The 288,358-nt window shown below is 41.7% G+C and overlaps 1 protein-coding gene and 4 long non-coding RNA genes across 15 annotated transcripts; 1 reads left to right on the top strand and 4 right to left on the bottom strand.

Annotated features, from left to right (window-relative positions):
• Positions 1–36,926: 36,926 nt before the first annotated feature.
• LOC112989708 (uncharacterized) lies at positions 36,927–38,178 on the bottom strand. Of its 2 annotated transcripts, none has more exons than XR_010391159.1 (3): positions 38,041–38,178; positions 37,485–37,547; positions 36,927–37,324 (listed from the first exon to the last, which is right to left on the bottom strand). It is a non-coding gene; the product is annotated as an uncharacterized LOC112989708 (long non-coding RNA). The 2 variants fall into 2 exon arrangements; XR_003260886.2 differs by lacking the exon at positions 38,041–38,178 and adding an exon at positions 37,912–37,964.
• A 35,968-nt stretch (positions 38,179–74,146) lies between these two features.
• Positions 74,147–83,309, bottom strand: LOC112988840 (uncharacterized). The gene is made up of 3 exons (XR_003260639.2): positions 82,157–83,309; positions 77,466–77,689; positions 74,147–75,401 (listed from the first exon to the last, which is right to left on the bottom strand). It is a non-coding gene; the product is annotated as an uncharacterized LOC112988840 (long non-coding RNA).
• Positions 83,310–85,664: 2,355 nt separating this feature from the next.
• Positions 85,665–92,551, bottom strand: LOC135329715 (uncharacterized). The gene is made up of 3 exons (XR_010391299.1): positions 92,410–92,551; positions 91,467–91,651; positions 85,665–85,776 (listed from the first exon to the last, which is right to left on the bottom strand). It is a non-coding gene; the product is annotated as an uncharacterized LOC135329715 (long non-coding RNA).
• Positions 92,552–92,561: 10 nt separating this feature from the next.
• On the top strand, positions 92,562–98,855 carry LOC135329716 (uncharacterized). The gene is made up of 4 exons (XR_010391300.1): positions 92,562–92,785; positions 93,057–93,148; positions 97,168–97,332; positions 97,584–98,855. It is a non-coding gene; the product is annotated as an uncharacterized LOC135329716 (long non-coding RNA).
• Positions 98,856–139,766: 40,911 nt separating this feature from the next.
• CHL1 (cell adhesion molecule L1 like) lies at positions 139,767–287,926 on the bottom strand. Of its 10 annotated transcripts, none has more exons than XM_064519215.1 (28): positions 287,676–287,924; positions 253,475–253,555; positions 204,887–205,076; positions 201,965–202,070; positions 199,834–200,024; positions 189,926–190,048; positions 188,728–188,898; positions 186,508–186,555; positions 184,397–184,517; positions 181,070–181,254; positions 175,187–175,318; positions 174,416–174,553; positions 173,511–173,622; positions 172,650–172,816; positions 170,825–170,990; positions 169,601–169,725; positions 166,992–167,093; positions 166,585–166,782; positions 165,517–165,587; positions 162,597–162,819; positions 159,104–159,219; positions 158,732–158,936; positions 158,236–158,358; positions 156,740–156,919; positions 149,182–149,343; positions 148,377–148,508; positions 147,636–147,708; positions 139,767–145,248 (listed from the first exon to the last, which is right to left on the bottom strand). In XM_064519215.1, exons 3-28 carry the CDS (start codon positions 204,975–204,977, stop codon positions 145,032–145,034), a joined length of 3,678 nt encoding a protein of 1,225 aa, XP_064375285.1. In that variant the 5' UTR covers positions 204,978–205,076; positions 253,475–253,555; positions 287,676–287,924; the 3' UTR covers positions 139,767–145,031. The 10 variants fall into 10 exon arrangements, with proteins under 10 accessions (XP_064375285.1, XP_025966270.2, XP_064375288.1 ...); XM_026110485.2 differs by having other exon boundaries at positions 253,485–253,555; XM_064519218.1 differs by lacking the exon at positions 287,676–287,924 and adding an exon at positions 272,670–272,691 and having other exon boundaries at positions 253,485–253,555.
• Positions 287,927–288,358: the final 432 nt, after the last annotated feature.

The following is a 288,358-nucleotide window of genomic DNA, read 5'->3' as shown; positions in this document are numbered from 1 at the left end:
GTCTACAGAGATCATTGCGCACAGTGTTGTGTCCCCGGCTGGGAAGCGCGAGTTCAGAAATTATTGCATAGACAGCTCTGTGGGTGTCAGAGTTAGTTTAAAGAATTACCTGCTTTCTCCACTTCCCTGTCTGCTTCAATTCATCTATCTCCTCTTTAGAGAACAAGAGAGAGCTAGTCTGTGAGAGAGGAGGGACTGAAAAGGCAGCCAGGAGTGGGAATGGAGAGGGAGATGGAGGGAGGAGGGTCTTGTCCCACAATGCTGAAACTTCCACCTCCGCATGTTATTCCTATGCTATTGTCCCTGAAAAGCTCATAACTTGCCTTAATGACAGCTTTGTAGTGCTGGAGTAATTCAAAAAAACTGGAAAGGGAGCAAAAATCTGGCCCGTGAGGCAAAAACAAAGAGAACTGAGGTGTGTGCTTTAGCAGAGACCTAGGTATCACTCTAAACTCAGTATCTGTGTTAGTGCAGCTGCTGCTCGGGGCTGCATGCATCCTTCAAACTGAACCATCCATTTGGGTCTCACACGGCTCCAGTCAATTTACTGGGGCATCCTCAGCCTTTCACAACAACTTAAAGCACAGAAATAAGTCTGACTTTTTTTTTTTCCTTAAATCCTGAATCAGGTCCAAAATGATTAACATCTATTATGTAGCCACTTAACAGATAGTGGCTATCCAGTCAAAGGAGATTTATATCTCCTTACAACCACTTAATGTGTACTTACGCTCCCCCAAAGGCCATCGTCCAACTGAATGGCAGAAATGACGATGTTCAGTACTCTCTCTCACAGCAAACCGTAGACCCAATGGCTGCTTTCACATTTTTATCTGATATGTGTTGTCAAGGATTACACCAATGCCAAACTACACTGAAATGGCATATCTTATGTGAGGTCCTGCCTGCAAGGAGCTGCGTTTCTGGATACTTGCCGGAGCTGTCAGAATTGGTGGATTTGTTGTATAAAGGACCATGTGACGGGATGCCAGCACTTGGATACCAAACAAAGCTGATCTCTGTCACAAATTCTGCCTTAGAGGGATTACTGAGCAGCATACTCACTACTTGCAATATTTCTTGCTTCCTGTGGAGTTGGGAAATATTTAGCATAGTGCAGACAGCCTCTAGATATCCTTGCACAAAGTGTAGCGCATGAATGGTAAGCCCAGCTTCAGAGCTGCAGGAATTACCTCTGAGCATTTGATCTAAAGAATAATGTTGGCATTGTTGAGAGTACAGTTCATGTAACTGTGTTCTTATTTTATGCTAAATATAATTTTATTATATTATTAAGTATAAATGCAGACAGCCCTACTGAGCTAATAGCTAAGCATCACAGCTATACAGCATGGTAAATAATGCAGTTAAAATGAGTGCATTCAAAGAAATCAGCTGGAGCCAACATTTTCTTAAAGACCTGCTCTGAAAGTCCGCATTATTTGCTTATTTTTTCTTTTTCCGTGCTCATTATGGTGGGGGAGTAATCCTTCTTCATGATGGAAACATGTTCTTCAGTCAAAGAAACCCTCTAACCCTCTTCTTCATGGATATATTGCCACTTTTACTTCATCTTAGAATAAGATCCAGTGAGATGGTAAAAATCCGGAAGAAATCTAATAAAGGAAGAGTAAATTTTAAACAGTGACCAGAGGTTTTGTCTATTGGTCGGAAGACAGGGAAGTAATCTGCTACTTGTACGGACAAGTAACTAGCTGAACACTTCGTTCCTTCTACTGTTTTTGGCTTGTGCTCTGAGAATAGGGAAGGCTGAATTTAACCTTTCTATCTTCTCTCCTGCACGTTTAAATTGGGGACGGACTATTTAAAAAGATAGGAATTCCCCACAGTGCCGCCTAGTACTAAAGGGGAGCCGTATATCATGGGGAATGATTTAAGTTGTTCCCTTGCCTTGATTCACCTGTCTCAGCACATGAGGTGATTGCTCTTGCATTTAGATTGCTATCCAGAGCTGCTTATCTGGTCTTTACATGCACTCCTGCATGAGGTTGCCTAGTAAAATGTCTTGAAAGGCTTGCGGAAATAATCTATTAAATCAGGTGCTGTCTGCATTAGAGTTTCTTTGTGTAGGATCATTTGAATTCCAGGCCTTTTTAATTAGTGGCAGTCTAATCAGCACCCTGCCAAGCTTCATGGCTCCCGTTTGATTCAGTTCTCCATTGTCCCGCAAAGACAAGTGCCTTTAATTTTGCAGCAGTCACACAGAGCTGTGGCAGTTTTACCTGAGAGTTTGTTCTGGGAAGTAAACAGGCTCCCAAAAGCATATACTCCTGTGCTGCCTGTAGCAGAGCTGTTTTGATGTGAAGCATAAAAGGACAAGTACTGTCTTTTTTAATGCAGCTTTATGTCAGAGTCCAAATGTTAGTAAATGTGTTGAGCCTCAGTGCTCAGAAAGAAAATGGAGTGTACTTTGTGCCCATAATCAGTATGTTTCCAGGAGACTAACAAATGTTTTATGGTATTATTCGCAACCATTGCACCATGAGGAGCAGTCCGGCATTTCAACCTAATTGAGCCACTACTGTGACATAGCCAAGCTTTTCAACTGGTAAAATTGTAATTATAGAGAGTGCTTCTCTGGCACTTTCTATTGGATAATTGCTTTGAAAACAGTAAGCCCTCCCAATACCTTTGTGAAACAGGTTTTTCTGGGAAGACCTAAGATGCACAATTCCTGTGCCAATCTCCTGGCTCCCCCGGATAGAGAGCAGAACGTATCATGTCTTGAAATGGCACATCCCGATCCCATTTCCTTGCATATCTAGTGTTGGTCCACCTCTTCCCCTCAAGGTAGGGATGGATAGTGCACCTGGAGCTCAGAGAGAAGGTGGCATCCACACTGTTTCAAGGACAGGCACTGTGATTGCTCTAGCCTACAGGGCAAAGTGGAAAAACTCACCCCATGTTCACTTTTCTCCACAATAACAGAGCTTTGAGCAGCCAGCTGTAGAGTGGCCGTTGTCCCTTTATCAACGCTAACAGTGTACGTATAAGCTGAGAGTCTGACAACTGAGAGAGATAGCAACACAGAGCAGGCAGTGATGTTGGAGATGCAATTAATTATAGATTTGTAACATCTCCTAGCTGAGATGCATTCAATGAAAGGTCACAATTTGAAGCCATCATGAGTTGATTCTGCAGAAATCTGCAGCTATACCCCAGATGTAGCTTGTAGGGGAGAGGCAGAGTGGCCCAAGTGCCAGTTTACATCAGAAAATGCAGATCAAAAAAGTAAAATGAAAGGTTTACAATCCCTTTTTGCCCCATTGAGCCGAAAAGGGTAGTGTTAGATACCAAGCAAGTTGGAAGAGTGTTGAGGTAGGAAAACAAAAACGGGAGAAAAGGAGCAGCATGAGGGACAATGCATCTCCTCCTTTTGTTTTGACTGCTCACATTGGAGAATTAAACTGTTGTGCTAGCTGTGATTTCCAGGGATGCTGTGGAAATTGTGTGAAAGGAAACTTTACCTGACCCTCTTTTAGAACATAGAAACCATAAAGGCAAGTATTCAAATCAACTGGCTGACACCATGTGTCAGAAACAATTCTCTGTTGATTTTAGAAATACTCCTGTTTCTATTGTTTTAGGTTTGGGGGGTTTTTTGTTTGTTTGTTTGTTTTTTTCCTTCAGCAGCTATGTCCTATGATGTTTCATTGCTGTGAAAAGCTTTGGGACATCATCTGACATACAGTGCTTATGGTGCTATATCAATGCAAATCATTGTTGTCTCTCCTTGCCTTTCATGCTAGCCAGTCTGGTATTATAATTGCTTGGTTCTAATATTTTCTGTCCCAAGGCTATCAATTTGTTTTCAATTTCTCCACCTGTTGGGTTGGCTCAGGTATCCCACAGGGTTTTGTCCTAGGCATCCGGTACTTAAGTTAATTTATTATGCTCCCAGCTCTGGAACATAGGCACCCTGAAGCATTTTTACAAACAGGATAATATTATAGGGTTGTTTTTGTTTTCCAGAGATTTTGGCAGGAACGTAGCTGAGTTTTCTTCTGTATTTTCTCCTTGTAAGCCTTGTTGTGAAGCTGGTTATTACTGCATTGCATAAATCTAAATTCTTTGACCAGTTTTCTGGTCAACAGCTGTGTCAGTCCACCACCACGGGACATGCTGAGCAAATGGGCAAGATGGGGAAGAGCATCTGAAGAAAGGTCCTTGCAAATGATTGTTTCAACATAAATTCATCTGTCTTTCCTGTGGTTAACCTTGGAAATGACTTCGTAAGAGAATGGAAAGAGGCCAAGTTTTGTTTTCTGCAGCATGGATTTCAAAAGGCAGAACTTAGCCCAGGGAAACATGGTGGAAAATAAGCAGGAATAGCATGGCTGAAAAGAGATTAAAGAAAACAAGGTCTGTTCTCTTACCCAAAGCTCAAGAGCTATTACTGCACTGTCTTAGTATAGACTGGAGCAGAGATTGGAAAGGTGGCACTGGATCACTTCTCTATTAGATTTTTCTAGTCTCTTCAGGAACATGCCTGTAAATTAGAGTGTCTCGAAGGTTGATGTAACAAGTTTTTAGTTTGGCCATAAAAAGCCTAACAACATCTAGAATACAAAATATTGAGGCATGAAAGCCACACAGCTTTCTTTCTACCTCGCCCTCTATACTGGCTGAGGCACATTTACCCTTCTTGTGGGTTATAAGATATCCTTTGCACAAGAGTAGTTTCCAGACAGCCTTTACTGGGAGAGAGGCTGGAGCAGTTGCTATATACTACTTGAACTATTTAAAATACCCAGAGCAGGGCCCCAAATCTTTCTTCTGCATTCGTGTAAGTACTTGATTGTTCATGTTAGCCCTCCAGGGAGAAAGGTTGCTCCTTATGCTGTTTTTAATAACTGACATAGGTGTAAACTGAAGAGGGATTGTAGGGCAGCATGGATTAAACCTTTCTCATCCCGCTGTGAGTATAGATAAGCAGGTAATGTACAGCGGGGAGCTAGCCTTAGTGGGCAGGAGGATGTACCCAGCGTTTCCAACTGAATTGGTTTTGATTACATCAAATTAACTAAGAAAAAGCAAAATCCTGAATGCATTCCGTATCCTTGTTGGTCTCTTCAGCTGAGATTCATATATAATGCAATAACACTGTGTTCATATGAAAAATAGCAGGAAAAAAACAGAATATTTTCAGGATCTATTCCATAGTCTTTGGATAAGTATGTTAAGAAAATAACTTCCATAGAAGACAAATCTCAGTCACCTTGGTGACAGAGTGTCCACTGCTAAATTGCACTCAGTATAACCCACAATTTTTCATTCTTCCTCCTTTTATATATTAATACTAAAATATTGAATACTTTGTCTAATCCATCTTCCCTTTCTTCCTAGTGGACAAAGAAAGTAAAATTAGCCAGAGCAGTGGGCTTTCTGTTTTTGCTGTGGTTTAGTCAATTTAGTTTTTGATTTGTGTGATCCGAGACTGTTTGGGGCAGGAGGTCTAAGTGAGAGAGGGAGTGAAAGCAAACCTTAAATCTTTTAGTAAAATGCTTGTTCTGCTTTTTCTGCTGGGGAGGAAAAAAAAAAGATAAACAGCAGAGCCATTACAGCTTGGCCTGAATCCAGTCCCTTAGTTACATCTATGCCTTTAACTCTGCCTGAGAAAGTCATTTTAAAGAAATACAGTTATTACATGCATTAGTCCTTGCATCCTGGGAGGTACATCTGTACTCTTCAATCTTTCTGGATTACCTCAAATGTTTCCTGAAGGCTTTTAAATCCAGTGAAGACTGATCCGAGAGAATTCTCTCAGCAATCCTTTTATTTTGCTGGCTTCATAGTTAGAAATCTGCAAATAGCTCACAAATTAAATTTTAAAAAATAGGAAATCTAGCAAGACAATTAAAAATGGTCTGTAAAACCACCACAGGCAGGGAATCTGACAGGGGCAGAACTTCCCACTAGAATGGAGTGTGATTAACTTTTCAGATTCTGTTCTCAAATCAATGTTTTCTGGGAATACAGGCCATCGGCTCGTCTGGCCAAAATTATTGTAGCTCACATGATTTCAGTGAATACGTACCAGCTTACTGCTGCTGAAAATGTGACCCAGCAGGGTAAGTGAGTACAGCCTTCAAATTGGTCTCCAAATGATACGCTTGATTCTGATAATACTTTTATTAGTCTTTTACTGATTAAACTCAATGAAGCTGTTCCCAGTTTACATCAGTGTGAACTGAAACATGATCCGAGTCCAGCATCTCTAAAACTGTGATCATTTGGATTCTGTTACTGGGGGTAGGTCTGAAATATGGTCTGAGACATTGCCCATTGTTTGGTGTTCTGAGATAAAAATAAGCCAAAACTGAACTCTTTGTGTAATACTGCTCAGCTCAGTAAATGTCGCTATATTTGCTTGGAGCCATAACAAAATCGCAATTACATTCTGTAAGATGATTAATCCAACAGTCAGTTGTTTGCTAATGCTGCTGGTCCTACTGACGCCACTTGTAATGTCTATGAAACGGCTGTATTCTGCATCCCCTGCTCTTGGTACTGCTGTACATTTGACTTCTGGATCTGGGCCACGATGTATTTGCCATCTGATAGGTTATGTGGCTTGGCTTCTGTCTTTGTCCTTCTCCAGGAAGACAAAAACAATGAGCAATCCTGGTGATGGTCGACAGAGCCTACAGAGAAGGTGGTTAGGACGTGGGATTCCTGACCACAGCGTACAGATCGGTATGCTGAACGTGCAAGAGCAACCTGTGAACGGCTCATTCGTTGCATAAAGCAGATGGTTTGCCTCAACTACGGGAGAGACGTGAATTAAAACATAGTCCTTAGTGCTTGATAAATGGAGAGAATGAGAAGATCCATAAAAATTGTTAAATATTATATTTGCTTTTTCTATGCAAGTTGCCCCATGTCAAAACTAGTTGAAAGAGACTTGATCTTCTGTGAAGCCCCAGATAGGGTTTGGTGCTTTTTTTTTTTTTTTTTTTTTGGATTGGATTATTACCTTCAAACTGATACTGCCCATTTCGTGAGAAAGATCCTGTAGCAACATTTTCAAGCACTGAGAGTATGCTGCAGATCCTGGTCCTTCAGCAGAGAGCTGAAATGCATTTATATGTGAAACACGTTACAGCACCAGGATCTTGCTGACTGCAAATTGACTCATCTGAGTGGGATATATAGAGATAAGAACTGAAAGCAACAAAAGAATGATGTGGTTTGCTTTTAAACTAGTATCATGAAATTCATGCATAATATTAACAAACTTTTACCAGACGAATTTGCAGTGCTTTTTTTTTCTTTTTTTTTTTTCTTTTTTTTTTTTTTTTTACAATGTCAGCATGAAGCCTTTCCACTCACGGTTTAGTTCACATGTGGTGCAAAAGAAACTTTTTTCTTTCTTACAAATTGCACAATTCAAAGGTCAGTAATGGTATCATGTATCACAAGTCACTTGCCATGCCACCCTGAGCTTAAGGGTGCGTGTTTTAAAGTGATCTGTCAGCCCTACTTAACAGATTTAGTACTCACTTGTAATATATTAATAGTTTCATTTTTAGATTTAGCTTTCAACCCAGTAACAGTGGGAAATTGATTGCCAGCTCAATGGCTTCAGAATGGAACCAGATTGCTGACTATGAATTACAGCCCCCAAAATAGCAGCCGGATCCTGGATGGGACGTGATAAATAGGGGAAGTTTTGTGCTTCTGCAGAGCATGGGCGCACTTGCTTTCACGGAGGAGGCGAGGACGGTCTGAATTTGCAGACGAGAGCAAGCCCCAGCTGGTGCGGCGGGAGTTGGAGGTGTGGGTAGTGCAGCCCCCGCGGCGGGTGATCACCCTCTGCTTCCCTGGGCCGCTCGTAGCAGCAGCAGCAGGCTCAGAGCCTCTGAGCTCAAGGGGAAATCACAGTGCTGTTGCAGTCGGGATCAAAACTCCAGGGACTTTACAGGGGCCGCAATACTTCTTCTGACCTTTGCTTTAATCGTTTCTCAAACTGCAAAGAAAAGGAGAGATCTTTGCCAATGACCTTGGTTTCTCTGCTTGTATTCTGTTGTGAAAGGATGGATTATTTAGCAATTTCTAATATGAGATCTTAAAAAAGAAAACTTACACTGTGCTACATGGCGTTGGCAGTTAAATAGGGAAATCATCCCTTAATGAAAGATAACGTGCTACATCCACCTATAACTCAAATTAGTATTCATGGTGAGTGCTGTGTTATAAACACTAAAGGAATAATAATTACACGTCCATAAAATTGACATTAGTCAATCATATTCCTATGATACTGACTTATAAAACAGAATTATCAACTTAAGTAGTTCATTCATTAATTTCCTTTTATATATTGCAGTTTCTCTTAGGAATAACTAGTTTTTAGTTCTGACAAATCCTATTTGCTCTCTAAATCAAAATTCAGGTATTCGGTAATGGCACAAAAACTGAAATGCTCCAGCATACAGCAGACACGTTATTATATCTGCAGTAATTATTTGACACAACCAAAACAAAGTCATTCTAAAATAACGTTGTCAGATCTTTCTCCTAAAATTGTCTCAAAATTGCAATCATTTCACAGAACATAAATAGCTTCAGAGTATCTCACGTTTCCCAGTGTGAGCTGGTGTCTGCCTGCATAGAGTAGTTCTTTGCACAGATGATGTCTTACTTAGGTTACTATTTTAAAATGTTCCCTGACCATTAAAGCTGTCTTTATGTTCTTTTCCAATCTTTATTATTTGCTATTCATATTCATTTTTCTACCAATACATTTTCTGAATTTTGCTACAAAAAAGAACTCTTAAAAATACATTTCCTAAATTAATTCAGTGTTCAGTGTGTGGAACTTATAAAATTATCTAATGGATGTTTTCAGAAATCCTAGTTTTTTGTCTTGCTAGAACTTATTTTTAAAATTTGGGGGTTGGAACGCGGTAATTTCAAAAATAGAAACTCTGAAGTGCATTATTTGAATATTTGTATTTAAAACTATTCGGCTCAGATCATGAACTAGAGTCATCAGAATAGCAGCCCAGACCTTTTGATTTACCTGCTGCTAGCTTTTTCTTTGGATTATTTGCTATATTTTTAGGCAGTGCAGGACAGGGTAGGAAATCTCCAAAAGTCTACAAAAATATCAACAAGTTCTTCTTCCTTGGAAGGAAAAATTGCACTCCCACTGCAATATTTAGAACATTAAAAAATGCTTATATTCATCCCTTGTTTACCGGACAATATTTGTTCACTGCTTTCTTTTTTTCTGAGATACTAAGGCAGACACAGCAGACACATTTCTTAGGTAAAATCATCTGCTTTCCAATAATTGCTAGTGTTCCCACTGGCTGAAAAAAATGTCCCTTTATTTTTATTTCAGAGTATTGCAAAAGCTCTTATTTTTTTTTATTAATCAATACAAAATAAAAACCTATTCAGAGTAAAAATTGCTTAAATTAATGTTATTTGCCACTCATTTACGCATGTACGTATTTTGTGCAGTTAACTTTTTCAGCAATTTCAGTGAGTCACAGAGCTAGCTTTAAAATGCTTCTGGAGTGGTAAAATGAAGACTTGGAAGCTGCAGGTATTGAAGCTGCTGCCTGCAAAATGACTTTGCATATGTTTACTCTATATGTTGTGTGTTTATTAACCAAGTTCGGTTCCTGAGTCTGCTGCCACGAAGAGGGAAGGAGGGGAGACGCCCAGAAAAGCCTGGGGTACCGCAGTCTCCCAACATGGCAATCTCCCATCTTCTCTACAGTGGCACCGGTTTCCCCTGCGGATAGGCACATCAGTTGGAAGAGCCCAGCTGTTTTATTCTCTGAACATGCAAAATTAGAGCAAGATGTTAGGGTTGTTTTATCGGGCTGCTGTGACCTACCTACTCTGCGTGGGCTTGAAGGCAATGGGAATCCTTTCCCTGAGCTTCTTGGTCTTTGGCTTACATCTTCAGGGCTCTCTTGAGCCTGCAATATAGTCTCCACAGCTTTGCAAACCCAGGATTTCTTACTGTTTTGTAAGACAGCAAGTCCCACTGTTTTCAAAATGAAATTATTGTTGGAGAAACTAGTTAAACTGTATAGACAGAGCTTTCTTTTTTGAGAGAGGGAATGATCACATTACAGAAAAGAAAATAAAGAAATTACAGTTGGGTCCATTTTGTTGAAATTAAAAGGCTCCTGGCTAAGTTTAAAAAGAGGAGCTTTCCTTCATGAAAGACCCACTTGTGCCAAAACAGCCCGCCGCTGCTTGGCTCCAGATTCTGTTTCCCCGCCTGCGTTCTGCCTTCTGCTGCGGTGCTCCCTTTGAACTGCTGGCTCCTCTTTCACGAGCTGACTGCAAGGCCCAGAGTTCTTGATAGGAACATAAAAACCTGTATAAATTGTCAGCAATGAAATGTTATTTGTTTATTTAACCATAAAAGTCCTACAATATAAGCCAGTACAGCAGTAACACACTTGAGCAATTTTTAAAGAGCATTACCGTCTATCAGTTATAATCAGTGGATCTTTCTTGCCTTTCTTTGACTGTATCTTTGACAAGTTAGGAAATGAAAGATAAGCAAACGCATGTTCTTGGTTGCATAAGTTCAAAACTGAAGTTTCTGATTATTGTGGGGAGGTTGAGGTTGGTTTTTTTTGGTGTCCTGACTTCATTCTGGAAAACCATTCACTCGCTTTTGTTAATGACACTTAATCTGCAAATCTGGATCCTGAGTCTTCCTAGCAGAAACTGTTTTAAAAGCGAAAAGCTTCTGGCATGCATTGAACTTCGTACTGAAGTTCTCCTTCTGTTAGGCTCAGGGCATGCAGACCAAGGCAGCTCTCAAATGCCTTGCCTTCAGCCTTCCCTCCCAACTAGGGGGACTGACGTGATGGGGTCTGGTTACTGAATTGGGCTGCTCCAAAGCTTAGTAAAGCACGCTGTTTTCCGGCCTAGATGTGTGCGGTGTCATCTCAAAAAATGACAACAACCAACTGACAGTAATTCTTGACAGAACTATCCAACCTTCTGCTCTATAACAATATGCCTGAATGACAATTTCCACTTACCAAACTTTATTAACACAAAACAGGGCTGGCTGTTCAAAATGTTCAAAATATATTGAAGCTGTTCAAAGGAGGCTTCTTTAATTGAAATAGAGGATTGGAGTTCAGCATCTGTATTACAGCCTTCATATAGGGCTACAAAGAAAGTGTTTTGAACCACTACTTTTAGATATTATTCTCCAGATAACAAATTTTTGCAAAATATTCTGCTTATTTATAAGACTGGATTGGCTTTGAACTTAGTAACTGGGATGTATATTTTTATAGGCTGCTATAGTGTTTTTGTTTTAAATGTGGTTAGAAAATGCTAGCTATAGTTAGTGAGGGAATCAAGAGAGAAACCGTTCCAGGAAAAGATTAACTCTGTGGCAGTAACTGTCACAGAGTGGTAAGAATCTTGCAAAAGATTCGTGAGCCCTGAGGGATGAGAACTGGTTTCTCCATTAGCATCCCACGTGCTTTTGGGGTCCTGAGGACTGCCTCTGTCTCTAATTTTTCTTCTCCACCTCACAGCAATCACTACTTAAAATTGGCAAGTTGACAAGTAATAACAGTATGTAGATGGCACCCAGCTGTACCTGGCCTCCCTTTACAGTCAATGGAGAGAAACAAGCACTGTTAGGGCAAGACTGATCTTACCCTAAAGAAGCAGCTTACCATTAGACTAGCAAGTCAAGGTCGAGACATGCAGCACTCTGTTCAAAACCCTGGATAGCCACAGCTTCACTTATTTAGAAGATAATCTCACTTTCCAGGAAGACAGTTCTGAGGCAACAGCCCTCTGTTCTCAGTGCTGTAGACTTATTTCACTCATCACTGTTAGATTCCTAGCGGATGTCAATCACTTTTTAGATTGTTTTTTAAGAAACTGTGTTTAAATGTAGCAAAACAAACAAACAGAAGTGGTGATCTGCTTTTCCTTCTCATAGCTTCCTTAACACTTGCAAGTTCTTTGGGTTTAAGCCAGACTCCTGGAAGCAATCCAGCATTTCCAACCCTACACAGAGCTTCTCCCCCAAATGATGGGACATCTCTCTTTTCTTCTTCTCCTTCTCCTTCCCTGTGCTTCCTTTTGACATCTCCCCACTGCAGCTGAGAAGCCAAAATAAAAGAGTAGTTATTGGTATACCCTTGCTAATATGATCAGACCAGTCCAGAGAAGAGTAGCAGTGAAGGGACGGTTGGATAAGCTTCATGCCAGCAATCAGAGCACAAGCTCTGGTGGGAGATGGTCTGTCTATGCTGTCTCTTCTTAACTATCTGCTAGGAGAAGCAGCAGCACAGTAAGCAGTGGGAGACCTGCCCTTGTGGGGAAGCCATGGATGGTTATGGACGCAGTGGTGGGGCTGTACTAGAAACGGTTCCCTTACAGCTAGCTCAGGCATTTTCTGAAGCCTGATACTGTGCTGTGTTAGCTACCAAGTTCGAAGGGAGAAGTGCTCTCTGCAGAGTGGACTTGCTTTCCGAGTCCCTTCGGTGACCAACTCAGACTCTGCAGTTTTTAAGAACTATTGCTAACATCTCCTCTGTTTATTTTGCTTCTGGGTAAAGCACAACCTTTCAAATCCCAGTCCTCCAAACAGAAATTGGAGAAAATGAGCTTTATCTAGACTGCCATAAGTCATTTGTTCTCCCCAGGTTAGGTCTATTCAGCATCTTGTAGTCCTTAACTATCAATTATTTAAGAGCAGATGTACCAGCACCATTCTCCTGTGTCCTTAGCATAAGAACCATGAGGCAAAATACAATAAAAGATAGTCATAAGACAGTGCAGAGAGTCAGAAGATAGAAGAATACAGGTAGTTCATAAAAGCAAACTGGAAATCATAAATCATATTTAGGCAAGTTTCTCCAATTTGTCACAAAGCCAAACACTGCTAAATGAGATTTTATATTGGCTTGGGGGACTGAAGTTCCTAGTTTCAAAGAAGGTTGCATTGTCTTCTGTCAGTACTGACCTGAATACTTCTGAATAATGAATACACCTACCACATGAAGCATTCGATGGTTGTGGAGTTGTTGTTGCTTTCCTTAGAAATAGACAGTAATTTCACCCAGATCAGGTTTTTTGCTATGATAGGCAGACAGGGCCCCGCCTGAATTCTGAGAGGCTTTGCACACTTGTAACAGAAGTGAATAACTCAGGATTACCCCTAATTTAAACTGAGAACAGGAATAGAATATTTGCATTTAAGGAATGAACTTGTCCAGAAAAAATTTAGTCTCTCTCCAGAGTGGTAGCCAAGCATTTTGCTGTACAGGAGAGAAGGTTAGTTTCAAAGCACCTCTAATTTCTCCCTCATGCAGGCATGCCAGGGAGAGAGAATTTGCAAAACCCCGTTAGCTGCCAGCTGTGGCCTAGGGGCTGGCACCAGCAGAGAGGTGTATGCCTGAGCAGGATGGGCCGGACCTCCCCGCGGCTGGCAAGGCGCTCCTCAGCCTCGGTGGCTGCGAGCCCACGCCGGAGCGAACACCAGCAAGTAGGCGCAGGGTTACCCTGGCTCCCAGGCGCCCAGGACCTTGCCGTGCAGCACGGAGAGCAAACAGGGCTGCAGAATGAGGAGGCAAAGAAAAAAAACCTGAATCATGTCTCCAAATGGGAGTGAGCCTGACTCATACTTCAAAATGTGTATTCCCTGACAGCTTCTGTCATAGCTAAACGCAAAGTGGAATGGACTGAAAGTCTGTAGTGGTGCAACAGTGCCCCTAGGATCCTTTTTGCCGAAGAGCTGGAGCTGCTGAGTTACTTCGTGATGAGGCAGAGAGGGAAGAGCAGAGGGGATGGAGAGAGCAAAGCTTCACGCGGTGTTGTGGAAGGAGGTAAAGGCAAGGCGGTTATCCTCTTTAGCTTGATTTCTCTCCTTGTTATACCTTTCAGACCAATTCCTTCAATTAAATCAGAAAGCAAACAAAAACCTCATTGAAGATGTTTTGAGAAGCTTTTGGAACAGTGAAGGAAAGTGCTCGAGAGCTTTTCACTTAGAAGGTGTTTCATTTAGCAAGTGACAGTTCCTCACCACAAACAAAGAGCTAATACTCTGAGTGAGACTGGGTCATGTGTCTGCCATGAGGGTGCTTTATTGCTAATTTCCTTCTTTTTTAGCAGCAGTTCCCTCCTCTTATTCATTACTGCTTCGAGATGTAGTGAGCTTTATTTCAGTGAGAGTTTATTGGCACTATGCTGTGGAATCAGTCTGGTTTTTTTAATGTATTACATTACATATGCTTCCCATAGGGAACAAAGGGGTGCTAGAGCTCTTGGCAATCTCTGATTTAGGAGCCTTTGCAAAGCTTGCCTGGGTTTGTATTGTGTGACATGCCCTAAATCTTCCAAAATGAGAAATTAAACTCATCAGCCATCCTAAAGGAGGCCGAAGAGGAAGAAGAAAAACAGCATTGAGAGATTAGATTCAATGAGAGCGTCACACGAGTAATGAGTGGGTGATCGGGCCTCCAGGGATCTTTTCATTATAGTGACTAAACCTGTGACTTAGGTGACTTTATACTTTTACAGTGACCGTGTGCAATGTTTGTAGAGTCATGCCTGTCTATAGGTATTGCTGCAAAAATGAGCTGAAAGAAATTTGAAAACAAACATAACAGCATAGCCAACAATAGCTTTCTGTGTAATGTGACAAGGTATTGTGAGCATGATGTAAGGCTAGAGTGTGTATTTGTAAGCATTTCGTTCACTATTTCACTTGAACCCGAGTCAGACCTGTAAATCAAAAGCCAAATCCTCAACTGGTGTAAATCAGCAAGGAGTCAAGCTCAGTTTTCTTGAGGCTGCTCCTGAAATTGTGAATTAGGTAGATGTGTCTCACCGTTATCCCTAGGTTCCGCACAGTGCCACAAAAACCTTGTTGCTGCCACTGAGCGTGTGCTTGTGGTTAAAGGTGCGTTTGTCTTCCGTAGATAGAAATGGGTATCCAGATTCTTCAAAGGTGAAACTCTTCGTTGGTTCTGGCAGCCTTGTTTCTGTATGTTTTTGTTACCTGTATTGCTGTGCCTGGGTTGTCTCTCCAGTCCCCACTACTGTGGATGAAGAGCAATGATCCTGCAAACTGGAGTGGGCCAGTTCACCACGTGGTCTAATGTATCACGTACAATGATGTGCTTCAGGGCAATGAAGTGCTTTGCTCAAGAAAACTCCAAAGAGAGAGGCAAATGAAAATCTCCACTTTTAAGTTATGATTCCTTAAAGAGCAATGGCTACAGAATGTGCAGTTAAGCTGAGGACGTGATATAGGTATAATGTTGCTTTTTTCTTGAAACAAAATTAACTACCAACTGCCATCATTCTAGGACCGTAAAACAGTACAACCTATAAAACATTTACTGGGAATCTAACTCTTCTTGTGGATATCTTTGTGAAAGGAATAACCATGAAACTGAAATCAGATGCTTTAGAATTTATGAAGTTGATACAATTTTTTTTCTACTGACTGTTTTAACAGCCTATTAACATCTTCCCCACAGCAAATATATAACAAAATTGATATTACAGAATTGAGTTGGGATGGTTCCCATGAGTGTACTTAAATATACCGTAAACATCTAGCACTGTTCATCTGTATTATGGACTGTGCATATAAAGTACATCTCTATAAATTCTGCTACTGCAAATTTCTCCAAGTCCTTCTTGGAGAATAAGAATTAAGAGTCTGATTCTGCAAAAGGTTGAGCGCTCCTGCTAAATTCCCAACTCCCATGTAAAGCAGTGGTTCTTGCTCAATGCTTTAAGGACTGCCCACAAAAGAGTAATTTTCTTCCTTTCAAGTGAAGACTGCTGAAATCAATTGTCACTACAGTAAAAGTCTTTTACACGTGATTTGTGCCTTGTTAATTTCTTAAGTGTCAAATATGAGTGCATATAATTCATTGTAGAAGTATAAAGGCCATTAAGCATTACTAATAAAAAAAGAACCTGAGGACAGTTCTGCCCAACACGACGTCACTTTATCATCTCTCTGTGTTCTGCCAGCTCTGCTATATAGGTGTTCATAGTGTAGGTGTTCATAAATTATGGTAAACCATAGTAGATAAGGTTTTAATTATGCATGATATTTGTTTCTTGTCTTACCCATCAGAAGAGGTGTAGTAAATCTTTTTGAAAAAACCTTTATAGTATATTTAAAGCTTGAAGTTGCAAGGATTGGCTGCAAGAGAAAACTTGTGTCAGGGCTGTTTTGTACTAGATTTAGAAATTCAGTACAATCTGAGGGTTTCTATCTGAAGCCAAGTTGTAGATGTAAAATTTCTACGCCTGAACTTGGCTTCCAGACACCCGTCTGTGTACCTAATAAGTGTGAGGCTATTTGTGAAAGCTCTGTGTACTTTCTCTCTCCTGTTACGTTACCAATGTTCTGCAATTCCAGACACTTTATTTGGAGCTGAAGTCTTGACCACACTAGAATCAGTAGTGTAAAGCAGTAGTGAAAATCCCCCTAGGAAAGTTGCAGATGGAGTTGTCAAGTGCTCCAAAGGGCCAGGATTTCAACTCAGTTGTCTAAAGATGGAAGACCTAAGGAACCTAAATTTCAACACTGAATGGGAAGTCCACATCATTAACATGTTGGTGCTTGTTTGAAGTGCTTAATTTAAGTAATTAGCTGTGTTCATTCCAGTGGAGACAGTCTGGAAGTTGACTATGCCGGGAACATAACCGAAGTGGCCTCCCAATGAAGCCAGCCAAGTTAGAGGTCTGAAGTGAAGCATCATGAATTTCTCTCTTGAATTCACACTGGTGTCATGTCTGCTCTGGGTGTTGAATTTGCTAGGTAGAGCGAGATGCAGAAATGCCCGCTGAAAACCAGAGTGAACACGCCTACAAGGCAGGAACCAAAGCCAGTGAATTCCTCAGGCGGGCAAGGGTGGCCACAGTGACCATACTGGAGCTGAAGCTTTTAAAAAATTTCCGTCTGTAGTGCTCTGTAGTTTTAAAACATTTGTCTTTGTCTCTCGCTAGGATTTGGCAATTACTTTGAAAAGATTTATTTTTTTTAAGGGAGGGTAAAGGTAGGGGAAGAAAAGGTAGCAAAAAAAGGGGTTTCAACAATCAAGAGACAGTATTCTGAATCTGCCTTATTGACCTTTCTTTGCAAGAGCAAACACATATGATTCTATAAAAATATCTACTAAAGCGGAAAAGATCTGATTTCTCTGCCCCTGCTTTCTTATTGCTATGTACATTTAACATCTAAAAAATGAGATCCTACTCGTTTACCTGAATTTTGTATGGCTGAGTGTCTAGTATAACATAGAGTATCCTTTGTCCACATATGACAAAATACAAATCAAAATCTGCAGTACAAATAGGGATATGTAAATGTGTAAATGTAATGTATTTGTATGTACATTGATTTAGGTTACATCTAGTGAAATGTGTATATGCTCCTGGTAAGGAGTTTAAAATAATGTTAAATTTAGTTGCAGTAGCCAGTTAGACCGGCTGTTTGGTAATCCTGAATTTTGGAAGTAGTGTTGTTTTTAGTTCTTGCTTGAATTTTTAACCTTGTTAGACTCATCTGCGTCAATGGACAAGTCAGCGTCTATCCCAGTTTGTCTGCTTTACCTGCTCTGTTTATTCTGTTATGTTTTACAGAGGTAAAGGGAAAATAATCTGAAAACAGTAAGCTGTTTAGAATAGAAACAGCAGTGTTGCATCTCAAGTAGCACGTCTGAGTGTTTGCAGAAGAGGATTTGTGGAAGGGAGTTAGATTTGGTTTGGCTAATTTAGTAATTTTAAAAGACTATATTGATTTATGTACAATTAAGACAGGACTCTTTTTGGACATATGTATTACGATGTGTCATTTCCATTTTATAATTAAAAATAAACAATAAGCCTAAAGATCTGTAAACTTGTGAACTAAAGCAGAAAAACTCTAGGCCCTTTTCTGGAAGTAAATTCTGAATGAAAATCTTTCCTAGTAGCTGAACTAATTATATTAATTTCTTCAACTGTTTTTCTGTAATATACTGTTTAATCTGAACATGGCCTTCCATTGAATTACTTGCAGTTCATCTCTGATCCATTTAACATAACTGAGTGAATTTTGAGACAAGATTAATTTGATTTGATGGAGTAAATCAGCAACCCAGTCAGCACCAAACTCTATAAAGTACCCAAAGAGGTGAATTTTTTTCTGCATTTTCTGCATAGAAAAAATGTGACTGTTCTTGCAGTTTGTGAACAGTGGGAAAAAGAAACTATTCTACTAGTAAAATAGAAATTTATTCACTTAGGACAAAGATTGGAGACTAAAAGCTCCATATTCAAGAATAGATAGAGATTTATTCTGCGTTTGGGAGTGAAAATAAATGTTATTTAAAATTTGGTGACTTCAGGGAAGTGGTAAGAATGAATACATGCAAAAATAGAGTAAGTTACATTGATGGCAAAAAACTCATCTAGTGTGAAAAGGCAGGAGTACCACTGCTTCAGGTCGTATCTTTAGTCAGTTGTAATTTTTTTGCCTGATGCATCATACAGCTTTCTCTTAATGTTCAGCTAGCTACCAAAAGGTCAAGCAAACCAGAGGAACAAAGCTCCAGCATTCCTGTCATCTCATTCTTTAGGGGCTTTAAGTAATTTTACCATAGTGGTAGAGAATCTCATCTGTCCTGGGGACAGAGAGATGAGGATGGGACCTCTTTACATCCTTATGACTCTTATTAAATTAAAACACATGGAGTAATCAATGAATAACCAGTATTGGCAAGTCGAGGGTAATTTTTGCAAAATTATCGACTGTCTTCATAGCAGATTTTATGAATTTAGTTTATGCAAGAGGGTTTCTTCAGTAGGGCTGAGATTCAGTGTGGTACTTAGGGAAATGCTAACCTTGAAGGACTTTCATGAGACTATGCAATATGAAAAAGTTAGGACCAGCTAGGCTTAGCAGAATACTTAAACGACTTCAGGGTATTTATGTCACAAGTTTTTCTGTCTGCAGCTGATGCTTCAGCTGCACCTGTCCATTTGTCCATATGCAGATATTCGTGCCATTGCATAAGGATTGTGTTATTTTTCAGAATCTTTAAAAATACTGCCCACGTCTAACCATTCACTGTGGCACAGTATACCCAAAATTATGACGACCAAAAATGGAGATGGTATCTCAAATTTGCCGATTCATAGTCTTGAGCACATCAGAATGAATGAAATCTAAATTGACAGTCACCACATGTGATCTGCTTGAATTTCCTCCCTTCAAAATACTCGAAATATTAAAATGCTGTATTTCTGTAGTGGTCGCATTGACACACCGTCGCACACTAGTTGCAGGAGGTGTGCATAGTCCCAGAAGAGGCTATTCTCATGAGTTTTCAAACCGACCTGACACATCCAGAAGCTGCAGAGAGTTCGGATGAGGTTTCCATCAACCACTTCTGTTCTGGAGCTGACACGGGCTGAACTCCAAAGTGCTTGAGTTTGCCCTTCGCTGCTTCCTATGGATCATTTCTCGGAAGCCTGAGGGATGGTTCATTTTATGATATCGACTTGGATCAAAGTGGCATGAATATCCCCCTTCAACAGCCTACACCGGTCACTTCACAGTTCCCTTAAACAATAATATTTTCTAATTTCAGAATACAAATTGGTAACCAAAAATAGATTGTTCTCAGACAAACTAATCTGTCTGCAACATGTTACGATACAGTTGTAATCAATCTGCCACAGAAAGACGAGATGAATTGCAGCAGCTGGCTTTGATTGAGGTCCTCACGTCACCCACATTTCTGGCTCGGTGCGACTGAGGAACAAGGTCCTATAACTGCCTCAAGGTCACCAAATGAGTTACTCATAGAAGGTAATGGAGAATTTGCTGGTTCCACCCTACAACATTTATTTACAGAAAGTGATGTTGAACCGGTCCCCAGTGCTGTGAGTCCAGGAAGGGTTGGGGAGCTGAGTTAAGCTTGAGGAAGACAAACATCCGGAGGGATTATTCCTTCATAACCATCCTTTTGGTTATCCCTAATCTCTCACTTTCACACTGACAGCAGATCTGTGGGAATTCAAGGTAATGTGCTCCTTTGTCCTTTCTGCAAGGACCCTGACATCTCCAGTTTCTTCTGTCTTGGGACTGACAGGGTGTCTGAGAGAAACCGGTTATTGGCTCCCTTTGAAAATACACACAGGGCAAAGCTGCTACAGCAGCCATAGCTGCATATGCAATGTAGTGAAGGAAGGATGCATTTGGTAAAGATAACGATTATTTTACTGACGTTTAGAGAGCAAAGAACCTGATTGAATTACACTGTATTTTAGCAATTGAATTTTTTTTTCCAGATTTGTTTATTTTATCTTGTAATATGCCAGACTTATTGGAAAAAGCAGAACTGTTCTCTTCCCATTCAGAAACACTTTTGTATCTCCCAGTTCTTCTGAACTCTATGATATATCAGCTCTTAGCCCTAAATATAAATTAGGACATAACGCCGTGAAGTTTTCATTGGCACTGTCTTGGTTTCGATCTTTTTCAGGTACGCCCTTTCTACTTTGGTGTCTGAGCACAGTGTAATCTTTTAAGAAAATAAGCTTTACATCAATTAGGGATTATCTTTATTTTGCAGATGGGCCCCTGAAAACACAGAAGCCAAATTTTAAATATATTTCTGCACCTAAATATAAGGAGCTAGCTAGTGGGAATTTCAAAAGAGCTTAGATGCATAACATCTATCTAAACCACTGTAATGACATGTTTATTTGCATATGTGGTTGCCTGCGTATCTTTAATTATTTAGTTTTTATTACTCAAATAAAAGCACTGATGTTAAAATGAGTTAATCAGTGAGCTGCTTTTGCAAATCCTACTGAGTGCCCGTCTGCATTTTTGGTACCACAGTAGCTTGGAAGATTAGGCCTGGGTGACTACTTGCTTTGAATACAGGTGGCAGAATCAAGCTTGTTGTAATATGTGGTAGGAATTTAACTTCAACTTCTATGCAAATATGCATCTGAATGCATGAGGTGCTTTACATTAAAAACATGATTCAGACTGCTCTTTGACAGAGTTTTTAAATGTTTCAGATAAAAGTAATAGATATACTGAAGGGTAAATGAAAAGGCATGTTAATGTTAACAGAAAAGTTTTCAATCTGTGGATTAAGGAGTTATTTATTTATTTATCTTCTACAAACATGATTATTTTAGAAGCACATTGACTGATGTGGCATGTTCCAAAGATACTTTATTAAATTCTAGTTTAATTTTAGTTGTTCCTGTTAGATTTTATGCTTTTACAAAAAAAATCTGTTTATTATTTCTTCTAAGATCTACCACAGATTTCCTGGCAAGAGTCTCTCCTCTGCTCTTAATAAGCTTCAATAAATTCTTGAAAAGATTATCAAGATCAAATGGGCTTAATTTCTTCAAAGTGAATTATAATGCTTTCCATAAAGAATTATAAGCCCTACAAGCATGCTACTGATTTTCAGGATGGCTGTATTATGAGTCCAAGACAACATGTTAAATCTTTAATCAGTAACTGGTTTATATTACTAATAACTACCTCATTTTATTATAAGTGCTTTCTAGGATCATTTTTTGAAGTGTCATATTATGCTTCATCATCATTTAGCTTAATAAGTTATGAGAGATATGTACTGCTTATATTTATCACAGTACAACCTGAACTGATCTGCAGAACAACACAAAGCTTTAGCATATTTTACTTTGAGCATGTGCACAAGTTGTATTATCTTAATATTAGTTCTGAAGAAAAAGACAAGTTTGTGCACATTTGTGTGTGTAGGTAGATCTGTACACACGTGTGCCACGTGAAGCAAAATGACCAGGCTCATTTTTAGTAACACATCACATACATAATTTTTAACCAGCGTTAAATTGAACAGTCTAAACAAAAATGCAGATATCTAGAGGAGTAATTATTTTCAATGTTAAACTCGCTTAGCTTTAGATATGATTTCATTTTCACATGTGCTGATATAAAGAGAGATGACCTGTAAATCTGTGCCTCAGACTCCCCTCAGCGAGGGTCCCCCTGTAATCTCCAGCAGTGCTTCGGGTCGTTGCGCACTCAGGGTGACCTGGCTTTATTTTCACCGGGCGGCCGTCTCTGGTCATGACAGCGGGGCTTGGGGGTTGTTTGTTTGTGTTTTAAAGTCCTCACTTACTCTTAGTGCAGCTCCAAGATGATTGCAGAAATTGGTAACTGAGCCCTCAGAAAAGGACTAACCAAAATCACTGCTTCCGCGGTGCGGTTCTGCGGTGAATCGCCCCGTGTTCGCTGCCGCGAACAGTGAGTCCCTTCTCAAGGGCGCGCTTTTGGCACAGCGTCAGAGAGCTGAAGGTAGACGGGGCATTAGTTGATTTGGGGGACTGTTTGGAGGAGGACAGGGATTTAAAGGTGACAGTTGTGTGATGAAAAGTGAAAACTAGGTTTGGCTTTACAAATCCAATTGAAGATCAATTCAAGAGAAAGGCTGTGTGTGACTTGTGGGTATAACTTGCGTAGCCAGAGAAAATAATTTCTAAGGATATTTTCACTCTCAAAAGTAAAAACTGTAAATGTAGCATGTGAGGAGAATTGCAATTCATCTACCTAAAAAAAACATAATGAAATTTTGCTCATGCAGGGAGATAGACTTACCTCATTAACCTGCCGTAATCCCTTCATGTCATTAATCACCATGTCTATCACTTTGTCAGGCATCAGACTTTTCCAAGGAGCTAAATGTCCATCACGTTCATGATCTATCAGACAACATAACCTTTTGAATGACAAAGATTGTTTTATCTTTTTTTTTTTTAATTTTCCATAAGATTCCAATTCCATAAAGAGATTTGGGCAAAATCCACAGCGAATCTAGTCCTTGGAACAACTCTTGCAGGTTTGGCCAGCTGTCATTTGCCTCCTGGTGCTGATGCGTGAGAAGGGCCCTGCTCTGCCCCGCGCGGGCGCTGGGCTGGGGAAGGGGAAGGGCACGCGCTCGCGGCAGAAGGGTCGCTCCCACCTCCGCGGGATCAGCCCCGCGAGCGAGCCCCGGCCCCGCAGCCAGCTCAGCATCCCCAGCTGCAGCATCACGGGCCGTCGGCTGCTGCAGGAGCCCCATGGGGCAAAGCAACACAACAGCAAATGTGTCGTCGGAAAAATGAGGCCTCATGGGAAGAATGAGGAGCAGCTGCTCAGTAACGAGGAGTTTGGTATTTCCTCTAGAACAGACCGAAACTCCTGCTAGCAAAAATTAGCGTAGTTCAGCTTGCAAAATCAGAGCTATTCCAGTTTATGCAAGCTGAGGATGTGGTGCATTAGGAGTGAAAATTGGCAGGGGTTGGGCTGGGGAAGATTATAAAATATCCATCAGGAAAAAATCCTCTGGAAAAGGCCATGAAAATGTACTAGTCTCTTAGTTGTTCAATTCCAGCTTGTTTGAATAGTGCATTGGAATTTTTTATTATTATTCCTTCCCCGTCCCTCTTTCTTTGGAGCTTAGAAAACAGGCCTGGAACATATATATGTAAATCTTGTGACAGCTATTGTATTCCCAGTTAATTTACAATGAGCTGCAAGACTGAACACACCTTCTAACATATAAGCCATTTAATTTTATTTATGAATTAAGCTTTTGATCTAAAGCACAAACCACATGCAAACCACACTTTAGCTGACTGAAACAGAAAATTGTCATAGCTTTTTGGAACAGGCTTCCCTTTAATGGAATAAAGAATAGAAGTGATGATAAAACCCTCCATTATCATGGCAGTAATTACAGAAAATGCATAAAATTTTGTTACCTTTATTTACCCAGCTGATTGGTGTGAATGCTTCTAACATATTTTGCTTTTTAATCTGTATTCAATTAGGCAGAAATCAACAAATAAAACTACAGTTAAGCATGAAACAATGGTTATAAATTATCTATCCCTTTCTAGTCAGACTGTGTATGAGTTTGGGATTTTTGCATTGGTACCAAAAACTGGAGTTAGAAGCAGGACTGAGAGAAGCTTGAGTAAGTAAGGCCTTTTTTTAAGGTATTAATACCTAAAAAAAGGCATGTGTTTCCATAGTTGTTCATTCCACATGTAGCCAAATCACTCTGAAGGTAATTGTAAAGCTGTAAAAATATGCATAGCTGCTGTAACTCCATTTTCTCTGAATTGCTAGTCCTGTAAGGCTGTACAGGAGAGGAGGCTGCCCGCGTGCCAGGCTGGGTCCCTCCACTGCCCTGCTCAGGCTCAGCGGCTGCGCTTGTCCCCCCTGCGCTCGGGGACAAACTTCTACATATGGAAACCAATGCTTTAAGTAGGGCAGAAACCCTAGCTCTTAGCCCAACATTTCAGACAGAACAACTTAGAAAATGGTGTAAAAACAACTATCTGCCTTTCTTACATTGTGCATGTAATTGAAGAGGTTATAGCCATTTGTTCCTTCTTTAGTTAAAATAAATAAAAAAACCAGAAATGGAACACATTATTTTTTGCAGCTGAGCCAGTGAGATGGAGTTTATCAGTTAAAAAGTTGTGTCATCGCATGTGTGGCTTGGAGATAGACAGCTAGACTTCTCCATGCTGAGCAGACTTTTTCATTTAATTTACCTTTTGTGGGGTTAAAAATAGTTCTGCAGTTGTTTAGGCTGAAATACTCATGCAGAAAGTGAGTCCCTTTCTACAAGGACAAGGACAACAGAGATCAGTAATCTGCAAAATGCATATGATGTAGTTCTTATCTCTGCTATGTGGAATTGGCCAAACAATCAGGTGGAAAAAATAATTTCCTCAAGTATCTTTTTTTTTTTGGGGGGGGGGGGGGAGGGAGCAGGGGGAGCAGGGAAGTAGTCTCTCCCTCAGTATCCTTAAAGAAAAGAGACAAAGTATTACTCCTGGAGTGCGTCCAAAGTTCTTGGACTGTTTTATTTCCACCTCATTTTAAGGTGCTTTCCAATGCAAAGCTCTCAGCTCCACTGCAGCTTCTGTAATTAATTGCTTCCACCTTAGCACACAAATCTGGGGTTAAAGCACCAGGAAGAAAAGACATTTAGCGGTATCTTGATTCTGTGAAAAAGAGGATTCTCAAACTGGCTGCTGCTAATGCCAGGTGCTCTTATTTGTGGGATTAAGATACTCAGACACTTGAATTTTCAAGATATTACATGACAGCACATGGCCCTGAACCTGAAACTGCTTTTGCAAAGGCAGACACCCCCCTGGCAATTGGAGTTTCCTGATTTTGGAGTTGTCCTAGTTCCAGGCTGCCGCTGGCAGGCAGTGAGTCAGAGGGGACTCTGTGATGAGCATCATCCTCTGGTCTTTCTGCTTGCAGCCTCTAGCACCCTGCACCGCACTGTCCCAGGCACTATCGCAATGCTCTTACTAGCAGTGATAACTAATCAACTAACAGAAAAATCAAAATAAGTACACTTGTTCTTGTTATGACTGATCTGTTCACCTGTAATGTTGTGATCAGAACAGGCATCCACAAGGAATTGCTAAGCTGATATAATATCTACTTACATTCTAATGTAGGAGTACAGTGAGGAGATATTTAAGATCACTTGATGGATAACTTCTGAACTAGCCCACTATGTGCATTGCCTGATTTACGTCATCCTCTGGGTGGACCCTGAACTCAAAAAAGCTCAAATATTTGTTTCTGAAGAGACGTGTCTATAATTTTTTACATATGGAAAGCATGGGGTTGTGTGACTTGTGCATTTGGGTATAATATGGATGAAAAAAGAGTCATGTTTGGAGGTCGAGTTGAAAGCGAAAAGCAGTCTCCTGAGGAGCTGAGCACGTCCACTGTTTTGACTGCTGTGACAGGCGCTGATGCAAGCCTACGAACGATGGCAGCCTTTCCTGGTGGCTTTCTTGATTTTCAGTTCTGGTGCTGGTAGACTGGAAACCTATGATATACCCCTCAGACTGTCGCTCCCCACACACATGCAGTGTGGATGTAGGTCCTATTGAACTACCTGCACGTTTAAACTACCTGCAGACTTTATTGAGGTTTTCTGTGTGATCAGGAAGAAGTTGTATAACACCTATTAAATATAGTCCTGATTTTTCTCTGGGCCCTAGACCACGGTACATATAGTTACTAAGAAATAATAATGCTTTCAGGCTCAGGAATGTAATTTATAAAATATTTTGCAAAGCTTGCAGACTGCCGTAGGGTAACTTCATGGTCGGCATCATATAAGTGTTAGTCATTAAGAAAAATAGTCATAATAATGATCATCAGCACAATAATAATTAGCCTGTCGCCTGGCTTTCTGAAGACTATGATACCTATAGACAACTCATCTTCAATAAGCTAGAGGTGGTACAATGACTGAAGCTGTTGTATAGGCAACACAACTGATCAATAATGTAAGCAGAAGTAAGCAGAAGCAATCACTTTCATTGACATTAGCAGGTAATTTGTGTTCATCTTGCATTGCAGCTGCATATGAACATGGAGAGCAGCAAGCAGATAAAAGTGGCAGCACATCAATAGTTGCTGGTGGTTGGGGCCAATTACTGGAATTAAAATAACCTTTTTCAGACTGCAGCAAGATTAGCTGTTGACCCTGTTGGCCTAATACAGTTACTATTATACTTATTATCATCAGTCCCTTTTCTTACCTCCGCTAGTTATTCTCCGTAATTCAAGGTAGCCACTCTTGTACGTATTATTTCTGCTGCAGTCAGATTCTCTGGATTTGAAAAGTGCCAAGATCTTTCTATTAACAGAGGCTGAGAATGGCAGTGCATAAAGCACGGAGGATTCAGTTCAAGATTTAGTGAATAAAGAAGGAAGGCCACTTAAAACTATACTCATTGAATAGCTACAGTGAATCTATAAAGACTTGAATAATGTCTGCATTATACGAGACTTAATTAATCTCTTTTATTGTGTATAACTTTTCCCCATTAGAAATACTTTTATTCTGCTCTCTCTGTGTAATGATGTGCGGGATAACCACTGAAGTATAACACAAAATGTTTGAAAACGTCCAGAACTGTCGTTAATCCGTGTCCCATCTGTGGATTCTGTAAGCGTAGTCTTGTGCGTAGTCATGTGTGGTCTTGTGCCTGACTGGAAGCTGGGTGATTTAGAGAATGAACTGGAAAAGGTACTAACTTTTCAGATAAAATGTCCATAATCATTACATGGAAACTGTAGGACTGTTTCCCTCGTAGATCTTGTTGCATGGAACTGGGGTCATCCCATGAGACTGCACTTTAAGGGGCGAAGAGCAAATGTGACCACTGTGAAGTTGCCGAGATCCTCTTTGCACCTTTCCTTTCCTTCACTAAAATGCAAACTGCCGTCTTTAAGTTGCCTGGCGCATCTATAACCAGAAGCTCAAGTGGCAATTGTCAGTCCTCGGGTAGATTTTGTAGTGATTTTCTTACTGTCCATTATGCAAAAGTACAGGGAGAATAAACCCGTGAAGGAAATGGAATATCTAAAGGGTGCTTAGCTCTTGTAGCAATATATTTCAACAGTTCATCTCAGAGTCTTTCAAAAAGGAAGTGAGCATCACAGTCTCTCTTTTATGGGGAGAAGATACAGACTGGCTATACAAATGTATTTTTCCCCTAATAGAATCTCTCTGCTATATGGCACATGAAAAATACTGTTTAGAGGGAGACACAATAATAGTTAGACCAAACATCATCTAAATGATCAGTTTTCTCTCATGAGGGAATGATGCCAAGTGGGACTAAGAACATATGTAGGGGAAATAAGAAACCATGAGCCATGCCTTTACAGTGCCTGTGAAATGAGCCACCACTGGGAAATCTGTGATACAAGCACCAAATATGCTGGGAGCACGAGTGGGGTCTGCAAGCACTTCCCCAAAGGAAGATATTTCAAGAGGAACGAAATCACTATGCAAACCAGCCAGCTTTAGGGAGCAACCAGTTACTGTGTCATTAGGCTTGAGCGAAATGTCTAGCTTGTTCTCGGGGAATTGGAAGTGGAATGTCACTGACAGGAAACATGAAGTGTGGGATTTTTCCTCTGCAAAAACACATTTCTGAAGAGAGAGATTTTTCACAGCAGGAGTATAAAAGCTTTTCAGAAAAAAAAATCACAGCAAACAATAATAATTTTTTCTGACTTGCACATAACTCTTGCTGTTTCCTACCTGTTTAAAAAAATCACCTTTAGTTGAAAATGCAAGTTTTAATTAGTTTGAACACACAAGTACCGCTGTGACTTGTGCAAGAGGGCCACGCACTTCTGCAAAATTTATCCTAAAGTATTTTGTTTCTTCAGCCAATCTGAGAAGAAAAATTCAGCTCTTGGGGCTACCTTAATGTTTACCCACTGTCTGCTCCAGCCACGGGTGGCATTACTGACGTAAGATGTTATGCTTACTTGGACTGTTTGACAGAACAGCTATTGGGCAATAAATATGATAAACTGCTCAGACTGAGTAGAAAAGATAAAGAACGCAAAGTCAAATTTCATGAAATAAGTCAGGTATAATAAAAAATAAAAGTAAAGACCTAGTGCATAAAAGTGTTTTGAAGGGACAGGATGTTTAAGAGAGGTCTGGATGTGTGCTAAGCAGAAACCCAATAAACCCAATTACTCTGGTTATTGCTCCCTTCACTACTGCTACAAAGGTCGTTTACTTATTCATTAGTCATTCCTTATAGAATTATAATCTATCATAGCCTCATCTTTTCCTTACTCCTTTGGGAATACAGAAAGGAAAACAAATCTATAAACTGTCCTCTCCCCACTCTCCTCCCCCTTCAGCACTGTTAGAAAAGCTTCCTCATCCTTCAGGAGAACAATCAATATTAAACATCTTTTACTTTGCCAATGATTGATTGTATCTCATTTCCCATTATTCATAGAAAAAGGAACATTTGGGGTGGATTTTTTTTTTAAGAGATGATAGAGATACGGACACCTGAAAAATTCATGAAAACTTCCAGGCCATTTCTTTCTTACACAGTTTTGACAGTAACCTCAGGGAGTGAGAATGCCCCAGGAATGAAAGCTTCTTTTCTAGCACTCATCCTCTGAAAGCCATGACCATCCAGTGGTAGACAAGGATGGCAACAGCTTAAATCCCTTAAGTAAATGCTTATGTTACCACATATTACCAAATGTTGAAGTTATTCTACCTGTAAAACTTGCAACTTGAAATCTTAGATACCTTTAAAAAATCTTGGTAAAAAATCTGTTGGTTAAAAATAAGTAAGGAAACTTTTCTCTTTATTCAAAACATGTATTTTTTTTCCCAACCAATAACGTGTCACTTGTGTTAGATTTGAACCGGCAGCCTGGCTGCTGAGGTTAGTGGGAGTTCCAGATGATCATTATGTTGGTGCTAATATTGACCCCACAAAAACCAAAAAGGAGCCTCCGATTTGGTCTGTCCTATCTACTGGATAGGATAAGAACGTAGACCTGAAAAGACCTTTTGAGTTACTGAATGCAGCCCTGGATAATTTCAGGAGCTTTGCAACAGATGTGTAGTTCAAAATATCTCCAGAGGCTGCAGAATAGTCCCCAGCACTGTAGAGCAACTGCAAAAGTTGCAGTAAAGCCTGAAAAACATAGCTGTAATGTGCCACAGGAAGAGAAGATCACCACAATATTAGCAATTCCCTATACTGTCAAAAATTCCCCCAAAATTCTGGGAGTTAAACGATGCCCTGCTCTTCAAAGGAAGGCAATGAATGACCTTTGTGGCCAACTCTGCTGTTCTGGCTTGTGGGGAAATTCTCTTCCCATCTTAAAGTGGCAATAATAAAGATAATAAATCAGGATCAGCAGCCTGCTTTTATTGATCTGCTTCAGAACTGTATGCTGCTGAGTCTTTAGCAGTATTTTCCTTCTGCACCGTTACTTCTTCTAACTATAATAAAGTTAAATCAGAAAGTCTAGAGTATCGTGGATGTTCAATTAGTTCCACAGAGTGTCTGTGTGAGTTAATGCAATTTGACGAAAGCAGTACTTGAGTGTTCATATCAGATTTGTGTTCAGCTTTGTTAATTCAGACAGATCCAAGCAGATGTGTGGATAGACTAATTTAAAATTAAATGGTAGAGAAAAAAAAGTTTGCCTCTTTTTAAACTGATTGAACAGAAAGTGAAAACTCTGTATCTTTTTGTTTGCTCAGTGTGGTGTATTTCTGTAATAGCCTAGCTTGCCTTCCTTATGTCCCCTCTGCTCAATTCACAATAAAATACACAGACACCAGACAGTATATTTTCACTGCAAAGACTCCTTTTAATTAAGCAAGCATTCCAAGTTAAACAAACATTTGGAGAACATAGCACTATCAAATAATCGAGGAACTGAAGAGAAGAAGTCCAAAGCTACCATGCTGGTCCTCCGCAGACCAGAACTTTAGCTGCTATTGAGAGTTCCAGTTATTTAGCAAAATCGCTTGGGTTTAGTTCAGGAGTCTTTCCATGTGCATTGAAGTAAATAAGAAACGATGCTTCCCATACTGGGTCAAATGATTGTTCCATCTAATCCCTTTCTAGAAGACATTTTTATAGAAGGAATACATTACTTACTTTCATTTTTTTTCAGTCTTAAGGCTTAATCAGGCCTGGGCCTGCACAAGTTATGTCATATATGAGATACCAAACTGAGATGTCTATGTTAGGAGAGCAGTTTTCCTAAATTCCACCTGTGGACGTGCCTCCCTCCCTTTCCACTAACTGCTAGAGATTTTAGGATAATTTTGATCCCAAGGTAGGCAATTGTCTTAAGTAGGATGAATCCAGGCCTGTATATTTTATTCAGATTCTTTCTATGATATAACTGTTACCAGAGATCTTAAACAGCTCATGATTTTCACCTAACTGGAAATTTAACTTTTATAATTCGTATGAAAGTCTTTTTCTTTATGTTGTAGAGCATTCTCTTGTGATACAATCCTTTCACGTGTTGACTGCCCCGGACAGCTATAACTGTAATATTAAATGGCTTAATATACCTGGGGTACTCTGTGAGTCCAGCTTCGGTTCTGGAAGCTCAAAGTCAATGTTAAGGGGCCAAAGCTTCCTGTGAAACCACCGGTGTGTTTTCTTAATTGTTATCGTTTCCGGGGACTCCAGAAAGCAGTTTGGGAGTTAAGTATGCAGTCCAGCAGTAATGTTGTGGGATCGGGAGGGTGGATTTATTTGCAGCAAGGTCCCAGGTCACTCAAGTAGTGCTTCCATAGCAGTTGGCATGAGAAGCCTTTGGGCAGGAGAAATCTAACCAGTTTGTCTATGCACAAAAATTGTGTGTGCGCCTGTGTGTGCGTGTGTGTGTGCGTGCGTGCGTGCGTGCATGCGTGTGTAAGTGGGAAGGTGAAGTGGTTTAGCTCTTCTAATTCTCCCCTTTAGGACTTCAGCTGCTTTTGGGCCCTTTTAGGGCCTTGCTAAAAGTGTCCCTCGTGTGGTGTACAAAGGTGTTCACCTGCTTGAGTGAGATATCCTTAGCCCACTGAGTATCAAAAATACATTTACGAGAGGGAGGCCAAGGTGACTGCAGTCCCATAGCATGATCTGACTTCTGCATCATGGGGCAATGGCTTTCCACCGCCTTGCACACCAGCAACTTCTGGACTCTTGAAACTGCTTAACTTTGGATACCTCTATGTTTGTAGAAGGGCAGTTACCAAGGGAATTACGGGGAGTTATGACTCCCCACCTAATCTCCAGCTCCTCTGGTACAGGCCTGGAAATACCCATATTCCCAACCCGTGCCCACAGTTTGTCTGCAGGCCCCTGACACTAGGCAGAGGTTCTCCACAGCTGGAGCTCCTGCTGCAGACCTGCTTCCGCTGTCGGACACGGGGAAGGTGCTGCCCCATTTAGATGTTTGCACTCATTTGGTGTTTCACATCTTTGAAGAAAAAAAACTGATACTGTTTTAAACATCCATATTGCAGTTTAAAAAGACTTCTATTTTTTATGCGGTGTTTGAGTGCCAAGGATGGACTCCGTAACATGCCAATCATAGTTCATGTGCTTTAGAATATATTAATTTTTTAAGTTCCCTGTAAATGAACCCAAATCTATTGATACTAGAGGAAACTCTCCAGGTCGCACAACCTGTGTCTTGCATCTTTAAAATACTATGTATACATCTTTCACCTAAGCCAAAATTTTAAAATTTTCTAAATTTCTCTCCTGTAGTTATTGCTGGAACATTCTTCAAGCAGAATTAAATTATTTTTCCATGAACTCAATATATTGCAGGAAATATTAAAGAAATACCTGTAATACCCCAGGCTACAGAAATAACGTATGCAATTGAACCTTAGATAATAACTTTTAAAACTTGCCTTTAATATCAAATGAGTTTAAAATTAATATGGAATTTTATCCAGTATAGCATCATCTACTATATTGAAAAGTTCTGTTGTATCTCATTACTGTAACTGGTGCACATCTCAGCTCTTATTTTTTTACCGAATGTGTTAGCAGGCAATTCTGCGAGGAAGTGGTACTTAGGCAAAGTAGACATTTTATCTGATTGCTTCATGGGCTGCTGGAGGGATTAGGGATGAACCAGAGGTTCCATCGCCTGTTTTAGCAGCTTCCCGTAACGATGCAGAAGGTATAATCATGTAAAGTGCTTACTCTCTCCAACGCTTCTTTGAGTTGTCTCAGGTTTGCTACTTCTCTTACCTGCAAAAGGGGATGTAACTGATTACTGTGCCCTAATTCTCAAGCTGGGAAGCTGCACAGAATGACTGGGGTCATTCTATATAAAGGAGCTGAAGAAAAATAACAGTGTTGTCTTAGGAAGCAGAAATCAATACAAAAGTTATACTATTGAATACCCATGGCTTTCTCTGAGATTTAGAGAAATGAAGCTCTAATTTGCAGAAAACTTCCAAGGTATGTGAAAGGTCAGAACATGCATTTGTATTTTAAATAGGTTTATTTTCTTTCAGATATTTTCAAACTATCCGTCTTGGGGCTTGCCTTATTCAGCATGTAAGAGCAGGCTTTTCTTTTCCCATTGTGCAATCAGCAGTGCGGCTCTAATGCCATGAGTTTAATAGGGTGAGCACACTTTCTATAATAGAGAATAATGGAACAGTTTAAATCTACTAATACATTTGTTACTTTATCAAGCAGAGCATATCATGCTCGGTGTGTGGCAACCAATTAGCCTTGGTTAATTTTAGCATGTAATACAGATGGCATTTTCTTGGAAAGATAACATTTATGCATCAACTCTGCAAACTTCTCACATTCTTTCTCAGGCTCATGGAGCCTACAAGAAATGAGCTCATGGATGAAGAGCAGCTGGCACAGACTGAATTCAGGGAAAATGAAAGTGAAGTTATTCAGAAAGGCAAAATGCTTTAAATATTCAGCCCAAACACTAGCACCCAGTCTCCATTCCTCGAAGTGCTGTGAAGGCACCTGGATAACCAGGTAGCATCGAGCTGGCTAAGCACGCTGCTCCCCTCCTGCTGCAAGCTGAGCTTTGCCTCTTCTTTCAGATGGGCTCTCTGGCACCATGGTCCACGGACTTGTCGTCCTCAGCCTGCGTTGCTGACGCTCGGAGATTACCGGATTTAATTTGCCTGTGTACTGCCAGCAGTTCTAGACGCCATAAATTGGGCACATGTACATGTCTGTGGAGACATTTAGCTATCCAATTAGCCTTTTCATAACACTTTGAAGTAATTTTGTATCACCAGTGGTCAGGGATGTACACAGCTCGGCAATCCCTCCTTGAGCACATTGTATCTGAAAGTGATTGATAAAATGGGCTAGGGAACACAAAGAATGAAATACAGTTGATTGCACTGCATTTTAGGAGGAAACAACACTGAGAGCATTGCTACTGTCAGCCCTGGGAGAATCCGCAGTTAGGTTTCTAAGGGCTCCATGAGCAGACTCCTGCAAGGCCATGAATAGGATTTTAAGCCTAAATGACTAAATGGAAATAGGGGATAAGTGTTCCTCTGGCCTGCTTTCTCCCCGCTCCCCTTACCTGAAGAAATAAGGCACAGAGGCTGAAATGGTCCCTAAAGTCTTCGGTAGAGATCCTCTGTTACGCTGTAGGAGAACTCCTGCCTAAGGAAGATAGATATATGATGGCAATAGTAATTATTTTTAACGTGCATTTCAGTAGTCAGGTTATTACGTATATAAAACTTTCAGTTATAATTTTAAAGGGCTATTTGGATGAGTTCCAGCATGCGTGTTACAGTGTGCCTGAACGGAGAGATGAGGGATCCGCTGCCCCAAACCTGCTGGCCCCGCGGAGAGCTTGGTTGCTGGTACACTCCGCTTCCTGCTGGGAACCATTAATGGACAGCCTGCAGTTGGCCTCTTCAGGTGTTGATATCATATATGGTTTTAATATACAGACTGGCACAGTCTGCAAGAGTCAGCGAAGGACAGCAGAATGCCACATAGCCCCGAGAGCAGGAAGAGGGGAAGAGATTTATACTCCTCTGAAGCAGAGTTGTTTACTAGCAAGTGAAGTGCAGCTGATGACTGTCTGATGTGGCCTCAGGATAGATGAAGTAGTCTTTCTTTTATCTATTCACCGATGTCATTTGTCACTGTGTGGTCTATTTTTGATACTATACATAAATGCCTCTTTTTACATTTTACCTTAGCCTGGTTTGGATAAGTTGTGATTGGAGATAACTGGATAACAGTAAGGACTTCCTTGTAAGGCTTAGTGAATCGATAAGCAGGTATCCCAGCTTTTTGGCATATCCTCCAATATAGCCAATGGAGAACGGAGTGGATACGTATTCACCAGGGCAAGTGGAAAGACACAGGGATGCAGGGAGGTAGAATCATCTTCCAGAGACTGTTGTGGCATTGAAGATTGATATTCAGGAAAATATTGGGGTTTGTACTTGAGACCCATGTGTCACAGGGAGCAGTGTCACAAGGTTTAACTCACAATGTATTTTATATTCTAGGTATAGGTTTAACTCAGAATGTATTTTATACTCTATGATTTGAAAACATTGGCTCTTATTCTCTCTTTTATATACGCAGCAGTATCTCAGTATACATACTGTCATGTGTCTCTCAGAGAGTTCATAAAATTTATACTGTAGTTAAAATCAAAAGAAAACTACCTTGCAAGTATTCCCATGTTGTTGCAAATACCAGCATGAATAAGTATCTCATGGAATAAACATTAAATAATTTAATACGATTATGATTTTGCATAGCATAGAAATTGCTGTAGATGATTAGCATAATGTATTGCTGTCTGCAAAGCTGTATACTCACTGAAGCCAGTTCTCGTCCTCACCAACTCAGAGTCACAACCTCGTCCTTTAAAGCCGTCATTGCATCAAAATCAGCTTCATCTATGACCTCCCAACCCTGCTGCATTGCCCGAAGACAGCAGAGCTTAGCTCAGGGGCTGTGGGACACACTTATTGGCACCTGGGTTCTTTAATACCTTTCAAGGAAGGCAAATTCCACTAATCCTATCATTCTTAAATAATTTCTTTGTCATCTTGAAGCACACACTCCTTTCACTTACCTCCTGTCTCTGGCTTGCAGTTAGCAGCTCCGCAGGGGAAACTGCCAGCAGGAGCATGTTCACCTTACGTCTCTCTGGCAGCTTTTGCCATAGCAGCTTTCTCGCAGCAAAAGCTCCCCAGAGGTCTGCTTCTCCCTGCCTGCCCTAACACTGACTCTTCGGGGGCTTTGGTGGCCAGCCCAGCTCTTCAGGAGCAAGAAGGTGAGAGGAGGCTCTTGTTCCTGCAACCTTCCGCACGCTTGGTTTCTGCTCCCTGTACCTTGCAGTTGGGGTTGAAACAGAAAATCTAGCTTTGCTAGATTTTTCTTTGGTCTTAAATTTATGATATACTCTACCATATCTACACTATATCTCATATTATATAATCCTGTTTCCGAATGATTTTTGTTTAAAATAGAACTGAAAAACTACCAAACTACTGAAACTTAGAAATAACCAAAATTTAGTAATAGAAAAAGGATAGAGTCAAGAAGGCAATTTCATTTTTGCTTTAATCACTGTGAACTCCCGAAAGGATTATATCTTGAAATGAAATCCAGTTTGCTAGTTGAGCAATAAGGTGCATCTGGTTGTTTACATCCTTGTCACCATTGAACTACCACTGTTCTTCATAACTTCAGGCAGGATTGTTTGGGGTTGAGATTTTTTTCTCCCTATTATATAGGCTGTGATATTTTATTTATCGTTTAAAGATCGTTGCAAGCAAAGCCGAGATTTTCAAAAAATCCTAATAAAGACGGGCACAACTTCATTTAAAATTCAATACCACATACATACTACCTGAGTTAATCTCTTTTAACAATACCCACTCTAATTCTTGAGCCGACCAAGTGATAGATTCATCTGCAAAAGCACATGCTAGCTTGGCCAGACACACATTTGCAAGTTTGCCATTTAAAGGCACAAATCCCTAATATTAGCAGCACAGGTTTACAAATCGTTACCTGTCTATGTGAATGTTCAGTTTCTGTAAGCAAGTATCATTCATTTACTTAGATAGTACAGGCCTAGGGGAGTCTCTGAGTGCGTATGGTTTCTTCTGATGATATGCTGTGCACTCCGTTCACAATGAGGATTTTAAAATAACTTGTCATTTTGTGGAAAGCAATTTTTGGCACTGTTATGAAACTTGAATGTAACTATCCTCTATGCAAGTCATACTGTGCTGATTGTACTACAAGTAAGGCGGGTGAAGATGTGCTAAATAGGAGTAAGATTAAAATACAATGTATCCATTCGTGAAAAGATCAGTTATCCATTCCAGACTCTTGCCTTGTGTAACCATGTACAAAATAGAACATATTTTTTATGGATTTTTCGTTTCGTTATCATACTGCACAGATTCTTGAAGAAATATATTCATTAAAATGATTATAAAGACAAGCATAGGCTGAAAATAGTGATTTACACCAGCAAGAGATAGGTAATAGTTATTTTTAAGACTTTATCTTTTTAAGTGAATTCCTGTTTCATAATGGAATATTTCCTTATCACAAGATGTTTGTGTACTCGGAAGTCTGTGAAATAGAGGTAGAGGGTTATGTATCAATATGACTCATTAATCAAAATTTACTTATCTCTGTGTACAAATTTAGGCTTTTTCAGGCATCCAGGCATAAACAATCCACATATGCCTGGATGGATTCAAACTGTAGTTATGGATTTAGCTGCTTAAACCTTTACCACCAAAAGGAGAAGCTTGAAAATTTCACATTTTAGCATTTAATGGAATCGTAGCAGATGGCAAACTTTTTCTAGTTGTGTTGTCTAAGACATCCTTGTGAAACGTACTTGTTCTTCTGTATGGTTTTTTTCCTGCAGATAAACAGCAAAATGGGCTTTAAGAAACCCAAACCACCATCACTTCTGTTTATAGATATAACAGCAAGTCTTAAAAGTGAAATGCAATCAGAGTTTTCACAGATGTTTTTCCTGAAGGGCAATAATAATAGTAGATTTTGAGCAACTTTCATACCTGGGAGCTTAGAATGTCCTTGCAGAAAATCTCCTCAGCTGTGCCACATATTTTGCAGCACCTCTGCCAAAAGATAAGCATAAAAGAAAAGATATGAGCACAAAGAAGAGTCTTTCCCAATACATTTTAAAATATGAAATAATATTATACATTCTTTCAGAGCCAAATTCAATAGCTGTAGCTTATTGCACCAAACTAGAGAGAATTAGGAAGGCAGGGAGGATTTCAAATCACAGCCCCAGCTCAGTGTATCGGCTGTGCCGATGCAGAGCGGGGAGGCTGATGTGCTTCTCAGCTCCTGCACCTTTTGAATGGATTTCTTTTCTTCCAGTACTTTAAATGTTGCTAGAATTGCCATCTTCTGCTTAGTTTAATTAAAACCAGCTGAGATTTTTAGGGCAAGTGAGATAAGAAGAATGTTTCATACCTGCTCTGCAGACTTTCTCTCTAAAGGATGCTCCTTCTCCAAAGCACCGTAAGAAAAAATAAATAACACATGGAGTGCTTTAAACATGCATGCACTTGGGCCTATGCATTTGGCATGTACAATAATTACCTTCTTTTCCATTTGCTATAAAGGAGCAAGCCAGCAATATCCAGGTTTTTTCTAGGGGGTAGATTATCTGCTGTTGTTGTAATTTCGGAGGCAATCCAATTACTAATAAATATCCTCCACACAAAGCACAGCAATTTTGTGCAGGAGTGACTGCTCTCACCTACCCCCAGGCTGAGTCACTGTGCTCTGTGCTTTTCCAAAAGTGAGGTCATTGGCAAGAAAGTTGTTTTTGCTGGAATTAGACAAATGCAGGTGGTAACTAGAGTTAATTATATAACAGTATGAATGCTAGATATCGTAAAGAAAGCCGAGCGTTTTCCACTGATCCTAATCTGTTTGGGAACAAGTAGCACCTGTGAAGAAACATTGCACATGAAAACAGAGCTTAGGTGAGCTCAGTGCACGTCCTTGTCTCAGACTTCCTTTTATGCTGAACTGGAGCATAAAAAGGGGGAGATAAGGGCTGGAGTCAACAGCTGGGCAAGGACTACAAAGAACGGTACTACAAAGAAAAACATACAAGCCTATATTTCTGCAGGAAAGTAATCCAAAGCAAATACCCAAAGAGAGGAAGAAATGATAATACAAAATAGTCGCAGAGCCATAATGGACTGCAAACTGAAGATGAGCTTGAAATGAAATCTTGCTTACAAAAGAAGACTGCCATAAATTCGTGCTCGTAAAGGAGTCTTATTGTAGCTCAGAGAAAATAAACCCTCCCTATACATATGAGGTCCACTGCAGCTGGAGCAGTGAACTCAGCCGTGGGTATGGGGTTATCGGGAGCGCTGGCAGCCGGGAGGGAGATCAGGCCTTGGTAGCATGGCGTTAGGGGAGCAGAGGGTTGCCGTTGCTCTTCCTCCGTCTCCTGGTTTGAATCCATCTCTCGTCTTTTGTTTTCTGCTTGGGTTTCTGTATTTCTTGTTTGCGGTTTGTACCACGCCAGCCAGAGCCCTAATCATCAGCGTCACAGAGGATTACCAATATTAAACAATTAGTGATAGAAGTGCTAATTAAGAAAGGATTTCCAAGATTGTCACTTTGGTAAGCAAGAGCTAAGATGAGCAGACACAAAATCTGTGAGCAGTCTGCAGGTACCTGAAGGGTGCATAAGCTGCTGAAAATGGAAAACACGTTGAAGTGATAAGATAGGATGAAATTATGCTAGAAAAAAAGTCCTCCCGATGTTGACTTTAAACTTCTCATGGCAGTCCTTCATAAAAGGCCAGTTTATTGTAGTGTCCTAACCTTCAGTATTCACCTCCTATATTTTCTGTCATGCTTTAGTGTTTTATGGTTACCAGGTCTGCCTTGGAAATGACTGTATTTTTGGAATATATATTGTTTTGGAAAGTCTATCTATTTTAGCACCTGAGTCTGCTTGGATGTCAGCAAGGCTCTTTGCAGGCTCAGGGTTAACGCGGGTTGGAGACAGTAGCCGGAACAAGCTCCACAGCTGCAGCAGCTCTAGGACATTTTGTTTCAGTCCTGTTTATCCCATCTGCCTGCAGACTTCAGACCTGCCATCCCTGCTTCTTCTGACAAAAGCACAGTAGCTGGATGAGAATTTGAAAATCAGATAAAAAGAATGTGGTGGGGCTAGATACAGGGATTACAGAGATGTAGCCTGTAGTTTGTAGGCTGTAGCAAACATTGTACACTGCTGGTAACTCTTTGTTTCTGTCACCTGGCAGCACAAGACTGCCTCGTCTTGGGTGCTGGTGCTGCTGCTGGTGGTATATTTTTTGTAGGGTAGTTGTCTGCTGTCTCTCCTACCAGTATTTTATAATGAGGAAAATATAAATTTAAATTGTATTTTTCATATTTTTATATGGGAAAGAGGAAAAGGAATGCTTCAATTCCCTTGATCCACAAATGAGCAATCAGGCATGTAAATTAGCTTTTGATTTTAAGAAAAAAAACAGTTTGGGGTGCAGAGATGGACATTTACACTGAGACAGTTATAACCTTTTAGTCATACAAATGCACTTGTGCTCTTCACGTACCATTATGTTTAATGACAGTACAATTAAAGGGTGAAATAATCACACTGACATCTGTGTTATGGTGCACACAGACACACAGGAGAAGATAAATGCTATTGCAACAACTACTGCCCCAAGCTTCATTATGCCAAAAGCATAGGAGCAGTTGATTAAATTGGAATTAGTCTTATCTGATTATTTATATTTCAAAGGTTGGGCACATCATTTGCAAAAGACCAAAGCCAGTGTGACACCGGAGATTCAAGACAGGTCCTCTGCTTCTGTGGTTTCAAGAGCTCACTACGTTGGCAGAGCCACGCATTGAGGAGGGGCAGCAGCACGGCGGCAGGTCCGGGAGCAGGCAGCGGCCGGCTCCTGCGCTCGCTCTGCCGCCGGCACGGCCCCGCGCGCTCTGCAGCGCTGCCCAGCCCGGCGTGCGTGTGGCATACGCTCGCTCCTCAAAGAAGAGGCATTCGGGGGCTAAGTGCTGCAAACCCTTAGACCTTAGTGCGTAATGAATGTGTATGTGTGAGTGAATGTGGAATATATAGTTCCAGCCAGTGTCAATAGCACTGAGCAGGTGAAGGAGGTTTTATAGGACTGGCCCTTAGTTGGGACCTTTTCATTATTCTTGGTGCATTTTGTTTAGTTTTATAAATAGGAAGCCAGTGAAAGTGGCTATTGAACCACAAATCAAAGTGGCTATTGAGCCACAAATCAAAGTGGCTATTGAACCACAAATCTTTGCTAGAAGAGCAGTCAAGCTTTGGGGGTGACTGCTTTTATAAAATATACTTCTATTAGCAACTATTTTTCATGTTGGAAAGAAGACATATTACCACCTGAAAGGGAACATAAAGGCTTGGGTATTCAGAGGAGTTTGGCCTCTTGTTTAAAGGGGCTGGATTTTCAAAAGTGCTTAGTGCATAAGAGCTCCCCTGGCTTTCTAAACCGCTCTTTTGAAAAGCTGTTCAAATCAACAGCATTTTTTCCATTGACATGCTTGGGTTTTGTGTCATATCCATCTGCAAGATGGAACGGGCCCTTAATGGTGTTTAATTTATTACCATGACTTGAAATGTTTTAGAGATTCTGAACGCACAGTAATTCCAGGGTGACTACTGTCAGCAGATTAGCTTTTACCTCTCCCAAACTGTCATTTTTTGAAGTGCACAAAGTAAGGTGACCAGTACTTAAAATCATTACCTATTAAATATTATCAGCCGTATCACATAGGTACATCATGCTGTATTAAGTTATTTTAATGTGATATGACTCATATGTGTGTGTGTGTGTGTGTGTGTGTGTGTGTGTGTGTGTGTGTATACATACACACATACACTACAGTTGAACTCATTAAGCCAGGATAAGTAAACGTCCATGACGAATACAGGACATAACCCACTCACCCAAATCATTCAGCATATATAAAGCTTGCAGAAGATGTCAATACTTATCACAAATGGAGCGCGTTTACATTTTCCTGCAAAGTATAGGCTGGGTTTTTTTTCAATCACAGTGTGAAATTTGCTTTCTTGAGGACGCTCCTGGAAAGCGGTTTATCCCCGAGTACGGCAGAGCGTCGGGGAAGGGAGGCTGCGGTGCAGCCTGCTGCAGGCGGCCTCGGCCGGGACTCCGGCCTCCTGTAGCACGGCGTTTCCTCTGCTTTGATGAGGTTCCCGTTGCTGGAGTGAAGGAATTCCCTGCCCTGGTTTCCAAAGCCATTTGCTTGTGTTGCGGTGAAGAAAGATGAACTTCATGTTGGTGTTTCTAAAAGTCTGAGGCTGGGAACTCTCCGAATGCCTGTGGTTTAAAATGAACTTTGTTTGCTATGGTAAAATGGATACTGGTCCAGCAGTGGCACATGACCTAGCGGTGATACATTCTGAGATCAGGACCCTAAAAGATCACGGATCAGCAAGTGGGGGGATGTCCTCCTTACATCTGCGGAGCAGAGTGGTGTGGTAATAAATATTAAATGATATTTCTAGCTAGCACATAATCTGTATTCCACAGCTATATTTCATGTATTAAAAAAAGAGAAGTGAATTAGCATCCCATAGAGATATTTGATTTATGCTTTCTTATTTCCAAACTTGATAAACACAGAAATAAAATACTCAGACATGCAAAACTGCTTTTAGTAAATCTAGCTTTTAATCTAATTTTGCTAGAATTTAATTATTTATGATGAAAATAGGAAAAGAAGAAAGTTGTTGAAATGATCATAATTTGAGACTTAAAATATGCATTTTTTAACATCCACTAAAGAGCAGAAAACAAGATACACCAGAGTCTTAAAAATTTCATATTGCAGAGAAATAAAGAAAACCTACCTTAGATGTTAGTCTGTTCTCATGTACCTCTGTTTCACTGCAGCCAGTTTCCACTGACCTCAGTGGACTTAACCGTGACTTACATTGTTGTAATTGAGAACAGAACAAAACTTGTCATGTGTTGTGCAGAGAGTTGCATAAATCAAAGCAGCTGGTTTTAGCATTCATCACTGTATATGATTAGGTTTAAAGGACATGTTTGTGTATCTTACTTTTACATGGACATAACAATATTCATCTCTAGATTCAGGGAAATCCTGAGGAATATTATTCACACTATAGCTGTATTGCAACATCTGGCCTGATCTTCCTAGCATTTGCGTGCTCATATTGCTGCAAAGATTTTGCTCACCTGTGTGTTTGCAGCGGTGATTTTTGTTTGCTTGCTTGGTGTTTTTGTGTTTTGTGAGCTGTGGGTATTGACACCATCTGTGGGCAAATGTCTGCCACTGGACAGAGACATGGAAATGCTGGCCACAGCTGCTCACCACCAGTAGTGACTAGTCTAACCTATCCCTCTGATTTTATGTATGGGAGACAAGGAGAGTATTCAGGGGATTACTTGCTGTCATTGAAAGTCATTCCTTGTCTTTGGGAGCAGATGATGTCACCTTGAATGTAAGAGGAAACCTCTAGGAAAGGGACACGGAGCCCGGGAGAGGTTCATCAGGCAGAAGCTAGAGCTGGAGAAAGGATGGAGAAATAAAATCCTCAGCTGGTGTCAGGTACAAGGGAAGGAGTGTCCTGGACGAAAGGGACAGGCAAGCTGAAGTTCACAAACTGCTTGTTCAAACACTGTGTATAGTGTCAGCGTCGCTCCTGGAATAACTTTGGTCTGGAGGCCCAGCCCAAAGCCCGCTTCCTGCTGTCCCTGTTTTGCCTTGGCTAGTGGGCCCAGGCGCTTCTTGGGGTGGAGGGGGTCTATGCAAGTCAAGTACAGGCTTTTATGCTTCGCAAAGCTGCTGCTTTAACGTCGTTTCCTCAGTGGTGACACACGGATGCTTCTCTTTCTGAGGACCACAGGTTGAGGGATCTGGCATCCATCACCTACATAGCGTTTGCTGAGCTGTGTATTTAGCACTGATGAGGACAAGTCTCCTGCAGATAGCGCTGCACGTGGATTTTGCACCTTTAGGTTGCATAGGCTGGCTTGGAAGATTTCCTTGGATTGGGAGAGCAGGCAGGCCCGTAGCTCAGCTGGTCCCTTATTTTTTGCAGGTGGCATGTTTTCCAGTATGTCGTATGAATTGGGGACTACATACATCTGCCCACCATTTCAGGATGGTTAGCAAGTTTCCTTCCCAGTGATGCTGTTTGGATTCATATCCCAAGGTGACGATGTGTGCAAGTCCTTGGGGACTGGCCCAGAAATGGTGGCATTGATTTAGGATTGACTTGGAAGACGTTGATTGGTTTTGAATCACTGATCATCTGGAATCCGTTTTATTACTGCCAGGGAAAGGGAGACCAGAGCGCTCCAATTAGCTGGTACTCGTTTTCAACCATGTCAGCTAATTAGTCCAAGACCAAGCAGATGGGAGAGGATTTATCATACTGCTTTCAGAGGCCCAGACCCTGGATATGGCCCAATTCAGGCACTTGGGAGTTATTTTTTCACAGGAGGAGGAAGGCAGCAGGGGAAGGTAGACTCCTCCTTCTCTGTGCCTTTGTGGGAAGGGCTGCATGCTCGTGAGGTTTCAGTCTGCAGCACACTGCTGTAACCCAGATGGCTTTGCTACCTAAAACTCTCTCTCAGAAAGCTGACAGTTATGTCTCTGTATTGTAATGGATGTGAACTAGGAATGAATTCAGTTCTTCAGGTGCTGAAGTATATTTGCTAGAGGATTTGTGTCTTCCAGGCAGGAGTTTCTGCCCACTACCTTGGTGATCTCTCTGCCAGAAGGGGTAGGATGAAGGCGGTAACCTCTGGCTTGCACGCCTGTTGCGAGGAAGGGCCTGTACGGCTCTACAAGGCACGCCTGGAGCAAAGGTGGGGACAGTGCAGGTGGCAGAGCTGACATGTGGCACTTGGCAGTGATTTGTCACATTGAGCCTCGGGTAAAGAGCTGGAAATCCAACGCTCTTTGCTACTCCAACACAGTCTCCAGCCATCTCAGGGAAGCGGTGTCTGGACTGCGGGCATGCAGCTGAGTCTAGGTACTGCTCACTGATTATATGTAAATCAAATGATCTCATTTGGCAAGGTCGTCTGTTCAGAGATCAGCATCTGCGTCTGAGAGCACTGCTGCTGTTTCGTCCCCATGACAGCAAGAGTCATCTACCCATTCTCCCCCCCCTAATTAAAATTTCCAGAAAACTATTTACTATAAGCAGAGTTTCTGCCCTGCTTCCCCGGGCATTTGTCTTTGCGAGCCTTAGCCTAGGCTCTTCCATGATTGCTCACTTCCTTTGACATTTCTTTTATTGCTCTCTGGTGGACTAGCTCATGCTAACACATGTTGGAACAGTAACATCTTTTTGTAGCACTAGTTTTAATTAGTCTTCACCTTCCCCCTGGGATCGTTGTTTGCTCTAAAGCTTCCTGCAGGTGCATATTTTGTGCTGGGTAATTCACTGCGTTACCCTTGTGGTAATGCAGCCGTCTCACCAGGAGCTCTTGGTGATTGTTTGCCTTTTAGCTCATTGTCCATTTTTCCTCGAGCGTGCAGACTTTGCTGGCGTTAGCTGATGAAAATTACTGGTGAGGTGGAACGAAGTCTTTTAACGACAGGAGAAAGGAAAGATGAAGGCAGACACTTTCAAAGCTGCTTCTGTGCTTTCAGTATGCAGTGCCCATTGGCTTGAAGGGAAGGCTGGTATCTGAGTCCCATAGATGGCTTTCAAGAATTTTTTTCTTTTAAAATGTATGAAGAGCAGAAATGGAGAACGTGATTTATAAGACAAAAAAGGTAGTGAATGATACAGTGTAAGCAAGCTGGGTCCTCCTATTCTATCCCTATTTTGCTGTACTTACCATGATTAATCACAAGACTAATTGGGAAAGAAGTTATATTAACTGTGCTACAAAGGCTTGCAGATCTGCTCTCTAAATGTGCCATGTAACTCTTTTATATTATTACACTCTGGTGCGGTGTCTTTGATAACTCTGCAGTGTCCTCTGGTTAGCTGGTAGACTCGGTAGACCTTGGCTAATTATCTCTACGTTCTACATCTTGTCGTTACAGTATGTTTACTTGAACCTCTGTGCCATGGTGTTCGCAGCAAGTTTTGTGAAATATATCAGATCATCAGCAGTTTTGCTTCTCTAAACCATGGAAAATATAAAACCTGGCACTTTTGTTCTCAAAGATCTTGGTTTCGTTTTTGACACCTGGCGTCCTGACTTTGCTTATGTGAGCTGCATAATTTAATTAGAGTCTCCCCTTTGTATTCTGTACCTGACGAATTAGCTGCAATCAAAATATTTGTTATAACAGCGGCCATTTACCGTAATTCTGTATCTGAGCTATGGTTTGCCACAGGGTTTCTGTATAAATAAAAGCTCCCAAATAATCTCTGATCAGTTCAGTAGATTTTGTTTTAGTGGGGCAAAACCAATCAAGTATTTCAGATTTTCCAAGGGAGTTCTGTCAGGGATGGAGAAGAGGAAGGACGCATCATCCTCTTCCCTAGCCTTGACAAATCTCGTCGTGCTCCACTCACATGCATTCAGAGTACGTCAGTAATGAATATTTAGTTCTCTCACCTGAGCACATCATTGCACTGCCAGCGTTCTCCCATTAGCTCCTCTGTGTGGTGCAGCAAACATAAGCTACTTGTTCTCATTTTCATGACCTCTCCTCACTCAGTTATCTCTCAATTCATTACTGGGATGTTGCCTTCATGGCCCAATAACACCAGTATGCATTGCTCATTTATTACAATTTCGGAGGAGCACCTCGCGCAGCCCAGCGCGCTCATCTCAGCTGTGGGAAGAGCTCCCCCAGCTGTTCACTCACTCCGCTGCTTCCCTTTGAGCTCTGCTCTTTGCCATGACCCTTGCAAAAAACAGCCCCTCGACAGCGGAGGGGCAGCAGGCGTGGGGCACCTGCGGTTACGGTGCAAACCAGCGCCACGCTGTTGTTTCTTAACTGCCTCTGTCCCTACTGTAGATTAAGGCATAAAGCAGTGAGCTTGGTGAAGACCTCCTGCCTGAAAGCCTGCCAGGCACGCAGGGCAAATGATAAAAATTGGAAAGAAATTCTTTTATTTGTGTACGTGTGTGCTAAGGTACTGCCTGCAAATATGCTAGGCCGCTTGCTCTGGGCCGTGGCCTCACCTATGCACTGACAGAGAAATCTGCGCTCTGCTTTTGTGGCACAGGCCTGTCTCCAGTAGCTGCTTCCACCACATGCAGCTTGGGTTTTTCTTCTTTCATTTACTAACTTAATGAGCTGGGAAATCATTCCTGTGCTCTTCATGCAACTAGAGAAGAAAGCAATTCTTTCATAATTAGCTAATGCATCTATTTATGTATTTCTTAACACATTACTGTTAATCAATTACCATCGCTGGAGTTAGTAAAAGAGCTTTGCAGTGCTAAACATTGTATACTGATACCAGTTTAAACTGCTGTTTCGTTCCACTCAACCGTTTATTGTCATGTTAACCTGAAGAGTTATATGCTGCAATATTTTCTTAGGCAAAATTCCCATTGATTTCAACAGGATTTTGGAAGAAGTTCATCATAATTAAGTTCAAGCTATTTATAATGTGGGTGGCCACTTAGGGACTGGACTTCTGATCCATGGTGAAGTGGGCAGAGAGAAGAGGAACTGCATTCAGGGCTCAGCAGCCAGTTGAGGGCCTGCAGGGACAAAAGGGCCAGGAGGAAAGAAAGGGGGATGAGACCAAGAAGTCTCGAGTTTGCCCTGAATGGATGCAGCAAGGTTTGGGAGGTGAGGATGTAACGTACTTCTGCGTGTGAATGTCCATGTGGAAACAGTTGGGCAGAGAGGATATGGGGAGATTAAAACTGGAACCGTTCTGAATAGACTAAAAGCAGAACCACGATGGGCAACATTGCACGCTGTATTGAATTGTTTTCATCAAGATGAATAATGATTTGAGGGTCTAGAGAATAATGCAGTTTTGGTTTATTTCAGTTTTAATAATTTCGTATTTTACTGTTTTCTTCTTGCCTGGTGGTGTAGAACATCCTGCTCTGTTCTCATGTTACTTGTGTGAAGCGTAGATACAAACCCAAAACCTGTGACTGTAATTTTTCAGTCATTCACTGCTATGTCTCTTAGCATTATTCAACACTTTAATTATTGTTCTTTCAAGTATGGAAACTAAAAAAGCGCAGTGGCAATGGTAACAGCGGCAAAAGCGCCTGCCTCTAATGCCAGGCAAGAAACAGTGCCCAGGCCCCCCTTGCAGGAGGAAGCAGTCGGTGCCTCCCCCAAGTGCATGGCGAAGGTACCGTAGGCCCAGGTGGCGCAAAGCTAAAGAGGTTCTTATTTTGGGGGGATTAACTGCGCTGCTTTTCTGTTTATGCAATATGTGAAATGTGAACGTGGATTGAGCTGGTGTACAGGCAAGTGCTGCTTCCCTACAAGTGGCTGGAAGACTCTGGATAATTTACACAGACTTGTTGTTTAAGACCCAGCAATTAGTGAACCTACACTTTTGCAACAGACTAGTAGCTACAGATACAGTAATTAACTTTTTGGCTATTGATACACAATCAGAGGAAAGAATGTGCTTTGGGCTGGACTGGGGGTCCAGGAAGGTCATATGATTTGTTATAAAATAGAAGACTTTTTTTTCCTATCCTAATGTCTAAAGCTACATTATGTCAGAAATCCTCTCACCGATTTCAACGGATTGACTTGCCTGGCTTATATGAAGGTGGCTTTAGCTTAAGCTGCGTTGTCTGTACACTTTAATAGAGTTTAAAAAGGGCAAAGTGTGAGAGAAGACAAAGAAATAAACAGTTGCATCATTAAGCCTTCAACCTATGCAAACAGGGGTTTGGCACATTTTGACTTCCCAGTGGTAACCACTGTCTTTGGTTTTGATCATTTAGTTAGGTATTAAAGATATCACCAAGCTGTGTTACTATTTCTGCTTTTATTAACTGCTGTCACAGAAACGGAATTTAGTGCTTCCTATCTCTTCCCGTAGTGTCTACTCTGCAACAGGCAAATTAAAGAAATGGAAAGTGTAGCCGTTGGATCAGAAATCTGGAAAACTTGCAGAACTTGCTGCTAACATAACTACAGAAGTGTTCATGGCACACGATGAACATGTACTGACTCTGCCATTCTTTGTATTTAGAGGTAACTGAAGCTTTGCAGGTTCAAAACACAGATTCTGAGGACAGGAACCTTTTCAGCTTAGCGCCACAATCTTTTTTTTTGGAGATACTCTATCTGAAAACCTCGCAAGTGGAAATTAGCACACAAGAGCCTGCCCACAGTCCAAAGCAGCTCTCTAGCTTTTATAAATATACTAAACAGGATCCTCTGTTAATAAACAAGGCTTTAACTGCTGCTCTGATGAGAATCAAAGAGTTTATCTTTGTTACAGTGTCCACCAACCATTTTTTTCATTCAGACAATTAAACACCAATTTGCAGGGACAAAATTGTAGATAAAAGAATTAGCTCATGCCTCAGTGATTCTTCTTTAATAAATGCAGCAAGGGATGTGACAAGAAAAGAGCTGACAGGCTCTTCTCAGCAGTGAGTTACTGCTTGTGCCTTGCCAAGTATGCTCAGTTCAATCTGAGCCGCCTCCAGTTGTCAGGGGCTCTCTAGCTATCGGTGCGTCTTCTTCTCACTGTGAGATTTCCAACAAAGAGCATTATCACAGCAGTGTGCACACACCGCGCTGAAGGACTATTTGTAAGAGCAGCCTATCCCAGCAGGGTTAGACTTGGTGCTGGGGAGGTGGCGTGGGGAGCAGGACCCTTCAGCTGAAGCTGCAGAGGAGAAGCCAAACCATTTTGTCCATGCTAAAGACATGATACTTCACTTGTTCCTTCAGTTTTCACTCAGGAGGCCACAGGATGCTGCTTTACAATGAGGTTGAGTGAACAGGAGAACAAAACTTAGCTTTTTTCTCCTGAGCCATTTACGCACATTTTTCTCACTGTTATATTTTGGCCCTCTTTCACAGCAGGGACACTCTTTGAAGGGTGCAAGCATAATGTTGTATCCTGCTTGCATTGCTTCCAGATATGCTTGTTGACTCATAATATAGTAAATTATGTTGTATCAGAGCTTTCAGAAAGGCTTCAGCTGATGCATCCTGCCCATTAAAGACCAGTGAGACAGAGAGGTAACATAACAACTCAGCATGAGCCAAGCAACATTATCTCTGGATGTACAACTAACCTGATATCTGCTTTGAAAGTCATGACCTAAAGATCTCAGTGTTCATCTGAATGTATTAAGCACAAAAAATGCTGCTACCTGATGTTTCTTTTTTGAGATGTACCTCTAGCATCGCCATTAAATAGGTTGTGTGCGAGACATCTGAATTTCATCCAGGAATGACATATAATCTCTGGGTGGGTTTAGCTGTGCTGTAATGCTGCAGCCCATGTCCATGTTCATCTCCTGCTCCCACAGAAGCGATCATGGCCACCAGAACGCAGCTTCTACAGCCCAGAGCAGCTACACTGAGTAACTTCCCTTCCTACAGAAGATGCAAGTTAACAGCTGTGTAGCATCACCCTGCTAGTTTAATAAAGACATTTCACAGTTTTATTCTGTGATCTATAGCAAACAAAAAAATCATACACATAATAAGCATAGAAATATTTATACCAGATATTTTAATTAAAAGTTTTATTTATGATATTTTAGTCCATTTGAAATGCTGAGAATAGCTCTACCTTTAATGCTGGAGGGATTTTCTTTATCTACACATTTTTTAAAAAAACAAAAGGAATAAGGATGTTTTTACATTTTAAGTGCCACTATGTCAAGTACAAACTGGAATCCTAGATTTTATTTTTTTAATGAAACTTAATTTAGCCTAGTTAGGAAGCCAATAACCATATTTCCTAATTCAGTTTATTAAAGTAATAAACACAGCTATTCCAGGAAATGAAAACATTTCTGGATATGAAATAGAGAGTTCTCTGAAGAAGATATTCAAATGTGGGTACCTGACATTTAACAAGTAAACCTATAAATTTTGGCATAAACCAGACTTTTTATTTCAAAAGGCGCAGGCGTCTGACCCACTGATGTCTGTGAATGATGTAGATTCTTAGCACTTTTGAGACCCCGGCTGATTTTATTTGGATGTTTAAGGTGAATTTAGATGTCTAATTTTAAGCAACAAGATATTCTTGGGCTTGTTTTAGGATCCGATTTTCAAATCTGATAAGAGTTTCAACTGCATTAGGGAGCCTGAAATGGCAGAATTGGAGTTGTTATTTAATAATGCTCTTAGCTCTTCAGACAATATAGTGGAAGAACACTGGAATACAACATACTTATTAAGAGAGGCCATCAGTCATGTGCAGTAGAGTGTTTGTTGTTCACCATGATGACTGAATTCGTAGAACTTTTAGAAAGAACTAAGTGAAAAATACCAAAATTGATCTATTGCCCTCAAACTGGAATAGGAGTGTCTAGTTTCTTTCTCAACAGGCAAGGGCTCATGCAGTTTACTTTGAAGCTTTTGCTTCTTTTGTCTCCTGAGAAGTGAAAATTTTGTTTTAATAGATCGAGGAACACAAAAGGAAAGGGTTAAAGAGTCCAGGGCCACGGCGGGGGAGCTTTGCAGACCGTGTCAGGGAGGCCAAGCTCGGAGAAGCTGTGCAAGAACCCAAAGGAACTGACCTTTGCCGAATCCCCAGAGTTAGGTCTGAGGAGACATTTAGCTCTGTGTTGGGTGTTGAGACAGATTTTCTCTATAATGCTTTTGTCAAAATAAACAGTATTTTAAAGAGGCTGTTTGGCTGCAGGTTATCCCAGAGGGAGTAGGGGTGCCAGGACTGGCCGCGGCCAAATGGCTGGGACTTGCAGGGACTGCAATGACGGGCCGTCTCCATCGCTGCCGAGCGCCGCTGCGCTCAGCCAGCACCGGAGGCCTGAGCCTGGGAGGCAGACACGCTCATGGACGCAGGTGTAGTTCGCCTGTTTACTCTATAAAATGTAGATCCTTACATTGTAAGAGGAATGGTCCCTTAAGCAGACTTTTTTCACCTTTGAAGTTTTCTGTTTAGAAACATAGGAGACTTAAGCAACCTTTCTCATAAATCAACATGCAGATAATAGATAGATATAGATAGAATTTATAGAATAGATGGAAACATTGTACAGCGATAGAGATATCAGGAGAACATTCCTGGATAAACACGGATTTTTGAGCATTGATCCCAAATTAGCCAGTTCTTGATATTCCACCTTTCTTTTAGACTTTGTGTCTTTGCAGTAGTTCAGTCATCTTAGTCTGTGAAGATGTCCTTTCTATTTTTGTAGGCATGTGTACAATTATTTGAAAAAGTTAAATTGTAATTAAAAGTGAACTAAGTAGGCGTGAATTCTTCTGATTGAGAAAGTTTGCGTGAGTTTTGGAATTCAGCAGAGGTCACTTTCATCTGCTGTTTAATATTTTGAGAGACTTCCAGAAGACGAGCGAGACAGGTGGTTTCCCATGAAAGCCATGCGCGTTTCTGCTGAGCCACCCCGGCTGGGTATCGTTCCAGGTGGCTGATCTTTCACTTCTTCTCTCATGAACTGAGCAGGGCTTGACAATTTCCCGTTCCCCAGGACCTAGATGCGCTGCAGTTAATTAATTTCTTTTTATTTTTTTCCCAAAGATAATTGCTCTGATTTGCAGTTAATGATTTTTTTTTTCAAAGAGAGCACCATTTCACTGCGTTTCTGCAGTCGCGAATGACTCCACAAGAATGCTCTCCAGAGGCCCTGGCAACGCCCAGCTCTTCCAGGTATTGTGGGGCTTGGAGCTTCCCGATCCTGAACACCCTTGCAGTCCATCACTTAAAGCAGGCACCAAGAAGGTCCTGCTGTCCCTGTTATTTCTGTGTCCTAGATACCTCTATTGTTTCCTTTTATGATTCTTTAAGAATATTGGTTGGTTTCCTTTAAAAAAGAAAATATGAAAAGGGGGTGAGCAGCTCATGACATGCCATGGCCAAATATGCATAGGCAATGCTCAGTGGTATGAGAAGCCTTTTCCATTTGCTTTGAGAAAATATTTAGCAGAGTTATAGAGAACATGATATAAGGAGGCTACCAGTTATTTCCAGAGCCCAGTTACAAACCAGTATGTGGTTAGTGGCAATATTTAGAGTTTCAGCAACTTTTGAGTGCCCTCCAGGCATAGCACATTAGTTGAGTGTGCTTAAGAGGAGCACTCGGAATAAAATGAGAGCAGAGGCAGTCACGAGAGCCAGCCGCTTGGAGAAATGCTACTGAGATAGCTCCCATGAAAAATTATCACATATCAGCAGCTGCTGAATGACACAGCAGTCGTGCCAAACCACCAGTCTGCAGCACCTGCTCGCTGCATATTGCTGGTTTTGGCAGCGAGCGGGGAAGCATCGTGCCTGTTCCTGCAGCCACCCAAGGCAGAAGGGCCCTGTACTGATTCCTCAGCATGGGGATGGGATGCACTGCTCATGCGAGTGCCATTTCCTCTTCGATTGCGTTAGCCACAGATTATCATCAGTATCTGTTTGTAGTAATCTGCTTGCAAGTTGTCTGCGCGTTGAGTTTTGGCTTTTAACTCAGAAACTTTTCAAAATCATACAGTAAGATCACTCCTGTGCGTTTCAGTGCAATGTTTACTGTGGTTTATGTTCTAGGAAACAACATTAACGTGCTGTAATACATTTGAATAAAAGTGCTTTATTTCCTACTGGAATTTCATGCTGCTTGTGAATTTATGAATTGGATTTCTGAGGGATAGTACTAAGCTCAAAGCAATTTTCAAAGGGGCAGGCAGCAAGTCATTAGCAACACTTTGAAAATAAATTCTTCCTGTTCTGCATCAGTGAGATTTGTGATCCCCTTTACATATACATTATTATGGTTATTCATTGGTTATCTTTTTGGTACTATTAAAGTAATCAGGAAGAATGTATTGCATATTATGAGTACCACTTGTATTATACTAGCCTCCTAAGTAGAAACACAGGAACACTGAAAGAGAAATGGAACTGGGGAAAGATCTCCTGGGTGAGCATATCCTGTCTCCTGCTATCATATCACATCATTTAATTCATTTCATAGATATAAATAATCTAAAACTCTTATGTTTTGTTGAATTCAAAGGAAAAATATTATTCTACTGTGCCTAAAGATTAAAATAAGTCAATAATAAATGTAGTTACTGTAAATTATACCAGATAGCGTGAAGATTTTATCTCTACAGTTGCCTTAATCTGAGGTTTTTGGAAGAAGAGTTTGTTTCATTCTGTTGAGCTGTCATTTGTTTCCCTGAGTGTTCTTTGTTGAAGAAATTGAAATCAGTCAGATCTTTTTCATAGCCTCTCAAAAGAGCAAGGTTGGAGCAATAGCGGGTCAGTGCATATTAGGGAAGAGCAGCTGGGTGCTCAGATGCTGTTAAAAGCCGTGGCACTTGGATCCCTAACTCTTCTCTGCTGCTCTGACTGTTTGTGACAGTTGGTTCAGGGCTCTAGTGTGCAGATGCAGGTTAAGGAGGTTGCACCTTCACCTTGAGTTCCTTCCTAGCTGACCTGCAGCCCTCACCACCTAATTTGGGCCCATCAGATGAAGTGTCACCTGATCCTCCATCGTGTTCCTTGGGGAGCAGGCAGAGCCCTGCAAAGTTCTCCTAGTGCATCTGCAGTAGTGGTTTAATTCAGCCCAGGAGTGCGATTTTGAAACAGATCTCCCAGCTGTCTCCCCTTACTGCAGGCCAGTCACATCTCTTTAAGTATATGAGCTGGATTCCTTCTGGATACGCTGGAGGACGTGCTCCAGGACTGTACCTACCATGCTCCACCACTACTAGGCGTTCAGTGCGTGGGTAGACATCCCTGAGACATGCACAGGTGGCAGCAGGTCCTCAGCACCGTTTTGCTCCAGAGATCTGCTGTGCTTGCAAGCAGAGATGACAACCCATGTGTCTTACAGTGCCATTGTCCCCTTGCTGCAACAGCAAGCCACATCTTCAGTTCTCCTCTTTCCGTACAAATGCATCAACATTTTCTCCTGATGCCTGGGAAACGAACTTCTCGCTACCACACAGGAGTAAAGAAGATTTGCTGTTATGTATCTCAAGTATGAGATTTATTTTAGACTACAAGGATTTCATCTAAAAGTATTTTTTAAAAAGGAGAGCTGTGCAGCTGAAAAAAACCCTATTTAATTCCTATGCAAGTTGCCTGCAGCACTCTGCTTCTGAGAGGAGAACCCTATGGAATTTAAAAGCACAGTGGCTGAAGAGCTCTTTCAAATTATGAAGAGTGCAAAATAGCTCCTGTAGTGTTTTTTCCTAGCTTGTTTGGGCTGTTTCTCTCTTTCCGGTTGAAACTGCCTGAAGTGAGACTAATCAGCTATTCCTCCAGAGAGAAAGCCAGGCGACTGGAAATAAAAATAATAAATCATGACATTTTACTATAAAGAAACAATATACATCGAGGGAGTGTCTTTTACAACCTTATATTGCTATCTTCAACAATAGCAAGCTAATAAAATGTGAAGTTAATTCAAGTCGGATGTTTCTAGCACCTCATCATGTGAATACTGCTATGTCTACATGCACATTTTCCACCTGGAAATAAAATAAAATGTTAAATTTTAAAGAAGGGGCTTTAACTTTCCTGCTTGCTTCCTGTTTTCTGAATCTTAATCAAGAGAGATTATTTTTCTTACACAGAATCACACTGCAAGACGTATTTTATTAAGGACTGGGCATTGCTATGGTAAATTCAAGATATTGACTGCATTTATTATCAGTTTATTTTGATGTGTACCAAAGCCTAGGTTTCATTCAAGGGCATGTTTTTTCAATTCAGATTTCTCTGAGCATAACTCAGGTGATTGGATACATAACTATAGGGATAATTTTGCTCTGCTTTTGTTCAGTTGCACAAGGCAAGAGATATGTCTACTTTTTTACATTTTTAAGTAACTGGACTATTGTTTTCTTATGTATTTTCATATGACCTAAAATAGAAGGCCCTTGTCTCAAACACCTTTTTTTTTAATCCACCTGGCTGGAAGGGCCTCTCACTTACTGCACGTTTGTGGATCTAGATGCCACAGCGATACTTATGAGCAGCAAAGAGGTAGCTAGAGGTGTCCAACAGGGTGAGAAATGTGCAGTGTTACGCTGTGGTATTTGGTACACAGCATTAGATCAGAAAATTGAAAGATTGCTATAGTGCGCGAATCCAAAAGGTAGCAAAGGCTAACATCTCTGTAGCTTCATACAATGTACAACAGCATCTTTTAGCTTTTCACAAACCAGATGAATCCTTCACAAATGATCCCAAAATAGCAGCCACAGTAGGATTCAGTGAAGTTGTCAGCAAGTATTCTTGAAGGAATTTCAACACATTTCTCCTCCAGGAAAATGTTTCTACAGCAGTTGTTTCTGCAGCAAATTTCAACCTTCCGCTGCCACTTAAAAACAACTCGCAAATATAAATATATATATATAGTTGCATACACTTGTAGAAGAAACCACCTTTTTTGGTCAAATTTCCCCAAAATAGCTTACGCTTAAAGAAAACCTATCCAGACAGTTCAAATCCAACGGCAGGAATCATCAGGAGGTTAAGAGTTAAAACACGAGTTAGATTAATTTTTTCATGCAGCATTGACTCCAGTTGTTGGTTAGCTTTTTTCAAAGTAAGCCTCTAAACAGCAAAGTGCTCAAGCGCACATATAAGCACCGAAGTTAGTTTTGGTAAGGAATTGAATTAAGGCACCCCAAATCCAGAATTTACTAAGACGAAACAGTCGTGATCATGCCTGAACTGGCATTACTAAATACCCAGCTGGTCCCCTGCCATGAAATAGTGAGGCAGCAAGTGCCGGGTGGAGGTTACCCTAGAATGAAGGCTACTTTTTTGGGCTGCTGGAAGAAATAACATCTGGCGGTTCCTGGCCGTGGTGTGTCCTTGAGGCCATGAGCTCAAGGCGGCTGAGCCCGCAGCTCCGCAGAAGCCCCAGGGCCGGTGGCCCTGGTGCCTGCTGCCTCCTCGCCAGCCCTGGCGGCACTTTCCTGGGGGTGCCCAGCGGCCTGGCCCCGCGAGCAGCTCACCGCAGCGATAGCACCGCAAACCGCCGTGCTTTGTGCGGGTTATTCTGACAGCGCTCTCCCCCTGCGTGCCGGCAAGCCAGCAAATCAAAAAGTAATTGCAGCGGCTGTATATTTTGTGGAGCGACTTTGTGCGAGGTGGCTTCAGAGCCTGCCAGGACCAAAGCAGCTGTTAATCTCCCGGTGATAATGCGCCATTGTTCCTGATGAGGCACTTGTGATGTCGGAAGCATGTTCAGACTCCTAATCTGACAAAAATGAAGGTAAATTAAAGCGACGAAGCATTGTTAATATATTTAAATAGTGTGCAAGATAAATTTCCCTACTGGAAAGAAGAATCAAACAACTTCCTTTTGATAACATTGTGAAAAATATTTTAAGTTCCTTTCCCAGCAGCCATCTTTTAATTACTAACGGTTCGACACAGTTGTTCACATCAAAAACCATTTAGGATTGTTCCTGAATCTAGTAAAATGGGTGAAAATGTTGCATTTTTTTTACTACTGGAGTTCTAACTTTAAACTGTTTTAATCATTTGATTATTAACCTTGACATGAAAAGTGACAGAAGCCTTTAATGGCTTAATAACTCAGAGGAGTCCTTGCTTTTGAATGGAGTTCTTAAATGTGGCTTAAAATTGATATATACATTATCTTCATACAAATAGACACCATATCCTTGAAGGATAAGGAAAAGCAGCTTAAACAGGAAGATTCTCTGTGGAAATAATTTTTTCTGTAGGATTGTTTACGTTATCACATCCCCAAATGTGTTTCTTTTTACAGCTGATATATTCCAGCGTGATGCTTCATTATTTTGGTGTTTCGTGGTATCAGTAGACACAGGGCATACTCCGCCGTTAGAAAAGATGTACATGCCTTTGTGTGTGCGTGCGTGTGCGTGTGTAAACCCAAAACTTGAAGTGCTAAGCTAGTAATTACAATAGTTGGCTCTGTAGTGATGAAAGGTTATTTCTGAGTATGCATTTATAGGCAGCTAAATCATGTGGCTCTTGCATTTTTCTATTGAGAACATTACTGCTGTCAGTCCCACGGCACAGCCAGCCTCATCAGCTGAGAGACGCTTCACGTTACGTGTCCTTCTTTTTGCTCTGTGACACAAGTGATTTTGTGCTGCTAACCAAATACACTCCATGCAGCTTCTTCCCTTTGGCACTTTCTATTAGTAAATACCGCTGTTACATGCCTTGGGGTCCAGCCCTTGTTTACATTTAAGTCACGACATTCAGCCCAGTTTGTCTCTTCTCCATACGCCGCGTGAGGTTTTCAGAATAAAACTTCCTGGGCTGGTTTTTATTGCCCTTATGCTGATCATATTGTTCTCTCCAGCTCTGTGTTTAAGTTCTTTTTATGTCTTGTCATTCGAGGTTCCTTCTGGTGTTGAACCAGTTGATGGTTACAGTGTTTGAATAATAAATGCAATTTGTCAGTTCAAATAAAAAACTCCATCTCTGTTTTTTCATGTTACTCTTCCTTTTCTTGTAATTCATGTCTAGTTGCTCAGTCTAGTGATCTTGATCTTTATAACTTCGTCAACAAATAGTATGGTTGAACAGCCTCTCCCCATAATACTCTTCTGCTCCAAAGAGAGCTATCCTTTATGTGTATCTGATTCCCACTTGTTTAATTTGTTGCAGTGCACTCTCATTTAAAGTCTCAGTGTCATCTCCAGCACTGACAGATTGTTCTGCTTCCTCCCTCTTTTTTAGTACAAGATGTGTCAGAAAACATTCACAATGGTAATGTACATAATGACCTTCCATTTGCTTTCTAGTGTCTTTAGCCTTCATTTGCTAAAAGCTTCTGTTCCCTTTTAAAGGTTACTGTGTGATTCAATCTATGTATTCAATCTCAAACTGTATTTTATATATATATTTATATATACATATGTACATATATAAGCATGTGTGTGTGTGTACGCAGGTGATTTCACAACATTGTGCTGGGGGAGTCCCCTGCTTCCACCATCAGCCTGAGATCTGGCCAGCATTGCTGACCAGAAAGCTGGTCTTGGGATTAAAATCTTCAAGGACAAGCCTCACCAGCCTGCAAAGGTACAGATGAAACTAGACAGAGAAATGAGGTGGTCCCGTCACAGACTGTCATTTTAGAAGATCCAGGAACCGATAAAACGCTGCACAGGGGGCGAGTGGCTCTGCAGCTGCGGCTAGCCCTGTAGCTTGGCAGCTTTCTGTCCAGTTCCTCCCAAAAGCCCACTCTGCACAGGCTTTCCACTCTCTCTCTGCCTTATACGTATCCTCTCTTATGTTATACACATCCTGTCCGATACATATCCTCCCCACTTAAGAGGTTCACAAATATACCTCAATTATACGCCACCTCTTTTGCCGCTGCCATGGCCAGCAACAGCAGTGCACGTGCGGGACAATCGTGCCGCGATGTGCCATGTTTCGCAGTGCTACTTGTACCCACCAGGACACTCTCATGTTTCATGCCACTGCTGGCCATCTATCTTTGGCTAAATATTTACAGCAGCCTAGTAAAACAGAACAAATTGGTAGAGAAGTTCTCTCTTCTGTTGTTACTCCCACCTACTACACTTTGTTTTATGCTAGCTAAGGGAGCAAAATTGTCAGCTTACTGCTTGTGAGTGGCCACAGAGAGCTGTGATGCTGCATTACCGAGTGCCAGCAAGAAAAAGCTGAGGTAGCCAATGGAGATTTTAGAGAAGTAGGAGCCTGAGGACAATAGTGTTTATTTTCCAGCTCTAATAAAAGACAAATATATTATGGTATGGTAGTAAAGGTTGATTGATGCCAGTACGCCGCTTCCTCTCCCTGAAGTGTGCAGGAAAAGAGCCTGTGGAAGTCAATGGATGTTTTGCCACTGCCTTCCATGACTGGGCCCCAAATAAATGGTGATTCATGGAGGCACTTAGATGGTAAATGTGAAAAATGAAAATGACCTATCCATTAACTTAATCATCATTCCATCCCTTCTCTAAGGCAAATAAAGTGCTAGATGGAGGCAGATGTTGTTGTAATTGAGGTCTTTTTTCTTATTTGAAGGGACCAATTTCTAAAGGTCATTGATGGAACTTGATGGAAATAAGCCTTTAAAGTGTGAATATTGATGGCTGAATAAAGTGAGTCTTCAGAAGGAAGACTGTGCAAAAAACCATAACTACTTTAAAAAAATTATGGGTCAAATTCCTCTCTTATTCAGGGCACTATAAATCTGAAGTCATTTGAAGAAATCATTGACTTAGTGTAAATGAGGGCACAGCTTTCCTCACTGGAATGAGTTTAAGATTTTTATTCTCATAGAGGAGAATGGAACAAAATTTGCTATGATTTTTGTCAGAGTCGTGATAGAAAGGGAACTACATGTCATCAGAGAAGGACACCAAAAAAGACAATGTGACTGTCAGATATCCAAAAGAAAGTTCCTTTTTTCCTCTCCTTCTTGCATCTGCCTTGATACAGAAAGTGGCACGTGCTTTATCCGGCTTGCCTCGCAGATGCTTGCCCTGCTGTGCCTGCGCAGCAGAGAGAGGACTTCAGACCTTCAGCAGTTCCCCCCTCGTGCTCAGCCCTGCAGAAGCTGCTCTCCTGCCTGCTCTGCAGAGCAGCACGTGGAGAGCCCACACAGGGAGAAAAGGGATTGCAATGACCTTTCCCTATTAGAAGCCTCAACATTTAGTCCTTTTAGTCCTAGAAAAGACACTAAACAGTTAAAACATTGGTATCCTCATGAGTGTACAGTCTGGAAGGGAGAAAGAGAGAAAAATCTATCACTTTGTTTCCATTACTTTTCAAATACTGTATTGTCCTCTGACGGGGTTTGCTTTAATTCTTTGTTTTAAGTCTCAATCTTATGATGGGGCATCAGTATTCTTACATTCGTCTAGGGGAATGCCTTTTCCTTCTCTGTGCCTTACCCAGAAAGTAGGTATGGATATATGATTTTTTTTTTAAGGTATTCTTTGAAGTTCAGAAACATATATGGAGACTACCCTTAATGCTTTCTCCTGAAAAAGGAATTAGGCAGAGGTGAATTTTTGTTTTCGTTTGGAGGATCGGTTATATCTAAATACAATGCTTATACTTAAAATGTATTGAAAAATACATGCTCCAGAATAAGTATTATTCAAGTTACGTTTTTAAATAAGAGCAATTCTCCCATTGATATAAAGTAGGCTGTAGCTATACACATATTAATTATATAGTTATATTGGTTGTATTAAGCATTTATTGTATATCAGTATATTTATATATGTAATTCATAACTATTTATATAAATCATATGCAGATGCATAAACATAAAAATAGTAGCAAAAAACCTTAGTAAAATCTTACACAGACTTTTAGAACAAATGTTTATGGCTACTAGAAACTTTTGAAGGATGTTGTTTGTAATACTTTTCTGACACAACCTTAGCTGTCATCACACAGACAGCCCTACTAAAATTCATCTCCTTGGGACAGCTGGTATGGTGTGATACCTAGCAGATAAAAGAAATCAAGGAGAAGAACCACTGTAGCCTAGAATACAAGAGTGAGATAAAAAGCATCACAAGTAACAGTCTCTCCTTTAGCCAAAAAAAAAAGGAGGTCAAATAAGTTCATCCTTCTGAGACTAACATATAGCTCAAATACACAGCTCCTCTCCAGGCAAATGGAAGATAAATTTACCAGCATCCTAGGAAAAAAGGATGGGTTGATGATGAGAATTATGCTACATGATAGCACACTCCAGGACCACAGAACAGGAGAGAAGAGCAGTAGAGATGTTTTGAGTAGGAAAATCAGGGGAGAAGCTGGCAGGAGAAGGGAACGTCACTATGAGGGGGTATGACAGCTGGGAGGATGCTAGCTCCTACTTGGCATGCCTGAGAAATGCGAAAACAAAATCAACTAGGCAGAGAGAGACATATATAAAAGAACAAGATTGCAGAGGAGAAGACATCAGTCAGGGATTAAAAAGAGATTATCCTGTAAGCAAAATAAGTGCAGATGAAGATAAAAACACAGATAGAATTATGAAGGTGCACGTAACTTGCAAGGGAGATGACTCTGCCGGGGCAGCCTTGGAAACCTCCTGGGCCTCTGCAAGGCAAAAAAACTAGAATTGGCTTTAACTAGTTTATGCAAATTCTTCAATGCAAGCGTAAGTGGTTGTTGCTTTCAGTCATATGGAATATGGGACACTACAGGCTCTGGTTTGATTCTTGGAAGAGCTGTAGGCTTCTACTCTTTCAAACAGTTGCACTAAGCAGTGCTACGCATGTATATAATGGATGAGAAGCCAGCAAAGAGCAGTTTCTTATTAACCATCTTGTGTCCCACCACATATTACCATAGTACCTACACTGCACACAGCTACTAATTTCACTTATGTTACTGTTGTGGAAGAAACTACAGAATGCAAAAGTAATGATCATGTTGGGAGATTTTATTTGCAAGTTCTTCCACAGTAAAAATGTCCATCATTTCTCAGGTAACATTTGCTTTTCAGAAATTCAGTTTTCCTTACCATAAATGCCATTTTTCAAATATAAATAGCCTTTTGTAGCAGTACAAAAAATAAATATTGATTAAACAACATAGAATTAAGCAAAAATAATTTTATTTAAATGCTCTTTTGGAAGGTTTTAAATACATACTTGTAACTACCTGCAGAAAGATGGTGAGTTTTTTGTAATAGACTTACATTTTTTTTCCTCTCAGCCCTATAAAAGCTAGATTTCAAAAAACATGTTATGACTAATAGTAGCTTTAAGCACTTCTGAATATTGGGTCCTTAATAATTATTAAGGCACATTAATACAATTGACTAGGCTAAGTTGCAGTTGTGAGACTTTCAGTAGCGGCATGGTGAGCACTGCAAGATTTCCACAAGTACTGCAGGTGCCCATTTTGCTTTTATTTTTCATCTGCAGTAATCCGAGAAATCTTTCTCCATAGCCTTGAAAGAATTCTTCACTGGAGTTTTCACAAAGCTACACAGAAGATCATTTCATGCTGCTTATATGTTTCTGTTTCCTCAGTTGGGCACTAGCCCTAGCTATAAAATGAGGATCTTTATTTGGCTATGCCTAAGGTTTTTCTGGTTCGTTGCCATTTTCAGAATGAATACCTGCTGACAAAACTGACTGACTTCTGCAAAAATGTTCATAAATATCGCTCCCCCTTTACTACCTAGATCAAGTTTTCAGGTAGAATTGAATCAAAGAGCACTCTCAAAATACCTCCACTTTCACAGTCCTTAGGAAACTTTGATTTTGATTGCTAAAAGTGATCCTTTGCCCATTTGTGTGCACAAATGCTTTTATTTTCTAGCTCACTGTGTTTTTCAAGCTTGTCTGGAGTCTGACAAATATGTCAGAGTCAAAAAATAACAGAAAATTAGATTCAAGGATAGATTTAGCACTATCATAATTTTAAACAGGTTTTTAGTTTAAGACTTGCCATTGTTTTAAAAAGTAGTAAAAATGAGATTCCTTTTTGATCATGGTTTTGATATATAAGCACCAAGAATTGAACTCAATTCACTCAACAGCTGATAGTTAGAACAACAGTTAGAGGAGCAAGGAGCAGCAGCTGGCAAGCATTAATTAAATTTATTAGTACTTTACTAATAAGATTTTTCAGGCACCTGTAAACACTGGCAATATGGTTTTGCTACAGTTCTGAATTCTTCTGTTTGAATTAAGACAACTCAGCCCACCTGTGTGACTTGGGATGGAAGTGCCTGTGTTATCTAACGAGCTTAACACAAGTGGTGTCTGCAGTTTGAACAGCCTTTGTATCACTAAAGCCTATGGAGCATGACTTGTCTTGACCGTTATGATCGGGCTTTATTGCTGTACATTTTCCACTGACACATTTGTGTAAGTGCAAATACAAAAATGTAAAATGTTTAACCTTCTATTCAAACCCTGTTATTCACTTACTGTGTGCAAAAATTCAGCGAGTTGTCCATTATGTCCTCAACTCTTCCAAATTTCCCTGTCTGTCCTTCACACCTAAGCCATCTGTTTGTCATTTCTTGGCACTCCCCATACCTCTTTCACAAACGAACCATCTGCTCAGCGCCTTTAAACTTCTATTTACAATACATACTCTTTTATCTATTTTACAACTCTTTGCATATGTCAAAATTTTAATTACATAGTCACATATTAGGATGTCATCGGCTCAGGGAGCTTTTTCTAACAACAGTGTCTGTGATGGTCTAGAAGGCATTTAAAATGTGTTTTATGGCTCACTGATATATGGTATTTATGAAAAGTGCAACAAATTTTGAAGTGAAGAAGCAGATGATGCATGAAGTCAGTAATTGTTCCAAGACACTCCCAAGTGATTGATGTCTACGTAATTCCACAAATGCTATTGCTTTATTAAAATACAATAACAATATTAATTTATATGAAAATTCACTTCGACTAACAGCTAATGCATTTAAATTTCATATAATCTAGTGTGGTCCTTCTATCTCATCAGTTTGGAAAGAAAGAGAAGTTTCTTTCTATAAATTTACTCTGTACCTCAGGTCTTATAAAATATAAGCAGGTATGATTTTTATAAATGCTATAAATATGGTTAAGATATCTATCTCCTTAAGAGTGAGGGCAAAATTGATCTTACTAAACAAAAAACAGTATCAATTAAAAAAAATTAAACAGTATCAAGGTTATATTACATGTGCTATTATATATACCTGCATAATGCATACACATGCACAAAAGCATGCAGGTTTCCTCATTTCCATTCACAGATGAAACATTCTTCATACAAATTGTTGCAGACTGTTACCTGCTCTTTCGGGATGATTTTGCTTTGTTGATACCATTTCAGGGCACTAAATATTTTGCATGGGGATCAGGAACAGGAGTTTTGTCAAGGAGGAGGATTAGGGGAGAAAAAAGTGGCTGGGTCTCTTGCTGAATGGTCCATAGTATAAAAGAAAAAGCACAAACCTGGAAATTACTTAGCATAAGCAGAGTGAGTTTCCCTTCTGCTAGATTTCAAGGGCTTTGCCTTCATCTAGCCATTCTGACCCCAAAGCTGTCAGGATTGATCAACTTGTCTGTTAGAAAGGAAGGTGATACCAACAATGAAATCTAATAATATGTGGAAAGCATATCGGTAGGGAAGCGTTGTTATCTTCAGCTTTGGAAAAAACTATCCTGAGCGAGATACAAACAGGTTCAGCCCTAGCAGAAGTAGGGCTGCAATTGAAGTAATTGCAAGAGGAGCCTGGTTGCGCCAGGGCTGGTGTCAGTTGAAGGGGTGACTTGACAGTCTGGCTGGCTGCAGCTGCAATTGCCTTTGATACGCAACCAGGAGATGTTATAGCATCCTCTGCTTCCCTGTCTGCTTGCAGGGAGGACTAAGAGCTACATGGAAGTCCTATAGAGTAGATCCTAATCCAAACAACATTGATTAAGTACAGAAACACCTGTCTATGTCTAAATGAAAAACTTTTGGAACAGTTTAATTTACTGTAAGTACAGTTCTAGGAAATGATGTTGAAATTCAGCTGCTTGTGGCAACTACATCTCTAACAGAGCACAGAACCGCTCCAAAGCACTTGACCGTAAATTGATTTGTGAATGTATTGCAGGTGGCTGCTCCAGGGCAGACATGCATGCATGTCTGAAGACCAACAGAAGACCATTTGGTGGGGAGTCAGGATGGTAAAGACAGCTCCCCAAAAATACAACAAAAAAAATGTTAATACTAAGCCATTCCCCAAATAAACCTGATTCAGACCTTACATAATGCCATCAGTAGGACTCCACAAGTGATTGCTAGACTGTGACACATACAGCTGAAACGTGGCACTGCACACCCACTTGTTTGTCATTTGTTTCAGGACGGCTGAGAGACGGGATCCTGTAGAGAGTCAAGGACACAATTAAATCCCATCAGCGAGCATGCATTTCTTCCCTTTCCCTTGGCACCTTGCTGCACTCAGAGACTTTCTGTAGTGCCAAACACCCTGTCACTTCTGAGAACAAGGAGCAGCTTTGCTGCAAGGAGGTGAGATAAATCAAGCATTTGATATTTCTTTGCCTCCATCTAGTTGTGCATACACAATGATCTTTTTTTTTTTGTTGTTAAATTTTATTAGCTTGACTAGAGTGAGCAGCTGTCCTAAGTCTAAAATTACACAGAATATTGGAATGATTCCAAAACAGCTATTCTAGTCATGCAGATGGAGGAGACTGTCCCACCTTTCTTCCTTTTAACTGATCGATTAAGGTAAATAACTAAGGTCTGGAATAGCTCTAAAGGAGCCACTGTGCTTTGATACGTGAATAATCCCCATTCCCTTTTAATTACACGTCTCTTTTTAATAATGCAGTATTTGATATCACAGACAGAAATTTGAAAAATCTCCATCTAATGCTATTGTATACATAAGTGCAGTGACAGCTTCTTTAGAAAAATGCAGGAAGCCAATTCTTCATAATATTAAAAAAAGACACTTTAAAAGATTGTCTATCATGATCTCTCAATTTACTGACTGATTTTCTGCTACCCAGCTAGGGCTACACAAATTAATAATAGCAGATTTCAGGCATTTTCAAGAAATGTGATTCTTCTCTTCCACCAATTCTGATAGTAGGGATTATACTCATAATGCAGATCAATACTACCTGATTTAATACCCTATTTTCAGTTGCTTTCGAACACCCAAATTCAATCATTCAGCCTGAATGATCAGCTACATTGTTTTAGAGATATTTCAATTTAAAAAAAAAAAAGTTATTCATTTCTGCAGCATGGTTAAGGAATAAGGCAGCATTTCTTTGCATAGGATTTCTTACACATTTTTTAACCAAAATGCTCTGTTTCTGTGACTTAAATGAGTGACTTGAAATGTCTTTTCTGTTCTTCATAAGTTGATAAAAGGTAGTAGACAACAGAATGAATTTCTTTCAGTATGGAATTGTCTAAGTTACAGATCTGAATAGAGAAAACTCATTGGACAATAACTCTTCCTGTGGTGGCTACATCAGTTACATCACTGCTTCTTGTACTGCTTTTGTACCAGAAAAACAAGTGTTCAGAATCAATTGATCTATATTTTCTTACCAAAGACAACATAAAAATATGATCTTCTGTGATATATCTGTTCTTTTTTATGGTATATATAAAATGAATTCATACATATTTTATGAAAACCTTTCCCCAAATGCTCTTGCAATCCTATAAAAATGCATGTTTGTTGTATTTTTTAATGCTCAGAAAGATTGATATTTGTAAGATGATTGACTTCAAAAATAACTTTGGATTCTCTGACCTGATTCACACTTCACTTTCACTAATACACACTGCTGTGAAACCAGTGCGAGTGGGAAGTGAATCAGGCAAATGTGTCCAAGACATTTGAAGTCCAATTCTTAGATTTTCTGCAGTGATTCACTGGAAGAATCCTCCAAATGTCCATAGAGGGATCCAGGCAGTTGGAGGAGCAGTAGGCAGGTAAAGGCAGAATAGTGCTGCCGTTGCACCCACCTGTGACCAAGCTGTCCTCCCAGGGCTGAAGCAGTAAAGCAGTGTCCCCTGTCTGCTGTGCCATCAGTTTTGCAAACCCATCACTTCACCTTTTTATCATGCGGTTCAATTCACTGAGGAGGCAGATCCTGAAGCTGTGCGCGGGCTCCACCTCCCAGAGCATGGCCTCTTCGGTTGGCCCCGTTGCTGAGTCTCTCTCCTCTTCTACTGACCTACCAAGCCAGGCGACGGGAAGGCATGGCAGCCCTATCAGGCTGATAGCAAAGCGAGAATCTGTCCTTTAAAAATGTCTAAATCTGTTGCTTTTAGACTACTCCTATCATAATTTAATCATTTTCCTGCTTTCCACCACTCTGATCAGAGGGTGACATTTCCACCATTTATTATAGATGCTTTTTCCATACATTCCAGTTGCCACAATAGTTACATCATCAACAGGCTTGCAGTATGAACAATTAGCTCATGATTTGCTTTAAGCATGCTTAAGACATCACAAAACTCCAGCTGTATGAACAAAGTAAAGAATTATCTTTGAGAGAAGATGCTGTTTGCAATCTTAAAATTTGCAGACTAAAAATTAAATGGCTATTTTTATCCTTCCTATTCTGCCAGACACTAACTACATTTGTCAAAGTAAGCATGCTTGGAATTAAAGTTTTACTGATCTTTTTAAGGCAAACTTAAAACATAGCACATAAAGTTTTCATAGCTGCGAAAGAGTCACTGGCCCAGATTCCCATTCCTGGCGCCATCCGTTTGCCTGCTTAGCGCTTCCAGCCCCAGTCGCTGCATTGCAGCTACCAGGGGGTTTTTTAGAGCTGGCTCATGGGCCAGTCTGGGACACCAAGCTCGGGTACAGCGAGGTTCTCAGAGGAGGGAAAGGGGTGAGAGATGGAGACTCACAGAAATCTATGGGAAAGAGTAATGTGACCCCGTACTGTGTGTCACGTGCATGTTGGGTATTAGAGGTGTCAGCTTGAGAGCAGGTGCATTCAGGAATGGAAGTAAATGGATTCTGCTGGGGCATTTTATGTTGTAGTGTCATTTTTGTTCCTAGGTTTGAGAGAGAATTTTTTTCTGCTGAAGTAAATATCCATTAACATTGGCTTTCGTTTCTGTGAGTTGTTTTTCCATTCTGTTCTTAGCACTTACCATATACAAATCCAGGTTTTTTGAGATTGGGAGGAAAACCAGAAGTATTTTAAGAACTACTATTTCCACAGGTTCCCTTGATAAACTGCTTTCTGATCAGGTTACCCCCCAGCTTTCTTTCTGTGAGTTTCTAATCCTATTCTATTGAATTTAAGAGAGTCTCCCACAGCCTACAGTTAACTTGAGATCAGACATTTTACTGGGCACAAACTTTTAGCTAGTTTGCCAAATACCTCACTGGCACTTACTACCCGAGGTGTTCCTTGGGGTAATCAGTAGAGGCTTTTATATACCTCTTCTTGTAATGCAAGATTCACTAGCTTTCATAGTGTTTTCATGTACTTAAAAGTACATAGCAAAGACAGGGAGTATGAGCTGTAATTTTTATCTATGCTAGGGGAGATGATGGGAAAGGAGGAGGCCCTGGACTCTTGTGGTATGCATTTCACGGAGTAAAACTGAATTCCTGTAAACTTCTTCTGTAAGGACAGTGGAATTAATTGAGTGGGATCTATAGTCATAATTACTAAGAGGTCCAAGAGCAGCTATACTGAAGGGAAAAAAAAATCTGTTTATTACATCATTTGATAAAGATATCTATGAGTAATTTTAGCACAATCCGGTTTGCAGCAGCTGGTGAGACTTCGGCTCCATCTATTGAACAGGCTGTTGTGTAGCTATTACATAAGCATGTTGGACTGACATCCAAAATATTGGCGCTTGCAGTAGTCGCACTACGTTAGAAAGATTACATAACTGTAAAGAGGTACAAACAAGAAGCAGATTAAAGGAGACTGGGGGGGGATTACTGAGTCCTATACAACTTCATGCAGATGAATTTGTAACAAAGGGGAAAAGGAAGTACTAGAAGGTACGTTATTATGTACAGTATGAAAACAAAATCCACATGTCTTCTTCCTGAAGCAGTCAGGATTTTTCATATGCTAATTGAATTCAATGCTAATTGAAAATAAAAGAAAATAAAACCAATATTCTGCGCAGCAGCATCCTAAGCCTCAAATAACTTGATCCTGCAAGTGCTGAGCATGATCTGTGGTGCCAGTTGAGCTAGACAGAGTAAGGAGTTTCCCGTAAAATGATCCCCAATCTCGATTTAAATTTCTGCATTTACCTCTTAGTTTGTCTGAAACTGAAGAAGGCTGCTCGCTCTTGCAGTCAAAACATGTCATATGCATATTCTCACACAGAAAGCAGTAGAGGCTCTAAAGCCTATCTGAGAGCGTGTTTGATTTCCTGGCTGCCTTATTTGTTTACAACAATGCTCTTAAAATTGTCTCTACCATCTGTGTGGTTTCTAGTTGTTTGAATGAGAATGAGATATTAAAATGCCATCCAGATGTCTACATGCATATCAGCATTAACATATTATGCAAATTGTCACAAGGATAGGTTTTTTTCTTCTTAAACAAAACAATATTTTTAGATGGAATGGAAAGAAGCAAATCTGCGAAGGATGACAAGCAAAAAAATGCACTGAGCACATTCAGCTGAACTTCTCAATCATGTCTTATGAAAGGGTGAGGTACAAAGTATCCTTAGTTGTTTTTACTATAAATCTGTAGAAGGACAGTTGGATGAAAATATTATCTTAAAATAAAGTATCCACATAAAGCAGTAAAGCACCACTAGGCCTGAATATCTGATAAAATGAATTCAACAAAGTGAAGTATAAAAGTTGCCTTCTGTGTATTTGTCTCATGAGAATGAGTCTTCATGAACAATAATGACAAATATCGGTTGGCTGCTAAGCATCTAAAGAAACCTTTGGCTTTAGCTCTGCAGGTATTTACACTCGGAGGTAAGTCCCCTGGATCAGCAGTGCAACAGCAGACCTGTGCGTTCCTGCTGCTGTGTGCAACAACAGCACTTTTAGGGTAACGTGAGTGACACTTTTCAGACAGAAATAAATGAATGGTAATTCTCTCGGACTACATCTCTTGACAGTCATGGGCCATAAGCTGTCCAAATGACCTCGTCAGCTTAAACGCAGTAGGAGGTGGTTGCACGCTGGTTCAGTCAAAGCATTCAAACCTGAATATTTCCTGCTTCCCACCAAAGTTTTGAGTTTTACAGGCATTACAACTTGAAATACTATGCCGTCAGCAAAATCGGTAGCAAAGGCTTCTTCTATTAAATGGAAATAAGGAGTCACAGTTTTTGAATATCACTGTTAAAATACATTATCACCAGCTGTCTTTGCTTATAAAAACCTATAGTTCTTGCAAAGTATGTCTTCCTCTCCCCGCAAACGGGTAAAGCCCACAAATGCTTGTAGAATAAGAGAACAAGCGTGGGCCTGAGGAAGTCAGCTGTCTGCACCCCCTTCCCTCTGCCCCCAGACTGCATCACCCACACTTTCGCTCTTTCTAAAAATATGCTCGTCTGCTCTGTTCCTTCAGTCTTGCACACATCTCACAGGATCTTCCCAGATTACTTTCCCCAGTGTTTTATTATTCTTCCTGTTAGAATTACTTTTCTCATTGGTAAGTGCATTGCTTGCTGTAGCCACCATCCTTGTGGAGCACCAACCATTTCCTTTTTCTCTGCAGCAGCCTTTTGCATCTCTGAGGACAGTTTTATGTCCCTGTTCTACTAAACAGACTTACCTGTTCCTCTAGATCCAACATCAGAGACACCGGTTATTCTTGCTGTCTTCTGTAGCCAGTACTATAGCTTGTAAGCTAAGGGTACAGTGAGGTATGTAACACAGGGCTCCTTAAACCAGTGCAAAGAGCTGTCGTCTGCCTGCAATGCTGACCACCTATTCCTACATTTGCTACTGTATTTCTACTCCAAAAATAGCTAACTGTAGGTGTGCTGAGAAATGAAAAATTCAGGCGTTTCAAAAAATTGTTGTCTCAAATGTCCTTTTCTAATTGTTAAAGGGTTTTTTTTTTTGCCCTTCAATTTTTGCCCATCAATTCCTTATGCATATTAATATATATTTTCTAAAAAACATACAATTTTTTCCAAGTTTTTATTTTCATTTTTACATCTTCTCCAGTAATAAGCACTGACAACTTGGTGAGAAGGAGAGAGGCGATATGGCCATTTGTTCCAAAATGGGTTTTTTGGATGATCTGAGGAACCAAACTGAAACTGGGTTTGTGGCCATCATCTCCAGGGTTTGGATACTAGACGAGGATATATGCATGTTAATCCCTTCCACCTTATTTTGGTAGGTTTTTAGGAACAAAAAAAAACAAAACAAAACAAAAAAACCAGACGAAAATCAACGATTCTCCCCAACAGAAAATGATGTAAGTCTTGTATTCACTGTGTCTCAGTTATACCCATTGGCTCTGTTACGTCATCAGCTTAAAATACTCTTAAGTCTGAGATTCTGATAAATCCTTGAAAGTATGTTAATAATTTCAGTCTTTAACAGAAGAATGAATATAGCTATATTTTCAGTGATCACCATTTTTAGTATATGCTTTATAAGCAATATCCTTATACTTTGTGCAGAACTTCAAAAGAACTCACAGAAGACTAAAAATGTTCAGGGTTGATGTATTACAACTTAATTTAACTCAAGGGCATATAGTACAATAACTAGAATGGGGCTTCAGTGCAGAAAGACATTTGAAAAACAGTAGTTGTTCACCTACAGTCAACAGGAAAAGAATGTTTGAAAAAGATGAAGTATTTGGAGAGAAAACAGAGAAAAAATATTTTACAAGAGGCTTTCTAAAGAGACTCTTGCTGTCATGGAAAAAATTGTTGCAAATGCAGAGATGGATGTTTGGTTGCAAAAGCATTAATGGGGATTTCCTGCTGGGGGTGATCAGATGAAGGAGTTAGTTAAAGAAAAGCTGCAGAGCTCTTCCCAGATGCATTTGAAACCAGTTAGTGTGCAATGATGTACTCAAAAGCACGTTCAACAAAACAAATGGCCATCAGTTTTGCCAATTAAATGTTTGGTAGTGAAACACAAAATTCATAGAAATGTTGTTTGGCTTCAAATATTTTAATCAAGTCTAGCCTTAGGCTGGACGTCATGACTAGGCTGTAATTCCTCAGCATTTTTTAAACGTATTGCATTATTGTTCTTTTTTTTTGTCTGATACCAGTGGCATATAAGCTTCACAAGGGGAGTGTATGCCCTGTGTATACTGAGGGCTTAAGCCACAGGGAGGTGTGGAAGAAAAGACTATTTCAACTGCTAGTGTAGCTACTCTTGAGCTCAAATGGCAGTGCCAGCGTTCAGTGGTTCGATGGTAACACAAAGGTTGGTCTTTAATAAATGGATTGGGAGTTTGAGTATCCTGTAGCAGAGAGTAAAAATCTATGTACTAAATGTTATATAGATTATAGCAGAATATATGCACAATCCCCTCCTGAGGGAGAGTGGAGGAGAAGATATATTTTATATCTTGCAGTTTGTTGCATTTTCTGGGTTTTTCACCCTAAAACCACCAGAGACTTCCAGTGATCATTCTCAAATGTCAGTCTCATGTCCCAGGAGCATAAAAAAAAGAAACCTAACTGTATATTTCAGTTCCTGCAGTCATTAAAGCAGGAATCCTAGCCTGGGTGAAAAAAATATTGCTGCTTTGGGGATTGCTAACTATTCAGAGAATAAATCTGCTTGTGGATTATTAACTGGAAAGTAAAAGCCTATTTGCAATGCATGAACAATAGCTGCTTTTTATATTGGTGCGGTTTGAGTGTCTGCAGCCAGAGATACAAACATTTGTAAACAATCCGTGCATACAGCTTCATTTAGTGTTCCTGAGAGTTACGAACTGACGCCAAGAGGATAATAAATAGACCCGCCGATTTTTTTTAAAGGCGGTTTTTGCTTGGCATGCAGAGAGTTTCAGTAAAACTTCTTAAAACAACAGGGTTTTATCATCTGAACTGCAGTAGGTGAAAAAATAGAGCTCCTGTTGGTAAAACTTTCCAAACGATAAAACCAGAACGTCACTTACAATGTACTGAAACAGGGGTAAAACTCACTATATCTGAGACTTGTGCATCCCACAACCTCACAGAGGAACTGGCAAAAATGCTATTTTGGTATTGCTTTAGAAAGAAAACTCTAGTGATCACGTACTGTGTTTGAATCCTTGCAGACTGCATAGTCACCTTGGAGGGCAGTTTATTTACAGTTTAACATTAGTCCTTATTTACAGTTTAACATTAGTTCTTCCCACTGGAAACCTCAAATTAAATGTAAGGTCTCTGAGCTTCTGTTATTCATAGGAAGGAGAAGATTAATGTGCATTTTGTATTCTTGTTACCAGCAGAATGAATCTGTGCTGCTGGTTTGCACCCTCAAAAACATATGCCATGTCAAGGGCAAAGGGTTTTTGAGCATTCATGCGAAACTTTTAATTCATGCCTTCACAGAATCCATAGCGCAAATGACTAATATATTCTAAATTTCAGTATTGTTGACTGTTCCGTTCCTCTCACACATGCTGGTCGGCCTGGATTTGATGTAGGTGTAAGCAGCAACTGTACTCTCAAATGTTTGTGCATACCTGAGAGTGTTGCAGAGTGAACTAATTTGACATTTTCAAGAATGGTTAATTGTGAGCATTTCGAGATCTCTTTCAAGGCCTTACCCAAAGCACATTGATTTTCCATTGACTCTTGTTGTCCTTAGTAGACTGTTGGGCAGTCAGGATCCTTCTGCTGCTTACCAGACACGTTTCTCATTTTGTATCTTCCTGCAATACCTCAGCAGTTGTTTTTCCTGCCATCTGAACCTTCTACACAGAGTCCTTCAAGGGAAATAACAGAATTGTATCAAAGGAAATAAAAGATTTGACATAATCCTGAGACATGTTTTAGTTAAACGTGGGCAATTTGTCCTAGAGCAATTCTGTATCTGGAGGAAAGTATATGGCCTTTGTATACCTGAGATGATACTCTTGTCTATCCTAAAAAGCTACGAATCTGTTAATTAAAACAGACCTAGTGATAGTAATAATTTTACTGGACTATTAAGAAATAATGATTTTTTATTTGAGCTTGAGTCCTTCACAATGACTTTCTTCAAGCACTTGAAGCTTCAGTTGCACAAAATATTGCTAACACACTAATTTTAACTATAAATATTTTCTTTAAAGTTACTTTTCAAATGCTTTTCAAGTACTATATGCAAAGGTAATATTAGACTTTCTCAGTTTACAGTATTAGTTGCTTATATGTATCTATAAGATGCAGACACAATATCTGGTAATCTGCTTTCAAGCACCAATACCTTTTTTGAAAGATATACTTTTATATCTACCATGTACAGTTCACAAAGAGCAAAAATGTTTAAATGAGTTTAATATATCAATTATTATGAATGATTTGCTCAACACTATATAAAACAGAGGAACATTCTTAACCAGTTAAATCAAAGCTCTATGAAAAGCAGTGAATATGTATTTTTTTCTTCATTTTGCTTGGCAAACTGCCTTAATTACTTATTGGGCCTTAACTTCGCAACTTGTCACATCCAACCTGACAATAAAGGGCTGTGTCTGGGTAGAAGACAACACTTTAGCATTCTTGGGAACAGGGACCCAAATTGCAAAAACCAAGTTTATCCTCTTAGAAGTCCATCTGGACACAAATCAAGCTTTGAACTGTGACTCCTTTGTAGGTTCAAAGCCCCCGGACTAGACTAGTCAGTGTGAATTTTCTAGCCCTAGGAGGTAGGTCCACCTCTTTAGGTCCACCGTTTAGGTCTACGTTCTTGTTCAAGACCGCTCTTCCAGTTGTACGGAGGCAGCCGGGACTGCAGACACCAAGTCTTTCAGAGGTCTCGTGTGTGTATGCGATCTGGGTGCATGAAGCTGTAGCGCTGCTTGCACAGACTGCAGTCGCACCTCGTGCAGCAGCTGCTCCCACCAGCCAGTACCATCTTGGTGGAGCTCTGCCTGGCCTTGGTTTCCAGTTCTTGTTCTCCCTTGGAGGTTTCACACCTGCTCAGAGGGGAGAAATAAGGACCAGTACCTAAATGCAAGGATGGGTTGTGGGCTGCCAAATGCAAGAGAAGTTTTCAGTTTACCACGCTGAACGGTTGCGCAGTCTACTCCACAGTATTCCAGATCTCCACGTGTCCCAGGGGTATTCACACTGCATATATGAAGAATCCTTGTAAAAACACTTTATAATCTTGGACCTGTAGTGCCTAGAAAAATATGGGGTTGGTAAGGACTGCATAACTGAGCTAGTAGCATTGCTACCTGACTTTTTCTTCTTTTTTTTTAGCCATAATACCTGTGTCCCTTGCGTGACGTTTTACACTGCATGACCATTTCCCCCCCTTTATTTGTCTTTTTACATAGCTCTAACAAAAATATTACAACTACAGAAGAAACACAGTAGTACAGAATGGAAAAATGAGTTCTTGTTAGTCATGCAGGTATATCTCACTGGGTAATTGAGAGCACCTCTTCCTGCCTGCATGCAGAGCTTCAGAACTGCTTTCACTGCTGTCCCACTATGTAAGAAAGCATGGTTATAAAAGAGGATTCAGCTTCACAGCATCATATAAGCTTAAATTTCATTGATAGTAGCAGCATGAACAAGAAAATGTGGGGTATGAGGAAATACCACAGGGAAAAAGGCATGGGAAAACAATTCCTCAAATGTAAAAATAAAAAAAAAACACCCTACTAACTAACATAACAAATTACTAAACTGAGGTTGCAAGAGAGAACACTTCAATCCCACAAGAAGCAATTAGAAGATCCTGCGGAAATACTGCATTAGAAAGATGAGTCTCCAAAGTAATGAAGTGCTTTTTCCTCATATCTTTTTTTTATTGTTGTTCACATGGAATTCATCTAACTGCATATTCTCTCTGCAGTGTTCAAATGCTGCTTCCCCCTTTTAGGATGATTATCTCACCTCCATTGTAAGGAGGTATGAATAAGCAAAAGCTTTCAAGGCTGCTGAAAAGTATGAAGTACTTTTTTTTAATTTCTTTTTGTAGAACACAAAGCCTGTAGGAGGGAAATTGCAAAATATTGTTTTTCTCTAACATGCTTTAGAGAAGTATTTGGTTTATTTACTCATATCCCACCTGAAACAACCCACAGATTCATTTAAATAAATAAGCTTGCACTACACAGTAGCTTTTTGTGTGTGTGTGCAGTGGGTAAAGAGAGGAGGATGGAAATTCTTTCTTGTGCCTAGTGGGTTAGGGCATACTTGGGCATTTTTTTTCGGTTTTTACTGTTTCCCTTCTAGAGGAGGTTTTGAGCTGAAAGATTTGGGGAATCTCACAATCCAGTGTACTTAGTCCTTGGTTTTAGACACTTTATCATCTTCTAGACCAGTTCACATGTGGTTTAAAATATATCTGTCATTGTAATTCTCCAGCCACAGTCACTTGGAAGCAGAAGAGGCCTTTAGATCATTGAATCTGTTACCTGCTGTCATGCCCCTAGTGATTACTGTTCTTTTTGGAGGTAACTGGAGACATATTACAAATCCAGATTAATAGGCTTTATGATCAATCAACTCAGCGGCACATACTTGTCCTATTAATAATGCAAATGTGGTAGGATTATTGAGTTATGAGTAGCTTATACACAAATATTAACCACTAATACACTTATTAAAGCTGAGTAAAGTATTAATTAGCTTTGATGCAGCCTGGACTGCAGAGTAGTAGATACTTTTACCAAGGCCTGCTCAAATTGATTAGTGTGATCCCATGCTGTGCACAGTGTTTCCACAACAGAATTGATCTTTTTCCTAGATTAAAACAAACAGCATTCTAGGCCACATTCAAGGATGCTTCTGACTAATCCTGGTTAGGGAAATAAATCATAGCAATGTCTTGCTAGAGAGTTTTACCCTGTTTGGGATCTTATTCTGAAGGGAACCACTTTGAATTTGATGTGACTACTTTTAACCCAAAACAAAAGTAGAATAAGAGATCCTCTCTTTTCACTTTGTATCATGAAGGTGTATGCGATCTACTAAAGTATGATTATTCCCCACTTCCTAGTATTCCTGGAATGCTGCTTCCTAAAGTGATATTCCTGTTCTGTCCATCTTATTTATTGTGAAACCTTTGGCTTTGACTTTTCCAAGCCGCAGGTAAAAAAGCCTCTATATAGTCATGTCTACATTGCCAAATGCCTGTAGTTTATGCATGTTATTAAGCCTAAGAAAATGTGTCCCTCAGCACCCAAAGTCATGCAACTTAACAGTGGCAAAAAAAATAAATCTCCATACTCACAAGTGAGTGCCATGCAGAGATGGGTGTGCTCAAGTTCTGAAAAGGGCCTTGATCAGGGAAGACTGCGGTTTCCTCCCAGTGTTTTCTCTGACCGTAGATGGCTCCTTGTCCCCATAATATTATCTCCTTCCTCTGGCTTCTGAAAATGCCTTTCATTTGTAGCACACTGCTGACAGTGAGTGGCAGTTGTTCATTAACCGGTATCTCTTCCGATCTTGTGTGAACTAATTGTAAGGAGCGTAAGGATATTAGAATAGTGAAGAATTGAGGGCCAAGAGAAGGAAAAGTGCAGGTCAAGATTGCATTGGGTCATCAGAGCTTACGGCAGTATTTCTTCCAGGAGATGTGAAGGTCTAAAAGTCAATTGTTAAAAATAAGGCAGAAACAAAACTGCTAATATCAATTCAAAAATCAATAGAAATGCCTATTTTGATACAAACTTCTATAGCCATTTCTAGGGAAAATACTTACCTTATGACATGACAGGCATCTTTATTGCATAGGTTAAATGAGGCAGTAAAAGGTAAAATATTGCTAGCATATTGCAGTGTAGCAGCTGAAGGAAGAATAGACAAATCCAGGCACAAAGCTAAGGAAGCAAAAAAAAGCCCCTGTTGAAGTAGATGCTTACAGTGCAAAGCTGATGCTTGAAGAGAGGAACATGCAAGGAAATCAAAAGGCATCATTTATCTGGCTAATGTTTCCCAGAACTTTGGAAGAAATAGAAATAACATTATTAAAATCATTCATTGCAGATTAGGAGTAAAGTGTTGTTCCTCATGCCTGCATTACTTTGACTTATCACAGCAGGAGATTCCTTATAACCTTAGCTCACTATGAATACAAATCGTTGGGTTAATAAATGGATCACTCATGGTTAAAAATTCATTTTTGAGAGCAATGAACTGAAGGCCATGAAAAAATTGTAAATCAAAATATACACTTCAACAATGTCCTGTTGTGTCAATGCGATTTCAGTAACTCATGATGAAAAGTTAGAAAAACTTGAATGACAGTTGTGGGAATAAAATTTTTCGCATTTCCTGTCTTTTGGAATTTAGACTAATAGGCGGATGTAGCATGAAAAGACAAACAATGATAGGAAAAAAATAGCTGCATTGGCTGCATGTAGCAAACAAGTAAGATATAGGTATCGTTATAAATCAAATCTACAGCTAGAGCACAGATGGATTAACAGGTGGTGAAACAACAGCTGACATACAGAACGCTGATGGCAAAGAAATACGACCAGGTTGAATAGTTTGGACAAGCTTTAATTCAACATAGCACACTTTTGGAAATTGATGGCATTTAAAATACTTTAGGAACCTTTGTCTTCCACCACATCACTTAGTAGCCCCGAGGCCTGAGAAGGGACTAAGTCTAAACTAACTCACCCTGACTAGTTGTTCGGATAGCAAACAGCAAAGCTGATCCATCGCTCTCATTCAGCTGCGGTATTTGAAGTGGTTGTCAGGATCAAGTTCTCATGTTGTGGCTGCAATCAATGTGCTAGAGGTCTCATTTAGGTTTGGTCTAATTACGCCATAGTATTTTCACAGCTCTTGATGCACCACCAGCTCAGAAGTTAAAATGCTGAACTACTATAAAGCAAAGGATTCATTGTTATGCAAAGGTTTCCACTACTTTGGGGGTTAGGGGTATTGGTGAATTCCTTATGGATGAGGCCAAAAACAAATGTTAGCCTTGGAGTAGATTAAAGGCAAGTAAACAGAGCAGCAGAAATATCAGTCATAATAATGAAGGTGGAGGTAGATGGCAGTTCCAGATTGGTAACCTTCATCAAACAAATGCAGGATGAGATCATTTGAACACAGTCTGGAAGAATTATGGAATGAAAAATAAGTTGAGTAAATCAACAAGAATGTCAGGTGATATTCAGAAGTGAAGATGGAGGTTTCTTTTTTAATTTACTGAAAAGGCACATTCTATTCTCACAAGGATGGAGCTATAAGGACTCATTGACAAGAAATACTAGTGCATACACACCTCCACCCCCTCACCCAGAGACCTGTTCCTGTCTGCACGGCAGAGAGATTTACGAAGAAACTTTTTGTACAACATATGAATGCGCATGTGCACACTCACATTCAGAGCTAAAATAATTGCCTCATGTGCAAAATAGATTAAATCAGAAAGCAATGGAATAAGTGAGACTGAAGTGTTAGGTCTGTACCCTTCTTATGCTTTTAGCTGTTCAGAGTACTCTTCTGCATCCTTCTGTGAGCAAACTGCTTGCCTGCTCTCCAGGCTCTTAAAAGGAAGGATTGATTCAAGGCTTTACCCTATGCAGTTCCAGCTGAGACATTCAGAGTGGGCAGGCAGCACATGAATGTTTTTTAAAATAATAATATTCCATCACTGATGATACCAAGTAAAAGTAACAAGCAAGAGGGTTTGTGGTTTATATCATGTGTCATGATTCTGATGGAAAAGTGAAAGGGACACTCAAGTCTCTACATGTTTCTCCTGAGAACAGCACTACTCTCCACTCAGCTCCAGATTGTGCCCAAAGGTGTATTTTCACCAAAGGAAAATGAAAGAAGAGTCATGTAGACAAGTGGGTACTTGTAATCCCAGTAAAGACAGTAGCATGGGCATACCAGACAAGCTTTCAATCTCTGCCTCACTTGGCTAATTTTCCGTCTCAGTTTTGAAGGCTGTCTTGACTCCTACACTATTTAAATCTGCTGTTTAGGTACCACTAATAATTTTTAAACCATTGTTCATCTGCTGCATAAACTTTATGTTTATGCATATCTAAGTCTTCTGAAATATCTGTACCATCTGTCACAGTCTAAGAATTACCATTCTAGTTATGACAAGTAAAGGGATAGAGTCGTTTGATACGAAGTTTATGCATAGCAATAGTCACCCATTCACCCAGTATACAAATGAATCTGCCACTAGCGGATTTGGGATAACCAGCAAGTCAAAGGTTTGGTTAATCATATACATAGAGGGACAAGAAAAATATATTGAAACTGTGTGGGTAGTTTAAAGGGTGGGTATGAATGATTGTATTTGAGATGGAGAAGCTAAGGATGAGCTCTTAATTGATGATGGTAAAACAAGATCCTTTTGGAGCAGAGTGTGGGATGAGGGGAATGGATTATTTATTCCAAACAGTGGATTATGCCAAAGCAAGATTTATCTCTTGCCTTTACATATTTACCTGAGTAAAGGCAAAAAGCAAGACTTAGTGATCCAAGGGGACTGTGGCCCTCGTGACTACCGGTTAAGGCACCCACATTGGAAGGGAAAAAATACGCTTTGCAAGCACTACTCCAGTGAGTATTGAAGACTTTATGGCAGTGGAATAGCTTCAAAAGAAGCACTGAGAAATCCTCCCTACAGGATAACAGGGGGCCTAGTTCAGAGAAGACATTCAGAGGCAGGAATTCAAACCTTCTCAAGCAGAGCGCAGAGCTCAACCTCAGTCTGCCACTTGCCAGGTCAGTGATGCCATTAATGGCCTTTTAGGTTGTTGGTGGGAAGTACCAGAGGGGGTTCTGCTTTACATGAAGTCCAGACCATGTCTATCAGCTTGGGTCCTTCAGGCAACACAGCTGGGGGAACGCTGGCTTTGTCATCTGGTGTAGGACATGGGCTCATCTGCCTGGCTGACGCAGCAGCCAGTAACTCCAGGGCTTGGTAACATCTGAGCCAAGGTTTTGAGGACATTCGTTTAAACATTTGCATCAAAAATCCCAGTTACAGAGACTGAAATACTCTGGTGGATCTAGCCCATGGCAGTTAAGCAATACAAAAAATTACCGTTCTTTGGTATCTGTAAGTAGCACATGAAAAAACCTAATCAAACAGAAACTGCTGATAGAAAGTTTAACTGGGTTAATACAGTTATTATCTAAGACATGCTGCAAGCTATAGACGGATATTTTCCTCAATCCGTTCATTGTTAATGAACATCCAAGCTAGCAAATTAAAATAAACCCATTTTATCACTCAGATTTAATGATTTCCTGCTGGGCCTTTTTAATGTTCAGAATTGGCCTTTGAAATACTTGGCTCGTCAGCAGATTTGCCCTCAGTCTTTCACTTTTTCTTCACCAAAGGTTACTGTGAAACTTTCACTTTTTCCTTTCAGATATTTATATATAAAGATGACCACTACCAGCATGAACAACTTTTACCTCTTCTTGAGCTTTGAGTTTGCAATGCTGTTTGACCATTGTAAGCCCTAGAGTATTGTAACAAGGTGAACATTCAACTCAAGACATTTCAAATCTAGGGGAAATGAACTTGCTGATTAACTGTGGGAGTGAAATTAGTGGTTTGGTGAAGCACTGTGATAACAGCAAATGAAAATCTGTCCCAAAATATAGTAAAGCCTTTAAGAAATAAAAGGTCCCTGCTGAGACATCAGCTTTCTCTTTCGCTATAGTGTTTAATCTTTTTTGCCCAGTTCTTCTTCTGGGGTGGAAGGGACAAAGATACAAATTTCACAGTGCTGTCATCATCATCACTAAAGCGCCTGTATTAATCTAGACTTGTGTGCTGTATTACTGTTAGCAATAAGAATAGTTAACATTCCAATATCACTTTCCATGCAAGGATACTGAAGAGCATTGGAAACATTAAGCTTTGAGGCTGGTAATTTACTAATGAGAAAACTGATTCAAAGAGAAATTAGGACCGTAATCTCTCACCCGTTGAAGCCAGTGGGAATCATTCTGTGATATCCTTGGGCATTGGTCAGACTCTGTGTAGCCTGTAAAAGGTCACATGAGAAATCACAGCAAAGTTAGGCATAAAGTCTGGTAACTTGGGTGCTTGTCCAATAGGAGGAGAAGAATTTCCCCTTATCCTTTATATCTTACATCCCTTTTCCTTAACACAGTCTCAAGATACTGCAATACTTCCGATATTTGAGCCGGAGCATACTGACCACTTCAGAGCACTTTCAGCTCAGATGCAGCATCACTGGTCTCATCCCTGGACCTGAGCTAAAGCCCTAGCTAAAAGTGAAGCTCCAAGCAGATTTTGGAAGCAAAGATCTCTCAGTCAAGTTTCCTACAGAAGAAACTCAAGCCACTCCTACCAGGCTGAAGTATGAAAGCCTTTGTATCCTATTTGCATGCTCATAATTATATTAAGTACATTTGTACAACTGAAAGCTATTCCTCATTTTGTATAAATCTTTCCAAATTCTTGGAAGTAGTTAAACCTTAACAAAAAGCTTCTCTGTACTGCTAGGAGAACTTTCATTGAAGTAAAGCACCCAGTTTTCAGACCAATATAATGACATTGAAGAAATCGCAATTAAATTCTTTAAACTTGTTATTTTTAAACTTGTTATTTTAGATGTAGTAGTCTCCAAGGACCTGATCCAAAGCAGTATGTACTCAGCAGGAATCTTGTTGGCCTCAGGGCTCACTTGAGGTTTTGCAAAATCCTCTATCTCTGGTAATATTTCAAGCAGTTTATTATAGAATTTCTTAATGTAATATGCATTGCTTGTGTGGCTAGAAACCTCTATATCAACAGTCTAGATAAATGCCAGTACTGCTACCATAATACACTTCAACAGAGGTAAGAAATATAGTGCTGTATTTACAAATTTGATCCATTCAGGGCCTAGGGCTGTAGTAACTTAGATATAGGAGCATTTATGCACAGAACCACTGGAGCATACACATGATTATTTATCAAGATGGTCTGTGTATAGTGCGAGTATTATGCATTAGCACCTACTTGATAGAATAGGAATAAACATTTCATAAAAGAACACAAAGGACACTGAAAAAGTATATCATGAACACGTTTTTATAATGAACCCATGGACTATTTATGTTGTACATTCTACCTAAAATATGAGAGAGAGCCAAATAAAGCTCTCCCAAAGCTAAGTAAGCAATAAACTTTTATAATGGTGATATAACTGGAAGAGCCTTTTTAGACTTTAAGTAGGAACCCTACATTTTCTTTTGGTGTTCCTTCAACCTGTGTATCACAGAAAGGTCATTCCATAGCCTGGTAGAAAGACTAGATGCATTTCCATGATACGCAGAACAGACTCAAGTATTTGCACTAACATGGGCTTAGCAAACTGTAGCATGCAATGAGTGGCAAATAAATTATTTAACTGTGCCATATAGAGTATTTCAGATGTCTGAAATAATGTATATAGTTAAAGGCTATGGTAGAGTAATGTTAAAGAAATTCATTTTTTCTTGGCCTGATGGTAATATGTATGATAAAAAGGTGATGACTATTATAGTCTTGAAGCATTACAGTCATTTTGCTATGATAATAGTCCTCAGATCTGGTTATGGCCCTAATATGTTACCTGAAAGTTAAAATCCGATTCACAGGTCTGTTGGCACATAGTGATTACTTATTGTCTAGAATGTAATTTCTAAAAGAGAATGAGAGTTGATCTTGTGGATAATCCTGCTTTGTTTTATCTTTTTTTTTTTTTTTAAGAAGAGCTAAGCATGGAGGTTTTTTTCAGTGAATGAATGGATTTAGAATAGTCATTTCTAGCTTGAACTGCACCAAGATGAAGATCTCTCCTGCTCAGGGCTTTTGTCAGTCTTTCCACCACATTATTATGGACCATGGACAGCTAATGTTTCTGGCTTTAGAAGCAACACACCAAAACTGCCAAGCAACTGAGAGCTTCCAAGCAGATCCTATGGGACTTGAGAGCCCCAAGGAGTTGTTTTGGTTTTACATTTGAGATATTTTAAATAGGAATGTGCAAGGGAGCGGTTCACAGAGCACCAGCCTAGCTATTAGGCTTGTCTGGGGGTTATGTATTGCCCGCCTGCTGTCAAAAGGGCACAGACAGCTCGATGGGCAGACAGGCTCTAAAATGACTTTTTACGAAAGGGAGCCCAACCTTCCTCTTCCCTTCAGAAGTAAGTAGGGGGAGAGAAGGGTTGGAGTCTCACTTTTTACTCCTTCCCCACCATGGCAGACTCTGCGTGGCATCTCACCCCTGCTCTGTTTCAAATAGTGCTCATTTGCTCAAATAGTGCATCATATCATAGTATTTTAGTACTTTATAATCCTTAATCCTTGTTTAATCAATCCATCATCTGCAGAGTCCCAAATCAAGGGCTCACTCTCAGTGGTCACTGCCACTCTCCCAATGCAAAGTACAAAATTACAATCTTAGCCGTAACGAGGTCACATAATAAAGCAGGTATTAGAAGAAAAACTATAATAATAGTAATTGTTGTTATGATGCTTAATAAATAAATACATGATGAATTTTCATAGTAGACAGCTGCAGATCTGTGAAAGTTGAGGAGGTGTTTCTTTTGTGTTCATGATTCTCCTCCTGTACAGAAGTTTAAAGAAAAAGAAAAAGACAAAAAGCATGAGAATAATGTTCCAGCTAAAGCTGGATTCCAGACATGCTGAAAAAGAAATGAAGTGGTGTCACAATTATGACAATACAGAATAGAAATTCAATATTTGTTCTATAGTTTGTGCTCTGCTTTACTTTAGGGGACTAGGAAATGTTTGATTAAAAAGGGAGTTGCGTTCACAGGGTGCATTATTCATTCCAGAATTCAGTTTTGTAACTCAGGATAGTCAAATACATTTCTTACCCCAGAATCTGTCTGATGTCTCAGTATTTCTGGAACTTCACACAGGTGATTGGAAATCAAACATTCAGGGGAGCTACTGCAGTTAAGTATTAAACTTGACAGCTTTTATATGTCTAGTACAGTAATTGATTTCATGTTATGCTAATCTACCCGTGTTAAAGCAGTGAGGATGGTTCCATTTCATAGAGTAGGCACTGAATTATTATTTTGGAGGTTTTAAAAGCACTGAGGCAATTTACATTTCTATTTTATTTTTTAAACATTTATATGGGTGAAGAATATAGAGAACACTTGCACTGGCAAGAGGACAAATTCAACCCTGAAGTTTCCTCTGAGAAAAAAACAGTTGAAAAAACTAAGCGGCTAGCACCTCTTCATATTACTGGTTATTCGTTTATTCTCTCTCTCCTTGTCCTGGTGTACCGGCTCCGCCTGTGCTGCTGCGTGTCGGGAGGGGAGCGTGCCCCTGCCCGGCCCTGCCAGCCCCGTCTGAGCAATCCGTGGCCTTTCAGGGTTTAAAGACAAACCAGCTAACACTGCCTTGAGCAACACAGTACCAGAATTATATTTGCATAGTGTCACTGCAGACAAATTTTGGAGTCTTCGACTCACTGCCTTTTCTTCTGACTGGAAGGGTTTCCCAAAAGAGCGGCTACTTCTCCTCCAGTGTCTTGGTAGAAGGCTTTCTTGTCTGCTTAGTGCTCGCGCTGAAGGAAAAACATGTATTTTAATGTAAGAAATGATTCTGTATTCCGAAACACTGCCTTTTTTAATTTCTTATATTAAAAAACGAAGGAATTGAAGGTGGGATTCACTGGATATTGTTGGACAAGATGGAAGTTTCCCAGAACCTCACAGTTTCTCCCAAGCTTGATGCCCCAGCTTCAAATTCTTCACCTGAACTAGTCAGAAGAGTGATTTAAATGGTGGCCTCTTGCTTTTCAGGTGAAGTCCCTAAACTGAAAATGAGACATTGCAGGGTGGACTGCCCTCGGTCTGCCCAGGTATTACGGTTTCACTTAGATAATACAATAAACTTGAAAAAGAGGGTACATTTCCCTGCGCAGCTGCTTAAGGCACTCATTTAAAATGGAAACACCTGGATTCACATCCCTGTCTCAATATATGTTATGCCTGGTGGAGTATTATTAACTTCAGGGGTAATTCACAAGATAATGTCTTATTACCTACTGTTACAAGTAATTACCATGACCCAACGCCTGGTGGAGGCAATGGAATTTCTACCTCAGTAAACACAAAATCCAGCTGTATGTGGTCAGGGAGACAACTTCCTTTCTCAGGTAGTTCTCACTGTGTATTTATAGTGCAAAATGGGAGTCGCTTTCCTTTTGCACATTAGGACTGCTGAGCTGAAGAAAATAGGTATAACTTTTCTTTTAATTCTATAATCTTATTATCCTAGCTCCAATAAAAACTGTTAATGAAATCTGAGGATATTGAGAACTTGGATTTTTTCCATTAAGTTTAACTTGGTATTTTTTTCAAGCAATGGGGTACTTACTATAGTCCAAGTCTTTTTAAGACTATCCAGGGAAACATAAACCCTTGCAGTGAGCCATTTTCTGTCAAAATTACATCTGACCTGCATATTTTTGCAATTCTCTGATGCATTATACAGTCAGATCAGGTTCTTCCTTGACCAGTTGTTCACCCCTATCAATTGCATTAGCATTTAACCTGTCAGTTTAAATTACAAAGGTAACAAAGGTTTAGGAAGGTTACAATAGATCCAATCTCACCAAGAAGTGTGGAAGAATAATCTTAAATCATCCTTCAATGCAAGTGTTATTTTTTCTACTGACACACATATACTCACCTTCTAGAAACATCACTGTAACTGTGTGCAACTTTTTATGGTGAAGACTACATGAGATCAGCAAAGCGTGTGAAATAAGAAGTACTAGCAATAAGAGAAACGTGTATTTTATTTGAACTTTGATTGCATCTACTGTATCTTTTCTCATTTTCTCTTCTGTTCTCTATCCTCTTTCAGTGCTGAGCTTCTTCTTTTTCTCTCTCCAGAGATTTTATTCTTCATTGTGACTGATTAGTAAATTAGGTCCTGTTCTATAATACCATGAGCAGCTCATCAGGGGTTGAAGTCCTTCAAATCTTATTAAATCTTAATCCTTTAGAATTGAAGAGACTCTGTCTCCAAGGCAGACTGCCCAGCCTCTCCTGCTATTTCTCATCCCCCTGTGCTGTACACTCACAACCCCACCAAGGCAGTTTGCATTGTTTAGCTGGTTTCATTAATAAAATATCATCAAGTATACATAACCAAGGAATTCAAATTGCTATGACAGTATAATATCTAGAGTCAATGTAGTAATAGTCTGGGCTAATTTCTCAATTACTTTTGAACTGTAATACCAGCACTCTTTTAAAGTGCATATGCTTGGAATAATCTAGAAATCATATTCATTTTTCCTGGGATTTTACAAATCCCAAAAATGATGGTATAACACCTGGGCAAATGGCATCATGTCACGGGGCCTGTTAGGCTGTTCCAAGGTAGAAGGAAGATGATGCCAAATTCCTCCCCCTCTCCACAGTTCTGGCCCCAAAATGACCACAGTGCATCAGGGGAGCAGAACTTGAAGCCACATTATGGCCCGCTCATGGGGCAGCCGTTAGCACAGGCTATGAAGAATGATGTCCAATTCTATCTACAGGTTACCTAAATGCAAAATATGATAAAATTCCTACTGCAACTACCCACACCAAACTCTCTGTACCCCTTTCCACATCAACACAGGTTGTTGAGTACTATAAAGGCCCTCTCTAGCCTTTTGCAAGGCTAAATCAGCACCTGATGAGCCAAAATGCCACTGAAGCAAATGTTAGAACAAACAAACAAAAAAAAGCAAAATCATAATTCTGTTAACCTGTTAATGACGTAACATTCCCTTCGTATTTTCTTCCCTTTTTTCACTAAAGATGAAACTAAGGGCTTCTGCCTATAATATTCACATGCACAAAGCTCACGTCAAAGCCATTCTGCCTTTTACCTGCATGGAAACTGCGGCATTAAGATAGTAAGGAAGCGATATGAAAGGTAAAGCCAGATTGTGGCTGTTACTGAGTTCAGGAAACACAGCTGCATATTTTTTGTCATATATGCATATATTTAAAAAATATTGTTTTCAGTGTGTCCACAATGCATGTTAAAAGGACTCTGAAAATAAGAATGCCTGCCTGTGTGGTAAGTTTTAGCAATAGATAAGTGCTAAAAATACTGTCACTGGAAAAATAGCTTAGTCATATATCTTTGCGTGCTTACACAAATACCAACTTTACCACATGCAGCTGTGCCACATTAGCTGTGCCGTGATGAATGTTGTTTAATAAGCAAGAGCGAGGAGGTTGGCCTACATTTGGCCGGCGGGAATTCACTGCTGGACTGCGGATGCCGCCTTCCTCTGCCCGAGCCCCGAGCAGCTGCGCCACCCTGCAGCCGGGGAGCGCGGGGCACGTTCATATTCGAGGCTCTGGGCAGGACATCTGAGTCTTACAATGATCCAAATATGTAGACATATTTCAAATGTTTAACTGCTTTAAGATCATAATGAAAAATCAGTTGTCTATCCAATTAGGAAATACAGCTTGATACCAGTCAATATGAATTTCCGATGAGTCTTCGGAGTCGTACAGGTGTCAGAAAGACAACCTTCGCGGTGACAGGAATGATTCAGACCTTATTGATGTAACCCACAATATTACTAGTCTTGAGCAGAGACAGATAGATTACTCTTCAGTTACATGCCAGGTTTTATTAAAGAGTGCATTGGGAATTGTCAAACTTCTGAAGAAGTATAATGTCTGCACACTCAGAAGGCCCCTATGGCCTTTTCCCAGCACCTCATACTCTGTTTTCAATACATATGGAATACTGTTAAGGAAAGAAACAAAAGGTGAAGTGATTTTCATTTTCCCTGCAATATTCACTACTCTACCAATACAGCTGCAGACCATTTGCTATTCCTTGCACAGAGAGCTTGGATTTAGATTTTTGGTCCCATTGCATCTGCCTTTTGTAATGAGATCTATCTTAAACCCATCTTAACCGGGTAGCTGAGGATATTTCTCCATAGGAAATTCTTCCACTAGACTCATCCTTCACTGAGGGGAGGAACTACGTTACGGCTGCAGCCAGGGGAAACTAGATAGAGCTGGCAAATGGATTCACTCAAATTGCACTCAGATATCAGAACAGATTTCCTGGTGCAAAATGCTCCAGGAAAAAAGCAGATTTCATTTGAGGGCTCTGCCTTATAATTCAACCTCCCTTGCAACGAATTTCTTCAGTGGATACATTTGAGAACATTGAGGAGGATTTTTTCCATTTTTAAAGGCTTTTTTCTTTTTGAAGAGTAGAAGCCATCTAAAGTGGACTGGGCTCAGGTTTGGTTTTTGCTCCCCTGCAATTTCCCACTCTCCCAGAATAAGTGGTGCCCACGGTGGCGCAGAGTACCCGCTGCGCCCCGGTGTTCCCGGGAGCCTGACGGAGCCGGGAGGTTCCATCAGGGAGGCAAGGAGAGGAAAAGTAACACAGAACCACTGTCTTTCAGTCAGCGCTTCTGTTCTTGTCCCTGAAGCCACGATCAAGCAGCTGAAACTAAAGTTAATTAAACTTTGGTTATAATCTACGTGTTCCAAACAGAGAATATAAAGTAATACAGACTTTTGCATGGTCTCACTGCTGTGATGTATTTGGCTTGTCAACCACAGCGTGGGGTCGCTGCTCAGTCTTCCAGCACAGAGGCATTCCTGAGCACGGGAACTGAATCAGGCCTCGGTCACTACCTAACAAATACACTGACGGATCTCTGAGGGACCGTTCACACGGTTACTGCCTAATGTTCACAACTCCTGTACTTCTCTGTTTCTCGCTGCTGGACAATACAGAGCCTAGAATATGCAGCACTCCATTAGGTGATCCCCAAATGCTGTTTTTCTTGCTGGCTCAGTGCTGACATTAGATCTGCTGCTATGCAGAAATACAGAGCAAAGCCTTGTGGGGAAAAAACAGAGACATCTAATCACATTTGCTGAGTGTCTAATTGCCATGATGGTCCCTGGGGCACCCAATGAAATATTATCTAAAAAATGTAAACAGTAACACCCTCCCCTTCTACCCTTCACCCCATGAAAAATGGAGAATTGCAAAAGACTTTTGAATGGATCAGAGATACTAATTCAGTGGCACAAACCTGAAAAGCAGAGCAAAGGGAAAATTTGAAGACAACTTTTTTTCAGTGAAAAATGAAGATTTGCTTACACCAAAGAATGTAAGGGAGTCAGGAAGTTTTCCTTAAGAAAGGACAAAATACTTCTCTTATCCCAAATAATATTCTGGGATATTACAAAGGAAAATGAACATTCAAATACAGCATAAGCCGTATAAAAGCATCTCATGACCAACTTTTTAGAGTGCACCGGTGCATTGTAACCTCACAACTTCAGTAAACCTCAGCAACCCGCACAATCAATTCCCAGCTTCTTTAAATAGTTCCAGCAAATGCATGTGGAAACAATCCCTGTCTACATTTATAACTCAGACTTTTACTACTGTTTCTAGTATTATGTATTCATTAATAGCATCATAAATTGTTTATTTTTTATGGTATAAGCCCAAATATAGCCCCCAGTCCTATAGGAAATAAACCTCAACGTCATTTGGCATGTTTTTCCAATGAGTATTTATAGTAGTACAGGCGTCTGAGACTCTTTTCAGTGAAAAAAAGCTCTCTTCAGGCTTAATTTATGTAACTCACAGTATTACTGCTCTTGAACAAGGTGAGCTTGCACTCAGCCTCTATTAGACAGCACTCTGGGAATCATCAGCCTGCTCACGCCTGCCGGAGCACCCAGTGCTTCAGGTACCTTAACACAACCTTATCATGCAACAAATTTGCCACATGTTTGCAGATTCAGCTGCTGAATATAGTTAAGAAAAAGAACAAGAAGCTACTTGACTTTCCTTATCATTGCAACATTTCAAACCTGATGATGTTGTCCACTGAGAGCATGACTTGCTCCATCACAAAGGCTGCGAACTTCAAATTCAGATTTTGCCCATCAGAAATTCAATGTGCATTTTGGCACTCTCTCACGGGGCCAAGATTTCACCCCAAAAGTGCAAAAAGGAGACAAATGAACAATACTCTAATCAGATTCATCAACACGGGTCATCCCATTCCTCCCCCAGATCTTCAAAATTCGGAAGAACAAGTCCTTTGCACATGTGAGCAAGCTGAACTTGCCATCAGTTGCCCTTCCTTCACGAGCATTTGCCCATGACCAGTTACTGGGGTGTTTAAACACATCTATAGGCCCAGATATAAATAACACTTCTGACAAGCAGAGATCGTACCTGCAGACAGGGTCTCTCTCTACGGGGATATGATATCTGATGTTACACGAAGCACAACAGCTACCATGAGAACTGGCAACTGCGGATGCACCAAAGTTCAAGTCCAGAGCACTCAGTGTATGGGAGGGATAGTGTCCGTTCTTGATTCAGAGCAAGCCCTTGAAAACGTATCACTCGTGCCAAACCTAAGAAGAAAAATCTAGTTTGAGGGATGATACCTTTAAGCAGAAAACACTGTGGATCTGAAAGAGATGGTCTTTGAAATTTCCAGCAAAGCTCAGAAATTTCCACAAAACAAGTTTTGCTTTCAACAATATCTCCCCTCCCTCAGCCCCCCGAAAAAGGCTTTAGCACATAAAAAAAAAAAAAAAATCAGTTGCCTTCCTATTCCTAGATGTACCTCAATATAAACAAAATTAGGCCACATGTTTGATACAGCACATGTCCTATTTACGGTATGTAATCAGGCCATGGAAATCAGTGCCACTGTCTATCATGAAGTCAAACTCTGAAGCTAAATAACTTAATATCTTTAAATTTCGTATCCCCCATATGTTCACGCTTCGGAGAGCAAACGCCTCAGCTGACGGCTCCGGCCTAATTTGTCTGGAGCACCGACCTCCCACTGAAGTGTTACCAGTATTTGTCGCTGCTGTAATCGTGGGAGGGGAGGAGATTTACCAGGCCTCGTTGTCTGTGTTATCAAATTGCTTAACTAAAATATTTAAATGGAAAACGGGTTTGTACTTTTACTGACATACGGAGTAATGCAGATACAGGGCCTTTGTAATACAGCAGAGGGAAATTCTTACAAACCTAAAGACTCACTGAGATTTCTTGTGCAATCTCAGTATGTTAATATACAGCAGGAGAAGTCCAGTCAGATACTTCGTTAAGTCCCTGATTAAAAACAAGAAGAGAAACAGAAATCACTTTCCCTTACCTCCCGGATAAGTGACCGTAGGGCTGAGGACCAGCACGGGACCAGAATCTCCCCTTAGTTCTATGTATTTCACAGCATGGTGTTACACCTGGGGTATTTGCTTGTAGAGGATTTTTTTCCCAATGCGTAGATCTGATAACTGCTGGGCTCCCCCAGAACTGCGCAGAAGATATGGAAAACAAAGAAAGTTGTGCTCCCAACGCAGCCTTCCCAGCGCAGGACACGGAGAGAGGAGCTGCTCTGCTCCCGCGCTGCCCCGCGACACGTGGGGAGACCAGCCTTCCCGGTGCCCCCGCTTGCCTGTGCCCCGAAGGACCGCTTCGAACCATCCCGTGGGAAACAGGCTGTTGTGCCGTGTCCGCAGTGGATTTTCCAGGTGAGCGCCGTCCCGAAAGGGGGGTCCAGCAAAGCTCTGGGGCTTGATTCAGCAGATGCTGAATGCGCTGTGGGGCTCAGTGCGCTCACGCTGCCTGAGGGTGGGCAAGATCCCCGCAGCCCCTGTTAATCTTCCAGTCGGTCCCTGTGCAGGATAACATGCCGCAAAGCATTTACAAAGTGTCTAGTGCCCTCAAATCCCATTGGTTTAAAATGCATTAGTTTGCTAGCTCTCGCATCTTTTTATTTATTTATTTTTGCTTTCTATATAGTGCAAAGCACATCATGTGAAAACTCATCCTGAACAAAAAGGAAGTTTCGCTTTTATTTTACCAATTGATGGCACTTCAGAAGCAGAAATGCAGTAAGTAACTACCCTGCCATAAATAACTCCCTTTCTTTTTTAAAAAGCATATTTATGAAAAATAAGTAAGTATCAGAAATACTGTGCCATATCATCAGCACTAAAAATGTGTCTGATTGTTTGCATCAGAAGAAAAAAGTTTGTATTATCAACTGCAAAGAGGTTACAGGAAACTCTTGGATTTTTTGTCTATGGACAAGCCTTAGAAATAATATTTTGCTGAGCTAAATGCCTTTTATATTTGTTGTTTAAAATAGAAGCTACCTTGTATTTTAAATATGACCTTTTCATCTATTGTGTCAAGGATATTGGCTGACCGTGGAGTGTAAACTAAAATAATTCTTGACTGGCCCTGCACTTTTTTTATTTATCTGGATCACAGCCTTAGTCTTTGGCTCCTAGTCAATATTTTGAAGAATGACTGAGTTCAGCACACCCTTAATTTTCAGTTTTTGCTAAAGAAAAATAAATAATTATATCTCTTCCCTAAACCATGAGGATGTATCTTTTGGTCTCCATCCATCTATTACTTCCAACAAATACTGTCTGCTGCTCAGTCTAACAAAATGTAACCACTGTTTTAAAAACACAATCTTTAGAATAATTACAGACACAAAAGTCTCAGATGATTTTTCCTGTAGACTATAGCAGTAAGGTAAAAGAGCAAACAATAGCTTGGATTACTCTCTATCACTAATATTGTGGTTTTACTGAGGAATTTTATGGTGCTGTCACAATAAGATATAGACATATATGTCACAATACTGCTGTCATAATAGGTGCACATGGCAAATATAACTTCTGTGAACGCCTAGGCAATCGCTGCTACACAAAGTGAGGACGCTCCTGCTGCAGCAACCCTGGCGTTACTTGAATGTGCCTAATTTTGATGTGCATCTTAGCTGGACCAAAGCAAAAGGGACAATGGAAAACAGTGAAAATAATCAAAAATAATCAGAGGTCAATCAGTATCACCTAGAAAGAATATTTAAAATAATTTTTTCCCCTAATTTGGCATAAACACTGAACAGAGACAGGATAACAGTCTTCAAATACTTGAGTAGCAAAAATAAAGGAAATAACTTTTATCATTTATGCACCCATATTAGAGCTAAATGGCAAAAATGTCAGATTTAGCCACAGAATGAGAGTCACACTGAGATTTACTGAGCTGGACTTATTTCACTCAGTGCTTCAGTAACACAGTGCTAGTATCGTAGACCTCACTTCTGGAACTCAGGAAACAGTGAGAAAAAAAGCTGTTTTTCCACAATAATATAGACCACAACTGTTTAATGTAGCTGATTAACACCGTGTTTATGGATCACAGCTTTCACTGTTTGTCAGTATAAGACAAACTCTGCAAGTTACTGCTAGATAAACAGCTTATGCTTTTAACCCACTTTTTTCTCACCAGATGCATCTCTCTAGCAGACTATAAATATAATGTACATAAAACAGAAATATTTTACATCTCCTCTTGCAATGGCTCAGGAGGTACATGCCACTGAGACGACACCTTTTTCCCCGTTCATGGGAGTCAAAACTGCTGGAGGAACAACTCCCACTGCTCGGCAGGACCCAGTCACCATCCTGGTATACCTGCGAGCGCTGGTGGAGGCCCAGTGCAGGGCAGGCAACTGGGCCATGGCGGTGCCAATGGGTCCCTGCCAAAGGGGGGAGTTACAGCAAGTTGCTGGGGCAGTTGGGTTTATCGTTCTCTTCTGCATGTCCCACTAAGACCTGATTTTCCAAGGTTTAAGTGTTTGCACAATCCACTGGCATCTCTACGAGCGGTGGTTCCTCGGTGGGAAGTCCCTGGACTCACTGCAATGAATTTCTGACCGAAACACGGCCAGCCATCTCAGATGCGGCCACTTGTATTCCCAGGAATGATCTTCAGATAAACAGGTTGTTTATCAATAAACATCCATCTGCAGATTTTTACAAGGTCTTTAGGTACTTAGGGTACCTCCTGGCACTCTATCGGTTTTAAAGGCACAAAATTATCTAATTACTTTTCAGAATAACACATTAAAGTTATTCCCCCGTAGTCTGTGGCAGACTTAGTGCTCTTCAGTACTTGACAACATTGATTACTGCATAAGACATTGTCATCTTTGACGGAGAGCAGATGCTTTACTCTCTTGTGAAAGGTAAAATGCAGAGAAACCAAGGAAAAAGTAGGAAAACTTGTGAGAAGAGACGGAGAAGGAAGGCAATAACTTTTGCGAAGGTGAAACTGTTCTGTTGAATCTAGTTTTCTCAGGCAGAACTGAAGTAGATAAAACACATGTTGGCATCTTAATGCTTAGTTTTTCTTTCTTCCCTTTTCTTTATCATAAAATGAAGGAAAGTATTTCCTCTCCTGTCTTTGATCTATCCCTCAGACAGCAGATCAGTAAAGCTGCATCAAAAAAAGAATAATGTTTCCAAAGCAATAGAAATTCTTGAAGAACTATCTATATATTGCTTGATAAATTATTTTTTCGTTTCTATATTCATACAAAGCACATGTATTTTCATGCACCATTGAACAGAGAAATACTATGAATTTCCATAGAAAAGCTGCTATTAGCTTTTTCTTTTACTGAAGAAGGTATTTGCTGTGACTTTTCAAAGCATCATGAAAAACTCAGCTATCCTTCCTGCACCCTATTTTTTTAATGTTATTAATTGAAGATAGTTACAGATTTTATTTAAAATAAATTCAATTCTCTGACTGTGTTTTGAAACCAACTTGACAGGATCCTCATATTACAGTAGTGTAAACCTCAAGTAAAGCCATTATTAGAAATGGATTAGTACCAGTTTATCATGAAAGTGTGAGGTTCAGTAGGATCCAGATGAAGAGGAAATGCTTAAGATGATCCCAACAAAGCTAAGCAGGGTAACAGATCGCTAACATACATTAATGAATAGCCAAATGAATAGCAGAACCCAAGCTTAAATCTCTGCAACAGGGTGATCAAAACCCCATTGCTCACAGGAAAGCGGGGAACGGCAGCCCGCGTGGAGGGCAGAGCTCTCGAGGCTTCTGTGAGGAAGAAACTAAATATCCTGGTCTGAAGAGCCCCGAGGCCTCTGCGAAAGAGCTCGGTAGGTCAGGAAATGTGTAAATTAGGTGATAACTAAATGGGATGGAGCAGACTCGCTCCTTATGAAATTGCATATTTAATTGAATTCCCAAGTTACGTGGGGATGGTGGCATACAAATCTGTGACTAGAATCAAATAAAATTCTGGCCAGTGCTAAAGAACAAATGAGTATTACTACGAGTACCCAGCTAGAAACAGAGGAGACGGCCGAGCCAAACCACTGCTGTGCTCTCCTGCAAATGCCAAGTCGAGTTGCTTGTGCAGTAGGAGAGGGGGCTTGCATTATGCCCTGGGAACTAAACTAAAAATCAACTGAAAGGCACCAGGAGGAAAGGAAACCGAGACTGTTAATGGCTTGGACATTGAGATGCTGATTCTTTTTCCAAATCTCTCAACTTCTTTATAAGCAGAGACTGGGAGGGTCTCAGCAGCATTGCAAGGACAAGTAGCATGGTGAGGAAATTCCCTGCAGAGCATAGATTATAGAAGAAACACCCTGTTTCCCTGACCCATGAGATTTCAATAGATTGAAGAGAAGTTGCATTCAAGACAGGCTGTAAAGCTATGGTCTCACATTTTCACACCTCCCCCCACCTTTTTTTGTCAGGTCAGTCAAATTAATTGGTTTCAACTTTTTTTAGTATAAAAGTTCACTACAATTTTGAAAAATTGCCATCATGAGAAAAAACACAATCTTCAGTTAACAGTGTCAACATGCGATTGCAGTGGCTGTTTTTTCTTCTTAATTGGATGTGTTGAACCAAATTCTGTGTAGTAAACAGTTTTTGTTTTGGCAAATCAGCATTTTTTCCAGTGCGAAAAAATCTGTCAAGAAACTCCCCACCATCTCAGATAATTTCCCAGATGTGGTAGCTTAATAAAGTTGTAGCCTATTTAAAACTACATTCTTGTATCTTTTAGGTCTTCCTGGAGTATCAGGGGAAAATCAGTCACCATTTGCACTCAATAAACTCGGAGATGATACTACAGGAATCGATGTAACCCATGTATATATGTATGCACATATTGGAAAAAGCAGCAAGTAAAACTAAGGCCTCACTGGAATTTAATTTAAGCATCCAACGGGTGAGTTTCTACTTGTGTGCATATATAAATAGCATAGCCAAAGGAAAGGGAGAACTGCAAACTTAGGAAGTATGGATTAATATACAAAAAAATAAGCCAACGTAATCAAGTTATACTCAGCTATTCTAGTTCCTCAGTGATTTGCATAGAGGCCATTTCTGATTGGATGCAGGTAATTTCTGGCTCTCCACTCTTTCAAGGAAAATCAATTTGGAGGCATTATAGACTAAACCAACATTTTCCCATTACAGCTCCAGCATTTCTTGTGCGTACAAAGCTCCATTGCTCAGAAGGGAAAGTTGGTGTTTCCAGAGGTGGCAGAGAGTGCCATCGGCACTGTGAGTATGCAGAAAACATTAGCAATACTATTGTGCCAATACTGAGATCATGCTACTAATGGCAGCATTTTTAAAAACTTCATGGACAACTCACAATTACCATTTCTTCAGGCTTCTTAAATTATCAAGCATTATCAAAATAGACAAGGTCATTGTTTTATCTGCAATAAAGTCAAAGGAATTGCCAGAGATATAGCAATAGTATTACACATATAATTACTACCATGGTAATTTATTCAATAAAGCTCTCATTTAATTACAGGAACCTATTACACTGAATGATGTGTTGGGCATGATTTATATCTCAGATGTAAATATTCAGAAATAAGCCTCCTATAATGAAAGCAACTCCTAGCTGTTCTCCATTTGCATTAGACTTCAGAGTGCTGATACAACAGAAAGGAACCACCAGTGGGTCACATAACTACTGAATATTCGATGCAGCAGGTGATTTATAGACATAAAAGAAGATGGCTCAAACAGTGCAGTCTAAAATAGCACTACCTACCTCTATTAATTGTCCTGGGTTCACAACTGGCATAAGTATTTCATATCAGCACAGGAAAAGTTAACACTTGGGGCTGTAATCATTTTGGAAATGCTTACTCTAGCCTGTCAAAAATATGATTAATAAGAGGCAGTACCAAATACCCGATACCTGGCATGGACATATAGAAGGTCCTCGAACCCTCAAGGAAATTCTAGCTTCAGCCAGGAGATAGGACGGAGCTGACAGGCATTTTGCTGGTGAAACTTCAGAAAGACCAAAGGCTCAAAGGACCTGTTGAATATTCTGGCCAAACTTCTCTTTTTGTCACCCAGCCAAAGCTAGGGGTCAGCTCTTTGCTCCAGCTAGCATTTAATTAGAGAAATAGCCATTTTATGTTGTTGAAGCTTCTTTACCCTTCAGGACCGTGGCCTTAAGCCACCAGTTCCTGACAGAAGCCAGTGGTGAATTTGGCTGATTGCATATCACCTGTGTCGTGCTCTTTTTGTTTGTTGTTTGCCAATGCACACTCATAAATTTGAAATGGTGGAGATCTGTCTGTAAATTAGTAAGTCTGCCCTCTTTTTTTCCATGCATTGAGAAACTGTGCGTCTGAAATAATAAAATTTGAATCTATACTGATTTACAGTAACTTGGATGAAAATATACTGAGCCCTTGTTCATAACGTGGAAAAATAAACACTCCTTATCCTTAGTAAATTATTTCTCATCATTTTATATTTGCAAGTAACGCATTTTCCAACAACCATGCTCACTTCTTTCATCACAGATTTAAACAGCAACAAAATTTCAGGCCCTTTCAGACCCTAACCGTGTCAAGTTTGACTGAAATTGAGGAAATGTTCATAAAAGCTACAGCTTTCTAAAGAGACATTTTTCTCAAGAAAAGTGTTAGCAAATTGATAATACAGGTATTATTCAGCACTCTGCATCTATGCTGATACTGAAAACTGCTGTCAAAGCTGCTGTGTTTATTGACATCATCATGAATACTTTGCTCTCTAAAAACATTATTGTTAGAAAGTGGCTGAAAATGTTATCTGTTTCTCAATTTAACTTTGTAAAAGCTCATTTTTAGAAACACTTCAAAATTCTTTATATTCAAGATTCTTTAAAAGCAAAAAAGACTGAACAAACCCCTTTCACAGTAGCAAGTCACGTAGAGTCTTCAAAAAGCCAATGGTATTTTCTTGATAATTTTAGGAACAAAGAACTGGAAAAGACCATTGGGTCTGCGTGACTTGTCTCTACACCCTGCTTCCCACGCCCTGTACACAAACCTAGAAGGGGTCTCGCAGACTTGGAGAAAGCTAACCACATGTAAACTATCACTGTTACGTGCTGGAACAGGAGCTACCCAGAACGGAGGATGCTGACTAAAGCCTAAAGACTACCTTAATAAGAGACTGGCATTCAACAGCTTACTACCTGTGCTCTCCTTTCACATACATTGAAAATAATGCTGTAAATACAAGGAAAAAGCATTGCCTCTCCCAGTGCTGACCAAAGAAGGTCAGCACAGAAGATCAAATCTACAAAGAGATTTAAACAATTTGCCACCTGCTGGAGTCAAAACCCTAAGTCACTTGCTCCGGCTGCAAGCACATGCCCCGGTCCCGTTGTGGTTTCAGCCTTTCCTAAATATATCAGTACAAAGTCCTCCTGCTTTGAGGGAATCTGAGCTGAGACCCCGGTGACATTTTATCTCAGTCGAGACTAACGTCTAATCTAATTTGACTGAGATGGAGAAACCTCACACTCTCTAGAGATCGATTCTCCTCAAACGCAGCATATAAATGAATATTTTACAAGTCACATAAATGCACTACTTTCCATTTTTCTTTTTCACTCCTGCTGCACGAAAGGAGACGCTGATACCAATTTACAGCTCTAAGCTCCCTCCGTAGAGGTCAGGCATAAATTCACAGCATTGCAGCTGAGTCCTCTCGCAAATACCTGCCCTCCTTCCTAGGGTTCCCGCCTGAGCTCCAGAAATGGCATATGCTGCTATTCAGTTTAGCATGCAACTTTTGACATAATTTTAACTCCTACTCAGCTATAACAGTTGATTATTAAAATTTATAATTGCTCATTTGTTCTAGAAAATGTACTCCAGAGGTCCTGCGCAATAGCTTTTTGCAGTGACTTCCTTGTTACTAAGAAACTAGTTGTACTGAAACTACTGACGTGTGAAACCCCTGCTAGGAAGAAAATGCTCCCTACATATGGTCACATCCTTCAGCACTTAATGGTCCAGAGCTAGTATGTACCTTAAACCTGGCTGTAGGGAATTAACAGTCTACCAGGCACTTCAGGATGGAGCATTCAAAATGCACAGAGTTGTTCCTGTGTTTGGTTACCGGCGGAGCAGCTCACCTTTTCCTGCTCTCGGTGCACCCATGAGCAGGTGACACTGCAACAGATCAGGTGCAGCTCTGCTCCCCGCTGCACGCTGCTGCCCTGCCAGCTCAGGACACACTTCTTGCAGGTTTATTGCATTTGTGCGTGCATGGTTTAGGAGTGTATGACTTGGGCTGAGAGAACACCTCTCCGTCCACAGTTGCACAGGATACAAGTATGGGTTTGATGTTGCTCTTAAAAATTTTAACTAAAGGATACTTCTAGGCAGACTTTCTTTCACAACTGATAGGTGAGGCATAAATAGTAAGTCAGACACTCGGAAACGTACAATTTCTTGATGCACTGTGACAGACACACGGTTGCCCATTTCCTGGTACATGCATTTATCAAATCCCTTTATCCTTCTCTGTATTTCAACAAGCCTTGCTCTTGCTCACCCACTTGTTTTTATCATTACTGGCTGCCTTACTTCCTCTGCCAAAAATTATCTAAACTGCTACATGATGGATCATTTCAAACAGAATTAGTCAGCTGTGCTTCTTGTAAAATTCAGTATTTCTGTGGGGAAGTATTATTAACTTTCTGCTGCACAATCATTTGTAACCAGGCTGTCCCAAGCACCCGGAGTGCTCTGTCCGTTCCCCCTTTCCTTTCGGCTGGAACACGCAGCAGATGCCGTTGTAGGGCTCATCCTTTGGCATGGGCTACCTTATACATCACATAATTGCTCAGATACCATGAAAACATGTCTGTGCTTAATATTCCAAACCAACTATGGAGCTTCAGCAGCAAGCGTTTTGATCAGGCTCTCCAATCCGTATTATTTAATGACCCAAAAGCATATTGGCTAGTGCTGTGAACCAGCCTGACCGAGTCAAAGTCCACTCTCCAATTGCCTTGGAAAGCAAAAAAATGCAGAGTAAACACCAGAGCTGCCCAATGAGACACCACCTCTCAGCCAGTCAGCGTCAGAGAAACACGGTTTTGTTGGAATTTCTGAAGACAGTGAAATAAAAATGCTGTCAGCACTCTTTGTGCATGGGGATTCCCGAAAGTTGCATTTCATTACATGCCTAGGTGTTCAGCGTGGAAACTAAACTGCTTATCCTTTATGAGAGATAATCTTTGATTGTGACAGTGCACCATGTTAACCCCATTTGTCCTGAAGACTGTCCTGTGCAGGTAAAGTGATTATAAATCCTGGCAATATTCTGTATATCTGGGGGGCTAGAGCAGGGTAACATCCTATTTCTGCACTACAGAGTTCTTGTAAAACAGGCTATATATAACAATAAATCTGTTTATTTTTGCTATGGTTCTTCCATCACTTTCTGACTGCTTCTGTCTTCTCTTTGAAAGCACTTGATTGTACCATTCTCTCTGTTTTCAGCATCATAAAATGAAATTCACCTCTGATCAAAAGATGACCTCTATCCAGTGCCTCTTAGATTAGAGATAACAGCAGGCTGCCGTCTAACTGAGAAATAATTTCTTCAGCTCCTTCAGGTCCTCTTTATTATGATTGCTTCCTAAAATATCATTTAAGAACTGGAATGAAAAACAAATGAGAATATCTTCTCTCACTGTTTGTATTTTGTCTTCGCAACAAACACACATACACATAGTCATACACGCTGTAGCACACATTGGTTCAGGATAATTCATTTTTCCTCTGGAAGATGAAGAAAATATTTAACTCTAGATAGCCAATAGGAAGAAAGTGGTAAAATGGGTAGACATAATACCTACTTTTCGCCTAAAAGACTTTGTGCTTTGAAACAGGGGAATATGGTAGATTTACATTCATGTGAAATTTCAACAGTGTGTATTTAGGAACAGATTTTTAAATATCAGCATTAAAGATCACGTTAGCATATATTATCACATCGTGCACTGTAGCATGTGTATTTATATCAAAGAAAGCATGAAAGACTAATTGTACACTATGAATAATGCCATGTTTTTACAGTGAGATGTTGGAAGCATTATTCCAGACATTCACTGCTCCTGGGGAAAGAAATGGGACAGTCTCCTGAGCAACCTACCTGTCCGGCACTCAACGCCCACGGCTAGATGGGCCCACTTCGCAGGTGTTAGGAGCTGAAAGCAGGCAGAGATGCAGGTATTTCAGCTATTTCAAGCCTACTGCTCAGCTGTACTTCAGCTGGCAGCAAATGCTGGACTCAGTTTTGAGCACCCCAGGCCCCACAACCTGTGTTAAACCGTGGCACTTCTAGGGGACGTGTCAGGCTCAGCAAGCCTTTTGGCTTCAGTCTTATCATCCTTCACTTCACCATACTGAAGAATGCACTCTTTAGAAATAAAATGAACTTTTCTTTTTCTTTTCCCCAACGAAACTTTGAGTGCCTCAGACACTGGAATGGGTTTTCGACAGCTGACCTTATTTTATCAAGTAATATATCATCAAAGCAACACAAGTCCAATAGTGTATTACACTAGTAGAGGTGAAATATTACACAAATATATCAGCCAAGTAATGCTGTTTTTATGATGTGTTTGTCCTAATATAAGCTACCCTGCAGAAGCCTTTGCAAGTGAACTGGGCTTTTCTTGCTTTATTTAAGGAATTAAAGCGAGAGTCTACAGATCTGTTTAAAGATGGAGAGAAGAGCAAGCGCATTTCTTCCTGGCTGCAGTGTGTGCCACTACGTGCTTTCAGGCGACGCAGCTAAAGGTGTGAAAAAAGCAGTTTGAGGGGAAGCATTGTAAGACTAATAAAAATAAAGACTCCCTCCCTTGCTTTGATCAAGGAAATACATTGCTTTAGTCACCTCTCAAGGGGCCCAATGAGCTTGCCACAGAACCTAGGGGTTTGGTACGTCTGGGATTATCTATGCGAAGGTGGAAAGTCTCCACGTAACCTATGAGGACGGACACCCTCAGTCTCAGACATTTATACTTAGATTGCTCTACAAGAAATTTAGGTTAAGATTACAAAGCTGAGCTTGAAAAGAAGTACTAACAGCAATTCTGCGAGGAGGAGACATGTTTAACAAGATAAGGGATCAACTACAACAGAGTTTGACCATAAAACATATTAGTTACGTTTTGGTATTCTGCAACCATAGATGAGGGACAGCCCCAAAAAACCTTCAGTAGCACATCTACCACAGCCTCTTTGCACCTGCGTGGCCAGTTGTAACTTCTAAACAAATTTTAACATTCAGAGGTTTGAAAACTCAGAGCAGATTCCCAGGAGAAAAGAGCAGCTATTTCTCAAGGTCAGTCTCAATCACACAGCCATGAAATAAAGACAGTCTGAAGATCCTCTAGCTGGGAAAATGTCATATGGAATCGCCTCTCTTTTTTTCCCTTGAGAAGAAATACCTTGACCCAGGGACCCTCTTCCATGCTGGGGCCACACTGGGGCTGAGAAACCACTATAAGGTTGGTCCATTACCTTGTACTGGAATAAGACAAATAATAATTCAGAAAACTCATTCTGCACAAAGCTTTCTGCACCCTTCAACATGTCACTGAATTTCTCTATATCATATATTCCCCCTTTTTAAAAAAGAGATGGAGTGTGTGAGTTAATAACAACACTGTTCTCCTTTAGGGGCTACAAACCTAAAGCCTTTGATGGTCAAAGTTGCTTTGAGATAAAACCAGATGGTTAATCTATAAGGCAGTTGCGCCGCAGAGCTTTTCCATTGTTTCAGACAATTATATCCTGTCTGCAGTTTTTAAAACTAGTGAAAGTATACAGCTAGATCAACAGACACATTTGCCGTGTAGTATTCGCTCTGCATTGCTCGCGTTGGTTGTCGCATGACATTTTATATAACAACATTTATATAAACAAAGTTCCTGTAATTTCTAAGTTATCTGATGCACCAAGAAATTTAAAAACAGTGATTCCATTTTCTTCACTTATCAACTTAAAGCTCATGATGAATCAAGCAATATCAGAAGGTAAATTATGCCCCTGTTTATTTACAGTTTACATCCCTGCAGTCAATGTACCTCATGCAGAAATTGACCTTTACAAGAACTATAGCAGCGCATTCTTTTTGCAGCAGTAAAATTGATGAAAATTGATGATGCCTGAAAAACACACAATTATAGTGTCTTGATTAAAAATGGAGCACATTTCAATGAACTTTTTCCCTTCTTTGTATGATTATGATACACAAGTACTAACATTAATGGTATTTTTTTATATAATGAACCATAAAATTACAGTTGGCAGTCAAGAGCACTCTAGCAGATAAGTAAGGCAATTTTCCTCATCATTTTTCCCTTTGTTGTCAATCTTGTTGCATAGCCCATTGCCTTTTCAATGAGCTGTAATGTGAATATTCAAGATCTTGCTTTTCCCCGGTGTATATATTCCAGCTGAAATAATTCAGTTTCATGCCACCCATTTTAATAGGTTTTTATTAAGTAAACTTAGTATTTTTAAGTTTTCCACTAGTACTAGAATTTGCCTGCACATTGGCAAAAAGAATAATGGCTTTTCAATTGTACAGGTTTTATGCAAATCAGCAAAATTGGTTATTGAGCTTGCTGTGCAAACATACTTATAAGTTTTTTTGATTTTGCACTAATACTGTCTTTCACTCTGTGCAGTAGGTGTTACGAAGTTTAGGCATGTTTGAATACTCACCCATCTAAGCATGACAATCCAGTCAACTATTGGTTTAGAGTGAACTGAGTTACAGGAAACATACATTATAGCTACAATATTAGCTGCCATATTAAAGCATTTTAGGAAGCATTTGACTCCGTGCCACTTCTAATTGTCTGGCAGTTTACAACTCTTGATGTAAATTACAGTTACTGTAGTACAAGAGATGAGTAAAATGTTGCATGACCTCATATTTGTCTTACAAGGAATAAAATGGCAATAAAGATGAATATGTTATGTAGTTTGGACTTAGTTAGAAAACAAGATCTGAAAGGCTCTGGAGAGGAATTATCACTCTCGCCTCCCACTACATGTAAACAAATGGCTATCGGAAAATCACAGCTTTCCAGTGCTGCAGACTGCTCCCGCAGCAGGGTGACGTCTGGGCTCCCCTGAATCTGGCCTCCTCCACAGCCTGTGGTAGCTGTCAAAAAAGTTGCTCTTCAAACCAAGTTTGAAAACATTACGTTTGCATCCCCATAGCTGCAGGATTTGCTCGGAGAGCTTAGCAGTCAGGGAAGGAGATGATGTAGATAGCTCAGGCTTGATAAGGATCGACACTTCAGCGTCACAGTAAGTGCAGAGACATGAGAAGCTCATCTTTTGGGTACGCACAGGCTTTGTGCCACCTGAAGGTCAGTCTGATTTTAGGTTTGCATAAACTGCCAGTGGTTTCCTGATTCTCACGCAAATCTTTCCCGATTATCTTACTAACCTCCCCTTAGCATTCGCTGTTTTCCTGGGACAGATGTTCTTTGTTCGTTATCTAAAGGTGAAGGTGTTGGCTTTTTTTCTTTTATATAGGAAGCATCTGGCAAGCCCTAAGAATAGCAATCACACAAGTAGACAAAAATGTGTTAACTCTTTGTTCATGAAAAGGAACTTCAGTTTTAAAGACAACCCTAAAAATAGCAGCCAGTAACTCATAGACACAGCTCATAGCACAGCTCAGCTGCCAAGCACAAGATTCTGGCTTCCTTTGGAGAGTTATTCCTGGCTTCACACTTATTCACACTAATTCTATCAAAATTTTATGATCTCATCACTTCACTTTTTCTCACAGACTATGAAACAAATAACAACCATTGCACCTCAAGTAAAGCAAAATTAACAATTGTGTAATGCTACCGAAATATTCCATGCTTAGGGAAAAGTTACAGTCTCTTTCATGAAATTTGCTGAAGAAATCTAAGAATTTGCAAGATTGTGCAGGTTAAGAGATTTGTTAAAAGGATTTAAAAGTGTTTCATCAAAGGCAGATTGTTTAACTTTGTAAGTTTTAGTCGTTATGTCTTGTTACTTTTTGTCAAATAAGCATACAATAAGAGATAAAATACCATCTAAAAATGGTAAATAATAAAAATAGAAAATAATCTAGGAAACAGTAGTTCAAGATAAAGAAGACAACCTTTGTTTTCATTTTGGATGTTCATCACTATATCAAACACAGTGCTGATCTTAGGCAAAAAAAAAAAAAAGAAGAAGAAAAAACCTCCTATGCGACTGATTTAAGTTTCATGTAAGTACTCAATTAAATTTATGGCTACATTCTGAGGTATTTAAATAGATTAAATTCCTATTGACTTCAATGGGAGCTTTCTTCAGTTAGGGATGGCATTTCTTCAACTGCTTTATTGTGGGCTAAACGAATAGCCATGCATACATCTGCAAGCCCACAAAGATGCGTACCAATAAAGAAAAAACAAAAACAAACCCAAATAACTAAAGACTTTGAAAGAACTGAAAGGAAAAATATCTGTAAACTGAAAACAAGACATGATTCAACAGTATAGATGTGAGTCTTACATGCTGTATTTTCAAGGATGTAACTGTGAATTGCCTGTTGAAAACAGCAGCCACGTAACTGTGTGTGGTTTGAGTAAGGAGGGGAAGGTGGCCACAGACGTCCCCTTCTCTAAGGGCTCTGCTTCTTTGCGTAGCTGAGCCACCGCCCCTAACTGATCTCACTGGTGTGGTGAGGTTAGCTGGGCTTCTCCCACCCCTTATAATCAGCTCCTCTGTTTTAATGTTCCCTCTGCAGCCAAGTCCCAAGTGCTTTGGTTTCCCAAATGCTTTGGGGCCCTTTTCTTTTCAAGCAGGAGTGCTTTAAAAGGTTTGTGGGTTACATTTGCAAATGGTTTAATCAGGCTGTTGGTCTGCTAGACCACTGTGTCTGCTATACCGTCCCCAGCAGTGACTAATGTCCTCAGTGTCATTGTGCGCTCTTCTGTCTGTTTCTGCAGTAGTACTGTTTTCACGGAGGTTTTCCACCTGAAAAAAAAAAATGGGGAGACACTACAACTTACAGTGTGAATTCAACCTCGTTCCTTTTCAAGGTGGAACATGCTTCCTGAGAGAATGTCCTGGTGGTCTCAATTCTGGTTAGCACCAAAAGATGAGGTCCAACATCTGAGCTTTCAAATTTTCCAAGAAATGACTGTTAGGCCAGCTTGCTGATGAAACGCGCCTGGTGAGACCACGTAGTCTGTCTGTCTTTTCAAGTAGGTATGAAAGAGTGCTTAGTTTTAGCCAATTTAAATTTAGCATGAGATCAAGTTCTCAAACAAATTAGCTTGCAGAGAAACTGGCTGGGTGGCTAGAAGAAGAAAGATATTCTTAGTGCCACCTCTGAGGAAAGGGGGGATGAACGCACTCCTTAACAGACACCAGAGAAACTCCATGGGGGAGAGCTCTTACAAACTGCTCAGCCACAAGAGAAGATTAATTCAGCGATCATGCCTTCTCAAAGAGCAGTGATTCTGGCTTTGAGTTTCAAGAAAATAGGGAATGCAGTTCACCTGTCATAACTTCAGACAATGCAGATCCTCTGTACCTTCACTAATTATCAGGTCCCTGTTCTTAATCAAAAGAGAAAGAGTAGTACTTCAGTAACCAGATTCATCCCCTCCTATTGCTGATGTCTAAAATACATCAGAAGAACTGTGTTATAACGTGCCTGTTTCTTTCCTCTGACCAAGGAGAGAATTTCAGTGGAGAATTTCATAGGTTGCAATCTGTATCATCGCCTTTTACAGCCGCGACAAATCCCAGTGTAAGTTTCCTTCATTGCAGCACTCATGGAAGTAGTAATTAGCTGCAGACTTGTAAGAATAGTTCCTGTGACTTCAGCCCCAACAACTGCAATCCTTTCCTAAAAAGGAGTTTAAATATAAAGTTGAACAAAGCCAACTTTTAGAGGAAACCAGCAGTATATCCAACACAGACCAGCTCTGATCACTAAGGAGCGTGAGGCCACGGTTAATTTTGATGGCATACATTTTAAGCATAGGCTGGTCTGTTTCGTACGACCTGTTATTAAGTAACACAAGATCTATAAAATAAAACAGAATTTAAATGAGTAGCAATTAAAGTTTGTTAAGATCCGTGAATGAGGAGATATGTTCCTGATGTGGAGTACAAGTTACTGAATAAGGGATCCAGTGTGAAAAGGAAAACACTGTATGTCAGCTTGTGATATTATCCATATATCTTTCATATAAATGGTGGTAGCTAATCTTGGCTCAGAAAGCTCTGAAAAAATCTAGGGCTGAGAAATGAAGAGTGTCAGGTTTGCAATGAGCTAATGTGGCAGAAGGTCAAGGCTGACGAATCGGCGCTGGCCTAATGCCTCCAACATGTCCACTGCGGTGTTAGCCTGGGAAAGATAGATGAAGAGGCTGTCAGCCAGCTCCAGCCTAAACAATGGAACAATTTAAAGGGGAGGGAATCATAATCTGAAGCAATTTGTTTCATACTGTACAATCATGATAAGGAAAATCTCAATTTTTCTCTATCAAATTGAGGTGCAAATAGGAGTGTCAGCCAAAGGTCTTTCTGTCGTCAGAAGAAGAGTCATATTTCAAGGGATCCTTAATGATAACAGCCCAGTTTTAACCTCAGTGGTACAGCAGATACGAGAACAAAATTTTGGCTTTATTTTGTAAAAGTAAATAAAATATTACCAGTTGTACTGACCATTTGGAGACAAACAAGAACAGGTAGTAAAAATACTCATTCACGAGATGTTATGCTTAGTCACAAGTCAAAGGACCAGTCTAAAAACAAATTAATGCACATCCCTTGACAAGGTAAATTACATTTGCAATTTAGTTATAGAAATGAAATTAAACATGGGGGGAAAGGGACATTTACCTCATAAAGGATTCTTCCAAATCTATCTGTCTATTCTCTTGGCCTTTAAAGCTACAATATCTAAAGGAGAATAGCAGAATCATTATTTCTCATAAATTTACTGATGTTGGGTCTTCTGTTCTATTAAGGACATAATAGGTGTCTTTGCTGTGTGCCACACAAGTAGAACACAAGAAAGTGAAGACCTTGCAAACAGAAAACTGAAAAAATGGATTGTAATGTGTGTGTTTCACTACATAAAAATGGTAAAGTAACAGTATGTGTTAAACTGATAAAATGAAAGAAATTGAAACTTTAAGCTCTGACTGATCTGCTCCGTAACTTCACATTTCAATTATGGATTTTTATTTCAGGTCTTTCATGAATCTCTAATCTTATCATATTCCTCTCCCAGTTTCTGGATTTTAATGAGTCTATCAAGACATTTGTATAGCACTGAAGAGAAGGTTATGCAAAGTCTGAAGTGAATTCAAATTGATTTTGAGTACAACGCATTTTGACTTAATATGCATCTCCCTCTGCTCAAAATGGCTTGTTACCACCACCTCACATTTCCAGTTTCACATGGGTGGTATTTAAATAAAACAGGTTCCTATTAACCCAAGTGGTTAATAATTCAAGGACCAATCTTGTTCCCATTAATGCCAACGGGAGCTAGTTGCTATTGACTCCAAAGGGAAAAGGTGTGAATGCGGTATGCGTATTAGAGCCACTCTATTAGTGGGCTGTATGTTTCTAAAAGTCCACAGACCCTTTCACAGAGCTGGTGGTTTGCAGAGATCTTACATTTGGGAAACTCTGAGACTACATCTTTATAATAATAATTTTGTGGGCATAGTTTTCTTAAATAGAATTATTCCCCAAAGAGTATTTAGTCCTGGTCACACTGAAGAGGCAATCTTTTATATACATTTCAGAAGCTCTGGGTATGACTAGTCAGCAGTCTCCCCGAGTTCATCAGTGGCGGTGCTCAACGTGCAATGCTTCTTCTCTTGAACTTTTTTGGAGACCTTTCTCAGGTCATTTTCTTCTAGTGCTCTAATAACAGTCTTGAACGTATTGTTTCCATAAGGGTTAAGTGCACTGCTTGATTGATTTCATAGCAGAGTTGCTATGTCCCCAAATGTATATGTGCTGCAACCGTTGCAGTTGTTCTGGTCTAACTCCTTTTGCAGGGTTTTACTGGACTCAGTTTTCCTTGCGCTTGGCTGTTACGGAGTTCGTCTCTGCAGGTTCCCTACTACTGCTCCACTGACCGAGCGCCATCTCCAAGATATTATGATCATAAGGGCCAAGAATGAAGCACTTCCATTCTCCACAGATTTTTCATACTTTCATAAGCTGTTGTGGCCCACTGTCCTAACAGGTACCTTGCAGTTGAATTTTAATCCCTCAGTTCACACACATTGAGTAACTCTGTTAACTCTGTACACACTGCAGTCTTATTTCTAAGTGAAATAGCTTACTGCTTGTATTTAAAAACAGAACAACCATAATGGCCTCCCGCCTGTTGTATTTTAGAAAAACCTTTCTTTTGAGTCAAAAAGAATACTTTAAATCATAGCAAAATCTTTATCAGAATACTTCTGTTCAGAATTCTCAAGAATATATCAGGAATATTAGTATGAGTGTAGCTTTATAGAATAAAAAGACTGAAGCAAAAAAAAAAAATTAGTTTCTTATATTTGTTTCCTTTCAACTTCAGTTGTAGGTGGGGAAATGGCAAAAATAGTCTTTGAAAGCCCTGTAAACAATAGTCAATATTTATGGTAAAGTTGTAGTGGGTAGTACTAGTGAAATCCATGGAATTATTCACATTTAAAGTGATGCATATAATCCCATTGCCCTGGGTGGAGGGCACCAGGGATGAAGACCACAGGTGATTTCAGAGAGCCTGCGTTCCCAAACGAAAGGAATTTCCTTTCTGCAGCTCACAGTGTCTACTCGTCCTTAGACTCTGACCCTTATAAGCCAACTGATATGGTTTCAGGTGCATGTGTATCCATGCATATTTTATTAATAAGTGAACTTTCAAAGCAGTTACGCACAGGGAACAAAATCGCTAGCAATTCAATATGAGTTGAAGCAATAAAAAAATAAAATAAAAAGAGGAAGACAAAGGAGACTACTCTAAAATTAGACTCTGGTTTTAAGACATGGCTCACAAAATGATTTTTAGGCTGTGTTGGTGTAAACCAACCAATGCTATTGACAGAGCAATGACAGACTACTGACTTACATTGGGAAGGATCTAGCCCGTGTATATCACATATCCCTCAATGGAATTTAAGCCCTCTAAGGTTACAGAGAATGGATTCTATAAAACTAAACCTAAAAAGTCTATTATTTCTCAGAGGACACAACTGTAACAAGCTTTACCTGATGGCAAAAATCCAATTATTGTAGTAAAGGTTGTGCTCAGTTATTTCTCACTTCATGTCAAAGCAAACTGTAAAATGAGGTGCATGGGAACTCTGTTACTCTAGCTTTACTGATGCCTAAACTTACAGCCTGTACCTTTTTTGTTGTTGTTAGTAAGACAACAGAGGAGGAAAAATCTGAAGGCTAACGTCATCAAGTACTGGCTGAGAGTGTGATATATAGATTTTTGTTGTATTTCTCAAGAACTGCACAGAAAAGTTTAGCATAGATTGGATCAAATATATATTTTTCTTTGGGGATAGAAATAGTTATCTCTATTGAATTTTTCTTCTTCTCAGATAGTAGCATATGTAAAACTAGTGCAAGCACTTCTTCTATTTGCTTGGCAGAGGAAAAGAAAAAACTCTATTCCAAACTAAAGGCTAAAGCAATTATTTCTAGCGCATCTTTGGTTTCTGCTCCATGGAAGTAGGGCTAGTGAGGAAAGCTGGCTTATTTGCTAAAGAAACCAAGCGTAGTAAGAATGAGACTAACATCAAGATTTTCTGACACAACTTGAAAACTGGTAGATTTTCTGCATCTGCCGCTGGGAATGATTCATCCCATACTGCTGCCCTTGAGCTCACTGCATGTTTAAGTCTAAGAGATGTCCACACATAGGGTCCTAAAAACCTCGGTGTGCGTTAGTGTCCTTTCCTGTCCATGGGCGCTGGCTCCACTGCTGAGCACGTGTTTATGCCATGCTGCTAGTCACCCAGGGGAGGACAAGTGCCTGAACCTCCCCCAAGCCCTGGCAGGATCCCGTACCTCTAGCCCTGTTCGGACCCTCTCCTCTGTGCTGGGATATGCAGCAGGTCTCACCCGTCCGGGGTATTTCCAGATGCCACAGATGGTTCCTGTACATCATTTCAACCACACTGACATGCTTTGCACAGAAGATCTGGCCTCGCTCCCCAGTACAAAGACCTCTTCACTAAAGAATTTCTCCCTAATTTCCTAACTTTACGCCATCGGCAAAATATCTGTAGATAGGGTTTCTATAGAAACAAGATATTACAATGGCGTGATAGCTAACTAAAACTTAACCATATGGAAGCAGTGCTCGCTTGGACTTGCTCTCTCTCTCTCTCATTTTATCCTTTCACGATCTCTCATACCTGAAATACCTAGCTATCCTCTTCTCCTTGCCGTATAGGTTATAGTTACAGTTATAGTTACAGGTCCCAGCTGCTGCAGCTACTGGACTCAGACATGCAGAACTGTTTCTTCTAATGAAGTTTTCCACAGTAGTTGGGATATCTGCTAAACATGTACAACATCCCTTTTCTGCAGGGTTATACATGCTTGAAACTATGCCCATACTTGTTTTTTCTGCTCAAGTATTAAGAAGGTAGGTATATTTTTAGTATTATATTAATGTGAAAGAAACAATGTAAGTTAGGGGATGACTTGCATATACTTTTGCCAAACTTAGCACACATTGGGACCTGCAATAGGACCTAAACTGGGCAGATTCATGGATTTGGAACCAGTGCCTCATATAAGTTATACGCAGCAGAAAACGTGGCCTGTATTCCCTTTGCCATGAATAAACAGCTTGAAACCAAGAATTCATCTGGGCAGCCTATTTTGATCTCACTTGAGATGACCTAATTCCGTTTGCGAAATTCGTTAGGTATTTGCTAAATAAGACTAAATCAAACAAACAAAACAGAAAGCACTCACAGATTAAGTCTGACCTGTTGCATCCCAGTTTGAATTCAGGCCAGATTATGTTTAGTATTCATATTTATAAGCGAGCTTTCTCTGTCAGATGGGCATTGCTATGCTACGTACAAAATCTAAGTACAAAACCCAGACTTCTTCATAGGATAAAGCACCACTCAGTGGGAAAAGGCCAGCAGAACTGGGCCCAAAACCAAGTTTAATCCTGTTTTTATTAAATAGATTTTTGGAGGAGTGACTATGCAACATGAATATTGTACTTTAGAAAGCAGGTTGCCTAAACAAGGATGCGTTACCCATCAGTGGGCAAAATAACTATATCCATATTTGAAAAGCACGTTTGCTAGAGTGATGGATTTCAAGATATTAAGTGGGTATCTGTTTTCAGGTGAGATGGTATTAATTTGGAATTGTTCTGTTGAAGCTTACTATTAAGTTAGAGAGATAAGTGCTTAATTAGCAATTATTTGCTGCCTGCCAACAGCATTAACTCTATTAAGACAGAAATTACTCAAAGCAAACACTAAACATGCTGCTTACAGCATATGTTGGGGGATTACCCCATGCTGGTCATTCAAAGGATTTGCCCATTTTGACTGTTATATTGCTGGGATTAGGAAACAGAAAGAAGGCCTGTCTTTAGTGGACCCATTAAGTGTTTTCATTGGGGTCAGCAATCCCAGAGAACTGAGGGTGACATTCCTGTTCTGTTTTGGGCCATGGTGTTCAGCAAACAGCTGGATCCCTCCTTCAGCAATGGGTTTCTGTCATGCAAAACTCTTCCAAAAACAATGAACTAGCCAGATCTCAGAAAATGCTGGAGGATATCATTATGTTTGCCATAATGCTCTTAGTAACACTTGCATCTAAAAAGCAATAGAAATATCATTTGTAACAGCCAATACTCTCAGGACTAACTCTACAAAACCATCCTTTGCTCAACCTGAAGGACTTTTAATAAAGGTGCGACATTCACACACACTATCACAAAGCTGATATTTATTTGCTGACCCCAATCTTGTGACAGGGGTCAGGGATACAAAGGGTTATTTTCCAGCCCCGTGACGGGGGCTTGCCCAGTGGCTGTTGTCAGAGTCCTTAAGTCTATTTTCATTTATCTTCGCAAAAATCTTGCCCAAGTAAAAGCTTCAGGGCTTGACTCTCAGAGTTTAGAGCAGGTTCATTTCTCAAATTAAAATTTTATAGGGCCCTGGCTGTCAAGGCAATTTCCAGACCTGCCAGCTTCCATCACTTTTCCTGACACCAGATTGCCGGCAACTCTCTCTGCAGCTGCGGTTACCCCTGGCCACAGTCCGAGAGGCTGGTGCCACCCTTGGAGGCGGTGAAGCACCGAGGGCAGCGCGTGGCCCGCGAGTGCCTCCTCCTGCACCCCGACACCAGCGTGCTGGCCATTTGCTTCCCCTCTCACTCGGCTTGCACTGGCACTTTACGCACCAGGCTTATGATTGCTACTTCTGCCAAGACTCAATCATAATTTCATTTATCAGTCTAGCTGACAATGTGCATAAAACATTTCTTAAATATGGTTGTGAATGCACAGTTAAAAAACATGCAGTAATCCTGAGAAGAATGCAGCTTTTGGAGGAAAATAAAACCAAAGGAAGTAGACAAGTTTACTTGAAAGTAAACCACAATGAATAAAATGTCTCTTGCAGAATATTCCAATAAATTTGTTTTTAATATTTAGATTGCTTTAAAGAGCATGTATATTAAATTTGATATAGCTTAAGTGGCAGCCTCTATTTATTTACATTCATACATACATACAGAAGCAACATAAAAACCTCTTGACTTTGTAGAGAAGTCTGTAGCAAGTTTGCAAATAACCGTATCTACAGCAGTAGTGTATAATGTGCAAGTATAATATACTGGAAAAAGTTGTCACTTGTTTGGCAATTAACATTGATATAGGAGGGAAAAAGAATGAGAGGATATTAACAGATTAATCTTGGGTCTTTTTAGATTGCACTGGAGTAAAATGACAACGGCGCTTATTCTGACTCCTGTTAGATCAGTGCCCTCTACCGATCATTTCTCAGACTACACCAGACACTCTTCCTACTCCCTGCCTGCACCAGGCAGCTCACAGCCAAGCCCAAATGCAGTCAAAATACGCAGCTTTATGTTTAAAGGAAGAAACATCATATGGATTTAACCCTAAATACTATCTTTCTAAGCAGAGCTACAGACAACAGGGAAATTTAGCAACAACGACCTGTAATGGCACAATTACTTAAAAACAAAAGCATCTCTATATATCATAAATCCTGTGGCTGAGCCTAGTCAGAAACAAAAGCGCCTCTGCTTGCTGTCTCGCTGCTAGTCTTTGTCTTCTTCTCATCGCGCAAAGGTAAAAGATGTATTTTTAATGTATTAGGAGAAAAGTAATCAAGAACGTCGTACTACAGCTTAAGGTCCTTAAAAGAGACATCCCCCTCTGCGCGCAGTCCGAGGACGGACACCCGGCTACTCGAAGAGCAAGGAAATACCCAAGGTGAGAAGAACCGCACAGGCAGACCCGGGGGCTCGTGGCGCTTCTCGAGCTGCATGAAGCAAAGTGTAAGAGAGGTTCAAGATGCAGAGCTCATCTTTTACATCTATCACTTGTTACACACATAACAGCTTCATATCCTTGTTCAGCTAATAAGTGAAGTGCTAACGTGGGACAAAGATGGAGCTATTTGCCAACTGTCATTGCATCCATGCAGGTCAAAGGAAATTTTGTCTCGGCTAGAAATGGTGTTGTGCTCTGTGATGCGTGTGTAGCTAGGATCTTATCCTGCACCAGAGCGAATGCTGCAAACACAGAGCCTCACGAAGGTATGAAGGCTCCGTCAGCTTAAAAATTTGAAAGGTAGATGCAAGAAAACTGAACAGCTACAAAAACAGAAAAATACCATAGTGAGCTGGGAAACTGGACAACAGCCTGTGTTTAAATATTGCCTGTAGGAAAGAAGAGATTGTTCCATTAAAAAAATATATACATATGTAGCAAGTTTTTTAAAAGACTTCTTGGTGTCTAATTGATACTATTTATGTTTAATTCCCACCTCCTGTGGGATATAAACCCAGTTCTAGTGATCACTGTCCATATTTTCTACGGAAATTAGCACAGAAAAATATTTTCATAGAGATTGTGCAATGACACATCCTGTGCATGAGCGCGTGCCTGTGCGCGCGCGCGTGTGTCTGTGTGTGTGTCTGTGTGTGTGTGTGATTTTCTTCTTCTCCAACAGCTGGTAAATTTGGCTGCTGATTGTGTGCCTCAGCCTGGCATTTCTTTCCCTGTGATACATCATTTCATTTTACAGTGTCACAAAGCCCTGGAGTATGAAGCTACATAATACATTTTTCCCCAATACAAGTAACATATTACAACGTTCAAAGCAGAGTCCTTTACATACGGATGGGTGAATAACCCTGGCTATCCCCAGAGGTACTTCATCCCCAAAGTCACCTAGAAGACAGAGGGAGGGTCTGTTACTCATGAGTCCTGCCGCTCTCCAGCTCACCACCCCTGCCCAGGACTTTTAGCAGCTTGCCACCTCTCCTCTCTGTGTTTATCACAGATTACGATGGAGCGCTCTCGTTGCTCGGGAAGCAATCAGAAAAAAATCACTAACAGTTAGACCAAGGAGGGGGAGCAGATAGATAATGAAGTTGTCAGCTATCAGCAACCCTTTGAGTGAAAACCCGTGGAAAAGATGCTAAGAAGAGGACTTCATCTCCATGCGTGATCATATATCTCTTAGCAGAGCCCCAGCCCACCCAGAGCATCCCAACACAGCCTCAGCAAAACCACGCTGGCTCCCCAAAAACACCCTCTGCCAGTGGATCAGCGCTGCAGCCCGTGCCGGGCAGCATCTTCCGAATAACATTTCTACCTCCTGGAGGTCCCGCTTCTCCATGAAGCCTGCTCCTTCCCGAAGCGAAACGTCGGCATTAGTGCTGATGCAGTGGCACCGATGTCTGCGAGCGTTGCTGGTGGGAGCTAACGTTGAAGCGCACCGGTAGTGCTGGCAAGGCAATGCTTGGCAGAAGGAGACAGCGAAGTTTGGCAACTCCGGGCCGACACGGGCAGCAGATGTTTCTATCGCCAGCTTCTCTCTAATTGTAAAGCAGCAGCAACAGCACAGCGTGAAGGGAGGATAGCGTAAATCTCCAACGCGGGGACTAGGCCACGAGCACATAAATTCTGCCACTTGTTAACAGAATTTGCTGACAATCTCCATGCTCCACTTAAAAATGCATGGTGTGCAGCCCGCCTTTGTCTTCTAACAGCAGACCCCCAGAGCTAAGACTGGCCTCTCAGACCCAGGTTGCCACGATACGGCTCCCTGTGCCACGAAAATGGCAGGGACCAACTTGGCGTGCGAGGATGAATCCTGCGTACAGCAAGCCTCGGTGCCAGACATCTTGGCTCAACAGCAGAGGATTAGCACGTGTTATCCAAGCTCCCTCGGTTTTGAGGATTGAGCAGTGGTAATAGGCTTTTCCCCTCACCCATAGATGAGGCACCCAGTGCTTAAACAAGCTACGAGGGTCAAGTTGTTGAAAAATATTTCACCCTGGAAACATAACTTTGGCATTGTGCCCTCGCTTCCTCAGCACAGCCACTCCCATCCATTTTCCTCTCTTGCACTGTAAAAATATGAGCTTTGTTGTGTAGAGGGAGGTGGGCTGAGCCTCCTGGGACATTTTACTTGAGTTCCACAAAAACCAGCAGCTCCAAGCCAACAGCTTCGCTGCTGGCTTCCACCACGTGGCGACCTCATGCTAAATGTATCGGGGTTTATTTCTGATGGGTTTGGAGATGATTCCTGATTGTTCTTCCAGATTTGTCTACCAGGCAAACTCATGAGATATTATTCCTCATCCACAAGGTTGGGGTATCAGCCTTGCACATTTTCTTCCTGAGTTAAGACATTAGTGATGTGAATGGCCCTGGGAGGAAGGACTTCCAGGAACACGTCCCTGCTCACTGCCCAATCTAATCATGCTGCTTTTGATAAACAACAAGGGTTAACCATAAAAATAAAAATCACAGTTCTGAACTGACCTGGAAACCAAGGTTTATGAAACATTTATTCAGTGTGCTGACATCTGGAGGGAGATACTTCATTTAGGTCATGAATTTTTCTGCTGGGAGCCAGGCTGACTGCTTGTGCTGCCGTATTGCACCCTCCGTTCCACTTCACCTTCTAGCCCACAACTAATTTTTCAAGCAGAGAAGTTTGACCCTTAAAAAGATTGGGAAGTAGACTATTTCTTTTTCCTCTTAAAAAGCACGAAAGATGACAGTTTACACAAGGAGAAAATGTAGGAAATAAGTGTTTGACCAGTGAGAAGCACATATAGAAAGACAAAAATCTTGTCTATTTCTGAAAGTAAAAGGAGGATCTGTCCTATCGAAACCTTGCAATCTGAATTGCAAATTGAATTGAATCTATCACCAAACTATAAATAGGGAAAGAAACAACTTGAAGGCAAGCAACTTTCAAAGGATGTAGATAAGACTTAGATATATCAGTCTAATTTCACTGAACAATTAAGGGCAGACTCTTAGCTAATTTAAATCCACGTAGCTGTATTGATTATAATGCTGCTAAGCTGAGCTGCTCAGACTAAAGATACTGTTTGTTCAAGTTTTATTATCCTTAGTTAAAAAATCAGAGTATATGGACTTGATACACTGTGGTCAATATAATTCCAAGAAGTTTGGTCTGATTTGTTCCTAGGCAGGCAATGCACTTCTTGGTCCCTATAAATAGTACCAGAAAACTTGAAGGCTATTTGCAAAGGGAAGGGTGAAAAGTGCCAAAGAAGTCAAAACCCATACTTCTCCCTATTATAATGCCTCCGAAGAGAGAATCCCCTGAAGGAAGACATAGTGTGAAAACGGGATCTGCTTCTCTCTCTGACAGAGAGAGGATTGACAGATACTGTATTTATTTTTAAAAAATTCCTAACTAAGCAGCATTAGTCACCCATCATCCATATTTCTCTCCATAAATGAGAGTGCATGAAGTTACGTCATCTCTACAGAAATTAATATTGTAATTTCTTTCAACTAAATGACAACTAGGAAAAAAAAAAGAGCATCAGCTAGTTTAAGGAGTTGAATTCTCTCAGATGCTGATTATGAAAACTACTTCACAAACAGAAAACCACCAGCCACCCATATAATCTTTAAATGAGCTCCCTGGAAGGCACTAGGAAGAGCAATATCCGTGTAGGAAGACATTTCAGCAGTAATGAACATGCAAGTCTTCAAGTCTGTCAAGCCGCAAGTTTGGCCGTAAAATAGGCTAGACCCCGGAGACGGGGAGCAGGTACGCGCATCCACAGACGCAGCCCATCTATTCGGTTGGCTTTGGTGACTTCTTTGCACTGCAGTTCGAGGAGCCATACTTTACGTCCCCACGCTGTGGACCATGATCCGGCTCATGCAACGAGGTGTTGTTCACAACACATCATTGAAGTCCTAAGTGTATAGCTCTCACCTTGAAGATTTCCTAGATTCATAGAAATCTTGCTTGGAAAAGACGTTAGGTTATCATCATTTTCCCACCAGAAGTGGAGCTATTCATGCCGGGTCAAGTCAGCGATGACCTTTTCTAGCCAAGTCCTGAAAAATCTCCAAGAATGGAGCCTCTGCAGCTCCCTGGGCAGCTTGCACCAGTGCTGCTGGAGGAAAACATGGGAGAAAAGATTCATCACTCCTTGTCAAACCAGAGAGCTGGAAGAAATGTTGCAAGTCATTCTAGCTTTGAACAGGGCACACTTGCAGGGCAAAATCACAGCATGAAAATCAACACGCTTCGGAGAGCTCGGGCCGGCTCCTTGCCTTTATTCACTATGGGCAAGGCAAGGCTGTAACCCACACACTCAGGTCTAGTCTATGCACGATCACTTTAATACCAAAGAGCAGCCTTCTGGCCTAATTCAGATTTGACACCAAATTCTTCTAATAAAATTGCCTGAAATGACAATAGAACGACTGTCTAGCCAATTCACTTAATAATGAGAACCAAGCATATACCAAGGAATGCTTCCCTTGTGAGTTATTTTTCCTCACAACGAACAGTCCTATTGGAAACCGGGTAGTCTCCCTTCCTCAGAGCAACACAAGATATTTTATTCCAATTACATAGCTGCCAAATACACCCTGAACTGTGCTCCCACAAATGCCAATGAGATTGATGTGATGCTGTAGTCTGACTGTTTCTGGACTTGGCTTTTGCTTTCTTTTCTGGCAAAATACTATTCATTAAGAATTATAATAATGCTAAAATAACATGGGAAAAGCAAAAAGAAAAAAATTAAATAGATCCTTTAAAAGAGTCCAACAGACTTCCCATTGCAAACCACCCTCTTAGATACATTTCCATTTTGAGAAAGGGGAATCAGGATCCTGAATGATCCCAACAATCGCCAAAGTCACTTTAAATCTGTGTTCAAAAGGAAGAAAAGAAAAAACACGCTCCATCCTAACATCCTTCATCAACTTCTACATATCCATGGTCTGTCCTGGAGCTCAGTCGCCCTTCAGAGGGATGCAAACACCCGTCTGCACCTCTCCGACAGGCTTACGAAAGCCCTGTTGAACAAAGCGTCTGGGACGCTGTACAGCGGGGAGGCCGAGAGCAACAGTATTTTGCAGAAGCCACCTGATGTTTCCTGTTGGCTTGGGAAGCAGGTGGAAGTGCTGCTTCATTCTCTGCCTTTCTCTTTGTCATATAGTATCACCAAATGAAGATATGAGGAGAAGGAGCCAAAAAGGAATTGGATCCAATTTCCTGAACTTCTGCCTACGCTTTCAGATCTGACAGATTTGAGTTTCTGACCCCAGTTAAGCAGCTTCATCTCCGTACTTCAGCCTGGGAAAGAAATAGGTAGAAGGGGCTACCATATGTTTTGGTTTTCAGTCCATTAGATCCTTGATCGTGCAAAACCTTTTAAAAGATCCTACCCCATAAAATTCACACAAAGCTATATTTTATATTGTTTGGAAGAATCTTATTAAACACTTCCTCCAAAGAAATACTCCAATCTTTTGAGAATCAGCATGACATTTAAATGAATTATTCATGCAAGGCTCTGCAAGATGGGTGAGTTTCCTGCCAAGACTTGCACAGTGAGGGGTGTTATAAAACTGAAATTGGAATGCAGAGAGAACTGATGGAAAAGATTTCAAAGATCATCTTTGTTAAAAAACAAAAACCTTCAGACCTTTAAACTTGTTTCCGCATAGCAGAGCCTTCTAAATGTCCTGCTTTCCTTCCACTCCCAAATTCTTCAGTTTTAAAATAGGTGTTCACAAGCAAATATACACTTTTAAATGAGGCTACTGAGTGATGCAAGTGCAATTTCCAAGGATCATTGGTACATTCATTCATTTCGATGATCCTTAAATGAGACTTCCTCTCCTGAAACTCCAGGAAGGTTCTTCTTGCCATTTTGCAATGGGGTGCTGGCCTCCAGTGCTGTGGAGCTGCTCCTGATTTCCTCCACGCAGGGAAACCAAGAGCCGCCTCGCGCGCGTAGAAGCAGACCATGAAAAAACACCCGGTCCAAGAACAACGTGTGCACAAGGTGCACATCGAGTCTAAGCCACTGCTGGCATCTGGCAACAACAAAATGAAAATTGATAGTTGAGAAATTGAAGCCTGAGTTTTACCCACATTTGCAGGATCTGACATTGATACAAAGCTTTGGATCTGAAAATGGGTAAGGCCTGTGCTGCTGATAGCTCCCGAGCGGGAATGCTAAGCCTGAAGGAGAGATGGGAAGGGGCACGATATAGAATATACTGTCCAGAATGCAAACAATGTGAAGGATAGCTATTAACTGCCTGGGCAGTTAATGTACCACCCCTTTCTTCCCCCACAAATATTCTCTGCTGAACAACTAATGAAAGCAAGATTTTAAATAAGACCCAACAAGAGACAGCTATCAGTAACGCAAAGCTATTTGGTTCCACTGAAAATTGTTTTGGTGGTATTTGCATGAGGAAAAAGAGCCTGTGAACACAGAGGATTAACACGAGTGATTGTTGAACACATTTGAAGAATTAATTCCACAAACAAGTGAAGCCCATATTAATTTTACCTTAGACAGCATTGCTATCTCAGTGAAGGAAATTGCAAGCCCTCTTTTGTTACTGTACCCAACACGAATACTTTGGAAACATTACAAAAGCAGCAGGAATGTAATGAAAAATATATATAGTGCTGAGATTTCCGAGCTATCCAAAGGGCTCTTAAAGATCCTGCAGATAATCTTTAGAAAATAATCCAAACAGCTCTGTTGTATAAAGTTACATTAAATCACTGTACATCATGCTGCGATTGAAAAGTCATGCCCAGAAATGCTGATCAGTTTGATTGGACATGGATTCAGTTCCAGCTCCTCAAAAGGTCTGTAAAGAACAGCTTAACAGAAAAAAAGCAGAATAGCTAAAAATCACCAAAGTGATCATCTTTGTGCGTTTCAAACTGAAACATAATAGAATTCTTTATCTCTGAAAGGAACTGCAAAGAGGATGGAGGAAAAAACCAAAATGTTTGGAAACCTCTGTGTCTCCTCAGCTACGATAAAGAGCTGCTTTGTCCTGTATTTTGACTTCTGAGAAGTTTTATAAAGCACTTCTGAATCAGCCTCCGAGGTGGCTGCCGGCACCATGCGCATCTCCTCGCGGCCACTGGGCTCACAGTGCCGGGCAGGTCCGAGGCTTGGCCAAAGGCCGTCAGAAAGCTCCTCTTTTCAGAGCAGGGGGAACGAATTTTTGGAAGAGCGTGAACACTTTTCATCAGTATCAGGTCTCCGATGCAGTCCTCCAATCCCTGCAAATTCATGGTCCTTCAAAACTAGTCAGCCTGATACGACAGCAACAAATCTTCTTTGACCATAAATACCTGCACTTCATCCTGAAAAGACACGTTCAGCCAAATATTCATTCAGCTGCCAGAGGGTCTGTGGGACTAAATTTTATACTCGGATACGGAATATGAAAAATGCATGCTTTGCAAAAACACCCTGAGATTTCAGTACTGCCCATATACTGTAGGCCAACGACGGCATGCCTAGGGGAAAGTTTTGAGAGGTGAAATATATGGCGTTTCTGTTGAGCAAGACTTCTTTAACCGGAGGGTCGCCCTGATTAACCACAAATGGTTGAATGGACGCCTGGTCCCGCTGCAGAAGAGGAATCTCTGCAGTTGCAGCATCAATGATACACGTTTTCTTTTCTAAGAAAAATTCTATTTCCTCACAATTTCCTTATATTTTCAGCAAAAAGGACTTAGAAACAATATAGCCCAAGAGACTGACTTATTATATTGCATCAGATACATATTTTATGTCTGCCAATCTGAAATGCTAGAATTTAAAATTATACTTGGATTGTCCTGGAGACCTGTATACTTCATCTGAGATAAGGCCTCTGGGAGTTTTTTGGAGATCATGCCGCATAAGAAGAAGAGATTATAAACACATATTACGGAGATGCCCTAGCCTAAAATATATTCTGCAAACACATTTTAAGGTTATGTAAATAAGGTTTCTGCACATTTCATCCCACACGTGCCAGTATTATATGTACATAATAAAGCTTAAGATCTTATTCAATTTTCAGGTATTTTATGAGGAAAGATACTGCCAGATTCTCAAGGGCCAAATATTTCATCCAAAGGCAAGGAGATATTATCATACTCTGAATAGAAATAGTAGTTAGTTTGTACAGCATCTCATAAAAGTGTAATTTGCAGACTTCAGGAGAAAGAGAAATGCTTTAAGGAACACAGGGAATATTTATGTAGCTACACAAATTACTTGGTCGAGTGGGGTTGCCTTTCTGGAATGATTTTAGAAACTGAAATTACTCTTTGCAATATAACTTTTGCCATTATTATCATCATTTGCACATAGAGATATTAAATCCTTGCCTTGAAATTTGGTTCATGAACGTGCAATTATGATTAAAGCGCTTTATCTTTCCGGCTCATTAATTCATCACGATAACTAGCCAAATTTCCCTGCACATGAATTCTGGAATGGTGGAGCCGGCCCAAGCAGCCTCCGTTCAACGCGGCAGATGCAGCCATAGGGTGAGCACACCTTCATTTCCTGCCAGTGACAACTTTGCCTATTGTTAAATAAACATTTTTAAAGTTTAAAGAGTAGAGGTGAGCTGTAACGTTAAAGTAACAACCCAAAACCCTCTAGCCAGAATCCTATTTCAACAAAGACTTCTAATTAAAAGACTTGGATATGGGACTCAAATGCGATAGGTGCCTACGTCCATTTTAAGGACCAGCCTTGCGATGTCCGTGCTGGGCTGCCGAACCTCGCCGTCTCTCCCTGGGACCCCTCGGGGCTGATCTGGATTTCAAGCAACATCTAGTGGATCTGCAAATGGCGGATGAGTCTGGTTATCTGGGAAATGAAGTGATTTTCACGCTTTTAAACCCATGGTGAAAATAATAATAGGATATTAATGCAAAAGAAACACGTTTCCCTTGTGCTCAGTCAAAATTGCTCCAGCAGGTAGTTTCACTTCTTGCTCTGCTCTGGATTTCCCTGACCCAGCTGCCTCTCAGACCAGCATCAAAGGGGCCACGATGAAGATGGGATTGTTGGAAAACTTGCATGAGATTTCAGTAAAATATAAGATTCAAATCCTAACCACCCAAGTATGCAGAAGGGCTCTAGGACTTGAATGTTAATAAGCTTACTTTAATAGTAAGGTTAATGAAGGCCACCACTTCAGACAAGGAGATATGCCCATCACACTTGTATCTTATCTATCATTAACACATTTAGTCAATATACAATGATGCTGGACATATCTGTGCAAGTATACCTATTTTTTTTACATTGAAAGCTAATCAATAAATATTTCTAGTAGCATACTTCAGGTTAAGGATTGGAAACGAGAAACTGGAAACAGGGGACTGGGACCTTCTCTCCTTGTACCAAGCTTGCAGGGACTGAACCCATATTGAGATTACTGCTGAGCCTTGTAAAAGCACCTTTGTATCATGATGAAAGGAAGAGGAAAAAAAAGAAAGAAAGAAAAAAAGAGGCCGGACTAGACCCTTTGAACCGGCGCGGGGCTGCCGCTGTGCACTATTTGACAGCCAGCTTGATGCCCAAAACGACACGCTGCCGGGGCGCAGGGATGCCTGCGAGACCATAGCCACGTGCCTGTGCCTGCGTCCTCCCCTAACCCTCGTCTCTCCCATCGCGGACGTACAGCTCCAAACACCGCAGCCCCAGCGCATGCGGCAGAGACGGTGCAGGCACCTCCGGCCGCTCCAGCACTCCCTTGGAAACCGCTTACTGGGAGTCAATATACTTTGCTAAAAAAAAATCCCTCATTTCCCTCGGCTATAGGTCCTCATATACATATGTACAATGTTAAAAAAGGAGCAAATCAGGTTATGTGATTAAAATTTCATATTAAGTTTCCAATAATTCGCTCCCAAGTGATTCATGTAGGAACCAGAACTCCTAAATGAAATTACAGCTCCATGTAATTCATAGTCATCTGCCAATTAATGTATATTAGCACTAACACCAATGAAAGACAGCCTGACAACACTCAAAAAAGCATATTACAATAATGAAGACCTCATTAGAAATCCTATAAAAAGTGTCTTCCATATGTTTCAAAAAATGGTACAAGAGCTGCTCATTGATTCTGGTTTTGCTCAATTATGGAAAGCACATTTGCAAACACTAAAATACTCAACATGTTTTATCGTTTTTAGGACTTGAAGGCAGAGGACAATGTAAATATCAGCTGAACAGATAATAAGTTCTTGTCCACAATAACTCAAATTGAGCTACTATTTGACAAAATTCTATCAATAAACCTTGCTGATGTCATTAAACAACACTGCATTTGCAAAGACAATACATTTTGTTGATAGTTTCTTTACTGGTAAAAGCAAAGAGGCACTCATAAAAAATAAAAAATCTGTCCTACAAATTATAACTGGTAGAGACTTCAAATAATACTTGTTTTCTGATTGTTAAGACTAAAGAAATATATTAGTGAAATTATAATAAAGAAATAAAAATGAAAAAACAACCCATATTTAATCAAGATCCTTCAAAATGTTTTTAGGAAAAAAAAAAGTTATTTGTTAAATGCTTAGTGCTGAAAGTGGTGTTACCCTGCCAGTTTTAGGCCATTGAGTTTGATTCTGCTTGATTACAAGTTGCCTTATAGACCTGACACACTTCCACCCCCAGGTCGATACAGTTCCACATATGTGCTAAAGGAACATGGGTGATCAGGCTCATTAACTTCAGATGAGCATAAATGGGCAAGAAAGAGGAGAATCAGGCTCTCAAATACATGCTAATTTTAGTAGCCCTCCTCATAGACGTTTTGCATGAAGGTACACAGTAAATACTGCAATTATCTTACAAACATCATGGCTCAATGGACCACGTTTCAAAGGCTTTAGTGCCCTAACCAAAGTGGGGAAAACACTGGAGTGAGTTTCGGGGAAAACACTGGAGTGAGTTTCGGGGAAAGGAAAAGCAATAGTCAAAGGAAAGTCTAAACAGAGGATTTCTGGAAGCAGATATATTTTAACAGCTGCGGGGAGCAGGACGGGGCCAAACCCTCGGGACCCTCCTGCCTGCGGGAGAGCTGGGCACCGGCAGCCTACGCAGGGGTTTGCTACTAGCAGCTTCGCCTAGGAGACAAATATTTGCCTGTTTTGTGAGAAATATCAATATTAAGTTTTACCTGCCCAGAAAGTAATGAAAGGTAGAAAATTGAACCTGGGAGGAGTATTAAACAGGAGCAGGGGAATTTACTGCAATAATTAAGACCTGCAAGATTTCCCTAGTAAAGGCTTGAAAGATTTCATTGAGTTTTAATCTTTCAAAAATATAGTATATCGATATAAATTCCAAACTAAACTGTCACTTAAATCCTCCAGATGAAACTTTTCACTTCAAAAAGAAAAAAAAAAAATTATTTTTAACAGGAAAATTTGTCAAAAGCATTGTGATTCCCACAATGCAACTTCTTTCCATGTCTCCTTATTTCCTGGTGGGAAATCAGGATAGTAGTGCCTATCGGGATATATGGAGCAAATAACTGCTCTGAGACCTCCAGGAACCCTTCCAAACTAACTTCCTCTAGGATGATTTCTATGATTCTATGATATTTTCTATGATTTCTATGATTTTTTTCTAAAAGTATTGTGGGTTTGTTTTTTAACAAATGTAGTTTAGGAAAACAACCTAAAAGCACAAATAGTACTGCTAAGGCATAATCCACGTCTCCGAAACCACAGTAGTATTTTCATATAACTAAATGGGAAAAACAGTGAAGAAACAGTTGCTAATTTAATCAGCTAATTTAGAGATGAAAGACTATAGAAAAGAAACCAAAGGCTGGAAAAACAGGAGCTGTTTGTTCATTTGCCCAGGCATGTGTTTAGGCGTGAGGTCCCATAGGCGAGGAAGGGCAATCACAGTCAATGCTGCTGTTGGGCTCAGCGGTGCTTCCTCCCGACACTTTCCTAATCCTTTTTTTCTGGTTAGCTCTGCCTTATCCTGCTGAAGCCCATGGCAAGCAGCGGCCTCTCCCCACAGCCTTCACTTTGCACAATTTTCAGCTGCGGTGTTTATGCTCCCTTGGGAAGTAATTTTCTTGAATGGGTCTTATTTAGTTTTGCAATTTGAAATACCAGTTTTGTCCAGCTTTCACCACACACACGCACAGATTTACACCTTCCTGGAAGAAAATAAGGGTAATCTGATGAGTCTAAACTGTCTGGAGAGGCTTATTAAAACCTCTTTTTTGCTCATACTGTATCATCACAAGCAACACACAGAAAACACAAGCAAAGAGCATAGACATGATGTTTAAAATAGGACTAAAAGCTTTCTGTTTCAGGCTTCCAGCTCGGTCTGGTATTTATGGCTGCTATCTTTATTTCATGTCTTTCAGAAACTCATAGGATAAACAAAATACTATAACAAGGCTTTGGACAGCACAGGCTTTTAGTGCTTGCTTTAAAAGCAGGGGGATGATTCATTTCTGAAGATAACTTTAAAACATTGCATCTGGAAAATGTGGAACATTGCTGTAAGTTATATTTTTAGGTTTTTGCGAAGTCTGTGGACACCAGAGCATCTCTGACCTCCAGGAGAGGTGCTAAAAATAGGCTTCAAGTTAGATTCACACTGTGCCTTCATAAAACAGCCTTGCAGCACGGATGGCTGTTTAGACAGCTATAAATAATAGACTGGCTTATGGAGGAATCGCCCCCGAGCAAAGTGGTCAAACACCAACAGCATTTTCACAGCCTGTGAGATGGACTAACAATTTTACATTTCATTTTTGCAATTCTTGGCACTGGTGGGAAGGGACCCCGGCACCGGCAGTGCTCAAGTGCCACGAGCTCCGTGGGTGACAGCAAAGCTGCTCTGACCTGCAGCAGTCGCCACCCAAAAGCCCGGACATTGGCAAAAGCCAGCTTTGCAGCAGGACCATGCAAAGCTGCCGTGGTCCCCTGCCCTCGCATAACACCGGTCACACGGCCCCAGCCCAATCCCCGTTCAGAGGCCACCTGCTATTGCAGGACCAGCGTCTGCATCATTATAAAGCAACCCAGATCATTGCCAAGAAAGCCAGTGGTGGAAGCTTACCACCATCCTCAGTTAGTCATTCAGTAATGAATTATCCCCATGCACATCGTCTCTAGCCTGAGTATTCCAGGCTGACTTCCAGCCACAACCTCTTCTGCCATTATTATCCTGAAGGAATCGCTAGAGACCGAGCAAGTAGGTCCTTCATCTTTCCTCTGTGGATGCAACAGACTCAGTTTTTATACAGTGGGATTGCAAAACCTTTGATCGCTCTGGTGAGTTTTCCCTGAACTCCCCCTGCGTTTCCAGCCAGCCTCAGGAGCTGGGGACATGGGTGGGACAGGAGCGCTGCAGCCAGGGCCGCGCGGGGACGGGGAGCAGGAGAGTTTCCCCCGGCCCTGCTCGTGTTCTCCGTTGTACCCTGCGGCTCAGGATAAGATCTCCTGCCCTCCCAGCAGCAAGCTGCACTCATTATTCTTAGATATATGACCTTACATTTGGCAGTATGAAACGCATATTGATTGAGTGCTCATCTGACAGGCCTGTAATTACTCCAGTCATCCCATCTACTCTTCTTAAATAATGGCAGAACAGGAGCTTTCTTTCAGCCTACTGAAACTTCCTCAGTGATCCTGGACTCATTAAAAATAAACATTAACGATCCAAAGAGTAGCTTAGCCGGCTCTTAAAAATTTTAGGTGCCAGTTACCCAGACTTGCTGATTTAACAGAGCCTAACTTCAGGAGCTGCTGTTGAACAGCCTCTTAATCCCTGCTGCAGTGCAGGTTACGTAGGTTTAAGCTTCTGGCCATACATTTTCTTTTGCTCGTCCATCCTACTGACTCCCCTCATTTATAATCTCTGCTATGGGCTCCTAACCACCCCACTCACCACTTGTTTTAGGTTATTTAGTTGGGGATGGGGGGAAATTAGGGGAGTTTATTTGACTGTATTTTTCTAAAATTGGATCTTTTGGAGAAGGGCAAACAAATTACAGAGACTTTTTCCCCCCATTAGCACATACCACATGCAATGAAATCATGCTTCCTTGCACCAAGCAACCACTAACTTTTCTTTCAGTGATCGATCTCTGGCAGCCTGGAAATGTCTGCTCGACACAAGGCTGGTTGGGTTCAGGCAATGCCAACCACAGCTTTTGAGAAGCACCAAGGAGGGACCCAGTCCCGGCCCCGTGAGACTGCCCGCAGCCGCCATGAGGACTGAGGGATCCTGCGATTCTGCAGCCCTTCTCCTATAAGCCTACCCCCCTTTTGCCCTACAAACATGCATTGTAAATAGATGGTTAAAAAGACCCCGGGCAATTTGTTTTCCTTGCAGACATGACCAAGTACCCGTCTTGTGGTCTGTCTGTTAGGAAATCGCATGCAAATGCTGATGGCTCATTTGTATTAATTGCCTGGGACCAACGAGGGCAATGCACTTTTGTCCAAGTGCCATTTCCCTGTGCCTTCTGCCTGCCTCGTTCTTCCCAAAGCGCAGAAAGATCCTCTAATTGTTATATTGAATCCTCTGTATTTCCTGCAAGCAATATCAATTTAATTAAATTTACATGGTCATAAGTTGCCAGCTACGATTCCTCTTGTCTGTTTATATAGACCACTAGAATTGATATATATTCATTTCATCGCTGACATCTTCATTTTAAGTGCTCCCTCAGTCCCCTACTGACCTTCTTTCTTGTAAGCTGTTTTATACCCTTCCCACTCAGTTACTTGTGCTGTCCTGACTAAGATTATTTGAAATAGGGTTCGTGCCCGCCTGCACGAGTGGGAGGACAGGGCGGCTGCCTCGACTGCGGTCTCTCCCGGCCTCCCAAGTCTGGCTCCCCAGAGCTCTCCTGTCCATTCGCCTCTTTCATCCCCACTCTCCAGGCACCAAAATTTAGCTTCAGTCTTTAGCCGGAGCCCATCGCTCACCAAAGCGAAGGGTGAGCTCTGGGAGACTAGCCCAGGGAGGGCTGCAAGGTGGTAACATGCTCCAGAAAGGGCCCACAGAGAAGGCAATTATACATAGCGACTTAAATAATAGGTTATGGTTTTACAGACTGGCTCAGAAGGGATATTCCAGTTCACTAAGTGGCAGGAAAAAAAGAGGCATAGAGCTGAGCATAGGAGAGACGGAGGTGCGGGAGACAGAGCCAGTGTCCTGGACAGCATGCGGGGGACGGGAAGCTGAGCGGCAGGAAAATGGGAAGGGGAAAGTCGCCGGCAGCACGCTTTCCTGCCTCCTGTTTTACTCCTGCAAGAGCTGGTACTGCAACCTCCGTGGTGCCCGGGAACGTGCGCAACGTCACCCCTGCAAATGCCAGCCTGATGCATCACACAAAGCTTTGAGAGTAAAAGTTGTGAAAATAAAGTGTAAACACTAATTTGGAAACATATCCACTACACATGCAGTTTGACTGGACTCTCTTCCATGAAAAAGAGAAAAGCTTTTCTGAAGGAGAAACAATAGTAAACTTACGGGGCACGGGGGGAGGACAAAAAAACCCCAAAGCACTCTCATGAGTTGAGATATACAAGCTGACAACAAAAGTGCAGTTTAAGTATATCATATGCATCCCTTTAGATTTTGTGCCATGTCTAATTCACCTTGAAGTTGAAGTCATCACATTTTACTTTTCATGAGAAATGTATATTTAAAAAAAATGAAAATTAAGGATGTTTGGCTCCCTATGAAAATAGGGCAAACCTTTAGCACAATAGTAACTTATTTTTAATTCATTGCAAGAGAGTCATAAAATAAGTGACATGGACCTGTCAAGTAAAATTCATCCAAACAGCTCTAAAATCTCAGGGGGAAACTTCCTTTTTCTGCAAAATACAGTTACAGGGAAGTGGGTCAGCTGTATAAATCTAAATGTAAATTCGTCTGTACTCCAGGACTTAATCAAACCGCAAGGAAGTCTCGGTTTCAACATCGGACTTGGCTGGTCTTTCATGCGTACAGCCTACATGTAAGGAGAGCACCAGCGCTTTGGGAGCGAACGAGTTTTGCTGTAAAAACTTTGCAATAGCAAGTGATTCAACAGCCGATTCCTGATGCAAGAAATCCCGGCATCTAATCACCCCGACTTCAGACTAGCACGAGACGGAGGATCACCGATGCTCTCCAGACACAGCTCTGGGCTTGGCCCTCCTGCACCGGCCAGACCCCATGGCACGGCTGTCTGGCACAAAACCCCCACGAAGGGATGGATATATATATATATATAAGGCATAAAAATCTCCTTTTTGCTGCCTCGGCCGTGCCCACCCCTCTGCAAGGGCAGCCCCCAGGCTACTCCCGTTAACACCCATGGCAGCCAGTCCGGGGTACCACAAAGCACGGGGGCCCCAGCCGCTGCTCCCTTCTCCAGGGTGCCGCCACCGTCGGCTGCGGAGCCGAGCTTGGTCTAGAGCCGGAGTTGAGCGGAGCGATTACAGCTCCGCTGCGCCGTGTGTTTGGTCGAGAGATGGGATTCGCAGCAGCCGGGAGGCAGATCTGGCCCAGTTTCTCCTCTTTCCCTCTGGGGAGAATTCAGTCAAGGATTGATTAATGCTCGAATTCTCATCAAGAATTAATAAGTTCCTGATGTGGTGAAAATGAATAGTCTCAGAGAAGCAGCCAAGCTTGTTGTTGTGTGTATGGGGGGGTGGGGGGGATCTTACTTGGCAGCTCAGATCCGAGGGCTATGTTACAGGGAGGGGGAATTCTGAATCCTCCAGTTGTCAAATTCTCCAACGCTCTTTAACAACATAATAAATGAATTGACCGAAGGCCAGGTCTCCGAGATGCATCAACCACTGCTTTCTCAAGCTTACATGAGACATATACATACATAAATATGTATGTATATGTATACAGTGTACCCCATTCGCCCCGGGGCGCCCCAGGATCCTGCTATGTCTGCACTACATGGAGACCAGCAGCCTCAGCCCTGAAACCCTCCAGCAGCCACCGCAGGAGCTCTGGGCCATGCACACCCAGGAAGACAACAATAATGAGACAGTAGAGTTAATTAAAATATATCTATCTGTATAGCAACTGGTGTCAAGCACCCTCAGGTTAGGCCACTGCTAAGCCAGGCTTTGAGAATGGGGACTCAGGGGCTTTTGCCCTTTTGAAGATCTAATCTTAAATCCCCCTGCATCAAAAGTTTCAAGAATAAAAAAAAATAATTAAAAAAAGAGAAAAGATGCTGAAACAGTTAAAAGCTCAGGAACTGGAGGTAAGAGAGTTAGAAAACACATTAGGGAGGTGCAGGAAAGACTCTCAGCCAGTCCAGGAGGGAGAAGACGCAGGGAAAATAATCAGGTGATTTCTTGCAATCACTACATCCTTAAATCCTTCCAGGGGACGCAGCCCAGGAGGTTATAAGAGTTATTATCTGAAGAGACACAGGAACAGGCAATATCCCTGGCACAGTTGCTGCTTGTAATTACCGTGAAGCATTTGCTGGAAGAGCCATGGCACATACGGTGGCACCCCGGCCCCGGCACAGCCGCCGCGACGCTCACCTTGCTGCACCGAGCGCAGTGGGGTCAGCTTAACAGGAGAGGTGAACATTACAGAGTATGAAATTCCAGACTACATTTATTCATATTTAACACTCATTTACCATTATGAAAAAAGTTATCAGATTATGATCACCTGAATTACGAAGCGAAGAGTGACTGTCAGCTGCATCACAGGCAGATGCTTTGGCTGGCAGAAGGAAATCGAGGCTGCACCGTTCTCCCTGCGAGCCCAAGAGATGCAGGTGGCAAAGCACAGCTTAAAGATGCTTCACAACAGTGATTAAAATTAAGGTAGAGCTGGATAAAATAAAGTTGCAAAAAAATAATAAAAAAGCATATTTGGTATCTGTTATACACATGGAAGGATTTTGTTCTACCTTATGGAATTCATTTTAGGATAGAAAGCCGAAACTGGGTCTGTTATTTCATTCTTTTTCTCTTTATTGCATGAACATTTCTTTGTGTACATGCAACAGAGATGCGACACAAGCAGAAAAACATATTCCCACAGACTGATGCAAGACACTAAATTTCCTTGTGAAAAATGCATATATAAGAGGAGCTCGGGCAAGGGAACACTAGGGATATTTAAGACCACTAGTCTTTTCTCCCCATGAGAAAATTGGGCCTGTTACCGATTCAACTCCACCATGAGACTCTTTTTCTTTCAGCTGCTTATCAGATGTAGCTTTGCCTAAAATCCGCCTTTACAGACACAGTTTAAAACACAGCCAGAGATTAATTCTTCTGAAAAGTCATAACCTGGACTTCTCTCCTGCTTGCATAGACTTGTGAATTTTAGAGTCTGTTTTCTTCTCCCTCCCCACCCAGCTACGGAGATAGTATTGCCACAGAAAACAGCACAGTCCCTGGTCAGGGAGTCTATGAAGGACTGCACTTCCTCTGTGACAAGCAAACAGTACCTAAAAAGTTCATAAATTGTTAAGAGAGAAAAATGCACCTATTTGGGGGCCTCACTGACATTGTCTTCTTTCACTTACACGACAAAAAACAGAGAAGAAACTGTTGCTGAAATCCCCGGCCCTGTTCCTGCTGCACACAAAGCGAGGAGCGAACAGAGCTGCCCCTGTCTCCGCATCTCCCCACAGCGGTGCGCGGGGTTCGACGACACGGAATTCCCTTCCTCCCGCTGCCCCAAGCCATGCCCCGTCCATTTCCCATGCAAAGCCGCTCTCCTATGATAACGTTCCTGGAAAACATATGGTCTCTCTCTGCCTTCCTCACATTAGAAAGCCTGGGTGTGGAAGAATATATGGGACCTGAACCTGACTCATTTTTTGCTGGAAGCAAAACCTCATCAATGTACCTACATCTACACAGGCTGGTTAAAATGACACTCAGCAAGTACTATATAAGAAAGTAATAAAGATAACAGCTATTTAGTGACATTTAGTATCACCTTTGACTGCTTGGATAACTAAAATACCTTAAAAAAAAAAAAAAGACATAATGCTTTAAGACTAATTGAACCAATAATCAAAGACTGTCTCCAATTTCTGGACTGGGAGGTCAATTACTGAAATTTGACAAGAGATAGATGATAACAGCATGCAATTACCACTCAAAGACTCGATAATTACAGCAAGAATTAATCCGTAATTTCAACTGCAGCAAAATCTATCAATTTTTAGTAGTTATTATCTTGATTATAATAAGAAATGGATTCAGATACGTGTTGTCAAACTGTCAGAAACTTGAAGACACAATGGGAGCTGATAACAGGCTGAGGAAATGGAACAGTTGAGTTTGAAGTTTCTTTTCCTTAACAGGAAAGATAAATTAGAGATGTGAGAAAAGTTTAACATTCAGAACATTCTGCAAGGAGAGATGAAGACAAATTTAAACCTGTAAATAACAGGACCAAGAAACACATATTTTTCATGAGGTTTGACAAAATTAGTCAGAGCGTGGGCTTCTCATTCAGGCATTTAAGCTCTCAGTTTTGCAAGCCAGAATCAGCCATGGCATCGAAATCCAGCATTTCTACAGAATTAGTTTGCTGTTCTTTCATTTCCCACTGCTTTTTGAAACTTTACGATTCATGTTTTCAGGGCTCCACCAGCCCCACAAACTTGGGGATTAGGGGATTTTTTTTTTTTTTGGTGGGTTTTGGTTTTGAAAGCTAAAATTCTCAGTAAATCACAGATTGAAGTGGGCATTTTTATTTTTTTGCTCCCACGGAAACATTTGAGTTCTTCAGGGGTTATTTTTATTATTTATTTTTTAATTTAAACTGTTGAAAAAACTTGAAAGCAAAACAGTTGGGAACTCCTCAGCCAGGCAAACACAGCACCTCGGGGCTCCCGGAGCTGCTGGTCTCAGCAGAGCCAGAGCACACAGCGACAGTCACGACAAACACGCACCCATGGGCTCTGCTGCCCGGGGGGGGGGAACCTGCACGGAGACCGGCCCCGCTGAGCAGCCGAGCGCACATCGGCACCGACCACGGGCAGAAAAGGCCAGAGAAATCCATAAAACACAGCAACCCAGAGATGCTGTGACATCAACCACGACATCAGTAAGGACTATCCCATCAGCACACTTGGAGCTGGTCGGAAACACAAACCACACACACAAAAATATGTTTAAAGTAAAAATTTTCCAAGAAAAATATTTGGGAAAATGGAAAATCCTCTAAAAATGACAATTAGAGAAACGGAAAGGAAGTATTTCCTGCCTTTCTTAAAAAAAAAAAAAAGTAGCACCAAAAATTTTTTTCCTCAGACCTTGGGATAAGAGTCACTCAGATTACTTCTGATGGAAAAAACAATGAAAACAAGTAGCTTGAAGAGCTGCCCTGGTGGTTCCCCCCCATTTCTCTGCAGCAAACCCCCAGCCCGGTGTTTCGGGGTTGCCCGGCCTCCGTGTGCTGTTGCCGCGCTCAGATCACCTCGCTGACACTGCCCTTTGCAGCCATTATTTTTCCTCAAGACATTTTTCCCTCAGCTTTGCCCATCACGTGAATCAGTGTCTCAGGCGACCCGACTCCACCACACTTGATGTTCATTTGTTCACTTTATGGCCTCTCCCTTCCACACTGATCTTGGATAAATGTGGATTTTTTTATTATAAATAATTAACCAGAACTCATGCTTTATTGGAAGTTGCTACTACCCTGCCAGTTTAAAGAGCCCAGTAATTTTTTATACGTATGTTTTGTATAAATTGCCTCTTAGAGGAAAGTAAATACACTGAACTCATGAAGGATAACACCCCCCTTACATGATCTTTTTAATTAGAAACCACATTTGAGTTTTTGATTACTAAGCAAATAATCATAAAAATAACTGATTTAAAAATACAAGTAACACCTTAGTTACCACATGTCCAGCCATCCGCAGAGATCTTCTCCTCACCAGCCGCACGGAGCTGCGCCGTCGCCCCGCTCTGAGGAAACGCTGCTGTGGGTCATGGAGGGGGGAAGACGGTGCCCGTTCCCGCCCGGCGCCCGCTCTTTGGGCAAGGTCTCCAGGGCAAACGACGACCCAGGAGCAACCCCCCGGAGCCAGGCGGCCAGCAGCCACCTCAGCTCGACAGGCAGGAGGGCAAAGCTCCAAATACAGAAACATAAATAAAAAAAATGCACCACATACCAGCCATTGTGGAGGCTCCAGCCCGCCATCTTGCTCTTCTCTGAGGGGAGAAACCGTCACCATTTCGCTTATGTTTCTCCTCTATAGAGCGGGATGGAAGCACTTCACAGCCATAGAGGTGACTGCAGGTGAGGCTACGGAAAGGTCGCTAACTCTTCACCGGGATAATTAGTAAATAAGCACCACCTGTGTGTCGCTCCCTTCAGGAGCAGCAGCTGAGCACAAGCTGGGGCCGTGTTTCCACCCAGCCCCCTCCCTGGCCCGGGGGTCCCCAGGTGCCAGTGCCTCTGGCAGCCTCCGGTTGCCCCCCCAGCCTCCAACTCGGACCAAGGCCTGGTGGCTGCACAAGCCCCGTCAAACCCAGCTTAGGTTTTAGTCGAGATCAGTACTACTCACGAAAGGATTTTCACTGGTTTCAGTCCAGTCCTCGGGAGAAGGGGCTCACCTCCAACCCGGCCTCTGCCGGGAGAGACTTGTGGGCCCTCCACAGTGGTATTTCAGTGCTATTTCTCACTTTCTTGTCTTTAAGCCACAAGGCAAATTGTGACAATAAAACACTAAAAAAAAATCAGAAGCTGGGTGCTTCAGTGCGACCGTCAGCTATTGGCATTAATTCGGCAACTCAACTCCCTCAAGTTTCCTGATAGCTGAAACAAAGACGCTGCCTCTATTGATCACACGTTGCACGACAGCACGTAAGATAATCTCACAGCTATTACGAGAATCGTTGCAAGCCCTTACCCAAGTCCTCAGCCCCCAGCCGTGGCTGCCGGAGCCGGTGCAGCCCCCTCCAACGGGACTCGCGGCCCTGCAGCGCGACGAGGCCGGCCCCAGCGCGCATTTCCCCCTGGATGACTGACTTCCTAATCTGCATTTCCAGCTTATTAACAGATGGTGAAAGCCTAGAAGAAATGACATTTTATTGTAATACCAAAGAACACAAAATGAGAACACTAAATGCCCTGTGGGGTCCCTTAACATGTAGCTAAAGAAAAAAAAATTGAGCTCTTGCACTGCCCTGAACACAGTGCCCAAAATGCCAACTTTGCATAAAAACTAAAATATCAAATAAATGTATGTTGGTCCTGTACTTTCTTCTTAAACTTCTGCTAGGGGATTTCCGGCCAGGGGATGAGCGAGGCTTGCGGCCCGGCAGCGACTGGTGCATCTGACAGTGACCGCCGTATCTTTAGCCTCCCTCCAGTGAAGCACATGATTGTCAGACTTTTTCTCTCCATTGTGTTATTGAGAAAAGTGTAAATCTCATTATGCCAGGATATGAGTAATAGGAAAAAAAAGCTTGCAATGCCCTTGATGCCTTCCTGAAAGGTGAATGCTAGTTATTACCTTCCTGGTTGTTTCTGCATTTGCAGCAAATCCATTCAGGGTTTACGCAGGTGAAGAATGTATTAGAAAAGTCCTGAAACCTCCCTGCTGAAACAAAGTAGCTAAAAACATGAGGAAAAAAATTACAATCTCTCCTGCTGTGAGAAATGCTCTAACAACCACATAGAAAATATCCCGGGGTTGGAAGTTGGGGATTATTTTCTGTGAGCAATTTATTACTCACACTTCAGTACTGCGCAGATCTTTTAAATTTCTGTTAAGTCTCATTGTTTGAAAAATGGATTTTGCAGCAATATCAGCTGGCATGAGTTTGTCTGCTGACTTTTAATGAGCCCTCGGTAGCAGCAGGTTTGCTATTTAAGGTGTTGGTCTGGCTTACCTATCTGCACTGTGCAATTCCTGCTTGCTTCACTGGTTAACCTTTCTCCACAGGCAGGCAGAGAATAGCTGAAGAAATCAGGTAACACTGACTATTAGGAAAAAAAAAAAAGCCACAGTAACAAGAGAAATACAGAGATAGTTTTGCTCTTTTACTATTTTTCTTGGCGAACAAAGAACGTTTCTTAGATTTCTATATAATGAATCTATACATTGAGATTCCAGACAACTGGGATGGGTAGGGTTTTCCCTGCCTAAGGGACAGGAAGAAAAGAGCAGGTATTACTGAGTTTCTAGGTGCCTGAGTATTTATAAAATTATTACTGTTAATATAAAAATTAGTGTTACCAATATTCTGGTGATGCTTAATGAAGACAGGTAGAAATTAGTCCTGGTAATCTTTACAGCTGTATTCTGGTTTGTCCTACCTGGTTTGTCCTACCATTGGGTTCCACCTCACGGCTAAGTGTATTTTAATACCGGGTAACTTCATTTTGCTGGGTATTTCACATGCCACTTAGGTTGAAGTCCTAGGTGCCTGAGAGCTCATGTGATGTTAACCCATACAGTCAAGAGAAATAAACTAAGGTAGTGTTTATATATGCTAACATATATGACAGCAGTGTGATCCAGGTAATGACCATATTATGAAAGAAATAAGGCATCTGATCGCAGCCTCTGAGCTGGGCTAACGCCTGGGCGGCCGGGAAACTCGCCGCCTAGCACAAGCTGGAGGTCTGTGCACGAAAAGTAAAGCAAGCTCCCAACGAAGACATGGCATCAGAGAAAAACAAACTTGCTGATTACACCTAAGGCTTTTGAAGATTACATCAAGTCAAACTTTTATTTGCAAAGTTGAATTTCATGTAAAATGAAAGTATCTTTTAAAACCATACGTGCACATATGCATGATACAAACAGCAACTACAGCACAAACACATTTCTCTAAACTTTAATAAATGCACACTAACATTCAGCTCAAAAAGTAACAATGTAACGGTGACACAGTTGCTTTGATCTTTTCCCATGAAATTACAAAGTACCTTGTTTAAAGTAACAATAGTAATAAATGAAACAGACAGTATGCTTTGGCTCAAACCCACACATTGTTTCCTGCATGAAAGCTGAACCAGCTACCCTGGATTACAAAACTCACTCATTTGATAGCATAATCGAAACTTCCACATGAAAGATACAGAGCTGAAATGTAAATGTGCTGATGCTCCAGCATGGGTCATAGGCTTTATTTTGAAACACTAAACATTTTAAGAGATGCAGCTGAGGGCTTGATACTTTGTCATATGAATCCAAATTTTCTTGTCATGAAGAACAATTTCCTTTTTTGTACATCCATTCTTACAGGTATTTAAAATAATCTAGGCCAACCACTCATCTGCAAAATAATGACTGTAAAAGAGATTACGATGAGATTTCCTTTCAGAAGTGCAAGAGGATTAGTGAATGTCATTCTAACATTAGTTTACAAAACTCCATGAGGAATTACTGTAAAAAAACTTCTTATACAGGAAGATTGTGCTAATATTTGTTTTCATCTCAGAAAGAATATGGTCCTGAACATTTCTATTAAAACCTCTCACACATTGGATCTGATGCATTTGGTCACTGGAAGCAGTTATCAGAAAAGGAGCTACTAATTAAAATGTGTGTAGTAAGACCGCAACAAAACAACTATCATGAATCATTAAATGAAACAGTAATTAGATACATTTAAAATAGAATTACAGACAAGTTATTTACTATACATACACACACGTGTACACATACACACATTTTTGTCCAGAGGGGAAAATCATTTTCTGATTTGGTTTCTCACTGTGCCCTTTGCAAGGATGCAGCCCTACCCAGTGCAGCCCGCTCCTGAAGAGCCCAGCCAAGCGTCGGAAGCCCCAAAACGCAGATTTCCGAAGCCTGGGTTCACAAATTTTACCAGAGAATGAAACTGAGGCCATTACTACAAATTCTCTACTGTGCAATTACACTATCTTTTATTTATTTTTTAAATAAACATAGAATTTACACACTTAGGTCTGAGGTTACAATCCACACCTGAATCAATCAGTGATATGCTGCTCTGTGAAAGCCAATGGGCTACTCGGGGAGCTAGCATACAGCTTTTTTTCCCCCTATAATAAAGAGGAGATGATTTTATTTGCCTCATGTTATGCACAGTCAAAACCTCACAACTTTCTGTATGAGCAAAATTTGCCCCCTCCTGTCCTGAAAGGGGCTGTCTGAGCTCACAAGCGCCAGGGAGCTGCTCCCCACCACCCGGGGCCACGGAGACACCGACTCCAAAATGTCATTTCCCCTCTCACACTCGTACTGGCAGCAAAATGTAGCAACACGTTGTACCCAAAAGTAACCAAAGAAACAACCAACCTGAACTAGCGTTCCCATCGTCTCGCCCTTGGTACTAGCAAATTGGCAGCAGAAAACCCAAGGACTGATTCATTAAAATTTCCTGTATGGCCCAGTGTGCATGCTCACACTGCTGGTGTCTATTGACATAGGGCCCTTCCTCCTCCGGTCGTGCAATTTTAAATTCCAGGGTAGGTACTAATTAATGAAATTACTACACATTTCCATCAACTAAATTTAATAAATGCTCCCAGACAGCATAATAAAGTTATTTGATTAAGGGACTATTTCAAAGTTGCAGTACAGTTAGTATTGATACTTTTAATTCAATCTACATGTCCATACTGCCTCTCATCTGCAGCACACTGCCCCGGAAAGAAAACGCAGACCATTTACTGCCAACAACAAAGAACTGCTTCAGAAACTGTAAGCTTATAGTGTTAGTTTACTTTTGAAAGCAAATCTCTTAAAAAGCATTAGTGGCCTGCACTTTCCAAGATACATTGTATGAGTGGTACCCTTTAAAAATAAAATACAACCTCAATGGGGGGGGGGGGGGGGAAGGAAAAGAAATGAGTGAGAAAGAGAAGAAAGCTCATGTGAGCTGGATTCCCGAGGAGTTTTAGCCATTAGTTTAATATTCATTGGGCATATTCCTCAAAAGTCAGTGCACACTGTAAAAATTCCATTGCACATCTTTTTGTCACTGTATGATTTTTAGGCCCTGAGGCATAATGAAACACTAACATTAAGATTTAAGGGTCTGAATTAAAATTTTAATAGAAAAAGCACTCATACCGCCACAGACGAGCAGCACATCACAGGAATGTCGTAAACATCTCTTAGCAGCAACAGAGCAAGTGATAGCACAGGAGATTTATTCATTATTCGATAACTTGACACTCACTAATATGATTTGAAAGTTGCGTCTGTTTAACACAGGTGTTTTTGGGGACAACTAGCCCAGTCGATCTGCAGCAACCCAAAGCAGAAGGAAATGCCTGACCGCTGCCAGCCCTGCCAAGGAGCCGCTGCGGCTTTGGGGGAACCTGCCGTAATTTTGTTCCTTGCCTCTCCCTGCTCCCTCGTGGGCAACTTCAGGGGGTCTGTGAATTTGCAGTGTATGGGACCACACTAAGAAAGGAGAAAAGCAGCCTGAAACCCAGCACTCCTCGAAAAGCGGGAGACGGCTGCAACTTTGGTATGTTGAAATTGATATTTCAGGATTTATTTCTCCAACTACCAGAGATAGTCCATGTGGTCCCCCTTTCATCATTAGAGATCCTCAGTGTGGTGGAGATGTAAGATTAAGGCATTACCTTTAATATTTAAGAAGTGTCAGGCAGCAGAAATATCTCCATTTAAAATACAAAATATTTCAATGAAAGTAACTAAGAAAACAAAACAAAACTCGCCTGTAATCAACATTGCAGTAGCATGCGCGAGGGCAGCTGATTCCTAAAGGAAATACATTACAAATAGACTGAAGCTTGCAACAAAGGTTGCCACAAGTCTAATCAGTTCTTAGTCTTTATCTCTTTTGGGTTACGGCAGGCAAGAGTCAGCAGATAATGATCCTGGTGGAAAATCTCTCTTTGTTGACAAGATGCCAATTTTCACATCCCTCCAATTTACTCCCTTGCTTCTTTTCTAAATGAAGATGACTTCGGACTTTTTCAGCATTAAGCTTAAGCGAAATGCAGAAAATAAAACTTTATTTATAATAAAGAATGAATGACTGTCAAATCCTTCACATCACAGAGGTCACTGACGCGGAGTGGGACTATTTTTCACTGATTTACACTCATCCACACAGCACCACTGGGGTTTGGGGGTTTGCTTGTTGGGGATTTGCTTTTTCCAAATAGAGGCTACAGAAAAGGTCGTTGGGAGTAAAAATATAAAAGAGGAACAGCTGTTCAGTAGCATCCAGCACCAAAGACTTGTTATTTTCAGAAACCACTGAGCACTTTTGAGAATTCAGCCACTCTAGTGAGGAGCACAAACTTAAGGTTAGCTACTTATAAAACATGGCCCTTCTATTTGTAACAAAGTGCATTTGTGTGTGCAACTAATAGACTTTTAATTCCAGGTGTTATCTGTAAACTCTTACTCACGTGAGTAATTGTTACTTCCACCCTTTCTTCCATTGAAGTAAAGGAGACCATGAAGGACATTTGCCTAATTACTACCAGGATGTAAATGGCTTTTAGGACCTATTCCTCCTACAGTAACCAGCTTTCTCACAACAATGTTTAAAAAAATCACAATTGAAGTGGAAGAAATGAAGCCGTATTAATACTCTAATCAAACAAGCACATATCAAAATACAAGTGATATTACAGATAGTCAGGAGATCCAAATATTAAAAGACCAAAAAAATGTGCCGCTAAGAGTGCTCAGCTTGGCTGAGTTCATAGTGGGAATGACTGGAAAAGGACTGCAACAGAGAGGATTTAAACCAGCACTTGGTAAACAAAATATTAAAGAAACTATACCATAATATTTTCTCTTTGCTTTCGCTTTTGCTTATTTATCAATGAATAGCTTGAAAATAAATGATCTCTTGATAGTCAGGTAGATCTACCTTACGTGATATTAGAAAGAAATAATATCCATATGACTGGTTACACACAACTCCTCTTCCTGCAAACTCGCTTTGCTGGTTCAAGCTCACGCTGACAAGCAATCCTATCACTACACGGCTACACAGACTCGCGCCAGCATCACGTCTCATTTCAAAACAAAACAAGGCTGATTTTAAACTGTGTCAATATTAATAGCATATGTACAATGTCTCCAGGAAATGTATGCTCGCACACAAATATACAGATATGAGACAGGCAAAAAGCCTTTTGCTTAGAAATGCAGCTTGCGGAGATTCAGGAAATCAAATTAAAATTCTTTTTAATGATGGTCGGATGGGAACCCTGTTTTGCCTTGCCACAGGAAAGTTACTGCAGCTTACTTTATTTAAGGAAATAGTGCCAGCTACTGGATAGAAGATTCATACACATGATCTGAACTTTATCTTTTGAGAGCAAATTTTCCACGCATAAAGTTGCATCTCTAAGTAATGGTAATTGTAGTCAGCTGTAACCACTAAAATAATTTCAGAGTATCTTAAGCAAAGGAGGTTTTTTTCTTTATGAAAAATTAAATAATACATAGAATATATTTCTCCAGTATTTAAAATTATGGTTTTCCTCAGTAGAATTCATTGTGTCACTTTGTAGAGTAACCTGTGTTTTTGTTTGTTTTTCTTACCGGGTTCTGGCCTCTCCAGGGCTGAGGCCATGATGTATGAGGCAATACTGGATATAAAAGTATGTACAAAGTGACAACAGCTACATAAGAAAAAAGACTTTACAGAGAAACATATTCCAAAACTAAGAAACATACAGCGTAGCAAGTAACTATACATATGTAACACTGAGAAATTGTGTTTTGGTAAGACTGAGTGACATATTTTGAATAATAAGGAATGATTTGATTGGTTTTCATTAGAAGAAAACACCTAAACAATTAGGATGGAAAAGTCTCAAAAATCATCTTTTAGTGGCAGTGACTTCTTTTTGTATTACCTGATGTCAGGTTCCTGACTGACTCAATTGGCAACCTATTTCCAATCACATACGGTAACTGCGGAGTACCAGTCAGGATAAATGTCACAATAAAAAATGAATCATTCTTGCTAGTATTTTACGCATGGAGAGGAAAAGTTGCTGTAGAACTCCCAGTGCTTTCAACTGATCCTTTTTCCTTAGATCCAGAATAAGCTCCAATAAATGAACCATCTTCATTGAACATCCCGTGTTCCCCTTCTCCATAATCTACCAGACTATCAGCACTTTCGGTGGCTTTAATGTCCCCGTTTATTGACTGGAGGCTGCCTTTCAGCGGCTTTTCATCGCTGTCACTACAAAACAAAGAAATGTCTTTCCAAAAATCCAGCTTTTTATTGCAAGCATGAAAACGGCTCTTTTAAAATGAGAGAACCCAGGATCAGGGAAGAGCGAATGAGACATTTTCTACGTGGGTTGGACAGTCAGACCAGCCTGGCCATTTGCTTCCCGCTCGGTCCAGTGCAGCTCACGCAGCTCATCTACACTGACCTACGTGCTGTCTGAATTTTCCATGTACATCAGTCTGTGCTTAACAAAACTGGTTGAAAAGGGAAACCCCAGTGAAAACCACTCCTGTGTTTTGGTTTGGGCCCTTTCCTCTATTTGCCTTTGAAAAGATGGAGCGAAGGAGAATGGACTGAAAGTGAAGGGGGAAGAAAAACAAGATGTAAATGCTAAAGAGGATTTTAGGGATCCATTCCAGTGAGCGGAGCCTATGTCAAGTCTTCTGTACCTTAGAGAAAGAGGCATTTTCACTTCACAAGGCAGCGGGCAATTTTCAGGCCCCATTTGTTGCATTTTCCTTTTGAAGTGGGTGGATGAACCGAAGTACAGCTGTGGGATGAGGCGTAAGCTGTAGGTTATATCTCACTGCTTTGCGAGCATTTATTTGATTTTAGGGAAATAACGAAGTGGGTTTTTCCCCCTTTTTTCATCTGTTCTCCTGCTATCTTATCTTACTGTAACTAATGGAGTTTCTCTCTGATAAAGGGGAGAAAAAGGGAGGAGCAAAAGCAGAATTTGCATCATAAAACTTCAGAGTATCCGTATCTGCTAATATGCAGGACATGTTCAAGGGCAATTTAAAGGAAATGGGCAAATCAACAACCAAAATGAAGTAAACTTAGGAAGTCCCACCAGACATTCCTCCTCAGGTCCATGCAGAAGACTCAGACAAGCCCAATTTATGCTTGAACATGAAAGTTGGGCGACCTTTAGTTATTTCTAGAGAAGCAAGCAAAACACTTGCACCTCATGGCCATTTTCAACCTCCTGAGGACCCAGACTTTGCAGAGCATTGGCTTGCGCCATAAAAAATGCCTGTGAAGCCTATCTGAGCTATGCATAGACATTTTAGACTCCTTTAGGGCCATCTACTAGGTATGGTGATATGTCTCTCTTAGACCAGTACTCCAACGTTTCACCATTTTATGCAAGATGAGAGTTGCCCGTGGTCAGCAGCTCACAGCTAATCATATTGCTACAGCATCATGTACTTACTCTGTAGCCTGCTTGTATGAAACTATTACTTAAAGCCTCTCTGTGGCTTAAAGGGGTTGAAGGTAAGAGAAAGCATCAGGATGCATCAGTGTTTTTTAAACGTATTTCCAACTCTCAAAGGAAAAAAAAAATCACATGCAGAAGGAAGTGGGAAAGTCCACTAAAAATCTTTAAATAACCCCCAAATTAGGCCTCTGGACTAGGTATGTAATTATTTGACTACACGCCTTATTAATACCAATCTTGTATCAAAGCTTTCGTAATGTTATCTGAGGAAAAAGAAACAAACATGTCTAAAGTTTACCTCTTCATTATCTAATCAATAACATGTAATCAATACATTAAGAATATTTGCTACTTTTCTGCACATGGCATTTCTATTTATAAAAAAGACAAGTTTGGACTTAGGGGAGGTGGAGTGAAAGTTAACCTCAGGACTTTCTTACCTTTCTAAATATTTGTCCCATTAGAAAGCATTAAAAATTAAATAAAGATGAAATTATGCAGAAAAAACCCTATTCCAGTACAAATAATGTAGCATATAAGTGGGATTTCTCCAGAAACTTTATGCCTTTAAGGCCAGCTACACCAGTTTTCCAGAACGGCTCATATAACGATGCATTTTTCTTCATACCACAGTTACATAATACTGTAAAGTTTGTTTATTTTAAAGCAGCCAAAGTGATTATTTCAGTTCTCACACAGGAACTTCTGTAGTGAGATTTTTTTTGCCATCTCTTTCTGTTTTTTAAACTTAATTTCTTGTTTTCTCTCCCAGAATGAACAATCCCCGTATTACAAGACAAGATGAGGGCCCGACTGGGTTTGAGACACCCACTGAAGGCATACAAATCTTTCTTTTGGCTTCAGTGGACATCAGAACAGGACCCCAAATTATCAAATATATTTACATTATTCATACAATGCTAAATAAAAAGCATGTGAAAAATAACCACTAATACATCAACATTTACTTATATCCCAACTTGGGTGGATTTAAGTATACTGGATATACCTGTATATTCCTACTATCATCCACTCCTGTGAGGTTTGCTTTGAAAATGAAAAAATAGCGTTACTTGCATGCTATAAAATGTCCTAAACGAAAACCGGTGACGACATCTAGAAACGAAGAAAACCCCAACAAACAAAAATCCTTGTTAAAGCAAGTCCTATTTACCTATATTCCCCAAAGATTTCATCTTTTATTGATTGAGCTTCAGGATCTGGATGCAAATCTTCTTTTTCTTTCACTGTACAAATAAAATAAAGCACAGATCTGTATGCCATGTTCCGTCATGGACTTTTCTTTTTGCAGGTGCAATGGGAAAACTGCCTCGCATTACCTACAACTTGCCCTGGAAGACAACAGCTTTCACTAAATGTTTTACTGCACTCAAAGAGCATGTTTTCATTGAGAGCTTGTTGTCAATACCTAATTTCTAAGAGAGCCAGCAAGTGTTTTGCACTTAAATCCTTACTCATTGCTTCGAAAATTACAGAAATACATTTAGCAAAATATTTTATTGTTACGTAGTTTGGCTATAGTCGGAAGCACATGTCAGTTACTACATCGAGTAGCAGTTATTAGGTGGAATGGGAGCATGCAGGTGGCCCTTCACAGGAGGCTCAGAGGCGCATCTGTTAAGAACCTTGACTCTATGGTGGATTAAACACCAAAAGACTGAGCAAGCAGTATCCAAGATCTGGGCTAGATCTCTTAGCAGCCCACAGCACTCTCTCACCCAGAGAGCACTGTTTTGCCTGTGTTCATTAGAAACCGCTCTGTGGATATTTATCAAAAGCTACAGATCCTAATTGGGTGTTTCCGTCTGTGGCTTTGCAGCCTCCAGAGATAAAAGTCTGAAGAATGCTTGTTATTAACTTGTGAACATAGCAAAATGACAATGAATTCATTTACCTGAATATTTTCCTCCTTTATTTCTTCTGACAAAGCAAACAGTTAGCAGCAGCAAGGTGAGCAAAGCGATGGCACACATCAGTCCGATAAACCACCCCTGGGTGGAAATTCCGTCATAAATGCCAGCATAAGCTTTGCAAAAGAGGAGAAGTAAAAAGGAAAATTAACCAGACAAAAATGGCATCACCTTTCCATAAAATGAGTACTTAACATTTTCTTCACTGAATTTTAATTGAATCAGACTGTCACTACTTACTGTGCTCAATTTAAAGAAATGTAAGACAGAAATATGTCCAAACGTGACATTTTTAGACCTAAGGTGAATGCACTGTCTATAACACACAATACAGATGTTTTGGAAAAGAAATTCTGAGAGAGTATTTGACTCAAAGGATTAATGCCAACTAGGAAAGCTGAATGGAGAATTGTTAAGCTTCTCATGCAAAAGCAGTTTTGCGAAAGAAATAAAGTTAAAAGCTCACCTGACACATGCAAACCACTCGACTAGCACATTTAACACGGATTATATCACAAAACTACCCTTTCGAAATAGCACAGGAGTTAAAACTATGTTTTGTAAAGGTCTGTAATTGTTCCAGGTTACTATGCATCTAAGAACCATGGATGCATTTATGCTCCGATGGCATTCAACTGCAAGAGTCAACTTAAAAATCACAGAGCAAATTCAAATTTTATGATTTTGATATTTAAGCTTACACTTCCAGTGCACATCAAAATACATAACCTGAACATTTATTTACATTTAAAATAAAACTTTATCACCTTGAAGGGTTTCATTTCTCACCTCTCCCCCTTGTCTCAATTACATCTTCAAAAATGCTATTGTTATCAACCCAGTTCTTAGTCACTAGACGAACTGTATACTCAGTTCCGGGCTCAAGTGCCTCAATGGGGTGAAACTTTTGGGTGGGATTTACTGCTTCTGAAATCTTGCCGATCCCTTTACCTACGAAATGTACATATTCAAGTCATATTGATTAATTTTATTCATTGAACAAAGGCCTGTGACATGCACAGTTACAAATAATCTAAATAACACACAAATATGAGACACAAGGATACGCTTAACATTTGCTATCAGATAATCTGATTTTTAAAAGCAGACAGTAAAATAAAAAACATTTCCTCTATCTGATTTTTAATATTCTATCGGATAAAATAAACAGCAGACTGAAATAATGCTGATGGTTATGAAGGCTGTTGTACATTTCCCAGGATGAAAGTTAACAATGATGGGGGATTACGGATCTGCTTTAACTAATGCGTGCTTAAAAAAATTACAACTTGAAAACGGGCTTGCTTTGTACAGATAATCTGGGGCTTGATGCTTCTCCCATTGAACTGAACTCAGCAGGGAAGAACAGACAGCTTGTTATCAGGAAACGGATTCTTGTATGTCTCACGGAAAAAATTAACATTGGGATTTATACCCATCTCTCTCCTGACAGTGATGTTCCATGTCCTTTTAAAGTCCACAATGCCCGTGCAAAACACTCTTTTAGATACAGCTGAAGCTTTCTTTTAAATGGATATTTAGATTTTTAAATATTCTTGATGAGTTTAATATTTGATTAGGAGGTAGAAGGGAAATTCCAGTAGGTCTGATTTTAGAGTCTTTTTACTTGCACCCCTACCGTAATTTTTGTCTGCATTAAGATTGTAGGGTATTAAATATGCTTTTTAAAAATGGCATTTGTGGATAACAGTAAAAGGACATCTATATATGCTAGCAATCACTCCAAGAACAACGTGAAAAGTCTGTGCATACAACCAAATTCAGAACTGCTGGTGCGTATGAGGGATTTCTTTGGTTAACCGATGGGTACAGCACAAGAGTGCGCTTACCTTCCACGTTAGGAATCAAACCATGGAAGACAGCATTAATAAATATGACTCTTTAATTGTGTTCAGTTGCCTAATTTGCCTGATTTATCTAGCCTGAAGTCTCCTAAGCTAAAGCACTGAGCACACGGTATAATTTGAAAACTGCTCGACCAACTAACACTCCCAGCAAAACAACACTCATCAACACTTAAACTAGTAAACAAGCAAAGCAAGAAGCTTTGAGAGATTAAGGCTTAGTTGACAGCTGAAGGAAAGGAAAAAAAAAGATTAAGACCAACGCAGGCACAATCGAAGAAGCAGTACATGATAAGTTTTCCAAGGCAACTATACATATATTACAATAAGCATTTAAATTAGTAGACCACGGGGAACCAGAGAGAACACGTACAGCTGAAATACTGCTGATACTGAAGCACAGTGTATTAGCATAAATTAATCCATCTATTGGTAGGTTTTGCTAAATGAAGTATGTGAAACTGAGCTATAATTTTTAATCAAACTGCAAATTAAACAACAGGATACCACAGGTATATTTTAATTACATTTTCTAAAATCAAGACATCAGAAAAATGCATTTAATTGAAACACTCTTCCATAAAGTAACAAGACTTAATGTGAACTTCAATCTCATGATGCATTAAATACCATATAACACATGCATGCCAAGCAGACCCGATAATCATATATTCCAATTTGCACACAACAAACGTCTTGCTAGGTTCACTGACTTCTTCGTAAGCAAAAGGCTTAGCCCTGAGCTCAACGTTAGGCCCCCAGCCGCTGTTTGCTGTGCATTTGGCTAAACCAACCTGACCAGTCCGTATGTCTCACCTATTTATTTCCAGCTTGTGCCAGCCACTTGTTTTTGAACACTCAGCTACTTGCATAAACAGAAAGGGGAAACTGGTACAGGTGAAAAACAGCCCCTTTCCTGCCAGGCGAACACTGCACGTTACCCAGCACACACCGAAGGGCCTGGCTGCACCGGGGAAAAACGACCACGGCAGCATTGCCTCGGCGAGCTAATCCCATCTGCCTGCGACTCGTGATTTACCAGTGGCTCTCCGGGATGCTAAACATTTGCTGTCACCAAACACTAAACATCTTTTTTCTGCGACTCTAAAGCTCAGTATGTGTGTCCAGTGATGAGTGGTTAGAAGCTTTCCTTCCATGCGATTTCATTCTGGTCTGTGTTACGCGATCAAGTACAGGACCTACAGAGGAAAAAGCATGGCTAACGGGGGGAAAGTGTGCTGGCTGCAATAGAAAAAGCAGTGTAGGCTCCTGAAAAATAAAAGCAAAGATATACAGATAAGGAAAAGCTCAATATACTGAAAGGTCAGTGAGCTGCAGAAATTAGCTTCAGAAAATTGAAAGCAGTTGGGTTAGGTTTTTAATCTACAATACGGGAGAAGAAGCATTAGTAATAAAGGCATATCACCAGCACTTCTCATCTTCCCCCACTATTTATCAGCCATATCATGGGACTAGCATGAACATTAAACACTGAACTGCAATTTTACAATATTCCTACTAGGCTTCAAGATTTATGAGAACAGCACACACATTTTTTATAGAAGCTTATGGTATAAAGGGAAAAACAATATAAACTGCCCCCAAAGACTTGCAGGGGTGCTAGTTTTCCAAAAGTTAGCACATCTGTTAGGAAACATATAAAAAAGTTGGCAGTCTAACCACTAAATACTAATTGTGGGCAATATCTTAATTTATAACCATGCCTGTCTAAATACATCTGCTTGCAATAAATGCAAAGTTGAACTTTCATTAGTTTTCCTCTACTGACTCGCTATTAAAAGTGTATAAATATGCATCATAACTATTCTTCATTTTCTGGGCTTTTATAGTGCAGGAGATAATTCACGCTAAATTGTGAAGATTTTAAGCTATGGAGATTATTAAGCCTGCTGTGTGTAAAATTTTTTGAGAAGAATTTATAGGTGAGGCTACTGAGTTAGCGGTCAACTATTTCTGCTGATTATCCTTCGTAGGAGAAAGCTGAGCTCAGGAAAGGACACCTGAGCCTGCTTCGGCTGACTGATGTTGTTTCTCATTAGCTATCTGTGGGGCAGGCTGGTGGAACAGGAAAAAGCAGGGTCTTGACAAAAAACAGACATACAGTTAATGGCAACTTTGCTTAAAATACTTAAAAGACGGCTACATTTAACATGTCGTATTTAACAGGCCTATTTTCATGGCTCAAAAAGATCGGGTTTTGGAGCAATGCTGCGGCATGTTCTCGCCGTACCTGGCGCAGCCGGCACAACCCGCCAGGCCCAGGCTCGGTCCCCTGCTCCGCACGGCCCCGCTCCCCTGCTGAAGCCAAGGCGGCAGAGCAGAGCAGAGCGCCAGCAATGACAGAAAAAAAGATTTGTCACTAAGATCTCATCAGGTTCCCTCAATCAGCGCCAGATAAGCTATCCTCTCTCCCGGGACCTGGCGGGTTGCTGCAGCACTGCGGGCAGTTGCGTATGGCCGAGCGCGCTGTGTTTTTCCTCTTTCACTGCGCTTGCGGCGAAGGAGAACTAAACTGGTATGTCGTGTTATAAATGGTTACTTTCCTGGTCTCACAAAAATCTCGCTCCAGCTAAGGTTTTCAAAAGGCCCGGGGGAGTTAGGTGCCAATTGCCACTGAAATATAGCAGAACTGGTGAACTTCCATCCTTTAGCTCCCTTGGAAAGCAGAGCTGCAGCCGCACGGCTTCCTCCGGATGCATTTTTCATTAAGGCCTGAATTTCTGGACACAGAGTAATCCTTCTCAGCATGTAATACGCATTGAGTAATCCTCTAAATACACTGGTAGCTCTAGATGAAAGGAAGTTTCGAGTTAAAAAGAACTCTTACAAGAGATGATTTTTTTTCACTTATGTAAGAACATTATTTTGTGCCATACTTCTGAGGGCTAACGATCACTAGGAAACAGACATTTTCAGGGGGAAAATTAATTAGTTTGTAGGTCATTTAAGAAATACTGCCTGAAAATAAAAAGTTAGAGACAAGGCTCATTGTCTGAAGACAGTATACCTACTTCTGTGGAAGGAAATCAGGATAAATTCACCACATCTACTTATCAAGGTCTAATAATAACAATAAATGGTTGAATTCAAATATTACCAAATTTAAAAATTCTTCAGCAGGGTTCATATGCAACACTTCACTGTAGATAAAAAATGCTGGTCCTGAAACCTTGATTCAGTCATTCATATTGTAATTCAGAATGTAAGGGATTTTCTTTATATTCAAAATTTTAAAAATACTTTATTTTGCAGTACTAAGCAATTTCCCTTTGAATTATTAATTCAATGTCGCTAAGCAAAAAATGGCCCAGGTAAAAAGCCAAAGAATTAACTCAAACGCTCTGGTACCTAACTAAACAGTAACTTGCTGCGGTGACCGCAGAGGATCATGGTAACACATCACAGGCAAAAGCATTCATTTTACACGTGACCATGGGTCACCGTTTCAGTCATGAAGGGCCTTATTCTGCACTTTTGTGCCAAAAAATATGCTTTTTTCCACAAATAATATAGCTCAGTGGGCACAGGTTTGTACTGATTGTCCACAGTGTTTTATCAACAACAGATGAAGATCTCCGGTTGTACGTCAGTATTTCATATCTGAGTTACTACAATTACATTTGAGATGATTCATGGAAAATGGGTCTTTTATTCCTCTTTGTATTAGTCACCAATGTGAGGGGGTTTAGCTCATACAACAAGAATGCCATAAATGAAAGCTTTTATGTTTGTATGGCCCGCTTCTGTTGCTCATTAATTCCAATTTTGGTAAAGTGCTGGTAAACCGAACGAACGTGTTACTCCCCACAAAAAAGTGAATCTGAATGGTTTGTTCACCGAGGAAGATGCTACAGTTGCAGAGAAAGAGCTGGATTTACCCATTTACGTGTACCAGAGTTATATTTATTCAATTGGGAGAAACTTTGCTTACTAAACTCAGCCAGTCCTGCCCCTGCAAACTCACCGCAAGCAAATGGGTTGCACGGAAATTACAGGCTTGTAAAATTATCACTTAGGGCACACTAATTTTTCCCACTCAAACTTTTTTCGTGGTGATACATACATCACATATAAAAGACAGATTTGACTTTACCCTCCAATTCCAGACTACGCCAACGGGGATAATTGCAAATAAATGAAAGCAATGACAGTGACTCAGTTCAAACATATCAATGATGAAATATGAATGAAGGTGCAGTGCCTGCCTAGACATCTCCACTTTCCTGGGGAACGTATTTTGAAATTCCGAAACACCCGTGGCACAGTCTGCAAAAGCTACATTACAGCAATGGCAGCTATTCAAAGTCCTAAATGGAGCAAAGAGCTTTATGTTTTTATTACTAAAAATGGAATATACTGGATATAGAATCACTGAATCAAAACCCAAAGAAACCTGGAGTGCTCTATTATGGAGTTTCATTTCAGAGGGCACCGCATTTTAGATCTGTCATTTATGTGAGTCATTTTAAATGACAAACCTGGACTTTTGAAATCACTTCATTTTTTCAAGGAAAGAAATTGTTTTAATTTTGAGCAATTGCCCTGCTTCCCATGCCACAGCTTAAAAACCCCCAAAGGTCACTGAAAAGCATGATTTTTTCTGCCTATTATGTGTAGTTGAAGACTGCCTGAACAATTTAGCCAACAAATAATGGCACAAAACTCTAAAGGCAGCTCAGTGGCAGACGCAGTGTCCTAACTTAGGGTGGCTTGAGAACCAGGAGATGCGTGCAAGGAGTACAGAATAGCACCCCTGCAGTTTTTACTGGCTGTACTACTCTAGTCAACATGCGGTCTGCAATGCTTACTTCACTTGTTGCCATTTTTGAAACAAAGTCTTATGACAGAAAAGAAGGGAACAATGGCAAAATGAATGTCAACATTCTCTTTACCATCCTTCTGAGTACATCATGCAGGGATGCACATCTTAAAACCTGATAAGGTTATTCAACTATGTTACAGCCTTTCAAGTGGCCAAAATACATTATTCTGGCTGCCCAACGAGGACCAGAAAAGGTAACTAATACAAGTGAAATTGTGTCTTTTTAGATTGAAAAAAGGATCTTTTGCTTTCTTACTGAAGATTAAATTTTGACTCACACTAATAGATTACTGCAACACGAGCTCCTGCATACTACAGAGAGTCTGCAGTCTACGGGACACTCGGGAAGAGACTGACTTACTTCAGCAAAGAGGCACCAAACAGTCGAACGACGCAATGTGTTACCTAAGGGGAATGACATGGCCCAACCAAGATGCCTAAGCACAGTCGGCTTGAGAAAAAGGGGACTAATAGACAACCCTGCTAGCAAACAACAAGGGCAAGCTGGTGACTCCCCTTCTGCGGCATTCCCACGTCGGACAGATGGACACCAGCTGGGAAATTCCTCTTTCAGGCTGTGCGTGCATTTAGAAAGATGCTGAAAGAAGCTACGTTTTATAACCAGATATGGATCAGAGCAACACCTAGGATAGCCTAAAATTTTGCCAAAAAGGTGATGGGAAAAAACCCAAAACCCTAAAAACCCAGAACAGTTTTTGTTTCACTAGTTGAGAAAACAAATGACTGGATCTTGAATTGGGATGTGCTGAATTTAAATTTTTTTTACTTGTTTCTTTCCTCTAGGTTCAGTAACTGAGGATATTCTGCAGTTTGGAAGTCTGATAGGATATTACGTAACAAGGAGCATTTTTCTATTATATATCAACATTGTTACAGACTCTTATCGCTAAAGATGATGAAGCCAGGACTCTCTTGCTCATCACATTCTTTTCTCCTTCCCTGTGGTAAGTCCACAGCAATGGTTTCTGATTAATAGCTAAGGACTTGTTCTTTGGTACTGGCGAATTTCCCGACTTGCTGAGCACAGTGCATTTTATTTCATTTCAGCGGAATGAGAAAGAAGAGCAATAGTATTTTGCTTGTACTTTTCCTTTAAATCACTGAATATCAGTGTTTTAGGAGAAGGTGTAACTCATCTCCAAATGATCTCTTCCAGTCTTTGATAAAATAATAATAAAATAACGGATCAAATGCATTACAGTCAACTTTATGTTAATATGGATTTTCCATGTCAAATAACTGCCACTAATGTTGTTGCGAGTCCCCCACGTTCATGCAAGGGCAGAATTTAGTTTTATATCACTGAAGACCGATTATTTAGATCTTCAATTTTCTGCTCATGGCTAAATGCAAATTGCTGACTCTAGTATAGCTTAAAGAGTTGATCAGTGGGAGTAGAAACATAGCACTGTACAGCAAAATGAAACAGTCAGATAAGCTCATCTTCCCTGAAGTGCTGCATGGCTCCACTGAAAGTTCATTGATTGTTCTCATGAAAAGAAAAACAAATTTATTTCCTCTAATCACAGAGGAAATGTCAAACCTGGAATATTCTCAATAGATTTTTCCATTATTGTTAAAGCTTCTCCACATAAAAACATAGTGCCTATTAACTTACTCCCTTGAGCCATCGTTAGTCCTTCCTCTGTGACTGGCTTTCCGCAGCCTTTCACTGTACAAGCCCTGACGTAGAACTTGTACTTGGTGCTGGAGCTGAGATTGGAAAGCCGCCAGCTGAGCGCAGAATGGTTCGTTATGCTGACGTCGTTCAGAGGGCCGATCTCATGCGTCTCATTTACTGAAAGGTAAGAGAGAGTCAAGTCACACCCAGCAGCTGAATGCTACCGACATAAAAAGTGTCAGGAGTGCTCGTACAAGGGCGGCATTTGCAGTAAGTAGGAAGGATGGAAGTCTGAATAAGCGTATCTTACTAGCTTGTGTGGTACTTAAATGGGATTTGTCCTGTCTACGTCAATTACCCAACTACTTGCTGAGCTATTATTGTACTTAAAAAGCTCTCCAATTCTAGATATGTAGTAATATTGATGTCATATTGAGTGGGAAGTAAAAATGATGGTCTCTTAAAATACTAAATACATATGAAGTGATTTTTACTTCGCTTCCAAACATCTGCAACCTTTCCCAAGCAAGCAGGTGACAGGCCACTCTGCTCTGCTCTGGCACAGCTGGCTGCCAAAGGAGGGGCTGCCATTCCCAAACGCCCCAATAGATGGATCCGCTCTCTGCACACAATCATCTAAAACAGACTAAAGGCCTCTAGTCCAGCCTCTAGTCCCTGGCTGCAAAGGCAGGCGGCCCTTCTACTAACATCAGAGGTGAGTGAAAAGTGCGTAAGAATTTCTTGCTGTAAATAGCACAGGCTGTATGCCACTTCCATCCTCCGAGAACATACAAAATACCCTGAATTGTCATCAAACTCCACATTTGCTGTTGTGGTAACCTAAAAATCAATACTGCATTCTGCCTGAGTGTATCTGCTCAAAATCTTTATTCTAGCCCCTCAGTTCTCTACTGGCATGAAACAAACACCACTGCACCTGCAGCTTAGCTGTTTCTCAATGTGGTTACTGAATAACATGACTCGGTGATAGTTCTCTTCATTTCTGCTGAGGAATTTTACAGGAAGGAGGTGCTTACTGTCATGAAATAATGTGAAAATCTGAGTAAATGCGGCAAAAGTATTCTTATTACAAATCATTCTCTGTTGAATGAGTTTCACTTCAGTAAAAACCTCCTACAGTTTGTGTGTCTTAACTACTACATTAAGTATCATGTGCAAATCTGAAATAATTTAATTAGTCTGTAAAACACGGAATAGAGCATGGCAGCGTTGTGAGTTTACCCAGAGTGGAAAAGTACACCGAAAAGGTCTTTGTTCTGGAAAATGCATTTGGCCTGTCCCCTAGCAGGCTACGCTAACATCACGGTTCTGAGACACGTTCTCATGCTCCAGTGGTTATAGGAGTTCCGGAAACACAGCCTCTCTCATCAGCATCTGTTGTAAATAACTGTTCACACATAAACTAAAGTAAGTTTTAACTAATACAGATCTAATTGTTTCAATTCTAAAAACAAAGTAAAACAAGAACATACTCATCTGGTATTGCAAAACGTAGCCAGTAAGGTGACCATTTGCCTTCTTGGGAAGTCCCCACGACAGAGTGACGGAGTCCTTATCGAAGTTTAATATCCTCAGAAAACGTGGTTGCTCAGGGACTGGAAAACACAGGGAGTAACTTACAGAGAAGAGCATTGCAGAGGTCTATCTCTACACATAACTGTTAAACTAGGATGTAGGTTAGCTCAGTACCTCGTGTTCTCCATTTTTATCTACCACATTGCTAGCTGTGCGTGCTCCAGTTCAGCAAGATGCCGAACACTTCCCAAAAAGATGCAGCCTAATTACTCCTACTCCTTCTGCAAGCAACAGAGCTCTTCAGCACGTCATAGTTTTGGGGTCCTTTCCAGTGAAGAGTTTTATGAATAGAGGAGATTTTACAATCATTTTAACTTTACAAAATTAACTCACCTAGTTACATGGAAGATGTCTATTTAATTCCCTCCATCCCCTATTTCCATTTTTTCTTACCTCCTTCTGGAGTTTCAAACACAACTGGAGAGCTTTCTGGTCCATCTCCTTTTGCATTGTAAGCCAAAACGGTTAGGTGGAATTCACTGAAGGGCTCTAGACCAGGAATCATTCCATAGTTTCTGTCTCCTGTAAAGCTTAGGAAGTGTTTCTCTGGGTGATGTCTTTTCCCATCCAGCATACTTTTTGTTTTCCACCAACTGACCTGCATTGAGATTGGTATTTCTGTAACAAGTTATGTTTTGTGGGGATGAACACAATATTGATTTCTCTCATCTTCCCAGAAATGAGAGATTGCAGGCTGTCATTCAGCCAGCGCTCATTTAATACTTTGTAAAAGTGTATAAAATTATTTAAAGAGAAATTCATAACCTTATAGCCTCGTAAGTGTCCGCGAACTCTGTCCCTTGGAATCCCAAACCAGAAGACTTTAACCAGCGTGCTATTCACAGTATCCACTGACACACTGGAAGGAGCAGCATCTGGAACTGTAAAAATAGAAGGGCTGCATATTAAAGATACTTAAAAGTGTTCAATTTCACACTTCTAACATGCTACAAGGCTTGGCTTTCCAGCTTGAGCTGTGGCAGCTCAGGCAGTCTTGCGGCAGCCAAGCTAACAGCCACAACACCTGGCTGAAACGGGCCAGCAAATATCAGCCTGCCACATCGACACGTCCTGGTGAGGGCTGCGATACAGGTGCACTGGGACATACGGATTTCAGCAGCAGTATTTATCATTTCCTGTTTCAAGCAATGCTTACAGCAGCGAGAAGAATAAAAAAAATGATTAATGCTCCATTCAAGAAGGCAATAAAATAAAGTTTTTTTTAATAATCAATTTCCTTTTACAACTAAACTCATTAAACAGTGGGATTTTAATCACCACACAACACAGAGAGCTATTACTGTGCCTGCAAAGAGAGGCCTCGATCCACAGACAAGTGAAATCTAAGGTAAATCCGCCACTGATGGAGGCGGGTGCAGGATTAGGCCCATCGGAGAGCCGCACTGCAGCGCAAGGCACGGCAGCTCCTCGCTCCCCGTGCTCGCCGCGCACACCACCTCCCCTGCCTGCCACACCGCACGCAGGCGAGGGAGGCCGCGGCACAAGCACTGCCGGTCCCCGCGCCGGGGGAGCGGGGGTATCGCCCGGCCGGGTGGCACCACGCGGCCTCCCGAGCACACGCTTGCAGACGCAGGCCCCACGCTGCTTCCCGAGAAGCTGCAGCCGGGGAGGTCGCAGCAGCAGCACGTGTAGCAACACCAGGCACAAACGCCTGCTGCAGCAGACGCAGTAGGTTAAATACAGGCCACGGCGGTCACTTCATTTTAATAAGTAGCAAAACACATCCTTGTCTTAGCTGGCTAATGTACTGCAGACTGCTCTAAGGCCATTCCAGCTGTCATTTTACGTTGTTCTTAGGAAAATAACTTGAAGATTTCAGATTCTGCAAGGGATGAAAACCGTCTGACTTCAAATAATAAGATTACGCTGTGGATCTGAAACACGGACCAGTTGCTGACACTTCTGACCCTTCCTCGCCAGCAGCCCCCCTCCCCTGCTGCTACGCACTTTCAAATGCAACAAGCATTTGTATTTGGGATCATGGAAATCCAGCACCCCGCGCTAGCTGGCCACCATGCTGTTTACTCCCTCATCCATTTAAATCCTTAAATTCTAATAAATAAGTAAATAAATAATCTTTTGGGTAGCATTACTGCTTAACTGAGTTGCTTACTAAAGTGAGGCTTGACATCTCATTACTGCAGCTGGATACATTTCTAATCCTCCAAACACCCTCTATATCCATGCAGTAAAGACCAAAGGGGACGAGGAGCTTTTCGGACATGTTGGGATTGACTCAGCAGTACCATTATCTGCTACTCCACACACCATAGCAGGGCTGTCGCACCCCCCGCGATGCCAGCATTAACTCCATAAGCGAGGAAAACTTCTTGCCATTTGCATGTTAACCTCTCCTAAAGGGCCGTGATGATTAGAGCACGCTGTGCTGCCAGAGACACGTGCCAAGGGCCGGCATCACAAACAGCTGCTGGGATTTTGGAGCAGCCTAGGGCAAACGAGTATGAGCAGGCTGCTCTGGTCCGGGCATGAGAGCCCCGCTCCCCGAGGAGGGCACTGTGGCACTCGTGCTCGGGGCAGGAACCGAGACATCATTTAGGAAGAACCAGTGGACAACCTCATTTTTCAGAGGTGGCCTCCTGCGAAGGCAGGAACAAAACTGCATCCGCAGGTAATTGCAAGTTCAAAGTTACACCTGCAGAAGCCTGACCTTGAACGCTGCTTTTTGTTGCTTTGTTGGGGTTTTTTTCCTGTAAAAGAGAGAGATGGGAGCATTTGATAACTGAAAGAGTAACTTTATACAGCAATAGTATTAACTGTGGAAAATTGTTATTGCTGCACACTGCACTTTTCAGGAGCAGCTGCAGAGATTACAAGCAGAGCCAGCCTGACAGGCATGACCGGCAAGCTGATGACAAAAAAGGACTGCACAATGCGGAAAGCACCCGTCCGCCTCTCGGAGAAAAACGTCTTCACAGCAGCCAAGGGGGAGCGCGCCGCAGATCTGGCGCCGGGGCGGATCTGCAGGGCTGGGCCCGACAGCGGCAGTCGGTGCCTGATCGCCGGGTACGAACACTGCCTGCTCCTGCCTCGCGGGAAAACTGCCCCCCACGGAAAACCGGAGGAGGAGGCTGCAGGCTGTTATGCTGCCGGCATGCTGGGGCAGAGGGTAAGGGGCTTTATTCCTTCAGCTGGACTACCTGAAGCGACCTATCCGTTTTGTTAAAATGGACAGGAAATGCAGAAAGCCCCTGTTTGACTTGCCCGGCCCCGAGCCCTCTGAGGGCAGGAGGGACCCCTCCCTGCGAGCACCTGGCCGGACCGGGGCTGGCGGAGCAGGGCGAGCCAACGGGCAGGGCGCTGGCAGCACCAACGCGCCCGCGGGCGCCCCGGCAGGAGCAGAGCGGGCGCACAGAGCGGGGTGCAGACCCGAAGCCAAGTATTCCGGGAGAGGAGGACTTTTCCAGGGACATGAGAGGTCTGAGGGGAGGCTGTGCCACTCATGAAGCTGCTGACCGCTGTCAGCAAGCTGGACAGAAACCAGGGCTGGAAAGAAAACCTGTCCTTCAAGGACACAACGGACAAAGCGGAGGGATTATTTTCAAACCCTTCACTATAACCTGTCTCAGCTAGGAAATCCAACTTTACTCTAGCTCGAGATTTCCTACTTCCAATTTTATTAGGACTCAGTGCACAGGTCTGGAGGGTGGTCTGGGTGCCCTTGGGTAGCCTTCAGCATCCTTGAGGTAAGGGCAACACGGAGCACGGCCCCAGTGAGACTCTGGCTGGCTTTGGACCCTACACGTGAATGCTGCATTGTTTATAAATTCAGGTTTCACTTACGGAGGCCAGCATTTGAGTGTCTGTATTTAACTCCCAGAGTATTTAAATTCCTACAATGTTAAAACGTTGAATTAGGCCCCAGACAGGCGAAATACTCTGTCCCACTGAATTCAACACAACTATTACTATACTTCACAGTAAATACAGACTTTTTATGAACTGTGGCCTTCAGATGATTATCCAGACTAAGCCAGGAAATGAAATTAATAGAAGCACAAGTGGCCTTTCCAAAAAATCAAAATCAATCCAGCTACGTGAAATCCGTAGCACCCAGCATCAGAAGGTTCTGCTTCCCTGTGGACTCCAACACGCTGGGCGGTGGCATTTCAGCAGTTCTCGCTGCGGGCTGTCTTATCAGTCACTTGATACCTGAATATTTTGCATTGCAGGAATCATTTACACAGTGTATTTTTACATGAAGGTTTCCATTACTTACTGTCCTCTCCTGAATATCCGGTGGTAACATTTGGCTCAGGACCGGATCCTAAATTATTCACTGCTTGGACTTTGATCTCGTAAGGCACGAAGGTGGGAGTGTTTCGCACGGTCAGGGAATGCTTTTTCACCATTTCCTCATTCCAGTCAGCCTCGACGCCCTGCTGCCGCCAGCTGACTTTGTACTCCAGCCCCGGCCCGTTCCGCTCCACAGGCTTCAACGGCTACGGGAGAAGTTAAAAGAGATCCTGAGCTGCCTTTGTTGCAGTAATCATGAAACAGCAGCTTAGGGGGTGAATAATTTTGGAGACTGTGTTATAACATCCGGAGAGAAACGGGGAAAGAAAAAGGCATTCACTTTTCAGTGCCATGTTAACTTTAAGACTGTTGGAAGAAATATGTTACCACTTAAAGAAAAAGAGAGGTGAAAGAGAGAGCAACAGTTGGACTAAAAAAACAGTTAACTACTAACACACCTATTTCTACATATTAGAAACATCGATCTTTGTTTTGCCACAAGTTTCCTTTGTTTTATTGCGACATAAGGCTGCATGCCTTTTAGTACAACTAAAATGCATATTATTTTAGAATTTTATGTAGCACAGCAAGTTGGGTCATTAAAATTTACATTACCCTGTAGTGTTCTAAATATGCACCAAATGCTTGAAACTAGGCCTGGACATTTAATGTGCAACTGCTGTGCTACTGTTTTTTTACTGATCAGCTGAAAAATTCATCACAGCATGGTTGCCGTCTAATTAACATTAATTTATAAAATATGAGAAGCCCTATAGCAATGGCTTGTCATGAGACATGCTCCAATTGAGTCTATTTCTCTGAAAAGGTACTTCTTTAATATTGTTAACTGGTCACCTGTGCTATCAAAAATGATGAATTTTTTTCAGTCACCTGAAACAGCTGTGAGTTTTTCAAGCCCCATATTCTACTTTCAATAACAGTTAAATGATACATTATATTATACATATCAAATACACAATACTTAATATGTACCCAAGCCCCATACAGAGGCCAGATCAACATGGCTTGTTTGAGGAATAGCACTGGCTGTGCAAGGGCAAAACGCAGCGTCCTATCGACCTGGGGGCTCCTCATGTACTGAGCCGCTGATGACGATGCAGAAGGAGCATCGAGAAAACAGAACAGCACTCAGCAAGGCAGGCCAAAAACTGATACGTTTCTGGGATGCTAATTTACCCTACGGCTGGACTAACCAAAACCCATTTCATTAGGTTCAGCTGTGACATGACAGTGCTCAGCAAGGGGGTCTGCAAAACTTCCCATTCCTCTGCGGTGAGGCTACGAGGAACAGGGGCAGCACACAGTGCTCATGGCCTCTTCCCTGCCCTCCTGTTCAGGACCTTCGGGAAGACTGCGGGCAGGAGCTGGGAGCCCAGGCAGCTTTCTAACGGGCACTCCTAGGAGAACCACTTGTACGGCAAAGATCCTAATAAATAGGATTTTCAAGACAAGCCAAAGAAGAAAATAAAATTTCCAGTTGGAAAATAACTTCCTGTTTAGAGTTAAATTTCAGCACTGCTTGACTCTTATTTTGATCTCCCTTAATGCTGCAAATCCTTGGCTGAAAAGCTAGTCACTAATGCTCATCTGGTCTCCTAATCCAAAGTAGGCAGATTAACATCATTTTGCAGCCTTTGTCTGCCAGAAATGGGGTTTTTAGTATGTTCGAGGCCTAGCATTTCTTCTGTAAAACACACAGGGAACAACATAAATAAATGAATATTCTGTTTATGACAACATTTAAATGTTTCATCAAGACTTAACAAAGCCTGTCCACCCCATTCTCTCTCTTTAGTCTAAGTCTTCACTTTTACTTCTGCTGTGTCTGCAGTGTAGGTGATAAGCTTCCCGGCGGAGACGACTGCTCGTTCTCCCTTCGGTGAGGCATTCAGCCCACTGCTGGCTGTAGCAACATCTCCCACCCAGGTTGGTCACTACCACTCTGCATTTCCTCGTAGATGCAGAACTGTGTTCCCTGGCCCTGAACTATGCTGTACAACAAAATTTCACATTAAATTCCACGTCAACAAATCTAGAGGTCCATCTCCTTTTGGTATAATTGTAGTCTAAAATGCGAATTCACATTGTGGAAATGCTTGCTGTCCTTTCCTGGTAGCACCAGATTGAGAAGTAAATCTGAAGTAAATTCTGTTTAATTCTAGACACAAAAAATATGTTTCCTTCCACAGTTGCCAAAACTTGTGTTGAATGAAGGAATATGCATCTCTCTAAAGTGTTGGCACATAAGCTGTAAATTTAAAAGCCAGGAATTTGAAGGCTGGAAACCATCCTCAACACTTCTACACAATTCCTTTGACACCCATGCTTAGGTGCTATATCTAAACTCCTTCAGTTAATGGTGTTAAAATTCAAGCTGAAGTTCACTTGGCCAAGTGATCTGAGTCATTTTTAAACCTACTATCTTGAAGGGCTGAATCTACACAGAAACTAGGCTCTCCCTGTGCCTGACTTCTCCTCCTGCAGAGCGAGGTGAGACCACAACTATTTTAAGCCCTTTCTTACATACAAGTTGCACAGCAAAACAGAATTCTCACCGTGCTTTATAGACCTTTCGTCTTTCTTTATAACCTGTGAAGATTAGGTATAAAAAATTGACTTTTGAAATAAAAATGAAAGTAGGGGAGGAAGTCAGTAACAACTTTACCTTTGACTTTGGCAGAATCAAGGACTCTACCTATGGAATTTGCTAATGTTTCCTAAAAACCAGGGCGGGGGAGAGATAAAGCCAAGGTATCCATTATTTCTTTAACAGTTAATTATCTTAAAACAATCTTGATAAATTCCATGATGCTTTAGGAACTGCTGTTTGAAGATGGAACCTATTTTCCATACTGTATCATTGACAGAAACTTTCGAATTACCTCCCATTTCATCACCATTTCATTTGGTTCAGAAGCTTCAACCCGGATGTTTTCTGGGTTCTTGTCTGGAGCTGGAACCATACAGATAACAAAGTTAGTTTACGTACCCTGCTTTTAATTGCACGTATTATTTAAATGCAAAAGCTTTTCTTATTTTGGCATTACTGAAAGACATCGAAACAAAAAGTGTTCATGAAATTAATTACTTGGATCAACAAAGCTGTTGCAAACAAAACACATCGTTTATGCAGTTTTGACTCCTAAGCACTCTTGTTGGCTGGGATGACCAGCTAACATGACACTGTGACTTTTGGTTTTCAAAGGACCAGATGTAGGGGGATTATTATGAAGAGATGTTTCTCCCTTTGGGGACAGTAAACAGAAGGTGTATCATTAGTGGGATGCATACAGCTGAAAAGCTGAAGAGGGCCCTGAAATTGAAACAAAGGAAAAAAAAAAAAAAAAGAAAGAAAAATGCTGGGGAATGCAAATACAGTCCTGAACAGCTGGCCTCTAAAATGACTTTCAGGCACAAAACATTTTATGTTACAATGAGAAATGCATTGTGAATGGAGATGTTTGACAAGCTCAGTGCTGCTGAACGGTTCCCTGTAAATCCTCAAGATCCTCTCCAGCAATTGCTTGTCCATAAGCAGCTGCAGTGGGCCTCAAAGGTGCAAAATCAGCACACAGTTCTGGAAAGCCTCATGCTATAGGTACCCTTCTAGGAAACATATTGCTGACCATGGCAACATACACTGCTCACTTGGCAGTGGCCAGAGGAGGATGTAGAAGGCTACAGGTGTGAATCCTCTCTTTGCAGAAACAACTGCCTGAGGCTGCCTCTGCATGCAGCACGCTTGGACTTTGCTGGAAAACATCTGTGGAGCCCAGCGTGGTTTAATGTCTCTAGAGCAGTAGGAATCTAGTTGCTCACCACACAAACTGAGCAGAAAATGCAGCACAAGCAACCCTGACTTATTTAAGCTCCTCAGGAGCAGAGCAAGGCAATGTTATTTTAAGCAAACAAAAAAATTAATAATCAGAAAACTAGATGGCAGTGTTTACCAGCCGGAGGTGTTGCATAGCGCAGTGATGGTTTACTAGCGTGGCTTCTTCCGACAGCATTCACAGATGTGACGCGAAACTGGTAGTTCATATATGGGGCGAGCGACAACACGGCTGTGGTTTCACTCCCTGTGGTTCTGGTTAGCTCCTGCCACTTCCCTGGCTCCCATCGGCTCTCTTCATATTCTATTATAGACTCTAGGGAAGAAAAAAACAAAACAAAAGGAAAAAGGCAGAGCCGATATAAGCCTCATATAAATAGCAAGGGTGGAAATGAACTTAAGAAAAACTAACTGACATAGTCAAACCAATTAAGTATGTTTATGAGCACTGTGTGTTTATTCTAATAGCCATGATGTAACATAATGCTAAACAACACAAAATGATGCCACCAAAATCCTTCATACCATTAATAGGACTGTTATGACTGGCCCCAGCTTTCCAGGATAGTCGAACACTTCGGTTTTGATTTTCTGAGAGTTGAAGATCTTCTGGCGGATCAGGGACATCTGAGACATAATGAAGAACTGTCAGGAGCATGGCAAGTTACTTCTATTTATCTTGGCATTTTCCAAAAGATTGGCAATGTTCCAGTGAAGACAGTGGTAAAAACATCTTTTGATTTCAAAGTGGAAAAAATTAAGAAAACAAGAATTGCTTTAAAAAATCCTGCTTTAATACAAGCTGAATCTTCTGGTCCTGCTTTCTCCCTTATAAATACAATAACCCTCCTTGAGTACGTCTCCATCTGCTCTCATTACAATGCTTGGAACAACCCATTTCTCTTTTCAAATCTACACTAAGATCTATTTAATCATTAATAAATATTGACACAGCTCTTAGTAGAAATTTGTATTTGCATCACTTGGATTTACTCTAGTGCAAATCATAGTGGCAGAAGCTGACACAACCCTTTCAGGTCCTGAACCTTCCCTTTTGGAGAATGAGTGGAAGGGTAACATTCACTACCCCAGCAATGGCCATCTATAAAAAAAGGAGACAAGAAAATTCACTACCTGCCAGCTCAAGTAACGCTGTCCAGAGAATATGTCTCTATCTGAATGAATGCTTCTAATTTCAGTGGATTCAGACTGACAGCTGTTTATCTTCCTTGTGGCTTGCTTTGACAATTCGCTATCTGATTATATTGGATTTGGCTGGTAACTGAAATGTATAGGGCCTATACACGGCAGGGCCCTGGTGGTAACACCCCACCCTTCAAAAGTCACACACACACTGCTCTTCCTTAAACACACAGCACTGAAAACAAACCTGCATTCACCAGGAAAATATTCTGCATAACTAACACAGGAAATGCTTCCCGGGCACGGGGTGAGTTTTTCAAAGACGAGATAATGCACAGACCAAGGAATGAGGCTGCACAACTTTTGGTAGCTCTTTGACCTCTTCCTGCCCCAATGTCCCAACTTCATTCTTGGCTGGCAGTGTCATTTCCTATAGGAAAACCAGCTTTCTCAACCCACAGACTCTCTCTGTCATTGTGAAAGAAATCAGTAGGGACCGCACAGGATTTTTTAAATAACAAATGAGCCTTTTGTACATCAACATTTTTAAAAGATTTTTTTTTTAAGTTTTCTTTGCATTTCTTCCCTCTGCTTCTATTGTATTTGGGAAAAATCAGGAAAATACAGTTTAACTTCCAGGTATTTTGCTGTTCTATTCTTGGAGCATATATGCTGTTAATATTTCATACATTTATTTTAAAGACAGTAACAGTGTATCTTAAACAAAGATGCCCATCTTCAGTCTGTTTATTAATCATAAATGGCAAAAAAGATCTTAGAAGTATTCTAACTATATATTTCTTTTGCTCTCAATTGCTCATATTCGGATGTCTCCATTTGTATGATATTTAGCTCTTCAGCCAATCTAACATGTCTTTCATTGCAAAAGATGCCTGAATTTTTCATTTGGAAAACAGCAGATACTGTTAATCCACCAAGACCTTTTTTATATACCATAAACAAGGAAAAAGGAGCACAAGACTATTTTTCCTTTCCTGAAAATCACCTTTTAAATGTGAATAAAGTGCTTCATGAAATTTTCATAAATAAAGTAATGAAAAGTCTACAAACATTTTGAATTATACAGCACTAAAGAATACAGCACCGTAAATAATGCGTATAGCATCTTATTAATTTACTGTTTACAGCATTTATTTAAAGTGTGAAACTATCTTGAAGGTCAGGTTTTCTTATCTCCTGTTGCAATCACTGCCAGAAATAAATAAGAATGTAAAATTAAATGAAATTAAAATGTTGAAAAACTGTGTGGAAAACAGCATTTCAGCTATTGGTTGATGCTTTTAGGTAAGTGTCAGGGGCTGATTTTGCAAAGGATGGCACCTCACTGCACAAGTTCCTCCCCTCATTTCCAAGCAGTGCTCCAGGAGAGGAAGGAGGTCGTAACGGCACTCGCACAGGGTCAGCTTTCCGCTCTGCGTCAGGCCCTTTCTCCACTATGAACTTGGTGTGTGACGTAGGACAAGATTTTATGCTCGAACTCACAAAGATAATTAATCCTTTTAGATGCTTAACTTTCACTATTCTTAATGGGAATAGATGTCTAAATATTGGCCTTAAGTCTTTCTTCTTCAAAACACAGCCCAAATGATCAGCCACAAAGGTGGGGTGAAGAACTGGCCGAGGACTTCAAAGCTGAAGTAGAACTATTTTTAATACGTATTACACCTTCCTGCCTGGACAGGCTCCTACAGCTACTGGGACTCACTCCTGAACTGAGAAAAACGGCTGCCTAATCTTAGATATAACAAAGATATGATTAAATATAAATCAAATGTTTGCTTTAGCATCCCCATTTCAGGAGATACGAAGATAGCAAAACCGTAACCGAGGTTAACAAGAGTGAAAGGTACACTGCATCTCCGTGAAACTGGGTTATTCAGGTAATAACCGAACAGTACATGAACGAAAGTGCTGCAATTGCATTACATATTGCATCGAGCTCTTTGCAGAACAGGGAAAAGCCATCTTACCAAGAACAATTAATCGTGATTCAGCTGTGACACTGTCTAGAGAAGTACTAGCCAGGCATGTGTAAACACCTTGATCTTCCAATGTCACACTTGATATGAACAATGTATCCATGTCCATAATTATCCTACAGGAAAAAAAGAAACATTACATACAAATAAGGATGAGAAAAAAGTGGAAGATAAGCATATGACAGACAGACACTGTTTTTCTCTGAAATCCTGTTCATGAAAAAACTTGATAATAGAACATTTTGAATAACATAACTGTATGTTAGGGATGTTTTATTAAAATGTCATTGTAGTTATATTATACATTGTGCTGTAGGCTATTATTTGTATTTCATAGCAATTTAGACACCGTGGCTGGAAGTTGGCATGTCTCTGTTGATTTGAAAGGAACTACATTGACACGCATCAGTTGAGTGTCTGGAACATAGTATTTTGGCACACTGTTAATGAGGCAAATACACAGGCTTTACGTCCAAATTTTTAAGAGGGTTTGAGTGAAACTGAACATTCCCAACCCACTTGCGTAATAACCAATGCACCAGGGAAGCCGGCATTAATTAATCCTCTCGCTGGCAGTCCCACTGGATCTGCTGTGGTGAACATCGACGAGGCACTTCCCTGGAGCCAGCTCCCTGCCGGAGCGGTCTCGGCAGGAGGGGCCCTCCTCGCTAGCGCCCAGCCCAGTCCCGTTACAGTCAACGGGAAAACAAGAGTAGAGTAAAATTCAGCTTGAACTTGCATGTTCCTAAATTCATATATAGGAAAAACTCATTGCTTTTAATATGCACAATTTTAGGTAAAATCTCAGAAACCCAAATTCTATTCACTTTAACATTACCAGGACATGCTCTGGCCAAACAAGTGTAAAAGGAAAATTCTAGTTTCGCTGAAGAAAGAAACAAAACCCCAGTAGACTACACTGGGGCTGGGGTTGTATTTTTGTTATACCAGTATTTATACAATATTCCACAATTATGCGGAGAGAGAGAGAGAATAAATAAAAACAAACCCACTTGACAGTCATAGCTCAAAAGTCATATAGATGCATATATATGTATATAAAATGCAGATCTATTCATATATTGCATGAAGAATTTTTGCAGGCATAAATTTGCATTTCAAGCTATTAAGTTTCATGTTTAATGAAACTCCTGTTCCAGTACTATACATTATTTCATTTGAGATCAAGAAAACTCTTGTTTCTTTCCTGCTTACCTGCCATCTTCTGTCCTGTTGACTGGCAGCTCATCTCCATCTTTTCTCCAAGATAATTTAAAACTGCGTTTCAAGTGTGAATCATATTCAGACTGACATTTCAATAAAATTGAATGTGATTTTAACACTTGGGGGTTCTTCGGAGTAACAAGAAGTTTTGTAGCATCTGGTTGATCACAGAAAAATACTTTGATTACCAAGAGAGACTATTACATCAAATTTTCACCAGGCACTTCGTATACAAAAATCAGCCTTAGAAGAAATGATGATGTCTTTTTTTTTCCCCCACAATATTTCAAGTGAAGGAGGGTTGTTTTAGAACTGGAAATTTGCCAGGATTTAACTTTCTATCTCAAAAATCAAATCAAGCAGCTCCAGAACAATGCAGCAGGACTTTATGATAAAAAAAAGTCACAGGTGAAAATCCTAGTTAAGAGACTGTTATGAAATGGATGACAGAAGAGCTTGAATATGAGCTTTAAACTCAAATGCCATTTGAAATAGACTTTGGCAATGACCCAAGGAATATTACAAGCTTATAGAAGTGAGAAAAAATTATTGCAATCAAGTTTGTTCTTTTAATTGATTCAATCTGAATTTAAAAACAGGTGAATAAGTAAGAGGAAAGCACTTGGCTATGTTTATTTTTGCAGTGAAATGCTGCTCAGTGAGAATTTCATTGTACATTTTCATGTTTATTATCACGGTATAATTTGCAAAGCAAAGGTACCGAATGGAAAAAGAACACAAAAAAGGGTTTTTTTTTCTTGAGTTTGTCATGGCAAACCTGCATTTGAGAATCTTTTTGAGGTCCATCCTACCTGAGTAATAAAGTTTTTCTGTTGGCCAGCCCTAGCTCCTAAGTAACCTTGTGTACCACTCACTAACTTTAACTTACGTTCTCAATAGAAACAGTCCACTGCCGTCATCCCCCACCCCCCCAGGAAAAAACCTGCCTGCCCAACCAATCAAATAAATCACTTAAAACAGAATTAGAGCAAACGATATGTATTTGAAATTTGAAAGTAAAACCATTTCACTAAGTTTTTTGCTATCTCTGTCCCAAGTATTAGAGCTCTAACCTACTCTAGGCTACTAAGAGGATGGCAACAGAGTTCCCCAACACCTCAAAATGACACAAAGAGACTGCCCAGAATTATTTTGCAAGATGAGATTAATTCCTTCCTGCCGTCAAGCTGATAATCAGTCAGAGGCCCACAGCAAGGTCCTCAAATTAGCAGTGTCCCCCAACTCGTATTGCTGCAATTTGCTTGTTGTTCACTGCACAGGTTTATTATTTATTAATTATATATTTTCTGATCAATAAACTGGAATTATAGAATTAGGGAATAAGGAAGTCCACAGCCGTGTGAAATGGAACTGTGGATGCTGCATGGTTCAGGGAGAAGTGAACCCCGAACATCAAAGCCACAAATGAGGGGAGGGCTGGAGGCCCCCATGAGCTACCCAAGAGCCTGCTCTGGCCACTAGCAAGGCTAATGACAAGAAGGAAGGAAAATCGTTTCAAGATAAAGTTAACAGATTTGGAAAGTAAGCTGCAAGTTTGTGGGCGCTTACGCAGCTTCTGGAAGTACCAAGAATACAGTAAATGTCACATATGAACAAGGAGAAAAACTTGAGACAACAGTAACTGCTACATATACACGAAGCCTGTAGCAATGAGGGATCTCAGCCTCCAGAGAGTTTAGAGCCTCACAGGATGTATTAGAACCTTATTATACAGAATACATTAGAACCTTATTAAAAATGTGTAACTATAAAGCGTTAACATACGTTAAAGATCTTTCCATTTGTAAGATGTTACCTCTTATATCCAGATTAGCAGTGATTGCTCTTTTTCCAACAGAGTTTGCGGCCCAGCAAGCATACGATCCCGAGTCTTCTTTCCTTGTGTCTTTGATCTCCAGGGTTCCATTTTTGTTTAATTCATAGCGCAATGCTGAGAGTGGCTCTATGCTATCATCCTTAGTCCTAAGAGGATGATAATAGTTACGTGTTATTTTTAGGGTTGTAGGAACTGTTATCTCACGGTTAGCAGTTACTGCATAGGACACTGGAATTTGGGGATCTGGTCTCAGCTCTGACACTGAGCGACTGAGTTGGTATTAGCAAGTCACTTTATGCATATGCAAGCAAACTATCAAGTGACATAAGCTTCCAGCAAACTGAAAACATGCTGACAGTCTCTAGCAAGGTCTTTAAACTAGTCTGGCTGAGTCTCTAATCTACAGCTGTCATTGGCAATTTTATTGCACCTGTCAAGTGATTTGGCAATCCTGTGATTTCTAACTGTATGGAACCCTGTGCTCTGTAAGTCATCGGGTTTCCACCTCAGGAAAATGTCCAAACTTAAAAAGTTGCTAACATTAAGTCCGATGAAGTTGCTGCAAGATTTGGCTGTTATGTACAGTATGTCTCGGTTTAATGAATATCCCAGCACCCATCTCAAGCAGGTTCTGAGGACTTCTGTTAAGCTTTTTTTAATAAACAAATACTTCAGGGTCCTTGAATAAAGATGCACTGAAACACAGGATGCTTATCTGGTATATAATTTCCTCACAAACTGCTAAATTCAACTGCATGGACGTAATAACTAGCATATATTACAATGTTAAGGGAGCCCAGATGAACTTGCTTCACATAAAAAAGGATCTCAGCGGCTTACCATCTAATATCTGCTACAGGCGAAGCAAAAATTTCACAGTGCAAGAAGGCACTGTAACCAACAACTGTGGCATAGTTTTCACCATCTGAGGTTAGTATTAAGGGAGCAATGTCTGCAAAAAAGAATGCAAAAAGAGCTGTACTATATAGTTAAGAACTAGAAATAGAAAAACTGTCTGAAACACTGTTTCCATTTGCATTCAGGCTGGTACGCAGCTGAATATCACAGTGGTTGGCTGCCGTCTGTAGACACAAGAACAGGTTATACAGCCGCGTAGCTCCAGGTTTCACGCTGCATCATCCCCTTCTGCCAGCATAGAGAGGTCAAAGGCTTGGCCACTTAATGAGACTTTCACTGGCTTTTGGAAAGTGCTCCTGCACCAAGCAACTGACCTCCCATAAGCCTCACTGACAAAGGTAACAGTGGCTGGTTGCTGGGTATGGCAGACCATGAAACCACGACACACTCTAGAAGCGAAAACAGACCCTATTCTGCTACCTCTAGAGACCTCTTCTATTAAGCAAATTCCCCTCGCTCTCTTTCTTCAAAGAAAAGGTGAGCATCACAACTGAAAATAAAGATTAATAATGCATTTAGTAATTCAAAAACACAGTTGTGGTCACAATTCAGTCCCCTGTGGTTCTACTACATTTGAAGTCAGAAGGTTTTGAGCCCATATTATTAAAATAAAGACTGTATCAAAGCCCATGAGCACTTGTGCTAAGCATATAACGCTGCCCATAATAAGACTTGTTGCCTTAGTTTCTCAAAATATGGGGCCAGTGCAAAAGAACAATGACATGGTTACAATCCCAAAGCTATTCTGAAGACTTAAGAGTTAGCAAAATAGGACACTCTAATAAGGTATTTTCTCATAAATCCTGAAACACAGGAAGATTACTTACTTAAAACATTCACATTAGCACTAGCCAGGATGGTGCCGTGCTTGTTGCTAGCCTCACACTGGTACACAGCACTGTCCTGAAGCTGCAGGTTGGTGAGGCTGATTTCTCTGGCAGAGATTCTCCCTCTGAAGGTCCTACCTGGAAAGAATCAGACCACGTCAGGAGATGCTGGAAGACCCAAGACCGCTAGGAGCTCACAGTCTCTCCACACTGCGTTAATGTCAAGGGCAAAGCACATCCTCAGCATCAGGCCAGGAACTTTCTCACCAGCTGGAGAGCACATTGCAAAGCACTGCGTTCCCCAGCCGTCACCAGGCCAAAGACCGTGCTTTGGAGCACGTTTCCAGTAAAATCTCTGCACAAACATTTTGAAATGGCAGTAGTAGTGAGGCTGTACTAGGGAGCAGGCCTTCACTCCTCAGTCTCACTGCCATCTCTGCTTATCACAAAGAATGGCCAGGAGTCCTCAAGAAGCATGAGTGTTATTACCAAGGTTAACCCCTATCTTTAAAGGATGACAGTAACACCGGACGAGCTACGGGCAGTAACCGGTGGGTACTGCCATTCCACACTAGTGCCGCTTTCACTCCTACTCTCTTCTAGAACACATTTAAATACTAGCTTTATTTAGTAAATAAATATGACTTTATATCTAAAAAGATGTCAAACCAGACATCACCCAATGCATTAAGGTATCTGTGTTCCCTCTCACTGGGGGCAAAAGAGGCACATCCCACCCAGCCACTGCCTAAGTGAGGACACTGTACTTACTATCAATTGGCATCCCGTTAAGTTTCCACTCTATGGTTGGCTCTGGATTGCCAAAAGCTTCACACAACAACACGAGATTTGTTCCTACGCTGTAAACACCACCTTCCGGCTTCTTTATCCACTGTGGAGGCTCTGTAAAGGGGACATAGCAGAGAGCAGATGTCACAACTAGACAACTAACACTGCTATTCCTAATGTCTTCCAGGAGATGGCAAACGCTGCTAACAATTGCACAGCCAGTTCTTCTATGAGGCTATTGTTCGGCTATATTACATTTACTGTGAACCAGTTTTATCAAAAGGTAAAATGAGCATTAGCACACACCAATTTCTAATCTTCAGACTTGTGATAAGTGTCAGGGAGAGGATGTAGCAAAGCAAATGGATAGTGCTTACCCATGTGGAAAACAAATGCAAAACTGGCTGATTGGAGATCAGGGGCTGGGGAAGAAGGAAAACCTGAATGGGCGGGTATTTTCACAAGGACCCTCAAACATAAGATTGTTCTCTCTGAAATGAAGTGCGACTATTTCAGCAAGTCAGGCAAAATGCAAATATCCACTCAGCTCAATCCCTCCTCACTACATATGAGCAAGCGGTTTCCACGGCCTTCAGCAGGAGCTGCAAACACAGCTACTGGGGCATACCGCAATGATACGGGAGCGATGCAGCACCTCCATTTGCTTATCTATACGTGCTGGGAAAGTGTATTGCGCTTTTCGATATCCTGGTTTTCCATCACGTAGTTTGGGTGTGATGAGACACTGTCTGACCACTGGGGATAGAAGCAGCAGCATCCTAAGGAGCAGTCACTGAAACCTGCCCACAGGGTGGTGGCAGAGGTGCAGCGCTGGGTTACTGTGTTTGCCTTCTCCCTGCTTTCACCAGAACTGCCAGGTTAAACTGGCAGGGCAGCTCTGGGGAAACTCTGCCTTTTGAAGAGCCCCCCTGTGCCTTAGGTACTAAAACCTCCTTGGAAAAACATACCTGTAAGAAAGGAAAGGGAACCAAGGAAAAAAAATACATTAATCTGATGAAAGCCTTCTGCTGTCTACAGACCAAATGCGGGTCCCTGAGATTGCTGCTCTAACATGCAACCTCCGCCCAAAACGCAGCCGCAAATTTGTCACTACCTTTCCCTGAGAAGCAAAAAACTTTCAAATTTTAACTCCAGACCTGGCACTACCTCTTCTTCCAGCCCTGGGCACGTCACTTGATCTCTCCACCCCTCTTTCCCTATTTGAAAAAGATGAGCCAATGTATGGGAAACATGAGGATTCATTAGTTAATGCTCATAAAACGCTTTGAAGATTAACAGAGCTGTTGCCTGGTAATATGTCTCCAGATGTTATCAGTGCGATATGCGAAAACAAAGAGTCATGGCTCATATTCACACAGATATATTAAAAAATACCCCTGATGTGGATACGTGATATACAAGAGCTTTCACACCACATTCAATGTTTGTACAGAGCACCCATGAACAGAAGCAGTTAAGAATCAGCTCAACACTAAAGTAAAATTCATAACACTGAAGCTTATCTAAAATTGTTAAACATCTTCATATTTCATTCACCCTGTATAGATTTTTTTATACTGCCTTCCTCACTGCAGTGCAAAATTGCCTGCCAGGAGTGCGCTATGTGATGAGATCATGTGCATTTTGTCTCCTTGTATCTTTTTTTATCTGTTTTGCAGATTTTTTCTTTCTCTTCTCATATATGTCATGCTTTCATCAGCAACGACAGGTCAAAGGAATGGAAGTGAAAAGGTCTGTGACAGTCCTGAGGGATTTTTTTTGCGTTATGTCTGCCACAAAAACTGTACTTGGGACCTCTTTTCTGTGTAGCAGATATGCTATACTACATATTAGTATATCAAGTATAAGAATAATAAAATATATACATAAATTTTTGCAACTGCAAATACCAGTGCTTGGACAGACAAACGGTTCATCTGCACAAGCATAATGGTAAGGCAAATATATCCAGTGCAGAGACTTTTGTCCTTATGGGAATATAATGACAGGGCCAAAAATAGAAGGGATCTAAAATGGTCGTCTGGTCTATTCCTCTGCGACAAAACAGGACCATCTATATCTAAGGCATTTCTGATGGATCCAAACATCTACGCAGATTCCCCAGCCTCCCATGCTTTCTACTGCAGTACTACGCTTTTCTACACAACTATAACAAATTTCTAACATCTAAGCAACTTCCACCTTGCTGCAGCTTGAATCTATTGTATCTTGCCTTATTCCCAGTGAACAAAGAGGAATTTTGTTACCATCTACTGTGAAGACATTTTGGTGCATTTGAAAGCTGTTATGGGTCCCTCAGATTCTTTTTTCCCTAAATTAAACTCATCTATCATTTTTTTCTTAAAAGCCATGTTTTTGAGATCTGTGACGGCTCTTGCAACTTTCCTCTGAATTCTTTTGAGTTAACCCAAACCTTGCTGAAATGCAGTATGTTAATCTGGATACGTTACGCTATGTGAGGCCTTATTCAGCTCTCAGTAGAGTCTCTCTTACATGTGACACTTTTGTTTATCCCTTCGAGGATGATTTTTGCTTTTTTTGTACGTATGACATTTCTGAGTCATGCTCCGCTTGGGATCCAGTATATCCTCCAGATCAGTCTGACCAGACATTTTCCATCCCACACTTTGGAAGCCAATTAGTCCTGCCTGATGAGAATTACTTTGCACTTGTGCTTACTGAAGCCCATCCTTTTTATTCCGGACCATTTTCCCAATTGGCCAAGTTCATTTCAAATTCTCCTCGCATCTTCCCAAGGGCTGGCAGTCCATCCCACTCTGGGGGTATCAGCTGCAGCTTCAGATGCAGTTATCGCCTTTGGGTCTACATCCCAGTTCAAACAGCTTTCCAAATGCTGAGAACTACCGTTTAGCCTGATAAAAACAACCAGACATATACCTACCTCACATTAGTTTCACCTATTTTATTTTTATCTAGCTTAGTAATGAAAATATTACAAGACAGAACAGCAAAGGCCCTTAGCTATTATAGAAATACTATAATTAATCATTATATTGTAATACTTATTTATATTAAATACTACCTAGGCAGCCTCAGTCAAGATCAAGGTACCATTAGATCAGGCACTGTGATAGTGGCAAGACTTGGAGATTATATATGGATTTTATACATTTGATGTCAAGACAATTTGTGGACATCAGGGTTTTTTTTTATGTATAATTTTATCTCTGCTCTAATAACAACAATGGGCTTTTCTGTGCCTATTCCAATGTTCCAGGCTACATCCCTTCTTGCAGAGAGAGATTAAAATGTTAAAGCAGTGAAGCAATTTGCTGGCTGAACATTTTCATATGCTTGGTAATAATTGCCTGAATCTTTGCCCTCAAAGTACTGTAGGACTAGCAAGTGGACTGCATGTAAATACCATCCTTTAAGAACGCTATAAAGAAGGCTGGCGTTCTGGCGTGAGATGCTCAGGTATCAGAAAGAAGAATAGCGAGCACGACATAGCGTAGAAATGATAGCAAGGTTCTGATTTATGCACTAGCATGAGAACAAGAACCATTGGCAGTTAATAACTGAGATAATTTTTCTTCCGTGTTTAATTTTCTCGTCCCATACGCATCCTTTGAGAAGAGTCTGTCAGACACTGGGATGCTCCACATCAGCATAACCTCCCTGAAACCAACTGAAATTAATGCTCACTTCCACCAACCGCAGCTCTGCCCTTGAGTGCGCACACAAGAGTCGCTGCAAGAATGATGAACGTGCCCATCTCTGATTAACGCCAGCGACATTTCCTGGTTCGAAATTCTAGAGAAAGATGGCATTTGGGCTCAATTTTACCTCAACAGGCTGCATGTGAGGTGACTCCTAATAGGAACAGTTCTTGTTAGTGACAGCAGCTAGCATTAGCTATACACATGGGAAATGGATTTAATAGCTATTGGAAAAGCATTCTTTACATTGCAAGAGCTATAGTGGGTTTCTCTCCTTCTCTTTCTTACTTTTTTAAAAAAAACACTTGTTTGCTAATGAGCAGGGGTAACAATTTGCCAGAAAGCTTTCGACCCTCTAGAGATCGGGAGGGAGGAGGGGGTCAATATTCTGAACTGCTTAATTATTTCCCTGGTATTTTACTTTTTGCAGCTCCTGCAATTCCTTTGAAGGATTCAGTTTTTACAGCCGAGAAAATCATGGCCAGATTGTTAAAATATTCAGCTACAGCAGAGATGTTCCAAACCATCTGGAGTGATTTCGAGGAGTCAGCACTTCCCCTCCGTAGCAGCTGAAAACTTGCCATGCTCTGGTATCCCCCCTTCCTTACTACCAGGAAGGGAAAGAAAGAATTTTGTAAGGAATAAGGCTGTTTCAAGTGAAAGGGGATGATTCACACAATGGGAGAACAGGTTCTTCCCCAGTTACTGAGCAGATTCAGAGCAGGTAACTGAAAGTGGGTTTCTTCCTATCGGGATTCCTTGTGACCGAGAGGTGAGAAAAAGCACAGATTAAAATGAAGCACTTGTCAGACACTGACAGTTTAATACTGTGTGTGCATTTTTTTTTTCCTCTGCAGAGCAGAGGCTGGAGCATTTTTCATCAGTAAAGGGAAAATATTTGCAGCAAGCTTTTCAGCTTTGCTTCGGCACTCTCATTTTGTAGCTATTATGGGTGACATTGCTGTGGGAGCTGCAGTGGCAGTGACACTTCCTCAGGGTTCACTTGTCTCTGTTAAGTCTCATTTGAGCCCTGCCTTGCTTCTGTGAAAGGAAACACCATAGGAGGCAGCCGCCCCGGCCTCACACGAAGTGCTCGCATCTTCTGGGCACGCAAGGCAACGAGGGAACGGAGGCGGGCGAAAGCAGGGAGAGCGGCCAGCCGCTCCCTGCTCTTCTCATAAGATGCCTGTTCGGATGTTGCCTTCTCTGGCTCCCTTCTTCTAATAGCAACATAAATAAAGGATGACCAGATGGATGTCCGAACATAGCAGATTCTCCCTTTTGGTAGACCAGCACAAGCACTGGCACTCAAGGTGTTCAACTACCAGAACTACATGTATAATCACACACACATACACACCACACTGTGCACAAATGTGTGATATGCATCAGTGCTGCTCTGGGCCCATTTCTGAATGCTGCTAATCTGAGGCTGGCCACCCTTGCAGGCACGCACGCTGGGGAGACAACGAGCCCTGGGTTCTCTGCAACGGCCAGAAGGGTCATACAGGCACAACGGGCAGCGTGAAGGATGAATGCAGTACAGAGAAGCGCCACAGCCCCTGGATCCGGGGGATAAATGTGATGTGGAAGGATCCAAAATAATGGCTAGAAAATCATAATGGAGAGAAATGAAGATTTTGAATAGCCTGGGAGGAGTGAGGCAAGAATCTAAAACCAGGGAGAGGGAGAATTGCATAGAAGCAGCTGGGGAATGACTGACATGTTTGTATTGGTGGCAAGTATGATTTGAAACTGAGCTAATGCACCTCTGATCTCACCCAGAGCAGCCATTTTCACATTCTTTAAAAGCAAAACAATTAGATATTCTGGTCTGACTTTCAGATTAACATAAGACATGAATATTTCTGTTTCACTTACTCACACCTTAACGGGCTGTATCTATGGTCTACTCACATATTTGTACTTTTGCTCACCACTCTGTAAAGTCCCCATGGTTCAGGAAAAAAATGCATTATTTCTCTTAAAAATATTAATGTGCCTTTCTGCTTCTCAAACTGTAAGGAAGGTCTATGGCTAGCATGAATTGATACAGTTTGGTTTATGAATTATATTAACTGATAATAGCAGAAGTTCTTATTCAGTTCTCACTGAGCACCTCTCTCTGCTCAAAATCAGAAGCTTAGTAAAATGTACTCAGCACCTTCCACATGAACGTGGAACTCGTGTTTCGCTCTGCCCACAGAATTGCTTGCTGTGCACTGGTAGGTTCCTTCATCGGCTGCAGACACTTGTTCTATCTTCAGTATCTTCCCGTAATTTTCTGTTACTGGTTTGTCCTTGGGCAAACTGCCAGTAACCTTGACCCAGTTTAGATGAGGAGTTGGGCTAGTAGAAAAAAAAAAAAGAAAAAAAAAAGGAAAAAGGGAAAAAAAGAAGCAGCTTTTGAGTTAAATATCATGATGCTGTAACGCCTTGTGTTAGCAGAGCTTCTAGAGTTCACGCGGATGGTTTGCAAAGTGAAACTTTGAGATTCTTTTGAGCGACCTCCCTTTTTAAAACACGGAGGCTATACGGTGGCTACACTACAGACTATACTGTAGACTATTCATAGACTATACTGTTCCTTGATTTGAAGGACCTCTATGAATAAGTACTTCACAGCCAACAACAGGCCATGACACAAGGTTTTCCTTGTAAACATATTGGCATGAGCTGTATCAGAGGGAATGCAACTCACTTTGTCCTACTACAAAAGGGCACTTGAGGACAGACAAGGAGGTAAAGACTTCATTAGAGTGACTTCACCCAGTACCCTGCCTGGAAAGGTTTCCAACCATTGGAGATGGCTGAAAAGACTACATTTTTAGAAAGCTAATGGCAGCGACACAGAAATTTGGGACAGGTTGCTGTCTGAGCATTCCCAGCTGGGCTCCCTGACCCTGCCACCATGCACGATGCAAATACACAGTGTCGTATCTGCTTACTCTTGTGTCCATCTGGTACTGTGGCAAAATGCCCGGGCACAAGCTACTCAAAAGCCCCAGGTACCAAGAAATTATGGTTTTCCATGAGCAGTAAGCATAACAGTACAAATGTCATATTTCCTGCAAGAGTTCTTTTCTTGACACTGTACCAAAGTAAGGCACTGTGTTGCGCTGGTGTTGCATTCAGGCAATGCCCTCCCCAATCTGTCAGTATGCAGAAATGACAAATTGGAAGCGTACTTATTTCCTTATTCTGCAGTTAGCTGTCCCTGACCTTAGTCACTTGCAATTTGACTCAGTCTATCCGCTTCTGTGGCTTGTGGACTTTCATTGGAGTGGATTGGCAGAGATATAGGTAAAACTGATCATTTTTCTGCTGAAAGTGAGTTATTTTAACAAATAAAAATATCTTTTGGGGGGTCTAAACGTTGCATTTCTGAAAGGTTTTTGTGAAAAATATTTTTTTGGTCATGTGAGAAATACTATAATCTCATAATCTCTCCTCCCTCTAAAGCTCCTCCTGATAGGAGAGAGATAAAAATAGAAATTACTTTGTCTTCTTCCAAAGGTGACTACTTAAAAAGAAAAAAAAATTTTTTGGAAAAAAAAAATTCCTGGAAATTTTTGAATGTAACAAAAGTGTTTCCTTTGACCTTTTTTCCAAATAAAGAGCATCATTTTTTGGTTTTCTCTGCTTATAACATATGATAGCAGTTCTACATGAAAATTTGTATCTCTGCAACTCCAAGGCGATTTGTGTTTTAAGTACCTTGACAAAGTTATAAACTCACGTCCACGGCTAGGTGGAGGTTCAGGGGCTGCGTGGCAGTGAGCGACACGAGCACGCATGCGAAGGGAACTACAACCCGCTGCAGACGCTTGGAGTGAAGCCAGCAGAGACAAGTCATTTGCCTTCTCTCACAAAATGGCAACCAACCGCAGAGGCATAATCTCGCCAGTTCCAAGAGTGAGTGATGCCCTTTAAAGTCCCCATGGAGAAACTAGATGCCCTAAACATGTTTGTTCAGGCAGATAAATATCCTGATTTTAGGATTTTATAGAGGGGATAACTGCACAGCTTTTAGTATGAATTATCTATCTGCTAAGCACAGCCTGCATTCACGGACCTGCAGCCCAACAATGCAGGATGAGAACATGATGATTTAAGTCTTCTTTCAAAAAAGCTCTGTCACAAACAAACCAGAAGCAACTGTGCTTTCAGTGTGCATTTAGTGGTTGCAGAGATTTTAACTTTACCTATTTCTCTGATGGCAATTCTTTTGGGGCAGACTATTGCATCTACAAGTGCACAGTAAAAAAAGAAAACTGAAGGCATAGTGCAGCTTATTTCTGAGTCACTCCAGCAAGAACAAGGTCTGAGAGAAGTATCCACAGCTTCATCATGAGGACTGCACTTAAATCAACATTTACTTAGCCATTCCCTTTCCTTACTTACCTTATTTTGTCCTGTGTTATTTATAACAAAGAACAAAATTGTCCTGCTCTATCTGCTCATTTCTCATCACATACCATCTCGTTTAACCCTTTCCTATATTATTATAGTGACTGTCTTCTCACTGTGATACTCTGCCATGCTTAGCACAGCCAGATCCATGACTAAAGCCCTTAAGCAGTGCTACTTAATATAAATGCTACTAGCGATCACAAGCTTGAAATGCCCACGCAATGCAAAGGACCAATTTTTCCCAGAGGCCTGTGTAGGAATGGGCCCAAACAGAAAACATGGAACTGGAACTAAGTTTGCAGAAAGTCCATTACTATTGGTTTTAACAAGGTGAAACCAACAGGCCTGATTGCAGTTCCCTATATTTTTACACAGTCGTGGACTCTGTTCTCTGACATACTTTTTTCTGTGAGAACACCTTGGAAGAGACATCCTTCACACAAAAATTCTGAGTGCTGGGGAATAAATCACAGAAAGCGCCCAGGATCGTGTGCGCTCCCTAAATAGCATCGCCGAGCCCTGCAGCTGTCGGAGGAGAAGGCTGGGCTAGAGGGACCAGTGGTCTCACTCAGCAGGGCATTTCTGATGTTCTTAATAGATTTCTTGTATCAGGTCACCCAAGAGCTTTCCTTTCGAAAAGCTGGGATCATAGGAAAAATGCTCAATAATTTCTGTGTATTGAAACAAAACTGAATTGGTCAAATGAGAAACATTATCAATTCAGTCAAATGATAAAAGCTAAATTTTGATGTTACTCAATTTCTCAACATTTCAGAAGTAATGTCACTCAGAGAGGTTACCACAGTAGTTATTCTAGTATAAGAGAAAAAAAATCAATACTTACCATGGTATGATTTCAATTACTTGAAAACTACACCAGTAACGAACATGAGAAGGTTGCACGCTAGCTCTGTGCTGCTTTACAAGTACACATACTTCAGAGAAACTCTGCATAGAGATTCAGTTTAAAATTGTATATGCATATATGTATATACATAAATAGTTGGATAACTTCTAACATTGCTTCTTCTTTAATCAATTCTATTTCAAAAAGTGATTAAGTGTGTGCATTACTCACAGCCCTTCAGCAATACATTCAAGTAGTAGTACACCTCCCTTGATGACGGTGACTGATGAGCTACTGCCAGAAGATTCAGGGGGAATCAGCAGTTTGGGTTTTCTCTCCTTGATAAAATTTGCTTTAAAAAAAAAAAAAAAAAGGCACATAAAGAACAGGTAAAGAACTTACACATGAAACCTTGCAGCCTTTGCTATCCTTCAATACTGCCACAAACACTACTTCTGTCAGAAGATTTGTGACACTGATTTTTAAATTTTTTGTTAGATGTACGTTGTTTAAGTCCAGTCCAAGATTTACTCTCCTACTTACAGTGAGAAGATGGCTACAGTAATACAAACAGGTAGCAGCACTTGCGAAACATGGTTTTCTGTGGTTTCGTGTCCTACTTTCCAAGTACCAGCCCATTTCTATCATACACCTTAGCCAATTTTGGCCCATTAGCCTTTTTAATTACTGCTCTTCCTACCTGCACCATCTTTCTTAATATGTTTCCTCTGCATCATCTTTTAAACCCCAGATGAAAACCTATCTTTTCTGTCGATACCCCACCAAATTGTCCTTCTTGCTGCAATTATTAAATCTACATTAATAGAGGCACGATTTGTAAGGAAGACTGTGTAAACAATAAAACAAGATTGACCTGCACTTCATTTCAACAGACCATTTATTCTAGCCTGCCAAACAACCGTCTCTTGATGAAATATGCCTGGAGTTACATGGCTATTCAGTTATCACTATAGTAACAATTAGCACAGTAATGAATAAGTCCCCAAATGATACTAGTTCTTCAAAAATAGTCATTTACAGATGATTTGTTAAAAGACTGTATGTCTTTTTCTAAACTGTTTTTCTCAACCATTTTTCTCCCACCCCCACCTCCCCTTGCTTTGTATCTCCCCAAACGTGTGTGTCACAAGCATTCAGAGCTGCAGCAGGACACGCAGCGCCCGAGGTATTCTCCTCCCCGGCCCTGGACACGCTTCCCCTCCTTGCACATTTTCCATCTGCCCTCCACCTCCGTTGCCAAAGGCAGGCAATCCCCTTCCCAAGCAGTGACAACAGAGTCCAGACATTCTTCCAAGGGCAAATCGTTCACTCAATGTCTGTCGCTCTGCACAAGCTCTGCTTGTTCTGTGCCCAATGGGTCACCTCCATGGGTCACGTCTTTGAGGACTGACCAGTGCTTTGAGTTATCCATCCTGAAACACTCCAAGAGAACCCACTTTCCAAAAACTTCTGAGCTTGATCAGCAAAACAAGGTCTTTCAGGCGTTTCAAATTTGGTGTGTCAAAAACAGAGGTTTTCTGAACCAATTTAGCCAAATATATCAGAATCAAGAGCGACATCTGAAAACCACAACCCTCATTTTTAAATATTTAAAACAAAACTAACTGGGTGGAGAATTACAGGAATGCCGCTAGCTGTAATTTGACCTATCTGTGTTGTCTGCATAAAGGTCAGTAGCTTATTTTCAGGATATTGCTGCACAAAGCAAGGGAAGATGGGAATCTCCAGGGCGAGAACTGCTCCGTTGCAGTGCTTACCTGCAGCGAATATCAAACAGCGTAATCTACAGCGAGAGGGAACTATCCCACGTTTGCAATGAGGGAGAGCTAGAGATGTGAACGGTTTCTACAGAGCAACTAAAGCTCTGTAAATCCATACCTTAAGCTTACCCTGGGGTGATGCAGCCATATAAAGTATCTTCTTTGCGACCCTTCAGACGTGAGTTCATCTGTGGGTACCTAGCGCCAGTGTCTTCCTAACCACCAGAGGAAGATTCAGAGCATCCAGCTTTGGCTCCTGCTCTGAATGGCCCCCTCCATTTGCGATACAAGAAACCAAGGGCATCAGCCTCCTAACTTAACATTACATTAGGAAATGTAAATGTCTTTTCGTAACTCAGAAAACTACCTCCTTGTTAAAACCCTTCTGATTTCTGTCAAAAAGTAAAAGATGAGCAAATTGCACTCCACGGGCCACTTAAATCCAGCCGACCATAATAAAAAGGCGTTTGCAATTTTTTTTCCCCTGAGCTGAAGCTCATATTTCATCTCCACTGGTAGATTCCCAATTTAAAGGCTAAATAACAGATGCATTTAACTCACCCTTAGTAACCGCAGCATTAGGTGAGCCTGAGTCATTAGCATGTTTAACTGAAATAAATAAAAGTGACAACCAAATACAAACATGCATAGTTGATACAGGATCAAAAGAAACAGTAAATCAACCAAAACAAAACAAGCAGTGCCCTCCCCAATAATTTCTGCCATAAAAGAAATAAACAAAAAGAATTTAATATAAATCAATGGATGAACAATGAATTTCTGAAAATATAAAGAAAATATGTTAATGATGTGCAATATTCTGAAACATACTTCATGGGTGATTTAATCATCATTTCATCCAAGCTACCTGGCATCATACAAGATCAATAAGCCCTGAGCACCCACTAAAAAGAAAATTTATAAAATCTGCCCAGTCTCTTTTCTCTTATTGTTTACCTTTCTTCCATGTATTTTCTTTTTATATAGTCCCTTCAACAGTGACTTGGCACAGAGAGGAACGGGCAGTTTCATTCTGGGTTTACAAAATCCTCTAAGAATATGCCTCACTTTCAAACCTGCACCTAGTCTCACTGCTTCAGTGGCAAGATGCATGCACGTAAATGTTTTCCTGGACTAGTGCCAGGGTTATCGGAGGCCCCAGAATCAAACCCTGTCTCATTTTTCTCTAATCTGTGTGTCCACGTGTGCAGGAACTGGACACATTATAAAAGCTATGGAGAACAGTGTTTCATTTTGGTATTTTTCTCACAATTATTATCCTAAGATATGGTTTAAGCAAGTATTAAGATTTACAAACCCGGTATTAATTCTTTATCTTTTTATCCCAACAAGAATACTCTCAAAATCATATATTAAATATTAAGGCTTTCATTTGGGAAGAAAAACATCCTTGGCTTTCTGGGCTACGTAAGCCCAAAAGGTCAGAAGAATTAGTGAAACAGAAGGTTGATATTAAGGGCACAGGAAGCCTAAACTAGTGTTAAAAGCAATAGCAGAAACTATTACAACTGAAAGATATTCAAGCAAAAAGGGATGGATCTCCAGCCAGTATAAGCTGCCTTAGATCCATTGGCTTCTGCAGGCTTTGCTGATTTAATACAGCTGAGAATGTGGCCTAATGCACTTCGTTCCTTCCGAATATTCGTAGTCCTGTCCTTAGTGTCTCAGACTGTTCCTGCACACGCCATGCATTCAGCTGGACTGCCCTTGCGCAGCTGGCACCAGCAGCCTGCCACAGCAGCAGCCCCATACCCACACGCGCAGGCACGCGCACGGGCAGACCCCGCCACTCTCCCAGGGAGGCTCAGGTGCCGGGACAGGCCCTGAAACCACCTTCTAGGCAAGTCTGCGATCTGACCAGATTCGAGCTGACCAGGAGCCTTGCAGCCTACAGAAACACAGAGATGTTAAAAAACCCCCCAAGAACTGGAGAACAGTTTAATATTCCACACTCAATATTTCATCAAGGAAATGGAAAAGCCTCTTGTGTCACTACTGCTGTTCAGTCCCTCAGCACTTTTCATTTTGTAATTTTAACAGAGGCAGCCTGCAAAGGAGATTTTATTTTGCTTCTGACTAGCCTGGAACATCACAGAAGCCACTGCCAAGGGAGGTCCAGAAAAGGGTCCACAGGGCTTGTTATTAAATGGCAGGCAGTGTCTCCCTAGAGAGGGCAGGCACATTTGTGTCTCCTGGTGATATTTACCTTTTCTTGACACACAGTGAAAGGGAAGGCAAAGAGCCCTCCGTGACTGAGCACACAGTCAGGGACAAACCCTGAACCACAGGCTCAATAAAGCTCCTTTCAAGCCCTCTGACATCACGTCAGCGAGTGACAAACTCCCCGATGGGACACCTGAGCTGGTCCCTAACGCCAGGCTACCCAGCCCCATTGCTAAGCACAGACTAAAGCTCAGGGAGAAGGAGGAAACATAAGATGCTTCAACATCCCGTGAAGTCCAGCTGGTGACCCACTGGACTACACTAGATGCAGATGTCCCAGATTCATCATCATTACCTTTTGGGGAGAACAGGAGGAAGACAGGGGCATTTGGGGGCTCAACAGCTACAAAAAGCTTTTATCAATTGGACTTAGCCCTTAGAGTAAGGTTAATAATGCAGGAATAAGCACAGTAACATATATTATCTTCAGAGAGAATCATATCAGAGACACATGGCACACATCTGCCTTTGCTGACGCCTGGGGAGTTAGAAAAGAAAAACAGCAGAAAGCAAGAAATCACTCGTCTACAGACTTACAACGGGAAACCTTCAGTGTCATTGGCATTTTCTGTACAATCGTCCTCAGTCTTGGAAATGCTGCAAAGCAACAATAATCACTCCGACTGTCATTTTCTTCCACATTTGCAAAGTAGAGATCTCCCTTAAGGCTCATGGAGACCCTTTCATCTTGTGGAATGTGCTGCAAATCTAGCAAGAAAAAATAATTATGATATGGTAATGATACCGAGCTGTTTCACCAATACGACTACTAATGCCTTCCTGTCATATGTTTGCTTCCAGATAGAGAATATAACTTTGATGCAAGAGAGGCAGAAGGCCCAGCATAACCAATGAGGTATTTACCCATATTCAACATACAATACTAAGTACCAAGTTCCTGGTCAGGTCAAAGGAAAATTCCAGCACCTTCGATGATTCAAAGGGCTGCAATGATGATATGGAGGTTACGATTTATAGATTTCCCCTATAGCTAGTCTCCCAAGCACTTGTTCTTCTGCATTATAGATTCCGTATTACAGAAAATCTGTATTACAGATTACAGCAAGGAAGCATACACTAAAGTTACTGTATTGTCTCGTTGGTGATCCAGCCAAATGCAGGTCTGTGCGAAAGATGTATGTCAGGAGTAGAGAGACTGCCTTACAAGATCAGAGGTTTAATCTGGCATCCTGTCTCTGAAATTACTTGGTCAGCATTAGAAACAAACCCCGAGTGTCGTGAAGGCAATCTGAGTTACTTCTGCTTCTCACAAGCGAGAAATTCCTACAGAATACAAATGCTAAAGAAGAATGCAAGAGAAATCCTCAAAGAACTAATTATGCATACCTGACAGATTTTTTTCTTCATGTCATAAATTAACCATTAGTTTATGCAAAGAGGAAAATAATAATGATAGAAATATGTACTCTGATATATTTAGCCCTCTCTACTGGAAATGTAGTGGTCCTCATTACTGGTAGATTCTTCAACTTATTTTTAATCCACTTAAACGCATAGATTTAATAACATGTTGTGTAAACGCATTCTACAATTTAACTGTGTTACGTAAAAATATATGTCCATCCACCATTTTTAAATTTTTTCAATTTCCAGATCTTTTTCCTAAGCACTTGCACAAATATTATTCCCATCACTTACACATATCAAATGTAACTGCTCCAGAAGACAAATGTTTTGACTCTGCACGTGAGTTGTGTGCAGACTGGTTACTTACCAATATTCATCCAATAGATATGCAACGGTGGGATGCCTTTCGGGGGGTTACAATGCAAAATCACAGAATCACCATGCTCCACATCAAGGGGCTCAATTTTTTCCTTTGGGAATTTTGGCACACCTATACAGAAGGAAAAAAAAAGTTCCTCTTTTATTGTTTGTTTTATTATCTTTAAAATTTTGCCTTTGGCACCCCCCTTAATATACATCTTAATAACATATTAACCTTACATTTGCATTCTCTGCCTTTATTTGCTGCTATTATTTATCTAATGACCTACAGTAACAATGCAGCTTATTAACAGCAAGAAATCTCTGCTAGCATTCCCCATTCCTAAAATGCAAAGGTTGTAGTATCGAAAGCCTGGCAACTGAATGGTGGTGTTTAACCTGTCTGTAACATCCAGGAGCTTTGGCGAGACTTCATTTTAAGGTATTTATTTTCAAATGTTTTTTCTAATCCATCTACCTGTACTGTTTGGAAGGGAAAGCTCAAGGCCTTACAGAACCCAAGCCTGAGCCTAAGATGGGCACAGATGCGGGTGTATTGCTGGATCCCTGGCTGCTTGCTGGAGAGCAGAAAACAGGCTGGCAATACAGGACATTCTGCAAAATCTTGACTAAAAAATGGTTCCCAAGGCGCCACTGCAAGTCAATACAAGCGAGGACAGTCATCAGGCAACTATTCTAGCTGATGCCTGGAGTTGTCCCTACTCTAATCTCTCGCCAGAATTGATAAAGTATGATAACAAAAGGCAATAAAAGATGTATGTAAAGTATGATAAAAGACAAAAGAGGCTGCCTCCTCATCCCCTCAAGTGTGATACCGTCGCTGTGCAGACTTGCAGGCTCCCTTAGCAAGCTTGTCCTGCAAGGTGCAGAGACCGGCTTTACACGAAACAATGCTCACGGGTGCACAGGGCTGCATTATTTAGCCTTAAATATAGATTCAAGTCATTAATGGATCAAGGACTTGATTAAACACTTAGAGCCAAGAGAGTCAACACTGATGTCAGCAGGCTGTGCTTAAGTATTAAGAAGCAGCGACCAACTTCCAGCTACGGTGAGGCGTCAGCCAAAGCTTGAGCCGAGCTGGCCAAAGCGGGGCAACCCAGCCAACCTGGGCAGCCGCCAGCTGCGCAGGGCTCACCTCAAGCCCGCCCCAAATTCTGCACCGGAAAGCCGCCCTTCAGAGGTTATTGCGAACAAGTTAACCTGCAAAATGCAACCACTCCTTAAACAAATTTAGCCGAGACAGTTTCAGGGCAGACGCTGTCTTTGCTTTCATCCCAGGCAAGTTCAAACTAGCAAAAGTTTCAGTGCAGGCAACTGCATTAAACAGCAAAATTAACAGCAATTAAACAGCACAAGAACGAAAGCATCCTGGCTGCGCTGAACCAAAGTGGCACGGCAAAAACTGCTGCCTTGGCATTCAAAACTTGAAAGGGAAATCCAATAGAGAATAAAAAACGTGAAGTGCTAGTGGGACAGCAGCCCCACAGGATAGCTGCAGTGTCCTGTCGCACAGGAATGCACCTGAACAGTGGTAAACTGCTTTCGGTAAGATTTCTCATCTATAAATAAGAAACTGAAGCAGTAGATGGTAAGGGTTATATCGGTTTGAAGGCCATTTAGCATCTCCCTGTCTGCCCCCTAAATATTAATGTTATTAGCCGTAACTCATTGAGCTGGGGAGAGCAGGGTCAGTGGGCGATTTGCCTTCCCAAGAGCAGCGCCGGGGTGCGCGGAGGCCGAGGCCGAGGCCCTTCCACCGGCCCCCACCAGAACAGCACGGAAGGGCACAAACGCAGCACTGCGGCTCCGAGGAGACTTCATACATCGTTATGCTTTCCTGTACATTAGTAAATAATATAATAATAACGAGCAATCACAATAACATTGATTGCCTGGATGCTGATTGTGCATAGATTTAATCTCGAGAATGAAATTAGATTATTAATGCATTACGAATTCTTTGGACAGGCTAACGAACATCACCCACTCTAGCGGTGAAATTTCAGATAATAGAGGGAACAACACGATCAAACCCAGTGCCTTCAATAACCCAAACTCTTCGAGGCCTGGAAAGGGCATCTGCTAACTGCTAGAGAGCTGGAACATTTTCCTGTAGAAAAAAGCAGATTTGTTCATCTCAAACTTGCTCACTTTTCCCAAAAGCATATTGCTTTCAACAAAACTTTAAGAAAGCAGGATCAGGTGAAGGGTATGGGATTTCTGACTAGAGAAAGCAAAACAAGGAGATCAGCAAATAGACTAACACTCAAATCACTCACCTATGACACTGGGAACTCTTGTTCAAACCCTTTTTTTGCCTGATACGACACAAAGACTGAATCTGGATCTCCAAGATCCCTGCTGGGTACCATAGGCACTCATCTCTTCAGTCAGTTTCTTTAGTCAATAATTACAGAATTATGCAAAAAGATACTAATTCCCAACACAAGAGAGTGAAAAATTATGGTCTCAGAGACAGTACAGTATGGGTGTTCATTCACAGTACATGGCTCAGACTTCCACCTCTGGTCCCAGCCGGGGGAAGCAGGGACTTGAACCTGACCATCTAACATCTCTAACAGATACCTGAACCACAAGGTGGTCGGGTCTTCTGGGTTCTTCTGTGCTGTTCTGTTTTGCTTCATTCTTGGTGAAAACCACTGAAAAACCTTGATTTTCCCTCAGGGTAGAACTTGGAGTGTTCTGAACCCTTGAAATTTTGCAAGAGAGGAAAATTCAGCTTTCGTGATAATTTCCTGAGCCAAACTCTTCTGACAATCACATTAAGTTGAAACTTAGGCCAATGTCCCACTGATTTACTTGCTGAGACCCAATCTGTCTCAATGACTAGAAAGAGAACTGCTTCTGAATTCTGCAGGAGGAGATTTATTGAGACTCAGAAGCGAACAGTGCATTAGATTTTGGCTCTTGTACATTAGCCTTTAGTCCTCGTATGTAGGCAACACTTTTTGCAATACTCCTCTGTTGTAATTAGTGATACTTTAGAATCAGTCACTACTGATTTGTGACTGATCACAGAAACAATCGTGACTGAATTAAGCTATAAAGTATTATACAAGATTAATTGTATGACGAATACTGTATGGAGTTATCAACGCAGCACATGGATGCTGTAAAATTTACAACCAATTGATCTCTCTGCAGCAATACCATTAAAACTGTCGTGTCAATCTTTCATGCAATTCCCCACACACAGCTATAATGAGAGGGCCGAAGAACCGTGCAGAGCTCCGACTGCTGCATCTCACATGCCCACGACACAGGGGAGAACAACATTATTTAACGGTTCTGCGAAAGGTTTGCTGTAACGCCAGCAGCAGGATGCTCTCGCCACGCAAGCAATCAAGTGACATACACAACAGCCATAGGGAAGATGAAAAACTGCAAACTTGACTTCTGGTGTGCAACAGCATCTTGTAAATGCTCACTGGGGCATATGAAGCTCTCCAAATCATCTTGGGAAAGGCTTCCCTGCCCAAGTATTGCCTCTTGTCAAAGCTGCATCTTGAAGACTGTACGGCACTCAAAGAACAGAGCCACATTGCTTTGACAGCAGGGAAACCAAGAAAATGAAAGATTATCAGTGTCCAGTCATTTGTATAATGAACCAGGCTCAGTTTAATCCCCTGTGTGACTCGAAGTTTAATGACCACACTGTGCTTGAGATTAGGCTGAAATACCACTGAGAAATTAAGTTCGCTGAGAGAAATTTCAGAAAGAAGGCTGGCTTACTCCCTCCTACTTTTTATCCGTTCAGAAAATGTCATTTCTCAGTGAAAAATAAACAGGAGGGAGACCAGTATAGTACAAAATAAAATCCAAATTGGAGTTTAGCAGTATAGATCCTGCAATGTATCAGCCTGAGTACGATACTTTGGTCCTCAACAGGATTACTTTAGATTTACTCAGGTAATTCTCAGCACGCTTTGTCCCACTGCTTGGTTTTTGTCCTACTGCTAACAATTACAGTGATTTTACACAGCTATAACTGCTCTATGTGAACTTATACCAGTTTACATGAGAAGGGAGTGCACTGGATTTGGTATTTTACATGTAAAGTGTTAAAAGTTGAAGTAGAGAAGGAAAAGGATTTTTCACTTTTTCACCACTGTGTCTGGTTCCTACCAGAATCTGGTGTAAACTGAGAGTGAGCTCATTACAGTAAATCAGCAATTAACAAATATCTGGGGAAACTACTGCATGGAAATACCACTATACACTAGATCTGTTTTCATAAACTTCCCAGTGCTTTTGGACTCTGTGAAATCTGGGCTAAATGGATATTTAGTCTGACCTACAATGGACAGTCTTAAGTTTCTTCCATGTAGAGAAATCCTTAAAGGATATAAGGATGAGGGAAAAGTGGGCACAGTCAAGAAATCTCTCTATCCTGGAAACTCCCAGCTCCTCAGACGCTCTCATTAGTACCTGACCCATCTGTTCCACAGACCAGCCCCAGGTCAGCCTGTAACCTGTCCAGTGAACGGCCCAACGCATCAAAGAATCATAAAAGCGACTTACAGCCACCGAGCACGAGGTGCACTGAATACAGCTTGGGCAGCTCCCAAGACTCATCTCAGAGCATCAGTTTCTATTCAGGTCCATGCAGCATATGCAGTAGTTAAAGCTGTGATTTTCATCGCAGCCTTTGAACTGTTTATGAGATATGATTCTGCTTACTTACAGATTTTTTAATTGCTGCGTTCAAGTGACAAAGCCAGGGAAGCCTGGCTGTCAACAAGACCGCAGCAGCCAGTCCGCTCGCTTTCAAAAAAGCTTTTATGAGGGAACCAGCGATGGTCGCTTATGGGGTGTAAATCTCCCTTTATCGCCCTTTCTAGAATTATGGGCACTGGCAACAGTCAGAACAATCTCCATGATTTAGCTGGCTGGGAAAGTTGTCAAAAGTACAGGAGGCTGGTTTAGGCGGCAGGAGGTTTAAGTTTTATTCCCACAGTGTGCAAATCCTCAGCACATCACCCTCTTCTGTTTTCTCTTCTATAAAACGAGTGTGCCTTCACAGTCTGCTACTGAGATCTCCTATTTTAGTGGCTATTCAGTATCTTTTGGTTACTTCACAATATTCACCAACATTTTTGAATATTAAATACAGGTTTTGCTTTCTTTGGGCAGTGCAGAACTGACGTTAGTGACATAGCACTAGTTGCCACTGGACAATTTTATACTTAGGCTCTGTTTCCATTCTCAGATCTTCAGCCTTCTAGAGCAAAGATTTAGAAATACTCAGCATAAACTTTAATGCGGTCTGCTGTGAAGGGTCTTTCACATTAAGTTAATTAATGATGTTTAAGTTGTACTTTTTCTCCTTCTTCTGACACTGGGGCTACCCAGGAATTCAAGTAATAGATTCCCTAAATACGGGAGGAGGGTAGCTGGTGTCCACGTTCTCTCCATTGTAATTCATTTTGATTCTGCGCCCGTCTTGTAACAATCTGAACTTTGTCAATGATACAAAACGTACACAGATCCCGAGACCCCATCATTCCCCATTCTCCCTGATGTCACCATATATGGGGGAGGTGTGGTATTTTCATTATGTAGGTGACATTCAGTGATCATTTCTGCTGACATTTCTATTGCTTTCCTGGATCGTCTACGGAGCGTAAACAACCTTTTGTTCTCCTTGTCAGCAGCAACCTTACTTTCCTTACAAACCCTGTATTCTACTTCTGCAGTATAAATGTAATTTATGAAAAAACCCTAACCTAGTCTGATGGTCTGACTTGATTTTTTTTCGTTTGTTTTACTTCATTGGCACAGTGTCTTGCCAAGCAGCTTACATTTTACTTGAATACCATTGGCAAAGCTCTGCAACCTCTGCATCATTATCATGAATGCATGTAGTGATCTCACATGTACCAGTCTCTGCTTCAGTACTTACTGGTGAATAGAGTTAATTTATCCCAAACTCTTCTATGTCAGTGATTGCTTAATTTACAGAGGTTCTGTGCACCGGCAGCTCTCTTTCACTTGAGGAGAGTTGTAGAGAATCCAGCACTTTAGAATATCAAAGGTGTCCTTTTATCACTCTCTGAATCCTGATTTAATTTGCAGTATATATGGTGCACAGTCAAATAAAGTAGTAGAAGAGCATGAATAAAAGTAAATGTGCCTTAAAAACAGTGGGAGTTGGGTAAATCCCTCTCATAAACTCTCTCTACCATTTATTTATTTTCTCGATTTAGGATTTTACATTTATTAGTACTGAAATTCCTCTCACACTCTACAGCCAGCTCCTTTTTGTCAACTTTTTTCATTCACCTTTCAACATATGTATTCACTGGCATCTGCAATTAATCAATGAAGAAAGGAAAAACTACTTTGCTAAATTCCATCGGTTAAAAACGCCCCTGCGGTTAAGTCTCCTCTTAACGGAAGCTGCTCTGAAATCTGCCACGTTTGCACCTCTGCAGTAGAAGCACCCCAATACCTGAGTCGGAGCTCAAAAACCACCGCACAGTTGTCTGTGACCAACCTGGTTCAGTGCCACAACTAACCCAGGACTGCACTCCCTACGGGAGCAGGGAGCGGGAGTAGTGAAGGAAATTTTGTCCAGCTCACATCAATGTACAGACAGGCTTTCACTGGAAGCAAAAACTATCTACCCTGAGTACAGAATCGATAATCCAAGATACAGACATTGGCCAGTGCTTGTTTTCCATTTTTAAGCATCTTTTTTTGGTTCAGTAACAAGGCAGCGTTGTAGGATCAGAATATTCTGCTGCTGGAAGCAACATACTTTTCCTAAAACGTAACACTGAGGTCTTGAACTCTTTCAAAAATTAATGAGTCTGAGATACTTTTCTTAAGAGAAGTATTAACCCTGTTGCCCTGGCCAGATTACAAAGTGAGTAATTATATCCTGCCCAAAGCTCTGGGTAACTGCATTGCTCTTCTGATCCTGCTTCAAACCCCAGTCAATGTGGGGTACGCGGCTGCAGTGTCCGACGTGCAGAGCTAACGTTTTGTGTGGCTCTCCTCTAAGAAGGAATGCTATTCCCTTAAAGCAACTGCAAGTTGGTGGAGACTAAACTATACAGCCCTACATGTATTCTTGGTAATTCCTCACCAAATATCAAGATAATTCATCTAGAGAATACTATGCGATATAAGTCAATGTGATATAAAATTCCCAATAAAAAGTCCATAAAACTGGTCAGAAGAACAATAAACCCTGTCTTCCACGAGGAACGCTCACAACAGTACGTTTACATGGCATCCTCCTGCAGCCTTCTCCCAGCAACCCTGCCAGCCCCTGCGATGTGCCTTAGTCCCAAGGTGACCACGGTGCCACAGACCCTTCCAGCCATGCCTCTGCCTGGAGTAATTTTCTCAGGTTTATTTCCTATGACAAACGCATGGTAAAAATGGCTATGCATGTTTCTCATAGCCTATTTCTTCTGCACTGAGTTGCTAAAAGTAGCTTTCTGTAGCTGGCAAAGTTTAGTTTTTGAAATTCTCTTAGCTTCTTCTTTAGATACAATCCATTCCCATGACCAGATCATACTAGCTGTCTGCCCCTGTCCCAGTCTGAAGTCATTTTTCTGACACAGTGACCAGTGCTCCAGGTGAAGTCTCTCCAGCTCATATTTTAGGCCACTCATGCATCTGCTGATTGTCTGATATATGATCTGGCTTTACCTTCTTCTGCTACATCCAGACAGTAAGTGCTTACATTTATTGGTACAAAGCTGGTTGTAGCAGTGTTGTTCTAACCGATGCCTTGAGTTTTGTATCAGTAAATTTCATCCCACTTCTATAACCCTGGTCCTCAAAATTGCCCCAATCTCCCTCTACTTTCCTCAGTGCTAGTAATGGAAGGCCACACTTATCTGATCAGAAACCTTCCTTACCACAGTTTTGAGTTCATTTACCACTTGTTTCCATGTCTTTAATGTTCTCCCCTTCTATGCCAAATGCCGAATGCTAGTGACACCAGACTAATGAACCTACAGTCGATCGGATCACTTCCCCTTGACCTTTCAGGCATCTGCATCCTTTGCTGTGCTGCAGTAACAGGCAGCTCCTTCTCCCTTCCTTCCCGCAGCTGTGCCTTCCACGCTGCCATGCTTTCCTTGCTCTGACACGCAGACCACACTGGCCTCCCAGTATCTGCACACTCATTCCCAGTTGCCAAGCTGAAATACTCCAGTATTACAACTCTTGGTAGCATTTGTCTTCCAATGAACATTTAGAAAGTCCAAGTATCACAGGATCCCTAACTCTGTTCCAAACAAATTTCTGTACTACAGAAATTGAGAGATCACTTCAAATTTAACTCAAGTTTACCCAAAATGCCTTTTACAATAATTCCCCAAAGTGATTTGACTCAAACCAATTTTTCTTTTTCTGACAATTATTTCTTATTCCTTCATTGTCTGCTGCATTTTTAATGTGCAACACTATTTCATGATCTATGTCATTACTTCTATCTTTCTTGAACAGTTAATATTGAAAGCAGTAACTGTGCTGCAGTCAGGATGGCTACTCTGCCATTTCTGTTATCCCTGAAATATGTGTTTCGCCTCTCCAAACACTGTAATTTATTTTCTTGGTGTATTGACATCAGCTCACAAACTTTCCCCAGCTAGGTTAGGTACAGAACTTATGTGACTGCAGCTCTCATCAATATTTATGCTTTCCTCTTTACAAACCGAGCCAAGTATCAGAAGTGGTAGCATCAAGAAAACAAACAGAGGCTTTAAGCAAATGCAAATCAGAAAACAATTCTTATGGGTTTTATGAAACAGGCGGAGCACGTGCTTTAGAAAGGCATTTAAATAGTCAAGTCAAAGCAAATAATTTTCACTGCCACTGAACATTCAGTTCTCCTGAGATGGCTATTAAAAAGTTTATCCTAGTTTACCCACTGGCCTACCCTCCAGAGGCAAAGCATGGTAGAAGATACTCAGTAAGCAAAAGAAAACAATAAATGTTTTCAAAATTAATATAGCTGGGAAAATATATACATAATTTACCCAGTTGCTTTTGTATTAATTAAAGTAGGTAGGGAGCATCAGTATCATTGCTAGAAATATCAAAGATTTTCCTCCTCAAAAACAGGAAGCAGGAATTTTGTGGAAATAGCTTGGGACTGCTGCATCAACTCTGGATGAGAAAGCAGCACGGCCAGGCTACGGCCACGCTGTTGCCCTTCGCCTAGCAAAGCCTGATCCTCCCCACCGCCATGGTCTAGGGATGCTCTTCACAGATTAATTTAGAAGCAGCTGAACTGCCAATTATATCTGAATTCCCAATGATGGCTTCACTGGGTGAGCCCCTCGCAATTCTGCAGCCACTAAAACCTAGGAAAAGTCATCAAATCAGGGTATTACATCAAGGTGAGAATGCTTTACTACACTGTTGTTCAAGACAGGGTTGGACAGCTGCGGTGATACAGCATTAAAATCTGAAAATGCTTGCACTGCAAAATCCCACTGAAGCAAATCAGAAGAATGGCAGGGTTACCCTAAAATAATTTTCTCAAACCCTCTTTGTCTGAAAAGCTAATAAAATGAAGGGTATTGAATTTAAAACTTTTGAGTATTTCTCTAGAGATGCTCACACAAATATGGAGGACACTAAGGAAAAACATTTTGAGTATTTCTCTAGAGATGCTCACACAAATATGGAGGACACTAAGGAAAAACATTTACCATTTTGAAAATGAAAATTAAATCATTCCGGGGAGCCCTTAGAATTTTTCCTTCCAAAATTCACTGAATATAGAACAACACACATTTTGCTTTATACCACGACAGCAACTAGTCTTTTCCCATTTAATTTGAGGAAACACCATTTTCCACCTCAAAAAGCATAACAAAACAAAAACAAATAAAAAGCCCTTACTTGGAACAATAAGTTCAATTTCTTCTGACATGGCAGTTCCCAGAGCGTTGGATGCATAGCAACGGTATTTCCCTTGGAAATTAGTGATGATTCCACGGTTTTGAATCACAAATGTTCCAGAATTGTTAAATGTAAGTATCCTGGGGTCAGACAGCAAATTGAACGGTTTTCCATCCTTAGTCCAGTTGAAACTGAAAAACAATACAATGATTACCAAGGACAGCTCACAGAATACAGTGCACATGAAAACGGGGGTAAATATGGGTCCAGCATTAAAGCAAAAGGCGAAACTGGTTATAAGGTCAGAGCCAGCTGGTAAAATGAACAATGCGTTACCATAACCTGGGCTAGCTACTGGGCACGTCTCTCCTACTGTGCCCTCTCCTTTTGGCTAACTGATTGTGACATGAAACAAGAATACAGAGCTTAAGGCAAGGATGACAAATGAAAGATACCATCTGTCTGAAAGCAAGAGCCGCACAGTGAAAGAACAAAACGACAGGTTTGAGGCAAAGCCATATGCATCAGATAGTTCCTAGTACTTCTGCCTGGCAGGAATGGACGGGAACTATTTTCACCAACTATAGGAAATACCAGAGTTGAACCCAGGAGAATTTGAGCTGGCCCTACCGAGTTCCTCCTGGTCTTGCAGTTTTAATGCTGCCCGGGTGTGATTTTGACAAATGTCTAAGTATTGGTATTTATCTATATGGAAATCTCAGATGAGTTGTAATTGGGCTAAACTGATTCAAAATCAAAGACAGTTGAAAATAACATGCACTTAGTGGAATACATACCAACACTTTCCAACCTTTTAAGAGCGTACACTGATGTCAACACACACTTCACCAGTGTTGGTAAAAGAGCCTTGCTGTGGCATGGCGAGGAACGGGAGGGAAGGGCCGTGCCTCTGCCTCGGCCGGCCAGGGAGCACGGGTGCAAGCGCACAGCGCAGAAAGGCCCACAGATCTCACAGTATAGGAAAGGCTAATATTTAGCTTTGCCTTTAGTTTTATTCTGATGAAACAGTAACATCATGTGGTGGTGGTGGGGTTTAAAACTTGTATTATGCACTCTGATTGATATTTCAGCCTTTAATTTTCAACATGGGAACAAAGCCTTCTGACAACAACAGATAAAAGTTATTCTGCGTTTTCTTTTTTTAAACAATGTTTCATTTTACTTCATTCACTTTTCACCTGGGATTAAAATTAAAGCTCTTGGCAGAAAAAGTTTTACCGCCTAACCAGCTCCATACATACATTTAAATATGCTGGAAAACTCATTTATCCATTGACAAACAGTGAAACAAAGCAAATCTGTTAACATACTACAGATCTCCATTCAGAGCCAACCTAAAAATGGTCAGATCATCTTGCTATTGAAATAACATTTGCATTTTAAAGCAAGCTTAACTTATGTTGCAGAGAAAAAAGAAGGGAACTTTTAAACAGCAAAAATGACATGCAAACTAGCTACTAATTTAGCCCATCCAATACCCACAGTCACAGAAGTCATAGCGAGACCTTCTATTATAACATTTGTGTTAATCATATTTTCATTAAAAATCTTTTTCCCTTTTACACTAGTGTAAAATACATTATGCTTATCTTTAGAACTCCTTATATTTATTTGAGTAACTGCTTATGTTTATATTTGTAACACCACCACTGCCATGAGGATGTTAGGGATAGACATGGTAGCCGACAAAATGCAAATGTGATCTCTGAATATCAGGTTTAATGTGTTTGGTATTTTTAGGGTTGCTGTGGAAAAAGGCAGAACAACAGCTGGGACTCCTTGATTACCACTACAAACCTCGTATCTTTTGCAGCACGGCCTAGACATGCTCATGTAAGTCACTGGGTGAACTTAGCACATGCTAGAGAAATAAAACATCTCCCAACAAGAAAAAGGCATGTTGATATCTATTTACGGAGTGAGAGGAAAAGATCAAACAACGAAAGCTAAATGGCCTAACAGGAAACCCAAAGCTTAACCTAGCCTTAAGATTATGAGCAAGTTACTGTACATCAGCCATTCCTTTCCTCCTCAAAGAAGAACAATGTTCAGCAAACGCTAAAAGCAAACTCACTTTCTACTTGCTTCTCTGGGTGAAAGCAGTACTCACGTGGGCTGTGGATTTCCTTTAGCTTCACATTTAATTGTGAAGTCCTCGTCGAAAGGGTAGGCAACCTGAGTGTCAGACTGATTCGTGATTGTTGGAAGCTGTGCAACTGAACAGAAAGAGGAGATCCAATCAACGTGTTATTCAAACAAAACTGTGCTCAGCTCAGGGTCTTTCTGCAAAAGGGACAGGGTCAGGATTGCTTTAGTCCTGCAAACAGACACTTGCCTTCAGAAAAAGAAAAAAAAGAAAAAAAAAAGAAAAAAAAAAAGGATGATGATCATTATCTTCATGGCATTGACGACACTCTCCGCTCTCTAAATTGAACACTATCTGCCTGAGCACCAAGAGAAAGGCTTGACAGCACGGTCTGCACCACTCCAGCTGAGGGAGGAAACGCCTCGGCAGGACGCGGTTACACGACTGCCCACCTCCTCGTCTGCCCTTTCACTGCTGCTCACCCAAACTTGATCCAACCCACGGTAAAGGCACTCGGGTCTTGTCCGCTCAGCAGGCTGATGAGCAGGCCTGCGGATACCCTGAACCACAGCGAGCTCTGCTGCTCAGTACACTTTTCATCTGCTAGGTGCTAGCCCAGATTATTTTAACCTACAGGCGACCTGAACTTGGTCAACTGCTCTCCAAGCCTCGCTGCCAGCAGACTCCCACGTGCATCCCCTCTGTCCAGGTCAGAGGAGCCTTTGGCCCCACGCTGCATGTTCCTGCAGCACGACAGCAGGAGGCATCTTGCAGGTTGCCCCCAAATTACTATTCCTGCTGCCTCTTGCGTCCTTCTTCCCAGCTGACCTCAGAAGACACCACCGTCATCTACAGCCCCTACAGATGGGAGTCTCCATTTCGACTGCAAAACAGTTGGGGAATTTGACAACTGTGATACCGTATTTGTTTTAACCTTTTAGTCAGGCAACTAGACAACCACTTTCATCCTCACTATAAATAAGACAAGCGTGGGGAATCTCTTCTCACATCCTCAGATGACTTAAGCATATGCAGAATGTGGATTTCAACGAACAGCCACACGCCTGGCGGTGCAGCTCCTCGAGCACACCATGCATTTGCTTACAAACATAGCAGCTCAACTGCCTGGGGTTTTAATATTATATAAACTTTTTATCGCAGCCAGAAATGCTGAGGTAGGGCTCCGCACAAAAACATCCCACGGAACTGAACCAACACAGGCGCGAACATCCTGGCTGGCAGAGGACTGGCCTGCCTCACGTTCGTGTGGACTGCTGGAGTTATTCAGTGGTGAAGTTAGTAACAACTGGCTTTTTAATACACAGCCACACACGTTCACAAGCACAAACACCCCAAGTAGCAAACTGCTATTCCCATACTGGATAAAATTACCAGTAAATCCATGGATTACATGGACGACTTAATACACGCTCCTGGGTACAGCATGAGAAAAAAACGTTACCAATCATACAGTTATGCAATGATGTTTCACTAACTTTCTTTCTATGGGAATTAAAGTGTTGAGAAAGTCTGTGTAATAGAGAGGCACAACTGAGGATGCTCCTGCGGTGCAACTGGGGATAGATAATAGGATCATCGCATTGTTATAAACAGCAAGGAAGAAAATTAACATTTTCTTTGCTTTCTCTTTTAAGTCCAGAAAGCTCAAAGCTCGAGCAAAACATGGTATCTCACCATACCATACCATACAGTCTCAAACCCCTTGCACCTCTGTTAAACACTTCCAAGCCCATCAGCTTCACTGATCAGACATAATTCCTTTTTAGTAAAATATAAAATGCATCATTAAAGCATATTAAAGGCTAGATGGTTCCCCTGAGTAGGTGCTTAAAAACAGCGTCTGCCCAGTTTGTCCTGCACGTCACAGATCCACTTTTGCTCTGTTGAAGCACAAGAAACCACTGCAGTACCTACCTCCAAAGAACTCCTGCCTCCAAATGCTGGCAAACAGATTTGAATAGCTTTAGAAGAATACGCTTTAAACCTATCTGGTGCACTTCTCCTTCACAGCAGGGAAGCCTGACAGACACCAGAGCTCTAAGCGGTCGTGACAAGATCCACATGATGCTCTGAAACTGGCCACTGACCTACTGTGTTTAGATACAGCCTCCATACAGGACCACCACGGCTTGTGGCTATGGCATCCAAACTCCTGCGAAGAGTCTAGACTTTTTCTTTCCTAGTTTCTTTGCCTACATAATTCATTCAAAAAACTATATTGTTGAGTGTTTTTTTGTTTGTTTGTTTGATTTTCCCCCCAAAGCAAACTCTAGTCTGTAATCCTTCTGGTCTATTTATCAGTGAAAAATGCAAGGCTTGGGAGGTGTGGGCTGTATTCCAGGCAATGGGGTCCACTGACTTTCACTGCCTTGTCCCGCAGGAGGCTCATCCCATAATTTACACATGTACTGAAGACACACCAACCATGTAAAATAGGCAGTTTGAATGCAGCATAGCCAAAAGTGGATAAAGCAGATGCTCCCCAGGGTGGTATATAAGTCATAGGAAATACTTCTCTGGGGACTAATGTACTCCCCGAGACATATACCTGCTCCTTTCTCAAACTGAAACAGCAGGCTGCAAGACAAGTAAGTAAGGGTGTATTTACATCAAACAAGCTTCAGGGAGATTCAAAGACAAAAAGAGATATTTATGTGAAGGACAAAACTGAACCCTCTGAGCTAAGCAACATGTTGGATCTCAAGCATCAGATATATGCTATTAGACAAGTTTACTGCTGTGTTTAAACAGGTCCAAAGAAAGTAACTTACATTTTTATCACACCCGAATTCCCCAAAGGCCATGTTCTGGCAGAATTAAATTCAAACTGGAACAACTGAAACTAGGATTTAATATTTTCTTCTTCAGGGAAAGGTTTAAAAAAAAAAAAAAAGGCAAATTGCTCAGCAAATAGCTACAACTCACCTGATAATGGTATTTCAATAGCTGCTGCCAGACTCAATACAAAGAAAAACAGGCATATGGTGATCCTTTTTGTGCTTAATAGCATCTCCATCACTCTTCTGTAAACAAGGAGTCCAAACAGAATGAACGATACCGTATGCTTCCTCTCACCGTCAGCTCAGATCAGATGCAAGGATGTGAACTTGCAAATCTAGAGAGGAGAAGACACAGCCATATTAGTGTGCGTTATTACCTTGGCTCTAGCAAGGTTACTGAATTAAAGCCGTGCTCTAGGATTTGCAGCTAAACTGCAAATTGCGCTAAGTGGCACAATTTGCTCTTCTCTCCCCCCCACCTGGCTTCTGGAAAGTCCTATATTAAATCTGTAACAAAAGAAATACATGCACACATATGCACAAAGTACACATCAGTTATACCACAGAAGTATAATTACTTCTCGCTTTGCATTTAAAAGCGGGGATGGCTCAAAATACGGTATATTTGTAATCATTCCAGTTCATAAATTTTCCTAATGAGAGTTGTGCAAGTTGGAAAGCGATGTAACAGATCTAATGAGAGAAATTTGGTATACTAATGACCTTATTCATAAATCTCATATGTCTTTTATCTTTCACTTCTGTTTAAAAAAGGACATTTAATCCAATTTAGTTCATTAATAAGGACAGGAACATGAAACCTTTGCTTTTCTTCTGTAATCCCAGAACTACTGTATGTAGGTTTTACACAACCCATTATACATCCTTAGGATCTCCATTACAAGGCAAAAACGTCAGTAGTCTGCCAAAAGGAGAAGGAATTTCAGCTCTAATGAGCATTTAACTGCAACTCACGGAGGAGTGAAGGAGAGAGAATTCTACAGATGGGGCATGCAGAGGATTTCAGCTCTCATCATCATTTGCAGTATCTCAGTGACATATTAACTAGTAGGAGATATGTCTCGTACCTGTGTATCTACTAACAGGCAGTATTTATAGGACAGTAATCTCAGTAGAATTTAGTTGTCAAGATTATTTTGCAAGAGCAATTTTCAAGACAAGGTGACTCATGTTGCAGGTAAGGACCCAACATCACCAGCAGTGGAAGTAACAGCGGTTATCTGCCACATATCTCAGGCTGAGTACGTCCAAAGCCCCCGGGCAGGTCCCCAGCTCAGCAGCAGATGAGCTGTGGGTCGCACGCTCCACACGGCTGCCACGGGACAGGTATCCTCCGACTAGCTCTGATTCAAGCCACCGAGTCCAAAGGCAGAGCTACATGAACCTGGTGACGCATTTCCAGACTAAGCCTGGCCTGTGCAGATCTCGTATCTTTGCACATACCGCTTGGCTAATCCACAGTTCAGAAAATCAGTCCCTGGATAAGGTAGCACAGTTGGCTTGCTGGGGGCGGGCAGGAGGGGCAGTTCTGCCTCAAAGCCCTGCAGGACCTGGGCAGTATGCTGGGAACCGCCTTGGGAAATGCACGCCCTTGCTAAGCACAGCCAGTTGGAGCTGCACGCAGAAACAACTTGCGCCACGAGCAACGCACCCGGCACAGCCTGGTCCGTGAGGGTTTTGCTCCTGACGGTTGGATTTGCCGGACCTCAGCAAAGTGCGAGCTCCAGGCAGAGATTTCCCTTCTATCCATCGTGTTCCCTGTTGCGTTAATTCTCTGAGATGAGGAGTGGTTTGTGTTGTGCCCTTTCTCCTGAAGGCTTTGCTTAATAGGATAGATATCTTTTGTGCACTTGGTCACCAGTTCATGAAAATTTACTGGAAGTTAACATCTTTGAGACCAAAATCCCTGGGTCAAGATTGAAACTGGCCAGCGAGGGAACAATAGTCAGACAGTATAATCACATAAGCCTCATTTATTTAGAAATGAGGCTAAAAACCAGATGTCTTGTAAGTCTCTTAGGCACTGAGTGTTCTTTGATGGAAGACGCTGTCTAATCTGCTTACGCCCTCACGCAGCCCGGGGAACGGTGCCGCGAGCCAGCCGGGGCTCAGGGTGGCTGGGCGCTGCCGAGGCTGCGACCGGGTACAAACGAGGCAGTACTCAGCACCACTAATAACTTCTGCCCTGCAGGCAGCAGGTATTTTGACTGTGTGATTTCTCCTAGCTCTAACTTGTGAGTAAGAACCCTTTCCAAAAGTCAGTCCAATAAAATAGCTAATTCCTCGCCGTCTCACTGCTCAGCGTACACCCAGGCTCGGCAGCTGCACGGCTGCTCCGCGGCGGCAGGCACCCAATGGGTGCACACCCTCTGCGAACGCGGCGCCGGGCTCTCCTCATCTCCTGCACCTTGTCCCTGCAGAAAATAAGCTCCAGACCTATCTGTGCCATTTATGATAGAACAGATGCTCTGAAAGCAAACCACAACTGCAATTTAGGCTCATAAAAATCTGACCAGTGTTGCCGCTTGCAGATGGCGCATTAATGGCAGCAAAGCCCTCGTCCCCCCATCTGCTTGCAGGACCCTGGGGAGCCGGAGCAGCCCCCGCAAGACGCTAACTGGGGAAACGGAGCTGACGGGACAGAGGGTGGGGAGGTTGCTAGCGCTGCAGACTGACGAACAGGCAGGGAAAGGAAGTTTCTCTTTTTACGTGACTTACAAAACATGAAATAGTTTCAAATTAAATTCAAGAAAAACAATAAAAGAGATTGATTCCTTAACAAAACCCACTAACCTGCTCATATTTCTTTTTTTAAATAAAGTGGCATAGAGGAAAAAAGAAATGTATTGCATAAAGGATATCCTTTATCCTGAGGTACGACATGGCTCGTCTCTGGCTCATGGCAGACCGCTGTAATTAGCTGGCCCGTCTAGCGCTCTCGTGCTTCTTCCCTGTTTCGAATACTAATGCAGGGCTCACCAGCGCCAGCACGGGAAGCGGCGAGCACTCCGGGACGGATGATGCTGTGCTTCTGCCCAGCTCTCAGATACTTCCAAGATTCAAAACCTTACTGCTGCTGCACTTAACCCCTCTGTCCCTCCTCGTGTGACCATTTTCAGGAGGTACAATCCCAGCGTGAAGTGACTTCAGCAACAGTGTCCTGGGGGAGGCATTTACACAGGGACAACTACCTGGCAAGATAAGCATCCTGTCTGCATGCTACGCGTATTACCGCTAACGGAGTGACAGGGACGTGATCTCAGCGGTGCTCACGGTGGTTTCTACAGCACTATTGCAGCCAAACAGCCTCCACCTCCGTGGGCGCAGCAGCTCTGAGTGGCTGGTGCCCGGGGAGCCGGGGCTTGGAGTACAGCCCCTCGGCTCCCCGCCTCTCCGTTCGCGGCCCCCACGCCCGCCCCGGCCCCCCACGCGCTGCCGCGGCACGGCCCAGCTCCTCGCAGGCAGGCAGGTCGAGGTGCGCGGCACGTGGGCCCACGTCAAGCCATTAACCTTATTTAAGGTGATGCATAGATGGGGCTGCCAAGCGTTAGGTGTTTCACATGGCTGTCATGGGTTTGGCTGTCTTATCAAGCCTCGGGCCCACAGCTCCGGCTCCCTGATTAAACCAGCAGCCTCCTCTCCCCTCCCAAGCACCCAAACAGCCCTGAGCCCCTTCCCAAATTAGCAACAGCAGACGTCCTCCAGGCACCCCTCCCGTCCCGCCTCGGACAGCAGCTGCATGGCCAAACTTCAGGCTGCACAATGTCTCTCTCACGACGACTTTACTCCAAAACAGAGTTCTCATCGCTTGCCAGTAAAGGGACAATTTAACTGCTCCAAGAATTTGCAAAAATAAATGATGTAGCTGCACAAGAACTTGGCAGCTGTGGGCAGGTTTCGGTCGCGCCAGTGCCCCAGCGCAACACGCTCCCGAGGCCCAGCGTGCGCCACACAACAACTTGCAAGATCCTGACCCTGGTAGAAACACCAGCTCCGCCGCCCGGGCCAGCAGGCTAGGCGAGCCCCCGGACGCCGGGGCCCACGGCAGCCCCCCTTGCCTCACAGCGGCAGGAGGCTACAGGACAACACGTCTTTCCTGCACAACGAATGAACATGAACGGGAGAATGAATGTTACACTTACGAGCCCGTCTCTTCTCCTTTTCTTCCTTCTCCCTCCATTTCTACCTTCATGCTCTCTTTTCTCAGCCTCAGGCTTAAGTCAGGTAATTTGAATTCATTGCAAATACTTATCTGTAGTTCCTTACCTGCAATTCATTATTTACTGTGCTGTTGGCTTAATAGTAAATACTGATTGCTCTAAGGACAGCTCATTTGTTTGCTTAATGAGCTGCCTTTTACTTACAGTGAGCAAATCTTTCAAAATATCGGTATTACAAAGAAGCAAAGCAGTTCCAGGCTCTTCTATCGGATGCTACTGCTTCCAGAAGCAAGTAATAGAAATACTGGACAACGAAACAGGAGAAAATATTAAATTTCCATTTATCTTATAAACCTGGCGAGCAATTTTCACTGCATGTAATTACTATATTAAAATTGCTCATAAATAGTAGCAGGATGACAGCCCCAAATCCCAGATTACTGGTCTACCACTTGCAAGAGAAATTATATTGCACTATGAAATACGGCATCCATCTCAGCTATTTGGTTTCCTCTTAAAATATGCAAGGTTCAGTCCCTAAGTTCTCTACAGCACAAATATTACTGGAAGTACCGGATCGCCAGAGCTTAGGATTGGTAAAGTTCAGACTTAACCTTTTCATTAGCTAGATTCAGATTTAATTTATCAGTGATATATATGTTACAAGATTGTTAAATGAAAGCCAGTGGTAATTAGAAATTACAGCCTTCGGGGTGGCCCTAGTTATGGAATAACAGAACAAAACTCTGGAAAGAAAAATGCGTCCTGATATGAGAAATGAAAACTTGGTTATTTAATTATACTGTATATTGCAAGCTAAGTGACTATATAGCACAGGCGCTTAATTAACTACTGTCACTCTTTCTTAGAAACAATTACAGAAGAAAAAAAGTCCTAGCCTCAGTCAAAAATTCCCCCCAGCCCAAAACACTCGCAATCCCCACTCACCAGGGACTGTGGCTGGATTTTACCTACGGCTGACGGAGCAGCACTGGGAAGCTCACGTCGCTCCTGCCCATGTTCCCGCTAGTGCTGCTGCCATTCAGCTTAGGGAGGACTAATGGTCCAACACTGATGAGCGCATTTACACACACAGTCACCTTCTCTATCTTCTGATTTCCTTTGTGACCCTGTCACTTTGGATATGCCACTCTCCGTTATCCAAAGCACCACTTAAATCCCACCGGCCGGAGGAGAACAGCCCTGGCGGACACAGTGTGTGAACTACACCTGGTAGGATCTTAAATGATCCCTCTCTATTCCCCATCTCCGCAACCACAAGCTTCCAACCTCCATCCCCATCTGCCCCCCGCCTCCCCAGCGCCAACCCTGCTGCTCTGCTCCCCGCGGCAGCCAATACTCTTTTTATTAAGGAGACCCTCCGCTCCCCATCATCCATCACCATCCCGCAATTTCCTTTGCCTCCCTGAACTTTGCACTGACATTTGATCTGCTGCCTAACTGACCTGCGCTGCGCATTAGGAAACACCAGTCACTCTCAGACCACGGTCGCCTCTGTGCTCGGCAGGGCCCGTAGCCGGAGGAGAGCCGTGATCCAGCGGCTGGAAAGCAGCTCAGCCCTGCGCGGAGCTCGACGGGAGCAGGGAAGTCTCCCCGAGCCGAAACAAGGCGAGGGACTCCTGGGGGAGGCCAGCTGCCTGAAACGTGGAGAAGGCAAGATTCGAACAAAGGTCACGTTGAACCAGGTTTGGGGTCTGAACACCTCCAGGGAGCTGAGGGCAAGGGGCAAGCTTTGCCTTCCTTATTTTCCGGCTTGCTGCTCAGAGCTGATGCCCCAGCTCAGGGGGACACGTGGAGACGACAGCTATGACAGTGACCTGCAGGCAGAGAGTCTCCCCTGCAAACAGCTCCCAGGCCTGTTCCTCCCCTCTGCTGCGGACCCTTCTAGCAAAGTAACAAAACATAAAATGCGTGAGGCAAGGCAACGCGTTCAACATGCCACAGGGGATGAAACGTCCCACCGCACTTTCCGTAACGGAGGCTTCAGCCTTCTGGGACCCTCGACAGAGTCCCGGGGTGCGTGCTACGGTAATTAGCTCTGCGCTTTTCCCTGCCAGAAGTAAGAACATCTCCCTACTTCACTGATTAGCTAAGAAAGATTGATATTTATGCTAGCGAAGTCCTAAATGTAATGCTACAACTACAGTATTTATGCAGCTATATTCCCCCCCTCAAAACACACATGCACAGTCATCCCTATGTTTGGAAAAGACAAGAAGGAATAGTCATAAGGACTCAGCATTTCACTCCAGGTGCCAATGGCATATACAGCTTTTTCCTCTAAAAGCTTTCTGACATGCCAGTGTCACTACCAGGGAAAAGATAACCTTCATTTGACTCTGTCCCAATTGCCTATTTTTGGATATTGTTATTTCTCAGAAAAGCAGTCCATGATGTAAATGCTGGAGGTGATTAAAATAATCATCTATAATCAGAATCATGTTCTTCCTTCCATGGTGAAGTATTTCCAAAGCAGTTACTAGAATGTAGCATATAAATATGAAGACTTTATTTTAAGTGCAACTTCACTCTTGAGAGGTTTAATGAGAGGAATCTGTGTATGACTTATTTTACCAAACACCTTAGAAACATCACTGAACAGCACATATAAGGTAAAGTTTTCAGCACAGTTACACAAACAACTTCTGAACATTATTTTACAAAATGTGTGCATTCCAGATGTGGTGTCATTCCAACTATTACGCCTTCCCAATTCTGTAATCTATCAGTCTTTAAATAGCTCAGACACAAAAAATTCTAAAAATTGAATGAATATAAAGAATAAAGAGATAGTTAAGGCTGTGAAATGTTTTACTATAGCACACACAGCAGTAAAACATTTGATGTAATTACCAGGTTAAGTAATACAATTATTTGCCCTTGGACAAGGTTTTAAGAAACAAATAGGGATTTGGGAGCCCAACTTATCAGATCTGGTTTCAACCGCTGAAGAAGAAAAGTCAGACATGGGCCAGGCAGGGCACCCTCCATCAGACAAGAGCTCCCCAGGGAGGCAGAGAAACATGGGGATGGCCAGAGTCTGTCCCCAAGACCAGGATCTGCTACTGCCCGGCTGTGACCAACATCTCAGCTTGAGTGTTCGTGGTGATCGTGTGGCAACTCAGTGTATGTCATTTATGCTGAGTTCAGTGGAAGCTGGAAAGGGTACTGCATCCCGTGTATCTGCCCCTCGGAGTGCCTAACCGGGGGGAACGCGTCCAACAGGAGCTACCCATTTGTGCAAACACCCCCAGCTGTCTTCTAAGTTATCAGTGGACTAAAAACAAGACTAAAAGTCAGTCCAGCATTCATAGTCAGTTTGGCACAGCCAGTGTAACCTTCAGACACTCTGTTGGCTGGTTATTTATTTCACACCTCACCTGAGAGAGCCAGCACCCAGCACAGTATACCTGAAACTTTTCAAGCTCCAGCATGTTTCATGCTGTTGAAAGGAAAATGAAAATACACTTTAATTGTAGACCACGTTTAGGCATGCTGGTGTCACGTCACTGTGTGTTTTAATCTCTTCATCCAACAAAATCCTAAAACCCAATCCTGCTGAAGTCTCAGTGCATTGCAAGCTATGCTCTCAAACTGCTTAAAATCTAGAAATGCTTAGTATTTTCTCTTGGTCATCATTCTGCCCGTATAATGGCATAGCGCATGACAGATTTGATTTAATTTGTTTTGTATGCCTAGTAGCTGAAGCGCTGTACCACTAAATCACACAGTATGAGGAGCATATTTCTTCCAGCCCTACATGCCTTTTACCCACACGGTGATTGAAAACTGAAGAAATGTGGCTTCTAACCAGCACAAATGACCTCCCTGTTGGTAGCAGCTGGCAGATATTTGACAACGCAGAGCCTCCTTCCCAGGGGCCAGCGGTGCTTGCTGTGAAAGCACTGGGGGCATCGTTTTCCTGACAAAATGGGACTCCCCATGGTAGTTTCACCAATATCCTTCAAACAACCTAGATTATCTGCAGACTTTCCTTCCCCCTCTCCGTTTCCTCACGCCTTCCAACCTGCTCCAAGTTTAGCTCCTTCTGAGACAGTAAGAGTTTGGTTTTTAAAAACAATGTGGCAGAGCAACAGCTCTGGCAACATACGATATTTAAACTTCATAAATAACCTATCAGTACACATTTTGTCTATCTGCTCGACCCATCTATTGATGACTGGACTTGACTTAACCCTGCAGAGGGTCATTTGTAAACTTTAAGTCAAACACTTAACAGAAGTCCCAACTTTGGTATTTGCTTTCTGTGAAAACGTGTGCGAGCAAGCTTAAGAGCTGGAACATTTGATAAAGCAACCAACTTAATACAAATTACACACCTACTGTGCACATTTGCAACTGTCGGTACTCATAATGGAAATCCACTCAAAAAATAGCGCCCATAAAAACATGGATCAGAAACACTACTGATTTGCCAACTCCCATCAGAAGAGCTTAGCTGTAAAGCACAAAATAACCCTCTAAGCAGTACTTGCAATATTCAAAAAAAATCCACTGATTAACACATACTCATTTAACGCTATTAACAATAATCTGTGCCTTTCAAACAAATAACAAACATGTGGAAAGCACTACCTGGTTTAGCTTTTTCACACCCAAGGAAATAAATGTTAACGGTGAACAATACAGTCTTTACTGTGAATATGTCATCAAGATCTAGTTGCAACAGTGTGGATATGGCCCTTGCTGAAGTAAACTGGCGTAAGTGTTGAGGTGGTTATTCCAATTACTAAGACCATATAAATGTATAATATTTGGCAGCCAAATTCTACAGTTATGTTTTCAGATACGTGAATAATCACAAGCCTCTATAGCGATTTAAGCAGACCGACGGTGCTTCACCACAAAGGCTGCAGCAGGTCACGCGGGTGCCACACCAGCCCGGCCCACCTGGCCGACGTGGGCAGCAGGCAATCGCGTGGGCGCAATGCAAGAGTGCAGCAGCACAGAGTGATCCTTCTCCTGGTTTTCTACCCTCCCCACTTCAAATAGCTGCTTAGGGACTTTCTGAGACAGATGCTGCATCTAAACTTTTGTCCATAACAGTTATCAGTGGACCTATCTTCCATAAATTTAAGTAACTTTTTTTTTTAATTGATGATATATACTTTGGCCTCCATCACCTGAGGTAATGAGTCCCTCAATAAGGTTCGTTTTAAACTTGCTGCCTTGTAGTCTCACTGGCTCTCCCCTCGTTCTTATGGCAGGTGAAGGAGCGAGGAATTATCCTCAATCCTCCCCGGGCATTACCGACGACTGCAGCACTCTCTGCAACACCCCTTTGCGATCCTGTTACCGAACTGAAGAGCACCGAACACAGCATACACTTACGGTCCGGCAATGCGGCTCCCGGGTCGGTCTCAGGTCCTGCGTCTCCAACTATCCTTCCCGCAAGGAAGATCGCTGGCCTCCCAGCTGCTACCTGCGCTAGCCCTCGCATGCTCCCGGCTCTTCATGTACCTTAGAGTCCTGACTTCAGGACATGCAACACATACTTTTACAGCACGCTGTAAAAACATTTCTCTTGTGAGCTACAGAACAGCCCTCATTATTTTAGGCACTTAGAACTGAGAAAACACAGAAAATTAACAGCTGTGAGTTGAGGGCCACGGAGGGGCCACGGGGGGCTGTAAGGAGAGCGGGGAAAGTGCACCCGGGGCGGTTGCAGCCGGTCGCGCAGCGCGGGCCTCTGCCACTAGCCCACTTCCCCTGAAAAGAGGAGTTCAGGTCTGCAGACGCAAACTGGGTCTTTCCTTGTGTGGGAACCAGTCCAGATCTTTAAATCAAACTTCTGTCCTTCTTCCAGCCATGTGGCAGCAATCTCTCTTTCAGGGGAAAATATGGATATAAATCAGTGTGATTTAGCTGTATATACCACATCCTGCAGCATACACTGCTTGTGTAAATATATACACACATATAGCAGTAGTCTGATTGCCCCATGTGTATTTGCTGTATCACATTTTCTTAAAAGTATAGCCAAACACCCATTTTTCATTAGCAAACAAATCACAGAAATTACACCGCCACAAGCAGACAGCACTGTAAAGGAGAACTCTGGTGAAAACGGCCTCTTCACAAACCTACAAATATGCGGCGACAGTAACGCCCCTGATGGTAACGAAACAGCACAGATTTCAGCTTTACGGGTAATCTGAAAGCACAGCAGTTGTGTAAAAATTAAACTACTGTATGAGGGCCTTTTGCCCTTTTTTTTTTTTTTTTTTTTTTTACTTGACATACTACATCTCCTAAATGAGCTTAAAACCTTTCTGGCGGAAAGTATTTTTTATATTAATTGAAATTTTCATCAGTGATTAGCATTTCAGCTCATAGGTCAAGCATGAAGCCTAAACCAAAGTACAGTAGCAGCCGGGCTGAGGGACTCAAAATGGCGGCCTGTCAGCCACACGCAAGGAAAATAAAGGCAGATCGCGGTTTGTTTGCGGATGAAACCACAACGACAGCTTCCTCACATGGCAGTGACGCAAATGCTCTTGATTTGAAAACAAATTAGTGGCAAAGGCACTTCTCTCCTTCGTTCACTTCTTCCCTGGGTTTCAAAGCACAAAACCATAATAAAATCCCAAGCTGTCTCACACGGACGGCAACAAACGCATGCGTTAGAGTAAAGCAACACCTCCAAGGGGAAATCCTGCTGTTATTTTCCCCTTGAAAGCCTCTCTGGAAACCCAGCTCCTGCTGCAGCCGGCTTTGGCGGCCACGGGCCCACTTGCGGCGAGGCCGAGGCCAGGGCCGAGCCCTGCCGAAGCGGCCGCCCAGCGCCCCGGCGGGCCCCAGCCTGAGCGCACGGCCCCGCTAACCCAGCCCATCTCGGCGCCCGGGAAGCCTGTCGCAGGAGAAAGGCTGCACTTTATCAGGTAGCAAAGGAGGGGGAAAAATTTACAGCACCCAGTGCCAGACATGCTCCATTTGAGAGCGCGGCTCCTCTCAGCATGGGGGCAATTCCAGGGCCGGGAAATCATCTGACGGCGACAGAAACCACTGCAGAGCAATGAGGTTTCCATTTCGTGCAGTGATTTTCACAGCATGGGTTGTGTTTACTTGAGAGGTCCCTGTGTTAGCAGCAGGATGACAATGAGAAAACAGGAGAAAAGGTATTTAATTGCAAATGAATTACCCCTATAAACACCAGAAAACAGCTATTGTTCCCACTTGATCCATTAGGGACCAATTGTTTCTGATGCATCCCGGAACAGAAAGCTCATCCACAGCATAGTCACTGGTGAATACTGTCAAATACGGGAAGCCCTAAACCTGCGCCCGCTGTTTGACGGGTGCCATGCAAGGCGCTGCATCGCAACCAACCTCATGGACTTTCTGCCTTTCACTTTTTTTTCCTCCTTGTGTGTAATAAGGGAGAGAAGCTCGCCCAGCTTCACGGAGGGTCTCACAACACTTGCATTGCCCAATAAATCAACTCCACTATGCTTCCAACATTTTTCACATTACCAGAGAGATGAGGGAATATTGAAAAAAAAAATCAAGTGAAATACAGTGATTTAACCACAGAAACTGTATGAAAACATTTAAGGATACAAGTTAAAGACCAACAGTGTCACAGGGAGACCAATCCTAAAACCCTTACACACTTCTCACTCAGGCTAATCCTAGGACCTTCACCAGAACAAGGCGGCCCTCTTCTCACAGCAGCGTGTCAAATCTCAGTTTGGTGCCTTGCTTCCTTTACACAGGAGGATCGCCTACTTTTGCCATGGGATTTGCAATCTACCATGACACAAGAAGTACCAAAGAAATCTACTTAGAGTAATAAATGCAGGATTTGGCCCACTTTACGCATTAGGAAGTCTGATCACTATTGTAAATATTGTGGCATAACAGAGGAGGAACGGATTATTCATCCCAGCTCTGCATTTTCTACTTCTTTTGTGCTTGGCTTAGATGCTGGAGTCCACATTAATTTCCTTTTTCCACAAACAACTTTACAGCGAAAAAATGAATGATAAGCTTAAAGAAAAACATACACACGCAAACCCAGCATTTCTCATACGTGAGGCGCTCCTATTTCATTTATATTCTTTAGGAGCCATTATTCCAGTGGAGGCACATGAGAAACTGATGGAATAACTTTTCAGCTAACATCTCAGAGGAGGAAAGTGTTCATAATCTCTTAACACAAGTGCCTGAGACATTCTATTAAGTAGCATAATATCACAAAGTATCTGGTCATCATTTTGTTTCAACAGCTTCCGCAAATGGAAATGTTTTGTATCAAGGCTTTTGGGGGAACTGAGCTGTTGATAAGGTGAAAAACATTTCTGAGCATGTGCATTAGTGACTTGGAGAGTTTTTTTCTGGGCTTGTTCACATAGTTTTACCGCTGTAAGAAAAAATCACCATTTACAGCGTTCTGGATGCAAATGACTCTCAACTGCTGCTGTTGTTGTTTCGCTGCATTAATGCCTTTTTTTTCCAGAGCACTGATTCAAAACATCAATTAAACTGAAGACAGCTGACAATATATTGAACATATATACAGCAGCTCTGAGAAAAAAGGGAAAAGACTTTGCAATTCTGCTTCTCTCGGCACTGGATCCATGTTCATCATCCCTTTCACTACCGGAAAGATGGAAAAAAACTGCATTATTTCTAAGTGATCACCCATAAAGTATTTCACTGGAGATACATCACATACACACACTACATGTTAAGGCACTGCTGAACCTTAGGGATACAATTTGACTCCAAATAAGTGCCTGAGGAGAAAATAACGAAGACGCAAACACACAGTGCACACACTATTTGGACCATCTAGGAGCCTGGAAATACATCTATTTACTAGCAAGCACCCGGAGAGAAGAGCATTGATGGAAAGCAGGCAAAACTTCGATCTGTTCCCTCAGCTGGCTGGTGGGCGTGCAGTGAAGTAGCTCCCGAGACCACGGAGAGAAGAACGGTTTAGAAACAACCTGGAGGTCGAGCCAACCAAGCGTACATCTGCGCAGCTCTCGCTCAGCTCTGGACAGAAGTTTGTCTAAACTGCTCTTGAAACTCCTCCCGAAGGAGATTCCACTTTTCTAAGCACACTACTGCAGCGCTCCACTATCCTTAACATTAAAAAGCAGCTTTCTGCTGCTTGAATTTAAATCTCCCTTTATTTAAGCCCAACACTCCTTGCCCTTCCCTCAGCTAAAAGAGTAAGCAATTCATTCCTCCCTCCTTGCAACACCTTTCACTTGTCTTGTGAAGACACCATCCAGATTGCAGAGATATAACGCACCAGAAAGGTCCATCCCCGACTTTCCCGCGACTCCATCTCTTGTTCCACCTCAACGTTTTGCCTGGCCAGAAGGACAGAGCCAGAGTACTTGCCCAATATCTGGAATTCCTGGCCGCATCCAGTGCCCCGACTAATCGCTCCGCAGCGTATACAAAACAAATGTGATGCTACTGGGAAGCACTGGACTTACTGTGCGTGCACTGTGCATCCTTCTCCACGTGCATGGTGAAGCCAGTGTGCCTGGACTGTGCATCGCTACCTGAGTTACGCAGCACCCACACGCCAAATTCAGCAGGCTCCCACTCTCCATCCCTGCCCGCAGCAGTTACGGAACAGAAAGCGAGTCTGCTCAGCCACCGCTGCCCCAGCTGAAGCACACTCGATGAAAATAAAACCTTCAGATATGCTCTAAAGCTATTAATTCTCCATTACTTTTCTTTTTTCTTTACTTTTGGTGGTTTGCTTTCCATGAGAACAGTGAAACACATGCGTCTGTCAACTACACTGCCAAATGTCAAGTTCTTGTTCCAAAACATGGAGTTGCTACTGTTTCCCCATGAGATGGCTGTGCAAATGCCGAACGCACGCACCATATTTTCCCCATATCGTGTTTTTGGAAACAACTGTTTTGCTAGAAATTAAATTAAATTAAATTTAGAAGTACATCAACAAACAGACATCAGGAATGGAAAATTCTGCTTGAATGATTAAAATCTGTTAAAGTTGCAAAAAACTGTAAAGAGAATTGTAAGGTTAAATATCAAACAAACAGAACTGCCCATAACACGATATTCTTTAGAGCAAATGTGACTTTTGCTTACTAGCTTGTCTTCAGAGATAGTCTACTGATCAATTACATACACATTGGGAAGAAGCTCTCTAAATATCACAGACATGAAAACTGTATTATTCACTTTGTACAGAGCTTTTATAGCTTCAAGCATTTGTCTGTCTTTAAAACTGGAGAAATCATAAATCCTATTGGTCATATTGTTTTTAATCTAATTTGCATTGCGTCATGGAGAGAGACTTCCACCTGACTGCCCCCAATCCTTACCTGTAACTCACACCTCTGATTACACACCTTAGAAACACTAACCAGCAAATGGCTAAGAAAACCACAGAGAGGAGTCACTGTTATTACAAAAGACAAGAACTGCACAAAATCTTTCATACATTTTACTCTCAGATACCTCTGACTTAACTTCTGCTTTTTCATGCGTCCCTGTAGCTAGGCTCTAAGCCTACAAAGGTCCCTAGAGCACAGGAAATGCTAAGCTGGACGACTTCACATCTTACACACCTGAGCACTTCGAACAGCTTTCCCCAACACGCACAAGTGCACCCACACCCCAGGCTCTTCTCATTTGTCCAGCCCAACAGGTGTGTCCATCAGGTTCATCTCTTTGGGGCAAACGAGATCATTTACTATATAGCTGAATGGCACCTGGCACACCTGGGTCCAGCCTGAGGGATGCTCTTAGGTATTACCTTAGAAATGTCGATATATTATCATAAATAACACAGCATGCTAAATGGTTCCTCAGAGGTCCATGTCACAGCTCATCAGGTCAAGAAACTGTAAACAGAGTTGGCAGAGAGCCAACTTGTATTAAATGAAGAAAACTGCCATGGTGGGGACAGGTCCTTGCCACAAGGACAAGCAGCCAAAGTGGCTCTAGGCCCCGCGCAGAGCTGCTGCACTGGGGAGGAGCACTTGCCTACAATTCAGGCAACGAATACTGGAAAGAAACAAGTCTTGCCTCTATCAAATTCTGTCTTACTTTACTTTGCATAAAAGCCAGTGGGAACCTTCATCGTCAGACCTGGTGCATCTAACCCAAGGGTAGCAGGAGCTGGCAGGTGACGTATTGACTTCCTCGACACTCTCTCATCTCTCCTTTTTGGCAGCAGCATAAAGCCCCCAGAGGACTCTGCTGTTCCAGGCAGGCCAAGAAGGACCTAATAGCTGCTAAAGACACTGCAACATAAAAATGAAAACCCTGTCTGCAATTACAGCACATGCCCTTTGAGCTTTTCCCTCCACTCCCCCTTTTCTCCTTTTATTTAACTGAAGTTATTTAAAGGACAGATCTGTGTTTAAGCAGCTGCTGCCATGACTAGCAGCTCTTTTAATTAAATATTTGCTGCTGTGCAACTTTTCTCTCCTTTCCTACTATCCTTGTGGACAAGATTTGTTCTTGTAAAGATAATAGGTCTGTTAAGCTCCCTCTGTCTTTGCCTTACAGGCCTCTTGCACTCCGGGCCTCCAAAATGATGCAATGTCTCCACGAAAATTAATAATGATAAACAGTGTTATTTGCCATCAGAGATCTGCCAAAGATAAGGAAAAGAAACAAAACTTGCTGGGTTATTAAATGATGTCACTTAATTAGACTTTAGTAATAACTACTGCATATTTCTTGTAGGGCATTGTGAACCGACAGAGGGAAAGGTACGGCTGACACAGGGCTTCAAAGCCGCTGCCATTAGAGGAGGAAGGACAAAAGCCAGCACATCCTCGGAGAGGACTGATATTGCCAGAACAGCAAGGAATTGGGATCGCTGCTTCATACAGACAGACCAGGCAGGCGCTTGGGGGGAAATGGTGAGGGCTGAAACAGCATGTCCCTCAGAAAGAAAGGAAAGAAACGCCAGGGCTCGAAACACTGAGCAGAGCACTGTGGGTCCCGCCACGGCTCCCGCAGCCGCAGGGAGCGGCGAGGAAAGTGGCGCCGAGGCAAGCGCTGCCGGGAACGTGGCTGCCACAGAGCGACTCAGGCCTGTGACAACGCTGCAAGCCGAGAGAGATGGTGGAACTCATTTCAAAGACTAATAGTAGCAAGCAAATTGCATATATACATAATAAGAGAGAGAGAGGGCAAGAGCACGAGCAAGAGCGATAAAATGGGAAACGTTGAGAAAGACCAAGTTACTCAACCACAACAGCGCACTTGCACAAGAGGAGGCAGCCCTGGCTTACTCTAACCTACCCCAGGCTGTATCCCTTGAAGTAAAGTCGCCCTCAATTACCTAGCTCGAAAAAACCCTTCTTGTTGCATTTATTACCATGACTTACATGGTTTATAAAATGTCAGCATATAGTTGTAATTCACCGCGCTTCTTGATAGGATTAGGACAAGGTAGAGTCCAAAATTCCTCTATTTTCCTCAAACACATTCAATCTCAAATAAACCTAAGAGTATCTCAAATAAAGCTAAGAGTACCCCATTAGCAGTCTCCAAAGTGCCAAGGAAATAAATGCAGAGCGGCAACACAAACAGGTCCTCCAAATCAGGAGAGGAATCAGGGACGGCTTGAGAGCTCTTATGAAATGCCTTTTATGCTCAATAGCAGCCAGAAAATAAAAAGAAAATAAAAAAGAGACAGAAATCTATGAATAGACTCCCACCTCTAAACACCTCTGCCAAAATCTGAGCACCATCACGCTGGGAGCACTGAATGAACACAGATGAGCCGCCTCATTCAGAGCTAATGCCCTAGAAAACACCCTGGGCAGCAGCAAAGCAGGCCCAGGTAAATTTTAAGCTTCTGTTTCCTTATTTTGTCTAGCTTTTTTTTTTTGGTAACAGTGTTTCCAATTTTGGAACATTTTTCTTTATTAGAGTAAAACTAGTTTTCACTCTCAGCTTGTCCAGTGTTTAAAGCAGGCTCATGGGAATGCGTCAATGAGGAATACTGCTTTCCCAGCAGTGACACATCCAGGAAAATCAGCATTTTCAACAAATGCTTTAAGCCTCCCTAATCTGGGGCAAGTTTGGGCATCCCAAGCGTTTGGGAGTGGTTCTCCCTGGCTCCAAAATCCCCTTGGGGGCTGTTCCCGTCAAGCTCACGCCAGGAAGAACCGTGGCAGGAGCTGGTTATTTTCTCCAGCAAGGCTTCTCCTTCTCCAGAGGGACAACCCAGAGCTTCAGCAGTATCCAGCCTGGCACACAGCGCAACCGATCGTGTCCGAGCCCTGCCGGACTAGCTATATCCCAGGAACGGCGGTGCAGAACATGCTCCAACGCAAAGCAGGCGGTGCTGCTTTGAGCATTCAAACCATCAGGATCTGACACGTAACCAAACACCCGGTTACCCCAGCAGATCAGCACGGTGTGAAAAAGCTAACAGTGAAGTTCACACCGCCCTGAAATATTCAGTTAAAACGCATGTTGCAACCTTTTAGCCTTTCTCCAGGCTAAGCCCCATGACTTGCCACAGCCGCAGCAGCTTGGCGCTGCTGAACAAGCAGGACCGCGGCTTGCAGCTTCACCTGAAGGATGGCACCGTCTTTGCTGCCAGCTTCGCAGAGCGCAGCCGTTCAAAACGCACCGCTGGGAAGGACGGCCACCGACCGAGCTCCCGGGCCGTGCTGCCTTTCCCCGCAGGCCTCGTATCTAAGTATTAGTGAAACGCCATGTGCAGCACGGCCCTGTTGCGAGGGAAAGCAAACCGCTGGCAGGGAAACCACCGCTGCTGCAAGGTATGCAGTCGGCAGCGGCGAGCACGAGCGGTTGCAACTCGGAGCCTTAGGAGACCTTTTAGAATCCCACTAGCCTGATCCACACTTCTTCAGCGCTACTGCCCTGCTGCTTGACAGCCGCGTTGTATAGCTAGGCCATCATTTCACGAGGTACAAACTTCTACGCAGTGTAATGCCAAGCTACGCGGTGAATTCAAGGAAATGTTTGTAATCACATGCCCATGAGATTTCATAACATCACAGAATTAACAAGTAACTCAGTAAATTATGTATCACACGATCGGCAATTGCCACATCTCCAGGAAAGGATCCAGTTCGAACTGCAGCAATAAGGACATGACATGTCAGTGCGTGGTGCAAACCTGTCAAGCAGTTACTGTGCACTAATATTAGCTATCACGTTATCTCTTAGTGTTTCTTTCCAAAGAATTAAGGAGTAATTTTCTTGCACTTTGTCTTAAAGTGGGCAGTTTGCAGCGTTCCAACTTCAGAGCTTCTTCATACGGGAAAACGAGCTTCTGCTTAAAAGCAAACACAATCCTGGTTAGTAAAAAGAGGCAGTTTTCTCATACCTTGTGATCTGATAGAAATCACTCCCCCTTTTTCTTCACTACAAAGCAATTGTTTAGAGGGACTAGCTCAATACAACCGTGATTAAAAGCCCTAATTCAAAATGAGTTTCTTGAAACATTTGGAGGCTACATTGATAAGCTAAGCAGGGAGATGCAGCTTTCACGCTGAGAACCACAGAGCCGGCAGCGGGAGGAGGGCCCTCTCCGAGCCGAACATCACTAAAGCGATCGGTGTGGCACAAAGCTCATTACGCGCCCTGACAATCTCTTTGACAAAGCGTAATCCAGCAGCTACCGCTGAAACTGCTGAGAACTGGAGGGACTAGAATGGCTCCAAAGATTTCAAATGAAGAAAATGCTGGGGGGGTTTTAATATCACTTTAAGGACTGTATTATTGATGCCAAGGTTACCAGTCAAACTGATTACAATCTATTTGATTAGGTATTTGAGCACTGCAATAAACTGCCAAGGCAGCTGCTGCACTCGAGCTCAGAGGTGACTGCCCTTTAGTGCTTGCTAAAGCGATTTCCTACAAAACCTCTACCATTTGTCAAACCAGTACATGAAAAGTGTAACACACTTAAAGAACTCACAGATTAATCATCAGTTAACTCTGTTTTCCGGACAGCACAAAAAAGGTACAATGCTCAAAGATCAGCGCCATTCGTATCTAACAGAAACGCTAACAGAGACGGCTGCCTGCCTCATCCGGGGCCAGGCAGGGCAGCAGGGACGGCCACACCCGGGAGCCGCGAGGCCCTGCCGGCGGCACGTCACCCCCGTACAGCAAACTCCAGGGGTGAACTATGCCGCAGGCTTGGCTCTGCACCGCTGACCTCAGAAAGGACCAGACCGAGATGAAGACACAGCCCGGGATGGGGACAAGCTGTAACAACAGAGAGGACCTTTCGGGCATAGGTGCTGTTTGTTTTTTCCCTGGTAAATTTGATCCCGATTCTAACGCTTTTTGTTACAGGTGCGATTCGCTGGAACTGCGTCTCATAACAGAATCTGAACCTATCGCTCATGTGTGGTTTTCTTTTAGTAAATGACAGATTTATCTCTGGAGAAAATTTCAGCAGTCTGTGCAGACTCCAACACCACAGACATCTGCCAAAAGGTGTATAAACAACCTATATTGTAACACACTCCATTAATATGTATTAAGCCATATTACAGTTGACATGAAGCATTCCTGTAAATGAATATGAAAACTATGACTATCATATTCAAAACTTTCAACTAATCATGCATCACTGATTTCTTCACTCAGAGCTTGTAATTTAAACCTTTAAATGTTTCATAGCAGCCTCATCAAGCCAAGACTTCTGATGGCTGCAGAACAGCCCATTACAGCAACAACAAGGAAAATAAAAAAGAGAACAAATAGGAACTTGTTCTTGAAAAAAAGAAAAATGGAAGAGTAAAACATAAAATGAATTTTTACCTCAAAAGAAAGAATGATGTGTGAGAAATAGCGTGCACCTACCTCCCCCATTGTTTCATATTATAGTGGTGATAATACAAATATGACATATAACATAAATATGACCAGGAAGGACACTGATGCCCAGCAGACGGAATGGCTTTTGACAGATGAAGTACAGTAGAATACACAGATTGAACATCTAAGGTGACTTCTACAATAAGCCTACGTCCACAATGTGCTGAATCCATTTCATTAATACAGCTTTTTCTTCTGCAGAGTCCAGGAAACATTCCTTAATTCATTTTTAGCTCTCAGTTTTAAGGCCTTTATTCAGCACAGTTTATGCAAAAAGGACTCCAGAGCCTAAAATCGCAGTCACGACACCCCAGAGCTGCTCTGTGCCTGCTTCAGTAGGAACAGAAGCACACCCTGAACAATTCCCTCCAGGATACCAAGTCCTCCAGGCATTTGGCACGATGGATCCCAGTATTTCAAGGGATTTGGATACTCTGTTCACCTTAATATTATAAGCAATATGTGTACCCAGTCTCTAGGGATAATTTGAAAATCCCACAGTATTTCTTTTTTTGGTTTGTGTACTCTCTCCACGCACTGGGGAAGCAGATCTACTTGTTAAAGCATTTATTAAACTTGCCAAGCTGTCTCTGAGTTACCTTGTGCAAATGTCAACCAGTGTCATTATGCAATTTGTCCTCTATGAAATGCTCACCTTTACTTCCATATTGCCCCCTAAAAACAAAATTAAAACCAGTTCTCAGGAAAGAAAATTAAGAACACAAGCCCCTAACTAGAAGCAACTTGATAAAGTATTTACTCCAGAAATTCATACGCATTCCCTACCTGGCCGCATTCCTCATTTCCAAACTACTGAACACCTCTGATGTAACTGTCTTCAAAAGCAAGCCCAAAAGAGAGAGGGAAGTGCTGTTTCCCTATTAGGTGAATGGGAAGCTGAGACAGCACAGCTATTTTTGTGCACAAATACATAGCTTGTTAGAGTACTGAGATTTTAGGTAGAGATAATACATGAAGTCATTCTACATACGTGCTAGCGTATCTGCAGGCTACTAGGGTTCTCCAGCCATGCCCAACATGCACATGTGGGTATGTAGGTATGAATGTGAAGAGCAGACTGAGGCAGGTTGCGATGAGCTCCTCTGGTTTCACCTGTGATCACTACAAAGATCTGATTTCAGCTGTGAAAAGTAGCAAGGCAAGAGCACTACTGTGCATTACTGCCTAGTCTCCACTCTTCTGTAATAAGCAACTTTTCTAAGGTAAGATGACGACACCTAAAGCAATATAAGTCAATATGTGAAATCTCAAAGAGCTGTCATAGGCACCTCTCGATTCACAAGCCACAGCATGCTCACATCAGAACACTGCTCTCACACAAAAAGCACCTTTTCCTTCAGCATCCTCCTCTAAAGAAAGATCTACAAACGTAACGTGCAGGGAAGGGCTTCTGAGTTTCCAATTTGTCCGAGCTTGTCTTCTTATATCTTCTATTTCTTTATGTGATTAGCAATGCCCGCTGCAGCATGAACACAGACACTTTAAACCACTTTATCCTGATGAGATAATATTTCACTGGTCCCATCTTATCTAAACAGATCCATGGGAGGTCAGTGATTTTGGTAAATCTGGAAAGAATCATACGCTTTTCAGTGAAAATCACAACCTATTAAAAAAAAAAGATAAAGCCATACACACAAATGAACAGGGAACTTTCTTTGCAGTAATTCTATACTGATCTGAAATACAGAAACCCTCTGTATGTAACAGAGAGCTCTGAAAGATGGGAAAACATTAAAGTGTTTTTTTCCATCCATGTTCTGCTAGTGCCACTGGCTAATTGTGGCTCCCTCTGTGTCTCTCAGCTCGATCTAGTGAGCACTAGAATACAAATCTCACTGACTCGTTTTCAAAATTCCAATGATAAAAAAGACTTTTGCATTTGAATTTTGCAGCATGCACAAAAACAGCCTTTAGGGCCCTGAAACTGCTCTCCAATTAAGTGTCTTAAAAGCAGGAGTGATAAGAATGTGGACCTCAAAGGAAACGTTCTTTGTTTCTCTCCTTTTTGTAATGTTGACTGTGATAAATCTGCCTCGTGTTTTTATTATCTCAACATGATCTTCTACGAAAACGGCTTGTTTTAAGATGCCTCAAAATCTAATGTAGAAGATTAAGTAAATGATACCAGAATTAAAAAAGTATATTAATCTAATTGTTATTTAAACCTAATTCTTCGTATTATATATCCAGATCTTGATACCTTATTCTATACTATTCTACTCATATTTCTAGCATGCAAGTCCATTACAAACTGAAGATATGAAAAACCACTTATCTTTGTCTTATGTTTATGTATGTACAAGTGTTGCAATTTTAGAATAAATCAGCTTGAATGATAGTCACTTCAACTAATGCATCACTGCACCCACCTAACATAAGTAGGCTTCCTCATTTTAAGTTGTTTCATTTCTCCATTTTAAAGCAATCTATTATGCATAGCGCTTCCTCCTCCCAACTCCCCCCAAAATAACTTTCTTCTGACACTGAACAAGGATCTTAATTAAAATTAAAAAAGAGAGAGAGAGAGAAAGAGAGAGCGAGAGCAAAAGCGCACGGGAGCCTGATCTCACCGAGAAACTTTAGTCCATTCCTCCCTTCCTCAGTTTCCCTGTGTCCTGCCTGGAAATGATTCACACCTCAATTCCAGATAAAAGAGCTTTAGGTATCAGAGTATTAGAGGAAACGGTGCGGTTTGCAAACACCATACAACTGTGATGTGAGCTGTAGCAAACAACATACCAGTTACAGGAGCAAACTACAATGAAAACAGATAAAAACTGAAAAATCTGCTGCCAGGAAGCAATAAAATTTGAATGTGAGAAAAAATATGAGAGTCTCTGGATCTTCTCATGAGTCCAAATTTTTATCCTGTCTGTTTTCAGAAATCACTGAATAAAAGACTAACTATTATAACCTAAAACGTTGCAGGTGAAACGTAGAGCTGAATGGCTCTACTGGAAAGGAGAACTAGAGGCCAACAGAGAGAAGTCTTTCTAAAGAGTTGGAGACTGCCATGTTTCCAAAACAGAAATGTATTAATTGCTACAAATCTATGAGGTTAAAATTACCTGTAAAATTAGAGCATGTGTAGGAGCCCAGACTATAGGATGAAGATGCTTCCTTCCCATTTATTCATTAACCCGAGATCATCTTGGGTAGTTGCTTCCTTCGGTGACAAGGCACCTACAAAATCCACTAAAGTTGTTCGTATGTTACTGCATTCAGCCAACCCAGCATTACTTCAGGGGCATTTTCTACGTAGGCAGCAGTCCGCTTTGGTTAACATTACACTCAGGTCAGTAAGACCAAAAGGGTGAACTCCCGAGGCTGCAGAAGAGCAGTGATTAGACAAGGTAACCAGGCGGGACTCAGTTAAGAAAGCCTGAAAATCAGAGGGACGGTCTGTTGGACGGGACAGCCTCGGGGGTGGCCCTGCTGGAGGAGAAGGGCCAGGGCAGTCACCACCAGGCATCACACAACCCCCCCGGTGCCACCTAACGAGGACTGCTCAGGAAGATACACATGGTCACTGCCCTACCTTCCTCCAACATCACTTTTTGCAGATACAAACACAGCGCAGGTTTAAGGTTGGGTAAGAGCTGACGGGCAGTAAAACAGCTAACACGTAAGTGGAGAGCGGCACAGGTTCAGATACAGTACTGCCATTCACCTGACCCTTACAAATACTTTTCCAAAGAAATACACGCAACTTAGCAGTATCTTTACTTTAGCTTTTTCCTGAAGTTTCCCGGCCTCCCACTCATGCCATCTCAAACCGATAACAGCCCTTATGACTTCTAATGCCACAGATAATTTGGGATGATTCACTTGTACCTGAAAAAAAATATATATGCAACTGTAGCTATGATATGAAAAGGGCAGGGACTGGAACAGGAAAGATCAAGGAAGATCAAACGGGTGAGTCTCCTGCATCATAACGAATACCATCCTTAACAAGCAATATAATTAAATAAGGAATTCAAACATCCTATTACCATACTCAAGATTTAGGAATAAAATTCATTAAAAATTGTAATCTTCCAGCTTTTTGCAATGTTAGTTGATACACTTTATAGGACTGAAATATTACATGAAAAAATGTCCAAAGATGGAGGTGCATCAAAGAAACATTAGAGAAATAATGCTGGAATAATCAAGACACATCACCTTATACATTAAGCAGGGGTCCTCTTCTCCTGAAAGTATTCAGTTCACACACATGAAGAAGCACCTTCACGTAGACTTATCTTTATTTCATTTACGACTTCAAACGTCATAGCCAGTCTGGGCAGCTCTGACACAAACACCGTATCAGCTGCAAAAATCCCCCAGCCAGTGCCAGAGATCAGAATTGCATTAGAGGCACTTGAAGCTGCACCGGCAGAGCTGGCTCCGACGCTGGCCAGGGACCCCGATATCATCTACCGGCATTAGTAGTGCCGCGATGCTCTGCTAGGCTGTCACGGGCAGCAGCACAAGCAGCCAGGTAGCGGTTTCCAAAACAAAGGAACACCCACTGCTTTCAATTCTCAAAAAAAACCAAACCAAACCAAACCAAAACATTCATTTTGAATATACTTCGTTGCTGATATTGAGGTTCTTTTCCCCAAGTGATCTTAAAAATTATGATGCTACGCAGGGAATATTTTCCATAGCTTTCGACTGAAAAAACTCAAGCTGATGCTGAAGCGGGCTACAGAAATCCATGAAATTTGGACATAGGCTCAAATTTATCACTAGTATGCCTCCAGATAGAAACGTAATACTGTGATTAATTTTAATACATGAGAATAATGTTTAAATATTAAACATTCATCCCGAAGTCTACTTAAATTATTAATACTTGATTATCTATTAATTGATTGTATTATTTTTTCATCAAGTGCTGGAGCTTCTGTCTTGGACTACTGCTATTCCAATTTCCTCCTACCAAGCTGCTATTATCAGTGGCCCTGCTCACAGCAGTAAACACATTTCTCACCTAGCAGTGAGAAATTAACATTTCTGTCTTCTTTGTATCGGAAATGCAGACTTCTGAGGAAGTCTATTTGTATGAAAAGAAAATATCTTTCATTCTAAGGATACATTAATAGTGACAATTTAATTTTACTGCTCAGTATACTACTGTACAGACAAAAAATCCAGGCCATCAGAGAAAAGCAATCATTGCACTAGTTAAGTCTCTGCTATGTTGCAAATCTATCATAACAGTTAGTTTGCTTTTTTGGTGGCAAAATATTTAATCATACAGAAGGCAAAATGTGCAGTTTCTTCCAGGGGAGATCATATATCTAATAGAGAATTCTCTTTAACCTGGACATGAGGATCTTAACACTTAAGTATACCTAGATACAGTATAGCATAAAAGAATACTATCAGAATATTTATGTCATTGCAGCTTCAGTGCAACAAACTGCATTTAGATTATTCAAATGAAAGGGTCATTTTACCAGAATCTTCTGCTCACTGCACCTAGTGATGCGGAGGAGACGGACCAAAGAGGGCACCGAGGAACAGCGTGGTGCTGAGGACAGCAGTGGCAGGGCAGCAGCCCGCTCGCTCAGCGTCCGGGACTGCGCTGGTGCCAGGTGGAGACCCGCTGCACAACATGCACCGAGCTCTACTGGCAGTTTCAGTTTTAGGAGGACAATAAAGGTGCCTTCATGTTCTAGCAGCTGAAAGTTCAGTCCCCAAATCCACAGGATGCAACTTGTGCAACAGGAAGCCTGAACTACAGGCCCACTTTTCAGTCACATTATAGCTTTTGATAATTATTTGTTATTGATAAGAAAAAAACATCAACTTTTCTATCTTCTACCCATCTTATGAAACATTGTTTTCCATATAGATTTTCACATTGCCACTTATCTGCATAAGCGGAACAAAAATCGTATCTGTAGGGCCATGCGAGGACTTACAAAGCTAACAAACATGGTATTTTAGTCTGAATTAGCTGGGCTTGGTTATGACTGGGTTCTCTGTAAGGCTAAGACAAAAACTTCATATGCGTGTTTGTGGATTCTGTTCCTATTTTGGGGAAACATGACACAAAAATGCATGTGGCATTCAAATACACTTTTTATGCAAAATACTTGCTGGGCTGTCAATATTTTCTGCACACTCACTTATAAACAGGTATGAACACATCACATTAAAACAAAATCAGATCTGAAGGGGAGAAGGTAGGATGGAAACTTTCGTGAAAGCTGGCCTTTGAAGGATGAAGGAATGAGATAATCATCCACACACACAAAAAAAAGAGCTGTGAACATCAAAAGGTGAAAGAGAGGACACAAACAGCTTAACAAAGAAAGAAACTGCAAAGTGAACACAGGGAAAAATACCCTAATTTATCTAAGACTGGAAGTCTTTCCTATGTCACACTATCAAAGACACAGGTGGTTCACGCAAAAAAGCAACACCTTCTTCAGAGGAAGCGACTGAATCCTCAGAGAGAAAGCATTAAAGAAACAAGGAAAGCAAGAGAGGACAGAGTACACAGTGCTCTTGTTCAAATAATATTGTTGGACTTGGCTCACTCCTTTTCTACCATTCTCCTTCCTATCTAACCTGCCTTATACTCGCTGCATGCGGTCACATGCCTCAGTCAGGCTGAGCATCCCTTGGGGCAGACAGATCTAATGGCCTTCGATCCACAGCGTGGGCCTGCTGGGCCCTCACACCTCGGCTATCATCGTCGTATGATGACCGTGACACTGCCCATTCATCTCCCCTGTCATCACAACACCAAGGAGCACCTCTGACACACCTCTGGTAGAGAGACCACTGCACACTTACGGTCTAACGCTTTATCTCCTTCTATCGCACGACTGCCTTCCCCTGGCTGACATTACCCCTCTTCTCTGTAACACACTGGATGAACTACTGGAAATACCCTGAGCAGAAGTTCTCGAGGATTGGTCCAGCTTTAGTCCTAAGCAAGTGTATCCCAGAAGTCAGTCCACGTTCATGCTGCACATGAGGATGGAGCCACAAGGCTACAGGGAGACACGTAGAATAGCCAAGATCTGCTCAGGAATTAAATGGACCAGAAGTGACACTCGTATGACATTTGTACTTGTAAATTAAAATGGAACAAGTAGAGAGCATGGAGAAGACTTTTTGAATTATAGCATATTAAAAGCTTACTGACATTGAAGCCGTAAGAAATAATGAATATTTAACTTCCAGTACATATTAAAAATCCTATTAATGTTTTATTTTGTCATCCATAATGAAACAAGAAATTAGGTTAGTAATTCCTAATCATATACATGGCGAGCTAGCAAAATTGTTGTTGGACCTAAACGAATGTTCTTCTTGGTAACTGCAGGCAGAAGTGGACAGTCGTGGTCGGCTGCGAGCGCCATTCGAGGGTCATTACCCAGTTATGGCCGTACGAGCCACACGCACAAATGAGGTGCCCAATGTCTTCTGCACTCTGGATTAAACTCATCTTGCAGCCTTGATGTACCTTTTTCTCCATTTTTTGACAGCCTTCTCTATTCATACCATGATTTCCTCAGGATGCAGCCTGTGTGTGATAGTATGTTACCCTGACTTCTGATGGGACACGCACATCTACTCCAATAACATCAAAATAATGGCCTGAAAGTCCTGTTTAGGCATTATTTGGAGGTGCCTTTTGCTCCTAATTTTCCATGAAAGCTGGGCCTTTAATTTCAGATGAAAGGACGGCAGTTGGAACTCAAACACCCAGGGAGCAAATATCAGCCCTGTAACAGTAAACGTTACAAGGAAGTTCAAAGAAAAAGTTGTCGATGCCTGTGCTCCTTTTGGTGATCTATAAAAAGGATGAATTACAGTGCACAAAACCAAAGTGATTATTAAAAGTAATTCGCAAGGTGAATTTATTAGAATTCAACCCTTTGTAAGAACTGAAAAACCTTCTGCTTTTGCACAGCTCTATGGGCCAGCAGCTTTCCACATGCAGTGCTTTTAAGCCCATATTATATGACATTGGGAAACCAGGATATGTATATGACTGCCACTTGGGGTACAGATACTCACTACTGCTATAAAAACCAGGAAACTGGAAAACCTCACAGGCTGCAAAGGAGCTCTCGTCACCTCTGTAGTTTGCAGAGCCAGAGCTCGGGGCTGGTTCTGCACCATCGTGGTTATCAGCGGGAGTTACAAACCACACGCAGTCAGAAACAACCGAGATTAAAACTCCTGGATTTTCCCTCCTGGAGGGGTCAGTGCTGACAAGGACAAAAGACTCAAAAGTGGCTCCAGCAATGCCTTCCTCCCACCTCCCCACTCATCATTCCATACAGACAGATAAAACTGCATTTATAGCGCCAATATCTTAGTGCAACATCCTTTTAAATTCTAAACTCACTTTGGCCATGTGAAAAGCCATTTTGAGACCTGGAAAGCAAAACTCACTACTTCTACCCAGCTCCTCACTGGTTTCACCAAGTGCCGCCTGTCAAAGCGAGTAAAGATTCGCACCGTTTCTTAGTCCTTGGTCCTTGCTGCTCTTCTCCTCATCCGTCAGGAGCCAGGCTACAGAAACGATACACTGCTGCAGAATGATCCTCAGTCGCTGAAAACCCAGGACTGCGGGGATGAGCCAGCCTTGGGGGACACGTATGAATTTCAGACTGCAAGAATTCTAGTAATTTGGGTTCAATTAACAGAGGTTTTACTGCAGCGTACTTCTGTTCTGCTGTACTTCACAATCATTTATTGTGTGATAAAACCTAGGAGGGCAGATCTATTTTGCATATACTATTACTTACCAAGAGCATTTAGTAGTAAGACCCTCTGGAGAGCGTATTATGAAAGATTATGGACTAATTTGGCCAAAGATGTCCCTCGAGAATATCAGTGCTTCAGTACAGAAGATAGGCATAACTGCTGTTAGAGCTGAAGACAAAAGAATCCAGGAAGACTAGCAAAATAGTTAAAGCTTTCTACATTGGATTCTGTACTGAATAAACTGGTCACTAATCCCTAATAATTTAATTTATTTGCATTAATATATTATTGAGCCAATATTTGCTTTAGCCTATTGCACAAAATATTAGGAAACGTTTCTTCTAAATTTGATTTAATTTCATTTCTTAATGCTAGAAATCTTTATGTTTCGTTTTGAAATAGTAAATATACCAGTAGCCTAACGAATATTTTACACTTATTACTTAGGCTCAGTCTAACAATACTCAATTCCAAAAAAAAGTCCCACAGGACTCTAGTTTGGGTGCTTAATCTTCCTTTTTGATATATGTAGTACATCTCTGGTTTGGAACGGATTTATGTCAAGATGATCTGTTTCTATTACTATATATGGAACTTCATTGTAAATTAGAAAAGAAAAATAAATGTATCATTGGCTTCACAGTTGGGGTGTTTATTTCCTCTCTGTCTCCTCATGTTTTTCCTTCCTTGAAGACATAAAGTACAGAGCAATTTTCAAGCACAAGGTTCCTGAATTTAATCTAAATTAAGCCCCATGTCCAATTTGATAACAAATCACTGCAATGTAAGTAGTCATACTTACTAAATGCAGCATGATTGTAATTACAAAACTAAAACTCATAATGTGATAGTGTTAATTCATGCTTCATAACAGATTTTTCTACTATTCTATACATAGAATACATCTGACATGTCCATACGTGATTGGGTCTATTTGGCCTTAGGCTAGAAATTAAAATCAATTTTTTAAAACAATCTCTTCCATTTATAAATGTTTCTACTGGGAAAATTGAGGCGCCTGATATCAGATGTTTTCTGAAGAAACTTCTCTTTTTCATTTGAAGACTTTTAAATTCAAGACAGAATAAGTATGTCTTGCATTCACTTATTCTCTGGAAATACCAGCTTGGCCGGCACTGCGGTGTAGAGCATCCTTAAACGGCTCTTGCCTTGGGTAAGTTCAGCTGGTAGCTCTCCAAGGACTCTCCTACAGCAAGAATCATCACACGCATCCAAATTTTTTTCCTAGTCCTTTTCAGAGCCTTCCAAAACTACAACTGGGAAAGGAAAACATGACTGGAAACAGACCATTCATATTCCCAAGGACCCTGATGTTTAGATTTATTTCTAAACCTAAGATGAAAGAAAACTACCTTTCTGGAGTCCAGGCACATCCTTCAAATCCTCCTTTTCTGGGGGTTAGTTGTATCAGTGTATCCTTGGGTTAAAGCAAGCAATTCTAAAAACTAGACTAAGCTTTCCTTAGCGACACAAGCAAATCCGGGGCACCTCTCCCTGGGGATACATTGCAGGAGCCCCGGAAAGCCGGCAGGGCCTGCTCACAGCCCGGAGAGCCCGCAGCCTCGGCGAGCGCGTGGCCCGGCACGGCGGCAGCGCTGCGCTCGGCTTGCTCAGCTGCTTCAAAGGCAGCGCCTTGGCGAGGGGCTGGGAATCCTGCACCACGGATAATGAACTTCCCAGCTCTCCTCTGGAGCCAGGAGGATTCGCACTGATTTTAATACTAGAAGATACACTGTTTTTAATATTAAGCAATCACAGGGAAAAAAAAAGGGGAGGGGAGGGCATGGGAGAAAGCAAAAAAACAAAAAAAGAAAAAGACACCCCCCCGGAATTAAATCTATAGATTTCTGTGCCTAAAAGGGACCAATTTCAGTCTAAAAATATCCACATTTGGTCTGCATTAGTCATGGACAGAACTGCCATAACTTTAGTGCCAGCCCAGGAAGTCAGCCTGAACATACAGAAATTCCCTCTGTCCTTCTACAATACGTGTAACTGCCTTTTCTTTAGGAAGACAGCCAGCGACTGTGCTTGCGCACTGTGTGAAGAACTGAGGGGACTCCACCTCTGTAGCCTTTTCTCTATAACTACATATTTAATTGACTCTGTACAGAGTTTATGGCGAGGGGGTGAGAAGCCTGCGGTATCAGTCACTGTCCTCAGGACGGACATTTTTTGCAAGTGAAAAAACCTATACAAGAAAGCTCAAAATTAGCTTTCTGCAGAGCAGCAGTGCAAAAAATCCTGATCACACCAATGCTCACGGAAAATAAGGCGAATTCATTTAGAAAAATCAAATTCACAGTCACAGTATTCCTCCCTCCTCTTTTGGGGATATTTACTCAGCAATAGGCCTGACCATGCCTTCTGCAGATAAATGGAAGAACCCACTGTTCTAATGGCACAAAAAGCAGTCTATTAATATGAAAATCTATATATGCAAGAGCAGAGCATTTTAAAAACAGTTCTATCCTTCTGCATCTTGTTATCCGAATGGAGAAATGTCAGCAGTGTATTAAGTGGATGGGAAAGCTGGAAGACTCATTAAAATACTTTTATACTACAAGAACACACAAAATTGAGTATTTTCCAGGATTGTTAAAATACGGCTTAATTATAGAATTCAAGTTTATGTGTGTCATCCAATGTCACAATAATTCAAGATGGGTGATGAAGGCAAAAGGCAAAATAACCCCAACGACTGCATTTAGCATCACAGCAGTCTCTGCATTATTCATCATCAGATGTGCAATGACAGATCCAAAATAATTAGTATAACTCACATTAATTAAGTTATGCAATAACCCTGCCTAAAAGAGGAACCATAAAGAAATGCAAACTAATTATATGCTGGTCACATGCTCTGCTATTGATGCACAGCCACCTCAGACTGATGCTGCCAAGACTACCACCCCAGTGCCGATGTCAGCTAGAAAGCTACGTTACACCAAACGCCCAGTATGAACGACTTTGCATAAAGATACTGTATACGAAAATGAAAATTCAGAAAAAAGGTGATAGCTGTTGTAGACAGAAAATGAAGGCAGCTGTTGAGAATGTCGCAGGCACATGTACTGCCCAGCTCGTGCGACCAGTGGCTCCTCAGTACAGCATGTAAGACACTGCTTTCACGAAGGAGGAAGACCCAAGTTCATTCACACCATATACTGACAAAGACTGCAACTATCAAAATAAAAAAAATTAAAAATTCAGGTGTGTAACTTTAGAGCTTAGTCAAACCTCTGACCCTGCATAAAAAATTAAATGTCTTCCTTCTTTAACAGCCTCCTGTCTCCATTCTGCTAGCCAGCCAACTTCAATGGACACAGTATCTACCCTACCCTAAGAAAATTTACCACCATAAAAATTTCTATTCCCTTAAAAGACAACCAATGTGTATCCATTCCCACCATTTAATGGGTAGATCCAACACAGAAAACCAGATCCAAAGGCAGAATGACCACTAAGGTACTACAAAAGTTCGCAGAAAGATTCACTTCGACTTCAGCAGACTTTGGATCCTTCCTCCATAAGGAATTGCAAGAGGCTATAATGCAGTTTGATGTATCTGGAAATGTATATAGCTGGATTCTTCCTTTCCCTTCGCAAAAGGTTCAAAGAAGAAAAATGAATAATTGAACAAAGGAAGCAAAAATATATCAATGCATCCAACCAAATAGCGAACTCCGTAAAGGTTCCTCAAGCGTGCATCAGAAGCTATGAGAAGTAACCATGAAAGACAGTGCCTCCATACGCAGCTCTCTTCATTTTCCGAAAAGACAGGAGGAAGCTGGTCCCACTCGCAAGGAAGCAGTGAGGCAAGCACGGCTGTCACTCAAGAGCTGGCACCTACCGCAGCAGTGAGACGCGGGCCTCATTAGGTGCGCGCCCGCGTATTCCTCGTGGCGTCACCCAGCCAGGCCAGCTGAGCTTCTTCAAGGTTACAAACGGCTGTGATAGCTTGCCCAAAAAATCTGATGTATGCTTAAAAGGGCATCTTTTCCAGCAGATGTAGCTAAGTTTTTTTTGGAAGTCAGGACCTTAAAAAGTATCTGAATTTAGGCATTTCAAACCTGAAGCACTTAGTACCAGAAATAGACTGGATTGTCTCTGCTAAGTGTATTTGTTCATTAAACAACTGGCAAGATCAAATTCCTGTATGACAAAGAACAACAAAATGTTAAAAGGAACTACCGCAGGAAAGGTGATTTTATATATATTTTAACAATCTAAAAGCACTAGTTACACTGATAGGAATAAACTTGGGTCTCTCAGCTTTGTGTTACTCCAACACTTGCCACATCCACTCTGCTTCAGCTGCGCGTCGAGCTATCAAGGGAAGCCAGGCGTAGCTACGCATGGGGAGCCCACCGCTCCCCAGCAAGCGGTCAGTCAGAGCGAAATGCAGGTTTTATTGAGAAAGGGGGAAAAACACACCCAGCTGGGCTAACATAGAAATCCAGAAGTACTGATTTGACAGAAAAAATCCTGATCTCATAACCAAGATGTGCAGTAAACAAAGCTGTGTGACACAAAATGGCAAAGAGATCAAAGATGGATGGAGAGGGAGACCTTGATACAAGGTACTAACTACAGTCTATGCATTGGCAGATCACGTGTTTCACAAAAGCGGCCTGTATCACTGCGACTCCCGAGCCCTGTCTCACGCACCATAAGCCACACATTTGACAAGACAACATATTTCACATATGCTCCCTTCTGGTGAGCCCGTTGGTAACACATTCTGTTGACACTCATGAGGATTTAACATGATTTAGATCAACTTTTCATCAGCTTGGAAATGTCAGAACCTTTTCACAGGAAATCTCACTGTTATCACCTTCTCTTCCTCATCCTCACTGCCCCCAGACTGCTGCAGCCGCCTCTTCTCATCAGAGCTTGCTACGTAGTAATACAGAATATAGGTTAAGTATATGATTTATTCTATCTTTTATATATATATATATACACACACACACACACATATATATGATATGCAAAGGACATTCTTTTAACCCATGTCAAAAAGCTGTATCAATGACATTAAGTAAATGCTTTATGACTGTTATTCTTCGCAGGTCTACCACCATATATATACAGAAAACAACCCCAAATAAATCCAGATCCTTTAACATTTCATCTAAAACCTTATTCTTACTATTTTCACAGAGACAGGCTCCTTTTTAGGCATATTTCTCATCAAGTGATGGCACGACACTCATTTGCCTCCTCGTGGCGTGACCATCCTGCAGTCAACCGGACTACGGCCATCGACTCCTGGGGGATTCAACGCCGCCCTTCTCTGTCAAACACGGCACTCTGAAGTGACAGTTCACTTGTTCTAAAAGTGTGAGAATGACTTTGAACAGAAAACGGAGTGAAGAGAAACTGAAGCTCAAGTTAATCCTAACACCAAGCAATCTTCTCTCGCTGATTTTTAATACTTACTACAAGAAGGAAAAATAGTTTCAGGTCTGGACACTGCCAGCAAACTACAGGGAGTCCAAGGTCTACAGCTCTAGTGGGGAACTTCAAAAAATGTGTCAAAAGCATTAGCAGTTTAGAGGGAGACGAATGACTATGTTTGTATTCAAGCCCATTTGCTAAAGAAAGCGCTTAATGATGAGTGGCATCAAGAGCGGGTCTCAGTTTTTCTTAGTTGCATACTGTGCAACAAAAAGTTTTGGAAGTGCTTTCTTAGTATCACTACTTCAGTGCTTTTCTTAGTGCCTTGACAACAATAACGTAATAAAAGCTTTAATAAAGTCATTGTTCCCCAAAATGCTGCTTTAAAAAGCAAAAAGGCCTTGATTTTCATCTTGAGAAAGTTAAGGCAAAATTGCCGCTCATTCAGAGGAAGCCAAGCTGGGCTCTTAATGCTTTACTGTAAAACACCGCACTGTCCAAACACTTCCACGTTACGTGACCATCTTACCCAGCACCTATTCGATCGATTACTTCCACGATTCACGGAGCGGCTGTGCTGTGCCAGGGCCGCGGCAAGGAGCCCCCACGCTGGGGCTTGCCCCACGCTGGTGTGCTGGAGCCTCCGCTGGGAGCCCTTGAGGGAGCAATGAAACCCTGCCTAATGAGCAGGCAACAACCGCGGATCTTTATTTGAGGGGACAAAGGTTTTAATGTTGAAATAAGACTGGTTTGATTAGAACTTTCTATTTTCTTGGCAAGGGAAAAACGCTGGGTTTTACGCTGGCTCGCTGAGGACATCAGGCTTTTGCACTTGTGCTGTCTCCCCTATCTATCCAAGCTCCTCACTTGCACTGCAGAGCAGGGAAGAAGTTTCACGGAGCATTCGCTTGCTGCAAATGTCATTAAATACATGAAAGAGATATGGAGCAGAAATTCAAACTAGTGCCCACGCAGAGGAAAAGGCAGCTAGTGCCAAGGACGCTGTATACGCTGCTTGGCAAGCCGCGCTGTGTCTGCTGGCACGCCAGCGACCTGGGCACGGCCTGGGGCCAGGCTGCAGCCAGCCCCACACAACTGCCCGCCCCTCGGAGGGGCGAGACACGGGAGCGCTGCCCCGCACAGAGCTGCTGGGAACCCACGTCTGGGAAGCCAAGCCGGGCTTTTAGGTCCACTGGGGACAGAATATCTGTTCTGTTAGAAAGGCTCCGTTTTTAATTCTCCCGAGAAGACTAATTTCCCTATTCTTCTGTGCTATATAGGTATTATTAACCTCTACTTCAGAAACGTAAACCAAAGTTGGCCACTGAGAAGAACAAGCCTGTAGGGATGCAGCAGTTTAACAGATGATCAAAATGACCTTTTGCATGATTAATATGTATGATATCATGATGCAGCCTTTGAAACAATTAAGCAGAAAAAGAGCAAGTATTTTTCTACTGTAGACACAAAACATCCTTCAAAAGGTCTCTCCCTCCCCCAGACTCCTTTGCCCAAAACCACTATGCAGCAAGAATGACGCACTCAAGTTTGCAACTAAACCACGAACCAGAAAGCGCTCAGTGGGAAAGCAATTCCTGCCTAACGTACGATGTTTCACAGCCATCAGGCCTGTAGCCTGCCATTTGCTCATTAATTTGCAGAGGACGGGTTACGAGCAGGGACAGTGTGCCTTTGTGCTCCCGCGCGGGGCCACAGTGCCGAGCCCCCGACGAGGGCGCGCTTCTCGCCGCGGCACTTTGGTATGACGACAGGAGCACTGCGGGACCTCGGCCAACGCCAGCCGCCACGTAACCAGCTAACAGAAAAAGGTTGTTTCACAGCAGCCTTTTCTGAGCTCTCAGTATGTAAAAAATGGCAGTACCCTGGGCCCTCACATCTCGGGCCTCTCCACCAGCCCCTCTGCTGCATTCAGCAAAGCTACAGCCCTCGTCAGACGCAGAAATACCTGAGCACCGGCCGGGTGCCTGCGTGCCACGCAGCAACCCTGCGAGAAAGCACACCTATTATATCTGCAGGAGCGACAACGGTACCCAAGTTCTTGAATTTAATGAGCTAACACCACTTAGGGCTGACTCTGCCTCACAGTACGTCAGGAGGTAATTCCTTTGTAATGAATTCATGTGGCAATTAGGTTTGCCCTTTCTGCACGCTAATGATAACAAATTCCATCCAAATTATTCCAGACACTGAACAGCCAGGATACCCTTTCCCTCAGCACTGTACGTGAGGACAAACAGCAACTACGCTAAAGGGGAAGAGGTGTGTTAGACCACTTGCACTATGTCTTTTTTTTCTCTTTAGCCATTTTCAGACTCCATCAACAATTTTCCGGCAGGATATATATAATGCCAGCTTGGCAGGAAAGCATTTAGAGACAAACGACTTCTTCCTAAGGTAGCACTGAAGAAACATGCAAAGTGAGGTATCTCTAAGGGGTTTTCTTCTTCTGCCTACTTGGTAATTCTACTTCTACACAGCCAAGAATGATAGTACAGCAAAATAATTAGATTACTGAACACCAGTTGTCAGCACAAATGAACAACAATCTATCTTAAAGATACACAGGAATAGCTTTTACTGCAACAATTTTTGCTCTAGCAAGACAGGACAGGATTTAAGGAAATATCTGAAAAAGTACAACAGCATTTAAAGAAAATCCTGAATTTGTCATGTTTATGTCAAGTCACATTTAGGTATGCAAATCCTTTTAATACAAGGCATCGGCATCCAGGAATTGAAGTTACACTCACTTGCAAGGCCTAAGTTTCTCACATACGGTTGATTTGGTCAGCTACGGCACAATCTTGTCAGTCTGCTCCTACCAGGGGAAATACCAGGCTAGGTTAGGTGACCAACAGCCACGGCTAAAGGCAGGGGACAGCAGGCACAGGGCAAGACCATAACGCAGCCCTTTATCCACTTTGTTAGATTATGATGGTAGATATATATTAAATATAATATATACATAATATTTAATATGATACTATAATATTACAATAAATTATTTTATAATATAATCTATGCAGATATTACACAGCCACTTTGATACAAGTAAAGTTACTTCCATGGAAGTGCAGTATCTCTGCTTTTAAGGATTTCTTTTAAGAGCAGAGAGTAGAAGAACAAGAAAGCAGCGTTTTCAGCCCCGGATGGAGAGCAGGAGCCAGCTCCCCGGAGCCCGAGCCTGCACCCAGAGGCACCACTCGCCACTAGCGGCACGCGGGTGTGTAAGAGCAACATGGGGACGTGATCTGAAGCTTAAAGCAGTTAAATCCCCCAGGAATAAACTCCCATGGATTTCAACAGCAGACATCCATGTGAACTCAGTGTTGTAAAGACAGTTACAAAATGAGAGTAGTTTATTCATCAATAAAGACAGCTCTTTCCACAGCAAAATCGCTGGGAAGAATCGTAACTTTTAAAGGCCTTTTATTACGACTTAGGCGTTTTTAGTAAGGAAATGGACGCTAGTTTAGCTACATTTTCGTGTGTGTGTGCATGCGTGTGTGTTAATGACAGCAACAGAAGTTTCTGTCAAGGGCAATTTTGATGTTGGAGCCATTTCTTTTAGCTTAATGATAACGATTTATAATTTGAATTAATCTTGCACGGCAGACATTTCTGTACAGGCTTTTGCCACTGGTTAAAAGCTGCATTAAAGTTAAACTGTCCCAATATTGATTCACAGAGGTAGCCTATAATTAACTATAATTAGTGTGGACATAATACTAGATTCCAGGTACTTTTGATTAAGGTGCATCGGTCAGAGCTATTTAAGGACAGGCTTTTTTTGCTTAAACCTGCCCAGTATCGGTAATAGTAGTACTTTTACACTACAGGGAAAGCATATGGTGTAGAGGAAGCATGGAAAAAAAGGAAAGGGTGTGAAAGTAACGCCTGGCAAAGTGACGGAGGAGAGAGCAACAGTCCAGTTGCACGGACGTTGAGCCAAGTCACTTCTGCCAACGTCCAGCCCCAGCACACTAAGCATTCGCCCTACGCGGCGATGGGAGCACTCTGCAGAGCACGGGGTTTGGGACGAAAAACCGAGGGCTGACGCTAACACGCGCTGGCACGTGGCCAAGGCGCAAGGAGGGAGTTTGTGAGCACTGCTCCTATCGACTTGTCCTCGCATCGGTGCTGGGTGTTCGGTTTGCTCATTTCTGGAAAAATGTCAGTTCAGTTAATCCAATCGAGAACGGAGCCGGCTGTCAGGGTCAGTTTTCAGACTGTCAGAAAACAAAACAATTTCTCATCATTTGAGGACTGAAAGAGCTGCTGCTGCGTCGAGACAAAATATTGGGAATATTAATAATAATTTGGTTTACAAATCATTTATATTTATATAATCATATTTCTTTTCTAAATCTTGTTTACCGCAAACAATATTCATGGAAAATTATATAATTCCATTTTCTAGTCTGATCATCTTCATATCTTTTATTAACTTAGCATTTTACCTAGAAAGTTTGCAATGGGGACAAAATGAGAAAAAAATTAGACATCAGGTTCTTTTTTCTTTAAAATAATTCTCCTGGTTTTGCCCCACTGACTTCATTAGAGTCTTAGCGTATTAGAGTGCTATTCACATGAACTGGCCTCAGGACTTTTCCAAACTAAATGCCAATGATAAACTAATTCTTTAATCCGCTTTATACCATGGGATGCAAATCTGTACACATAAATGAATCACTTTTCCAAACATTTCCTTATCTACTTCTTGCTATTAATTCTTACTTTTTAATCGCTTTCCATTCTCTATCATTTACTTACATTATTCTGTCAAAGAATGAATTTATAAAAGGATTTTAGTAGCTCAACCACTTTGGGAAATTTAATTTATCTTTTCATTTTATGGAGGGTACTATTTTTCCACAAATAATTACCTTTATTTCAAAAGACAGATCTGCTGTATGCCTATAATCAAATCTACCTCAGAAATAGCGAATTGGAAAGTTGCTTTGCGAAAATGGTGAGTATTCTGCTTAGCAGAATGGAAAAATTTAATGTTCAAGTCTAATAGTAACAAGTCAAGCAGGGCTTAAAAACAGAATAAATTATTAGGATTCAACAAAAAATGGGCTGTACTTCTGCAAGAGAAAATCTTATAAAGCACGGTTTGTCATAGCTTTTAATATAATTACTATATTTAATGTATTTGTCATATATTTATTACTTAGTCTGTACTATTATATACTTGTATTATACTGGACAAGAGCCTCCAAGGACTGCAGTATACTACACACAGTCCACATGTGTAATCAGTATTACAACCCAATGCTCCTGGCCGCAGCAGAAGTGCCGGGACGGCAGGAACCTGTTGAAGACGCAGCCGGGATGGAGGTGCAGGAGAAGTTCCGAACTTGGTCTTACTGCAACTGTGGTGCACTTATAAAAACCTTATAAATGCTGCAATTAATTTGATGAGTAATACAAAAATGCAAATCTACAAATCTTCCGGTTCAACTAATGAAGACTAATTAAGTGATAAAAAATACTTCATATAGCTCCTAATGAGCTTTTCTAACCTTGCAGTAGTTGATTAACTGTAATTAATCTAAAAATCTAAAGATGACCATTCACCTCTTTCTTTTCATGGCAAGATCTCCTTTTCCTGCCTCGCACACAAATTAAATGACTATCACTGCACACAACTGCTTTCCCCTCACCCTTTCCTGAAGTGGCCAGAGATCTCCACAGCAACAAAAGGAAGAAAAGGAGCAGAATCTAAAGGGTAACGGATAATTAGCATGGGTTTCTTACCAGGAACAGGCTTATCATCAGTTATTCCTGCATAAAACAGTCCATGACTTCTGCTCACGAACCCCGGATCTGTTCTGTACCCCAGCCTAGCAGTGTTAAACTGCCTTCAGACTGGACTAGTCAAAGCAAAATTTCTACAAGAGAGATGTTTCAAGAGAGTCCAGCATAAAAAGAAAGATAAAATTTCAGATATTTACTTCAGTCATGGAGGACTTCAGTACTGTACTACACAACCCCATGCACTCCCATCACAGTTTGTACCTGCAGAGAGCTGCAGACAGCACAAATCCTGATTTGCAACTAATCAGACAAAAAAGAGATTTTCTCTCATCAAAGATGCAACCTGCCCTTCTAAGAGCATGGTCTAGAGAAAGTACTAAAAGCAGTTGCAGCCTTCCCCATTCTGAGCAAACAGAGAATATTTTATCTAATCGGAGGACGAGGAGACTTATGCGCAGCTGCTGCAATTCTCCTTTCTGAGCCGCTACAAATATTTTTTAGCAACTCATTTCCATAAAAATTCTTATAACTGGCTGTTCTGAGCCTCCTAATTAGAAGCTACATTCTCATCACTCTAAAATAAATGTGATCAGAAGATCTGCAGGAGACAGAACACATGCTTCTTCCTCATGAAATTTGGATTCAAGTAGATATAGTGATATGCAAACAAGGACAGAAACCAAAACAGCTAAATCATAGAAACAGTTGCAACTAACAGGACTTAAAAGATAAAGGAAAACATTGGTCCAGTACCTAATAGGGAAAGGATAGCGTATCAAGGTCCACACAGAAAAGGTTGAAATATGCAATGCCTTTTTTCGTTACATCTTCACAAAATCATGTTTTACAATGACCACACACTTCATATAATTAATTTTAACTAGGAGCTTGGAACACAACCTGAACAGAGAGTTAAAGACTGTTTGGGCAAGATACAGCTGAGTAAGTCATTAAGGACTAAATTTTTTTTAAAATACTTTAGGTACAAGCTGAAGTTCTCTGTAAATCATTAGCAATTACTTTAGAGTACTCTCAGGGAATGGCTGAGATCCTGGGGGGCCGAGATGGTCAAACACAGTACCTATTTTTTAAACTAGGAAAAAGGAAGATTATGCAGTCTAGATTTGGTACTCTGAAAGACCCAGGAACAAACACTTGAACAACTAAATTATAAGCCCCCTGAGGATTGTGAAGTGACAAGAAACTACCAAAACGTATTTGTGAAGAAGTAATCACGTCAACCCAATCTATTTTTTTTTTTAATCAGGATAATTACCCTATCATAGGAAGGGATTAGATGTGATGCATTTTGAATAAAACAACGCACCCCACTACCACGTATCCATCAACTCTTTTTTTTAAACTAACAACACACACACTCCAAGAACAGTTTTCAGCTGTCCCCTTCCGAACCAAGGGACACACCAGCACGTCTCCACAGCTCTTTGCACTTGGTCCAGTACTTTCATGAATGACAGGTAACACGAAGAGGATACCAAGTCTGGAGGAACTGCAAGCACCCTGGAGGACAGGACAAACGTTTCTCGACATGTAGAAAAAACATCTGAAATAATTAATATAGATTAATAAAAAGCTATACAAAGTCCTACCTCTTTTGGAAACAAAAAAATGCCAAGTATGAGACATGCTTTACCGGGTAGGCAGCAACACAGCAGAGAACATACAAAGAATAAAACCTAAACTTGAGTCAGCAACGTGTCTGCTGCCAGAGAAACAAGTGTTGTTTGGGGACGTATTAACAGATGTTATACATAGGACATGGGAGGTAATTATTCATATGAGAGTTAGAAAACATGACCTAGGAAGAAGGATATTTGCTCATTCCTTAAAAAGAGAGGTCTGAAAAGGAGAAATAACAGCACCCTTCCAACATACAACTGGTTTGAATTAAGCAAACCGCAATCACTTGTACTTCATGAGCATCAGAAGTGACTGGCTTAATTCACAGAAAGGAAAATTATGGACAGATATTATGAAAAGCTTTCTGAACTATATAATTAATCATTTAAATACACTGGCTCTCAGGAGGCTGCTGGCGCCCAGCACTGGAAGCCTCTAGCAAGGGCTGCAGCCAGACGGCCCCCTCGGAGACGGGCTGCACAGCGCGATGCAGTGCGTCGAATGAGGTGACCCCCCAGCAAGCCCCCAGGCTTGCATTGCAATACTTATGGTGCTAAAGACACAGAAATAACATCTTACAGAAACATCACCTCCTGCAGAACAAAATACAGGGTAAAAGAATCATTTCATTGAGCACAACTGACTGCTACTGCTCAGCACAGCACCAGCTTCATATAACCCTTTTAAAATTTATATTACACACTTGCAAGTCAGATCAAATACATGTTATTAGCTACCCATGCTCGAGAACTGGCACAGAATCTGTCCACAAAGGGGCTTTCTCATCCCAGGGCTGCCAGTCCTACATTTTCCCAAGAATCTCATTCAAATGCTTAAAACCAAAACAGAAAAAACTACCTTGCTATGTTTCTGTTTAGCATCCCTGTATACAAAACACGTGGGAAGGGGCAGACGTGTTGCACCTCTCGATGCTCAGGCTGGCGCACAGTATGTCAGCTGACTGGCGCAGAAGCGCTGAGCTCTGAGCGCTACGCAGCAGCACGGGAACCGTGGGCTTTGACCAGCGGCTTGGATTTGGCTCCCACAATCTGGTGTTCACTCTGCCTATACTGTATTTATGCTGCAGCATTTACTATTTCAATATCTTGCTTTCATATTCTGTGATATGCTGTACTTCTGCGAGTATTTCAATGCTCTAAGCTCTTCGAGATGCCGATTTAATTTAAGCGTTGTGAGTAAGGCAAACTGCACGCTGTGCTTCCTTGGGTGAGCGTGGCCAGGGGGTCATCATGATGAGGCCACACCCGGGACATCACGTCCAGGGTTGGGCCCCAGCACAAGGCCAGAGAAGGGGGAAGAGGGCCCAGCCGAGGACAACTGTGACACTCAGGGTCCTGGAGCATGCCACTGACAAGGAGAGACTGAGGGAGTTTGGGCTTCTTTATCCTGGCAAAGAGGAGGCTGAAAGGTAGTCGAATAGCAGCCTACAACTGCCTGGAGGACAGGGAAGAAGATGATGGAGCCAAACTCTGCTTGCGAGAGCTAGATGACATAATGAGCAGAAAGAGCCACAAAACTGCAGCTTGGGAGGTTCATCAGAAGAAGGTTTTTTCCCCAGGAGGGTGTGCAGCACCAGAAGAGGCTGCCCCGAGAGGCTGTGAGATTTTCATCCCTGGAGGCTTCCAAGACACGGCTAGATGAAGCCATGCCTGACCTGAGATACTTTTGACGGCAGTCCCACTTTCAAGTGGGAAGCTGGACTAAATGACCTCCAAAAGTCTCTTTTAAGAAACAGTTCTGTAACTCTACGACCCCATGAACCTATTTTCTTCCTAGATATACATAGGGGGTTCTGTTCTTCTTCTTCTTTTTTTTTTTTTTTTATTGCAACATACTTTTGGTTTCCTAATGTGGTCTACTCTATATTGTCTTTAGAGAAAAGCCCTTCAGCAGGAAAAGGACTTCCTTCATTGTGATGATTTATATTGCATATTCTTATTTATTTCCCTTAATTTACTATGCATTTGGTCATCCCATATGGTACTTCATAAGCAGGCTTATTTCAGAATCAAAACAGAATTTTAGATTTCAAATTACCAAAGTAATACACTAAGCTTTGCTGATGTTGAATTTATTTTACCTTTGAAATCTTATGTGATTTTATTACCGTGTTCCCATAAATCTAAATCACAGTCTATTACCAATCTATTTTCTGTCTACACATATACAGTAATATAGCAGATATATATGAAATAATAGGAATGACAAAAGTAGTATTACGTACAATTGTAGCTAGTAGCACACAAAATCAGACATTGTTAATAATAAATGACAATATTATATAAAAGAAATACCATCTGAAAACTGATTTTATACAGCGTATTAAGGACTTGATGGCTCAGGAGATTGGTAATAGAATAAAAAGCCTTTCATCTCAAGGTCATCAATTCAAATACAAGTCAGACTGATAGTAACTGAAAGCCATTTGATGCGAGTCTTAACTTAGTCTCGTTACTAAAAATTTAAGATTGGCAATAGCATTTAGCCCTGTCTCCGGCCTCTGACAGCAGTCAATACAGAATTCATATGGAGAAGCAGAACCCATTTGGCAGGTAAAGTCCTATTTCCCGCGGTAGATGCTGCCAGCCCCAGGCTATGAGTATTTTAGCAGCTACTAGCAGGTAGCTGTTTGTTCTGTTGCAAAATACAACACCCTCAGTGCTGCTGTGTCCTTTATTGCTTGGAGGGAAAAAAACCCCTGACTCACGCTTTCAGCCCCCTGCATGACCCCTCCACGTGATGCACGCGCACCGTTCTGGATGTCTGTCTACATCTTCACAATATGGTAGGTTAATCCATTACATTTATTTGTTATCTAAAACGTATTAAATAAATTGATGTATCAAATGCCATTATTCTGGCACATATCAAATTAATTAACGTACCAAATTAAGGCAAAGCACTGGAAAAGAGAAGAACCCTGGAGTAAACTGGAGCAAATATTCAGCTAACCTCTGTCGCATTAGCCAGCAAATAAATCAAACCACATATTGTGTGACTTTACAAGCCAAGTCTTCTAAAATAAGGGCCCTGCTATAATTTTCCTTTGTTCCAATATAACGCCTACATAATTTACTGTTCCCCATGGTATTACATGATGCAAAGCATTGATAAGAATGCTACTGATATTGTCCTCTTCTTTGCCTTTTTATGCAAAGTAAGATTGTTTAAAAACAGGCTGAATTTTCACTGATTCTCCAGGAAAGCACCCCAAAATGAATTTTGCTTTCTGATTATCCACAGACAAAGTTCAGTGTTTGCATGTGCAAACTAGCTGTCCAGATGCCTGTAAATGTGTGTTTGCAGGTATAAATGGGGAGATGTAAGAGTGCTGTTCACTGTGACATACACCAGAAGACACTTTTCCCCCATAATCCGTATTTGGAACCCACAGATTCCTCCTAAATATATACTTAAGAATGACACTTCCTTTTTGAACTCTGGCAACCAGATCACCTCCAATGGCCCCCTGCAACTGAAATTATTCAGAGAGTCTAAAAATCAGCAAGCTCATCATTCACACAAAATCCATCCTTAGCAGTAGCTATGTGCAGCCACTTTGCTTTTCAGAAGTGACTGACGGATGCGTTTCAAAGGCATCTGGGTGCCTAAAGATGCAGCTGACAACCAACATGGGCTTCCGTACAGTCTGCATAATAAACTCCCTTAGTGCAATTTTTCCCCAGCATAGCACAGATTTTAGCTCCAGGTGCCTAACCACCTTTATAAACCTGGCTCTTACCCAGGGCAGAAAGCAGAAATCCCCAAACTCTCACTTAGCTGCTGTGTCTACAGATAGCGTAGGCACCTACACTTGCACCTCTACCGCCCTCTTCATACTTACACTTCAGTAGAGAACTTGATCACTTATTCCCAAAGCCTGATAATCTCAAAGTTTCTATAACCCATAATTTTCAGATAAAGCATGATGCTCACTAGTGACATTCGTGTTATCTAGTTTAGCCCTCCTAAAAGAAAACAGGAAGATGATAGATGTCTACTCTCAGTTTCCACGTGCAGAGTCCAACCGCGCCACTAAGGAGCAATCCTGAGCAGACTGCATTTCAGGATGCATTGCTGCTGGCACCGACCGGGAATGCCTTCATTGTATCTCACATCAAAATCTGGCCACAACATCTATGAATGTGAGCTTTCCCCAAAGCTTTACTTCATGGAAGCTCTTTTTATGAGAGCGGCTGCCTAAGTTCCTGACCTCCGCTGAGCCCAAGATGCGTGTCCCTGTTGTGCTGCTGCGCTGGTGATGGCAACAGATTACTAATCTCATTTTCCCTCGCATGTGGTCAGGGTTTAGCCAGCTCTGATGGCCTGGGTTACAGCGGAAGACTGCTTTGTTTCAGCAAAGAACGACCTCCTGGCTGGCAACACCCAACGGTTCTACCCACCGCGCTTCTGCCTAGAAGACCAACTGTTAGAAGTGCAGAAATACGGATTTAAGAGCATTTGCGAGTGTGAAAAAATCCTGAATCCACCAGTTAAGGTCATTAGCTCATGCGACATAGCTCACTGAAGTCAATTTTCAGAGGTAAGTGCGTGACAATCTGACTGGAGGAGTTTTCCTTTAATGCATTATGAATTCATTTATTATTACAGTTATTATAATCTTTATGCAGGGCACTGAAACTCAGTTTGTTCTATATCAGCTAATGTTTTTAATGAGTTGTGTTTTTTTTTTTTTTTTTAAACCTCAGGACAGGAGCTTCCTTAACCAGTTGCTTGGCTTCTTAAGCAAGTAGCAAATGACTTGACAGCTTATCCTATTTATAAACACAGCTTCATTAATCATGCCTGAATTTTAAATGAAAACAAATGAGTACTAACTTTTAAATTACCATTCAAATAGCTTTTAAAAGGTAGTTGACTCAAACTCTAAATATAGAAATGCTTATAATCAAACTTTATCTGAGATATAATGCAAAGAAATCATAATTACAATTCCCTTATTTGGTAAAGAGGAGAAGTAAATTTAAATTAAAAAGATCCCCCCACTTATTTGGGGCATATATTAACTTAAGTTTGAAGCCCTGTCTGAACGACTTCGGTTCATCCTCTGGCCACGCAGGGCAGAAAGGTCACAGGGCCGATCTGTGCAGTGAGAAACTAGTTCAGTGGTAGGGAAAACTGCATATAAAGTAGAAAAATAGATGTTAGGAAAGCTGTGAAGTAAAAGAAAGAAAATGGAGTATTTTCCAAACATACACATTTCTGTCACACACCTAGGCCAGCGCACAGCTGGTCACAGAGACACCACTACTTTGCAATGTTTTTGCTAAGACAAAAAGTCAGATATAAAAATCTACTCAAGTTCACACTCCAAGTTTTACTCCTACATTTCTATTTCGGCCTCTCAACGGAATAGCCCACCAGCCCATGTGACAGCACCATGGACAACGCTGGAGAAGGTTTTCAGGAAAAAACATGTTTATACATTTTTGAGGTATGCAAGAAGGAACAAGACAGACTGTCCCACAAAAAGCAGAGTCAGTCTTTACTATCTTTGCTCATGCATACCTAAAAAACAGCCAGCCTTCACACGGTGACCTTTCCAGATGGCTGGGCTTGAAAGAGAGAAAGTTCCTAAGCTGGCTTGCACCCTGGCAAGGAAAGTGAGCTCCTCAGGGCAGACCCACTCCTAAAGGCAGAGGAATCAAAATGCAATCAGATTTTATGGAGATGTGGATTCAGACAGCAACTGAATTGCACTGCTTGCTTAATTGAGATTTATCAAAAATCAGTATTTTACTTTCTACATGAAACAATCACTGGCTGTGAGGAAAAATAAATTTATTAGCGGGTATAGTAAAACAGTAAAAATGTTTTACTAAAAGAAGCTAAAACAAGATTCAGAGAAACTACAGTTTATCAGCAACTTCATCATCGTGAATTTTACAGACCAAAATATGCAAAACGAAATTCAGAAGCAGATACATAAGAATAATGTTCTCAGCCCTGTTTCTCTGCATTAGTAAAGACCATTACGCAGAATACAGAAAATCCCAATAAATGATATCTCAAAAGAAAGTTAAGGTGCAAATAACTCCCATTATCTACAAAGCTTTTAGCATTAGAGCTCCCATTAATAAAGATTAATGGGAAATGCCTATTTAAACTCCACGCATTGGCAGCACAGGCCCCCTTTCCATCAGCCACAAACAAAAAACAGAACACAAAATTACAAATTTTAAGAGACTAGGATTAAAAAATAATAGATAAAACTCCCTTGCTAGCATGGTTATTTCCTCAGAGGCACGTCCTGCTATAGGTAGGGTCCACAGGCACTGAAATCCCCTGGTGACAATAGATCCTAGGAAAGCCCCAGACATAAATAACTCCATGGCTTCAAGACCTCCTTTCACTGAACAACGGCTGATGGCAATGTCACTGCTAAGGCCATGCTTTTTCTCTATTTCTTTTTGACATGCCCCAGGGGCGCTTTAAAGAAAGGCAAGATCCACCACTTCAGATCCGTCTCCTCAGATGTCTGGAATGACGTGAATGTCATTCACTTGCCTAGATGGCAACCGTTACCAGCTACGAGAACGCAGAATGGAGGACTCCCATTGAAATAAGAAGAATAGAATAATTACACCACATTTTCTTACAGGCTGAAGAACCAAACAGATCTGATTTTTTTTTTTAATGTAAACCCAAAAGCTCTTCACCAGTTAGATACTACAACAGGATAAAGCCTAGCTTAGTCTCACCTACCTGTATAATAATGAATGACTGTTTACTTAACTTTTAAAAAGAACAGACAAAAGTTGTATCTGAAATGAGAGCTTTCAGATTTTGAAAATATGACTGCATACTTCAAGTAATTTGAATCATATATTCAAGAACATAATCTACACATGTACAAATATTTACATGTATGTACACACATACTCGTAAACATTTAAGCTTTTATAGAATGCATACCAAAGATAAAAGAGGTATGAAATACGTCTAAAATAATTACAGTGACTAACTATTATGATTCAGAAATAAATACTGATAGAATATACATCCAAAACACAACTACTTATCGAAAAAATATTTCTAACCAGTACATACAGCTGCTTCTTCATCAACGCATGGTCAATTTGTGGTTTTACATCGGAATCATTCTCCCCACTTTACTGCATCTAGAGGGAAACACAAATTTGTGATTTGAATAAGGGCACATCAGATGTTACACTTCTCTAAAAATAGCATCTTTATCAATAACATTCCTTTGTTTTCCTTTTTTTCTCCATATCACCGAATTTATCTCTGACCTCATTCTCTATGCCCTCTATTTAACCGGAAAAGGACAGTTTTTTCTGTATTTGAATAACAGAAGCAATGTACTCCATGGAATAGAAAAATGAGCTGAAGTGAGAAGGCCTGATTCTAATTCTAAAGCTGACACTGACCTGGTTTGTGACCTTGGAATGAGTCACTTTACTTCTCTGCTCCTCTATTTCCCCTTTCTTTGTCCTTTTTGTCTACTTACAAGTCTTCTAAAGCCTATTAAGTGTCTGTACAGACCTGAACAGATAAGACTCAGTTTTCACTGGAATCACTAGATAACACACAAACATAAATAATACACCTTATCAATCATCACTTACAGTCTTGCACTGCTACAGTCTGCTAACGCGATGCAAGATTTCAAAATGATTTTTCATAGTAACTCTCATTTAAAATAAAATATAAAAAAGGCCTGTAAAAGAGAAGTGTATTCAAAAAGAAACAAATTCCTTACATGTTTTTTTTTCTTCCTCCCCAGTAACATTCCCCCCACTTCAAGCATCTTGCCAAAGAGCTACATTTCTGTATCCATCTCTTGTATGCGTGGGGGTGGTAAACCTCTGCTCCTGAAGTGCTGCCTTGCTACCTCCTCCTGGCTGGCAGGCTGGGCACCCCGGTTTAATTGCTGCGCTGTCCTCGCAGGATGCTCTGCAATGTGCCCAAGCAAGCAAAGAAAGAACGGGAAGACTTTGGTTTTTAAGACCACTTTTCTTGCTCACCCAAAAGGGAATATACCCACACAGTATAAACTCCAGGCCATATTCCTATGTGATAAAGGAGCAAAAGCAGCAGCCCCCCTTTTTTCCTCCCTCCCTCCTGCATGGGTCACCTCTAAGAGTGATTTACTTTCAAGACTCTCTGTATGAATGACAAGATATTCAGTGAGATGTCTTAAGGGAAAAGAAGTGATAAAGAGAAATTCAGCTAACCTATTTTCTTTCTTGTCACTACTTGATAATCTCTTTATCTGGTCTCATTTCACCAGTTGCCGATGGACTTATTTCCCCGTAGACAGACCCAATCCCTTTTTCCAAGGCGCACACACGTGCACATTCACCGCCTTAGTGCAACATTTCAAATTTGTATTTTAATATCTCTTGGCTATTCTGGTGCATATATAGCCCAAATTTAGCATACTTAGATGTATGTATCTACGCTTATTGTCACACACATCTCTTCAGTCTTTCATCCAGTTTCTGTGGTTATGGGCATACACAGAACATTTACATAAACGCCCCTTTCAGAAGAAGTGCCCAGTTTCACTGGGACACAATACACTAGTGCATATACTTCAAAGTACGACCCCTTTGTCAAGAAATTATAGTTTCTGATGTCCACAAAAATCATTTTCTAAAGCTCTGCAGTATTTAAGAACCTGAATTCCACTTTCAGCTGGACCTTAGTCCTTTGTGACTTCTGTGGAGGCGTTAGCTTAGAAATGTTTACTTCCCTGCTGGCAATACGACTCTGCCTTTTATATTGTCTTTACCATCATAAAGTAAAGTAACTGGAATTTGTAATGCCAAAGTAAAACGGCCCAACACAGAGGTTGGGCCAGCTGGGTATAACTCGGCAAAGCTAGTGCAGGGACTGTGAGCCCTGCTGCAGCTAGAAGCCATGGCAAGCCCAAACCCGGTCCCCCAGGCAATCACCACAGCTCCAGTTCATAACTTGGGAAAGCACAGCAGAAAATCCCTATGCCCCTCAAACTACCCAGCCAAGAAACAGAGTAAAACAAAGGCTGACCGCAGTTTACCGCGTGACTGGATTTTGAGAGTTCAAGACCAGTGTTGCTGTTATTACATAAGGTCCAGACTTCCTGACGTTACGTATTCCCCAGCTATCTCTATGTACACCAAAGCATATTGATTAAACATCTCAAAAAAAAAAAAAAAAAACTCAGTTTTTATTTAGACACACAGAAAAGGAGAAAATTCACCATTATTTTAACCACGGATACTGAGGGAGGAGGGCATTATGACCCTCCCCCCCGACCCAACTCAGAAATCACAGAAAAGGATGGTAACACAAGTGCTTTATAGCTGAATTCTTTCTAATCGACCACCTCCTACCTTCAGCAGCTGTTTGCCTGCTTCTCCCACTTACATTGTGCAACTTGGACTTATCGATCTGGTAAGCCTTAAATTGCAGCTATCCATGAAAGAAAGCACAGAGTCAAACTGCAGCAGGAGAGAGCAGAGCTGATAAAGGCATTTTGAAGGGCTACTCGCTTTTGCTACAAGAAAACCTTAACAGAATTTCCTGGAGAGAAGGTCTGGAGCACCGAAGCTATCAGCACACTGTAGGCGCACAGGAAGGGCAAACAGAGCCTACAGAATGAAGGAAGGGATTTATACCACAAATGGTTCCAGGGAAAAGTATAGGAAAACTCGGGAAAAACTAATATACAGTAGCGAGAACTTGGTGTGGCTTGCTAAATATTTTGTGTTATGTTCATAAGAGTCACGTGAATGATAGTGGTTCTTGTTGTTTCAGGCATGGTACAAGCCTACAGCAAGAACTCATCGCTTCCCAGAAATACTAACAAATGCTTAGCATTAAAAGGAGAGCAGTATCAACAGAGTTCACTTCAGTGCAGCTTCCACCCAAAGCCTGCTAACGGGTATCACTTTCGGCTTTCATCAGTGAGCTACCAGGACTGCCCTACCGAAGGAATTAAGTTGACCATAAATCTGTACAGTCTACCTCACTCACAAATCCAGTGCTCCATGATATGCAGTGATACCGCACTTCCCTGGGGAAAGCAATCCAAGGTCCTGGCAATATGTATCATCTGGTGAAGGGAATCAAACATTTTCCTCGAGCCTCTTCCGTAACGGGAAGGAAGAGTTACGGCTCCGTGGTCTGGATCAGAGCCCTTCCAGGCTGACAGGACGCTCTCCGGAGGAGCTCACTGCCACTCCTCCCCTGCGCGATGCCTGTGCAACAGGTGCAGACAGCTCATTTCCTTCACTTAGACAAATGGTGATCTATCTGACTAAAGCTACTTTAGTTTAAAAGTCAACCAGAAGGTTTATTTCACAAAGAGCTATGGAAAATGTTTTGTGACACTGTGCTACGTGCTTACAGTTTCCCAAACAGGGCAGAGTTATCCCTACTGCACCTCCCTGTGCACACAAGTATGCATGTGGCCATTCCTACGCTGCAGGCAATCTGCAGCTGCAAAAAGGTCCCAAGGACTGCATTTAGTGCTATTAAGGAAAAGAAAGCATTACTGAAACAACATATGCCTTGATGGAAACAACTGTCTCATATTCTGTGCTTAAAACTTAACCTACTGCTTGGTTTTTCAAACCTTGCACATGATAGGAAAAATACACGAGCTTTTAAGTCTGGATTTACGATGACTGTCTGAGACTGTGGTCTGAATCAAAACTGGTTATGTGCACTGCTCTTGTAAATCTGCTGGGATTTTTAAAGATGAGAAATAAAAGTGTAATCTTTTCCCTCTGTATATACCTGCAAAATGCCTGCATGTTTGTCCAGATTCCCAGCGCTACTTCAACTCCCTGCTTTGCAATGGCATTTTATTGTTATTGTATCTTATAAGTACAGTCACTTTGTTCTTTCAATTTTCCAAAAGGTTGAGGGAGATGATAGATTTCCGAGCGAGGGAACGCAGCTCACATTTGATTTCACTCGGCTGGCCACTCACAGAATTTGATATTCTGAGCTGAGTTCTGTTTGGTGCAGAAAAGGGGAGAAGCAGCAGGGGACGAAGATGGCTTCAAGACATCCCTGCTCCCTGCGCCGAGCTAGCTGGGGGCCTGCTCAGGCCCTGCTGCGGCTTAGAGCAGCCCAGTTGCTGCAAGTGGAACAGGCGCTGGGAGCAAATCCTGTGGTGAGGAGCAGCTCTGGCATCAGCCGCCACCTCTGGCCACACCACACGTGGCCCAGGCAGCTCCAGCGGCTCCCTCTCGGCTTCAGGTCCCAGCGTCTAAAGAGGAAAAATAGACGCAAGCAGGGATGCGTGCTCCCTGCTGCAGCAGGTGACCTTCGTGTCCCATCCAGCCAGTTACTACTTTCTCCTAGAAGATACTTCATTGATTCATGCATTTGAGCCCCTGAATCAGGCTCAGATACATTGTGAAAAATATTTAATCTTACTTCAATTGCACGTGCTGCAGACTTCCACGCCGTGGTACTGCTATGCCCTCCCCACCGGAGCGCTTTGCCACCTGCTCCGGCGCAAGCTCCCGGGGCCAGCAGCGCACCGGCTCCGCAGAGCCTCGCACAGGCCTGTAACGTGCCACTCCACACTGGAAGCTGGACCAAGCGAGATACATCCCCAAATCCCACTGGGGCTGGAGGCCTCCCTAAACCCTCCCCAAAAGCGTGCTGTGGCTCTGCTTACGGCACTCCCCCCGGGAGGCCAGCACGGAGGCAAAGGAAGGGACGCGTTTCTGCTTTCTTCCCAAGAGACTGCTGTCCTTGCACGTAATGAGGGTTGGATTCCACACAAACCCGACTGTGCTGAAGGGAGTATCTGCGATGACATCTTCAGGCTAATGCCAGGCACATATAATTAAAACAGGTAAGAAAAAAATGCAAAAGAGAAAGGCTCTTTGAGCTATTAAAAAGAAAAGCACTATTTGAGATCTTTTTTTTTTTACCTGTGTGCATTATGTATACACTGCAACACGGCCACACTGCTATTGAGAACAGCCAGTGTAACAGTATGTTTTTCTACTTCTTAAATAATATGATTATTTTATTTTTAGCAACAGTAGGAAAGTATTAACTTTACAGGAACAGAATTAATGTATCCAATTTACTAAACATATTTTGCCAATATTTAGGTTTTCCACCAGGAAAAAAGGAATGAAATATTTGTTTTGGTTCAGCTTCACATCTAGAATATGGTAGCTCATCAAAATTACTATAAACACAATGCTGCAAATTTCCTCAAATATCTGCTTATTTATTCCAGAAAAAGGTTACTGTAATACAAAAAGAACCTTGAAATACTAATCACAGCTCTGTGAGAGTATCGCATGATCTTTGCTAACAATTTCTGTGATTTACCGTACCAATAAAAGAAAGTAGCCATGAACAAGTTTTTATAAATCCAGCATGCTGGGCCAGATTCTGGTCCATGATTGCTCAGGCATAAGAAATGTAATAGTCATTTGCAGGTACGTAATTTAGCTCTGCAGTGATCTCAGCAATACGGATGCACAGTATTAAAAGCTGCTGTATCAGTTACCAGGAAAAAAAAAAAAACACGCATGCACACACACTTAACCTCTTAGGCTTCTCACTAGCGAGGCACACCACGGATATTTTCCCTAAAGAAAATGTCAAGGTCTGTGCAAATGCATTCAGGTCTCATCCATAACACCATCACACGATCAAGGCTGGTCAGCGTGCAGCAGTTAAACCCAATGCCATGACACACACATAGGTGCCGAGTTTAAATTTACGATGAACACCAGGTGTTACGGTCCCATCTGGAAAATTGTGGCTGGTCAGAATCACCTCTGTCCATATTTGCCTCTTGGCTCAGTAACTCCTGATAGTCAATAAAAGTCAGCGAGCTCAACCGACAGCACCACAGGAGCCGGCACATACCTTGGGGTAAAATTTGGCACACTTAGTATCTGCTTATTAGTTAGAATGATTTTCCATTTCAAGTCCCCAAGGAACAGAGCACGCTTTCACTTGATTTTAATAATGTTCTAACTCATAATTCATGTGTGTGTTACAGCCTTGCCCTGCACTCTCCAAATACAGTGTACATGCAGACTGAACAGTGCACGGTTTTCTGTGTGTGATCAGAAGAGGTTTGCTCCCGAACCGGTGGTGCAGCACCACGAGAATCCATGTGCCAGTCAAGGAAAAAGCAAGACAAAACACAAGTCCATCTTCCAGATGGCCCCGGCACTCCTCGGGCAATGCCGGCGTTCAGAAGAGAGCGCAGACAGAAGTCTTACTTCAGTATTTTCAGGATTGAAATTAAGTTTCAGTTATTCACACCCGTATGCCAAAAACCACATTCTCAGATCATCTAGAGCAACTGGGACAAAACAGCATAGTTCCACCGAAGCTACTGTTATTTACACCAGCTGACAAACCAGTTCCCTGATACTCTGCAGTTGTTAAAAGTTTTCAAGCAGGCCAGGTACGAATTGAACCAAGGATGTTTTCTCTCACTCTAGATACCAAAAGCCCATCATAAGACAGCAGTCCTTAACGACACACCAACACAGAAAGATCTTCACCCCTTCCACTCAACCTGTGCATCTACCTGCAAACAACGTGAAAAGGATTCTGAAACTCTTTAATACCATCAGTTTTGCTGGTGCCCTGTTCGTAATAGATTTAAAGTATAGCTTTAGTGAAGAAATACTTTTCCCCCATTTTAAAGATTCTTCGATGTTAATCTGTAATTTTCAAGACTTTTTCATGGAAATGCATTTTAGATGCAACTGAAAAATGTTCAGTGTTGAAACTGGAAACTTAACCTTGTAATATGTGATTCTACATTCAGGCTGCTATTGGTGATACAAATTTACAGATAGTTTATTTGGTCTCTAAAATGATAAGTAAAGCTATGAAACAATCAAACTTTCCAAACCCAAATAGCAACTGATTTACAAACTAAAAATTATTGTCTAGAGACTGACTTATGGAGATTAATGAAGGAAAAAATAAAATCAACAGAAAGAAATAGAAGGAAAAAGAAAATCAGTAGATTTAAGTTGTTCATTATAATTCATTTGTCCAGCTCTACTCTTGGTTTGCTCATGAGCTCTCTGCTTGCTTGTTAGATGGTTATGCCATGGAAACAAAGTAATATTTGTTCACATAACAATATCAAACCCTTATATAGCACTTTTCATCAGCAAGTCTCAAAGCACTCTACAAAGAAGGAAAGCCTTGTCAGCCCGAACGCAGATAGGGAGATTGCAGCACTAGGGTAATTACAGAGCCAGAAATAACACTTCCGAGGCCCAGGCTAATGGCATAACCAGTAAGTAATAGCACAGGGCATTTTATTAACACAAAATAAGACTGAGGTCAAGATGGGCCACTTCAGCGTTGTAACTTTTGAACTGCTGAAAGCACAAAGAGGAAAGTGCAATGGAAAAAAATCTATGAAATCAGTCCAAACAGTGCTCTACATTGGCACTTCAGACTCGAAGCATGCTATTAACTCCTTCTGTCTACAAAAATGCATAAAAACTCTATACCAACAACCTTCCATCCAGAACAGTATTTAAGCATATGTTTAAGTTAGTATGGTACCGCAAACACTTGGAGTCCAATACACTTGAAGTATTTTACCTGGCAGACAAAAACTCCATGCTTCTACTGGAAAAGTAAGTATAGGTTTAAAAGATGTTAAAATTCATGCTCAGAAAACAGAATTTTCCTCAGAAGAGACTGATGAATCAGATTTACTTCTCAAAACTTATTCCACTGCTGGTAATGCCTAGGGCTCTGCATGAAACAGGTGATGGGTTGCTTGAGAGCTAGTGCTCATAGGTCAGATTCAGAGAGGAGGCCAGCAAGGACACTGCTGTGGGTGTCTGCTACAGACCAGCTGATCAAGAAGTGGAAGTGGATGAAACCTTATTTAAACAGCCTTCACAGATCCTCCTGAGGCACCCTGATGTCTGCTGAAAGGGCAACCAGTGCGGCACAAGCAATCTAGGAGATTTCAGGGGTGCATCAAGGACAGTCTTCTGATGCAGGTGCTGATGGGCTGATTAGAGGAGGTGCTCTGCTGAAGCACTTAATACTCATGAATAAGAACTGGTTGGGGAGGTGACGGCTGACTGCAGCCTTCATACAGCAACCATAAGACAGTGGAGTTCAAGACTATGGAGAAAGTGAGGAAGGAAAGTAGCAGAATATTGATCCTGGACTGCAGGGGAGCTGACTTTGGCTCGCTCAGGGAAGAGCAGGCAGGATGCCATGGAAGCCTGCCCTGGGGGGCAGAAGGGCACAGGAGAGCTGCTTGATCTTCAAGGAAAACCTCCTCAATGCACAAGATCAATCCACCCAATGCGTGGGGAGTCACATGGATGTGGCAGAAGGCTGACTTGGCTAAACGTGCAATTCCTGACTGAGCTCAAACACAAAGAGAAAGTGAACAGAAGGTGGAAGTGGGGACAGGCTACCCAGGAGGACTGCAGAAACACTGCCCAGGCTCGCGTGGAGCTGAAGTTGGCAGGGGCCATGATGCACAACAAGAAAGGTTCGCTTATAGGTACATCCGCAGCAAAAAACAAGACAAAGGAGTATGTGGCATGACTTCTGAATGGGGCAGGGGAACCAGCGGCAACGGACACAGAAAAGGATGAGGTATTCACAATGACTTTTTTGCCCTAGTCTTTACCAGCAAGGCCTGCTTTCAGGCCACCCAGGTTCATGCTCCTAATGTCTTCATCTGGGGCAGCAAAGTAGCATCTACAATAGAAGAAGACTGAGTTTGTGACCACTTAATCAAACCAGACATATACAAGTCTGTGGATCTGCATGGAATGGTCCAAAGGTGCAGGGAACCGGCTGACATCATTGAGAGGCTGCTGTCCCCAGCTTGGAAAGACTGTGGCAATTGGGGAATGTTTTTGATGACTGGAAAAGGCAAATGTCATCACCACCCTGAAAAGCAAGACGGAACAATATCCAAGGAACAAAAGCGTAGTCACCTTCACCTCAATCCCAGGGAAGATTATGGAACAAATCCTTCCAGAGGCAATTTCCAGGCACATAAAGGACAGCAATGTGAAGGGGAACAGCTAGCACAGATTTTCAAGGGCAAAAGGGCCTGTCGAACCCGATTGCCCTCTGTGATAAGTGGATAAGACAGAACAGTGGCTGTTGTTCACCTTGACTTTACACAAGGCTGGGGCACAGCCTCCCACAATATCCTTGCAGCCACACTGAGGAGATTTAGACTAAATGGGTAAACTACAGTTTGGGTGGAAAGGTGGCTGGAGTGTTGGGCTCAAAGATTAATGGTCAGCAGTGTGAAGTTCAACTTAAAGCCACTTATGAGTGGTGCTCTTCAGGGGCTGATTCTAGGGCCATCTGTTTAACTACCCAATGTCTTCATTAACAGTTTGGACAATGAGAGGGAATACACACTTAGCCAGCTTCCAGACAACACCAGAAAATGAGGGAGCAGTTGATATGCTACAGGGTAGAACTACTATTCAGAGGGATTGCCACTGGCTGGAGAAATGGGCTGAGAGAAAGCTCATGACATTCAGCAAAAATAAATGCAAAGACCTGCACTTGGTACCCACACTGCAGTACAGCATCACCTGACAGAAAGCAGCTTTGCAGAAAAGAACCCTGGGTGCTTGGGGACATGTTGAACATGAGGCAGGAGCGTGTCCCTGCAGTGATGAAAGCCAGCCACACACCAAGTAGCATCAGCAGGAGCACAGTCAGCAAGGCAAGGGAAGTGATTGTTCCCCTTTATACTTGTGAGACTGCATTGAAATACAGTGTCCAGTTTTGGTTTCCCTGTTACAAAACAGACCTTCACATACTGGCAAAAGTCAGCAGAGAGGACCAAGATGATTAGGGAGCTGCAGCATATAACATATAAGGAGAGGCTGAGAACACTGTGTTTGCTCAGCCTTAAGAAGAGAAGACTAATTACTGTTTTCAGCTGCACAGAGTTCTGGGCAACCTGATCTAACTTCAAAGTTGGTCTCGCTTTCAGCAGGAGGGTGGACCAGATGACCTCCAAAGGTCCCTTTTAACATAAATTATTATACAATATTAATGGCTTCTCCTTCACTTGTATTTATCATGGGGCATTTGCTTGTAAGGAATCATTTGGAAATAAATTATTCTGCATTTGTGCAACATTTACAAATGCAATAAAAAATTCCATACATATTTGAGAAGCAACCAATTGCAGGTGAAGAATATCATAGTCTAAGAGCCAGTCAGCTGGAGCCAATTAAAGCACAATCAACCTCCCATGACACCAAAATGCCTAATTGAACTTGTACCCTCTGTGCAAGATGGAGATTTTGCCTATGGAAGCCCAAAATGAGGAGTTCACTGCTCTGTGTCTTTGTAAATAAAGATCATTATCTAAATGTAACGATCAGAACAGGGGACGCCTGCATTGATTAAAATATGGTATTCCATCCTCTAAGAAGAAAACCTAAAGAAGACTTCCCTTGCAAAAGTAAGGCCTCAGATGTTTAATCACAGATACCCTTTTTTTTTTTTTTTAACCCTCCTGGCAACTGCAGAACGTGAGAGGGAAAGGACACACATGCATATTTAGAACTAAACTTCAAAAGTAACTGGTTCATTAGTGTAACATTATAAGAAGTAAGACATGTTTGAATGCACAGCTATGGTTTAATAAAACCTGACTTCAACTGGTTTTAAAGAGAAGAGAAAAATTAAAATGTTTGGACTGACAGTGAGATATATAAAGTTATGATAAAAATCAATTACTCAGTATTTATACATACTGAATAATGCATTCATTACTATTCATTCTCATTACTGTTCATTTCATGACTGTCATAAAAAATACGGTGGATTAGTGACAGCTTTTAAAATATATTTACTGTCTGAGGCACCAAAATAACTGAAAAGTCTGGAATTTTGAATTCAAATATGGATGCATTGCCAATGTTATACTGATCTAATCATACCTTAATTCAACTTTTTTTTTCTATCTTCCTAATCTTTTGAGTTAATTTGAATAACCCTTTTGCTTTTCTTCTTTTTTCTAGGAAAGTTCGTGCTTCACTTCAATTGAGCTTTACTAAACTGTGAAAATCACTGTATGTTACAAAAGGTACAACTGACTTTTTTCTTAATTAGTCCATAAAAATGCTAATTTTTCTAATGAATCAAATTGAAATATCACAGGAGTGGGTAATAGTGCAAATACAAAGTTTGTTTATTGGGTAGGCTCTCAGATTCATTTTGCTAATCACCACTATAGCATTTGACAACTTACAAAGCCAATATTATAATAAGGTTTGAGAGGCAAAATATGCACTTCTTAATTTTTGTGCAGAATAATGATAATTACGTTCTATAATCTTGGCCTAGGCATCTAGGAACTGCAATCATGCATTCATTTCTATATGTGAAAAAAACCAGGCCTGTTTATAGCCCTGATCCTCAGCTGCAGTGAGCCCTTATATCTCCATTAAAAGTAGAGGTCCTTTGCCTGTTTACTCAAGCTGAGGATATGACCATAAATCTTTATTCTGCCCAATTTCACTGTTAATATAGTCCATTTCTGAAACTGATAAAATAATACTTTCTGTTTTCATGGACCAGTAGCTAATAATGTCACCATTCTGAAACGTTCAAGTGAGAGACTGCAATCATTGTCTGCCTGCTTCACAGCATCTTTCTCTATTTTTTCCTGCACTTACACTTTCGTTCCTGCCTTCTGTGTTGGCAGATACTAAGGCACTTGTATCCAAGCTGCTGATCTAGGAAAGACTGGTCTTTTTTCAAGTCAAAATCTAGTAGAATCAATGAGCTCTTAGAGGAAATCTCTTAGGGCTTGACCTTCAGGGTGGCCTTTTACTCTCCAAACTCTGCTTAGAACAGTGATTCTACCAGTCAGTCCTTGGTAAAAGATTTTTTAAAAAGGGATTGTTGCCTATTGGTGGCACCAGAAATGTAAGCAGGAATTAAGCAGCCTGAAAAGCCTTTAAATTCAGCTTATCGCTCTCCCAGCACTCCCCATATATTCTTTAAGACCCTGTGTTCCTTTACCCCTTTGATCATTTTATATTGAAGTAGTCTCTTGTTTAATACGTAGCTAAGATGACTGCATGATAACATCAAAACAGAAGGGAACATAAAGAACATGAAAGAATATGAAGTCAATAGCTTTGCCAATCACGACGCATAAACAGGCCTGCTTGAAAGACACACTATTACAGTGCTGCCTTTATGCTCTTACAGAATCTAACAAAGCTGCATGCAGTATTAAGACCAACTACAAACAAATTAATGATTAAAATTAGTTGGGGCTTTCTTTCTTTTCTTTTAATCGTTGTTCATTTTGCTCAAAAGATATAGCTCAATGAATCAAGTACCTGTCTTTGTCCTTCATCCCAACGGCCAGCTCTGTCAGCTGAGCCATCACTCCAGTCCCTCTATATGAACTCAAGGTCTCTAATCCAGCGTCACCTCTGAACGTGCTCTCAATGTATGGAAACTGCGCAAGTTCATAAAACATGGTCCACCACCCTTTTATTTTCAACACCATCCTTACAACAGAGCCCAAGCCATGCAGTAACCAGTTCCAAAATTATTTTTGGCAAGAAACAAACAGGCAGAAGTGGTATTCAATTAAATCTCTCTCATGCTCTTTTAAGAACATGAATCCCAATTCAACACCACCACCGGCTTCTGTTCCAGGGCTTTGTTTGTGATCCTCAACATTTGTCTGTCTTAGTGTTTTTGTAAAACTATATGGTAGATGTTGGAGGCCAGACAGACTGAAAAGTTGATGTCTCCTGTCTAGAATTCATCTCACACTTGCTTTCCAAACCATATTTCTTGGCTGCCTACACTCATGCTAATCTGCCAAAATCATTTTACCCGCTTGGAAGGCGACATATCACTTAGAACCAAGTTCTATTATTCATCAGGCAAACCGGATGGCAGCTCCGTGACTGACTGCTAATTACCCTTTCCCACTGCATTGTCAGCAAGTTGCGTTTTCGGCAGCAATTTATTCTTCTTCCTATGGAATCTCGAGGTGGAATCTGAGGCCTATTGAAGTCAATGACAAAAGCCTCGGTGACTTCAATTGTGTCGGGATTTCACCTTGGAAAATGTGAATGGAAAAAGACCTACTTAAGTGTTATTTAGTATACCACGTCAACACTTTGAGACAACTGACACAACAGCAACATGCACATGTTACCAGTGGTGCCAGGATAGGACACAACGCTCCCTAAAGCGGCACTCAAAAGCTCCCCATGCCCTCAAAGCCCTGTCGCAGGACCAGGCGGCTTGTCGTACGTTCATGTTTCAGGTGCCCCACAACAGCAAATGGCCTCACATCTGGTCAAGCCAGGGCACGTTAACATACATCTGCACCACTGTCATATCTGGGGACAACTGCACTTTGGTCACACAACAGAGACACCTCATTCGTATGGTGGGCTGCCCCCATGCTGTGGCCCCTAGGTTGGCTCTTTCCCATATAGTGTCTAACAAGAAGAAACAATCCCTGTTTACAGAAGCAGTTTGGAGTAACTACTGTGTTATAAATCCACAGCTTATATTGCACCTTAACTTCTTTAACAGAGGCAAGAGCTAAAAAGACAGTTAATGAATGAGAAGGCAAAATGAATCTCATCCTTCACTAACCTCTATTTTCCCCTCCTAGACATGCTGGCAGCGAGGAAGGCAGTATTGTCCAAAAAGCTCACTTCTTACAGGGAGAAAGAATAACAGTTTTCATCTTGGAGAATGTTTCACACAAGTAAACGAGAAATGAAAGAGAAAATCCAAGTGCTGACAGCACACACCTTGCAAAGTCCAGGTTTTGCCCATCCGTTGGCTGGTTTTGCTTTCCGTAAGCTATCCTGAGCTATCCTCTCACCTGGGAACTGCCTTGCTCTCCCCCCCCGCAGATGTGCACGGGTTGTGGTGTTCCAGTTTCACATCCTTTTCCTCCCAGCTGAAGGATCCCCTTCCCCATGCAACTAAATACCTAATTAACGGAAGCCTGTTCCTCCTCTGTGCAGCTCCTCAGCCCTCACTCCCTCCTTCCACCCAATGCTTCATGCTACAGAAACAGGAGACGTTTGCATAACCAGTCGCCACATTGACACAGCAGGAACCAGAAGAACCAAAGCAGCCATAAATTCACACTCTTGGGGAAGTTTCTTTTTTTTTTTATATAGCCTTTTCAATTTTCAACCTTTCAGCCTTATCAATATTTTATTGCTATTTAGATTATATTTCTTCCACCTGTCTCCAGTTTGCCAAATTTACTCCAGCTCGTACCCAATGCACGCTCACTCCCTGCCTCCTGTACTCCCAGACTCCTGTGCAGGAAGCTCCCTTTCAGCAAGTACCTCCAGTCACTTCTCCGGCTTGCGCTAGCTGAGGAGCTAGTCACTAATTCCCCTAGCAAATGTGTTTATCACAAGCGAATAGCGATAGCTTAGGCGCAGCTGTTTGCACTTTGTGATGGTCCCCACAGAGGAAAACCATCCCTCAGGGCAGACATCTCAGCAGGCTCCAGGAGTACAGCCAGGTCCAGAGGGCAAGCAATCAGCAGGCATTGCTCATCTTCTCCCCACCTGCATAAACAGCAGGACACAGCCTCGCCTGAGCAGGTAAGGGGAAGGACACGTCTCTCCCGAGGGCAACAGCGACGACAAGTTAAGCTGGAAGGCATTTTTTTGTAGCTGGTTGAGAGACTTGCAGTGATTTTACCAGCCATTTTGACTGTACCAAGCTAAACAATATCCTGCGTAACTCCATGTTTCTGACGCAGTTAAACAGTGTAGAAAAAAAGGCAAAAGTCTACTGTTTACGTGCAAATTCTACTTCAAGATCTTCACTTAAAGAAGGAAACCTGCAAATACATTTAAAATCCTTGTTCAAGCCAAATTCCCAGTACAGCCAGTAAGACTTTATTCAAACACATTTCTCTCTGCTTCTGTACCAACTGACTGCAACTTGACGGTTCTTTGTTCTTTGCAAGGCTTGTGTTTTCTTTGCCTCTCCTGTGCCACGTAAAAGCACAGCGCTGACCTCTGAGAACAAGGGAAATCCATTGTGTTGACGCAGGGTTAGTCTCCAGAGCATCTAAATTACAGAAGCCTTGTAAAATCTGAATTTGCTTTTCTGATGCATGTTTTTATTTATGTCCTTTAAAACCAATGCTTTATGCAAGAACTGCTCAAATTAACAGCAATTCTTATCTATGGAAGGGAAAAAGATGATAAGAATAAATCATACTTCATATGCAACATGTGCTCTGACAGAAGGATGTAAATGAAGGTGGAATTTAAAAACTATTTTAAAAAAAGCAGCAGAATCCATTAAAGGAACACCTAAGACTAATGCAAAAAAATCAATGTGCACTGCACTGGTTGCCTGCAAAATTAGACAATTAATTCTGTGTAAACTAACCTATCAGGAAACCACACTGTGGGGATTCTGATAGCTGTTATTGCACTACACTATATTAAGAAGAGAGCGCTTTAATGAGATCCCTGGAGAGTCTCCACAGACTTGGATCTTCCTCCTGAAAAGACCATTTTTACCCATTTAACTGCCAGTATGTTGCAACTCTAATACATACATGAACAACAACAACAAAAAGCTATTAACACAATTATCAGTACCAATAATCATTATGCTTCTCAGGATCCAAAAAGACATTACGTCATTTTCAATATATAAGATACATCAGATGTGACACCTGCATATTAAAACCCACTGCATTTAAAAGCACTTGCAGTCAGATTAGCAGCAGCACAAAAAGGCTTTTATATAGGAGGGTGTGTTTAAAAAACAGAACAACCAACCAAACAAAAACAAAAGACCCCATATACTGCTTAACAGAAAAATCTGCAACCTGACTTTTTAATACTTTATTATTATTATTATTTTAAAGAAAGCCCTAGTGCACAGCTTGCCAGGTGCAACAAATGCCCCAGTTCAACATTTGATTTTTCAGACGAGTACTAGAGAACATCACCTTTAGCATCAAATCCAAAATGGCTGTATTTCAAATGGATTGCTGGCTGTAAAATAACAGCTGTAAAATAGCAAGCCAGAATACCTGGGTTAGAAGCCTAGTAGTAGGGTTGGAGGCTGTTGTTCTATTCACACATTCTCTGCAAAACACGTATAACCACATTTATGTCTTAAATCAAAGGAATTGATATTCTCAGGTTTTGAAAAGCTTTTTCAGTGAAGCCTGTGGATTTTTCTCATCACATTATCAGTTTAACAGAAATGCTTCTACTAAATGATGCCCTATCCAGATTACAGGGGCAAAAAACTGTAAAATGATTTTATCACTTCAAACAATGAAGTGCAAATAAATAAATTAGCAAACTAACAAAGAAAGCCACCCTGTGAATTTTGATGAATTACTGCATTTCTTCTCCAACTGCATTATTAGAGGTTACGAGATAGTATTGACTCTACCTTTTTAATATAATGGACAGGATTATGATGCCAATGTTGATTAGTAATGTTTTGATACTTAAGCAAGTTAAATAGTTATTGGGAATGCACACAGATAAGCGGCTGCTGAATGCAAACCAATGTGCTAGAATCTAGCCTATTATCATCATTCTTGTGGTGCTGCCGTTGTACCCTGGCCAGCCTATATGACACCCGCTGCGGTCAGGGCGAGGGGCTCCTGCCTGCACAGCCGAGATGCAGCAACGCCTACCTGGAGCGAGACTACTCTGCACGCGCTCACCTGCGGCCGCACCACTGCCGAAGGTAGCTCTCAGTATGGAAGCAGACTCTAGCTTTTCTTAAGCATCTCTAATTGATTTTACAACGCTAGGAAACTGAGAAAGAGTTCAAATATAATTTTTGAGGCCTAATATTTACACAGGCAAATATCTGTTTACCTGCCAACTTTGTAACTCGGCGTTTCTGCAGAGCCTGGGACAGCCTCCGAAGCCCTTCTCTCCAGTTTTGATTAGCTGACTCCGTAGCCAGCCCTATAAATATTCTTAACATTTGCACCCAATGGACCAAGTATTTTGTTGAGCAGACTAATTGGTTCACAACCCCTGCTAAGTATCAGCCATATCGTCCCCAACCGCCGCAGGCTACTATCATCATTAGCCAAGTGACAATCTCCTAGAGAGTTTTGGCTCTTTAATCTCTGTTCTCCCTGAGGACATCAGGCTTATTGCGGGTTAAACCCATCAGAGTTCACTCTCATCCCTTTCTTACACTGCATCTCAGCACAGAAGGGAAAAACCTCGCGAACACAGTGACACAGAGGCAGCGCGTGTCCCGGTCTCCCCGAAGGACGCGTAAGAACCTGCCTGCGGGCCTTGGGCTAATGCAGGAAAGGCAGAGGGCCAGATCCTGCCCACGCACAGATCAGCAGGACTCTTCCGGGGATCTCCAGGACTCCAGCCAGGTAAGTGTACATTAACAAGTCCCAACCGAAGTCACACATGAATGAGACCAGTCCTTCATCAGCACCATTCCCTTTTTTGGTACTACATCGCCATCCGAGCGTCCTAGCCAGCATTGCTCTGGATGCGGCAGAAATACGCGCCGTGCAACTGCAGCGGCTCCGCGATCCGGCGGCACAACCCCCCGGTGCCACACAACGCCCCAGCTCTGCAGGAGCCTCGACCCGGGAGCTGCCCCTCGCAATCGGCCAGCCAACGCGAGCCAGGGCTTTCCCTGTCTGAAACTAAGAGGAGCCCGGGGCGCTTGCACGGGGGCGCACGGTCCAGCACCTTGCCCAGTGAAGGAAAAGAGGGGGAAATAGGAGGACGTGCCAGCGAAGCAGTCGCTGTGCTATCTGTCTATTATTTTTTGTTGTCAAGGGCTATGCTACGAAAGGAGGGAATTTCAACATCAGAAAGAGATAAAGGTTTAGGGAAAAAAAAAAAAAACATGGGATGAGAGAAACTGAAAAGGGAGAAGCAGAGAAACATAAAACACACATTGAAAGCGGAAAAGGAGAATAAACAAAGAGCTGAACAAAACTGGCACTTGGAGAAGACAGACAATAAACACAGAAAACCAGAACCTACTCGAAGAGTTGGAGTGTAGTGTCTTTCTCGCTGGGCCGGGGAATGGAGAAGGTCTCTTCCTGAGTGCTGAGGAAACCCTTTTGGGGCCTGAGGTCTGTTTTTTTCCTCTTTTTTCCCCCACTGCCAACAGCACTGCCCTCACTTCCAGTATGAAACAGGAATTTGGGAATTAGTGGGACAGTAGTTATAACTAACCCACTACTCATTTCCCCTGCGCCCCCAGCCACTGCACACATGACTACATTAGTCAGTACTTCCAATTTCAGCTTCAAACTCTAAAAATCTGCCCTCAAACTTTAGTTACTGCTGTTTCATAAATGTGGAGATTTTAAGGCAAGAAATGTTTGTTTTGTTTCATTGGAAAGAAAGAGTTCTGCTTTTAAACTCAGAAGAAAGTTTTAAACTGAGGAGAAACTCCAAAATACTGGAAAGATCTAGAGTATTTTAAGGTTTTCATCATCTCTCACCTCAAAAGACACATGCATCACATAGGGACACCAATAGCTCATTTAATCTGCAGATGTGCTCTCTATTAACTTTCCTGAAATAGGGAAAAACCCAATTAAGAAGGAATTCTCCTTACTGTACCTCTCCCCATTCAAAGGGGGAAAAGCAAGGATCTTGATACAGACATCACTTTGTGGCCATGAGGAAGTCTTCAGCAGGGAACATCCTCTGGGTCGTCTACTTTGAGACAGCGTCCTTTGTCCTCTTAGAAATACTTTTGTTCATGATGTCAGAGATTCATCCGACCATTTAAAATAAGTAAGGGAAACGGGATTTTTAGCCACTGATCACAATCCCAGCCTACCTGCAATCAGCAAGACACTGACTACCTGCGGACAATACAGTTTTCAACATACTCTCCTCACTCATGACAGTGACACAGGCTTTCTCAAATTAGTCAATGATAGACTCTCTTTAGCTATTCCATTGTCATCTTCCTATTTGCATTTTTCAGTTCTTATTAAAAAGGGTGAGAAAATCATACAACTTCTGAAGTGAAATTTCATTTCAAGAAATACCTAAAAGTTAAGGAATCTGCTACTGGTCAATGCTCTCATACAACGCAAGTAGGCAAAGCAGATCCTTCCCGTCTTTGAATTAATGAAAAAATAGCTCTGTCATGTTGGCATTTATGAAGTTTACAGATGCCGTGTTTTATTCTTCGCTTAATACTAGTACATAAACCTTGACCTGTTCATTTACTCACCTAGCATGCTTGTGGGAGTCTCTCTCAATACCGTAAATCTCAAAGCAATTTCTAGGTTTGCAAACTTGAAGCAAAGCAGATTTGCTCTACAGCTTTCACAGGATTCTAACTGTGGCCACCAAATCACGCGCCAGGAACACCATCAGTCCCTCGCAGATGCTGGCCCCGGCGCAGTCAGTGCTCCTCTCACGAGCTCACTCTGCCTCACACAGTTTTGATGTTCTTCTCTTCCTTGTGCTTCATGTCTTTTCTCCTTTCACTGCATTTCTTGATCAAAACTAGTATTTCAGTACTTTTTGTATTCCTACCCTATTTGCAACATCAATTAAGAAAAAACTAACAGAAGTGGTCAAAGCAGCAAGGGCTTGAAGGAAAATGGTTATTAAAAGAACGAAGTCAAAGCAGCTCACTCGGGGACACTGCCTCTCTTGTGTCCAAATCCGCAACACAACAATAAACTCCCGGTCTCAGTCCCAGGGTTACGCTACAGCAATACCCTCCCACTACAGAAAATGATCAGCATGCACAACACTTTTTTCCTTTGAGTCATGCTGAGAAATCTCTGCAATTTGTAGCTTTGGAAAACCTCCACATTCACATTCTAATTTGAAATGATATCCTCCCTGTCAAAACATGCCTGGGGGCAAGCCACTTATGAAGAAAAAAAAAAGCTCTCTGAATCTTGGTGTGTCTGCTCTGAGTCATAACATCTGCCACAGTGAGCTTCTGCAGCCAAATGCTGGAAGATGTTCTCCTACATAATCGAACCCCCACTGAAAGCAATCTCCCAAAATATAAAAAACTGAATCACTTCTCCATAGCTCCAGCCAGAAATAACAATTAAATATTAGGAGCCAGTTAATATTAATACTGTGTAAGAGCTTTCCAGTACTTCTGATGTGTCTGCACAAGACAAAGATATCAATCATGTACATATGTATTTATAATAGAAGGTGTATGTGCACTTATATACTCATGAAAACATACATTATAAACCGTAATTACAAGTTTCAACTTTCATTACTCTGAAATAAATCTAAAAATTTGATATTTTCTGCATCAGGTTTCTTCATTTTTGTTTGTTTTCTTTCCAGTCATGTCAGATGCTGCCAGCACACTGATTACTTTCCAGGAAGATAAAGTAATATCATATTCAAAAGCCCAAGGCAAAGGCTACTGCCTGTTGCACAAAACAGTTCGGAAAAAATATATATGCTATGAAGACCCACCTTCTCCCAAACTGTTTTCTTTTGCTAAGAACTGCCATGGTGGTTAAATAATTCCATGCAAAACATACACAAATAGTAAGTGATTTAACTAACCGTACATACATCCTACTTTGTATCATGGTAAGCCCTTATCCAGCCGAACCTAGTATCTCTTCAGAAATGGCCAGGACAATCAGCTTCAAAGGAAAATGAGAAACCTTGCAGGAGGCACTTACAGAATAAATCTACCCAGGGAGACATTAATTTCCAATCCCCTGTATTTCAAAGATGGCCTATGATCTAAAACATGAGAGTTTCTCTGTGGGTCACAATAGATTTGTTTCATCTTACTTAACTAAAGTTAAATTCACCAAATAGCCCCTGGCCTTTAGAAGGCTAAAGTAGAACAGGGTTTCTACAGGATTGTTTTCTTTTTACAAAAACAAAAGAAAACAAGCATATACTTCAATAGAAAGCATCTGCTCGGCAGGCCAAGGTGGTCGAGACGTACATAGCGTATCTATATATACTGCTAAAAGTAATTTTACCTTTGATACTAAGTCCAACTGCATTCAGAAGACATTGAAAACATTACAGAAAAGACAGTCAAAAATAAAGAAAATAAAGGTTTCTTTAAGAAAGGAAATGAAAAGAATTATCAGTACTTAGTGTACAGAGGAATTGTTTTAAGTAATCAACATGACAGATACATACATATGAAAACAGGTGAAACAAGGTCAAATAACCACTTTATATTATTGGGATTAAGAGACAGCAAATTTAAAATGGGAAGAAAATCACAGTAAGTCATTAACTTTGTGAACTCTCTGACACAAAATATCATTGATACAAAGGGCATAATGATTAGGAATGTGATTAGATGTTTAAAGCCCTAATAATGATACTTTTGCAAACCAGGATATGAATTTATAAGGGCTGCTGATCTTCTGTTTCAGGATGGAAACCAAACAGTCAGTGCTTGGTGAGAAGAAAAAATTTCTTTCAGGAACACATTGTTTCTTAATTGTTATAATGCAAGTTTAGGGGGGAGGAAGAGACTGAGTGGGGTGGGGGGGTCGTTGGGCTTTTTGGTGTTTTTTTCTCTGTTTTGAGTCATCTGGTATGAGTTACTAACAGGGACAGGATTCTAACTTCATTGGATCTTTAATCGGATTGAATAGGGTAATTCCTACCTCTCTCTGTTCCTAATGGATGTCACAATGTCACGAGTTAAATGCTGAAGTGCCACTGATTTCAGAACAGCTTCTAGGGAATCCTTGGGCAAAGACACAATTATTCAGATGTTTATTTGAGAAGGAAAATGGTCATCAAGGTCAATATACTTCCAACAGTATCTTGCAATAATTACTGTCCAGTTAGTCAATCATTACGGACAGTGCAGACATTCAAGTATGATACTTCTTCCAAGAAAACAGTTTCTTACAATTTATCCCTTGTGCTAGTTCCAAGGAGAATATTATCATGATGAGTCCAGGTTCTAGCACAGTCCTAAAAAGATATCCACAGATAGCAGCAGTAAAAAACCTGCTATTTGGTACTGCCAGTAATATAAACTGTTAATGTTTATGGCCATGTGAGACAGAAATACTGGAAATACTACAGAGAGCTGCAAATAATTCAGAGTCCTAATTGGTCACAAAGTGTTTATGTTTCTGTTAAACAGAGCAAGGGAAACAAGTTGCTAATTTCCACATAAAAGATCCTGAAATAACTACTCTCTTCAAATGCAAAAACAATATAAGAAATGTTGCAAATCAGCTAAACACACAGGTAATAGCTTCATGACGGAGTTGTAAAAAAACAACATCTGAATTTTTTCTCTCTGCATAACAAGACAATAATGCTCTCCATTGTGGATGTAGCAGAACACTTATCAAAAATTTTTCTGGAAAAGTCTCATTTTCAGTGCTGGGAAAAGAACTTCCACAACAGCAAAGTGATTTAAAATCCTTAAGGCATGTGTTTCACTTCCATTATAACTGGAGACCCACCCCCCCCCCCCCAAAAAAAAAAAAAAATTGAGTGCCAAGTACTCCTCAACCATGATCTTGACTCAACCACGATGTTACATTAAATTAACGATTAGCCAGTTAGTTGGCACCAAGTGTGCTTGAAATACACTATATTTCTTTGGAAAAGGAGAGAATCACTGCTCTGATGAAACTATTTCAAAAGGACAAACACAGATGCTGAGGCCACACATCAAAAACAGACTAGACCCCACAAGTTTCCCTGCTAGATTCTCCAAGAATTTGTCTTTAATGGTGTAAATACACATATTCTAGAAGATATCAGGAACATTACGGATGTAACACTTATGTCAGTAAAATGAAGGGCTCACAAGAGACCACAGTGACAGCCCTGAGCCGAAAAGGTAAAGCACGACATACCCCAGGCAATACATGACAGGCCCTTCACATCTGAGGAACGGGACATGGGACATGCTTCTCGCCATGTGAAGTAGCCCTCGCCTTCGTTATGTTCAAAGTTAATTGCACCACCTTCTCTCACTGAGGCAGAATAGGGAGCTAAAGGTGCCAAATGCCCAAACCGTAAACTGAGGATTTTCTCCATCATCATTAGCAAAGCAGAGAATCCAAAAGCGCTGTCTGCAACTCCGAAACAGATGACTCCAGCTCTGCCAACACTTGACGTATTCCCAATGCCAATACTTACTATGCTCAGACATATGCTCCTGTATTTAAAAACAGAAGCTGCTGCCCGAGATGAAATTCCTTTCTTTTCCCTTTCATTGGTTCTCTCTCTCTTTTTTATGCTTCCCTTGTATTTCCCTCCTTTTCCTTACGTTCTTCATTTAGCCGTCCTTTCAGTACTCAGCGTCCAAGGCCTCTGCGCTCCCCTGCATGCGGCAGGCTGCTGTGTTTGACCCTCTCACCTGCGAGTCCTACCCAGTGACTTGTGTCTGATGGATCGTATCATACAACAAGGCATCAGTCTTCATGTGAAGACATCATAGGTCATTCCAGCGGTTAATCATGGATAAAAATTTGTGTCTAATATCTAACTTGACATTGTCTGGCTTCAGCTTCCACCTACTGGATCTTATTATTCCTTTCTCTGCTTGATTAAAGAGCTGGACACTCTTTCCCCATGAAAATACTTGTCCCTGTAATCAAGTCCCTTCTCAATCCTCTTTTTGATGAGCTAAGCAGATTGAGCTCTAAATCTCTCACTGCAGGGAGATTTCTCTACTCCTCAAATCATTACTGTGGTTATTTTCTTGACTCTTCAGTTTTGTAAACTCCTTTTAAAATGCTGACACCAAAACTGGCCAGAGCATTCCAGTATTCTCATGTACGTGGATAAAAATCACTCATTAGTGCTGCTCACATGCTGAATGATCTACTAGTCTTTTGGCCACAGCATCATGGTGGGAGGTCATCTTTATTTGTCCACTGTGACCCCTAAAAGGCTTTTCAGGGTAACTTTTCAAGGATATCATCTTCCACTGCATTTAAGGCATATATTGTTGGGAGGAGAGGGAGAGGAAGGAACAACTTGCAAGCCTTGTCAGTCTACTCCATATAACTTCTGCGTTATGATTTCCACGCTACCGGCATCGCCCCACCCACAGGTTTAGCAGCAGTCATTTAATTTTTGTCTCCAGACTAATCATAGAGATGTTAAACAGTTTCAGGACTCATTCTCATTCTGGTGGAGCGGACTGCACTAAAAACACACATCTTTCAGTGAAGAATCCCTATGGACAAATACCTTTTGAGCTTTCAGTCAGCTGTATCTTAATCCATTATACAAGAGCACTGCAAACTCTGCATACTTTTTTTTTAAAAAATGAAATTTCATAATATGCTAAACCTAACACCCAGAAAACTGTGTCACATGCTTAGTTACCTGTATCTATCAAACTTGTAATCCCATCAGGAACAGACTCACCTTTCAGCAAGCTAGAGTCACTGGCACTAATTATCTTTCTATCCTTTAACTTTTTATTAATTCAGTCTATCAACTTTTCTTCACCCCCCCCCCCCCCGGATTGACGCCAAGCTCTCCAGACAATCATTCCCTACCTTACTGTGTTTCCTCTCTTCGAGCACGTGCTCCTCTGCTCTTTCCGCAGTACACCAAGATACATGAGAAACCAACATCAGAAAGAAAAAATCTCCTCGGCTAATACATGGGAGTTCTTGAGTGACTGATATTTATGCCTGCTGATTTGGAAGTGTTTAACCCCAGTAAACACTGTCCAGTATCCTTCTCGCTTTACTAATGGAGTAGAAAAATATTTCATCATCCTTATGAGATGTATCACCCCAACTCTTCCAAAAATACTAAAAGGGGTTTTTTTTGTTTTTAAATACTTTCTATCCTCTTGGCCGGTCTCACCTTCTCCTCCCACTACCACCTCTGTCCACCTACCCCAGTTAACCTGTTGCCTAAGTTGATAAAGAGACACCAAATCCAGCACCTGAGAACAACAAAACACACTGCAGCTGTCCCCAGAACCTGCACGTGAAACCCATTTCAGAGAGCTCAGTATCATGTTAGCTGCAGGATTTTTAGAATTCAGCTTTGGCCTATCTACGTGGTATTACCTCCACAAGAAGTTTTGCCAGCGATGGCCGTTTCATCACCGGACAAGGTCCCTTCTGAAGTGCCCAGTCTAGAAGAGCCTTTGCCACCTCACAGGAACCCCACCTGCGTGTGCCAGCGCAGCGGTCGGTGGTGGCAGCCGCTCCTCTCGCAGGCGTCCGCCCTGCAAGTCGCCGCATGAGAACGGGGCAACCCGGATGCGCTGCAGCATTTTGAATATAAGCTGTCTTACATTATTTACCTTTAATGAAATTACAGTTCAATTACTGAGGTAATATCTCATTCAAGCAGAACAAGAAAAAAAGGAGGGGGAGGCAAACGAATGAATTTAAATTCATTTAATTTAAATTTAAAGGCTTAAAATTTTTAAGGGCCCATTCCCTCTCTAGGGACACTAGGAATCAGGGATTGCAAGATACATAAAACTATAAATGGCTAAATAGCTTGCCGCTGCCTAGGCTTCAAAGGTTTGCATACATTATTCTTTTCAGTGAGTGTATTATATAAATAACACAGCAAAATACAGCGCTCCTTTCTATAGCAGCACTATATAAGGATAAGAAATTTGGTCAAACCATGACCCACTGCAAGAAGCCTTGTGCACAGACAGGCTTAGCATACATTTTGGAGGATAACAGCGGACGAGTTTTGTATCGAGAACGCCGCTTCCCTGCTGAATACAGAGATTATTCCAATTTTTTTTGTGATACACATGATAAGATTTGTGAACACCTCTTGATGTTTGCTGCCTATTGTTTTTCTTATAAACACCGAGGCACATTTATTATGCGCTAAAGATTAAATTTTCATCTCGATATGCAGCTGGAATTACGGGCGGTTTCGCTGTACAGCGGTGTCTGACAGACTGAACGGCTGACAAGGAAAATCTGCTGCACTGGGAGATAATTAGGTACAATGCTCTGAAAGGCAGGATCCTGCACACACCGAAGCAAATCAGAGAAACTTCATTTTCTTTAGGGGGGGCTGCATAACCAGATCCGGTATATTACTTCCCATTGCCACCACAGTTACCGTAGCTTACCTTTAATAAAGGTTTGTGCTGCATTACAAAACAGGTCTCGATCTCCTAGCAGTTCACCGGGATGCAACAGGACAAGAAGCCCAGAATCCAGCCAGCCGTGTGCCAGCAGGGCACATGCGCTCACTGGGCGAGCGTGGCGCAGGTATGAACAGCGGGGATGGGGGATGCTGGAACTCAACAGCGTAACCAGAGAGAACGAAATCCCAGATTTAAGTGACAGCCCAAGTCAGAACTCATTCAGTCAATAATGCAACGGTGTATTTGTCATGTAGGTAGTAAACCTTGAGCAATTACTATAGATTTCAATGGCAACCCTGTAAATTTAATGAAGCAGGCCTTAGCTTTGTAAGGCGAAGACAGTCCTTTAATCTGTATTATTCTATAGCTTACAGTATGACATTTGTAATTTGTATTCATCACTGCCTCCTGGTTATTTGTTTCCAGTCAAAATATGAGACAAGAATATGCCACTCAATAGAAGACACCATTTAAAAGCCCATAATATCCTATTACAGAGAGAGCTGTGCAGGCAGCCTGTTACCAAGCGCTTACTGATGGGCACAGCAAGCCCACGCAGGATGTCGGACACGACTCCCCAGACCCCCAGATGATGCAAGTCACTAACTCAATCAACCTCAACTCAACTGCAGTGATTTATATTAGCCAAGGATCCGAGCCATTATGCCTATTTCTCAAACAGGTTAGGTTATAAATTACATTTTCCTCACTCTTGGGACAAAAACCTGACTCTGCTAAGGTCAGTGGGAGTTTGACCACCTATTTCAGTGGCGCCATGACTTCAACGTTGACTTTCAGGATTAATATTGCACATGAAAACCAACACCATGTGTCAGATTTACTACTCAGAACATGATAAAATAAAATCTTCTGTTACTACAGATATTAGTATTTCAGTTCTGTTTTATTTCCTTCTGCCCAAGTGTAACAAAAGCAATATTATCTCTTAAAATATTTTGGATTTTAGTCATCAAAATAGCTACTGTTTTGATCAATACCTCACCAAGATTCACAGAAAGTAAGTACTGACTGCAGCTTACTCAGCAGTAGACTGTCTCATGCCCACGAATATCAGATGGGAGCTTCGCCGGCTCATACCCAGGCGCAACAAAACTCCTCTAAAACCTCTCCCATACCGCAGAGCATCACCAAAACAGAGTCACTGCTGCAGGGATATGAAAGAATAACCCATGAGGGAACAAGGTCCTTAGCCAGCCAGAGAGCTGAGCAGTAGCCCAAATTTTAGTTAATGAGCTCCCTGAAATCTGTAGCATATTGTGCTCGTGGATATTCTGCCTGTGAAGAAGTAGAAACAACAAATTAGACCTGACATCAACCACCACAAAGCACACCAATACCACAGCGGGAAAGATTTTAGTAGTGTGACAGACCACACTAGGCTATGAGATCACTTTGAAACACTTTATAGGTGTTTGAAAAACTACAGATAATCTTTTACTACGAACAATTCTCCAATTTGAACACTGAACGTGAATGATCAGTAAGATACAAAAGACAGTGTGTTCTGTGAGCATGTATAAAAACATCCATTGCGTTAATCACTGCTGTCAGCTGAAAGCATTGTTATGGTATTTTCTAAGGGAACAAGTCTGCTCTGGAATAATAATTTTGCTTTTCATATAAGTAGAGCAATCTTTCATCAAGACTAATTTTATTTCAAACACTGGGGATACGGTAATGGCAGCAGCCATTATTTACTGAAACGTTGTTCTCCGATTCCATCAGTTTTAGTACTGCAATACATGCAACATCAACCTAGTGATGCATTTCTGAAACACACTTTAAAGCAGTGGGAATACACCCCTTAAAGGCGGTCCTTTCCTCCTCCTTTAAAGTGCCATACAAACACAGCAGGCAGCATCTGAAGACACCTCTCATGTATCAGCTAACTGGAGAGGCTGACAGCGAACTGATTAGGGCACACTCCGAGAGAGAGCAGAGGAGCCACAGACTGAACGGGGGGTGGGCCAACTCTGCCTCTTTTTCCTCCTCTTAGGAGACTACCACCTAGGAGATTAGCTTCAGTTGGGAGTTTGACCTGAACAGAGACTGCCAACTTTTCATGGTCATCTCTAGAGTCTTCCAAAATCTGAGACACTCGAAATGTGAATGAATGCACTAAAGTCATCTAACTGCCCAAACTGCAGTGAAAGCTAAGAGTACTCTGGCTCACGGAAATGCTTAGATTCTCTGAGAAGTCAGTCTCGCGCTCTCCCTGCTTGGCTTGTTTACAGTTAAACTTTCTGTTCAGGAGGGCAGTGACACCTAACAGCCATTACAGACCCCTTCATGGGGGTACACCCCACCTTACAAGTTACAGCTGTGAACAGCCCCAAGAACAATCGACAGTTACGCGCAACCCTACTCCATAAACGCACGACCCTCATGTTGCCATCTGCTCTCCAACGAAGAGGAAGAGCTGGCGGGTGCAGAAAGACCACGTGCAGACAGGTGAAGAGCGTGTGCGGAGGGGGAGCAGGCTGAAGAGGAGTCTCCCTTGGAGGAAGGCGCAAAGGCCCACAGACTGCAGCGTGTCTGGCTGCCGAGAAGCACCAGCCACAGCGGGACAGGTCAGGGCACAGCGAAGTACAAGAGGGCCAGGGTTCACCTTCCCCCACCTGCTTCATTGCAAAACGTGCAGGAGACAAAACAGGGACACTAGCAGCAGCTCTGTTCCGTCGCTACAACTGAAATAATTATTTGTGGGCTACCTGTTGGAAACTCCTGCACAGGGCTGCACCAGAAGCAGCTCAGCCTGGCTGACAGACCAGCAATTCAAGTCACAGCCAGATCCTGAACCATCTGTTAAAATTATCCTAGAAAGCTGCACTCCTCTGACAGGAGCTACTCCACCCCGGCTCGACTGCTGGCTCCTTCTCCCCCAGCTGCTCAGGCCTGAATCCAGGCACCTCTTTCTTCTCCATGGGAGGGCAGGAGCAGAGGGGAGGATGAGTCCAAGCAGGATCCCTTGGCTCCCCCCTTTCTCCTTCACCCTCCCTAAACCAAGTGAGTCACATCCCCACCGTACCTTCCTTTCAATCCCAACTCACTGCTAACTCGAGCAGCTAGCCTCTCCCCGGCAAAGGGAGAAAAACACCTGTAAAGAAAAACTGGTGACTTAAAAGGGGGGGTGGGGGGGAGACACTGCAAACATACTAGGAGAGAAAGCAACATAAATCTGGTCCTTCTTACATGAAAGAAGATCTGGAGCTCATACTAACACTAATTCAGCCATAACAAAAATATAAGTATTATTTTTAATAATCAAATCTTCTCCTAGGGTAAGAGCATCTGCAATCTGTGGAGTTTTATTTTCTCGTATGTTCAGGTATAATGACAAAATGAGAAGACACACTGCTAGGGAATGCGGCAACCTCAGAAAATAAACGTTACAAAGGCCATCACATCGCCAGGTAGAGCGTTTTACACAGGGGTACCTGGGCAAGCCAGGAGGATAAACCTGAGACACCGAATACTGCCACATAAATTCAGCTGTTTATAATGCAGAGGCAATCACTGCAACGGCAAGCACTAATCAGCATTTGGGTATGCAAATGCACCTACCAAAATCAGTGCATAAAGCAGACACGAGCACAGTAACTGAGAATGAAATTCTTGGGTTTGGGCATTGACTTTGTTACACAGAAAAAAACCAAACCCCCCCAAAATGGAGCCCATATATTTATAGCTAAATTTGAGCCAAAAGTCTAATACCACCAGCAACAAACATCAAATATTAAAGAGATCCATGGAGGACTTTTTTTTTCTGAAATGTAATAGTATTTTCTCTAAGTAAGAGCTAAACACCATAACTTATACTAATAAACTTCTAGCTACCAAGACTAATTCTAATTTCCTCAACAAAACATATAAAAATGCCTTCCTCTTGGAATTCTTCAGTCTTCTTAGAGATGATAATTTATTACCCCATTGAGCTCATCTGGCCCTTGACAATGACTTGGATATACTCTTCATTTTGCCGGAAATCCACGGACATCTAGGGAGCGTGGAATCTCTTCCATGGCTGCAAATAAAAATCTATAAAGAAATACAAACCAGCTTCCTCAATAAAGAAAGCTAATGAAAATATTTTTCTCACCTTCTTCACCATCACCAGATAGATTTGTTCCCTGCAACATAAAAATATATTTGTATGTACCCACTAATGCCAGGCCCTTAAAATGTTTTTTTTCCTTTGTGATAACAGTTTGCTGTGGAAGGTTTTAAACAGTCAGTTGGTTTTACAGGCTTCAGATTGACCCATTCCCCTCAAATGGGTCCCCTCCTCCAGTGAGGCATCTGAAAGCAAGATGAACACCAGATCCAGTAGACACCCAGAAAGATCAGTCCTATACAAATGCAATTACAAGTACAGACCATACACTGCAAGAGCCTTAGCCTAGGAATATGGATAGACAGTGGCTTGAGGTTCCAGTTCACTGTCGTCTACATGGGGCAGAAGTTGTTACGTGCACTGTGAGGACTTCCCCTTTTAGCCTAATAGGCCGCTAAACCATGCAACACCCAAGCTCTTTGCCTATGAAAGAAGAAAAATACCTATATTCCTTCTTCTCACCAAGATGGAAGAAGAAATCTCCTGGAATGCCAACTATTATCTGAGTAATGTAAATGCCACAACAGGCTGCAGTTCTCTTAGCACTAGGATACTTTTCCTTAGTAACAATTTTAGAGGGAGAAAGAATATATCTACATTAGCAAGTAGCACAGCACAACAGCAGTGGATAAGTAGAGTAAAACAGTGCCAAGAACCCCAAATCCACACCACACACCTTCCAAAGGCTTTACTTCAGCTCAAGTCAGGAGGCCAAGGAGAAAAAGCCCATTAGCAGTTGAAGGGGCACTGTGGCTCACATTTATCTGAAATGAATCCAGTTTGTACAGTCTCCCCACGAGGCAAACTGAAGGCCAGTAAGTGGGGTGGGATGACTGGGAGAATCCCTTCAAAGGTGCCCAAGACACCCGTGTGGGTGTCCCCAAAGATAACAATAATGAGCTCACAAAAATAAAAATACGATTCAGCACATATGAACTGTATGCAGGATGCTACAAGCTGGTTAAAGCCAATATTGATCCTTTGAGTGTATACTGACCATAATAACGTTTATATTTCTGCTTCTTTGAGTACTAAATCTGTTATTTCCTTAACCAAGGAAACACGTACAATACACAAAATGAGTCTGCTAGGAAAGCCATTTCTGAGAGGACAACCTAGCAAAGATCTCCAAACACACAAAGTATAGGATGTGCCAGACTGTCCTGATACAATTCAGGCCGTGACCAAACCGTGTGTCGCACATTACGTTCCACTTAGGCACAACGGAGCATGAAGCAGCTCCACAAGACCCTGCAGCATCTCACACTCCGAGACAGCATGAGGGAAACTTTTCCGAAAGCACTTGGTAGATGGGTGTCTTTGTTAGACGTAGCTGTCCCACTAACTTTTTTTGTTTTTAAACAGACATCTAACTGAGAAAGGACAATTGAAACATTATAAAACAGTACACACATTGACGCCAGAGTATGGTTTACAAGCAAGGTTTGTAACAATTCCCTTCTTTTTCCATACCCATGCTGCTACCCCAGCTCCGTACTGATGCATCATCCTTGATTATACACAATCTAGAGTCTGTTAGAAGGTGGACTTTGTGCTGGCCAGAAAAAAAAAATCTTTAACAAAAAAGAAATTCTACTTTACTGGACAAATATACCAGAAGAAATTGTGGCATCTTAGCAGGTTGCTAAGCAACCCATAGTGCCAGTGTCACTTGTTTGTGATCAATTCAAGCCATTCATCAGGCTCTGAAGCGCCAAGCGAAGGAATTCCTGCAAATCTGTGCCTTGGGAAACCGCAGTGACTTCCTGCGGCACAGTAACACTTTCATTCTTGGAAGATAAACTTTGTAGATGTTCTTTTGATCTGTGCAATATGTTAATTCATTATTCTTAACATACTACTAATGGGAAAAGCTATAATTAACTAACTCCACCATTGTAACACATGCAAGATAAACTGAAATAATTAGTACTGTTTAAAGTAGTCACTGTCCTCTCCCACTGGGAAAATGAAGGAGGATGCTTCCTTATCATGCAAACAACTGTCCAGAACACCACTGTAGATAATTTATGGCTACCTTTCTGATTTTTCCATCCAAAGATAGGTGTTAATTCATGTTTTTATTGGCAAACAAGATGCCTTATAATCCAGCCACTTCAGGTACACAAAAACACTGTGAATAATATCTTTCGTTTAAGAGAAGGCTTATCTGCTAGGCTTCTTGGACTGAACTTGGGGACGATAGTGCTTTCATTCACTAAGCTTAATTATTATGGACCGTTAGTGTGTATTACTTTAGTAATCACATCCACTTACACCAAGAGTGAGTTACACATAATGAAAACATATATATAAAGAGACTGCTTCCAACTTTCCGTCTCATGTTCAGCATTCAGTTTACTCATATTTTGATAAAAACCAGTAATGAAGTGTACCATTTTAGAAAATGAAGTCATTTGAAGGCTGTGTGTTATTTATGACAAAACTTTTACAAGCCTTGGATTGTTCACAGTTTTTTGACTAAAGATATTTGAAGATACTTTCAGGTACCTCACGTGATACTCCTGAAGGAATTCCAGTGCACCTTTTGCAAAAATTACTATCGCTTGCCTCTTATTTTCATGTAACATAGTCTGGTCTTACAGTTCTTATGTAAGCACAACTCCACAGACAACGGAGCTTTGGCCTAAGTAAGGACCACTGAATCTGGCTCATAAGGACTTTCTACTTTATTAAAGAGGTGTTAGAGAGGTTTTTTTTTTAAGACAAAGAAAATTCATTATTTTTAAGCAACAGAGAAATGTCAACATATTAGTAGTCATATTTATGTCAGTAAAAGCTGGGCAAAGGCTCATGGGAAACATTGGGCAAGACATCATGTGAACAGCTCCAAGGAGGCAATGCTGCCGAACGTGTTCACTTCCAGGGAGAAATCACACATTCATTGTAAGGTGCTTTTTTTTTCCTTTTTCCCTTCCTCAGACCTGTAACTAAACTCATAATACTCATTATGTATTGCTTGTGGAAGGGTATCCGGGAGAGCCACCTAACGTATATTTAACTCAGTCACATCAAATAAACCCTTGACAACGAAGAAAAAAACTACCTGTCAAAGCACTGGTGACATTTTCCAAACTGTGTTTCAAACAAAACTATTTCTAGGAAGCACTGCTGAGTATAAATATGTTTGTTTTATATCCGGTGAGTTATGGTTGAATGCGAGTGTTATCCAACATGCCATAGCTTAGTGCCTTTCTACCCAAACATGTGAAGCAAATAACGTCAGCAATAAAAGTGATACATGACAAGGCTATTTACATTTCCTGCTTGCCACAACTACTAGAAAGCAATATTTCCTCTCATTATGAAAACCTAAACATAGCTGAGACCACTGATACTCCGATCGTACAGCCCAAGTTAATAAATTATCATGACACTGAGATCTAAAGATTCTTCTAGCTGTACTGTACTGCAACACTGCATTACACCCCTTCCCCATAATAATGGTAATAGATAGGCACAGTAATAAATAAAAAAAATAACCCCCAAAATCGTCAGGAAAAAAAGCATTTTTGCCACAGATGAATGGCACCCGGGCTTGCAAACTCGGATCCACCTGAAACCCCACGAGGCTGGAAAGCCTCCCCGGGCGGCGGGGCCGCGGCTGGCTGCGCGCCCCGGCCCCGGCCCCGGCCCCGCGGCCCCGCGCCGTCCCGCCAACTTTCCCGGCAGCGGCTCCGCTGCAGCGCCGCGGCCGCGGCCCCGGACACGCCGCCTGCCCCTGGACCTGCTCCGCTTCCTGGCTGCTCTGCAGGGCGATGCCGAGCGCTCGCGGCGAGAGTCCGGCCGCCAGGTACGTTACGGGGAGGAGAAGAAAGAGATTTAAAAAAAAGGAAAAAAAAAAAAAAGAAAAAAGAAAAAAGCCGCTTCGGAGAGAAGGACGCGAGGCGGCGGCTGGGGCCCCGCTGCCACGGCGCCCCGCACCGCCCTCGCGCGGCGGCCGCCCCGACCCCGGCGGCTCCCGGCCCCCGCGCCCCGGCCCCGGTTACCTTGCAGCCCGGCGCGGGGGGCAGCGCCTGCCCTCGCCGGGAGCTCGCAGGGGAAGGCGAGGCGGCGGCCAGACCGGCGGGTGGCGGCAGCTCCAGCGCCCCGTCCCACCTCCCGAATTACTCGCTCCACCCCAGGGAAAAAAAAAAGAAAAAAAAAGAAGTAGGCACACCCGCCCCCCCAACCAAGCCCCGCTACACGCTCGCAAGAAGGAAGAAAGGTCCCTCCGTGACTGGCATCAGTATCTCCCCCGGCAGAGCTTGCAGGCAGCCATGGCAACGAGTCCCCGCACCTCCCCAAATCTCCGCCCGCCTCCCGCGGCGCCGGCCGGCCCCGCCGCTCCCACCTGCCGCACCCACACCCACACCAGCCCCGGCCCCGGCCCCGGCCGCGCCCGGCTCCTCCGGCGGCACCCGGCCCGCCCGCGCCGCCCCTCCTCGCCCGCCTCAGCCCGGCGGCAGGTGCGGGGCGGGGGGTCCCACCCGCCCGCCAGCCAGCGGGGCCAAACCCACGCAGAGGAGAGAAGTGGGGAGCTTCCCACGGGGAAGAGCTGCTAAAGCGCGCTCGATGGTGCAAGGAAGCGCAGGAAAGGTAGCGCCTCACCTCACCGCGACAGGGGCCTCCAAAACGTAGTGAAGGAGGGAACCGGCTTTCTCAGGGAACCAGCTAACCCCCCCCCCCCCCC

This window comes from Dromaius novaehollandiae, chromosome 12, assembly GCF_036370855.1.
Source record: "Dromaius novaehollandiae isolate bDroNov1 chromosome 12, bDroNov1.hap1, whole genome shotgun sequence".
In the NCBI taxonomy this organism is placed as follows: domain Eukaryota; kingdom Metazoa; phylum Chordata; class Aves; order Casuariiformes; family Dromaiidae; genus Dromaius; species Dromaius novaehollandiae.
Note: the sequence above shows the minus strand (reverse complement) of the source record. Positions and strands in the feature narration are given on the sequence as shown.

What these genes read in the sequence shown, in the direction of transcription:
- CHL1 (XM_064519215.1), bottom strand. Translation starts at nt 204,977, where the DNA reads ATGGAGATGCTATTAAGCACAAAAAGGATCACCATATGCCTGTTTTTC. An exon ending in AAATGGTGATGAAATGGGAG is followed by an intron (nt 162,820 to 165,516) that starts GTAATTCGAAAG and finishes CTTCTCCCGTAG; the next exon opens with CCGTTGAAGCCTGTGGAGCG. An exon ending in ACTAACGATGGCTCAAGGGA is followed by an intron (nt 149,344 to 156,739) that starts GTAAGTTAATAG and finishes TACATTTCGTAG; the next exon opens with GTAAAGGGATCGGCAAGATT.